Consider the following 257,474-nt stretch of genomic DNA (forward strand, 5'->3'; position numbering starts at 1 on the left):
CTCAAGAGTTTCACCTCCCTGAGCTGCAGTGTCCTGATTGACCAAATGTGGATAGCAGCACTACATGTTTCATAGGCCCGTTCTAGAAATAATGGATATAGAAAATGTTAGTCCTTTGATTACATTCCTCAGAAGTTCCCCATTGTTTTAAATTTAATGTTCAAACTCCTCTGTAAGGCACACATGGCTCTTTGGAATGTGGCTTCTGCCTACTTCCTTCACTCCATTTATTACAACTCCTCACTCCTGCAACTCCATAGACCAGCCAGACTGACCACTTGCAATTCCCAGAACTTTGCTCTCTCCCAGTCTTTGCAAATACAGCCCTTTCTGCTTGGAGCATGACGTTCCTGGTATATCCTCGCTGCCTAATTCCTGTACTTTCTTCAAAGTTCAGTTTAGGGGGCACCTCCCACAGGAAGCCCTCCTTGATACCCCCCACCCTTCGTGTGGGCAAGGTGCCCTTCTTTTGTGTTTTCAGAGCACACTCTGCATCCTCCAATCCTAGCACATCCAGCAGTTGATTGAAATCACAGGTTTGGCAGGACAAGATAGAGTTAGTGCAGGTCCTGATGCGTGGGTGGCAGCAGGTCAGCAGACACGCAGCCTCTGAGACTATCTACAGATTTTTATCAGGACAAATGATGTGAGGGTTGGTACATTAGTAGGGGAAGACGAATATGGAAACAAATACTATGAAGACAACAAGAAATTTTTTGGAACATGGATGGAGCTGGAGGCTATTCTCCTTAGCAAACTAACAGGAACGGAAAACCAAACACTGCATATTCTCACTTATAGGTGGGAGCCAAATGATGAGAATTTATGAACACAAAGAAGGAAACAACAGACACTGGGGTCCACTTGAGTGGGGAGGGTGGGAGGAGGGAGAGGAGCAGAAAAGATGACTATTGGGTACTGGGCTTAATACGTGGGTGATGAAATAATATGTACAACAAATCTCTGTGACATGTGTTTATCTGTGTAACAAACCTTCACATGTACCCCCAAACCTAACATAAAAGTTAAAAAAAAAAAAAAGAAATCACAGGTTCACACTGTTCCTGTTACGAGACTGTAGTTCCTGGAAGGCAGAGGCTCTCCTTCCTAATTCTGTCTCTCCAAGGCCTTCCAGAGCCTGTCACACAGGAAACCTCCAGAGATGGCAATTGAAGGAGGAGTGAATGAATAAATGGTGGTACAAACTTAAGGAGTCGATGAGTAACACTTTTGGTATTTCCTTCTTTGAAAAAAATTCTCAAAAAAAGAAAAGAAATAAAAAAGAACAACCCTCTAGGTCACTCTAGGGATCTTCTAGAATTACCTCTTCCCCTCCCCTCCATAACCCAATTCTCTTCTGTTGGACGTGCCCATCTTCTCTGCTGAGCTGCCTTCCTCAATATATATGCTAAACAGTTTAATGGTTTTTAGTCATGAAATAATTTTCATTCCTTTAGTCTTGCTTGTTTGAACTTATCTAGAGCGTTCTGTGACCCTCTTTATCTAGAGTTGAGGGCACAATCACTGCTGGTATAATGGGGAGAGATGACCTCACGTCTTTTTTCTGACCTGAAGGCATTCACTCTGAACTTCCCTTTTCACCTCCATTGCAACCTGCTCCTCCTTTTGTTCCCTATCACAGTCAATGACACTACCACCCGGCCCCCGTGTCTACGCAGGAAACCCAGAATTCACCCCAGACTCTTCTCTCTCCACTACCCTCTCCAACCCAGGTGATCACCAGCTCTTGTCTAGTCTACCCCGGGGTATCTCTGGGATCGCTTCACTTACCTCTATCTCCAGAACTACTACCTAAGTCCAGGGCACTATCATCTCTCACCAAAATTACTGCATTGGCCACCTAATTGGTCTCTGCTTTTAAGCGCCTCTCATCTCCATGCATTTTTCATTTGGCAGCCAGAAAATACAAATCTGATATTACTCCTCTCCTATAAAATCCTCTGGTGAGTGGTTCTCATTTCCTTCAAGATAAAGTGCGAACTCTAATGCATTTGACAAGGCCCCAGCTATTTAGCCCCCTCCTTTTCAGGCATCATCTCCTTCTACTCTCCCCTTGAAGAACTACTTGTTACTACTTGCAAAGTACTTTGCTCACTTCTTTACTCGGTCAACTTCTGCACATCACCTAGGGTTTGGCTCAGATACCATGCCCTCCCGGAAAACGTTTTTGCTGGCTCTCTGAGCTTTTCCAGCCCGTTTCCTGCTACAGAGCCCAAGCGGCCTTGGGCCCACCCCGCTGGGCCGTGCAGCATTTTGGTTAAACTCACATGCAATGTCGTTGGGTTACCAGGCTTCAAATTCCACCTTGGCCGTTTACTAGCTGTACGACCTAGGTCAAATGAATTCTGTCTTCTCATCTGCAACATGGGGAAAATACTTCATCAGTCTGTTGTGAGAATTAAATGAGATGATGTAAGGTGCCTGACAATTAAGAGTCAGCTATTATTATAGTGCTGAAAATTAAAGCTCGATCCCTCCGCCCTGCCACATTCTCAGGGTCAGATTTGTGTACGATTTCGTTTTAATGCACCCTTTTGTTCCAGCATCCTTGTTTGCTACTCGGCGAGACAGTTACAACAAACCGGGAGGCAATCAGGTAGGCGAGCTGGTCACGACTCGCAGTACCCGAGCTCGCCGACTCCGAACGCCCCCAGGTGGCCCAAGCACTCTGCCGCAAAAGCCGCCAGCTAGGACGTACCATTCGAAATTGTAGGGAAAGAAAGGCTTTGCATAACCAAATACTCTGTGTTTATAAGGTCCCTCCTCCTTCGTTTCCTAACCGCAAATTCCATCAGACCCTATAAAGTGAGAAATAGGATTGTAAATAAGACGGAGCGAGTAGGTTCCAGTTCCTCCCCGATCGTGATCGTGGCATTGGTACTTTCTCTTCTCAATTCCCTCTCAATAATGGTACGGCTAGCGGAGGGGGGAATAGAGGGCCCTGGGAAGGCCTCAGGGCTCGGCGGCTAGTACCAGTGCAGAAACACCCCTCCTGCCGCGGCTTTGTGGTATCACCCGCTGCCCGCTGATTGGCTGCCGGGGCCCCGCAGTCCGCCTCAGCCCGCCGCGCCGCCCTCAGTACAGCTCCGGCCGCCGCGCCGCTTGGCTTTCGTATTCCTTGTTCTCGGCAGGCTGTGGGGCCTCCGCGCCGCGGCCGTTAGTCATGTCGGGTAGGTGACTCCTTCAGCGAGCAGCGGCAGCGACGAGAAGGTCCTGGCGGGGTTGGGCTGTCTTCCCGCCCACCGGAGGGCCCCGAGGAGAAGCCTCCGGCCCTGAGGGAGGCTTGGGGTGGGGGGGCGGCCGCTGCGGCCGCCATGTTGAACTGGAGGCACGCACGCTCCCAACGGCTCTCCGGCTGCAAATCACGGCGGGAGCGCCTCGGGCCTCTTGTCTTTTGACCCTGTCCTTGGAACCCGGGGAGACTTGCCGTTCCCGGGGGAGGGTGTGTGTGAGGCGGGGGGCGGAGGCCGTCTACGCCATCGTAGGGGCGGGGGGAGCCGAGATTAGAGCATCAGCCTGAGAGAAGCGGTGCTTCTGGTTCTCCGCTCCGCCTCGGATCTTTCAGCGAGGCCTCGGGCCAGTCATCTCGCCGCCTCGTACCTCAGTTTTCCCATCCTCGAAGTGGAGCTGGGCCTGCCTGACTCACCCATTCATCAGGTGGGGGCCTTGACGCTCTGGGAGCCCTTTCAAAGGACGTTGCCTTACACGAAATCGTACTTATCGTTATTCCCTCTGCAGTAACCACCCGGATTTGAGTTGGGGGTGTTTGCATAGTAATTCAGCTTCTTCACCCTCCTGCCATTCGTCTTCCCCTCCAGTTTATCTCCTGAAAGAGTTTGAAAGTGAGCCCTGTCTATCTATTATTGATAAGCTCCTGTAGGTGTATGTGGCATTTACCTTAAAACCTGCAGACCAAAGGAAAGGCAATCTTTTTTCCCCCCACGAAGCAGTTAACTTGGCAGAGGCCACCCATTGTGTGGAAGAGAAAGAGAGGCATTAGTCTCTTCAGGACAACCAGTTTGGATCCTGCTAAACCAGAATAAAAAGTCTAGAACATGGATGTCCTCTTGATTTAGCAGACCTAGCTGTTCATACAAGGTCCTCTGTTGTTAGGCTGCATCACGGGCCGCAAAGACCCAGGTGTCTATCCACTTGCTAGAAACCGTCATGAGAGTTAGATACCACTTTTCTGCTGGAAATACAGAACATTTCCCGAAACCGTATGGTTGAGGTGAAACAGGCATTTTGCAGTCTTATATTTTGAGTAAGGCCAAACCTGCCTAGTGTTATAAAACCAGACAAAAAACCCAGGTACCCGGTCTTGAAGGATAGAAATGTGTGACTAAAATGAAGCATCGATCTGAGAAGACTACAAATTAGCGGGAACGTTTGGACAGGAGCATGTTATACATTACTTAGATTAATGTTGATATTTAAGGAGCGAGGATATTGATTTGTTTTTGAGGGGTGCCCATCTACTTCATATAAGAGGCTATAAACTGCACTTATTTCAGTTTCTGCTTAATCCTTGCTCAAACAAGGAATAATTTCTTATTCCAAAGTAGACATTGGTACATCATTTTCTAGGTACGTAATTTGGGATGAAGTCTGATAAAGCTCCTTAGAAGTACTTATATAGTACACCCTCACAAGGGTGTTATCATCTACCCATGGTTTAAACAGAAATTAAAATTCTACCCTCGTGGAGAAATTTGCCAAGTTTTAATGGTTTCAGTCCTCGTTAAAAACTTTTAGCCTGTCTTGATCTTTAACATAATTATTGATATAAAACAGTGGCTTCTGTGTAAAGTTAAAGTTTTAGTGGTTTGCTGTTTGTAAAATACAGGCTTTTTCATGTATCATATAAGCATATAAGCTGGCTTAATCATTAGTATTGATCTTCAAGTTACTAAGACACCAGATATTTGTTATTTTGCAGTTCGAGTTTTTTTTTTAAATACGAAATTGGCTTTTCGGTGTGTGAAAAGGACTACTTATTAGATGCTTGTTTTTAAATTAACATTCAATTAGTTAAAGCTAGACTATATTCTTAGGCTTGGTATACTATTTATATGTTTTGTAATAAGTGTATAAAATAATACCTTTGACTTTGTGTAAAAATAATGCTTTTGACTTGTTCTTTGATAAATGTTTATTAAAATCCCCCAAAACAACTAATGCCATTAATAATTTTAGTTAAGTCCTTTAAACATTCCAGACTACACATGTAAATTTAATATATCAAATTGACTCAACCACTCCAAAAAACCTAATAAAGTATAAGCACTTAACTAATCAATAAATCAAAATTGTAGAAATTATAAGTCGAACATTCTAATACTGTTTACAGATGTGAATTAGCTAACACCTTAACGAATTCAAATCAGTTACACACATAAAAATTACAAAGTCAGGATAACTTCTCATTCTGGCAGTATGGCAGACCACGATTAAATTGAAAATCTATCTACAAAGATTTTAAAAAATGCAAAAACTAAGAAAGGACAAACCCCCAGTGCCAAAAATGAAGTAGGAGCCAGCATGGTAGGCAAAGAGCTAACTTGCCAGCTACCCTGGAGAGGAGGGCATACACCTTTTTTAGAGACCTGGGTTTTATTGCTGAAGTAACTGTGTAGGGACCAGAGATAAAACGTACGGACCATTAACGCCAGGTAATGGGAACTGAGACTCTTGACATAAATTCTAGACTTATGTATTACAGAGTTAAAGGACTGTACATTCTGTGAAGGAATGAACTGGAAAAAACCTTAGTACCAACATAAGAGATGACAAGGTAGCATGGACATTTAGGCTCCAGGAAACTTGAAGACAAATTAACGTAAAAATGGTTTCTGGGCTGGTAATACCCTTGGTGTTTCTGTTAAAAACATGAAGAACGGCTGGTAGTAGTGGCTCACGCCTGTAATCCCAGCACTTTGGGAGGCCGAGGCGGGTGGATCACCTAAGGTCGGGAGTTTGAGCCCAGCTTGACCAACCTGGAGAAACCCCATCTCTACTTAAAAATACAAAATTGGTCAGGCAGGGTGGCGCACGCCTGTAATCCCAGCTACTCAGAAGGCTGAGGCAGGAGAATCGCTTGAACCTGGGAGGCGGAGGTTGTGGTGAGCCGAGATTGCGCCATTGCACTCCAGCCTGGGGAACAAGAGAAACTCTATCTCAAAAAAAAAACAAAAAACTGAAAAACATTTTCTGGAGGAAATTTCACGGTTTAGATCACAAGGAATTTCAGATAAAGCAAGCCTTGCAAAAGATGTGTTCATGGTAAATTGCAGAGCTTTAGGAAACATTTCACCGAAATGAGAGTCAATGACAAATAGGATTAGAGCCTCTAACAGATTATCTGAGAGAATATTTTTATGTTTAAAATTGTTAAAATAAACCAAAAGGAAGGAATCAACCCTAAGATCAAGGTTGGCTGGGCGCGGTGGCTCATGCCTGTAATCCCAGCCCTTTGGGATCCTGAAGCAGGTGGATCACCTGAGGTCAGGAGTTCGAGACCAGCCTGGCCACCATGGCAAAACCTCTTCTCTACTAAAAATATAAAAATTGCCAGGCGAGGTGGCGGGAACCTGTAATCCCAGATCCTTGTGAGGCTGAGGCACCAGAATCGGATCGGTTGAAGCTGGGAGGCAGAGGTTGCAGTGAGCCGAGATTGAGCCACTACACTCCAGCCTGGGTGACAGAGCAAGACTCTGTCTCAAAAAAAAAAAAAAAAGATCAAGGTGTTAATAAAACAAGCCACATAGATTTGAAAAAGAAGTAAAACGTTTAGAATTAATTAGGAAAAGTGAATAAGTTGGAATAACAGACTTAGCAGAAGAAAGAATTACAGATATGATGGATGTGATTTATCTTTCAGATGTAGAAGGTAGATGTGATCTTCCAGCGTTCAATTCAGGGAGATAAGATATGAAAATGAAAGATTTCAGGCATGGTGGCTCATGCCTAGAATCCCAGCACTTTGAGAGGCTGAGGTGGGTAGATCGCTTGAGCTCAGGAGTTTGAAAACAGCCTGGGCAACATGATGAAACTCCCATCTCTACAAAAAATACAAAAAAGATCAGCTGAATGTGGCAGTATGCATGTGTAATCCCAGCTACTCGGGAGGTTGAAGTGGGAGGATTGCTTGAGCCCAGCAAGTCGAGGCTACAGTGAGCTGTGATTGTGCTACAGCACTCCAGCCTTGGCAACAGAGCGAGACCCTGTCCCCCCCCCCCCAAAAAAAAAGATTAAGAAACATGGGAAATAGATTAAGAATTCCTGTCATACATCTAATAAGAGATTGAGAAGGAGAAAATGGAGGAAGAATCAATAGTTGATTTCCAAAGTAAATGAACATTTTGAATTGAACACTAGATTTAAACATGAAACAAATTCATACCTAGATACATTGATGTAAAAATGCAGGTTATGAAATACCAATAACCTACTAGAGAAAATAGGAAGCAGTGGTATGATTGATAACAGACTAATTAAATATTTTAAGAAGCTGGAAAATAATGAAATTATCCTTAAGAATTTAGAGAGAAAGTAACCATTGACTTGAATTTTCTTTTTTCTGTTTTTTTTTTTTGGTTTTTTTTTTTGTTTTTTTTTTAAGAGTAGCTGGGACTGACAACAGGTGCACACTGCCTTACCCGGCTAATTTTTAAAATTTTTTGTAGAGATAGGGTCTTTCTGTGTTGCCCAGGCTGGTCTTGAACTCCTCAGCTCAAGCAATTTGCAAACACCAACCAAAAGGTGATTTTTTTTTTTGAGATGGAGTCTTGCTCTGTCGCGCAGGCTGGAGTGCAGTGGCGTAATCTCAGCTTACTGCAAACTCTGCCTCCCGGGTTCATGCCGTTCTCCTGCCTCAGCCTCCCGAGTAGCTGGGACTACAGGTGCCCACCACCACGTCTGGCTAATTTTTTGTATTTTTAGTAGAGACGGGATTTCACCATGTTAGCCAGGATGGTCTCCATCTCCTGACCTCATGATCTGCCCGCCTCAGCCTCCCAAAGTGCTGGGATTACAGGCGTGAGCCACTGCACCCAGCCGATTTTTTTTTTTTTTTAAGTTATGTTACTAGCCAAAATAAAGTTCAGACATTACTAATGTTAAAAGGAAATTCACCAGGAACATAGGCCTATACTTTTATGTGCCTAATAATAAATATAGAAAACAGGCCAGGCTTGGTGGCTTACCACCTGTAATCCCAGCACTTTGGGAGGCCAAGGTGGGTGGTTCACCTGAGGTCATGAGTTTGAGACCAGCCTGGTCAACATGGTGAAACTCCATCTGTATTAAAAATACAAAAACTAGCCGGGCGAGGTGGCGGGCACCTGTAATCCCAGCCACTCAGGAGGCGGAGGCGAGAGAGTTGTTTGAACCTGGAAAGCAGAGGTTGCAGTAAGTCAAAATCATGTCACTGCACTCCATCCTGGGTGATAGAGTGAGACTCTGTTTCAAAAAAAAAAAAAAACTGTGTGTGTGTGTGTGTGTGTGTGTATGTGTGTATATATATACATATATATATATATAAAAAACCTAAATGACAATTACAAGAACTTGACAAGTCTATAGTTACATGGGAAGTTAAAAAAAATACCTCTTCGTGTAATTAGTAGATCAGGCAAACAGTAAGAATATGACCAAACATTAGTAAGACTAGATCAAACGTTAGTAAAATATGACTGATACAACTAATGAGCTTAATGTTATAGACTGATAGAATTCACTTGAAATTTAGAAAATACATAATTATTTTCAGGCACACAGGGCACATGTGCCAAGGGGGAAAAGCAAAACAGGAAATCCGAGCAAATATCAAGAATAATAAAATAACTTTTCTGGCTGCAGTGGAATATTAGGAAAAAACACAAAGAGAATCAAAACTATACACTTGGAAATTCAGAAGCACTTTAAATTTAAATTCGCAGGTCCAGACACAAAGCACAAGTGTCAAATAATCACAATGAACAGTTGTTTAGGATGCCTTAATCTATAAACTGATTTTCTCTGATGAATGTAAAACATCTGCACTTTATCACTCAAGGACTTATACCAAGGGCCAGATTTACTAGTCAGTATGCTTATTTCTATATCATCTTGGAGTTTTTAAGCTAGCCAGCTAAAGAAGTTAGATTTATAATTTCAGAGGGCTGAAATGACTGGGTTAAGATTAAGGGCCTTACTGTTAGATTTGAGATAGGGTTACAGGACCTGTGTGCTGTACCCTACTAAAATTTTGCCTGAACCTAAAGAAAATATGCTGTGATTGTATACCTTGTCACTGGGAGAACCTACATCCATGCTTCAGGATATAGTTGAACCTAAGGCTTCATGCATCCACGGATATCTTGTTTTACTCATTGTTTTCCCCCTCATAACCCTTTTCATCCTTTGATTTGGGAGAATCTGATTTCCTGTCATTTCATAGGGGCATCTAATCTCTTAATGGTCTAATTAGATTGTGTATTCTTTTCCGATTTTTCTTATTTGGTTGTTAGCTACAACTCTAGCTGTCTTCTCATGGGCCTGCCAGTGATGTGTAATTTTTTCTTTTTCATTTCAGCTAGTTTTATGCCCTCCATATTCATAGAAGTAGTAGTTTGTGTCAAGATTTCGTTTAATATTGTTTTTTTTTCTCTTTTGAGACAGGGTCTCGTTCTGTGGCTAAAGCTAGAGTGCAGTGGTGCAATCATGATTCACTGCAGCCTCGACCTCCTGGGCTCAAGCAGTACTCCTGTCTTGGCCACCCAAAATGCTGGGATTACAGGGATGAGCCACTATACCTGGCCTTCATTTACTGTTTTTAAAATTAAGCATTAAACAAAATCTTGTTCGGTCTAATTGGAGAGCTTTACTGCAGAAAAGTGGCAAATTTGGCATCACCCACTTATATTCGGTGGCCATATTTTCATATTGTAGCGTTATATAAATTGGATGAAAAAGTTTGTTACAGGGACATATTGTATAATTAAATTTTAAAAAGAGAAAGTTACTGAGCCCCTATCTCTAAAAATTAAAAATAGCTGGGCGTGGTGCTGCACACCTGCAGTCCCAGCTACGCAGGAGGCTGAGGCAGGAGAATGACTCAAGTCTAGGAGTCAGCTGTGATGGCGCCACTGCACTCCAGCATGGGTGACAGGAAAAGTTCATCTCTTAAAAAGAAGAAAGAAAAATTTCATTAGGTTTTGGTGGGTTTTAGAACGATTTGACAACAGTGATTTTTGTTTCAAATTGAGTGAGGTTGGGTCTGATGGTCAACAGTTTGCGACTTAGAGCCATTTTTTGCAGTTGCAAAAGTGTTTCATAAAAACTGCTCTTATGCATCACATACTTAGGTCGTTCATTTGACTGTGAGTAAAGCTTAAAGGATAGATAAATAGAACCTCTTCAGTAATTTTTGATATGATTGTCATTTTGAAGTATTGAGAAAAGCCCATAGTTCAAATTCTTTTATTTATTTTTTATATGTTACCACTCCCACCCCATCCCCACTTTTTTTTTTTTTTTTTTTGAGAAGTGTCATTCAGTCGTGCAGGCTGGAGTGCAGTGGCACAATCACAGCTCACTGCAACCTTGACTGCCCCTGGATCAGGTGATCCACCTCAGCGTCTCGAGTAGCTGGGACTACAGGCAAATGCCACCGTGCCCAGCTAATTTTTGTATTTTTTGTAGAGATGGGGTTACGCCATGTTGGCCGGGCTGATTTCAAGCCATCCGCCTGCCTCAGCCTCCCATAGTGCTGGGATTGTGTGAGTCACCATGCCCGGTCCCTTGGTAGTTTTTTTAATTGCTAAGTTGAAGCTACAAGCAGGTATTGCTGACTTGCTGTGCCAATTGGCTGAATCCCTGAAAGCTTGGTAAAATCAGAATAGAGCAACTAACTTAGCTGCTGGTTTTTTTTTTTAGCAAGTCTTTGGAAATATTTTTGTTGGTGCTGACAGCCAAGGCAGTCCAATACAGAGGAATGGTGTATATCTTGGGGTGGTAAGGATGTACAAGTAGATGTAATCCTGGGGATGTCATAGTGCATGTCTTTCCCCTTTTTGGACCTGATTAGTTTTAACAGATGTCTTTTTGTATATAATAGTATTGCTTAAGGTCTTGAGTCTGTTTAAAGAATGGATTTTCACTGATTTACATTTATTCACTGGGTTCTTGTGACCCTTAGCACACATGTAGAATAGTGGTTTGCAAATATGTAGTTATTGTAAAAAGTAAATACTATTTGTACAAATTTCTTGTTTCATAGTATTTAACTTGAGTTAGTTTTTCTTTCTGCAGTTCTTTGCATTTTCTTACCACATTTCTTCTATATGAGCTAAAGTCAGCCTTTGAAGGAAGCATAATTTTAAATAAGATTTTAAATTCTTTTTATGTGTTCTAGATTCTGGAAGTTACGGTCAGTCTGGGGGTGAGCAGCAAAGGTAAAGTATACATACATTTTAATAATATGAAAGGGTAGAACTGAGGTGAATTTTGTCAAGCTTCTTCTCTTGAGACTTGGTGCTGGATGTTATAAGTTAAATATTAGCTTGTCACAGAGTGAAGAGAGTCAGTGTAAACAGGTGCTGTAAGACATTTATTCCCTTTCTGTTTTTCTTTATGTTTTGAGACAGAGTCTTGCTGTGTTGCTCAGGCTGGAGGGCAGTGGCTATTCATAGCAAATCATAATGTACTACAGCCTTAAATTCCTGGGCTTAAGCGATCCTCCTGCCTCAGTCTCCCAAGTAACTGTAATCTCCACTACAGACATGTGCCACTGTACTGGGCTTTTTCCTTTTCTTTTCTTTTTTTTTTTTTTTTTGAGACTGAGTCTCGCTCTTTCACCCAGGCTGGAGTGTAGTGGTGTGATCTCGGGTCACTGCAAGCTCTGCCTCGCGGGTTCACGCCATTCTCTGGCTTCTGGCCTCAGCCTCCCGAGTAGCTGGGACTACAGGCGCCCACCAACACGCCCGGCTGATTTTTTGTATTTTTAGTAGAGATGGGGTTTCACCGTGTTAACCAGGATGGTCTGGATCTCCTGACCTCATGATCCGCCCGCCTCAGCCTCCCAAAGTGCTGGGATTACAGGCATGAGCCACCGTGCCCGGCCTCTTCCTTTTCTTAAATCTGTTTGCATCAATAAATATACCTCTTAGAGATTAAAACAAATCGCCTTGGTATTGTAAAGTTTATGTTTTATTTAGGAAATCTCTTAGAAGAAACAATTATTAAAGAAATTTAATGTCAGACACTATGGCTCATGCCTCTAGTCCCAGTACTTTGGGAGGCCAAGATGGGAGGATTGCTTGAGGCCAGGAGTTAGAAACCAGCTTGGGTAATACAGCAAGACCTTGTCTCTAAAAAAAATCTTTTTTAATTATCCAGACATGGTGGTGTGTACCTGTAGTCCTAGCTATTTGGGAGGCTGAGGTGGGAGGATCACTTGAGCCCAAGAGTTCAAGGTTGTTACAGGGAGTTATGACCATGCCACTGTACTCCAGCCTGGGTGACAGAGCGAGACCCTGTCTCAAAAAAAAAAAAACACAACTTTTTTTAAGCAATTGAACTCAACAGTTTTTTTAGAAAAAGCATTTTATGATGGTGTATAATATGCTAATGTGTTTTTTCAGAGCACATTTTTTTTTAAATACCATAAAAAATATTAAGCGTTTTTGTAGTGTGCTTACCATGCTCACAATAAAAAGGAAGTTCTATTTTTATGTGAATGTATATATGCAGTGGGCTTCTCTTACCAAAAATACAGCCTTCAACTTATAGGATAAATGTTTTACAGCTCAGTGTAAGATACTCAGCACCTCAGATATCTTATCAAATTTTAAGCTTCCTGAAAAACAAAACTGATTTGACTTTTTTGATCTCATAAGATAGTGCTAACTTCCTAGTAGGTATCTAGCAAAATGTTTATTTGGTGAAATATATTTTCAAAAGTTAAGGAATCTTGTTAGCACTTGATACCTTTAAAATGATAAAAAAAAAATTTTGCAGATGTTTTAGTTTTCTTTGGATATTAGAAAGTCATAGTATAGATTCAGAAAGTTTGTTTCTGACTTGTTAGAGCTTATATACTATAAAATTAAAATTCAAATCCCAGGAGGGTACATTTATTTAGTCAGTCAACAAATATTTATTGAACTATGTGCCAGGCCCTGCTACAACACTGAGGATACGGTATAATTTCATTCAATGACTGTACTCTGGGGATAAACATGCCTCTAATTATTGAGGCTTTTAAACTGGACTTCTAATGCCTCCCTGTGCATCTTTTAGGAAGTTAAAGCCATTTAACTAAGGCAAATGGTAGGAAAAAATTAATCTGTCAAGATGTGATTAAATTGAGTAAGGTGTTCATTTTTTGTGTAGTCATCATTTTTGTGCTTCAGGTATTTATTATAAGTCTTGCTATGTAGTTTTTATTACCCCCACACCCAAGCATAATTCTCTTGGAATTTTCTAGCTCTTACCAAGTTTTGTTTATTTCTGCGAGATTGTCAAAACAAAACTTTGGGTATTTGTTTGACATTCAGGAGATCTGGGAGTGACTTCATGTATTTCGTTAACAGTCTTTGGTCATCACCTTTCAATTTAGACTCTAGAGACAGGGAGATTGATGATTTCTCAGCAAAGAGGCTTGTATTTGAGTTGAAAGTTGAAAATGAAGGCAAGGTCTTCATTTAAACTTTTAAATTTTTACACATTTCTTTCAAGTATTAAATTTTTCTTTTGCAGTTATTCTACCTATGGAAATCAAGGCAGCCAAGGCTATGGACAAGCATCACAAGTAGGTTGAAATATAAATTGTATTCTTCATAAGTAGTTATTTTTATCTTAAGTAGGTGATGAAACTTGAGTATTTACCTAAATTTCAGAGCTATTCTGGCTATGGGCAAACGACTGATTCCTCTTATGGACAGAACTACAGCGGTTACTCCAGTTATGGACAAAGTCAGTCAGGTTGGACTAGTTTGTTAAATTTGTTGTTTCAGAGATTGAAAAATCAGAGCCTTCACTAAATGATATACTCATCTAATCTTTAGGTTATTCACAGTCCTATGGTGGTTATGAGAATCAAAAGCAGAGCTCATATAGCCAGCAACCATATAATAACCAGGGACAGCAGCAAAACATGGAATCACCAGGAAGGTAAGGAAAAAGTAAAGTACTGAGATTGTTTTGGGCAGTGGAAATAACACTGATATTAAACAGATTTAACCAACAAAATCCTAGGTTTAAACTTTTTTTTTTTTTTTAAAGGAAATTTTAATGGAGTGTGGATTTTACAACTGTATATTATGGAGAATGTGGAAATAGCGTTGTCATTTGATTCTTGTGATGTATTTGTGAAATCATCGTTTAGCTATAAATTGATGTCCTTAAAAATGTTAGAAAATTTTGGACCTCTGCTTTATCCCTGAGATTAAATAAAAACCTGCCTTTAGAATGAGACTTCTCAATATCTGTTTTTAAATTTCCATTTTATTTTTGAATCATTTGAATATATTACCTTTACAGGGACAAAAATATTTTTTAAAAGGGTCAAAACTTACACATATATCAGATACCCTAAAATATGTTTTATTTGTTGATATATGTAGGTGAATATTTACTGATAAATTTCAGGTTTTATAAAGTACTTTTACCTTTCAGATTTAAAGAGCTGGTACTTAATTTTAGCTATTTACTTAATAATAGCAAGTTACTTTTTAAAAATTGTACTTTACATTCTGTGAAATGCTTTTGCATTCTCTAATGTGATTCATCTTCAGATACCACTGTGAAATAGTGTCAGTAATTCCCATTTTACAGAGGTAAAGAAATTATTTGGCCTATCAAGTGACGTGGCTAAAAACTGAGGTCTCTAGTATTTTCTTTCTACAGTGAAGACATTTATTCTAAATGAAAATTAAAAGCATTGAGGAAAGATTGGTGAGGTCAAATTATCACCCTTACAGATGTGAGAGTGTTTTGAAAAGTAGAAAGTAGAGTACAAATGTAGGGAATAATATCCAGAAGGCATACTACATTAAGAGAAATAACTAATTTAAAAAAATTAGTTTTAAATTTAAGGAGAATTGTTTTATAAATGATGTACTTTTGGAAGCATGAACTATAAATATAGTCTGAAAAGAAATGTTAAGTTTGATTTGACAGCCATTTTAAAGTGCTAGGGTTTGGACTGTGGTTGTGTTGTGCTTTCGATAGGGAGTTCGGGAACATACTGATCTTTTATTAGATTGTTCTGATCCTCTGGTGAAGAATAAAATGTAACTATTAAGTTATGAGATCTTTTTTGTCCCCCCCAGCCCATTTTTATAATAAGTAAACCTGCTGGAACTCAAATCCAATTAAATGTTGCCTTTTAACATTCCCACCCTGAGAGCATGTAATTAATACAGTAATTTGTTCTGAAGATACTTAGAATTTTCCTTTCGAATTGCTAGAATAAGCAGTCTCATTACCTGATAGAGTTTTTTTAGATTAAAAAAATTGCGTTACAAAGCAGGTTCCTTTACTGTTTTCTAAAATGTACTATCACTGAAGATGTTTAGAAAACTGTACTATAGGTTCTAAAGATAATTCTAAGAGAAAAGATCTAAAAATATTTTAAGAGAAGACACTTGTTAAAATTAACTGATATAGAGCCTTTCATTGTAACTATTAAAAGGACTCAGCTCTTGTGAGGTGTTTATTAGTCAGACATATTACTGTACTTTGTAGCATCTTTTACTTTTTTTTTAAATTCATGGAGATAGGCCAGGCTTGGTGGCTCACGCCTGTAATCCCAGCACTTCGGGAGGCCGAGACGGGTGGATCACGTGAGGTCAGGAGTTACAGACCAGCCTGACCAACATGGAGAAACCCCGTCTCTACTAAAAATACAAAATTAGCTGGGTGTGGTGGCACATGCCTGTAATCCCAGCTACTCGGGAGGCTGAGGCAGGAGAATTGCTTGAACCCGGGAGGTGGAGGTTGCGGTGAGCCACGATCACGCCATTGCACTTCAGCAGCCTGGGCAGCAAGAGTGAAACTCTGTCTCAAAAAAAAAAAAAAAAAAGTTCAAGGAGATAGTAAAAAACCATAGTAATTTTTTGCTTTACTGCAGTTTTCAAAGATACATTTTTTTTTTTTTCATAATGTGGCACCTCTTCAACGTTGGCAGAATTGTCTTTCGCAGGGAATTCCAGGAGACTGCAGATAATTAATTACAGTGAGAAGGTAGTCATAAATATGGTTAATGTCTAACCGGTCAGGACTCTTAACATCAGTTTCAGCCAACTTGCTACAGCAAATGTAATCTTCCTATGAAGTCTCTTAAGTTCTCCATTTCTATTTAGCCAAGGTGGAAGAGCACCTTCCTATGACCAGCCAGACTATGGTCAACAAGATTCATATGACCAGCAGTCAGGCTATGATCAACATCAAGGCTCATATGATGAGCAGTCAAATTATGATCAGCAGCATGATTCCTATAGTCAAAACCAGCAGTCCTATCATTCACAAAGGGAAAATTACAGCCACCACACACAAGGTAAGATTTACTGACCTCTATTATTATTTTTCCCCCTCACAGAATTATTTGTATGAATTTCTGATTAAAAGAACCGTAGGGGATTTCACCTGTTTGTAAAAATTTAGGGTAACCTTGAAGATATGTTCCCTCTCATGGTAATCAAAACTAGTTTATCAGATTTCTACTTCTGAACTTGGAGGCCCTCAGATGGTCATGACTTTTGATGGCTGATTACGGGAATTTCCTTTTTGTCTCAGTGAACTCTGATCCTTTGACAATACTGCTGGTACCAGTTCTTTTGGTGTTGGTGTTGTACTTCATTTGGGGTACTTATTTATGTACCTTTAAGGCCTAGTACATGGTTTGGTTCATAGTAAGTGCTCAGTTGAATAATTGTAAGTAAGTGCTTGTTGAATAATTGAATAGTGAATAGTAAGTGCTTGTTGAATAATTGAATGAATAAGTAAATGAGTAAAAGTGGAAGCACATTCACTATCTTCTCTCAGTTTGAAGATTCAGTTATTCCTTGTCCATGCTCGATTTACATTTAAATGTTTCTGAAGTGAAGAAAGTAGTAACTTTTAAGATTGGGGGGCTGGGTGCGGTGGCTCATGCCTGTAATCCCAGCACTTTGGGAGGCTGAGGTGGGCAGATCACGAGGTCAGGAGATTGAGACCATCCTGGCTAACATGGTGAAACCCTGTCTCTACTAAAAATACAAAAAAAAAAAAAATTAGCCGGGCATGGTGGCGGGTGCCTGTAGTCCCAGCTACTTGGGAGGCTGAGGCAGGAGAATGGCGTGAACCCGGGAGGCAGAGCTTGCAGTGAGCCGAGTTCGCGTCAGTGCACTACATCCTGGGCTACAGAGCGAGACTCTGTCTAAAAAAAAAAAAGGATTGGGGTCATGCTTTTCATCTAAGTTACTAAGGTTCTTGTAGCTAAGATTGTATTTTAACTCATACTGTTCCACATTACTGTTTTGCCCTGTCACTTTAGCAGAATGGAATTTGACACAGATATAATTCTCAAAAACATGTAATTCCAGATGATTTTATGATGACTTGCATTTGAGTTGTGTGCACATGTGCCATTTTCTATAAGGATATGTATGGCCTAAAGAGCCATTTAACATTGTTATTTGAAGCTTTAGAAATGAGAGTGGTTATTTGTGTGTAATATTTTCTTCTTTGTAGATGACCGTCGTGATGTGAGTAGGTATGGAGAAGATAATAGAGGATATGGCGGGTCACAGGGAGGAGGTAGAGGGCGTGGGGGATATGACAAGGATGGAAGAGGTCCTATGACAGGATCAAGGTAAGTATGTAGATAAAGATGCCTACATTTCTTCTTCCTCTTTTTTTTTTTTTTTTTTTTTAGGTGTTACTTGGCTGGATCAATTCCAGCATCTAATTTAGTTAAGAGAGTTAAAAAAGGGATTATATGTTGGAGAAAAAGGCAGAAATTAAAAGTGTATTTTCAGTCTTAAGATCTCACATAAATGACCTTAGAATTGGCTATGTTAGTAGTTAGTTTATGTGGTACATGTTAAACACCAGTAGAGAAACAACTATGGTTGTGATTAAATCACTTGACTTCCCTGCCAGAGCTAGAATCTTAACTCCTTTAAAAGACCACTCTGGGAAATCCAGTGTTTGTATGTAAAAATAAAAGGTAAGTTAATTCTAGATTGAAGGGCAGAGGCTATTTATTAATCTCGAATCTCCTTGGGAAGGGAAAGTATTAGGAGGCAGTAATGGAGTAGAAAGGTGGGGATGGCAAATAAGAGAAAGATTTAATGTATCAAAACTGTTTTGTCCCTCTTCTTAAGAAAATAATTATTGGAATAATTAGTGTAACATCACATAGTAATGTGTATTTTGTCTTGACTAAGTTGTGTAAAGGAATGTCTTTTTAATTCAGCTTTTCTTTTCTCCATGCTAGTGTTACCAGGTTTTGGTATTTATTTACTTATAGCATATGTTATGAAGCTGGTTTTAAAATTGGTTTTAGATATATCTGCAAGTTTACTACTTTGACTGTAAAGAAAAAATGAAAAAGTAGTTGACATCTGTCCTCAGAAGAAGTTTGCAGGTTGCATATTTGTGTGTAAATACACAGGCTAAAAGGTAATTTATGTTCCTTGGAAATTGAAATGGTCAGTGACCCGTTACTGAAACTTATCAGTCATATATCAGCACCAGTTCATTCTTTTGCACCTTAGGGACCATCTGTCCCCTGAGGTGACCTGAGAAACAACCAGTTGCCCACAGACTGTTATTTCTTCAAGTGAGCCAGGATTTGATTTCACTGCCTTGTATTTTTCTATTTTTAGTGTACAGTGCTTTGATTTTTTGGAAAAACTAAATTTTAAACATATTTGAAAAATGTTATAAGACTTGGACATTAAGTCTGTTGATTGATAGCCAAAGTCAGTTTACCAAAGTAAAACAAATAAATTCTATGCTTCTTCATTGTCAAAGAGCAGTCTGCCATCATGTGGATATAAATGGACTATGTAAAGTGACATGGTGCTTACTCTCTACCTAGTAATAGCCTCCCTCCTATCCCAAACAAGATAACCAACAGATATATTTAATTTACCAGTTAATATGTTTTGGATAATTGGCTGCCTTGAAATGCTATATGTTTTATAGTACATCATAGCTTTAGTTTTCTTCATAAGGAAATTACAGTTACATCCTAATCGATTATTAAACTATCACTGTGTCTAAGAATGGAGGAATAAGATAGGGAATAGGTAGGGAAGTCATTATAAATATATTTTCACTGGCCAGGCGTGGTGACCCATGCCTGTAATCCCAGCACTTTGAGAGGCCGAGGCGGGCGGATCACGAGGTCAGGAGATGGAGACCATCCTGGCTAACACAGTGAAACCCCATCTCTACTAAAAATACAAAAATTAGCCGGACGTGGTGGCAGGCGCCTGTAGTCGTAGTCTGAGCTACTCAGGAGGCTGAGGCAGGAGAATGTCGTGAACCCGGGAGGCGGAGCTTGCAGTGAGCTGAGATCATGCCACTGCGCTCCAGCCTGGGCGACAGAGCAAGACTCCGTCTCAAAAAATAAAAAATAAAAAATGTATTTTCATTTGTGACTCATCTTGTAACTAGAGGATTGAAAGGACTTTGAATGATCCTCCTGACAAAGGAGAGAAGGAGTACCTTAACCAACCCTGGGGTCCAATTAAGTACTTTTATAAACCCCTTGGAACATACTTCGTATAATTTGTGGCCTAGATACTGACTTATAAACTAAGTTTTTTATTTTCCTTTAATACCCCTTAATACAAAATCAGATGCAGAAGTCCAGTATGTAGTTGGTCAAAATGATGCTGATCTGGTTTCAGTAGGGGAAAGATCGGGTGAGGAAGGGATCTGCAATCTTGCTTTATACTCTGTTATTTGTTGAGATGTTCATAAAAGGCCTTTTTTAGAAATCCATATGGATGCCGATTACTCTCTATATTGAGTTGGCAAACTGTGTGAAAGGCCAGATAGTAAATGTTTTGGGTTTTGTAAACCATATGGTTTCTATTGTAACTATTCATCTCTGCCCTTGGAGCACCAGAGCAGCCATAAATAATATGTAAATGAATAAACAGGGTTGTGTTCCAGTAAAGCTTCATTTATGGATACTGAAATTTGAAGTTCATATAATTTTTTTTTTTTTTTTTTTTTTTGAGATGGAGTCTCGCTCTGTTGCCCAGGCTGGAGTGCAGTGGCACCATCTCAGCTTACTGCAACCTCCACCTCCCAGGTTCAAACAATTCTCCTGCCTCAGCCTCCTGAGTAGCTGGGACTACAGGCGTGTGCCAGCACACCTGGCTAATTTTTTTTTTCTTTTTTTTTTTTTTTTTTTTTACTAGAGGTGGGGTTTCACCGTGTTAGCTAGGATGGTCTCGATCTCCTGACCTAGTGATCTGCCCACCTCGGCCTCCCAAGATTACAGGTGTGAGCCACCATGCCTGGCTGAAGTTCATATAATTTTTATGTGTCATAACATCTTTTTAAAGATGTGCTTTTTAGCTTATTTATTGGAATAAAATGTTTTGAATTTGAATATAAATACCCTGTTTTAAGATTTTTTTTTTCCCACACAGTTTTGCATTTAAGTACCAAAATACCCAAACATTTTTCATTGGTCTTCATCAGCACTCCCATTTGTGTTCTCAGTCATCTTAAAAATAGCAATTCTTGGCCGGGTGCGGTGGCTCACACCTGTAATCCCAGTGCTTTGGGAGGCCGAGACGTCTCCACTAAAAATACAAAAAAATTAGCCGGGTGTGGTGGTGGGCGCCTGTAGTCCCAGCTACTCTGGAGGCTGAAGCAGGAGAATGGCGTGAACCCAGGAGGCGGAGCTTGCAGTGAGCTGAGATCGCACCACTGCACTCCAAACCTGGGCAACAGAGCAAGACTCCGTCTCAAAAAAAAAAAAAAATAGCAGTTCTTTTGGGGGCTGTTTGAAGAATATCTGGCATTAGTTGGGTTTATATTAAAAGAAGGGGCATGGGCCAGGTATGGTGGCTTACGCCTGTAATCCCCAGCACTTTGGAGGGCAAAGCGGGTGGATCACCTGAGATCAGGAGTTCGAGATCAGCCTGACCAATAGGGTGAAACCCTGTCTCTACTAAAAATACAAAAAATTAGCCGGACGTGATGGCGGGTGCCTATAATCCCAGCTACTCGGGAGGCTGAGGCAGGAGAATCAATCACTTGACCTGGGAGTTGGTGGTTGCAGTGAGCTGAGATCACACCATTGCATTCCAGCCTGGGCAACAAGAGCGAAACTCCCATCGCAAAAAAAAAAAAAGGCATAATTTGTGGATGAGGATTGGATATAAGGTAAAGGATGGGACATTCTTAGACTTACAGATGGTGTGATTGCCTGGCTAGAAGAATTCCGGTCAAAAAGAAACCATCAGCTTTCCAAGTGTGAAAGAGAGATAAGTGAAGATTATAGGGACTACAGGAAACTTAATCTTTTTCTTTGAAAAAGCAATTGTAGCAAAAAAAAGACAATTTCTTACTGTCATCTAAAATTGACATGGACATCTTAGTGGACTAGAAGCTAAGGGCATAAATTCTCCCAGTGATTTTTGATTTTAGCATTGTGATTAACACCTTGTAAAATTGCTGGAACTTAATAAATAATTGCTTTTCATTATTAGTATGCCATCAAATTTAGTAGCTATTTCAGGCTTTAATGTGTCAAGCCTAAAATCCAGATTTTTGAGGATCTTTTCCCTCTTAAAAGAGTATTCAGTTAACTGCTATAGAAATACGCATGTATACAGGGGCACTGTATACATGGGTCTAAAAAATAAAAATATGTATACGTTCTGGTGAGTCTAGCACAGCATTGCCCAATAGAAATACAATGGAGGTCACAAATGTGATCCATATAGTTAATTGTAAATTTTCTAATAGCCACATTAAAAAGAAAACAACACAAACAAATGAGAAAATATATTCTATTTAACTCAATATACTCAAAATATTTCATCATGCAATCAAGATAAAAAATCTCTTTTTGTTGGTCATGATGGCCAGCACCTGTAATCCTAGCTACTTGTGAGGCTGAGGCAAGAGGATTGCTTGAGGCTAGGAGTTTGTGACTAGATGGGCAATATAGTAAGATGTTGTCTCTTAAAAATGAAAAAATTAGCTGGGCACTGTGGCACACGCCTGTAGTCCCACCTACTTGGGAAGCTGAGGCAGGAGGATTGCTTGAGCCCAGGAGTTCAAGGCTGCAGTGAGCTATGATTGTGCCTATGAGTAGCCACTGCACTCCAGTCTGGGCAATAGTGAGTCTGTCAAATTCCATTTCCCCCTCCGCCCCATACCTCTTCAAATGTTTAAAAAAAAAAAAAAAGTAGTGTACATTCCTTTTTTCGTATTAAAATTTAGAAATCCATTTTGTATTTTGCATTTAGAACACATCTTAATTTAGACTAGCTACATTTCCAGTGCTCAACAGGCCACATGTAGGTAGTGGATACTGTATTGGACAGTGCAGTTCTAGAGTGATAGATTCTTGGTCCTGAGATGTTGATAAATGCTGAATCCAGAAAGCCTTTTTACCATGCATGTAAGACATAGGAGGAAATAAAATGTAAATACAGCTGTTATTGAGAATAGTACTTAAATTCATTGAGTCGCTTAAATGTGGAATTAATGTTGGTCTTTTCCTCACACTCAGAAAATTGTATTCTGGATTTAATAGTCTGAAAACTCAAGCACAGCATGGGTTTTTAAAAGCTGATCTTTCTCCAATTTTAGCTAAGTCCTTTTGCTCTAGTTAGTGAAATTTTCTAAGAATAGAGATTCCTGCATTGTCCTTTTACTTCTTGGCAGTTTTAGTCTGTAAATAGATAGAGTTAGGTTTTTACTTTATTATTATTATTTTTTTAATTAAAAGATTTGGAGGCTGGGCGTGGTGGTCATGTCTGTAATCCCAGCACTTTGGGAGGCCGAGACGGGTGGATCACGAGGTCGGGAGATTGAGACCATCCTGGCTAACATGGTGAAACTCCATCTCTACTAAAAATACAAAAAATTAGCCGGGCATGGTGGCGGGCACTTGTAGTCCCAGCTACTCGGGAGGCTGAGGCAGGAGAATGGCGTGAACCCAGGAGGCGGAGGTTGCAGTGAGCCGAGATCGGCCACTGTACTCCAACCTGGGAGACAGAGCGAGACTCCATCTCAAAAAAAAAAAAGAGAGACTTGGAGTAGAGATTCTGTCAAAGAACTTTTTCTTTCTTGAGAAGCATCTGAAATGGAATCTGTTGTCTCTTCTAAATATGTACTGCTGTAACAGTGAAAGAACCCTCAGAGTATGCCTTTGTGTGGGCTGCTTGTTGTGGTTTTGAACTTGGGGGAACTGTCTCTATGTTTGGGTCAAGAATATGCAACTGGCTGGGCGCATTGGCTCACGCCTGTAATCCCAGCACTTTGGGAGGCTGAGGCGGGTGGATCACCTGAGGTCAGGGCTTTAAGACCAGCCTGGCCAACATGGTGAAACCCCGTCTCTACTGAAAATAGAAAAATTAGCTAGGCATGGTGGCAGGTGCCTGTAATCCCAGCTACTCGGGAGGCTGAGGTGAGACAATCGCTTGAACCCGGGAGTTGGAGGTTGCAGTGAGCCGAGACTGCACCATTGCACTCCAGCTTGGGCAACAAGAGCGAAACTCTTGTCTCAGAAAAAAAAGAGTATGCAACTAGCTGGGGACTGTGGCGCGTACCTGTAGTCCCAGCTACTTAGGAGGCTGAGGTAGGAGGATCACTGATGCTCAGGAGTTCGTGACCAGACTAGGCAAAATAGCAAGACACCATCTCAAAAAAAAAAAAAAAAAAACAGCTGGTTTTCTTATGCAGGGTGTACTCTGCCAATAAAGTTGAGTATGCTTATATTATGTCTCTGTTAAATATCTCTGCTACTTCAGGAATTCTTTATGTGTAAATGTTTTCTGCTTTTTCTGGGAATTAAAGCAAATTTGTTGTGTAAACATCTTGCCTCATAGATGTTCAAGTACCTTTGTGTCTTGATTTGCCTTAGCATGTAGAAAAAGGACTTGTAACATTAACGCAGATTTGAAAGAAAGATTGTTAACCTCAGGCACATCTTCTGTTAATATCTAATAGTACTACTTGAAGGTTATTTTCTGTATTTAATAAATTCCTAAAAAAGGATAATTTTCTAATAAGGAGAGAGAAAATGATTGAAACGTTTCAACTTGAAAGAAAGCTTTGCATAAAATTACAGATCATCTAGATCAATGCCTAAACCAAATGTCTAGACATTTTAGACTTAAATGTGCATATGAATTACTTGGGGGATCTTACTAAATGCAGATTCTTATTCAGTAGGTCTAGGGTGGGGCCTGAGATCCTGCTTTTCTCAGAACCTTCCAGGCTATGCTTACGCTTCTATTCCATCACGTTTTGAATAGTAAGGACACAGACCCTTATTTTGTTAAGGAGATTGAAGCTTATGGAGAACCACTGACATGTCCAAATTTTCAAGGTTGATTAGTTATAATTAAGACTATACCCTGAGTCTCTTGGTTTGAAGACTAGTTCTTTTTCCAATGTACCATGGTATTTCCAAATTTATGGCCATGTGTCGAAATCTTCAGCTGCTTTATTTTCAAAGGAAATGCACAGTAAAGATGATGTTCAAGGCCGGGTGCAGTGACTCATGCCTGTAATCCCAGCGCTTTGGGAGGCCGAGACGGGCAGATCATGAGGTCAGGAGATCGAGACCATCCTGGCTAACATGGTGAAACCCCATCTCTACTAAAAATACAAAAAAATTAGCCGGGTGTGGTGGCAGGCACCTATAGTCCTAGCTACTCGGGAGGCTGAGGCAGGAGAATGGCGTGAACCCAGGAGGCAGAGCTTGCAGTGAGCCGAGATTGCGCCACTGCACTCCAGCCTTGGCAACAGAGCGAGACTCCGTGTCAAAAAAAAAAATTAAAAAAAAAAAAGATGATGTTCAAATGTATTATATGGAGGAATAGGAAATCATAAACCTATTTAAATGTCATTTGTTTTATATCCCTTTATTTTTGCCAGGGGTATGTCCTTTTTCTGTTGTTCAAAGTTATATTACTGGCCAGAATGGAAATTATAGGAACTAGCCATGTATGAAATTGCATGTTTTCCATCCATTGTGGCCAGATTTGGTATTCCCTTAAGATGGCAACAAAGTAAGAGGCATTTCTTCTAGCACTTATTTGTGAACCCAGTGACCTCCAATTTCCCATTTTAAAAGTCATCTTTATCCTCAGAACTTTAACCTACTGGCATAAGGACGTGGGCTTAAGTTCTTTTCTTTTCTATCACTTTTTGGAGTTAAAAAACCTCTGAGAGGCCGGACATGGTGGCTCACGCCTGTAATCCTAGCACTTTGGGAGGCTGAGGCGGGTGGATCACGAGGTCAGGAGATCAAGACCATCCTGGCTAACACAGTGAAACCCCGTCTCTACTAAAAATACAAAAAATTAGCCGGGCGTGGTGGCGCCTGCCGTCCCAGCTACTCGGGAGGCTGAGGCAGGAGAATGGCATGAACCCGGGAGGCGGAGCTTGCGGTGAGCCAAGATTGCGCCACTGCACTTCAGCCTGGGCAACAGAGCAAGACTCCGTCTGGGGGAAAAAAAAAAAAACCTCTGAGATACCTTGGTTTCTATTAATAATATTTTCAGCAGTTTAATCTCAACTCTGTTGGCTTCCCTTTCAAAGAGTTAAGCAGTGATATACATGTTGTTTTGAAGTATAGGGAGGGCTTTAGTACTGCCTGTTCTGAAGTAGGGGTCTTAGAAATTCAGTGGCAAACTGTATAGGAAGGGCCTGAGTTTCATATTGTCTATATTGCCTTGAAATAGCCTTAGTTTCCTGCTTAAAAAGGCATCCTGGAAATCGTATAAAAAGTGACAACAAATTAAAATGTGTGTGTCTGTACCTAAGGCAGTTGTAAGTGGAAATATTTTTACCTCATAGTGAAATAGAATGAATTTATTAAGAAGGGAGAATTTTTTTTCAGAGTGTGAATGAATTTATTAAGAAGGGAGAATTTTTTTTCAGAGTGTTTTATCTCAGTGTGGCTCAGAAAAGCCATTTATAGGGTAGGGTAATCACTAGAGTTGAGGGTTCCTTCCCCCACCCCCCTATAAGATAGGTATCCATAAAGCAGAGATTTCTAAGCAGTGAGAGACTTCAGTATTTTAGATTAGATTCTTGGGTTATAGTAGAATAAGATCATTAGTAGTAGAAGATCTGATATCAGAAAACTTTTGAGTGTTTTTATTGCCATGTTAGCATATAAATTTTAAAGGATTACAGAATTCAGTTAAGAGAAACAAGCTTTTATTGGATGGGTATTTAAAGAGTTTCTTGATAAGAGAGACCTTAGATTTCTTACGTAAAGCCATGCTCACAAGGACCACTGTCCTTGTGATTGTAATTTGCCAGATAAAAGTCCTGGCGCTCGTGCCTGTAATCCCGGCACTTTGGGAGGCTGAGGTGGGCGGATTATTTGAGGCCAGGAGCTGGAGATCAACTTAGCCAACATGGTGAAATCTCATCTCTACTAAAAACACAGAAAGTACCTGGGTGTGGCGACATGTACCGTAATCCCAGCTACTAGGGAGGCTAAGGCAGGGAAATCACTTGAACCTGGGAGGTGGAGGTTGCAGTGAACCAAGATCCCACCACTGCACTGCAGCCTGAGTGACAGAGCGAGACTGTGTCTCAAAAAAAAAAAAGTTGTCCTGTTTGGAATATGTTGCTTTCTGTCTGTAATGTGCACTACTGATAGTGTATAGAGCATGTTGCAACATGAACCTCCGTAGCTCTGATGTGAAGAGATATAGTATAGTGGGTATGGAGTAGGAGGGCGGTTTTTAAGTGATGCTCTTTTTAGTCTTTTATAAGGGTTTTGAATGATTTGAAATTTTAAGACTGCTTTTATTCAGTCTCACTTTTGTGTATATTTGTATTTCACTTTTAAAATTCATCTCATAAAATCCACTATTTGGTATCACAGCAGATCCCAATACTCAAGTTTTTATCCTCTCCGATTCTACCATCAAAATCTTAACCTTGCTTTGTATTCTTCTAGTCTTTTTTCTTTTTCTCATATTTAGAAAATAACCTTTTGGAAAAAATACTTGCTCTAGTTTAGTATTCTTCATGCTGTGCGTCCAGCTTTATGTTATGGTTGAATAGTATCCCTTTGGCTTGGGGTTGGGAAGATTTAGAAATAAGAGTATATTAGATATGTAATAAGCTTGAAAAGACATCTTGTGGAAATAGATCCTTGGGAAAACACTTAGATGGAAACAACATTTAGAACTCTATGAAATGGAATTTACTGAAAACTTAGAGGTGCTACTGTTTTCCTAAGCACTCTACTTGTGACAGTTAAGTGTAGATTGAGCCCAGGGCTCAGCACATTAGAGACTTAAGGAAGAAATCATTTCTTCAATTTTTCCTCTGCAGTGGTGGTGACCGCGGTGGCTTCAAAAATTTTGGTGGTAAGTGCTGAGTATCCCAAAATGTTTCAGTGGAAATGCTATATAAATCTAAAAGCCACCAATATCCCGCAGATGTAGTCAAAAGTCCTTTCTTACTCTGTTGAGGCTGGTGTGTGTTGTGTGCTTTAAAAAAAATTTTATATATATATATATACACATATATATATCAAAGTAAACATTAAAAAGCCAAAGTTGATCTCAAAACAGTCCAATGGGTTTTCTACACAGTGAATTTGCATGAAAGAGTCTGTGGTGACCAATGAATGACACCTTCACTGGATTTTGACAATTTGTTTTTATAAAGGTAGCTGACATGGTGTTTTTAAATTATTAGGGTTGTCCAATCAGCCTTTACAACCAGAGCTTAACAAAAGTGATACTAGCATAATGCTAAAGTGGCAGGTGCTGTCTAGGACAAGTTAAAGGAAATGTTGACATTCATCTTGATTTCCTAAACTTTAAATAAAACATAATTTATATATTTACTTTGTAAATCTGTGATGGTTGACTTTCAAGGATTTTGGAAGTATTGACTTTTCATGCCTTGGTTTATTACTATTTTTTTTGTTAATGATTTTAAATGAGTTGCCTTAAATAGCTCTTTTTTCTTTTCTTTTCCCTTAGGTCACAGGGATTATGGACCCAGAACAGATGCTGGTAAGGTTTATGGTGGTTTGTCACTTTGCCATTAAGAAAATGTTAGGTTTTTTTTTGACGGGAGAAGTGTGTGTTTGGAGGGCAGGAGGAAGATTTAATTTGATAGTGCTGCCAGAACTGGGGAGCTTTATTTCTTTTTTTTTTTTTTTTTTTGAGATGGAGTTTCGCTCTTGTTGCCCAGGCTGGAGTGCAGTGGCACAGTCTTGGCTCACTGCAACCTCCACCTGCCGGGTTCAAGCAGTTCTCCTGCGTCAGCCTCCCAAGTAGGTGGGACTATGGGTGCGCGCCACCGTGCCCTGCTAATTTTTGTATTTTTAGTAGAGGCAGGGTTTCACCATGCTGGCCAGGCTGGTCTTGAACTCCTGACCTTGAGATCCGCCTGTCTCGGCCTCCCACAGTGCTGGGAATACAGGTGTGAGCCACCGTGCCCGGCTGGGGAGCTTTATTTCTAAAGAAGTGTCAGAAAAATTCAGGAGTGTTGATGGGACAGTTTGCTGGGGAAAATTGCTGTTTGTGCTTTCCCATATTCTTTCTTCTGTGAAGAAATACTTGACTTTTTACTGCTAGTTAGCATTAATTATTTAAAATTATTGTAAATCAGATTAATGAAAGAATTTATATCATTGTGGAATTAGAAGTAGAAAAACTGTTTAAGAAAGAAAATTCTACGTTGGATTGGTAGTCTGCTTAAGTGTGCTGACTTAGTGAATTCAAGAAACCTGAATTCATACATGAGAGAATTGTCTTATTTTGGGTAGAGGTCACTAATTTTCTGTGGCTTTTTATTTAAATGAAATTCAAGGCTACAGATTTACCTGTGGAGCCTGTTGAAAGTTATAATTTAGAGGTTAAAAATCTATTTGAGCTAAAAATTTGAAATCAGAACTTTTGTTTTTATTAAGATGCGAAAGTATTCTATATGGATGGCAATTTCTGAATTATCCCTTCATGGACTGAATTTTTATACATCTTTCTTACTTTGTTGTACTAATCCAAAAGTGTGTGCATGTCAGGTAACATGTACAAGGTACCTCTGCACTCTGGTATATACAAAGCTTATTGCAATGAATGGGAAACCAGCAGTTGGGCTTTGTGGCTTGCTTGGAAGTTCAAAGTACCAGATTTGGAGAATTTTCTACTAGAGCATCTTAAAAATGTTTAACCGTAAAGAATTAGAGTTCTCCAGAGAAAGAAATGCTAAACTAACTCCATCTCTTCATGACGTTTAGCCCTATGTCTGAATCTGAAGAGTGAGGTTTGTAAGATCATCCTTAATTGGTATATAGTTATTTCACATAGTGTGGACTTGATCCACTTTACCTGAAATTTAGTTGTAAGAATTGATCAACCAAATAATTACTGTGAATACTTTGCATGTTTATATAAGATTGTTCTTATATTGGTCGTTTCCTTTTGGTCATAGAAACAATTGAATATTGGACAAAAAATTATTGTCTTTGATTACTGAACAGAATGTCATAACCAAGGAATATGTAAAATTAACCATCACTTTTTTTCTCTTAGATTCAGAATCTGATAATTCAGATAACAACACAATCTTTGTGCAAGGACTTGGGGAGGGTGTGTCTACAGATCAAGTTGGGGAGTTCTTTAAACAAATAGGAATTATCAAGGTGAGTAAAAATATTATATTTTGAAAATCTCATAATTAATGTTCTGATTACAATACATAGACTATGTAGTAAGACTACATACTTCAATAAGCCTTGTCTCTTAAAATTTTGTGATGCACGTGCTCATTTATGTCTGTAGACCTTTGCTAAATTTGTTGAATATATGAAGATTTTATTCCTTGCTTGTGTTTACCTTTCCACAGTCTACCTGTGCTTTAGCTTCCATCCTAGGACTCTAAAATTAGTCTCTGCTTAGTTCTTATAACTGTGAGAAATAAAGGAGTTGCTGAGAACATTTTATAGACTGAAATATATGCAAATGCAAGTTGTTATAGCTCTTGGGAGGGGTTATTTAATGTTTATGCTAGAGATAATACGTTATCTTGTGATTGCTCATTGTTCACTAAAGCGTCTTGTGCACTATTAACTTCATGCATATGTTTTTCATCTCTTCAACTAGAAAGCAGCCTTGGTAGTGTTTAGATAGTAGCAGTTTCTTGAAATCAGTTTACATCTGCCCTTGTTTTGGTGTCTGTGGAATTACTCTTTTTTTTTTTTTTTGAGACAGAATCTCACTGTTTCACCAGGCTGGAGTGCAATGGCGCGATCTCGGCTCACTGCAACCTCCGCCTCCTGGGTTCAAGTGATTCTCCTGCCTCAGCCTCTCGAGTAGCTGGGACTACAGGCGCTACCACGCCCAGCTAATTTTTGTATTTTTAGTAGAGACGGGTTTCACTATGTTGGCCAGGATGGTCTTGATCTCTTGACCTCAAGTGATCTGCCCACCTCGGCCTCCCAAAGTCCTGGGATTACAGTAGGCATGAGCCACCGTGCCCGGCCTACTCACTTTTTTCTTTCTTTGGGAGTTATAATTTGTTAAGGAATTAATTACACACAAAATATGTAATTTTGTTGTTGTCATTGTTGTCTTGAGACAGGATCTTGCTTCATTGCATCCAGGCTGGAGTACAGTGGCATAATCATGGATCACTGCAGCCTCAATCTCCTGGGCTCAAGTGATCCTCCCACCTCAGCCTCCTGAGTAGTTGGAACCACTAATGCATGTCCTCACGCCCAGCTAATTAAAAAAATTTTTTTATAGAGATGGAGTCTCCCTATTATTGCCCAGGCTGGTCTTGAGCTCCTGGGCTCAAGTGATCCCTCCCACCTCAGCCTCCCACCAAGTGCTGGGATTACAGGCGTGATCCACCATGCCTGGCCTAAATTCACAGAGTTTTGAAACGGTAAAAATTCTCCCTTGTCTTATCCCAGCCAAATTCCACTGTAATGTTTTAGAAGTTACATATTTATGGCCGGGCGCGGTGGCTCACACCTGTAATCCCAGCACTTTGGGAGGCTGAGGTGGGTGGATCACGAGGTCAGGAGATCAAGACCATCCTGGCTAACACGATGAAATGCTGTCTCTACTGAAAATACAAGAAATTAGCCGGGCGTGGTGGCATGCGCCCGTAGTCCCAGCTACTTGGGCGGCTGAGGCAGGAGAGTGATGTGAACCTGGGAGGCGGAGGTTGCAGTGAGCCGAGATCGTGCCACTGCACTCCAGCCTGGGCGACGGAGCGAGACTCCATCTCAAAAAAATGTTACATATTTACATGAAGCATTATCTACATTTAATTTCTGTGGATTTAAAGAAATTATAAACTGGGTGTGGTGGCTGATTCCTGTAATCAGCACTTAATCACAGCAATTTGGGAGGCTGAGGCAGGAGGATCGCTTGAGGCCAAGGGTTTGAGACCAGCCTGAGCAATACAGCAAGACCCCATCTCTACAACAACAAAAAAGCCGGGCGTGGTGGCACTTGCTTGTGGTACTCAGGAGGCTGAGGTGGGAGGATCTCTTAAGTCCAGGAATTTGAGGCTACATTGAGTATGATCGTGCCACTGCATTCCAACCTGGGTGACAGAGTGAAACCCTGTCTCAATTAAAAAAAAAAAATTATACATAGATGAAACAGTATACTATATCATTTTTATAGCTTGGTTTTCACTTAGTGTAGCTTAGAGAGTTACACTTGCCCAAACCTACAGGTAACTTATTAGGTGCATAGTATTTTATAGTATGAATGTGTGAATTCCTTGTAAAAAAATAAATCTTTGGTTATCTAAATGATACATGATTACTTATTTTAAAAATGCTAACACCAAGTGTTTTTGTTTTTCCTCAGACAAATAAGAAGACCGGAAAACCAATGATAAATCTTTATACAGACAAGGACACAGGAAAGCCAAAGGGGGAGGCAACAGTGTCATTTGATGACCCTCCTTCAGCTAAGGCAGCCATTGACTGGTTTGATGGTATGCCTCATTCATACAGTTTTCAGCATGAAGTTTGGATAAATGTTTTCTAGTCTGAAAGTGAGAATATGCTCTGGGTGACGGTGGTTATATTCATGTTTACTTTTGCAGATATTAAGAATACGGGCCAGAATTTTTATGTACCTTTAGAAATGAGATGAGCTCTATGGTTGCTGGTCTAGCATATTTCCTTATATCGTGCCTTGTGCATGAGGCTACCCTGATACAGATGTAGAGAGTTGGCCTGGTTGACAGTATGTTATTTTTTCTTTTTAAAAAAATAAATTTAAGAGGTACAGATGGCATTTTGTTACATGGATATATTGCATAGTGGTAAAGTCTGGGGTTTTCCTGTATCTATCACTTGAATAAGGTACATTTTACCCATTAAGTGATTTCTCATCCCCCGACTTTATAGTTTGAAATTTAGGCCAGGTGGCATTGCTTATGCCTATAATCCCAGCGCTTTGGGAGGCTGAGACAGGAGGATCAGTTGAGCTCAGGAGTTGGAGACCAGCCTGGGCAGCATAGTGAGAGCTTGCCTCTACTAAAACAAAAAAAAATTTTTTTTTTTTTTTTTGTTAAATAACCTGGACATGGTGGTGTGCACCTGTGGTCCCAGTTACTTAGGAGGCTGAGGTGGGAGGATCACTTGAGCCCAGGAAGTCGAGGCTGCAGTGAGCTGTGATTGAGCCACTGCGTTCCAGCCTGGGCAACAGAGCAAGAACCTGTCTCAAAAAAAAAAAAACCTATAAATAAATAAAGTAAAATTTAGGTTAATTTCCCTTCAAATATAAAGTTAATACATACTTTGAAGAAATAGACTTTTTTTTTTTTTTTTTTTTTTTTGAGACGGAGTCTCGCTCTGTCTCCCAGGCTGGAGTGCAGTGGCGCGATCTCAGCTCACTGCAGGCTCCGCCTCCTGGGTTCACGCCATTCTCCTGCCTCAGCCTCCCCAGTAGCTGGGACTATGGGTGCCTGCCACCACGCCCTGCTAATTTTTTTGTATTTTTAGTAGAGACAGGGTTTCACCATGTTAGCCAGGATGGTCTCGATCTCCTGACCTCGTGATCCGCCTGCCTCAGCCTCCCAAAGTGCTGGGATTACAGGCGTGAGCCACCGCGCCCAGCCGAAATACTTTTTTTTAACAGAAAGTAGAAGAAATGAGTAAAACATCTATAGCCCTCTACTCAAAGGTAGCCGCTGATAATGTTTCTTAATAATTTTCCTTCTGGTGTTTTAAGATGTATCTTGTAATACTCCAAATAGAGTTTTGTCTTAGGGTATTTTTCATTTAACATTTAAAGATAGTCATTTCCCCATGTTACAAATTCATCATTTTTGTTGCACCCTAATTTAATAGTAACTAACACTTACTGCATGTTTACTGAGTTTTATGAGCTAAGCACAACTTTAAGAGCCTTACACGCATTAACTCAATTTAATCTTCATCATAATCTTATGAGACATACGCCCTGTTACTCCCATTTTACAGAGAGTGAAACTGATGCATAGAGAAGCTAAGTAATTTCCAGGATCATAGAGTAAGTGGCAGAGTCAGGATTCAAACTCAGCCGTGCTGGATCTACTCTCTCCAAAGTACTTAACTATGCTGGATTGACAGACACTTGCAGTTCCTTTCAGTTTCAAGATTATTGTATCTCCGTCTTCCAAAAACATAATTGCGTTATTTTACTTTTTTTTTTTTTTTTTTTTTTTTTTTTGAGACTGAGTCTTGCTCTGTTGCCCAGGCTGGAGTGCAGTGGCACAATCTCGGCTCACTTGAACCTCCGCCTCCTGGGTTCACGCCATTCTTCTGCCTCAGCCTCCCGAGTAGCTGGGACTACAGGTATATGCCACCATGCCCGGCTAATTTTTTGTATTTTTAGCAGAGACAGGGGTTTCACTGTGTTAGCCAGGATGGTCTCCATCTCCTGACCTTGTGATCCACCCGCCTCAGCCTCCCAAAGTGCTGGGATTACAGGTGTGAGCAGCTGCGCCGGGCCAGCTCTTTTACTTCTTTAAAGATGAGATTGTAGGCCTGGCGTGGTGGCTCATGCCTGTAATCCCAGCATTTTGGGAGGCTGAGGCGGGTGGATCACAAGGTCAGGAGTTCAAGATCAGCCTGGCCAACATGGTGAAATCCCATCTCTACTAAAAATACAGAAACTAGCCAGGCGCGTTGGTGAGCGCCTGTAATCCCAACTACTCAGGAGGCTGAGGCAGGAGACTTGCTTGAACCCGGGAGTTGGAGGTTGGAGTGAGCCGAGATCACGCCACTGTACTCCAGCCTTGGTGACACACAGCAAGACTCTGTCAAAAAAAAAAGAAATTGTAGTACCCTATCTGTCCCCGTCTCTGTATTCTTTACTTTTTTAGACTAATTTGTCAGACTTCATCACCTTGCTCTTGAAGGCTAAGTCCATTCTTTCTTTCTTTTCTGCTTTCATAAGAATGAGAGAAATGAATCATGAAGCTATTTCTTTTGCGTATGGTATATTCAGAAATTATAGTGACTTTTGCCCATAGGGCATATGAGCCTTTTAAACCTAACTCCATAGTTCAAATCTTGCCAATTCTTATTTACTACTATTTTTTAAAAAGTTACCAATTATTACACTACTTTGGAAATGATAAAAAAAATTTCAAATGGTACCAAGGGCATATGGTAAAATATGAGTTTCTTTTTCACCTTTGAATCCCAATGATCTTGTTTCCCCTAGTAAGCACAGTAGGCAATGCATATAAGCATATGTGTAGATAAATACGTACATGTTAACTGCACTTGCACATGTATTCATTCCCTTAAATAAACAAATGGTACCATACTTCACATATTCTACAGCTGGCTTTTTTTCCCATGTAAAAATATTAGATACAAGTTTTAGGTTTTTTTTTCCCCATGGGAACAGGTTGCACCTGACTCTTTTTTGACTTCCCATGCTTAGGTGATCCTCCTACCTCAGCCTCCCAGGTAGCTAGGACCGCGGGTGCCACCACACCCAGTTAATTTTTTTTGTATTTTTTGTAGAGACAGGGTTTCACCATGTTGCCCAGGCTGGTCCCAAACTCCTGAGCCCAAGCTTTCCTTGGCCTCCCAAAGTGCTGTGATTGCAAGCTTGAGTCATCACGTCCAGCTTTTTTTTTTGAGGGTATCACACTGTCTTCCAGGCTAGTACACAGTGGCACGATGATAGCTCACTGCAGCCTTGAATTCCCAGGCTCAAGTAATCCTTCTGCCTCAGCCTTCTGAGTAGCTAGGACTACAGGTGCATGCCACCATGCCTAGCTAATTAAAAAATTTTTTTCAGAGAAAGGGTCTCTAGTGTTCCTCAGGCTTGTCTCAAACTCTTGGCCTCAAGCCAGGCTTCTATCTCAGCCTCCAAAAGTGCTGAGATTACAGATATAAGCCACTGCACCTGGCCTTTTTCTCCACCCCTGACACTATCTCCTTCCTCAGGCTGGTCTCGTGCTCCTGGACTCAAGTGATCTCCCACCTGAGCCTCCTGAGTAGCTGGGAGCTGGTACTACAGACACACACCACTCCACCTTGTTTTTTGTTTTTGTTTTTGTTTTAAGCTTAGTAAGAAGTGACTATCTCCCAGTGACAGATATGCTCTTTTCAGTAGATAATGTCATTTTTAGCACTGTTATCTTGACTCTTTGCATTTGAATTTCTGTGAGGACACCTCAGTTACTCCTCTGAAACTAAAAATTTCCAAGACTTTTTCATTTTTGTTGACAGGTGGAGGTATAGAGTAGCATTGCTTCAAAGCTGATTTCTTTTTTCTTAGGAAAAGAATTCCATGGCAACATCATTAAAGTGTCGTTTGCCACTAGAAGACCTGAATTCATGAGAGGAGGTGGAAGTGGAGGTGGGCGGCGAGGTAAGATCCTTCCTGCGTACAGTCCTGGATACTATCCAAGGGTTTAAGTTTGAGTTCATATTCTGTTTCTATTTGTGTGAACTTGCTACTACTTTTTCTCTCGCTAGGTCTTTTTTCCCTCTATCTTAAAGTGAGTTCAGGTACTGAATATATTAGGTAAATGAGATATTGTAATAGCTAAGAAAGTAGTGGGAAATGGTTGTAGAAATCCCTTTGGAGAGCTGTATCGTGATTTGCTGTTCACTTGGAAATCAGGAGGCAATTTTTTTTTGGTTTTTGTGTTTTTTTGAGATGGTGTCTTGCTCTGTTGCTCAGGCTGGAGTGGAGTGGCGTGATCTCGGCTCACCACAACCTCCGCCTCCCGGGTTCAAGCAATTCTCTTGCCTCAGCCTCCCAACTAGCTGGGACTACAGGCATGCGCCACCATGTCCAGCTAATTTTTGTATTTTTAATAGTTTAATAGTTTGAGTTGGCCAGGCTGGTCTCAAACTCCTGACCTCATGATCCACCCACCTTGGCCTTCCAAAGTGCTGGGATTGCAGGCATGAGCCACTGTGCCCGGTGAGGCAGTTGTTTTAATGATACCTAATTAGATAATTAATCTGACCAGTTTTTAAGCTGCCTGATACAGTTACTGCCAGCTTTTTTTTTTTTTTTTTAAATTTATTTTTGAGACAGAGTTTCGCTCTTGTTGCCCAGGCTGGAGTACAATGGTGCGTTCTTGACTCACCGCAACCTCTCCCTCCCGGGTTCAAGTGATTCTCCTGCCTCAGCGTCCCGAGTAGCTGGGATTACAGGCATGCGCCACCATGCCCAGCTAATTTTGTATTTTTAGTAGAGATGGGGTTTCTCCATGTTGGTCAGGCTGGTCTCGAACTCCCAACCTGAGATGATCTGCTTGCCTTGGTCTCCCAAAGTGCTTGGATTACAGGTGTAAGCCACTGCACCCAGCCCAGCTTCTTTATTTCTACTGGATTCATATTCTTGTCTTTTTTCTTTTTTCGTTTTGCGGGTGGATGTTACTGTGGCGTTTGCATTCATATTCTCACATTTGGAGTTTTTGTCTTCTCACCTAATCTTCATCATGGAGATTCTGAAACTAAGTAGGGTATAGGTTAGGCATCCTAAGTTTGAAAATCTGAAATTGGAAATGCCCTGGAATCCAAAACTTTGAGCACCGACATAATTCTCAAAGGCAATGGTCATTGAAGCATTTCAGGTTTTGGGTTTTTGGATTTGGGCTGCTCAACTCGCAAGTATAAGGCAAATATTTCAAAATCTGAAAAATCCAAAATCAGAGACACTTTTGGTCCCAAGTATTTGGGGGAAGGGATACTCAACCTGTATTATAGAAAATGGACTTTGAAGTTTTCTAGTGCATTATTAGCACTGTGTTGTGTGCCTAGGGTCTGTTTTCAAGATCCTCTGTTTACTAAGTACAAGACCCAAATCAAAGAACTACAAAGTCCTGCTATAAGGGGTTAATTTGCAGAGTGCTGCCTAAGTATTGATGGGTACCTACTCTTATGTAATCTGATGCTTTTCTTCTGTTTTGTTAATGTCTGCTGCTGATTTTTCTCCCCTGGCCCCATCCCCCTAGGCCGTGGAGGATATAGAGGTCGTGGAGGCTTTCAAGGGAGAGGTGGAGACCCCAAAAGTGGGGACTGGGTTTGCCCTAATCCGTAAGTGTCTTGTTTACTTTGGTGACAGTAGGGGTTGGGATTGGGGCTGGAGGGTGCAGAAAGGGGTTCTGAGTCCATTAGAAACTATCTAGGAGCATTATATTTTCCTCCTTTCTTAGGTCATGCGGAAATATGAACTTTGCTCGAAGGAATTCCTGCAATCAGTGCAATGAGCCTAGACCAGAGGACTCTCGTCCCTCAGGAGGAGGTGGGTCAGCCTTTTAATAGCATCTGCATCGTGCTTATCTTCTGACTAGCATTAAGGGGGCTTTACGTTGTTTCTGCTGGCCTCATTGTTTGCATTTCTACCTTGCAGATTTCCGGGGGAGAGGCTACGGTGGAGAGAGGGGCTACAGAGGTCGTGGGGGCAGAGGTGGAGACCGAGGCGGCTATGGTGGAGACAGAAGTGGGGGTGGCTATGGTGGAGACAGAAGCAGCGGTGGTGGCTACAGCGGAGATAGAAGTGGGGGCGGCTATGGTGGAGACAGAAGTGGGGGTGGCTATGGTGGGGACAGAGGCGGCGGCTATGGTGGGGACAGAGGAGGCGGCTATGGAGGAGACCGAGGAGGTGGCTATGGAGGAGATCGAGGTGGCTATGGAGGAGACCGAGGTGGAGGCTATGGCGGAGACCGAGGAGGCTATGGAGGAGACCGAGGAGGTTACGGAGGAGATCGAGGAGGTTATGGAGGAGATCGAGGAGGCTATGGAGGAGACAGAAGCCGGGGGGGCTATGGAGGAGACCGTGGTGGTGGCAGTGGCTACGGTGGAGACCGAAGTGGAGGCTATGGAGGAGACAGGAGTGGTGGCGGCTATGGAGGAGACCGAGGTGGGGGCTACGGAGGAGACCGAGGTGGCTATGGAGGCAAAATGGGAGGAAGGTGAGTATTAGAATGTATTTATTAACCTTTTTACCTCACTGCACCTAGATTGCGGAGTTTGAACCACATTTTCTTTTTAACAATTTTTTGGAACTTGAATTTCCCATTGCCAATTCTCTCAGGATGGAGAAGATGATTTAGTTTCCTGCTTAGCAATTTCTCAAATTTTGTTTTGGAACTTTTTATTTTTTAACTTTAATTTTTATTTTTTAGAGACAGTAAAAATTAAATTTAGTGACAGAGACAGGGTCTTGCTCTGTCATCCAGGCTAGAGTGCAGTGGTATGATCATAGTTCCTTGTAACCTCAAACTCTTAGACTCAGGCAATACTCCTGCCTCAGTCTCCCAAGTAGCTGGGACTATATAGGTGTGTCCCACCACACCTCGCCAATTTTTTAAATTTTCTGTAGAGACAGGGTCTCACTATGTTGCCCAGGCTGGTCTCAAACTCCTGGCCTCAAGCATTCCTCCTGTCTTGGCCTCCCAAAATGTTTGGATTACAGATGTGAGCCACAGCACCTGCTGGAAATTCTTTTTTCTTTTTTTTTTTTTTTTTTGAGATGGAGTCTTGCTCTGTCGCCCAGGCTGGAGTGCAGTGGCGCGATCTTGGCTCACTGCAAGCCCCACCTCCTGGGTTCACGCCATTCTCCTGCCTCAGCCTCCCGAGTAGCTGGGACTATAGGCGCCCACCACCACGCCTGGCTAATTTTTTGTATTTTTAGTAGAGACGAGGTTTCACCGTTTTAGCCAGGATGGTCTCATCTGCTGACCTCATGATCCACCCGCCTCGGCCTCCCAAAGTGGTGGGATTACAGATGTGAGCCACCGCGCCCGTCCACCTGCTGGAAATTCTTATTCATAAATCTTTATTTGTTTCGGTGTATCTGTGTGTGTATTATTTTTTTCTCATAAAGATAATGAGATTGAGAGATAATAACTTGAAACTGTAAATCAGGAGTTCCTAATCTAAGTGAAGGAACATACCTTTCATAGGGTGGTTCTTTTTCAAATCATATATACTACCCTGCAGTTGTTTTTCTGGAGATTCTGATAACTTTTCCAGATGAAAACCACTGATGGGAATGCCTTGTGCACATGAATGGTGTAGAGGCAGAAGAAGTTGAAGACCAATGATAGAAAGTAACTTCAATTATTATACTAAGGACCTGTATGCCAGCAGCAATATAAGGCAGTGACAATTAGTATAGAATATGGTTAAGAGCATGAAGTTGGGAAGCAGACTGTCTGGGTTTCAATCCTAACTCTGTGTGATCTTAGGAAAGTTACTTAATCCTTTGGAGTGTCAGTACTCTTATCTGTAAAATGGGGCTAATAAGACATCCTTTTTAGACTTGTATTAGATTACGTTGTATTAGTTGCTGGCCCATAGTAAGCACTATATAATTTTTAGCTATTAGTAATTATGAGTAACCTAATTATCATCTATTGAACACTTCTTAATGTGTGGCCAGTACTGTAAAGTGTTCTTATATTCTTTAGTTCTAGTCCTTCTGTCATCCCTATGAAGTAGGTATACTTCCCATTTTACAGAGTCAGAGTCATTTAGTGTAACTTTTCCAAGGTCACATAGTAAGTGGCAGATCCAGAATTCATACATGTAAGTGCTTGGCCATTCCACTATGCCACTCTCCTATTTAGAGTGCTGGAACTGGGACAGTTTCTGATATTCTGAAATACTTGTGGTTTGGAGTCTTTAGGAGGAAAATTTTTAAGAGAGTGAAGCAAAGCTTCTTCTAGGAACTTTGTGAATCTTAAAGCTGGTAAATTAGACATTTAAGTATCTTCTAGGAGTATAGAAATAAATGAGGCATGGTGTCATTCTTTAGAAATTGTCTAGCTGATGCCAATCACTAGTACCCTGAAGAAGTGTCTAATGCCTCCCCGTTGGTAGAAAATTAGAATTTAGTCCGGCTCTTTATTTTTCATTCCTAGAAACGACTACAGAAATGATCAGCGCAACCGACCATACTGATGACTGTTTTGAATGTTCCTTTGTCTCTGACATGATCCATAGTGAAATTGCCAGAGTTTTGCCTGCTGCTTTCCTCGTGGCCTCTTCTTGGGTAGTGAAATTAAGTGACATTTGGATTTTTATTTGGGTGGGAGGGCTGGGACAGTTTTTCTTTTAGAAATGTCTGTTGAGATTTCCCCCTTTAGTTTCCAACCTTCTCCCCAACCCTTGGAGCTAAATGCGTTGTAAAATATTGCCAAAATGAAAAGTGTTTTGTAATACTGCAATAAAAGCTGCTTGTTTTTGTGGACTTTTGTACATATTAGTGCATTGTTCTGTCACACTCAGGACTCAGTTACATTAGACTCTAATCCTAAAGAATTAGGAAATGAATTATATACTTCAGTAAATTAAAATGTTACTTTAAACAATATTTATTGAGCTCCTACTGTGTTTAGTGGTTCCCAGGAATGACTACAAGTCAGACTCACCTGAAGAGTTTGTTAAAATTAGATTCCTAGGTTGTTAAATTTAGATTCCTAGATTCCCAGCCCCCTAGGTCTGCTGGATCAGAGCTCAGTGAGGTATGGGGAGTTAGGGCTGGAAATACTTATCTAGATCAAGGTTACCAGGTGATTTTGATATAGTTATTTAGTATCAATTGACAACGATTTATTTAGGGGAGTGTTTCAGATGCTGGGAATATGAAGTTCCAAGGAAAAGAAAGAATTTACAAGCCAGGGTTAAGATGGCAACATATGTATGTTATTTGCTGTTTATTAGAGAACGATTTATTCTACTCTTAACTATGGGTAAGGCACTGGATCAGATTCTAGATACGTTGCTGACCAAGTAAACAGAAAGCATAGTCGGTAAGTGCACCAGTAACAAGTACAAGGTGCTTAGAGGGCTGATTTGAAGGACACTAAATTTAGTCACATGGGAGTAGGGAAAGGCGAATGTGGAGGGAAGACTAGGAGTTCACTAAGTACAGAGGCTGAGAAAATAGTGTTCACTAAGTACAGAGGCAAGAAAATAGTGTTCTCAGAAGGAAACGACATGAACAAATCAGGAGCTAAGACAAAGAGTGGGGAGCAGGATCTGCACTTGAGGAGAATTGTATGTAGTTCTTTGTGACTGAAGGGAAGAGTTCAAGGGTGGTCATGCAAAAGAAGAGACTGGAGAGGTAAACAAGCTCTGTGACAAGGTCTTTGCACTTCACTTTTTACCTCCCTCCAAATAGGGAGTCATTAAAAGTTGGTAAATGAGTGTGGCATGATCTGATTTGAGTGGCATCAGATGGATGATAATTATGACTGCCTTGTGGGAAGGCTGGACTGGAGACAGCCAGGTAAGGGATTATATTGGCCTGAGGCTCAGATAGTGACTAGAGGAAAGGAGATAACTAGATTTGAAAAATCAAGAGAGAAATTTGACAGGATTTAGTTTGATGTCAGAAATAGCGGAGAAGGAAGAGTCTGGTTTCTGGCCTGCGTGATTGGGTAGATATGTTGTTCATTAGGAAAGGAACAGCTTTGCAGGCAAGATAGGAATTAATTCCGTTTTGAATGTGTTGAGTTCGGAGTACTCATTGAAACTTCTAGGTAGAGACATAATTCTGCAACTCAGAAAGTAGCATTTAATGCCATGTTTCCCTGATTATCTGCCTTACTGAATTACATGTCTGCCTTCTCAGCTTGACCTCTACATGTTGGAAGTTTCTCAGGGCTTTTTCTAAGCCCCTTTTTCTTAATCACTTTTATCCTGGGCAAGCTTATCCAGGATATGGCTTTAAATACCATCTAATATGGTGATGACTACCAAATTTACGTCTCCAGTCCTCACTTCCCCCCCTCCCAGTTGCCTACTTGACCTTTGCAGTTGGATGTAAAATAATTGTGTTAAAAAAATGTGGACTGAATAGAACTTTCGAGCTTCCCTTCCAAATGTTTCTTCCTAGTGTTCCTAACCTACTCCAAAACAAATCTGTGAATGAGGCCTGGGCTCTTTTTGTTTTTTGTTTTGGAAACAGTCTTGCACTGTCATCTGGGCTGGAGTGCAGTAGCACGATCTTGGCTCACTGCAACCTCCGCCTCCTGGTTTCAAGTGATTCTCATGCCTCAGCCTCCCGAGTAACTGGGATTACAGGCACCTACCACCATGCCCAGCTAATTTTTTTGTATTTTTAGTAGCGACAGGGTTTCGCTATGTTGGCCAAGCTGGTCTCGAACTCCTGACCTCATGTTCCGCCCGCATCGGCCTCCCAAAGTGCTGGGATTACAGGTGTGAGCCACCGTACCCAGAGGCTTGGGCATGTTTTAAAAGAGCCCCAGGTGATTCTAGTTTTTGGAGACAATATATGGAAAGAGAAGAGCCTAGGAGGAAACTTGGAGAAATACTGACATTTAACAGATGAGCAGAAGAGGATCCTAAAACAGACTACAATGGGAATGGCCAGTGAGGCGTGGTCAGTGGAACCCAAAGGAAGAATGAATTTTAGGAAAGGAGAAGCTAATAGTATCAAGTACTTAAGCCAGGCTACATCATGTAAAGGATAGAAGGCATTCATGACGTTGAGCAACATAGTTACACATTATTTTAGCGCAGGGTTTCTCAACCTTGATACTGTTGATATTTTGGGTTGGAAAATGCCCTGTGGGATGCTGCCCTGTGCATTGTAGGATGTTTAATAGCATCCCTGGCCTCTACCTACTGGATGCCAGTAGCAGCCCTTACCTCTCCATGTTGTGACAACTAAAAAATGGCTTCAGATGGCCACTAGGGGGCAAAATTGCTCCCTGTTGAGAATCACTGCCTTAGCAAAAGCAGTTTGGGCAGAGAATTGAATTCTGAACTCAAACTGCAGTCGGATAATAGAAACGCATAATAGAAAGTTAATGAAAATTGGGGAAATGGATACAGGGAATGTGGACAAAGAATTTTGATTATGAAGGGTAGAGGAGGCATGATGTGAGAGGAGGAGGTAGCTAGATGGGGATACTGGCTTGTGGAAGGTTATTTTTAAGATGGGTGAGAATTGAGCATGTTTATACACTACATGGAAGGAAATTGAATAATTGATGTTCAAGTCCCTTGAAGGGGTGGCATCTAGAACGTTGGTGAAGGATTTGCCTTAGAAGAAGAGAATGCCTCTTGCATTGCAGTTGGAGGTAAGAATAGGTGTGGATGCCGACAGTAGTAAAAATGACTAACATTAATTGGGAGCTTTCTGTGTGCCAGGCACTGTTATAAGCAGTCTATGTGTGTTATCTCGTTTAACTCACAACAATCCTTTGAAGCTAGGAGATATCGGAAATACTTCACAGAAGAGGTAGATGGTGTAAATGATTTTGAATGCCATTGGGAAGGGGCTTTTTAGGGGGTACAGTAAGGAACAGAGGCACTGAGAGATTGAGCAGGTTGCCCAGATCAAATCTTTAGTAAGTGGCAGAGCCAGGATTCTAACCTAGGCATCTGCCTTAGAGCCTGTACTCTTATCTACTCTCGTGCTATAAACAAGGATGCATATAGCCGAGGTGGCAGGAGGAAGTTGAGGTAATTCCATCTGATGTCTTTTTGTTTTCCTGATGAGAAAGTATAATAGTCTGCAGAGTTTGGGGAAGTAATATAATGGAAGGTTTTTGTTTTGTTTTGTTTTATTTTTTTGAGACGGAGTCTCGCTGTGTCGCCCAGGCTGGAGTGCAGTGGCGCAAACTCGGCTCACTGCAAGCTCCGCCTCCCGGGTTCACGCCATTCTCCTGCCTCAACCCCTGAGAAGCTGAGACTATAGGTGCCCGCCACCATGCCCGGCTAATTTTTTGTATTTTTAGTAGAGACAGGGTTTCACCATGTTAGCCAGGATGGTCTCGATCTCCTGACCTTGTGATCTGCCCGCCTCAGCCTCCTAAAATGCTGGGATTACAGTCATGAGCCACCACACCCGGCCGAAAGTTTTAAGAGATTGTAGGATATGTGAGGTTAGAAGAGAAGGCTTGACATATAACCACTGTGGGGATCAGGGAAGTGTGTGCCTAGGAACCCATAAATCTGCCAGGTGACAATAAGGGCTCAGTTAAAGTAGGAGGCAAGCAGGCCAGGCGCGGTGGCTCACGCCTGTAATCCCAGCACTTTGGGAGGCTGAGGTGGGCTGATCACGAGGTCAGGAGATTGAGACCATCCTGACTAATACGGTGAAACCCCGTCTCTACTAAAAATACAAAAAATTAGCTGGGCGTGGTGGTGGGCGCCTGTGGTCCCAGCTACTCGTGAGGCTGAGGCAAGAGAATGGCGCGAACCCAGGAGGCAGAGCTTGCAGTGAGCCGAGATTGTGCCATTGCACTCCAGCCTGGGCAACAGAGGCAGGAGGCAAGAATTCGGGGGTACCAGTCTGTATGGATATGTGATTTTTCAACAGCTTTGATAGCAACGTGGTTATAGAAGCAGAGGCAGTTTGATTTAGAGTAGGGGTTTTACTGATCAGAGATGACAAAAGTGAGGGTAGTGATTAATGGATGGGATCCAGGTTGAGTAAGAAAAAAAGAGGGAGGATGGAAGGAAGTCAGGAGCTTAGTGTAGGTGATGAGATTCAAAGAACTTGTGTGGATAATAAGAGCTGCACAGATTGAAGGTTGGGTCAGAAAGTGAGATGTGAACATTTTGGAGATAGAGCAATTCCTAGGGATGACAAAGGTTAGGTGTAACGTTGGAAGTGGATAGCTGAAGTGAATGGAAGGGAAATGTCTTTGTAATTGAGATGAAGGACTGAGGGGCTGGAATATTGAATGTTTGTCCAAAGGGATGCCATCAGCGAGGTGACAAGACTAAGAGTCAGGCAATGAATGAGAGGAAATGGAGAAATGGACCAATGGGTAATTGCTGATTGGAGAGCAGGATCCTCAGAGAAACACTGATTTTTTTCTTTTCTTTTTCTTTTCTTTCTTTTTTTTTTTTTTTTTAAAGATGGAGTCTCTAATTGTCCAGGCTGGAGTGCAGTGGCACCTTCTGGGTTCACTGCAACTTCTGCGTCCTGGGTTCAAGCGATTCTCCTGCTTCAGCCTCCCAAGTAGCTGGGATTACAGGTGCCTGCTACTGCACCCAGCTAATTTTTGTATTTTTATTAGAGATGGGATTTTGTTACGTTGGCTTGGCTGGTCTCAAACTCCTGACCTCAGGTGATCCGCCCACCTCGACCTTCCAAAGTGCTGGGATTACAGGCATGCGCCACCATGCCCAGCAGATTTTTCTTTTTATTTTCTTTATTTTTTATTTTTGAGACAGAGTCTCACTCTGTTATCCAGGCTGAAGTGCAGTGGCATGATCTTGCCTCACTGCAACCTCCCCCTCCCGGGTTCAAATGATCCTCCTGCCTCAGCCTCCCAAGTAGCTGGGATTACAAATGTGTTCCACCACATCCAGCTAATTTTTGTATTTTTAGTAGAGACAGGGTTTCACCATGTTGGCCAGGCTGGTTTTGAACTCCTCACCTCAAGTGATCCTTCTGCCTCGGCCTCTTAAAGTGCTGGGATTACAGGCATGAGCCACCGTGCCTGGCTGAAACACTGATTTTTATATAAATGTACAAAACGGTGATATTGGGAAGGATTTAGGAGAATCAGCAACACCGGAGCGATTTCAGAAAGGGGCCCAGTCAATAGCCAGATTTCAGTTACAGCCTGAAAGATAGATGAGAAGGTTTGAGGGAGAGTGGAGGGTGTGAATGCTTTTTGTTTGCCATCAGAAGAAGCATCCAGAGATCCCATTAGAAAGGTTTGGGTTAGAAGAGAGAAAAGAGAGGGGCTTACATTTTGAATAGTGTCTGAGGATCAGTCCCAGTAACTGAGACCAGTGGGTGTCTTTGGACTATGAGAGAAGCCAGCTACTGCTTGGATAAAGTAGACTTCTAAGAGTGTTTGATCTAGGTAGCTTTGGTACTGGGAGGGCTCTGGTACATTGGTGGTGTACCAGATGGTGACTGCTCTGTGAAAACCTTTTTGCCCCTCACTGCCATCTTGTCTTCTTGTGGGGACTGGTGAAATTAGGATTGAGGTGCTACTAGGCAGATATTTGTATCTGGTTGAATAATAAGACGTCCTCTGGAGATACCTAAAAATATGGAGGTGGAGTGGTTGGGGATCTGTGGGCAGGATTTTGCAGAAGTTGAGTTTGAATTATGTAAGGCCATGTTTTGTACTCACAGGCTTTTGAGGTGCAGGGAAATTTGGGTTATGTTGCTCATGGACCCAAAGCAGTGGAGTGGGCAAAAGAGGAACATCTTTCCTATCATTGGACTTTGGTGTCATAATATTAGAGGGGTCCCCAGGCAGTGCTGCATACACTCAAAATAGTGAAACCACCCTTGATTTTTACTTACAGCTCGCTCACAGGCAAAACATGAATCTAGAAGTGATGGGGTAGGTTGGGAGATCATTCTGAGTGACACACTATACAGGTTTAGTATCCCTTATCCAAAATGCTTGAAACCAAAAGTGTTTTGAATTTCAGATTTTTTTTTCAGAGTTTGGAGTATTTACATTATACTTACAGGTTGACTATCTGTAATCCTCAAATCCAAAATGCTGCAATGAGCATTTTCTTTGAGTGTCATGGTGGTATTCAAAAAGTTTCTAGTTGGAGCATTTTGGATTTTGGGATTAGAAACGCTCAGCCTGCACTGATTTCAGAATAACTGTTGGGACTACTGTAGAACCTGGGGTGCGGGGAAGTAGAAGGGAGCGTCTGTTTTATTTTGACTTTTCTATGCTTGAGGGGAAGAACTTGACCTCCCAGTAAATCAGTAGGATTGGGGGAAGAAGAGGGGTGGCAGGAGACAGCCGTTTTTAACCTCTGATGGTCACAGGCTCACATGACAACATTAAAGAGGAAAGGAGAGAAAAGTTCCTATTTGATTGTTTACTATGTAATGACAGGCACTGTTAACCTTTATGGTAATCCTCATAGGAGCTTTCTGAGGTAATAGGTATTATTATTTTCATTTTATAGGTGAGGAAACAAAATCACAAAGGTTAAGTATTAACCTTTAATAATAATAACTTGTTCAAAGTTAAAAGTGATTAACTGGCCAGGTGCAGTGGCTCACGCCTGTAATCCTAGCACTTTGGGAGGCCAAGTCAGGCTGATCACGAGGTCAGGAGATCGAGAACATCCTGGCTAACACAGTGAAACCCCGTCTCTACTAAAAATACAAAAAATTAGCCGGGCGTGGTGGTGGGCACCTGTAGTCCCAGCTATTCTGGAGGCTGAGGCGGGAGAATGGCGTGAACCTGGGAGGCGGAGCTTGCAGTGAGCCGAGATTGCGCCACTGCACTCCAGCCTGGGCGACAGAGTGAGACTCTGTCTCAAAAAAAAAAAAAGTGATGAACCTTAGGATTAGATATCAGATTTGTCTGACTCCAAAGTCTGGGCCTTTCCTTCTTGATAGGGGTTGTAGCTTGTTGGGATTGGTGTGGTAGGTCCTGTTGGCAAAGGGAAACTAAAGCTTCAGTAGAAATAGGGGAGAAATTAAGGCAGTTTTAGAGAATAAAAAGGGTCTTTCAAAGGGAATGACCTAGAGAGTAAATAGGGTCTTTCAAAGGGAATGACCTAGAGAGTAAATAGGATCTTTCAAAAGAAAGGGTAGAAAGCAGGTACCTAGATTGAAGAGGCAGCAGGGAGGATGGTTGGTTCTGATTAAAGCTTAATTATCTCCTGACCACTGATAGGAAGGTGGGGGGTGAGGGCAAGTTAGTAAGAGGACATGATCCAAGCTTTCCAGCATTTTTCTCCTAGTTTTCTCTCTCTAGGCAGAGACTCTTCTCCAGCTTTGCCATCAAATTCTGGACACAGATAAGCACTTGATTTAGGGAGGCAGGCTGGCCGTCCAGGGAAGCTTTGGCTCTGTCCTTCCCTCTTTCCTCTGGTAGAAGGGCATGTGGCTGAGTAGAAAGTATACCCAGGCAGGAATGAGGAGACCTGTGTTCCATTGGAGCTTCTGATGAACAGAAATGGCAGTAGTGATTCAGAGAAATGTGGTAGGTAGAGTGACACTTGTTTATTCACGGAAGATAAGTATAGATTGTTTTCTCAGGGGAGCCTGAGAAGCATCTTCAGGGAGGGAGTTGGGGAGTAGGCCCAAAGAACTGACTTATTTGGCAATTTCAGCAAGGACCCGGAGCTGTTTCTTGATCCTTGGCTGCCAGGGCCCTATGGCCTGTGGCCTATGTTTTCGTGGTTTCAAGCAGCACGGTGGGAAAGCAGGCGTTTTCTTTTGGCCTGCTTTGGTGATGGACTTTGCAATAAACAAGGGGTTCAGCTTTGCAAGTCGAAAGTCTTGAATAGTTAACTCTTCTGGGTTCTCAGGCTCTTTCTGGAACCTTGTGGGATCTGCCTTCACATTGGTCTTAGGTGCCTCATATACAAAGAGCACCTTGTTTTTCAGCTTATTTTGGATCCAGGGATCAATTGAGGCGCAAAGGATTAATGTTTCTTGTAGCTGCATTGAAACAAAGGTCCTAGTGCTGGCTCACTTTGGGTTCAGGCTGGGAGGCTCCAGAGAGGGGGCACCCAAAGTAGGGGGGAATTCTAGCCACAGGGCACTGTGGCACCAAGGAACAAGGTCAAGGGACAGTGTCTAAGGGCTTATGACCCTCTCCTCCTGACAAGGAGCAAATGGTGGTGAGATAGGTGGGAGAAGCTTGGAGGAGGGATAGAGAAGAGGAAGAGGTGGGCAGGAATGCCTTACTTACACTCTTCTTCACAGCCTGGTGGTTTTCTGCATCTAGTAAGTCCAGGAGCAAGTGGAACACTTGTGGACTGCGGATCCCCAGGACACCCTGGCAGAGGCAGAGTGAGAGTGCCTACGTAGCCAGCCCCAGGAAGACGCCTTATACTCTTTCCCATTCTAGCCCCTTTGTGAGACTCTGCAGCATAGAGAGTGGGGAGATAGGGTTTCCCAGCTGAGATACTCCTTTACTTGCCATTTGGAACCACTGCATGGGACTTTAATGCCCATTATTTGCTAGGAAGAGTCAAGACAATTTCTGCAGTATCTAAGCAACACCCCTCACATCAATCTTCTGTCCCTTAGCCCACCCACCCCCAACCCTGAAGAAAAGGTTTGGTAGGGCTGGAATTCTAAAATAAACAACTTCCCCAAAGTTTACAGGCCTTTATTCCCCGCAGTGACTCTGCTCAATCGCCTACTCCCCCTGCCATCAACACAGGAATTGGGTCAGAGAAGCAGAGCCTGCCTTACCAAAGAGATGACTGCTTCCTGGCGTGCAGTGGCATCTGGGTTCATCAGTTGTCTGTGTAGAAGGGAGCGAGTATGTTATAGTTGAATTAAGGAGTAGGGGAAGTGGAAGGGAGGTTGGTTGCTTTTTAGGTCCAGAGCGCATTAGGCAAAGTGATGCTAATTTCATTCATTTCCTTCTCTTGTTTCTTGGATCAGAAAAGGGGCAGGGAGAGGAAAAAGAGGCACCACAGTTTGCCAGGAGGCACTGAATGATGATCAGGACTGTCCAGAACTTTTATCTTTTTAAAAAAAGTTCTTTTCATGTCATAATTTGAGCTTTATAGCAACCTATACCTAACCTTGGTAGGTATTATTACTCTTTCTTTACAGATGAACAAAAGCTCAGGGGTCAAAGAGTTACTTGGTTAGGGGCACGGGCAAGGGAGAGCTGAGGACCTGCTGCACTGTAGGTTCTCAGCTCTCACTGACCCTCTGCCCCCTTCCCACTGACCCTGTCACTGACCCTCTGCCCCCTTCCCACAGCCTAGGATTTGGCCCTGGCAGCTCCCAGGCCACTCACGCCTCCACCAAGTTCATCATCGTAGGCTTCAACTTGAGCTCTTCCACAGTTTGAGCCACAGCCTGCCTCACAGCCTGCAGAGGGATCAAAATGAGTCAACAGAGAGAGGGAATGCAAGGGTGTACACTTAAGAGCCTCTCAAATCTTTACTGAACATTTCCTTTGTGCTACGTAGAGTCCCTGCCTTAAGGAGCTCATAGTCTGGTGGAGGAAGCAGACAAGTAAATAGGCAATTACAATACTGTGTAGCGTACACATAGGAGGGTCTCCTAACTCAGTCTTGGGTGCCAGGAAGACTTCCTGGAAGAGGTGATGCCCGAGCTGAATGAAACTTGGAAGGTGAGTGGGAGTTAACCAGGCAGAGGGTTGGGGTTGGTCAGATTTTAGGAGCAGAGGGGAGAGCATATTCAAAAATCTGGAGGCAGGAGAAGGTGCAGAGAGGATGGGGAGCTGAAAATAGTTCAGCTCAGAGAGGTGACCAAATGGACTCTTCCAAGCACTCTGAGTGCTCTAATTACCCTGGGACAACAGGTATAAATCAGGACATGGTTGTCCTAAGCATAGTTGGTGCGTGGTTCTGGCGGGGAGAATGGTGAGAGATGAAGCTAGAGAGGCAAGCAGGCTTGAGCTGTGGAAGCAACATAAGCCATCCACAGGGCATTGGGAGCCAATAGAAAGTTTTATGCAGAGAAGGCACAATCTGATTTGTATTTTTAAAAAATGTCTTTAGAAATATAACACCTAGGGCCGGGCGCGGTGGCTCACGCCTGTAATCCCAGCATTTTGGGAGGCCGAGGTGGGCAGATCACGAGGTCAGGAGATCGAAACCATCCTGGCTAACACGATGAAACCCGTCTCTACTAAAAATGCAAAAAATTAGCTAGGCGTGGTTGTGGGCGCCTGTAGTCCCAGCTACTCAGGAGGCTGAGGCAGGAGAATGGCGTGAACCCGGGAGGCAGAGCTTGCAGTGAGCCAAGATCGCGCCACTGCACTCCAGCCTGGGCAACAGAGCAAGACTCCGGTCTCAAAAAAATATATATATATATAACACCTAGTTTTATAACAAGCTATAGTAAATATAAAAGCAAGGGAACATAGAGGAAGGTAGGGTTAATGCTGATTGGTGATTTGGGGAAGCTTCCCATAGGAAGTATTGCTGGGATCTGTCTTGAAGGAGCAAAACAGTATTTTTAGTAGGCAGAAGGGGAGAGGGATTACTTACTGGTGAGAGTGAATAGTATGAGACAGTTTTTTACCTTATAGAAGGAAGGATGACTCAGATCATTTTAACCTGAGAGAACTGCCTGAGCAAAGGCAAGGTGATATAAAAACCTGGGCTGCATTAGTTGAACAGGAGTAGGTCAGGATGAATGTGATACTTCGGGGGAGGCCAGGGGAGGTCTCCAGAACACGGAAAAGAGAAAGGTTTGGGTGTCTCTGGGCTTGGGAGCTTTGGTCTCACTTACAAGGAAGGGTTCATTATGTGTCTTCCTCCTGAGCAGGTTAAATGTGAGTTCCTCTAGCCCCTGTGCCTGGATCTGTTCCAGCCCAATGGTCTTGAGCATTTGGGTGGCTTCAAAGCGGTCCTGAGGTCGGGGATGAGGGTTAGTGGGGAGGTGTGAAAGATGGATTCCCTTCTTCATCCCCTACCCCTATCCTAGTGCCGGGAAAGGAAGGGTGCAGGCAGTCCAGAGCTTACCTCAAGGACACTGGAAGAACACAGCTGGTCTAGGATGGCCCTGATGACTGGGGCTGAGTGCACGTGCATCACCTTGACCAGCATCCTAAGTGCCTATGAGGGGCAGGGTAGGGCAGGGTGTACAGGGCCTAGAGGCATCTGTGTGGCCAGGTGGACTTGAGGTCTGAGCCTAGAACTGGTGAGGAACAGCTAAGGTCCTTTTTTCTGTCTCTTGGCCTCTTGAGAACAGAAGTTCATGTGTGCATATACATAAACGAACACCCATACCTATCAAATATACACAGACACATGTACACTTATATGTCCATATGACCCCATACTCATACATGGACATAGTCATAAGCACACAGAGGATCCTGCAGTGCTCCACCACCAGGATGGCAGGATCCAGACCACACACAATTCAGCAGTGGCTTCTGTTTCCCCAGGGATCCCAGCCTCCTGCCCCTCACACCTTCATCCGCTGGGTCTTGAGTCCTTGGCACAGGCACTGCAACAAGAACTCTTGGACCATGTTGCTGCAAGGCCTCAGGAAACCCAGGCACAGGGCTGCCTCCAGAGATGCTTCACTGGACGACTTCTTGATCAGCGTCTGTAGTACAGGCACCAGCTTGCCCTCATCCCCGACTTGAGTCCTCTGTGAGGGAGACAAAATGGGTAGGGGGAGGGGCTATGTATTTAGCCAGGCTTTGTGCTTTATGCTTCCGGACTATATTCACCTTCCTCCCTAAAATGAATCTTGTGCATCAGATTATTTCACCCAATTAACTTATTCTTGCTGTCACCTACTTGCTTCTAGGTCAGATCTCATTTCTCTATAACTATCTCATGGATGGATCACTGTTACTCTCTTCAACACTTCTGCTGTGTTAATTCCTGTCATTTAAAAAAATACACATGTGAGTGATCCCATACCTCTCCTCCAATATCCTTGTCCTCTTCTCTGCCTCAACCACTAATCCCACTGAGAGACGTGATCATTACCCACAAATGCAGCTTCTCCATAATCTCCATTTCATGGATCCCACTCTCTGACCATCACCTCTTTTTCCAGCTCCCAAGGCCAACAATTGTTTGACTCCACAAGGGACTAAATAATCCACTGAGCCTGCCACCTTTGCACTCCTCCACACCTCTGTCCCTCTTGACCCAGCTTAAATTCCATGATCCTGCTGTAATCACTCCCCTTCCTCACCCTCAGCTCCCTTACCCACTCTTGCTTCATTGTACTCCCTGGACAGAACTACAGTCCAACTCTCTAATTTGTGCCAGCAATTCCTGGAGAAAAACACTGTCGCAGCGAATGATCTTGTTAAAATGTGGAACACAGACCTCATATAGACCCTCAATGCTGTCTGGTAATCATACTGTTTTTCCCTGGGCAGTTCTCTTTCTCACTCTTCCAATTCACACCCTTTCTGGAACACTTCTTCCTCTATTCTTACTCTTGGCTAGTGACCTTGCTTTCTACTTCACTGAGAAAATAAAAGCAACTAGAAAGGAAGTTCCATAGACTCCTATGACTACTTCTGTCCAGCTTCCAACACTTGCACCCATACGCCCTTCCTTTCTACTTGTTAACTATAGACTATAATCATCTATCTAAGGCCAGTCTCCACTTGTGTCTTAGACCTTATCTCTTCTCACCTATTTAAGGACATCATTTAAGAACATTGCTATTTTTCAGCCGGGCGCAGTGGCTCACACCTGTAATCCCAGCACTTTGGGAGGCCGAGGCAGGCGGATCACGAGGTCCGGAGATCGAGACCACAGTGAAACCCCGTCTCTACTAAAAATACAAAAAAAAAAAAAAAAATAGCTGGGCGCGGTGGCAGGCGCCTGTAGTCCCAGCTACTTGGGAGGCTGAAGCAGGAGAATGGCATGAACCTGGGAGGTGGAGCTTGCAGTGAGCCGAGATTGCACCACTGTACTCCAGCCTGGGTGACAGAGCAAGACTCCGTCTCAAAAAAAAAAAAAAAAAAAAGAACATTGCTATTTTTCACATTCTCTTCAAAGTCCTTATTTTTATTTATTTATTTATTTATTTATTTAATTTATTTTGAGATGGAGTCTCGCTCTGTCGCCCAGGCTGGAATGCAGTGGCACGATCTCGGCTCACTGCAAGCTCCGTCTCCCAGTTTCACGCCATTCTCCTGCCTCAGCCTGCCGAGTAGCTGGGACTACAGGCGCCCGCCAGCACGCCCAGCTAATTTTTTGTATTTTTAGTAGAGACCAGGTTTCACCGTGTTAGCCAGGATGGTCTTGATCTCCTGACCTCGTGATCCACTCGCCTCAGCCTCCCAAAGTGCTGGGATTACAGGTGTGAACCACCATGCCCGGCCTATTTATTTATTTTTGGGAGGTCGAGGTGGGTGGATCACAAGATCAGGAGTTCGAGACCAGCCTGGCCAATATAGTGAAACCTTGTCTCTATTAAAAATACAAAAAAATTACCCGGGCGTGGTGGCACATGCCTGTAATCCCAGCTACTTGGGAGGCTGAGGCAGGAGAATTGCTTGAATCCGGGAGGCTGAGGTTACAGTGAGCCGAGATCATGCCACTGCACTCCAGCTTGGGTGACAGAGCAAGATTCGGTCTCAAAAAAAAAAGAAATAGTTACAGAGATTTTAAAGAAGCATCTTCTTGTCCACATCCTCTTGTAACTGCTGTACTATTTTCTCTTCCAACCGCTTCCCTTTGCCTGCAAGAGGGGCTCGGATAAGATGGATGTTTTGCTTGACTTCTTTGATATCCTGAACTTTCTGTAGCTCTTTATTTTTCTACAATCTGTTCATTATAAATTTAGCTTGGCATTTCTGTTTGATCTCTTCAACTCTCTTCATTGCGTCAATAGTTTTATTCCATAGCTCTTGCTAGTATTTGATAGGTTCATTTCTATGTTTTTAAAATTCAAATGAATTATCAACTGTAAGCTCTTTACCAGCTGCTTTCCGGAATGCTTTTGTCCACCTAACTTTGCGAGGATTGCGCTTCTTTTTAAAGTTTTTATGACATTTAGATTTACAAAATCTGAACACCTTGCAATCGTTGCGGACAAACGTCATGTCATGGCTGGGGTAGATGGGCCTCGAGGAGAAATAACCTTCTTGATACGCATGTTGAACCTGTGTTGGTCCCCACCGACCAAACACTATGCTTGAGAGCCCTCTTGCTTTCTTAACCATGCCAAACATACTCCTCCCTTTGCATTGGTCCTTCTGCCTGGAATGTCTTCTCTCAGATATCTGTAAGGCTAACCCACTCACTTTCTTTATGTCTTTGCTCAAATGTACCTTCTAAATGAGGCCTTCCCTGTCTACTATATTTAACATTGCAACCCATATCTACTCCTACTTGTCACTCCTGATCACTCTTACCCTGCTACGTAATTGTTTCCATTGTACCTGTCACCTCTAACATACTACATAATTTTCTTTTTCTTGTTTTTTTTTTTTTTTTTTTTGAAATGGAGTTTTGCTCTCGTTGCCCAGGCTGGAGTGCAATGGCGCGATCTCGGCTCACTGCAACCTCTGCCTCCTGGGTTCAAGCATTTCTGCCTCAGCCTCCCAAGTAGCTGGGATTACAGGTGTGTATCACCACACCTGGCTAAGTTTTTTTTTTATTATTTATTTTTATTTTTTATTTTTAGTAGAGACAAGTTTCACCATGTTGGGTCAGGCTGGTCTTGAACTCCTGACCTCAAGTGATCATCTACCTCAGCCTCTCAACGTGTCGGGATTTGTGAGCCACCACTCCCGGCCTAATTTTCTAAAAATAAATTTATTGGTTATTATGTGTCTCCCCCACTAGAATGTAACCTCCTCCATAAGGGCAGAGATCTTTGCCTGTCTGGTTCACTGCTATATCCCAAGGGCCTAGGACAGTGCCTGGCACATGATAGCTGTTTATTATATATTTGCTGAATAAATGGATGAATGGTGGATTTTCTTTTACATAGAGCAATGATGGGATCAAAGTAAGAGAACACTAAAGGAGAAAAAAACAGTAGGGTCTGAGGACTCTCTTGGGCCCCGTCCCTTCTTGACAGGTTTTACCTTAATAAGTTATTTTAGAGATGATAATAATAATGATGGTTACCACTTAAAGAGCATAGGCATTGTACTAGGTGTTTTACATACATTATCTCATTTAGTCCTCTCAACAGTACTATCAGACAATTACAGATGCTCTATTTACAATGACGTCCCACGGATGGGTTTGTCAGGTTGTAATGCCATGCCCATAGTAAGTTAAGGAGGGTACCGACTGTGTGTTGTTTTTGCACCATTGTAAAGTCGAAAAATTGTAAGTCAAACCATCTAAATCAGGAACCATCTGTACTGTCTCCATTCTCCATTTTAAATACAAACTGCAGCTCTGAAATTTGGCTTTTCAGAAATGGACTAGTAAGTGGCTAAGCTATATGCGTCTATTCAACTCCCGAGGGAACTCCTCAAGGACAGTGTCTTCCTCTATCAAAGCTGTGCTAGGTTACCTTCTTCCTCACCCAACCCCCAGGTAAACCTATCAATTACCTTGTCCAGCTTTGCCCCCAATTACAGACTGTCCTCCCAATCACCTTGTCTTTAGAGACAGCAGCCCAGGAGTTAAGAGCCATTCGTAGCCCCGTCAAAGTCTCCATCCTTTGACCCTCATTTTTCTCCTTCAGCTGTTTGATGAGAGCCCGGATCACATGCTTATTCAGGCAGCCTGGACAGGAAGGGGCCTCAAGTCAGGGCAGAGCTTCTGGTACTGCCCCTCTCTGCAAGCACCCATTGAACTCCACTGTGCCATCGAGACCTAAGTTCCAAGTCCTAGGTACCACAGTGTTGCTCATCTTCCCAGGATACCAGGGCAGCTGGCTGAACGTGAACACTATTCCAAGAGCCCTCCCTCTCCCTCTCTCTAATCTCTTTTCCCTTTTCACCCCACCTTCCTCTCTTGGTTCAACATAACTGGGATAGTTCTCAGGCCTTGCCAAATGGTAGGTTGGAGCAAGTGTATGCTCCTCACCCATTTGTCCTTACCCAAAGGAGAAAGTGGTTGCACTTTCTCAACTCCCCACCAAGGGAGAGGACATACTCACCCAGGATGGCCAGGGTTCGGTAGGCCTCGTACTTCACTTTCTCTGGACCAGTTTGGGCCTAATTTAAGAGGCGGGTGATAGGAACATATAATAAAGTGATGGAATGTCAGAGCTTTAGGGATTGTCTCAGCTTAACTTCTCATTTTACAAAAGAGGAAACTGAAGCCTAGAAAGTGACCTATCTATTCTCAAATACAGAATACAGGCAAAATGGTTCAATGGAAGGAACAATACAGTTGGGAGTTAGATGTTTGTTCAAATCTCTATCTGGTATCTAGTAGCCACTTGGCCTTGGGCAAGTCCCTTGGTCTCTCAGAGCTTTCATTTTCTCATTTAGAGAAATACAGATACTAATTCCTGGTGTTGTTGTAAGAGTTAAATGAGATTATGGATATAAAGAATGCATGTTCCCAGTGGTAAGCTGATGTATACATATGCGGTGTTTCCAGTAAAGGCAGAGAATGTACTCTGTTCTGGCTTTCAGACTTTCCTGGCTTTTCAGTCCAATGTCTTTTCGGTTAGACCAGGGAGATCTTCAGATTCTTCCTTCCCCATCTTTTAGATCCAGCTACTCTTTGAAGAGGCCAAGCACATGGGATGGGTCATGCTGCACAGTGGCGGCTGTGTCCTTACTGGATCTGACCTGCCATCCTAGCACCCCGGGGAGCCTCGTCTGTGCCCACGTGCCACACATCTCAGACCCTGTTTCCTTCTTTCCTGAACTCCAGCAGTTCTCAGACTCACCACCTGCTGTAGTGCCTCCATGACAAACTTGTCACTGATGCGTAAGCATCCCAGAGCCTGCAGGAAGAGGGATGGAGGAAAGAGAAGGAACCATGGACATCATCCCCAGGAGTTACCATTCTCTGGACACAGCTGGAGTTTGTGCTTGGAATACCACCCCCACAACCACCATCACGTCAAGCAGCTTTTTGCTTTCCAGCTTGGCCAACTCCTGGCTGTAACCACCCTCCTCTATCCTTGCCTCTTCTCACCTGTGCTGCATAGAACTGCTCATCCTCTCTGGGAGATTCCAGGCTTTTTGTGAGTTCCTGCCCATCCAAGGCAGCCAGTGGAAAGGAAGACAGAGAAAAATAAAGAATTTCAAACTAAAGGGAGCTCATCCAATCCAATCCCTTTTCCTACCCTACCTCTGTTTTTCAGGCAAGGACTGAGGGCTGAAGGATGGTGTGAGCCCAAGGGAAGGGCACCCACAGGGAGGGAGTACCCCACGTCCTCTCCCACATGGTCCTGACCCTTAATCTTTGCCACTTCAGGGGGTCCTGGGTAGGCTCTAAGGTCCTGGATCGCATCTCAGATTTTATAGTCAGCTTGCTCATCGGGAGATGGAACATTTTGATGTGGGTTTGATGTACCTCTTTGATGTACCTGCGTGAGAAATTGCATAGGCAGCTTTGGTCCCTTTGTACCTTCCCTCCTCAGGTTGCAACCTCACTTCTGCCACAGGACTGCAGCCCAGCTCAGACATGGGACCAGAGGAAGACAGATGAGGACTCAGTGATATCCACCAGAGCTGAGCCGAGCCGAGCCGGCTGAGCCAGATGGAGTTGAGCCGAGCCGAGCCGCCCTAAGCTCCTCTCTGGGACCTGTAGGCTGACTTGCCTTACTCCCTGGCCCACCCCTTCCTTGCCCTTCCTCACTTTCGTAGAAGATGTGGAGGGTGAGAAGAATATGGAGGCCGGCAAAACACACCTACAGTCATCTCTCATTTTCCTCAACATCTTCTCAGCCTCCCGTTCCTCTCGCTGGTCATACAGGTTGTGCCAGTGCGTGTAGATCTCAGGTTTCTTGAAGTAGCAGTACGGGACTGAGTTTGGCTTGCTCGGATGCTGCCTCCAGCACTCTGGACTTGGGGGAAACTCTTCCTTTGGCATCTGGGGGTTGCAAGTGGCAGAACAGTCAGAGGGGTCCCCTAGGCCCTTACTTGTGGGGGTATAGGGAGGAGGGGGTAAAGGGAGGGAAGGGCAGGGTGAAACAGATGCCCTCTAGCCTCTCAGCTGGAGTCACAGCTACCACCTAACCCCTTGCATAACTTGGGCAAGTTACTTCATCCTAGCAAGGTCTCAGTCTTCTTATCTGTAAAACAAAGCTAATAATCCTTCTTCTGTGTCCCTACCAAGGTTGTTGTAAAGATCAAAAGAGAGATCCAGATTGTGAAGCCACTGGTGATCTGTAAATCGATTTGAATACATAGTTTGGTTAGTTGAGGATCTCAAAGCACTTTGAAAATGACACTTGGGTAGGGAAATGAAAAGGCAAGGTGTGGGGAGGATGTGGAATAAAGGTGGGGAAAAGACAGACTATTGCTCATTCAGATATTTATTTGAGTACCAACTATGTGCCAGGTACTGTGCTGGGTGCTAGGGTTGCAGTTATCCCTGCCCTCATGGAACTTAACAGTTTAGCAGGGAAACAGACTTTCTTAAAATAATCTATCACTTAAACAATTGTGAATTACCGCTGTCACTGTAATGGAGGATTTTGAGTGGGTCAGGGGCTTTCTCTGAAGATTTGGCTAGGATTCATCCCTGTCTCTTCTTAAGCCTTTCTTGCACTCTTTGCAATAGATCTGGGCAACAGGGAAGAGGGGCTTCAGCTGTGGTTCCCAACTTTGTACTGAGGAGATCATAATAAGGGTTCTCAAGTGATTGGCATAAGTTCAAAAAATGGAGCATGACTCACAGTGAGTAGGGTTGCAGATTTAGGAAGAAAAAAAAAAAGCTCCCCCCTCCCAAACAAAAAAATACTAGGATGTCAAGTTAAATTTGGGTTTTAGGTAATGAATGAAATATTTGAGACACATTTCTACTAAAACACCATTTGTTGTTTATCCAAAATTCAAATTTAATTGGGCATTCTGTATTTCATCTGGCAACCCAAACTGTGAGGGTTGCTAACTGTCCCTGTGTTAACTAATAAAAATGACTTCCATTAGTAAGCACTTTCCGCATAGCCAAGGCCTCATAGACTTTGTTTCATAACAACTCTACAAAGGGAGGTGGACAGGGGTTAGCCTGTGACACAGGAAGCTCCTGAGGCTCTGAGGGGGAAAGTGACTTGTTCAAGATCACAGTTAATGGCAGCCCCAGGGGTAAATGTCAGGGTTCTGTGAGCTGGCTTTAATGGGAAGGGATAGTTTGCTGCCCCTCCTAACTTTGATACAGCTCCCAGGGTAGCAAAAGTAAGGGATCTTACCTGGTAGCAGGACAAGGGCAGATGAACAGGAGCCATGGCTTTTCTGAGTTCTGGCAAGAGGGATAAGAGTATGTGTGTGGTTCAAATGAGATAGCAGTTGCAGGCCAGGCATGGTGGCTCCTGCCTGTAATCCCAGCACTTTGGGAAGCCAAGGCAGGCAGATCACCTGAGGTCAGGAGTTCGAGACCAGCCTAGCCAACATGGTGAAACCGCATCTCTACTAAAAATACAAAAAAACATTAGCCGGCTGGGTGCGGTGGCTCACGCCTGTAATCCCAGCACTTTGGGAGGCGGAGACGGGCGGATCACGAGGTCAGGAGATTGGGACCATGCTGGCTAACATGGTGAAACCCCGTCTCCACTAAAAATACAAAAAAAATTAGCCGGGCGTGGTGGCGGGCACCTGTAGTCCCAGCTACTCGGGAGGCTGAGGCAGGAGAATGGCGTGAACCTGGGAGACGGAGCCTGCTGAGATCGCGTCACTGCACTCCAGCCTGGGCGACAGAGCGACAGAGCGAGACTCCGTGTCAAAAAAAAAAAAAAAAAAAATTGCCAGGGGTGGTGGTGCACGCCTATAGTCCCAGCTACTTGAAAGGCTGAGGCAGGAGAATCTCTTCAACCTGGGAGGTGAAGGTTGCAGGGAGCCAAGATCATGCCACTGTACTCCAGCCTGGGCAACAGAGCAAGACTCAAAAAAAAAAAAAAAAAAAAAAAGATAGCAGTTGCAAAGGTAGGTTAAAGAATTAATGCATTCAGGCATTCATTTATTCAGCATTTAGTGACTACTAGTACCAGATATTTCACCAGGTACCAGGGAGAGAAGTAAGGCATAATTCCTACCTTTAAGTGGCACATAGCCTTCTACTGCCTTCCTAACTCAACATGTGATTTGTGGAGCAGCAGCATTGCTGTGCATATTAGAATATTTGTGGGAATTTTGAACATGTCTAGGTCCTTCATCAAACTAATCAAATCAAATTCTGTGGGGATGGGGCCTAGGTATTTTGGAAAACTCCCCAGAAGATTCTAATATGCAGCTGAGGGTGAAAATCACTGGGGTCATTCAGTGTCTCAAACTTGAATGTGCATTAGCATCACCTGGAGAGGCTGGGCATGGTGGGTCACATGTGTAATCCCAGCCCTTTGGGGGCCGAAGCGGGCAGATTGCTTGAGCCAAGGAGTTCGAGACCAATCTGGGCAACAAAGTGAGACTGCCCCCTAACCCTCAATTAGAAAAAAAAAAAAATCACGTGGAGAGTTTGTTAAAACACAAATTTCTGGGACTCATACCCACAGTATCTGATTCACTAGATTAAGGGTGGGGTCTGAGAATTTGCATTTCCTGTTTTTTGTTTTGTTTTGTTTTGTTTTTATTGAGACAGAGTGTTGCTCTCTTGCCCGGGCTGCTGTAGTGTCACGATCTTGGCTCAGGTCAACCTCTGCCTCCCAGGTTCAAGTGGTTCTCGTACCTCAGCCTCCCGAGTAGCTGGGATTATAGGCATCTGCCACCACGCCCAGCTAATTTTTGTATTTTTAGTAGAGATGGGGTTTCACCACCTTGGCCAGGCTGGTCTCGAATTCCTGGTCTCCAGTGATCCGCCCGCTTTGGCCTCCCAAAGTGCTGGGATTACAGGCGTGAGCCACCGTGCCCAGTCGAGAATTTGCATTTCTAACAAGATGCTGATGCTGCTGGTCATGGGATCAGGTTTTGAGGACCACTGTTCTAGCTGGAGAGACAAAAGTGTTTCTTAATGATTAACAGAGGGAAGCAAATGTGAAGATAGATGTAAACACAGGTGGTAAACATTAGGGGTACCTAACCTGGCTGGGAGGATAAGGGAAGGTTTCCTAGAGTAAACTCCACAAGCTGAGTCTTCAATACAAACAGGAACTAGCCAGGTAGATAAGGTGGAAGAGCATTAGACACAGGGAACACCCTATGCAAAGATTTGGAGGTGCAAGAATTGAGGGTAAAGAGCAGGGTGCAGGTGTGGGAGCAGAAGCTGGGGAGACACACAGGTGTCCCATCTTAGAGGGCCCTGTAGGCCCTGCTGAGGAGCCTGAGACTTACCTTGAGGACTGTGCAGAGCCATCAAAGTGTCCAAGGGCCTGCCCTGATGTTTCCCAAGGGTTTGCTGAACTCACCTAGACCCTTGCCTGGGAGTGAGAGCCAGGTAGCATTTCTTTTTCAGTCCCCTGCTCTTGGCTCCATTTCTGTCCATCCCAGCCTCACCTTTGGTCCTGTCTGGATATTCCAGCCATGGGTACAGGAACATTGACCTGGAGACATCAAAGATATCAGTTGATTTTTCATAGGCCATCTTCTTCTCCTGGTGGGGCCAGAGGGAACCTGCAGGGGGGAATACAAGGCTTTTAGGGGAGTGGGGGCACAGCTGGAGGAGACCTGTCCTCTGTGGTACAAGAGGTACAGGTGAGGTGTCTGGACTTCTGGAGGTAGAAGCTTCCAAGTGCTAAGCAACCAGGTTACTTTGGTAAATAGAACACTCAGGTTTCGCTTCTGAGCTCCAGCTGTGGCATCTACTGGCCCGGACTTGAGCTAGTCACTTTATTTTCTGGGCTTCAGTTTCCTCACTGGACAAGTAGGAAAGTCATGCCTGTCTGGCTTAACTAGAGGGCCTGTGGTGAGGCATAAACTGAAGAAGAAAGTCAAACCATTTGGTGAACTGTCAAGCTCAAGTAAGCCCGTGTTAGGATCAAGGATTGTTCTTAGGATTAGTCATTGGGAAAATGGCAGGGATGGGAAAGTCCATTTGTTTGTTTGTTTGTTTGTTTGTTTGTTTTGAGAGGGAGTCTCATTCTGTTGCCCAGGTGGGAGTCCAGTGGCATGATCTTGGCTCACTGCAGTCTCCGCCTCCCAGGTTCAAGCGATTCTCCTGCCTCAGCCTCCCAAGTAGCTGGGACAACAGGTGCCTGCCACCATGCCGGGCTAGTTTTTGTATTTTTAGAAGAGACGGGATTTCACCATGTTGGCCAGGCTGTTCTCAAACTTCTGACTTGAGGTAATCTGCCCGCCTTGGCCTCCCAAAATGCTGGGATTACAGGTGTGAGCCACTGCGCCTGGCCCCGGAAAGTCCCTTTTATACACACTCTCTCCCCGTCTTTGGCAGCAAAAGACTGAACTCTTATCTGTGTGGTAAGGAGCTGCCTTTTTCTTTTCTTTTCTTTCAACTTTTTATTTTATTTTATTTTACTTTATGTTCCAGGATACACGTGCAGAATGTGCAGGTTTGTTACATAGATAAATGGTAAATGTGTGTCATGGTGGTTTGCTGCACCTCTCAACCCTTCACCTAGGTATTAAGCCCAGCATGCATTCGCTATTTGACCTGATGAAGGAGCTGCCTTTTATACCTCTTACTTTTGCATATGCTGTTCCGTCTACCTGTCAGTCTTTTCCTTTTAAACCTGTTAAACTGTCACTCAGATCTTTCAAAAAGTCCACTCAAATGTTTTCTCATCTCTGAAGTCTTTATTCTCCCTCAGGGTTCCTGCCCCCTGCCCACCCACCCACTCAGTGATAGAATTCCCTCTCTCCACAATGTGACCACAGTTTTTTGTACACTTTGCTTTACTTTAGGTCTTTTTCGTATGTATAATCTGCTCACAGGTCTGTCTTCCTTACTGGACTATGAGGAATTTGATTATGGACTGTATATTGTGCCATTGTTAAGTTTCCTGAGTATGGTACGCATGTTGTGGTTATATATAATGTCCTTGTTATTAGTAGATACATCCTGACACTTTTTTTTTTTTTTTTTGAGACGAGTCTCGCTCTGTCGCCCAGGCTGGAGTGCAGTGGCACAATCTCGGCTCACTGCAACCTCCGCCTCCCAGGTTCAAGCAATTCTCTGCCTCAGCCTCCCGGGTGGCTGGGATTACAGGTGCCCACCACCAAGCCCGGCTAATTTTTTTGTATTTTTACTAGAGACGAGGTTTCACCATCTTGGCCAGGCTGGTCTTGAACTCCTGACCTTGTGATCCACCCACCTCAGCCTCCCAAAGTGCTGGGATTACAGGCGTGAGCCACCGCGCCCGGCCCACCTGCTTTATTTTTCTTTGAGCTGTGGGGCTTTTGGCAAATCATTTCCCTCTCTTACTAAGGGTTTTCCTAACTATAAACAGAGCTAATAACTGTACCTAACCCTATAGGGTTATAAGGATGAAAAAGAATGATGAATGTGAGGGGCTAAGCCAATGCCTGGCACATAGTGAGTGCTCAATTAATGTTAACTATTGTTATGGGCATATATATTGTCAATATATGTTTACATAAAGGGACAAGCTTGGGAAAGTTGAAATACCCCACCTTAAAGGAGCTGGTGTACTAGTGGAAAAACACAAAATACCTCATTGTCCTTATTTGAAAGACCTGAGGCATTTGGAATTGCCATTGAATCTCATTCCAGGGGCAAGGGTGGTGTAAAAGAAATCCACTGGGGATAAGGTAGAGGGTAGGCCAGGGAGGAAGGGCCAACCAAGGTCTGAGGAAACAGAGAGACGCTGTGGCAGGCAGTAAGATAAACTTGGGGACTTAAGGTTGGGGACGTAGTGACTATTGTCTCCCCTCCCCCTCCAGAGTTGGGTAAGTCACTGATTAGTTTAATTGCTCTGCCTACCCATGCCCCCTTCTCAGAGAGCTTTTGTTTTCAGCCCTGTCATCCAAATCTAAGATGGACATCAGGTGTTTGCAAGCCCTGGACCCCGTGTGCTTAATGCTCATGGGGAAGGACAGTTCCCCAGGAGGAAATCAAACCAAGAGTCAGCTTTATAGTTGCATTGAGAACTTTAATGGAAAGCCGATTTTTCATGTTTGCCAGTAAGCTCCTGTGAGGGGTTGAGATGGAAGCTTAGGAGTGCAGTGTTCCTCCCCTCCTTGCCTCTAGAGGCACACTGACTTCCTTCCTGGTCACAGAGCCCTGGCAAAGCCAAGGGGCTTCAGAGCTCAGAACCTAGAGACTTCCTTTTGACAAAGCAGCGCCTCAGAAGCTCTTCTAGGCTTTAGTTGGGGAGGCTTTTTGTTGTTGTTGTTGTTGTTGTTGTTGTGATGGAGTCTCACTCTGTCACCCAGGCTGGAGTGAAGTGGCACAATCTCAGCTCACTGTAGCCTCCACCTCCTGGGTTCAAACAGTTTTCCTGCCTTAGCCTCCCAAGTAGCTGGGATTACAGGCGTGGGCCACCACGCCCAGCTAATTTTTGTATTTTTAATAGAGATGGGGTTTCATCATGATGGCCAGGCTGGTCTCGAACTCCTGACCTCAAGTGATCCACCCACCTTGGCCTCCCAAAGTGCTGGGATTACAGGCATGAGCCACCACGTCCAGCCTGGGGAAGGTTTTTATAACTGCTGCTATGTGGTAGAATCTGGGCCCTTCAAGGAGCGGGTGGGGTAGGATAGCGAGGGGAAGCCTCCCAAGCTAGGACAAGAGCAAGCAGAAACAGGCAAATTTGTGTAAGTTCAGGTTCAAGGACTTTCCATCCTAGCTCATCTCCAAAGAGTTGATGTACTCCCGAACCCATTTCTTCTCTGGGTTGGCACACACTTGGCGGTTCTTTCGGGTGACAAAGCTGTGGGAGAGGAGAAGAAGAGGGAGGATGAGACCTTGTCAGTACCGGGACAGCCAGTTTGGGGGATGAAGTGGATTAAGGTATAAAGGGAAATGATAATGGTATTGGGGTAGGGCATATTTGGAGCTCCATAAGATTTTATTTGTGGCTTTTAAGGAGAGAACATTTCCTCTTCTGTTGGATCAAAGGGCTCCAAGCCAGAAACAAATTTGTGTGCATTTTAATCACCTTCACACAAATACATGTAGCCTGAAAAGCTAAGAGGATATGGAGCCTTGAAGCCCAGGGCTGAGCCTGCCAATCACTAGACTTTTCTCAGCACTTCCTCTGTTCCAGGCCTTGTGCTGGGTGCTTAAGATGTAGAGAATAAGGTGTCCCTCAAGAACTGAGTCATGGCTGAATAAGTGGGAGACAAGAAGTTCTTCTTCTTTTTTTTTTGAGATGGAGTCTTGCTCTGTCGCCCAGGCTGGAGTGCAGTGGCACGATCTCAGCTCACTGCAACCTTCGCCTCCCGGGTTCAAGCGATTCTCCTGCCTCAGTCTCCCAAGTAGTTGAGACTACTGGCGCCCGCCACCATGCCCAGCTAATTTTTGTATTTTTAGTAGAGATGGGGTTTTACCATGTTGGCCAGGATGGTCTCAAACTCCTAACCTCAGGTGATCCACCCACCTCGGCCTCCCAAAGTGTTGGGATTACAGGCGTGAGCCACGGCACCTGGCCTTTTTTTTTTTTTTTTTCTTTGAGACAGAGTCTCACTGTCACCCAGGCTGGAGTGCAGTGGCATGATCTCGGCTCACTGCAAGTTCTGCCTCCTGGGTTCATGCCATTCTCCTGCCTCAGCCTCCTGAGTAGTTGGGACTATAGGCACCCCCCACCATGCCTGGCTAATTTTTTGTATTTTTAGTAGAGACAGAGTTTTACCGTGTTAGCCAGGATGGTCTCGATCTCCTGACCTCATGATTCACCCGCCTTGGCCTTCCAAAGTGCTGGGATTACAGGCGTGAGCTACCGCGCCTGGCCGAGAAGTTCTTAAAAGAACATCTGATTTGGCTTTAGACAACGCAGTGCCTGGCACACTCAACAAATGAATACATCTGTGCGTGGGTGGGTGAACGAAAGACGGGCATGACCTTGAGTCTTCATTTCACCATTTATTAGTTTGATCATTTTGTGCAAATCACTTAAAGCCTCTGAGTCTATTTGCTAAGCTCTGAAATGTAAATAGAAATAATTCTTTGCACAATTACTGGAAGCTCAAAGGATAATATGTATGAATAAGTTTGGAAAAATACCATTCATGTGTTGTTACTAGAATGCTCTGAAACTTCTTTTTTGGGGTGGATGAGAGCAACATGAGACTAAAAGTCCTGGTACTAGACACTGTGGCTCAGGGGAGTTGAGGGCCATGAGAGATAATGGCAATGTCAAAGCACTTCCACCAAATAACCAGCCAGAATGTGGAGGCCTATGACAATCAGAGGCCTTATCTCTATAGTCATTGATGATAAAGCTGGAAATGTAAAAGTTGGGGGTCATGAGGGTCAGTCCAGCTCCCTGCCTCACCTGTCTGCTGGGAAACTGATTCTACCTGTGGGAGACCTTGGGCCTTGCTAGCAGTGCTGCCAGTTAACACGTTACTTCAGAGTCAGTCCTGCCTACTTACCCTTTCCCATTTTGGCTTTTCCTTTAGGATTTTTTCCTGCACATTATTATTATTATTTGAAATTTGAACACTGATTTTACTTAAGTTCAAATACTGGATATGTTATTTTAGAGATTCTCATAGGAAGAAAATCAACTATTTATTGTGCAGCCATCCAGAAGTTTATTTATTTATTTATTTTTATTTTTGAGACAGGGTCTCACTGTCACCCAGGCTGGAGTGTAGTGACATGAACACAACTCACTGTAGCCTCAACCTCCTGGGCTCAAGTGATCCTCCCACCTTAGCCTCCTGAGTAGCTGGGACCACAGGTGTACACCACCACACTTGGCTAATTTTTTAAAATTTATTTTTGTAGAGACAAGGTCTTACCATGTTGCCCAGGCTGGTCTCAAATTCCTGGGCTCAAGCCATCCTCCTACCTCAATCTCCCTAAAATGCTGGTATTACAGGAGTAAGCCACCACGCCTGGCCAGAAGTTTATTTTATTTTTTATTTTTGAGATGGAGTTTTGCTCTTATTGCCCAGGCTGGAGTGCAGTGGCACAATCTCGGCTCACTGCAACCTTCGCCTCCCAGGTTCAAGCGATTCTCCTGCCTCAGCCTCCTGAGTAGCTGGGATTACAGGCGTGTGCCACCACGTCCAGCTAATGTTTTTGTATTTTTAGTTGAGACAGGGTTTCATCACGTTGGCCAGGCTGTTCTTGAACTCCTGACCTCAGATGACCACCCGCCTCAGCCTCCCAAAGTACAGGGATCACAGATGTGAGCCACCGCGCCCAGTTAGAAGTTTATTTTTTAAATCTTATTGACCCACGCAGTATGCCACATGATTACATAGCATAACAAAGGAATTCTATGTCTCAAACAACACAGAAATTTCGCCTTTGCTTTTGTGATTACTATCACATTAAAAAGAAATAGAAATGTATTCCCTAGATGGAAGTATTATTCCCAAATATGTTCTGATGTGCTATGTACCCACCTTATTTAAATATTTCATCACTCATTCATTCTTTGGTTTAATATTTTCATTCTTTCTCTATGCATGTATTGGTGTGTCTGTCAAAGTCATTAAGCTCTTGTGGTTCTCCTGATTCTGTGCCTAACAGCATTAAAATTTTTTTTTAATTGTGGTAAAATATTCATAACATAAAATTTACCATCTTAACCATTTTTGGATGTATCCTGCACATTCTTGAGCCTAAATGTTTTCAGACAAAGTGAAGACTTAGACTGGTGAGAATGAGGATTTCTTGGTTTCTCTTTGGGTTTCCCTTTCCCAGCCTCACTCAGAGCTACTTGACCATCTCTTTTTCTCCCACCCCGGTGTGCAGAGATGAGAAAGGGAACAGAAGCAGTATTCTGGCCTCTCATACTTTCTAGAGTTTGTGTTCTTATTTAGGGTGGTGTGAAAGTTTCAGACACAGATCTTGCCCTTGTTCAGCCAGGAGTCATACAGGAAATCCTGCCAGACTTGCTATCCCTCTCTCTTTGTCATCTTTGACCTGTGGCTAGGAAGTCAAAAGGCCAGGAAAGCAATACCTGAGGTGAGGGTAGCTCAGGCCTCCATTTCCTGCCCGCAACCTCCCCGCAGACTGTGATACCGCTCTTAAGGGCGGATGTTCTCAAAGTTGCTACCCTTTTCTCTTCTTTGTGTTTTTTCCTAAGTCTCTGGCCCTGGGCCTGGCACACAGTTGATGCTCAATAGATGTTTATTTCATGAGTAAGTGAATGAATGAATTGCATTCATTCCTTAAATTTCACCTGTTACTTTTGTGTATGCAATAATGCATTTAGATGATGATGATAATAATAAGCTAACATTTATGCACCTACTGTGTACCAGAGCATATTCTAAGCATTTTCATCTTACTGTGACCCAGTGGGGGAAGTACTTCTATTATCCTATTTTGTAGAGGAGGTAATTGGGGTTACGAGAGGTTAATTGAAGGGCCTACACTCACCAAGTGTCATAGCTGGAGTCCTAACAAAGCAAACTAGCTCTAGAGCCAGTACTCACCAAGGCAGGCTGCACTGCCTTTTTAAAATTGGGATACCCCTTTTTCCTACAAAAGAATGTCACATTTTCAGCCCTAACACCCTTTCCTCAGCTACCAACCCTTCATTTCACCATCACCACTGGACATATCCACAGGGTTATCTTGCTGGCACCTTAGCTCTTTCCTCTTTAAACAGCTCTTCCACAAGGCTTAAGATGGTTCTACACTTCTCCAGCCAGAGGTGGAAACTTCAGTGTCATCCTCAACCCGCATCTTTCTCCCTTGCTCTTGACCTCAAATCACCTGCTAGGGCTTGCAAATTCCACCTTTGAAGGTTTCAAAAGTGTCTGTCTTTGAAACCTCCTGTCTCTCCTTTCCTTCAGGCACTGTTCAGCCTCCAATACTACTCACATGGATAACAACAGTAGCCGCTAAACTGGACTCCTGCTTTCTCAGCTTTCCCTGTTCTAGCTCATTTTACACTTGACAGCTGCATTTAGCACTTTTGCTGCGTTTTCCTTGACACTCCTTGCTTTCCTACATGGAGACTGTATATAAACCAAAGTAGTATCCTGGGGGACAGTCCCTTTTCCTGATATATCCCATTCTAGGCTTTTCTCTGCCAGGCCAAATCTCTCCTCAGACAGCACCATTTGCAGCAAACCTGTAAATCCCTGAAGCTGAATATGTTTCCTTTCTCTTTCCCTTGTCATGTTTTTTTTTTTTTTGCTGGGTACTCTAGTCATTGCTGTGTCTGTCTTGCCCCTCTTATTAGACTATGAGCCCCATAAGGTTGGGCTGGGACAGTGGCTTTAGTAATCTGTGTCTGCCAATAGTATGTGCTCAGGGAAGGATTTTCTTCTTTTGAAAAATATTTGTTTTCAGAAATAAAATTAGTAGTTTTAAATATTACCATTATACTTAAAAGGATTCATCAGACCCAAAGTCTGTCTTTGAATACCTCTAACTTTGCCAGTGTCATAAATTTTTGGATTAAAAAACTTCACCCTGGCTGGGTGCAGTAGCTCACACCTGTAATCCCAGCACTTTGGGAGGCTGAGGCAAGAGAATTGCTTGAACCCAGGAGGCAGAGGATGCAGTGAGCTGAGATTGCGCCATTGTACTCCAGCCTGGGCAACAGAGTGAGTGAGACTCTGTCTCAAAACAAAAACAAAAACAAAAACTTCACTCTTATATAGGAAACTTCAGAATTGCACCATTTTCATTTTTTAAGTCTCTACCATAAATTTCTTAAGCAATTGTCCACTAATGACTTTGCTATAGTAGAAAGAGGAGGCTCTAGAGATGGGCTTCATCCCTTATTTACTGTGCAGCCTTGGCTAAATCAATAAACCTCTCTGAATCTTAGTTTCAATACCTGAAACATGGAGAGAATTATGCATACTTGTCAGAGCTAAGTGTAATTTAAAGATCATGCACATAAGACATTTGACACATAGTAGGCATTTCCTATATAGTAGGGTTTATTATATTTTTCCAAATATATTAGCTTGCATATTTAAAGGTGAATCTCATTTCCTTATTTCTTCTCTGATGGATGGCTTTTTGTTTTTTTATTTGACTACAATTATAGATCCCTGACCTCTGACCTCTTCTCCCTAGTTCCTCTGAGGTTTAGGTGGATTTGATTGGGTGTGAAATATGGGGGACTGTGTGAAATATGGGGTTCTTCACTGAAGGGGATGACTGACTTGATCTTCCCCACACAGGAGCATTCCAGACCATGTTTCAAGTAAAGGCCACGCTAGTAAAGATTGGAGTCCTAGGCCAGGCGCGGTGGCTCATGCCTGTAATCCCAGCACTTTGGGAGGCTGAGGCGGGTCGATCACGAGGGCAGGAGATCAAGACCATCCTGGCTAACACGGTGAAACCCCGTCTCTACTAAAAATACAAAAAAATTAGCCAGGCATGGTGGTGGGCACCTGTAGTCCCAGCTACTTGGGAGGCTGAGGCAGGAGAATGGCATGAACCCAGGAGGTGGAGCTTGCAGTGAGCCGAGATCGCGCCACTGCACACCAGCCTGGGCGACAGTGAGACTCTGTCTCAAAAAAAAAAAAAAAAAAAAAAAAAGATTGGAGTCCTAGGAACATAGTCCATCGGAGCGGGCACGATTCTCTAAGGACAGCTTGTCTAGTCTTTTTACATGATAGCAGGGGACTCTGAGGCTACAGATGGAGGAGCTGTGGCTGCTTGCAGCTGGAGGATAGGTGGGAGTGGGTAGGGCATCCTCTCAGAGGACTCCTGGGGAAACAGGCTCTGGGAGGGCTCCATGGGGCTGAGACTCACACGACTGCTGGGTTGGAGCACTTGCCACTGGTGTAGAAATACTCCTTGATGTGGGCACGGGGCAGTGGGCGGGCAATGTAGGCAAAGCAGCAGGGTGTGGTATCCGAGGCATCTGGAAGAAGAAAGGAAGGAGGGAGACCCTTTTATTCATTGCTACTGCACACTTGACATTGTGCTGGACACTTTGTATGATTTATTTAGAAAGAACTGTTATCTTCCTTGACAGAAACTGAGGCTCAGAGAGGTAAAGTCACTTGGCCATGGATAAACAGTGGCAGAGTGGGGGTTGCAACCCCTCATCTAATCCTTGAGCCAAGCTTGTATCCATCCCTCTACACCATAACCCTCTGCCCTGGGCTCTCAGGGCCTCCTCCTGGCTTGTCCTGGGTCCTCTGGCCTCATTCTTACCCTTCCAGGATCCTCAATGGATTTGGAACTTGGTTTCTTTGAGACCTAGGGCAGGTTGTGGGGAGGCTTCCAAAGCTCAGGCTCCATGACTCAGCCAGGATCCTAAGAGGGGCCTGGAGATGCTCTGGTTGAGCTGCAGTGAGAAGGCCTCTCAACAGAGAACTTCTTGTTGGTCAGTTAATTCAAGATGACACTGGGAAGCATCAGTTGCCACTTCCCAGCAGAGGAGTAGTTTTTATTTTCCCAGCAAGATGGAACCAGGTTCGAATATCAGTCTTCCCATTTCCTAGCTGTGTGCCTCCATGGACAAGTTACTTAACCTCTCTGTTTTCCCATCTGTGCGTCAAGGACAGCTACTCAAAGAAGAGTTGTGGGTATTAAATAAGATGTACAAAAATCGGCTGGGCGCGGTGGCTCACGCCTGTAATCCCAGCACTTTGGGAGGCCGAGGCAGGAAGATCACAAGGTCAAGAGATTGAGACCATCCTGGCTAACATGATGAAACCCCCTCTCTACTAAAAAATACAAAACATTAGCAGGGCGTGGTGGCGGGCGCCTGTAGTCCCCGCTACTCCGGAGGCTGAGGCAGGAGAATGGCGTGAACCCGAGAGGTGGAGTTTGCAGTGAGCCGAGATCGTGCCACTGCACTCCAGCCTGGGCGACAGAACGAAGACTCCATCTCAAAAAAAAAAAAAAAAAGTACAAAAATCAGCACAATGCCTGATCCATAGTAACCATTTAATTAGCTTTTATTATCCTCTCCTTGTTTTTATTTGTTTTTTAAATGTATTCTCTCTAATAAAGCCACATACCCTCTCATAAGCCAATTTTTTTACATTTATGAAATGAGAGAGAATATGGCTGTCTCAGGAAGTTTCAGTTTAATTAAATTTCTTAGAAACCCTGCTGCTGACAGGCATGAGTCAGACGTGTTTCAAAGTCAGTGTGAGCTACTCATGACTACTAATCTCTCCAAGATGAGTCTATACTCAGTGAACACCTGTAGGCCTTGGGGGTGTAGACCTTGAAGACAGAAAAACTGATCAGGAGATCCCTGCCATGAAGCAGCATAGAAATCTCTGAAGGACAACAGGACATCTGGGTAAGACAATCCATAAGAATGTAAATAATGGGGTTCAGACAGTATTCATGCTACAGTTGAAAAGAGGGCAAGGTGTGGGACAGTCACTGGGATGGGGTAAGCATTTTAGGCAGAGTCTGACTCCAGGGGCTGTGGTGGTCAAGACCAGGACTTACATGGGGAGGCAGATGCAGGAGCGCAGAGGGCGGTAGCAATGAGGATGACAGCGAGGGCCGCCGCGGAGACCTTCATGGTACCTGTGGGAGAGGCTGTGCGAGGTCCACGTGCTGTCTTGATCCTCTGCAGGAATCCTCTGCAGCTCAGGCTGGCCCTTTATAGGGCCAGTTGAGGGGCACCCCCTAAGGGGAGTTTCCAAAATAGCAACCAGGCATTGGCCGGTATCATAAGTGAAATTGCACAAAACGGAAAAGAACACTGAAATAGCCTCCGGAAATCCGAGTCTCTGTCTCCCCCTCACTGCTCTCTCATCTAGAGTGAGCTCATCAGTTTCCCCTTTGACCAAGCACCAATGGTGGAAAAATTTCTTTGCTGACATCCTTAGTTTTACCTTCCAGGGAAGGGGTCCTCCTCAGAGAGCAGGAAGCTGCTTTCTTGGGGACAACGAGGAGGGGCAGTTAGGACAGGATCAGAAGTCGCTGAGTCTTTATTACTCACTGAGTCACTGAGTCTTCAAAGTTCCTGCTTATTCATTACAGATCTTATCTCCTTTCCCTCATCCATGGAAGGATGTTATTTATAAGGTGTTTTACTGAGGAGGGTCCTCTGGATATACAGTCCCCAAAGGAGGTGAGCACACTCACACTGTAAATTGAGGCAGTTGATCTGAGCTGGGCATTGGGAACCTTTTCACCAGATATGAGTTGGAATGAGTCCTCTTGTGGGAATTTCTTGCTTTCATCCTGGTCATAGGGTCTCTCCCATTTACTTGCTAAGCGACTTTTGGGAAAAGTGCTTAATGTCTTTGAGTTCTATTTCCTGGTTTATAAAGTGGAATAATTGATTAGAGGCTTGTTGAGAAGCAGAGAGAGAGAAAGATTTCTTACAGCATACTCTACCATTATTGGCCACCATTTACTGAGGGCTTATCTGTGCCAGCCACTATTCCACCGTCTTAGCGCGTGTCAACTCATTTACTATTATTATCCCCATTTTATGAATGAGGAAACTCAATAAATACTGGGATCCCATCTCACTGTAAGGCCTTCTTGGGCACAAAAGTTACAGAATATGATAGCTTCAAAGGACTTTAGGGATCTTTTTTTCCATGTTCTTCAGTTGCACAAGAGGAAACCAAGGCCCAGTGAGCAGGAGTGACTTGCTAAGAACACGCAGCAAATGAATGACAGAGTTGGGATCAGAACCCAGTTGCCCTCGCTCCCACTTCAGTGCTCTGTCCATTAAGTACTGCCCAACATTAAAGGGTTCATGGTTAGGAGTATCCTCAAAACTGAACCCATGTGGAACTTCTGGATTAGAACTAGGGTCCTTACTACATTCCAAAGAACTGGATGCAGTAAGTCTTCATCAATTCCTATTTTAATAGTTCAGAATTAGCAACAATTTGGTCTGGGCTAGGCTGAAATTGGCATCTGAATAATAATAATAATAATAATTATTATTATTTTTGAGACAGTCTTGCTGTGTTGCCTAGGCTGGAGTGCAGTGGCACAATCTCGGCTCACTGCAAGCTCTGCCTCCTGGGTTCACGCCATTCTCCTTCCTCAGCCTCCCGAGTAGCTGGGACTACAGGAGCCGGCCACCATGCCCGGCTAATATTTTTGTATTTTTAGTAGAAACGGAGTTTCACCATGTTAGCCAGGATGGTCTCTATCTCCTGCCCTCGTGATCCGCCCACCTCAGCCTCCCAAAGTGCTGGGATTACAGGCCACACCCGGCCGGCATCTGAATTATTTAAGACAAAAGTGTTTATGGAGAGTGACAAAAGCAAAATAAACAAAATGTAACCCTCTACTGAGATCATTTTCTGTTAGCTACTCTCACACTTGTAACATGGTGGTTGAGGGTGACTAAATCACCTAGAATGGGAAGACTTTGTCACATTTCTTCCTCACGATGACTTTGAGGCAGAGTGGTTGTTCTTCTCATTTGAACAAAGAGGAAAGTAAGCCTCAGAACAGATAATTAACATCTTCAAGGTCACGCAGCTGATAAGTGGGATTCGAAGGCAGGTGTTTCTGATGACCATGCTCAAGCTCTGTCCAGTGAATCACATCAGTAAGGCAGTTAACAGTTATCAAGAACTTTCTAGGTTAAGGTGCCATTCCAAGATTTTTTTTTTTTTTTTTTTTTGAGACAGAGTCTCACTTTGTTGATCAGGCTGAAGTGCAGTGGCGCGATCTCGGCTCACTGCACCCTCCACCTCCCAGGTTCAAGCAATTCTCCTGCCTCCTGAGTAGCTGGGATTATAGGCGTCTGCCACCATGCCTGGCTAATTTTTGTATTTTTAGTAGAGACAGGGTTTCGCCATGTTGGCCAGGCTGGTCTCGAACTCCTGACCTCAGGCAGTCCGCCCACCTCGGCCTGCCAAAGTGCTGGGATTACAGATGCGAGCCACTGCGCCTGGCCTTGTTCCAAGCTCTTTACAACAATCCTCTCATACCCTCCTTACAGCTCAATCAATTAACAATGGAAACGTAATTTTGGAAAGTATGGCCATCTCATTTAAAGAAACAAATTGCAAGCACCTTAGAAACATTCATCCAGCCACATAAAAATGTTCTACCAATTTGACGAGTTAATGGGTGCAGCACACCAGCATGGCACATGTATACATATGTAACTAACCTGCACATTGTGCACATGTACCCTAAAACTTAAAGTATAATAATAATAATTAAAAAATTAAAAAAAATTTTTCTACCAATTGTTTCCTTCACAAAGCCCCGTTAGGTCTAAGGTAAGTTACCAAACGTGAGAGGTTCTGGAAAAGGCGGTGGGTTAAGAGCAGGGACTTGGCAGTTTCTCCTGTTTATTGGCCAGGTGGCTTCAGGTAAATTATTAATAATCTCTCTGGTCTCAGTTTCCTTACGTATAAATCAGTGATAATAATAATAGTCCCTCACACAACTATCGAGACAGTTAAGCCCCTATAAATGTTCTCATGCGTGCAAAGCTCTTAGTGCAACGTCTGACGCATGTTAAGTACTTAATAACATTGCCTATTATTATCATGTTATCATTAAGAGTAAGATGTCAGTGCCTTTAAGGATATTCTGTAATTTATGCTTTTCAGCAGTCTAAACTAAACCCCCAGTCAATATGTATTCGTGAAATTTGTTACAAAAAAAATTTATTTATTTATTACAGAAAGTCTTTTTTTTTTAAGATGGAGTCTCTCACTTTCGCCCAGGCTGGAGTGCAGTAGCACAATCTCGGCTCACTGCAAGCTCCGCCTCCCGGGTTCACGCCATTCTCCTGCCTCAGCCTCCTGCGTAGCTGGAACTACAGGTGCCCGCCATCAGGCCCAGCTAAATTTTTCTATTTTTAGTAGAGACGGGGTTTCACCGTGTTAGCCAGGATGGTCTCGATCTACTGATCTCATGATCTGCCCACCTCGGCCTCCCAAAGTGCTGGGATTACAGGCGTGAGCCACCGCACCCGGCCACAAAAAGTCTTTTTTAAAACAGATGGGTAGTTGAGGCTTAGAGAGGTTAAGTGACTAGCTTATAGTCACAGCCTACAGTAGTAGAGTTCAACATTAAACCCATGTCTGGGTTCATGGGCTTTCTACCACACTTCATTGTTTCTAGAGAAAATCATAAAACGATTGCCAAGGCTCAGTTTTCTCCTGTGAGCTCAATTTCTGTTTTCTTTCCTTGATTTCAGTTTCCCTCTTTAAGGAAGAAAGGAAAGTGTTTTCCTGGATACCAGATATGCTGAGTTGGGACAGGAGCTAAGGACAGAGGTGAAGAAACCCACAGACAACAGCGACATGCTCCTCATCTTTGAATCCCAGCGAACCTTTCCACTGTGTGTGTGTGTATGTATATCTGTGTATAAGTGGTGGTGGGACAGGGGATGGGTGGGTAGGATGGTGGGATGTTGGGATTGCTGAGTGGGAATAGGCAGTGGGAATGTCAAGAGTTTTTTTTTTGTTGTTGTTGTTGTTTGAAACAGGATCTCACTGTGTTCCCCAGGCTGGAATGCAGTTGCTGATCACCTGCAGGCTTGAACTCCAGGGATCAAGCGATCCTCCTACTTCAGCCTCCTGAGCAGCTAGGACTACAGGTGTGCACCACCATGCTGGGCTAATTTTTTTTTTTTTTTTTTTTTTTGAGACGGAGTCTGGCTCTGTCGCCCAGGCTGGAGTACAGTGGTGCGATCTCGGCTCACTGCAAGCTCCGCCTCCCGGGTTCACGCCATTCTCCTGTCTCAGCTTCCCAAGTAGCTGAGACTACAGGCTCCTGCCACCATGCCCGGCTAATTTTTTGTATTTGTAGTAGAGATGGGGTTTCACTGTGTTAGCCAGGATGGTCTCGATCTCCTGACCTCATGATCTGCCTGCCTCGGCCTCCCAAAGTGCTGGGATTACAGGCGTGAGCCACTGCACCATGCTGGGCTAATTTTTAAATTTTTTGTATAGATGGGATCTTGCTATGTTGCCCAGGCTGGTCTCGAACTCTTGGCTTCAAGCGATCCTCCCACTTTGGCCTCCCAAAGTGCTGGGGTCGTAGGCATGAACCACCACACCCAGCCATGGGAGTATTTTTCTTCCTTTTCAGTGATTCCAATGGATTGTGAGAAGCACAGGAGGGAGGAGAATCTAATTTTTATTTCATTTCTACCATTCATTTTCTCCTGTGCAAAATCAAGGTTTGGGCTTGATGGGCTATCTTCAATTTTTTCTCTGGTGCTAATGTACTGATTCCATAAGCAAATTAGAGAGCCCATGTAAACAGTATGGTGCCTGGTACAGGGTGGGTGTTCAATGAATGGCAACTCTCATTATTATTCACCCAGCACATTATGTTCCTGAAAACCAGGAACTGCTTCCTCCTGTCTGACCCACTGCAGTGGTGGAGAGGCTCAAGGGAAATAATGATCATGGATGTGCTTAGGAGGCATAAGGTGAGGTACACCATCATGGAGCTGTCTCTGCTCTCCCTGTCCCTTCAGTGTGCGTGGTCCATACCACTCAGTCATTCCTTACCCACTCTACAGATTTTACTGAGAATTGCTGTGAGCTGGGCACCCTTCTACGCTCTGCAGACACCATGGCTAGTAAGACAGGCAAAGACCTGCCACCTGGAGCTTGTTTGGATATAGGGTAGGGGGACGGGGAGAAGGGAGATAAACAATAAACAAGTAAATTTACACTCTTTTATTGTGAATCATCTTTTCACTGGTCTTGTCTTAACTCCATGAACACAGTGACAGTGTCCTATGTGTTTTCTATTTATTTGTATTCTCCGCCTGCTTTCCAATAAGTGTCTTAGATATGCCGCTAAATCAATGCTGATTAAATCATACTAACTTCTTGTAGCATCTTGATTAAATGGGTTCTCTGGAGTCAGACTTCTAGGTTCAAAATCCAGCTTCATGACTTATTATTTATTTATTTTTAATAAAAACTATTTTTAATAAACATATTTACAACATGACGTTTTGATATACATATACATAGTGAAATGATTATTGCAGTTAAACAAATTAATATATCCATCTCCTCATACAGTTACTGCTATTTTTGTGTGTGTGGTGAGAGCACTTGAAATCTCTTCTCTTAGAAAATTTCCAGTATTCGGCTGGGTGCAGTGGCTCACGCCTGTAATCCCAGCACTTTGGGAGGCCAAGGCGGGTGGATCACCTGAGGTCAGGAGTTCGAGACCAGCCTGGCCAACGTGGTGAAACCCGGTCTCTACAAAAAATACAAAAATTAGCCGGGCATGGTTCGTGGCACACGCCTGTAATCCCAGCTACTCGGGAGGCTGAGGCAGAATTGCTTGAGCCAGGGAGACGGAGGTTGCAGTGAGCCGACATTGTGCCACTATACTACAGCCTGGCAGACAGAGAAAGACTCTGTCTCCAAAAAAAAAAAAGAAAATTTCCAGTATCCAATACAATATTATTAACTCTACAGTAGTCCTCCCTTATCTGTATTTTGGTTATTCTGGTTTTGCTTACTGAGGTTTCAGTTACTCTTGGTCAACCATGGTCAGAAAATATTAAATGGAAAATTCCAGACATAAACATTTACATAACTTTTATTACAGTATATTGTTATAATTGTTCTATTTTGTTATTATTGTTGTTAATCTCTTACTGTGCCTAATTTATAAAGTTTATCATAGGTAATATAGGAAAAAACACATAATAAAATAGTATATAACAGGTACTATCCATGGTTTCAGGCATCCACTGGGGGTCTTGGAACCTCCACCACAGATAAATGGAAACTGCTGTAGTCCTCATGCTACACATTCGATTCTACATAACTGCAACTTTGTGCCCTTTGACCAGAATCTCCCAATTTCTCTTACAGCCCCGCCACTGGTAGCCAAAGTTCTACTCTTTGCTTCCATGTATTTGACTTTTTTAGATTCCACATGTAAGTGAGATCATGTAGTATTTTCCTTTCTATGTCTGCCTTGCTGTTATTAATGATGACTTTCAACAAGTTGCTTACTTTCTCTGGGCCTAAATTTCTTCGTCTGTAAAGTAAGATATTGGACTTAACCTGTTTGGGGCAATTGAACCATTAAAGAATCTGATGAGGGCTGGGCACTGTGGCTTATGCCTGTAATCCCAGCACTCTGGGAGGTGGAGGCGGGTGGATTGCTTGAGCTCAGGAGTTCAAGAGCAGCCTGGGCAACATGGTGAACCCCATCTCTACTAAAAATACAAAAATTAGCTGGGCATGGTGGCATGCCTGTAGTCCCAGCTACTCAGTGGGGAGGCAGGAGGATCGCTTGAGCCCAGGAGGCAAAGGTTGCAGTGAGCCAAGATTGAGCCACTGCACTCCAGCCTGGGTGACAAAGTGAGACCCTGTCTCAAAAAAAAAAAAAAAAAAAAAGAAAGAAAAGAAAAGAAAGGGCCGGGCGCGGTGGCTCATGCCTGTAATTCCAGCACTTTGGGAAGCCGAGGTGGGTGGATCACCTGAGGTCAGGAGTTCGAGACCAGTCTGGCCAATGTGGTGAAACCCTGTCTCTACTAAAAATGCAAAAATTAGCTGGGCATGATGGCGGGCACCTGTAATCCCAGCTACTCGGGAGGCTGAGGTAGGATAATTGCTTGAACCCAGGAGAAGGAGGTTGCAGTGAGCCGAGATCATGCCACTGCACTCCAGCCTGGGCGACAGAGCAAGACTCTGTCTCAAAAAAAAAAAAAAAAGGCCAGTGCCGTGGCTGACACCTGTAATCCCAGCACTTTGGGAAGCCGAGGCAGGAGGATCACTTGAGGTCAGGAGTTTGAGACTAGCCTGGCCAACATGGTGAAACCCCATCTCTACTGAAAGTACAAAAATTTAGCCAGGCATGGTGGCACATGCCTGTAGTCCCAGCTACTTGGGAGGCTGAGGCAGGCGAATGGCTTGAACCTGGGAGGTGGAGGTTGTGGTGAGCAGAGGTCACGCCATTGCACTCCAGCCTGGGCCACAGAGCGACACTCTGTCTCAAAAAACAAACAAAAAGCCTGATGAGGATGTGAGGGTGATCTGGCTGCAACATCTGTCACCCTATTGATCACCAGGGTTGGTTCTGTTACCGACCATAGTTTCTTGGGTTCTCCATGCAATAGAAATTGACATGAGGCCGAAAGACTTTTCCCAGACAAGACTTCATTGGAGCTTTTGCCTGGACATAAGGGAGGCAGCAGAAGAGAGAATTCCCTGACTGACTCTGTGCAAAGAGCCGGTAGGGCTTTTTAATTAGGCAAAGCATGAGAATTGACATCAGGGGTAGGGTATGCAGGCTGGGCTGGGCAAAGCATGTGAGGGGTAGGGTATGCAGGTTAGCACTATCTGGTTGTAATGGTTACCTTGAGTAATGGGCTACCTGGTGGTTTAGCTGGGGCAACAAGTCTGTAAATCAGTTGTTCAGCATTCCTTCCTGAGGTGGAATACTCCACAACCTTGGTTTGATACTTGGATTTCCTAAGGCCAGTTCCTGGAATTTGTTAAGTAAACGACATGGTTGAACATGGTGTCAGTGAGATGGTGGTGTGGGGTTTGTGATCAGTGGGAATGCATGAAAGAAAGCTCAGTGCTGGTGAGCTGCAGCCAAGCCCCACTCCCAGTCTGTCTCAATTTGGCTGATCTAGCTGGCTAGGCCCGTGTCCCCTTCACTCTTTACCATTCCATGTGCATCCCTCCTAAAGCTGCACACTTGGTTTAACCACCCAACGGGTTCTTCTTGCCCGCTGCCCAGATAGAGCAAGTTTATCAAGACACAGGAATTGCAATAGAGAAAGAGTTTGATACAAATAGAGCCAGCTAAACAGAAGACAGGGGTTTTATTATTACTCAAATCAGCCTCCCTGAAAATTTGGAGGCTAGGGTTTTTTAAAGGTAGTTTGGCGGGCAGGGGGCTCGGGAAGCGGGAATGCTGATTGGTTGGGTCGGGGATGAAATTGTAAGGAGTTGAAGCTATCCTCTTGCACTGAGTCGGTTCCTGGGTGGGGGCCAGAAGACCAGATGAGCCAGTTTACTGGTCTGGGTGGTGCCAGCTGATCCATCAGAAGGCAGGGTCTGAAAAATACCTCAAACACCAATCTTAGGTTTTACAACAATAATATTATCTACAGGAGCAATTGGGGAGGTTCATGATCTCAAGGCCTTTGGCTGCATGACTCCTGAGCCGTCATTTCTAATTTTGTGGCCAATGTGTTAGTTTTATAAAGGCTTTCTGGTCCCCAGGCAAGGAGTGGGTTGGTCTCAGGGAGGGGCTGTTATCATCTTTGTTTCAAAGTTAAACTATAAACTAAATTCCTCCCAAAGTTAGTGCTCCCTATGCCCAGGAATGAACAAGGGCAGCTGGGAGGTTAGAAGCAAGATGGAGTCAATTAGGTCAGATTTTTTTCACTGTCATAATTGTCTCACTGCTATAATTTTTGCAAAGGCAGTTTGAGAAGAGGACAACCTTCCCCAATAGAGGAGGACTGTTCTTTGGTCAAGGGTATATGAGTAGCTGCGCTCCCCTTCTAGAACCTCCAAACAAGCTCTCAAGGTCCATTTGTAGGAGAATGTAGGGTAGTCAAACTTCCAAGACTCCAGACACATCCAAATGAGGTGTTGCATGTGGCAGTGTGCCTTTCTTAAAAATAATAATAATAATCTCATGAAAGCTGTGAACACTCCCACCAATCTGTAGAGACCTACACAGACAGACACATGTAATTTTGCATGTAAGGAGTTCATAGACCCTGCAGGCTCACTGATGGGCCTCTTGATCCACAGGGCTTGTTCCTATCAGCTTTCATGCCTCTGGCACCCCTTTTCCTAGCATAATCCTCTAAAGCCAGGCCCATATCCCCTCCAGCCTAGTGTAGGCCCCTCTCCTCCCTCCCTTCCTGGCACAGTCTTTTTTTTTTTCCCCCCATCATTCACTCTTTTCCAAAGCTAAGCTGGCTGCTAGCCAAGGCTCACATTGTGATGTTAGGAAACCAAATGCAGGCAGAGAAAATGAAAACTTACTCCATCTGGATTCCAAAGCTTTTATCTGACATGGAGTTCCCCTCCTGACTTCAGACTGTGGGCAGCAGCTCTGGCTGTTCCACTGCTCTTAAAAACATGCCCAAAGCAGGGAAATTCCCCCCATCCTCTAGAAATCTGGGACCCCAAGAGAAGCCTGAGGCAAAGTCATTTCCTCCTGATGGACCTTAATTTTCCCCATCTGCAAATTGGAAGTTACTTCCTGGTTGTTTCTCTCCTTCTTTGCCCCTGTTCACAAGTCTAAATATTCCCCACCTGAGACTGGAAGCTATCTCACTCTGTTTCTGAAGGACCCTGCATGGGGTAGGTGCTCCATTGGTGCTGGTTGGAGGATCTGCCAGAGGCAATAGGGTGCAAGCCAAGACCTCGTAGCAGGCTCAGGGGACTTCCCAGGAGGAGGCAGAATTTGAACCCAAGACTCTACAACGTCCTGGCCTTGATTTTTGGTCCAGCTCTGGTTTGTTCTTTCTGTGTTATTGTGTTCTGCTCCTCAATTCCTCTCCCCTCCCCTCCCGGTCCCCTCCCCTCCCCTTCCCCCACCCCCTTCCCCTCCCCTCTTCTGTCACCTTAAACTGTGCACTTTAATGCACATTGCACTGTGTCAGGGTACTAACTTTGACAACTGCTCTCACAATTCCAACCACATTCAGGCTGAGGGTTGCAGCTTGGCTCCCCCTCACTCTTCTCACCTTCACCACACAGGACATTGGCTGTGCACAGCCACTTGTTTATTGCAGCTGGAGACCACATGCGGTGTGTTTGTTGATCAGAGCAGCGCTCACCTGCCTCTGGTTACTGGAGGAGCCTGTCACAAGATATCTTGGGGGTGGGGTGACCATGGGAACGAGGCCCATGGAGAATCATCAATTCTTCCAAAATGGCTGGGTGCCAGATGACTTCAGACTGTCCTCCTCCTGATACCTTGGGGTCTGTTTTTGTTGTTGTTGTTGTTTTCCTCTGCATGTTGGTGGCTGGAGGCTTCCCCTCTATTGGTGTATACCCTCTCATGAAGTACTCTTTAAGAACTCTATTGCTGGAGCACTACTGTCCCCTGCACACCCCACTCCTGCCCTCAGCCCCACTGCCTCCAGGCCCCAGGAGAAAGCCTGGTAAAGCAGGACAAACTTGGGGTTGAAAACAGACAGCGCATACTTTCTGTATGTCGTTTTTCGGTTGATTTTTCTTTAGAGATGTTGCCCAGGTGGGAATGCAGTAGCTGACCATTGCTTACTGTAACCTCAAACTCTTGTGCTCAAGCAATCCTCCTGCCTCGGCCTCCTGTGTAGCTGGGACTACAGTTGCATGTCACCATGCCTGGCTATTTTTTTAAAAAGATGTTTTCTATTGAATGTGGCTTTTGTGGCAGAATTTTTTTTTTTCCCTAAAGAGGGGATCTCACTATGTTGCCTAGGCTGGTCTCAAACTCCTAGCCTCAAGTGATCCTCTCACCTTGGCCTCCCAAAGTGCTGGGATTATAGGTGTGAGCCACTGCATCCAACCCTTTCTGTATGTCTTTTTTTTTTGAGATGGAGTCTCACTCTCTTGCCCAGGCTGGAGTGCAGTGGCACGATCTTGGCTCACTGCAACCTCCGCCTCCCAGGTTCAAGTGATTTCCGGCTAATTTTTGTATTTTTAGTCGAGACAGCATTTCACCTTGTTGGCCAGGCTGGTCTTGAACTCCTGACCTCAAGTGATCCGCCTGCCTTGGCCTCCCAAAGTGCTAGGATTACAGGCGTGAGCCACCACGCCTGGCACTTTTCTGTATGTCTTTGAACAAATTAACTATTTTTCACCTTGGTTTCCTTTCTGGAAATGGGGCGGAGAATACCTAATTCCTAGGATACTTCAAAGGATTAAACGAGGCAATCAGTAAATTGCCCAACACCATTTCTGGCACAAAGTAGATACTTGGAAAACAATTCCTTCCCTTTCTTTCCCCAAATGTCAAGGTGCCAGCATTTCTTCCCTCAATGGCTTCCCCTCCCAGTAGAGATGTTCATCTCACCAAGAGGAGGCACGGCGGTGGGGGAGGGGAAGTTGGGGATTTTCTGTGAGCTGTCAGGCACCGTGCTATACACTACATATTATTTCACTTATTAGGAAGAAACACACAGAAAATGGTGATGACTCAGAGCTGCCCTGAGCTCTCCTGCCCTCAATGCAGTGGGCTACAGACACTCAGCCCCATGCTCTGTCCTTCACTGGATTTGTGTCTCTCAGAGCCTGGCCACGGAGGGGGACATGATCCTTCCTTCTCCCTTCCTGTCTGTCTTTGCAGGTTAGCCCACATACCCCTTTTCAAAGCGTTTCACAGACAGGCTTAGGAAGGAAGCTTTAGAAAGGAAGTGACAAAGTTTCAGAATCTTACAGGATTCTGTAGTTGTAGTCTGGATGCTGCTGTTTTTTAGCTCGTCCTGGGAAGCCCCTTGGCTTCTTGCCTATTACTTCCATTCTCAGGGACGGGGGTCCCAGTCCCCTGCTTCCCCACTATGCTGCTTCTCCTGCTTTCTAGTGTTCAGGTTAGAATATTAGGGCCCTTAGAGCCTTCCTAGGCATTCATTGCATTTTTGAGGCTCTCCAGCTTGCATGAAAAAGTCCCCTTGGGGAATTTCCTCAAATTAGGGTTTGGAAATTCTGCACCGTAGTCATTCCTTCTAGTGTCAGCTTTGGGTGGTGAAAAGAGCAAGGAATGGGAATTAAGAGACCTAAGCTCTAGTCCCATTGCAGCTCCAAACCCACTTGTTACATTTTGGCAAACCACTTGCCCTTTGTAGGCCTAAGTTCCCTCATCCGTGAAATGAGGGTCTGACAATGTTATTTATTTCCTTCTAAAAGATACAAAAGTAAAGGATTCCTATTCTACTAAAGTGAGATTTGGGGGTAAGTGTCCTGTTTGCTCCTAAAATCAGTTCACATTATTTCTCCTATGGGTAAGGCTGAGGGAGTAACATAACCTTCTTTCCCTCTTATCCATCAAAGTCCTAGGACCCACTTTACCATTTAGCTCACGAACTTCTGTGAGCAGCACTGTCCTCCACTTACCCACTCATTCCTACCTTTTCACTCATCCCTTCACTCCATCCTGTCCAGCACACATCTATTCATTCATCTTTTCCTTCACATCTGCATCTTGTGTCTGTTAAAATTCTTTGTATTCATGGCCAGGCACAGTGGCTCATGCCTGCTATCCCAGGACTTTTGGAGGCTGAGGTGAGAGGATCGCTTCAGCCCAGAAGTTCAAAACCGGCCTGGGCAACATAGGGAGACACTGTCTCTACAAAAAATTTAAAAATTAACTGGGCATGGTGGCACACAGCTGTGGTCCCAGCTACTCGGGAGGCTGAGGTAGAAGGATCACTTGGACCTGGGAGGTTGAAGCTGCAGTGAGCCATGATCACACCACTGCACCCCAGCCTGGATGACAGAGTGAGACCCTGTCTCAGGAAAAAAAGAAAAACAAAAAAACACATTATTTGTTCATGAATGGAGAAAACTTTTGTGGACTGGGAGTGTGGAAAAAACAGTCAACATGCATTTTTCCTGTTCTCTTACACTATAATAATACAGAAGACTTCTGTGACAAAATATGTAGGGGTTTCTTCCCACACACCAAGTAAGCAATTAGTTCTGCAGTGGACAGAGCCGGGTGTCCGCCAGTTCATTCAACTGTGACACCATCTACCTGGAAATAGCCTCAGAAACCACAGGCTGAGGAATCAGTTCCACAGAACTGCTCCCTCCTTCCTACCAGTCACGAGTCTGGGCTTCCAGAATGTCTGACCAGCTGGCTTCAAGTTGGGGTTACCGTGACCCACCCTCTTCGGGGTTGATTAATTTGCTAGAGGAGCTCACGGAACTCATGGAAGCACTTACTTACATTTAAAAAGGATGCAAATAAATAGTCAGATGGAAAGATACACAAGGCAAGATCTGGAGGAGCTTCCGTTCCTGTGGAGTTGGGGTGCACCACTCGCCCAGCGCGTGCATAAGTTCTCCTTCACTGTCCTGTCAGCCTCCATGCGTTCAGCTATCCGGAAGCTCTCTGAACTTTGTCTTCTTGGGCCTTTTATATACTCATTGGATAAGCATGACTAAAGCATGGACAACCATGTCGAAAATGTGATTGGACAAAAAGGGTATGATTTAATACTAACAGACCGAGGGTGGACTCCAGCAGGGCCTGTCTGCTCAGAGTCTTTTCGGCCTTTCTGTTCAGCATTCCTTCCTCCAGGGTATGGGGCAGGGCCCTCTCTGGAATGAGGGTCTTATGACCCACAATTAGATTAGAACCCTGACTTGGGCAGACGAAAGGAGGGCAGGAGAGGTCAGAGAGAGAGAAATTCTGCTTCCTGAGGCCTGCTTCTAAGGCCTAAAGTGTCCCAACATTATAACAGATGACTGTAAAAGGGCTATGGGAGTTATAAGCCAGGAACTGTGGATGAAAACTTATATACATGTAATTATGTATATATATATACACACACACACACACACATAATTATATCACACTGACTTAATCAGGAAAGTAATGTATTGGGGGTAATGTTGAGTAGCTCATAAAATGGGTAGGATATTGGAGAACTTGGCTTGGAAAAATGACAAGTGAGAAACCAGAAACACTCTGCGTGTGTGGGCAGCAGGAACTACTTGGCAGTGCCATCAGGGTGCCACTGGTGATATAGATGTATTCCAGCTAATTTTCCTATCCTCGTCTCACTCTACTAAGGATTCACAGTCCTAGGAGAGGGAGTATGACCAGCTAATCTTGTGTCATTTGCTTGCTTCTTGGCTGGGAGAAGTTAGTGTCCCTGATATGTCGTACCGCTGAGACTGTATACCCTGGAAGGAAGAAGTAATGCATAAAAAGATGTCAAGGTGATTTTGAAGGGGGAATGGATGCTAGTAGAAAAATAAAAACAAGTAAACAAGTGAACCAATACTCAACTCACCAGTCACCTACCCACCCACTCATCCATCCATTCGTCTATTCACCTATTCATTCATCCTCTCATCTGTATATCATCCATTCTCTCAGCCAATCAAGCAACACACCTTTATTGAGTACCCATCATGTTCCAGAGGCCATGCCAGGCACTTAGATACAGTAAAAGGACAACATTCAGAAACATCCCAAGAGTATCCTCACAAAGGACGCAGCTATGAAGCTGAAAAAGATACAGAGAAAGGAATGCATATACATCCATGTACTGGAGGGTTCAAAACAACATTGCTAGGGACATGGTGACTAATTCTGGATGAGGGCAGATAAGAGCTGGTTTTTATGAACATCTCATACTGCCAGGAGATTGCTTAACATGGGGCAGAACATGGGACCAGGATTAAGCACCAGAAAACCTGGGTCAGCCTCTGGTCTCTGCTTCTCTAGAAAAGGCATATTTCCTTTTCCTTATCTGCTCAACAAGAAGAATGAATATAAGAATCCATGTTTTGTCTAATTCAGAGAACTGTGGAGGTGAAATGAGTTAATGGATGTGAAGGCATTTTCCGATACAAAGAAAGATAATTATTTCACCATGGTGACTTCTGTTTCCTGAGTGGCTGGTAGCTCTGTGGCTAATGTGCTTTGACTTCTTTCACGCCCTCGCTGCCCACTATCTGGTGGTAACTGTTCAGGGGACTGTTGTGTTTCAGTTCCTTAGGCTGGTCCAGGGTCATCACTGCTACCCGCCTCAGAGAAGTGGACACTTAAGGTCCCGTGGGCCCCAAGGAGGCTGGAAATAGTAGCTGTGTGAGTGTGTATGTGTGGGACTGGGGCTGGTTTCTTGTATGTGGGAATGAAATAACCAGGGGAAGTTCTGAACCATGTGGTAGGCTCAACTACTTTCAGCTCACAATAGGAAGGAGCTCCAACCTGTAGCCAAGCCAACACAGGAGACCACAGCTTGAGGTCAGAGGGTGAAGCATATACTGTCTAGAGGAATTAGCCCTGAACCTACAGCGTTCCAGGCCACAACCCTGAGTGAGGCAAGTCGGCTCTCTGAGCCCCAGTTTTCTCATCTGTGAAACGGGTGGCTTGCCTGTAGGGAACAGGCTGTTGGTGGTGCTGGCTCATCTTCTTCTCTTGTCCTAGGATGAATTTCTGGGCCAGGCATGGGCCTGCCTGTCTACTTCTCAGCTGGTCTCTAAAAAGCACTCCCGGCAGGGCACGGTGGCTCACCCCTGTAATCCCAGCACTTTGGGAGGCCAAGGCGGGTGGATCACTTGAGGCCAGGAATTCCAGACCAGCCTGGCCAACATGGCGAAACCCCGTCTCTACTAAAAATACAAAAAATTAGCTGCGCATGGTGGCACGTGCCTGTAATCCCAACTACTTGGGAGGCTGAGGCAGGAGAATCACTTGAACCCAGGAAGCAGAGGTTGCAGTGAGCCAAGATGGTGCCACTGCACTCCAGCCTGGGCAACAGAGCAAGACTCCATCTCAAAAGAAAAAGCACTCCCTTGACTTCCTTTTATGATTATAATCACTATTATTTTATATTATTATTATTATTATTATTATTATTATTATTATTTTGAGACAGAGTTTCACTCTTGTTTCCCAGTCTGGAGTGCAATGGCTCGATCTCGGCTCACTAAAGCCTCCGCCTCCTGGGTTCAAGTGATTCTCCTGCCTCAGCCTCCCAACTAGCTGGGATTACAGGCATGTGCCACCACACCTGGCTAATTTTTTCTATTTTTAGTAGAGACGGGATTTCACCATGTTGGCCAGGCTGGTCTTGAACTCTTGACCTGAGGTGATTTGCCCACCTCCGCCTCCCAAAGTGCTGAGAGTACAGGCATGAGCTACTGCGCCCAGCTGTGCCTTTTATTATTGATGGACTATACATTGCTACATCCTCTATACAGTTTGAAAAAATTTAAAAGTACATACTGTATTTAATAAGCACTAGTATTCCTACTTCTAGGAATTTATCTTACAGATGTAGTCACATATGTACAACTTGATCTATACAAAATATTCATGGTTTGTAATAGTGAAGATTGAAGTTCATCAATAAAGGACTAATGAAATAATTCTGGCACTTCCATATAACAGAATGCCAGGCTGCTACTAAAAAGAATGAGGAGGCCGGGCTTGGTGGCTCACGCCTGTAATCCCAGCACTTTGGGAGGCCGAGGTGGGCAGATCACGAGGTCAAGAGATCCATCCTGGCCAACATGGTGAAACCCTGTCTCTACTAAAAATACAAAAATTAGTTGGGCATGGTGGCGCCTGCCTGTAATCCCAGCTACTCAGGAGAATGAGGCAGGAGAATCGAACCCAGGAGGTGGAGGTTGCAGTGAGGCGATATTGCGCCACTGCACTCCAGCCTGGGTGACAGAGTGAGACTCAGTCTCAAACGAAAAAAAAAAAAAGGGCAGTCTTCATACTTGCAGAAATGAATAATCCCTAAGACACACTAGGTGAAAGAAATAAGGAGGATAGAATGGTTTACATAGTATGCTACAATGTATGTGTGTTTAAAAAGAAGAGACTCACCTATGTTTGTAGATGCTTTTGGAGGCTGCATAAGAGATTGGCAACAACTCCCTTCCTGTTAGGAAGGGTAATGGGAGCGAGGCCTGGAGGACAGCAGTAGGAGGGAGACCTTCTTTTCCTTGTATACCACTTTGTATCTTTAGAATTTTGTATCATGTGCATATTTGATCTATTTCTAATAAGTCATGTGGTAGGGGGTTACCCAGGTATTGGAGGGAGAATTCCCATGGAGTTTCAGCCCGTCTTAGAGCTTGTTTTACCCCCTCAGGCCAGTAAGAGATTCAGGCTCTCTCAGCAGAGGTTGAGGTGCATGACTCACCCAGTGGCTCATTCCTGCCCCAGCCCCCTCACCCAACCCCTCACCCCACTCTTTACTGCATCAGGGAAGTGGGCTTTCAGAGTCATATTTTGACACCAAAAACAACCATATGTGCCCTCCCCCAAAAGAAGATGAGTGATATTTCATCATCTCCGGGGAAGGAGTGGTAGACATTATCTCCTCGGATGGAGGGTATTTCGTAGTGGAAACAGCATAGTCTTTGGAGTTGTACAAACTTTGGTTCAAATTCCAGCCTCTGCTGCTTATGCTGTAAAAGCTCAAGAAACTGCTGTGCTCTTGCTGGACTGTTTCCTCATCTATAAAATGGGCTGACTTTCTACTGAGCCCACATGACTGGTAAAGACCAGATAAGGTCATTGCATATGATGCCTGGCACATACTAGGTGCTCAGTAAATGGAAGCAGTTGTGCTGCTCACAGTCACTGAGATCAGCTCAGCCTACTGGGGCCCTTTATCACAAAGGAAGGAGGAAACTGTAGTGGTTGGAATTGGACTCAATTCAGCAAACACTGATGCCCTCTCTGGGCTTGGCCCCTTGCCCAGTAGAGGTAGAAAGGCACAGTGCCTCCTTGCCAGGGATGCACGTTGATCAGAACAGTCCGGGAGAGCCTCAAGTTTGCAGCTGCGCCTCTGTAGCTCTGTGGTCTACAGACAGTGTGGTCAGCCCAAAGGGGGCTGTTTCCAGGGCAGACTCAGCATTGGTGTTTGCAGCGGGGACTCTCTTGTCAGGGAACAGGCTGAATTGGGAGTGAGAATCCTGGAGGTTGCTTCATGAAGATGGTGTGTTGGACCAGTAGGGACCTTAGGAACAAGCTTCCCCAGCGTCGTGGGCTCCTGTCTCCTGGCTTGTCCCCTCCACAGAGGCCCCTGCAGTACATTGGCCTTTCCTGCCACGTGGGAATTGGTTCTGAAGATGGGGTTTGCCTGTCAGCTGCAGACACATATCTCTTTCTCCCCTGATGGGCAGTAGTGGAGAGCATGGGCATTTAGAGTAAGCAGACCTGGGTCTGGGTTCTTGCTTGGCTGTTGATTCACTCAGTGGCCATGCTCCCTAACTTTGCTAAGCCTCAGTTTCTTTGTGAAATGGGTATAATAATATTACCTACTGCTTCATGTGAGGATTCAAAAAAATACCCCATTACAAAAATGTTTGGAGGCATTACACAACTATTTTAGTAAAGCTGCCTAACATTGAGCTGGCTGATCTAAAATGAGGGCAAAATTCTTCTTAGGGAGGGAATTACTCTTAGGATTAGGGGGAAAAATACCTTAATGGGCATGTGTGATTATAAAAAGGGAAATCTCTCCATTCCATCCCGCCGCTACCTCATATTGCCTAGAGAGGGCTAACTCTTTCTGTGTGAGAAACAGGATTGGAAGTCATTCACGGTCAGTGTGAGAGATGGGGTAAGGATACGGGGTGGTGAGGGAGAAGAGGGGAGATGTGCAGGGTTCTAGAACACAGTGGGCCAGATCCTGGGAATAAAATCAGGCCAGGGAGAGATTAATTTATTCTGTCAGGGAATGGCCAGTGGTTTTTTAAGGCAGGGATTTTTATGGCTGGTATCCAAATTCAAGTTCTCACCTGAATTATTCTGTGCTACATTCAATACCTATCTTGTGTGCAAATCTCCAGTAAAGATGTTACATCCAATAGCCTTACATCGTGGTTGTTTTGGGGGAATGAAGAAATGAGGGCCCTGACCCTCGTGGGGTGAAGCAGCATGTGAAGAAATGGAGAATTCCGTGGAAGCTGGGAATCAGAGGAAGAAGTGCCATGATGTAACGGGAGCCTTCAGTTCTTGGGGATGTAGATGGGGTGAGTCTTGACTACTTGCAGTATCTGAGATGGAGAATGGGAATGACTTTTTGGATATTCTGGTGAGGTTCCGGATGCCCATATAGCAGAGGCTGCCAAATGGGCAGCTTAAAAAGGATAGAGGACATGCTGAGGCTCAGATCAGTGAGAACTGGGTGGGGCCCAGGCAGCAAGTGGCTATGGGTTCTGGCCTCAGCAAGAGAACAGACCACAGGGTCCGCCAGCTGTAGCACTGGAGCATCAAGAGGGTCCCGGGGCAAGGTGAGATGAGCCATATGTCAACACGTCAGCTGCAGTCAGCAGAATGAGAACCATGCCCCACCCCCAACCAGGACCATGACGCCCTGCATCCTGAAGCCACCTTGGGAGGTAAGAAATAGTCCTGACAAGGAGTTTGAACTTCACATTGGCCATGAATATTTACCTGAAGTGAAACTGCTTCATTTCAGAGGAGCCCATTTTCCTTAATTACCCTTGTTTAAATGTTTCTTCCACCATTGGTGAGAGTGGGTGCTCCAGTGTGAGCTCAGTTACTGAAAAATAGACAGCAACTCTTTTCTGCATGTCCAAGTTGTAACATGTACATTTTTGACACTGCTACATGATTAATGATGCAGAACTACCCCCAGGGTCACATAAACACACAGTCCTCCAGCCATAAAACTTCCCTCTCATGTTGCAGACACACAGGCTGCTTTCTAGCCCCATCGCTGCAGACACTCTAACCACGTCAAAATCCTGTCAGTGCTTCTGAAAACAGGAGAGAACCACTGACAGCTCACACCCTCACTTTTCTGTCCTGCAGCTGCTTTTTGATTGCTCTAACCCCTTAAGAAGGCTTAATTTCCCTGCAGGGACCAGCCAGGATATGCTCAGAAAGTAGGACATGGAATTGTTTTGTTAAAAAAAAAAAAAAGAAAAGAAATGGAAAACATAGAGACAGTCTGAGTCACAGTGAGGCAGGGCGTGACCTAGACAGACTGGGTATCAGGGTGGCTGGATTTTCTCTTTACTCCATAGAACTCGGCCTTTCCCGTTCTGAAAAGTAAAAGATAATATTAGCTAATGCGTCCCTTGAGCCTTGTTGGGAAGATTAAAGAATTGAACGGTATTTGGCACATTGTAAACTTTCTCTCTCATCGTCTATACTTTTGCTCTTTCTTTTTCTTTCTCCGTCTCTTCCACTTTCTCCATCAGTGACAAGTTGAATGATAGTACCATTAAAAATCCCTGCTGTGGCCGGGCGTGGTGGCTCACGCCTGTAATCCCAGCACTTTGGGAGGCCGAGGCGGGTGGATCACCTGAGGTCAGGAGTTTGAGACCAGCCTGGCCAACATGGTGAGATCACTTCTCTACTAAAAATATAAAAGTTAGCTGGGCGTGGTGGTGGGCACCTGTAATCCCAGCTACTTGGGAGGCTGAGGCAGGAGAATCGCTTGAACCTTGGAGGCGGAGGTTGCAGTGAGCCGAGATCGCGCCACTGCACTCCAGCCTGGGAGACAAAGCGAGACGCCGTCTCAAAAAAAAAAAAAAAAAAATCCCCCTATGAGGAAATAGGAACTTTCCAGTTGGGAGGCGGGGCACATGGAAATAAGAGTTGTCATAACCCCACATTTTGGGCAGCCACGCCAAAAAGCAGTGTGGACTTTCTGCCTCCTTCATCTCCTGTTCTTTACAAATCAGCTCCACCACTTACTAGCTGTCTAATTCTAGGCAGCTGGTTGACGTTTCCAAGGCTGTTTTCTTATTGGAGATATGAGGATGATGCTATACACTATACAATGTGGCTATGATTAGGAATTGGCCTAAAATATGTAACATGGTACTTGGCAGATACTCCATAAATGTGGCTGTTTAGGCTAAAATGATGAAGCTCAACAGGTCAGGCCAACAACGTAGGAGTTGACTTTTCTTTCTTTCCCATCTTTCTTAGGTTGGGCTCCTCCAGAAGCTGAACCTGAGATGGATTTGAGTGCAAGTATTTTTTTTCTTTTTTGAGACAGAGTCTCACTGTTACCTAGGCTGGAATGCAGTGATGTGATCTCAGCTCACTGTAACCTCTGTCTTCTGGGTTCAAGCAATTCTCATGCCTCAGCCTTCTGAGTAGCTGGGATTATAGGCATGCACAACCATGCCTGGCTAATTTTTGTATTTTTAGTAGAGACGGGGTTTCACCATGTTGGCCAGGCTGGTCTCAAACTCCCAGCCTCAGGTTATCCACCTGCCTCAGCCTCCCAAAGTGCTGGGATTACAGGCGTGAGCCACTGTGCCCGGCCGAGTGCAAGTAGTTTACTGAGAGGTGATCTCAGGAAGCTCCAGAAGGGAAATGGGGAAATGAGGTATACCTTATCTTATTTTAGCCTCAGATCAACCCTCTCAGGATATTGTTATTATTCTTTATATTCTATAGATGAATTACGTGGTGGTTTTAAACATGTCTACAATTCTATGATATTTGTACCATCAAGTGGTGGAAAGTATGTCCTCTTGTTCTTGGATCTTTGCAACATTCTCAATAGATGGATCAGAATGACTCTCAACGCTAGATTAGAAAATGTTGCCCAGATGCTTGCTATTCTTTTTGAAATACTGGCTCAGGAAGCCTTTGAAGTGTAGCTACCCTGAGACTGCCATGCTGGAGAGACCATGTGGAGACAGACAGAGAGAGAGAGAGAATTAATGTCTGACTGTAACTACCTGAGAGACCCCACACCAGAACCTCCCAGCCAACCCTTTCCTGAATTCCTAATCCACAAAAATTATAAGAGACAAGAAATGGTTATTGTATTAAGCTTAAAGTTCTGGGGTGATTTTTCTGTACAGAAGTTGATTACTGGAACATGATCTTGATGGGGTATGGAGCGCACTACCCCAAAATGTGGTACCTTGGCCTACTGAGTATTTTAAGCTGAAAGAAACTGAGAAAACTACAGAAACAGGGAGGTCACTCTCTGACCTCCTCCCACCTTTCTCCCTTGAAGCAGGCCGTAAAAGAATTCTGACCTACCTCCTCTGAAAATAGGTCATAAGATCATCATTCCAGAGAGGTCCTCCCCAACCCTGGAGGCCAAGAAGAATCTGAGCAAACAGGCCTTGATAAGTCTTCCCCTCCCTCAGTTTATTACCATTAGAATATACCCTTTTGTCTTCTAATCATACTTCTGCATGACTGTACATAAAAGTAGTTTTTCTTTAGTATTTGGATTTTCATTTCTGAAGTCTCTTGTTTTATGTAAAACTTACCATAAATAAATTTGTATGCTTTCTTTTGTTAATCTGTCTTGTTATAGGGGCCTCAGCCATGAAACTCGCGATGGGTGAGAAAAAGATATTACATTTCCTCCCCTACAATTTGTGCCCAGATTTTTCTGACTGCAGAGATCTCCTTCAATAACTCCTTATTTATTTATTTACTTATTATTTTTATGTTTTGTGGCAGGGCCTTGCTTGTACCCCAGGCTGGAGTACAGTGGTGCAATCACAGCTCACTGTAGCCTCAACCTCCTGGGCCCGAGTGGTCTTCCCACCTCAACTTCCTGAGTAGTTGGGACTACAGGCATGCGACACCATACCCAGCTAATTTTTGTATTTTTTATAGACACAGGGTTTTGTCATGTTGCCCAGACTGGTCTCAAACTCCTGGGCTCAAGCCGTCTGCCCACCTCAGCCTCCCAAAGTACTGGGATTCCAGGTGTGAGCCACCACACCTGGCCAATAACTCCTTATTTCATAAAAAATAAAATGCAGACTCCTTTGTATGGCATTCAAGTCTTGACAAATTGGCCCCAGACTACTTTTCAACCCAAACCCCAGCCATCCCAGCCTGTGACTTCATTGTGAAATGATAGAGGGGAGCAAAAAAGCATGAGCTTTGAAGACAGTGTGGTATTGTAGAGGAGAAAAAGTAGTTATCTTCTCCTCACCCATTGTTTCATGGATGACACCCTTATAACAAAAGACAGATTGACAAGAATAAAGCATAACAAATTTATTTAATTTTAAAAATCAAAGTCTTGCATGACACTGGAACCTTCAGAAATGACACAAATACCCAGGGGAAAACTGCTGTTTTTTATGCTTAGGGTTGATGAAGAATGGGCTGTAAACCAAAAATAAAATTTGAAGCCTTTCAGCCATCAGAATGGGCACCTCCTCTCGGCCAAGGGCATTCTAAAGTTAACCTGAAAAACTAGTTCAGGTCATGATTGGAAGGGGGGAGTCAGACACACCTTGTTACCATTAACATCAAAAAGATCTTAAGACTGATAGAACAGACTCTTTAAGTCTGATAAGAAATATTTAAAATCTACTCTCTCTGAAGCCTGATACCTGGAGGCTTCATCTGCATGATAACAGCTTGGTCTCCACAACCCCTTATGGTAACCTAGACATTCCTTTCTAATGATTCCAGGTTTTTAGGTAATAACTCAACCAATTGCCAATCAGAAAATCTTTGAATCCACCTATCTGGCCCTCCATCAAAAAAAAAAAAAATAATAAGTCTTCAGTTATTCAAATAGTTGTTTTCCTATATGTATTGTGCCACTTTTCTCTCCTGCTTTCAAAATTTTCTCTTTATCTTTTGCTTTCAGCAGTTTGACTTTGATATGACTAAGTATAGGTTTCTCTGGATCAATCCTATATGGGGTTTGCTGACCTTGAATTTGTAAATTCAAGCCTTTCAGAAAATTTGGGAAGTTTTCTGTAATTATTTCTTTATATTTTTCCCACTTCATTCTCTTTCCTCTGCTTCTTCACTTCAAGTGTCCATATGTCGATGAAAAGAGTTGAACTCTGTAAAATATTTGAAGAGATTTATTCTGAGCCAAATATGAGTGACCATGGCCCATGACACAGCCCTCAGGAAGTCCTGAGAACATGTGTCCAGGGTGGTCAGGGCATAGCTTCGTTTTATACATTTTAGAGAGGCATGAGACATCAATCACATACATTTAAGAAATACATTGGTTTGGTCCAGAAAGGTGGAACAACTCAAAGTGGGGTCGGGGGCTTTCAGGCTATAGGTGAATTTAAACATTTTCTGGTTGACAATTAAGGTTGAGTTTGTCTCAAGACCTGGGATAGATAGAAAGGGAATGTTCAGGTTAAGATAAAGATTGTGGAGACCAAAGTTCTTTTGAAGTCTTATAGTGGCTGCCCTTAGAGACAATAGGTGACAAATGTTTCCTATTCAGATCTTAGTGAATCTCTTTAGGATTGGGAGATTCTAGAAGAAAAAGATCTAGCTACGTTACTAGAGATGCTTTACAGATACAAAATTTCTCCCACAAAGAAAAGCTTTGCAGGGCCATTTAAAAATATGGCAAAATAACATGTTTTGGGGTAAAATATTTTGATTTTCTTCTTTGTCTTGTGACGTTATGACACAGTCAGGCTGGAAAGTAAATCATGATATATAGGGTTAAATAAGACCCATCTGATGAGAATTTACGATTTGTAGGGCATGACTCCTCAGACCCCTTAGATAGGAATTTAGGCAAGATAAAAAAAACTAGTCCATACTTATGCTAGATCATTTTTTTTTTTTTTTTTGAGATGGTCTCCCTCTGTTGCCCAGGCTGGAGTGCAGCGGTGCGATCTCAGCTCACTGCAAGCTCCGCCTCCTGGGTTCACACCATTCTCCCACCTCAGCCTCCTGAGTATCTGGGACTACAGACATCTGCCACAACGCCCAGCTGATTTTTTTTTTTTTGTATTTTTAGTAGAGACGGGGTTTCATCATGTTAGCCAGGATGGTCTCGATCTCATGACCTCGTGATCTGCCCGTCTCGGCCTCCCAAAGTGCTGGGATTACAGGCGTGAGCCACCATGCCCGGCCTACTTATGCTAGATCTTTTGAAATTATCCCACAGGCCTCTGAGGCTCTGTTCGTTCTTTTGTAATCATTTTTTCTTTTTCTTACTCAGATTGTAAATTTCTATCAACATATCAATTTCACTGACTGTTTACTCTGTCATCTTCATTCTGCTATTAATTTCATGAAGTGATTTTTAAAAATTTTAGATATGTTTTAGTGTTAAAGAGAAGCTTTGGCTCTAAAATTGTTTTTCTGCTGAGATTTTCTATCTTTGCATTCATTATAAACATATTTTCCATTACCTCACTAGATAGAGTTATGATACTGCTCCAAAGTCCTTGTCTGGTAATGCTGTTATCTGGCTCATCTGAAGGCTGGCATCTATTGGGTGTCTCTTCTCTTGAGATTAGGTCACATTTTCCTGTTGAATAATTTTGGATTGTATTCCAGACATTGTGAATATTACGTTGTAGAGACTCTAGATTCTGTTATACTGGTCTGAAGAGTTTTGCTGTTTTTATTTTAGCAGGCTGTTAACTTAGATTCAAACAGCAAACTTTCATGCCTGTAGTAGATGACAACTCAAATCTTAGTTCAGTTCTGGAAGTTTTAGCTACAAGCTGCTTTCATGTTTCCTCAAGTATGTATGGTTCAGGAGTCAGCCAGAAACTTGAACTAAGTTTATATAAAGAATTTGGGACTCCCCCTTACCGATTTTCTCCTTTCTGGGCTTCCTGCTCCCTCTTGAGTGATAACTGTTGCCTCAGGCTCCTTCCCTTTTTTTGAGATGGAGTCTGGCTCTGTCGCCCAGGCTGGAGTGAAGTGGTGCCATGTCAGCTCACTGTGACCTCTGCCTCCCGGGTTCAAGAGATTCCCCACAGCAGCTTCCCAGGTAGCTGGGATTACAGGCATGTTCCACCAGGGTTTCGCCATTTTGGCCATGCTAGTTTTGAACTCCTGGCCTCAAGGGGTCCACAAGCCTTGGCCTCCCAAAATGCTGGGATTATAGGTGTGAATCATGGCACCCAGCCAAAAGCTGGGTAATGGTAATTTCAAGATGGTGGTATCTGCTCTGCTTTTATTAAAACCTTTTCTCACATTTTCCTTTTTGTGTCCATCTCTCTCCACCACCATACACACACACACACACCCCCTTACCCACACATCCCACCAAATTGTCTATTTAACGCCTCCTCTCTAGATCACAAAGTCCCTGTTAGAATCCAACTCTAGGTGGCACCATGATCAGCAGAGCTGCCATTTCTTCCTCTCTTTTCCCAAACCTTATTATGAAAGCCCCACAAGGAACTATGTCAGGGCTGCACGTGAAGCTATTTGACTTTTCTCCCCATTAAAAAAAATTCAAGAACTACAATGTTCATAAAGTACACATAATATAAATATTGTTTATATTTAATTTTTCTGAGACAGGGTCTCACTCTGTTGCCCAGACTGGTCTCAAACTCCCGGGCTCAAGTGATCCTGTTGCCTCAGCCTCCCAAAGTGTTGCAATTACAGGCATGACCCACTGCACCTGGCCAAATATTCAGTTTAATAATTATAAACCAGATACACATGTAATATCATTATGAAAGATCACTGCTAGCATCCCAGAAGCCCCCAGTGTGCCCCTTTCCAATCGCAATCGTCTTTCTAACCCTTATAGGTAACCAATATCCTGACTTTTGTAATAATTGTTTTGCTTTTAAACTGTAGTTCTGGCTGGGCAGGGTGGCTCACACTTATAATCCCAGCAATTCGTGAGGCTGAAGCAGGAGGATTGCTTGAGCCCAGGAGTTCAAGACCAGTCTAAGCAACACAGCAGGACCTCCTCTTTACAAAAATTTAATAATTAACTGGGCATGTTAGCCTGCACCTTGAAGTCTCAGCTACTGGAGAGGCTGAGATGGGAGGATCGCTTGAGCATGGGAGGTCCAGACTGCAGTGATCCGTGTTTGTACCACTCCAGACCCTGTCTCAAAAATAAAATAAAATAAAATGTAGTTTTACCTATTATATGTCAGTCATAAACAACATAGTTTAGTCTTGCCTCCTTGAACATTATATAAATGAAATCATATTATACATATTATTTTCTGTATCACTTCTTTCACTCAATAATCTGCTTGCATATTTAAGACGTACGTTGCTGAAGTTGGTTCATTTCAAGGCCTGCATTGTGCTTCCAATAAGGTAGTCACTATCTACATTTGGCCACGGATAATGGCTAATGCGACTGAGGAACTGAATCTTTAATTTCATTCATTTTAATTACTTTTACATTGAAAAGCTGATACTTGATGCAGTTATTAGAAAATGTATGTTTGTGGCAGGGCCCGGTGGCTCACGCCTGTAATCCCAGCACTTCGGGAGACTGAGGTGGGTGAACAAGGCTGGCCAACATGGTGAAACCCTGTCTCTATTAAAAATACAAAAATTAGCCTGGCATGGTGGCAGGCACCTGTAATCCCAGCTACTTGGGAGGCTGAGGCAGGAGAATTGCTTAAACCTGGGAGGCAGAGGATGCAGTGAGTTGACATTGTGCCATTGCACTCCAGCCTGGGCAACAAGAGGGAAACCCTGTCACACACACACACAAAAAAGTATATCTGCAACAACTTGGGTATGTGATGGCTACATTTTCAACTGCAAATTTTATGAAATCTAAATATAGATTAAGCTTTGTTTTTTTGTTTTGTTTTGTTTTTTTTGAGACAAGGTCTGGCTCTGTTGCCCAGGCTGGAGAGCAGTAGCATGATCACAGTGCACTGCAGTCTCGACCTCCCAGGCTCAAGTGATCCTCCCATCTAAGCCTCCTGATTAGCTGGGACTATAAGCACACACCATCATGTCCAGCTAATATTTTTAATTTTTTGTAAAGATGAGGTCTCACTATGTTGCCAGGCTGGTCTTGAACTCCTGGGCTCAAGCAGCCTTCCTGCCTAGGCCTCCCAAAATGCTGGGATTACAGGCATGAGCTACCTCTGGCCAGATTAAGTATTATTATTATTTATTTTACTTTTCTCCCTAGATTGCTCAGCAGAACAGATTAAGTAATTTTGATAAAAATTTAGCAAACAAATTTAGACTTCAAAGAGTTAGTATGGAAAAAAGAATGTATACTCCCCAATTAATTTTTATACTAATTACATGCAGAAATGATACCACTTTGGATACTTTGAAGACTTAGTATGAAAATAGAATATCTCATTAATAACACATATAATAATTACATGTTGAAATGATAATATATTGGATATGTGGGTGAAATAAAATATATTAACATGTTTCACCTGTTTCTTTTTTAGTTTTATTTTTTAAGTGACTACCAGAAAAGTTAAGATTATGTTTGTGGCTTGCATTATGTTTCTAATGAGTAACGCTGCTTTAAAGTATTCCACTGTACAATGATTCTGCAATGTATTAATTCATCTACTGTGGATGGACACTGAGATTTTTCTAGTTTTTAATTATTACAAACAATGCTGCTTTGAACATTCTTATACCTGTATCCTGATAACGCTTTTGCTTGAGTTTCTCTAGGATATAAGGGTACACAATTGTTTTCCTAAGAATTTGTGCTATTTCAAGTTGGCCGACTGAGAGCATGCCATGTCTCTACCCATCCGATCTTTACCAAATCCCTGGAAATTATAGAACAGAAATCATTTAAAAATCCACAACCTTAGCTCAAAATGTGGAAGCAGCTCTACAAATGCTCCCCAGTCAGAAATACCCTGGAATTACCTACAAGTTCTTGGTTGGGACAGGGCATTAGGAGAAGCCAGAGGCACATCAATCTGATATCCTTCTTCCTTGGGCCAGGCAGCAAAAGGTGTTTTCTTACAGGCAGGAACAATTGGTGTTAGAAAGGAGGCAGGGTCCTGAAACCCTGGATGAAGGGTGTACACTCCCTTACTAGCCATCTCCCACAACTTCCTTATTCTCAGAAGATGGATCTGGAACACAAGCCCCAGAATCCCACCCCTCCTCTAGAGCTGGAAAACAGAACCATCTGGTTCTAGCTTTTTTTTTTTCTTATCAATAAGATATCAGACTCGGGATTGGGTAAAACTCTTTCAAAGTGGTCATAATTCCTCTTTTTAGATTACTATGATTGTCATGTGTTTTATTTTAAATTTAGAACTCATGTATGACCTGTCTACATAAGTTGAACTAATGATGTAACACACAAACTGTTGTGAAAAATGCCAGTTACTTTGAATGTAAACATTTTTCCCAAAATCACTTATGTGTCTAAACTAATTCCTATTATAAATCAATAAGAAAATGATAAAACAATTAAACAGGAACATGAACAAAGGAAATAAAACTCAGAGAAGAAACATAAATGTTCAATAAATACATAAAGATATTTAATTAAATTCATGAGTAATCAGAAAAATGGAAATTTAGATGGGATCCCTTTTATTCACCCATAACATCAACAAAAAGTTGGAGAATACCCAGCAGTGAAAAGGTGTGGGGAAATGAATGCTGTCACATTCTGTCGAGGATAGAGTTAAGTTGGCACAACATTTTTGAGTGCAATTAAAATTTCATAGTCTCCAGTCCAACAATTCCATTTCTACAGATCCTTTCTTTTTTCTCTTTTAGATGGAGTCTCGCTCTGTTGCCAGACTGGAGTGCAGTGGTGCAATCCCGGCTCACTGCAACCTCCGCCTCCCAGATTCAAGGGATCCTCCTGCCTCAGCCTCCCGAGTAGCTGGGACTACAGATGTGCACCTGTATTTTTGGTATTTTTAGTAGAGATGGGGTTTCACCATGTTGTCCAGGATGGTCCCAATCTCTTGACCTCGTGATCTGCCTGCCTTGGCCTCCCAAAGTGCTGGGATTATAGGCATGAGCCACCATGCTGGGCCCTAGACATCTATTCTGCAGAAATACTTGCCCATGTTTACAAAGAAGGATGTACAAGGTTTTCATTGCAGCAATGCATGTAACGAGAAAACTAGACATAATCTAAACATCCAACAATGGGGGAATTATTAAAAAAACTATAATATATCCATACTATGGAATGTTATGCAGGAGTTTAAATGAATGGGGTAACCCTTTAAGTACTGGGAAGGAAAGAAACTTAAGACATATCATGAAGTGAAAGAATCAACTTGCAAGATGTTACCATTTATGTAAAGAAAAAATATTTTAAAAATCATACAACAAATTTATTTTGCTATAAGTAAACATGTATGTAGGCAAATGAAAAAAGTCTGGAAGGAGAAGGATATATACTAAATGCAGAGTGATGTTACCTTAGGGATGAGGGAGTATGGCACAAGGATGGTTTTTGTTATATCTGTTCTTTCTCTTTTTTTTGAGATAGAGTCTAGCTCTGTCACCTGGCTGGAGTTCAGTGTCGCTATCTCAGCTCACTGCAACCTCTGCCTCCCAGGTTCAAGCGATTCTCCTGCCTCAGCCTCCCGCATAGCTGGGATTACAGGCATGTGCTGCCACGCCCATCTAATTTTTGTGTCTTTAGTAGAAATGGAGTTTTACCTTATTGGCCAGCATGTTCTCTATCTCCTGATCTCATGATCCGCCCACCTTGGCCTCCCAAAGTGCTGAGATTACAGGCGTGAGCCAGCACGCCCAGCCTATATTTTTAATGTATAAAAATGAAATAGGCCGTCTCTACTAAAAAAATACAAAAAATTAGCCAGGCGTGGTGGCGAGCACCTGTAGTCCCAGCTACTCAGGAGGCTGAGGTAGGAGAATGGTGTGAACCTGAAAGGTGGAGCTTTCAGTGAGCCGAGATCACATCACTGCACTCCAGCCTGGGAGACAAAGCGAGACTCCATCTCAAAAAAGAAAAGAAAAGAAAAAAAAAAAAATATATATATATAAAAATCATGGGCTGGATGCGGTGGCTCATGCCTGTAATCTCAACACTTTGGGAAGCCAAAGCGGGAGGATCTCTTGAGCCCAGGAGTTCCAGACCAGCCTAAGCAACATAGGGAGACCCTGTTTCTACAAAAAATAAAAAATTAGGTGGGTGTGTGGTGGCATGCACCTGTGGTCCTAGCTACTTGGGAGCCTGAGGTGGGAGGGTCACTTGAGCCTGGGAGGTGGAGGCTGCAGTGAGCCATGATTGTGCCACTGCACTCTAGCCTGAGAGATAGAGTAAGACCCTTTCTCTGAAAAATGAAAAGAAGAAAATAAAAGAATATAACCATGTATTACTTGTATAATAAAAAACAAATTTAAATTGCCTCTTATTTTAAAGACAGTGTACCAAATTTAATTTAAAAATAACCATAGGATTGCAATCAACAGAGGTTGATTTGGGGTATGGAGGGGAAATGTCTTTTCTCAGAGGTACCAACCTCAAAATTCTGGACCAAAAATGGCCTTGCAATACAGATAGTTTTTTGTCATATTTGGAGAGAATATACTCACAGTTTCTCAGTCCACCTGTATGCTTTCCATACATTTGCATCAATGTAAGAAATACAGTTTCCTTGAAAATGTCCGTGAAGAAACACAGTTTATATCCTTGAATAGGTAGGAAAAGAATAAACAGGATAAGTAAAAGAATCATGGCAACCTTGTGGGAAATATTTAGATATAGAAAATAACACCTGCTTTCTAATTTCCAGAGGTATAAGCTTCCCAGTTTGCACAATTAATCAAGAAATAATGTGGAGCCACTGGCAAAAATGATGAGGCATCTCCCCAAAGCATAACTTCCTATCTATCCAATCTCTTGGACAGATAATGGCAGTTAATTACTTTGAATGTAAGTATTTTATCCAAAATCATTTATGTGTCTAAACAAACTCCTTCTACAAATCAATACAAAAATGGTAGATAATTCAACAGAAAAATAGGCATAAGCTTATTATTATAAACAACTAAGAAGAAAGAAACCCTATGCCAGGTAACACCAAAGCTTGGGCTCAATGCTGTCTGTTAAAACACACTAGGATTTTTCTTTCCACTCCTATCACAAATGATCTGATTTAACCCCTTCTCACTTTACACCTAGGTTTTGCTAGACCTTTCTATTTTGTAAAGAAAAAATATTTTGTAAAGAAAAAAGCTTTCCCTCGTAGAGCACTCTACATATGGATTCTAAAATAATCTTCTGTATGTCTCCACTTGAACATAAAGCAAAAAATAAAATAAAATAATCCTCCTGGCCGGGCGCGGTGGCTCACCCCTGTAATCCCAGCACTTTGGGAGGTGGATGCAGGTAGATCGTGAGGTCAGGAGTTTGAGACCAGCCTGGCCAATATGGTGAAACACTGTCTCTACTAAAAATACAAGTTAGCCAGGCATGAGGCCGGGTGCCTGTAGTCCCAGCTACTCGGGAGGCTGAGGCAGGAGAATCGCTTGAACCTGGGAGGCAGAGGTTGCAGTGTGTTGAGATCACACCATTGCACTCCAGCCTGGGTGACAAAGTGAGACTCCATCTCAAAAAAAAAAAAAAAAAAAAAAAAAAATCCTGATTTAATAATAATTTAATCTCTCTGGCTTGGAAACTTTCAATGGCTTTCCATATCTCATTGTGTGGCCTTCAAATTCCTGTTTGATAATGAAGGTTCTACATAATCATATTTTCATTGCTTCCTCAACTACTTATTTGCAGCCAGACTGGACTACTAAAGTCTGACCATACCTGTAGTCATGCCTTTGTCATCTCATAATGCATTGGAGGTTGACCTGCAACCTCCTTAGGTGGCTCTGGAAGCTGAGCTGGGACCATCTGCTGGCTTGAAGTTTCGACCTCCTCAGGGGGGCTCTGGAGCCTGAACTGTGGCCTCCTGCTGGGCTGGAGAAGGTTCTGCTTCCATTCGGGGCACTGGGGTCTGAGCTGGAAACTCCTGCTAAGTTAGAGATGGTTCCACCTCTTGAGGGAGCTCTGAAGGTAAAGATGAGGACAGCTGCTGGGTCGGAGAGGGTTCTACCAGCATAGGGGGCTCTGAAGATTGAGCAGGGCCTGCCTGCTGGACTGGAGAGGATTCTATCTCTCTAGGTGGCTTTAAAATCTGAGTTGGGGCCTGCTGTAGGACTGGAGATGGCTCGACCTTCTCAGGTGGCTCTGATGGCTGAGCTGGTATCTCCAGCTGTGGTGGAAGACTGACCTCTTCAGTGGACTTCAGAAAATGACCTGAGACTTCCTGCTGGGTTGCAGATGGTTCAGCTTCCTTAAGGGGGCCTGATGGCTCAGCTGGGGACTCATGCTACCTCTTTAGGTGGATCTGGGGTCTGAGCTGTGGCTGCTTGCTGGGCTGGAGATTTAATCTTTTACAGGAGAATCCAGAGGTGGGGAAGGGGGATCAGGTGGGGTTAGAGAAAAGTCACCCTGCTCAGTGGGAATAGGAGGGCTGTCCCGCTAGACTGGAGAAGGTTCAACCTCCATAGTGACTGCGGTAGGTATGGTAAGCTCCATAGTCACATTTTTATTTTATTTTATTTATTTATTTTTTTTGAGACGGAGTCTCACTCTGTAGCCCAGGCTGGAGTGCAGTGGTGCGATCTCTGCTCACTGCAAGTTCTGCCTCCTGGGTTCATGCCATTCTCCTGCTTCAGCCTCCTGAGTAGCTGGGACTACAGGCGCCTGTGACAACCCCTGGCTAATTTTTTGTATTTTTAGTAGAGACGGGGTTTCACCGTGTTAGCCAGGATGGTCTGGATCTCCTGACCTCGTGATTTGCCTGCCTCAGCCTCCCAAAGTGCTGGGATTACAGGTGTGAGCCGCCATGCCCGGCCCATATTCACATATTTAACTGTGGTATTAGGCAAAGTTGAACTACTTCTGAATACGGAAGACACATCTAGAGGTGAAAATACCATCTTACAATTAAACGAACTTACAATGTCTGAGGAGAGCTGAGTTGGAGATGGAGTCATGGGCTCTTGATAGATTTGGTGGAAGTTCATCATTTCCAGGGGTATTTAGCTGCTGAATGATAATCTTTTGCTGGTCTTTCAAATGTTTAAACTGCTCAGTTTAACTGCTCAACTGTGCAGTTTAAACTGCTCAACTGTGTTGAGTTAAAATTTCAACCTGATAGGTGAACTCTGGAGTCATGGTAACCATGTGATCCACAGGCTTAACAATGACATGGTGAAATGTTGGAGACTGAACTTCCTCATGACTTATAGGAGAAACTATTACCCTGTGATGCTCTGGAGGTTGAGCTACAACTTCATTAGTGAGCTCTGAAGGCTTAGCTGGGGCATCTTGCTGGGTTGGAGAAGACTCGACCTACTCAGGGGTCTGTGGATGCTCACCTGCAGCATCCTACTGTATTGGAGAGGGGTTCTCATCTTTAGTAGGTTCTGGAGATTCAACTGAAGTCTCCTGTTGAACTGGTAAAGGTCCAGTCTCTTCCGATGACTCTGTAGGCAGAGGCGGGGCCCCATGCTGGGTGTCGGAATGTTCCACATCATTAACTGGCCCTGAGAGCTGAGCTGTAGCCTCCTGATGGATTGGAGAAGTTCCCACCTCTGCAGTAGGCTGTGTTGCTATGGTGAGCTGCGTATCTGGAGGCTTAACAGTGACATTGGGCAAATGTCCGTGTTGAACTTGATGGTGACCAGGAGGTGGAACTGTTACTTGATGATGTTCTGGAGGCTGAGCTGGGGTCTCCTGCAGGCTAGAGAGGACTCAACTTCCCCAGAAAACTCAGAAGGCAGACCTGGCTGCTCCTGCTCACTGGGGAACATTCAGCATTCACATGAGGACCTGGAGGCTCAGTTGTGGCCTCCTGTTGGGTTGCAGGTTACACCTGCTCTGGATGCTGGTTTGGGGCCTCCTGCTGGGCTGGAGAAGAGTCAATGTCCTTGGTAGGCTCTGAAGTTATGCTAATCTCTACATCTGCAGGTTTAACTGTAATGCTTGGCAAGGTATAATGAGCTTGATCCTCACCCTGAGTTTGAACTGTCACTTCATGATTCAGTGGAGTTTGAGCTACACTCTCTATAGAAGACTCTGGAGGCAGGGTTGGGGGGTCTCCTGGGTCTGAGAAAATTCCACCTCCCCAGAAAACTCAGAAGGCTGAGCTGGCTGCTCCTGCTAACTGGGGGAAGGTTCAGCCTCCACAGGAGGACCTGGAGGTTCAGCTGGGGTCCCTTGCTGGGGGCAAAATATTTCATCTCCTCAGTGCATTCTGGTGTCTGAGCTGGGGCCTCCACTGGGTTGAGGAAGAGTCCACCTCTCCGGGGTTCTCTGGAGGCTGAGCTGCAGCCTTGTCTACAAAATTTCGACCATACCTGTAATCATGACTTTGCCTAGACTGTACTCCCATTTGTTTTCTATTTAACAAATTATAGCTACACTTTAAGCCCCAAGTAAGTTTTAGCTTATTGATGTAGCTTTCCCTGATCTCCACACCTCAAGGATCACAGATTCTGGTGAATCCTAGCACTGATGGTCTGCATTATCTTGTAGTATTTCATTATATATACCTCCTTTTCATGCCTATTCTCTTTCTTCCCTCCTATCATTTTCATGTTCTGAAGGCAGTATCACACGTGGCCCAGGGTTGACAGAAAATGACTGCTACATATAGAAAGTCAGGGACAAAGATGCGTTCTGGACATAACTAAAGGACTGAGTAATCACGTTAGCAGCCAACACTCCCACATATGCTAGGCACCGATGTAAGTAATACATGTATTCACTCACTTAAATCTCACAACAATCCTATGGCATGGTAACTAGCATAATCCCCAGTTTAAAGATGAGGAAATTGAGTCACAGAGAAGAATAACTTGCTCAGGGTAACCAAGCTAATAAATGACAGACCTGGGTTCAAACCTAGGCAGCCTGGCTACAGAATCAACTCTTAACCACTTAGAGCATCATCACTGAGATGGGAAGAGGGACAGGCTGCTGTAAAGAGGGTGAAGTGAAAATGGGAGGAGAGCCGCTGTTAAGCAATGATGTGATAGGGAAAAGGAAAGTGGATAAGAAAAGGATTAAGAGCAATCACAAGTAAAAGACCAGAGAAGGGGCCTAACAGTAAAGGAGAACCAGGAGAAGGAAGACTTGACAAGCAAGGTGAAAGCAGAAAGTCCGTTGTCAGTTCGGTTTGGTGAGATAAAGGAGGCCCAGGAAGGCCTCCACGAAAAGGCTGTGAGGTCAGGCAGGACACAGAGAACAACTGAGGAAAGATGATTCTCACAAGATGGTGAAGGTGTCATTGCAGGTGCTGGGCTCTGGTACAGGCACTTGGTGGAGCCTCTGCTTTGGGCTGAGATCAATACATGACAGTGTCATCTCTGCAGGTATAGAGCTCACATATGTTGGTGCTTGTAGAGGCCTTCTGTTCCTCCTGTGCAGTTAAAGCCTTATTCTGGGCATAACTTTCAGACTGCACCACTGAATTCTGAGTAGGTTCTAGTTCAGAAGGTGAAATGTGTGACTTCAGTCAGGTTTCAATGCTGAGTCTGAACTTGGTCTGGATGTGGAGCTGTAGTCTTGTCCAGGCCTGTAGAATGTTCAGTCTCTATGATGAGTTCTGGAACTATGGCAAATCCCAGGTCTGAAGGCTGAGTTGAGGTCTCCTCCATGGTTGGAGAAGTTTAACCTCTGTAGTAGGTTCTGTAGTTATGGTAAGCTCCAGGTCCAAAGATTGAACTGTGAATTGAGTCAGGTTTGGATGCTGAGCCTGGTTCTTGTCTGCAGGTGGATGTGTCACCTCAGGATGCTTTGGAGGAGGAGCTGTAGTCATGCAGAGCTTGATCTTGGCTTGGTGTTGGAATGGGTATCTGATAATAATACACAGGCCGTTGAGCTACAAACTCCTTAGGTAGCTCTGGAGGCTGAGTTGGGGTCTTCTGCATGGTTGGAGAAGGTTCAACCTCCATAGAGTTAAGGTAAGTTCCAGACCCAAAGGTTGAACTGTGACTTGAATCAGGTTTGAATGTAGAGTCTGAACTTGGTATGGATGTGGAAGTGTCACCTCAGGGTGCTTTGGAGGAACTACAGTCTTTTTCAGGGGTGTAGAATGTTCAACCTCTGTAGTGGGTTCTGGAGTTATGGTAAGTCCACCAGGTCCAGAGGTTGAACTGTAATGCTAGGTGACACTGGATGCTGAGCTTGATCCTGACCTGGTGTTGGAACACTCACCTCTTGATATACTGGAGGTTGGGGTACAACTTCCTTAGGAGGCTGAGTTGGAGTCTCCTGCATGGTTGGAGAAAGTTCAATTTCTGTAGTGGATTCTGGAGTGATGATAAACCCCAGGTCCAAAGGTTGAAGTGTGACACTGGCCAGTGTTGAAAGCTGAGCTTGATCCTGACCTTGTGTTGGAACTGTCACCTCATAATGAGATGGAAGTTGAGCTACAACCTCCGTAGGTGGTTCTGGAAGTTGATTTGAGTTCTCCATGGTTGGAGGAAATATATTCTCTGTAGTAGGTTGTGGAGTTGTGGTAAGTTTCAGATCCAAAGTTTAAACTGTGACCTCAGTTAGGTTTGTGTGCTGAGCCTGCACATGGTCTGGAGTTGGAAGAGTCACTTCAGGGCGTTTTGGAGGAACTGTAGTTTTCCTCAGGGTTGTAGAATGCTCAGCCTCCTTCGTGGATACTGGAGTTATGGTAAACCCTAGGTCTAAAGGTTGAAATGTGACACTGGGTGACACTGGATACTGAGCTTGGTCCTGCCTTGCTGTTGAAATTGTCATCTCATAATGCATTGGATGTTGAGCTGCAACCCACTTAGGTGGCTCTGGAAGCTGACCTGGGACCATCTGCTGGCTTGAAAGTTCTATATTCTTGGGGGGCTCTGAAGCCTGAACTGTGGCCTCCTGCTGGTTTGGAGAAGGCTCTGCCTCCATAGGGGGTATGGAGTCTGAGCTGAAAAGTTTTGCTGAGTTAGAGAGGGTTCCACTTCCTGAGGGAGCTCTGGAGGCAAAGATGGGCTGTCTGCTGGACTGGAGAGGGTTCTACCACAATAGAGGGCTCTGAAGACTGAGCAGGGACTGCCTGCTGGACTGGAGAGCATTCTACCTTTTTAGGTGGCTCTAAAACTGAGTTGGGGCTGCTGTAGGACAGGAGATGGTTCAACCTTCTTAGGTGGCTCTGATGGCTGAGCTTGTATCTCCTGCTTCGGTGGAGGATTGACCTCTTTCGTGGACTTCAGAGGATGACCTGAGGCTTCCTGCTGGGTTGCAGATGGTTCAACCTCCTTAACAGGCTCTGTTGGCTCAGCTGGAAACTCTTGCTGGACTGGAGAAGGTTCTACCTCCTTAGGGGGATTTGGAGTCTGAGCTGTAGGCTCTTGCTGGGCTGAAGATTCACTCTCTTCAGGAGACTCCAGAGGTAGGGAAGGGGAATCAGGCTGGGCTAGAGAAAAGTCAGTCTGCTCACTGGAAATAGGAGGGTTGTCCTGCTGGACTGGAGAAGGTTCAACCTCTATAGTGACTGCTGTAGGTATGGTAAACTCTATATCCACATTTTTAACCGTGATTTTAGGCAAAGTTGAATTATTTCTGAATACTGAAGACAGATCTTCAGGTGAAAAATTCCATCTCGTCATTCAATGGACTTACAATGTCTGAGGAGAGCTGAGCTGGAGACCAAGTTGTGGGCTTTTGAACAAGTGGAGAAAGTTCATCATTTTCAGGGGTAGTTAACTGCTGAATGATAATCTCTTGCTCATCTTTCAAATGGTTAAACTTCTCAGGGGACATTAAGGACTAAGCTTGATGGTGAGCTGGAGGTGAAACTGTCACCTCATAATGTTTTCAAGGCTGAGCTGGAATCTCCTGCTGGACTGGAGAAAATTCAACCTCCCAGGAGACTCAGAAGGCTGAGCTGGCTGCTCATGCTCACCGGGAAAAGGATCAGTCTCCACAGGAGAACATGGAGGCTCAGTTGGGGCCTTCTCTTGGGTTGTGGAAGTTTCCACCTCCTCTGGAGGCTAGGTTGGGGCCTCCTGCTGGACTGGAGAAGATTCATTATCCTTGGCTCTGAAGTTATGCTAATCTCTACATCCACAAGCTTAACTGTAATGCTTGGCAAGGTATAATGAGCTCCATCCTCACCCTGAGGTTAGATTGTCACCCATGATTCGGTGGAGTTTGAGCTGCACTCTCCATAGAAGACTCTGGAGGCTGAAATGGGGTCTCCTGCTGGGTCTGAGAAGGTTCAACCTCCACAGGAAACTCAGAAGGCTGAGCTGGCTGCTCCTGCTTACTGGAGGAAGGTTCAGCTGCCACAGGAGGACCTGGAGGCTCAGCCGGAGTCCCTTGCTGGGTTGCTGAAGATTTAATCTCCTCAGGGTGCTCTGGTATCTGAGCTGGGGCCTCTAATTGGGTTGAGGAAGAGTCCACCTCCTCGGGTTTCTCTGGAGGTTGAGCTGTGGGTCGTTCTACTCAATTTTGACCATACCTGTAACCATGCCTTTGCCTAGACTGTACTCCTATTTTTTCTTATTTAACAAATTATAGCTAATTTTTAAGCCCCAGGTAAAGTGTTAGTTTACTGATGCAGTTTCCCCTGACCTCCATAATTCAAGGATCACAGATTCTGGTGAATTCTAGCACTGATGGTCTGCATTATGTTTTAGTACTTTATTATTTACACCTCCATTTGTATGCTTATTCTTTTTCTTCTATCATTTTCACGTTCCGGAGACAGTGTCATACTTGTCCCTGGGTTGGACACAAAACGGGTGCTACATATAGAAAGTCAGGGACAAAGATGAGTTCTGGACATAACTAAAGAGCTAAGTAATCATATTAACAGCCACCACTCTTACATATACTAGGCACTGATGCAAGTATTACAGGTATTCACTCACCTAAATTTCACAACAATCCTGTGAAATGGTAACTAGAATAATCCCCAGTTTAAAGATGAGGAAATTGAGTCACAGAGAAAAATAACTTGTTCAAGGTAACCAAGCTAACAAATGACAGACCTGGGTTCAAACCCAGTAATCTGGCTTCAGAATCAACTCTTAACCACCTAGAGCACTATCACTGAGATGGAGAGAGAGACAGACTGCTGTAAAGAGGGTGAAGTGTAAATAGGAGGACAGCAGCAGTTAAGCAAATGATGTGATGAGGCTAAAGAAAAATGGATAAGAAAAGGATTAAGAGCAATCACAAGTAAAAGACCAGGGAAGGGGCCTAACAGTAAAGGAGAATGAGGAGAAGGAAGAGATGACAGGCAAAGGCAAAAGCAGAAAGTCAGTTGTCCATGTGGTTTGGTGAGATAAAGAAGGCCCAGGAAGGCCTCCAGGAAAAAGTTGCTATATCAGGCAGGACACAGAGAACAACTGAGGAAAGGTGATTCTTACAAGATGGTGAAGATGCCATTGTAGGTGCTAGGCTCTGGCACAGGCACTTGGTGGAGCCTCTGCTTTGGGCTGATGTCAATACATGACAGTGTCTTATCTCCGCAGGTACAGAGATCACATATGTTGGTGCTTGTGGAGGCCTTCTTTTCCTTTTGTGCAGTTAAAGCCTTATTTTGGGTGTAACTTTCAGACTGAACCAATGAATCCTGAGTAGGTTCTAGTTGAAAGGTGGACCTCTGACTTCAGTCAGGTTTTGATGCTGAGTCTGAACCTGGTCTGGACGTGAAGCTGTAGTCTTGTCCAGGGCTGTAGAATGTTCAATGTCTGTATGGGGTCTAGAGTTATGGCAAGCCCCAGGTCTGGAGGCTGAGTTGAGGTCTCCTCTGTGGTTGGAAAGGTTCACTCCTGTAGTAGGTTCTGTATTTATGGTAAGTTCCAAGTCCAAAAGTTGAACTGTAACTTGGGTCTGGTTTGAATACTGAGCATTGACCTTTGTCTCATGGTGGAAGTGTCACCTTAGGGTGCTTTGGCAGAGGAGCTGTAGTCATCATGGCTCTAGAAGGTTCAACCTTTGTAGTGAATTGTGGAGTAACGGTAAGCCCCAGATCCAAAGGTTGAACTGTGACACTGGGTGATGTTGGATGATTAGCTTGATCCTGGCCTTCTGTTGGAAGAGGCATCTCATAATAATACCCAGGAGGGTGAACTACAACCTCCTTAGGTAGCTCTGGAGGCTGAGTTGGGGTCTTATGCATGGTTGAAGAAGGCTCAACCTCCATAGAGGATTCTGGAGTTAAGGTAAGTTTCAGATCCAAAGGTTGAAATGTGACTTGAGTCAGGTTTGAATGCTACGTCTGAACCTGGTGTGGATGTGGAAGTGTCACCTCAGGGTGCTTTGGAGGAACTATAGTCTTCTTCAGGGGTGTAGAATGTTCAACCTCTGTAGTGGGTTCTGGAGTTATGGTTAAGTCCCAGGTCCAGAGGTTTAACTGTAATGATGGGTGATATTCAATGCTGAGCTTGATCCTGACCTGGTGTTGAAATTGTTACCTCTTGAAATACTGGAGGTTAAGGTATAACTTCCTGAGAATGCTAAGTTGCGGCCTGCTGCATGGCTGGAGAAAGTTCAACCTCTGTAGTGGATTCTGGAGCGATGGTAACCCCCAAGTCCAAAGATTGAAGTGTGACACTGGACAGTGTTGAATGCGGAGCTTGATCCTGACCTTGTATTGGAACTGTCACCTCATAATGAGCTGGAGGTTGAGTTACAACCTCCATAGGTGGCTCTGGAAGCTGAGTTGAATTCTCCATGGTTAGAGAAAATACACTCTCTGTAGTAGGTTGTTGATTTGTGGTAAATTTCAGATCCAAAGGTTGCACTGTGGCCTCAGGTTTGTGTGCTGAGCCTGCACATGGTCTGAAGGTGGAAGGGTCACCTCAGGGTGTTTTGGAGGAGCTGTAGTCATCCTCAGCATTATAGAATGCTCAGTCTCCATAGTGGGTTCTGGAGTTATGGTAAGTTCCAGGTATAAATGTTGAAATGTGACACTGGGTGATACGGGATACTGAGCTTGGTCTTGGCCTGCTGTTGGAATTGTCATCTCATAATGCATTAGAGGTTAAGCTGCAACCCCCTTAGGGGGCTCTGGAAGCTGAGCTGGGGCCATCTGCTGACTTGAAGGTTCTGCCTCCTTAGGAGGCTCTGGAGCCTGAACTGTGGTCTCCTGCTGAGCTGGAGAAGGTTCTATCTCCATAGGGGGCTCTGGAGTCTGAGTTGGAACCTCCTGCTGAGTCAGAGATGGTTCCACCTCCTGAGGGAAATTTGGAGGCAAAGATGGGGCCATCTGCTCTGTCGAAGAGGATTCTACCACCGTAAGGGGCTCTGAAGACTGAGCAGGCACTGTCTACTGGACTGGAGAGGATTCTACCTCTTCAGATGGCTCTAAAAGCTGAGTTGAGGCCTGCTGTAGGACTGAAGATGGTTTGACCTTCTCAGGTGGCTGATGGCTGAGCTGGTATCTCCAGCTATGGTGGACTGACCTCTGCAGTGGACTTTGGAGGATGACCTGAGGCTTCCTGCTGGGTTGCAGATGGTTCAACCTCCTTAGGGAGCTCTGGTGCCTCAGCTGGGGACTCTTGCTAGACTGGAGAAAATTCCACCCCTTTAGGGAAATCTGGGGTCTGAGCTGTGGCCTCTTGCTGTGATGGAGATTCAATCTTTTCAGGAGAATCCAGAGGTGGGGAAGGAGTATCATGCTGGGTTTGAGAAAAGTCAGCCTACTCAGTGGGAATGGGAGGATTGTCCTGCTGGACTGGGGAAGGTTCAACCTCCATAGTGACTTCTGTAGGTATGGTGAGGTCCATATCCATATTTTTAAATGTGGTATTAGGGAAGGTTGAATTATTTCTGAATACTAAAGATAGATCTAGAGGTGAAAATACCATCTCATCATTCAATGACCTTACAAAGTCTGAGTTGGAGACTGAGTTGTGGGGTCTTGAGGGACTGGAGGAAGTTCATCATTTTCAGGGGCATTTAGCTGCTGAATAATCATGTCTTGCTGAAACTGCTAAGGGGACATTGAGGACTGAGCTGGGGCCCTGTGTTTGGTTAAAATTTCAACCTGTTAGGTGAACTCTGGAGTCATGGTTACCATGTGATCCACAGGTTTCACAGTGTCATTGTGCACTGTTGAAGGTTGAACTTGATCATGACTTAGAGAAACTGTTACCTCATGATGCACTGGAGATTAGCTATAACTTAATTAGGGATCTCTGAAGGCTGAACTGGGGTCTATTGCTGTGTTGGAGAAGACTCAACCTCCTCAGGCATCTGTGGATACTCAGCAGCAGCCTTCTGCTGGGCTGGAGAGAGGTTCTCATCTTTAATAGCTGGAGATTGAACTGAAGTCTCCTGTTGAACTGGTAAAGTCATCTTCTGATGACTATGGAGGCAGAGTTGGGCCCCCGTGCTGGGTCATGGAAAGTTCCACATCATTAACTGCCCCTGAGAGCTGAGCTGTAGCCTCCTGGTGGATTAGAGAAGTTCCCATTTCTGTAATAGCCTCTGTTGCTATGATGGGCTGCATAACTGGAGGCTTAACAGTGACATTGGGCAAATCTGAATGCTGAGCTTGATAGTGACCTGCAGGTGAAACTGTTACTTCATGATGTTCTGGAGGCTGAGCTGGGGTCTCGTGCTGGGCTGGAGAAGATTCAACCTCCCCAGAAGACTCAGAAGGCTGAGCTGGCTGCAAATGCTCACTGGGGGAAGATTTAGCCTCCACAGGAAGACCTGGAAGCTCAGTTGAGGTCTCCTCCTGGGTTGCAAAGGGTTCCATCTGCTCTGGAGGCTGGGTTGGGGCATACTGCTGGGCTTGAGAAGATTCTGCCTCCTTAACAGGCTCTGAGGTTATGATAGTCTCCACATCTACAGGTTTAACTGCAACATTGGGAAAGTTATAATGAGATTGATCCTCAACTGGAGGTTGAAGTGTCACCTCATGATTCAGTGGAGTTTGAGCTGTACTCTCCATAGAGGACTCTGAGGCTCAGCTGGGACCTCCTACTGGGTCTACGAAGGTTTAGCCTCCCCAGAAAACTCAAGGCTGAGCTGGCTGCTCCTGCTCACTGGGGGAAGGCTCAGCCTCCACAGGAGGACATGGGAGCTCAGTTGGGGTCTCCTTCTTGGTTGCAGAAGGTTCCACCTCCTCTGGAGGCAGGGTTAGGACCTCCTGCTGGGCTTCAGAGGATTCTATCTCCTTGTTAGGCTCTGAAGTTATGGTAATCTTGAAATCTGCAGGTTTACCTGTAATGTTGGGCAAGGTAAAATGAGCTCGATCCTTACCCTGAGGTTGAACTGTCACCTCAAGATTCGGTGGAGTTTGAGCTGCATTCTCCACAGAGGACTCGGGAGGATGAGCTGGGGCCTCCTGCTGAGTCTGAGAAGGTTCAACCTTCCCTGGAAACTCAGAAGGCTGAGCTGGCTGCTCCTGTTCACTTGGAGAAGGTTAAGCCTCCACTGGAGGAACTGGAGGTTCAGCTGGGTTTCCTTGCTGGGTTACAGATGGCTTTGTCTCCTCAGGGTGGTCTGATGTCTGAGCTGGGGCCTTTAATTGGGTTTAGGAAGAGTTCACCTCCTCAGGGTACTCTGGAGGCTGAGCTGCAGCTTGTTCCTGGCTTGATGTAAGTTCCTTACCTGGCTCTTGAGTTACTGTAAGCTCCACATCCACAGGTTTGACTGTGACACTGGGCAAGTGTGACTGCTGAGCTTCACTCCAACTTTTAATGGAACATTTACCTGATGATGTATTGATGGCTGAGCTACAGTCTCTTCTGAGGCAGGTAGCTGCTGTGCTGGGGCCTCCTGCTCTGTTGAAGAGTGGAGCCCCTTAAGGGACTATGAAGGCAGAGCTGGGGCCTCCTGCTGGGTTGAAGAAGGTTCTACCTCCTCAGGGAGCTGTGGAAGCTGCACTGGGGCTTTTTGCTGGAGTGAAGATGACCGGATCTGTTCAAGGGTCTCTAGATTTTGAGTTTCAGGCTCTAGATGGAATTGAGAGCCCAACTTGCTCAGAGGGCCCTGGAGGCTCATCTGTCACCTAGACTTCTGGAGGACGGCTGCCCAGATACAGTATATCCATACCTGAATCTAAATACTAAATACTTGTAAAGTTTGTTTCTGACACTGAGGTTTTGATACAAATCGGTGTGGAGTTCCAACAAAAACCTTAGCAAGCCTCTGATGCTTAGCTAGATCTTTCTTCAGGTTTTTGGGCGAAACACTAATCTTCATTGCTTTTGAATTCTGACTATCTAGAGGTGGAACAAGTATTTCATATGCCTGATGATCTGCAGCCTGCTCTAGACCTACAGTTTGAACCTTACTTTTGAGGCAAAGAGGCCGAGCTAGCATCTGGTTCTAATCCCAGTCTAGCATTGGAACCAACTCTGGGAGCCTTTCTTGTGAGTCAGCTTATCATTCAGATCCTGGTGTGCAACAGCAAACTTCTCTGGCCCCAGGAGCAGCTCTCCAGCTGAATCTGTGTCCAGAAATGGAACCAAAGTCTCAGTCGGTTCCTGAGGCAAGGTTGACATCTGGGTGGCAGTAGAGGGCCTCAGGTTATCAAAGCCCCCCGGGTCTGTATGGGGGTGGGGGTGGATAAGCGCATAGGGAGATTCCGGGGGGAGATCGGAGGAGCTCCAAGCCCAGGGCTCAGTTGGCCTCAGGGGGTCGGAGGTCAGCTGGAGTGGGCCCTGGACCCACTCCAGAGGCTGAGCCTCCTGGACTAGTAGCCACAGTAGTTGTCACGTGAAGAGGGGCCGTAGGGACCAGAGACGCAGCCGGTACATGACAGAAGTTGGCGTCGGGCACTGAGTGGAAGCCATTATGGCAGCCCCCAGATGCCGGTGCCCTTAGCAACTGCGGCCCCGCCTCATCCGTTATTTACCATATCTTTATCTAGGCAACCTTTATTAAGTTCCGTTCCAGATCCCCTCCTCGTCACCAGGGCGATCTTATCCCACAATCCTACCCAAGCCTCCCTTCCCACTCCACCAGAACACCCCTTCCCTCCCCTTCGCCACGAAAGATTTGGGCGGCCGACCCAGGTGGTTCCAGGACTCCAGCAGCCTATAGTGGTGGGGCGGGGTGGGGTAGGGGCACGGCAGAGCTTCCCAAGGAAGTTACGTGACCTCGCCTTGAGATATTCAGAAATGTTAGTCAAGTTCTGGCAGCCCGAACTCTTCCTCCTCCAAGCTGAAATCCGAGAGATACTCTTCCTCCTCTTGGCCATACTGCTTCCAGGGAGAGCAAGGGACCTGCAAAATGTGAGCTAGTTAGGGTGGCAGGCAGAACACACATTACGGTCATTCATTCCAAAATGTTGCCGTTTTTGCTAAACTTTCCATATCCTTTGTTGCATGTTTGATAATTCACCACTCTATTAGGTAGGGGCTGCCAGGGAATAAGTGAGGACTCCAAATTTTCTGTAGGAGGGGTTTTGGGAGGTGGGCAATTCAGTCTGGGAGAGAAGTTTGAACTGTCATCCTGCCTTGACTTAACATAGCCATTACCCTAGAAATTACAGCGCCACTCTTCAGAGGTCTACCCTGTGTGCACACATGGAGAAGAGGCTTAGGTTGTTAAAGTCAGCTGCTAAATAATTTCCTGAAATGCGACTATAACTGGAACCCAGCTGACTTCCTCCACAGCCATTGTTACCTATTTTATTACTCATTGTCTGGCACAATCACCAGCATGTGAACTCTAAGAACGTGCTTCATCTTATGCCAGTGCCTAGCATAGGTATATGGTGCAGATTAATGGTTTTACAATGGAAGGGATTCCAAGACTTGCCTCATTTAGGGATGGATCTATTGTTATAATCAGATTTCTGAAATCAGTGCTGACTTTCTCTCACATTTCACAGGAAGCTAGACTTCTTAAAGCTTGAAGTTTCCTTGATGGGTTGTATTTAAATTGAATTAAAATAACTATTTTACAGGGAAAAACTTCAAAACAAAACGCTTTGCAACTTTGGGGTAAAAGTTAAATAAAACACTAGCCCCAAATTAAGTTCCTACTGAAATAAAACACTTTTGCTACTTTTTAAAAAAACATTCCATATGTAGTAAATAATGACTGTTTTCTTTCAGAGATTAATTTAGAAACTTAATCCCTATTTAAGAGCTTTCATATACAGTCATGCGTTGCTTGCCATGTGAGGAGAAGCTTGAAAAATATGTCATTAGGTGATTTCACCCTTGTGCTAACATCATAGCATATACTTCCACAAACCTAGGTGGTATAGCCTACAGCACACCTAGGCTATATGGTATGGCCTATGGCTCCTAGGCTATAAACCTGTACTGTATGTTACTATACTGAATACCAAAGGCAATTGTAACATAATGGCAGGTATTTGTGTATGTAAAATGGAAAATGTACAGTAAAAATACTGTTTAAAAATAAAAAATGGTATAGCTGTAAGGGATAGCTCCATTATACTCTTATGGAACCGCCATCATATATGTGGTCTATTGTTGACCGAAACATCATTTTGTAGCACATGATTGTAATTGATTTACAGAAAGATCTCAGCAAAATATTCTACCCAAGATATACGGGAGATATTGAGATCCAGGTAATAAACTGTATTTGAAAGGCATTATAGTTTTCGAAAGCTGTAGCACGATCATTCTTAAGGCCAGTTACTTTCTCCCCATATCTCTGGGACCCTGTTTGAAGAAAGTTCTAAAAAGGCCTGTGTTCAAGCAGCCCGGCATCCCTAACTCCTGGGGGAAGACTAATCCCTCTCCTGTGTCCACAACTGTAGTAATACTCTAATAGTCCTCAGTTCTGCTCTCCACACTTCAAATAAGGGGTCAGAGCCAAAGGTCAAGACTTCAGGAAAAGCCCCAGAAATACTCTGCACTCAAAAGTAGTATCAGTTTCACATTTTCCTAAGAATGAAACAAATTATCCTCCAAATTATGCTGCTTTTTTTGAATTATGGTTACACTGGCTATGTTACCCAAGTTTTTATCTTCACATACTTGAATTAAACCGTGTAGTTCTTCGCATCTGACATCTACGATGTCTTCACTGGGTCTGTACTCCACAGCTATTTTACCACTTTCTGAAATAAAGTTAGGGAGGATCAGTTCAGAATCTTTTTCATTCTAAAACTTCCTGCATATAATGGTAGCACCCCATGATGAAACATTGTTTTGGTTTCTAAAAGCAGAAAATAAGAGCATTTTCCTGGAAGTTTCCTTATCTTCTCATCTCACACTTCAGTTTTTTCTTTCCTTTTTTTTTTTTTTTTTTTTTTTTTTAGAAGACAGGGTCTCACTCTGTCACCCAGGCTGGAGTATAATGGCACTGTCATAGCTCACTGCAGCCTGGAATTCCTGGGATCAAGTGATCCCCCTGGCTCAGCCTCCAGAGTAGCAGGGACTACAGGTACACACCACTGTGCCTGCCTAATTTTTTTTTTAGAGACATGGTCTTGCTTTGTTGCCCAGGCTGGTCTCGAACTCCTTGCTTTAAGTGGTCTTCCTGCCTTGGCCTCCCAAAATGCTGAGATTACAGGTGTGAGTCACCATGTCTGGCCTCACACCTCAGTTTTTAACATATGTATGAAATATCAACCATATTTGGTACAAAGGACTTTATGATCTTACAGACAGGAACTAAGGAATAACATAAGAAATAAAAAATGTGGAAACCAAAATGTTCAATCATAATATGACTAAATGGTAAGGCATCAGATGGGGGTCAAAGCAAGTTCAAATTTGGAATAGAGACCACTGGGCTAGTAGACACTTCACATTAGAAGCAAGGGTCAGGTGTCTACTCCTTTTGAACAAAATTCATTCCACCAGATACAATGAACAAAGCTTCTGAGAGAGAGAACATTTGAACATTTTATTGGCAGACACAGGCCCACATACCCTTATAGACAACAGAACTACCTTCAAGTCAAACTAGAGCCATAAGCCTTTTGGTCTAAGAAGTTTTCAGTGTGTGCAAGAGATACCTTTATATACTAGGGAGAGGTAAACAACCTACACACTTCCTTTGGTTCTTAAAGGTTGTTACTCAGACTTGACAGTTGATGACCAAGGAAGTAAGACTTTCACTAGAAGGGCTGTTGCCCAGGTTGGAAAGCTGAGAGCAATCAGGGCCACCTCCTACAAGAAAATAAAGGTCTGTGGTAACTTAATTAGGATCTCTCAGTCTCTAAGCCTTTAGGGCTGTGAAGCAGAAGAGCAACTCTGTTCAGGGACTCTCTGCTAATCATCAGGCTTCCTTTGGGCACAGCCTATAAGATTCGTGCCACTGTAGAACTCAATAGGGAATACAAGCAATGGCATTCAATAGCATGACCAATTCCAAGGCTCACAGCAAAGCAGCTGATTGTTGTATAAGAATCATACTTGCCCAATGTGTCAGTGCCAGAAATGAAAGCTAAAACTGAATTCTCGATTCAGGAAACATAATCTAATAAACTCTTCAGCAGAGAGTTTATTTATTCAGAGAGAAATCAACAATGACAATAATAGTTAATATGTCTGCTTATCTTGTAAGTGTAGCTCTGAGTTTTTACATTTGTCATCTCATTTACTCTTACAATATCCTCCATAAGGCTGACTGAATTACTAACCCCAGTTTGTAGACGAAGAGACTGCAGCTTAGAGATATTAAGTATTTTCAAATCTCTCTGGCTATAAGACCTAAAATTGCATTAAAAAATCTTTTTTTTTTTGAGATGGAGTTTCGCTCTGTCACTCAGGCTGGAGTGCAGTGGTGCGATCTTGGCTCACCGTAAGCTCCACCTCCCAGGTTCACGCCATTCTCCTGCCTCAGCCTCCCAAGTAGCTGGGACTACGGGTGCCCGCCACTACACCCGGCTAATTTTTTAATATTTTTAGTAGAGACAGGGTTTCATCGTGTTAGCCAGGATGGTCTCCATCTCCTGACCTCATGATCCGCGCATCTCAGCCTCCCAAAGTGCTGGGATTACAGGCGTGAGCCACCGTGCCCGGCCTAATTTCATTAAAAATCTAAGAGACAGAGTTAGGACTCAAATCCATGTGTCCAAAACTTATAATCACTATTCTGTATGATAGGCAAGCAATTAAAGAAGACCTGGCTTAAACATTTTCTGTGGGAACTGAGGCAAGTCTTTTCACATCTGTAAACGAGGGACAATATTTGCTGTCATTTTTTTTCACAAATGTCACACAGAACAAATTTGAGCCTGTTGGTGTGAAATAATTTAGCAAATGAAAGCATACTATAGAGTGCTTTAGATATCAATATTTTTATCCAATTAACTTTTCAAAATGAGTTTATTTGCTCATTGAAACTGAAGTACTTCAAGGACGATCAAGACAGTCTTACCTAGAACAACAATCAACAGTTTCTGGAATGCGTCTGACAAAGCCTTCTGAATAGCAAGCTTCTGGGCTGTCTTCCTTTTCATAAGGAATGATAACGGTCCTAAATCCAACCAAAACAAATGGATTTAAGATGCCTATTTGAATGATAATTGCTATATGTTTAAAAAATAAAAAAGCATCCACGGTTCTTAGCTCATAACCTTCATGACTAAGGGCAGACAGCACAAGAGTATGGTTGAATGGCTCTGTTATAGGTACATCCTGGCAGGGCCCATTTTTACTACCTCCATCTAGTAGGGAAGTTCCTGAAGTACTAGAAGGGAGATAAGAGCCAAGAACCTGGCACATGTCTCACATCACCCAGAGATTTCAAATTTATCAGTTAAGGCTACACTCCTACAGACCCTACCCTCCTATGCATCAAGGGCTGGAATCACTCATCGAAAAAGGTTTGGTTGGCTGGACCTGGTGGCCCATGCCTGTAATCCCAGCACTTGGGGAGGCTGAGGCAGGTGGAGGCCAGGAGTTCAAGAACAGCCTGGTCAATGTGGTGAAACTTGAGGCCAGGAGTTCAAAAACAGCCTGGCCAACATGGTGAAACGCTGTCTCTACTAAAAGTGCAAAAATTAGCTGGGTGTGGTGGCACACATGTGTAATCCCAGCTACCTGGGAGTCTGAGGCACAAGAATAGCTTGAACTGGGAGGCGGAGGTTGCAGTGAGCCGAGATCATGCCACTGCACTCCAGCCTGGGTGACAGAGTGAGACTCTTTGTCTCAAAAAAAAAAAAAAAAAAAGATGCTAGGCACAGTGGCTCACGCCTGTAATCCCAGCACTTTGGGAGGCCAAGGTGGGCAGATCACTTGAGGTCAGGAGTTTGAGAGTAGTCTGGGCAACATGGTGAAACCCTGTCTCTAATAAAAATACAACCACAAGAAAATAGCCAGGTGTGGTTGTAGGCACCTATAACCCCAGCTACTTGGGAGGCTGAGGCAGGACAATCGCTTGAACCTGGGAGGTGGAGGTTGCTGTGATCCGAGATCAAGCCAGTGCATTTCAGCCTGGGCAACTGAGTGAGGCTCCATCTCAAAAGAGAAAAAACTTTGGTACAGACAATCTGGCTCCTCCCTGGGCATCACCCCCAGGAGCCTACTCCACTCCATTAGCCTACAGCCCTGCGTCTGACTTCAAACCCTAAGCCTGATGGCCATGAATACTAAAAAAATACTCAACATCAGTATCAATTGAATACCCTTTCTAGATATCTATATTAGACTCTTTTTCTGCTGAAACCCTTTTATGAGTAAAAAAAGGAACTGAATGTTTACACAAAAGTTTATGTGAATCTTTAGATGGTGACCTGGCATGGTGGCTCATGCCTATAACCCCAGCAACTTGGGATCCTGAGTCAAGAGGATCACTTGAGGCCAGGAGTTGGAGACCAGGTGGGAAAACACAGAAAGACTCCATCTCTAAAAATAATATTAATAATAATAATAATTAGCCAGGTGTGGTGGTGTACACCTGTAGTCCTGGCTACTCAAGAGGCTGAGGCAGGAGGATCCCTTGAACTCAGAAGTTGGAGGCTACAGTGAGCTATGATCATGCTATTGCATTCTAGCCTGGGCAACAGAGCAAGATCCTATCTCTAAAAAATAATAAATAGATAAAAAAGAAATCTTTAGATGGTTTTGCCGGGATAACCGAGAGCTACAAGAGACACGTATTTGAAGGACTATTTTAGTTTGAAGCAAGTTCTTAACCAAAAACTGTAAAAACATTACTTCCTTCTTCCTCCTAAGCTTCTTGGCAGGAAGTCAGCTGTACGATTTTAAATTTAAAGGTTCAATCAGGTATTGCCTACAGTAAAACCCTATATTGTAAGACAGAAAAACTCTGCCCAGGACTTCAGTAGCTCAGAGAGGGAGGGGCTTGATATGTATCTGAAAAGATGAGTTTTGGAAAGTAAGAAAAAAGAAAGATCCTTTCCACTCCAAATCCCTACCCTCCTCCACTCCCAGTGAAAACAGACCTTCCTCCACCTTATCCATAGGCTCGTCCACCAAGCCAATGCCAGGACTCCTGCAATCATAGGATGGCAACACCACTTCTAAAGCACAGAAGAACTTCAGGCTTTGCTTCGGAAGTGGCACCATGCTATCTTCATTTTCCCTTTCTTCAAGGTCAGAAAGCTCCTGAAGCTGTAAGGATATTTAATGTAAGGTCCTTCCTGGGATCTTAATGTAGGCTTCAAAATGTTTTGTTATTAAAAGTAAAAACTTGACTGGGCATGGTGGTTCACGCCCGTAATCCCAGTACTTTGGGAGGCCGAGGTGGGCGGATCACGAGGTCAAGAGATTGAGACCATCCTGGCCAACATGGTGAAACCCCATCTCTACTAAAAATACAAAAATTAGCTGGGTGTGGTGGTGGGCGCCTGTAGTCCCAACTACTTGGGAGGCTGAGGCAGGAGAATCACTTGCACCCAGGAGGCAGATTTTGCAGTGAGCCGAGATAGCGCCACTGCACTCCAGCCTGGTGACAGAGCGAGACTATGTCTCAAAAAAAAAAAAAAAAAAAAACCAATTAAAAAAAAGAAAACCCAAAAAACAAGTACACTCCAGTCATTCAGGCTAACAGTTGAGGTGTCCTATGGCTTCAAAATCAAGTTAGATTTGCAAATGAATTGCTAGATAGAGACAACCATTTTTTATTATATGCCACAAAAACAGTGGAGAAAATTATGAATACCACCATTCAAGTGACTGAGATTATTAATTCTAGGTAGCAGGCCAATTCAGACATGTCAATTTATCCTCAATGGTAGAGGCCTCTCACATCTCCTCCCTACAATCCAGTTCAATACTTCTGTCTAAAATCTAGGATTTCAATGTTGAAAGGAGAGTGTGGTTAGTGAAAAAAAATCTACAAGGTTTACCTTGATGATCCTTTTGGACCACCCATTGAAACCAAAGTAGTAATTCGCCAGTTCTTGGCATTGGGAACTCTTCAGGGCAAGGGCTTGATGTTGAACTGCCTTATGTCTGGTGCCAAGACAAACCTAAAATCATAAGAGATAGACCCATAAATATCACAACCGCTAGAGATTTTATTTTGGATACATCTGAGATTTGTCAATACCAACCATGCAACAAAAAATTGTTTTGGTCTTCCCATTCAGTAGTTCCTGCTTGATTATATGACCTGAATATAGATAAGATGAACCCACCACCCATCCCCCTCCCCAAATTACTAACCCGTTAAAAGATGAAATAACATAGGGTGCAGTGGCTCACACTTGTAATCCCAGCACTTTGGGAGGCTGAGGCAGGTGGATCACAAAGTAAGGATATCGAGACCATCCTGGCTAACATAGTGAAACCTCGTCTCTACTAAAAATACTAAAAATTAGCCAGGCATGGTGGCACATGCCTGTAGTCCCAGCTACTCGGGAGGCTGAGGCAGGGGAATCGCTTGAACCTGGGAGGCAGAGGTTGCAGTGAGCCGAGATGGTGCCACTGCACTCCACCCTAGGCGACAGAGTGAGACTCTGTCTCAAAAAAAAAAAAAAAGAAAAAAAAGGAAATACAAATACTTCTATAAATTTTACAAGCAAATGAAACAACTAGAGGTTTATCTGCATTTATATGCTTCTTTGAGAACGCAAATATCTACTGTTAATTCTTAAAACATTTTATCCATTTTTGTGGATTTCTTACATCACAAGTTCTTTCCTATATGTCTATTTCATTTTTTAAGTGTAGTATATTATATTCATGAAATTCAAATGATACAAATAAAGTCAAATTTATTTGTATTAGAAATTAATAAGAATTAACAGTAAAGTTCTTTTTTTTTTTTTTTTTTTTGAGACTGAGTCTCGCTCTGTCGCCCAGGCTGGAGTGCAGTGGCGTGATCTTGGCTCACTGCAAGCTCCGCCTGCCAGGTTCACGCCATTCTCCTGCCTCAGCGTCCCGAGTAGTTGGGACTACAGGCGCCTGCCACCACGCCTGGCTAATTTTTTGTATTTTTTAGTAGAGACGGGGTTTCACTGTGTTAGCCAGGATGGTCTCGATCTCCTGACCTCGTGATCTGCCAGCCTCGGCCTCCCAAAGTGCTGGGATTACAGGCGTGAGCCACCGCACCCGGCCGTAAAGTTAATTCTTTATTGATTTGTTTATGCACCTTCCTCTATCACTGGTTTATAAGCTCCTTAAGTCCCAGATGAAACCATAGCTTATTCTTTTTTCATTTCCAGAACTAAGCATAGTTCTTGGCCTATAATAGAGCACAGATGATCTGTCGATTGAATGAATAAAACAATGAGCAAGTAAAAAATGAAATTACTTTCTCCAACTGAAAAGAAGGAGAAATGCCTGTTGGGAAAGAAATGAAGACCAATTTTTAAACGTTGAGTGCCACTGGCGAGACTGGCCTGTATCATGAGTCACAGTGGAGCCTTTCTGGACAACCAGGAAGCTTCAGAAAAACTCTGAGGCCCCGGGTGGCACAGATAGCTGTCAGCTTGGATAACTTTGCCACAGTTCTTGGCAGCAACCGTTTTCCTTCATTTCACCAAAAAAAAAACAAAAAAAAAAACAAAAAACCCTCTTGGCCGGGCGTGGTGGCTCACTCCTGTAATCCCGGCACTTTGGGAGGCCAAGGCGGGCAGATCACTTGAGGTCAGGAGTTCAAGACCAGCCTGGCCAACATGGAGAAATCTTGTCTCTACCAAAAATACAAAAATTAGCTGGGCATGGTGGTGCATGCCTGTAATCCCAGCTACTCTGGAGGCTGAGGCAGGAGAATCAGTTAAACCCGGGAGGCAGAGGCTGCAGTGAGCTGAGATCATGCCATTGCACTCCAGCCTGGGTGACAGAGCAAGACTCCATCTCAAAAACACAAAACAAAACAAACAAACAAAAAAAACCCAAAAAGCAAAAACAAAACCCTTTCAGGTGCCTTAGGCCTTTCCTTGATTTTATTTTAAAACATTATTCTCTTTTCCATATTTAGAAAGGCAAAAAACACAGGAACTAAGTGTATGTGCTAAAGTAGAAAAGAACACTTAAACTAGATTACAGTGGGGGGCGAGTAGTAACGGAAAGCTTTGAGTTTAGTAATAAATCTAGTATGAACGCCCTCTCGTCTCACCTATCTATTGAGTTGTAGAACATTTCCTTCATTACTGTCTCAGTGATAGGCTTTATGCTGTGAAATTCTCAAAACCTAAAGCTTATGAAATGGTCTCAATGTCCAAAGAGCACTAAAAACTCATTACTTGCAAAATGATACCAAGTAAATGTTTCATAATCTTAGTTGTACCTTTATAATATTTGAGTGGCTATGTGAAATGGTCACAGATTAGAAACAGACCATAGTTCAAAAGTTAAATAATATCTCACAGGTAATCATTTCAGTCACAGGAAGTGGAACCAGGATTGAAGAGGGTGTTCAACAGGCTAAGAGGGCGTTGAACAGGCTACTGAAGTGGCAGTAGTATACCTGGAGTCATTATTAAGCAGAGTTCTCAGATTTGATCAAGGTTAATTCAATGAGGAATGGAATATAGAGAAGAATAGGCAGCAAGATTAGTAGGAAGCAGTCAGATCAAGTAGCCAATCAGGAATTGAAATGGTCCTTGAAAAGGGAAAGATGACTGAATTGAGGCGTACAATGAGATATCATTCTGTGGCTCTGAGAAAGTAAAATTGGTTAGCATGCTAATATGGAATAGGGTTTCTACAACACCGCTTAAAGAATGTTCCCATCCTCTCAGAACTGAAGGGAGTTTCAAACAGGCAGTTTGTGAGCCATGATGAGCATGATGATGATGATGATGTGATGATGATGATACAGTCTCCTTTATGTAACAGCTGGCAGAAGACCTGGTCACACCCACGCATTTTAAATTCACATAAAATATATAGGCTGGGCGCGGTGGCTCACACTTATAATCCCAGCACTTTGGGAGGCTGAGGCGGGTGGATCACCTGAGTTCAGGAGTTCGAGACCAGCCTGACCAACATGGAGAAACCCCGTCTCTACCAAAAATACAAAATCAGCCAGGCGTGGTGGTGCATGCCTGTAATCCCTGCTACTTGGGAGGCTGAGGCAGGGGAATCGCTTGAACCCGGGAGGCGGAGGTTGTGGTGAGCTGAGATCACACCATTGCACTCCAGCCTGGGCAACAAGAGCGAAACTCCGTCTTTAAAAAAAAAAGTAAATATATAATATATGGCTGGGCGCAGTGGCTCACACCTGTAGTCCCAGCACTTTGGGAGGCTGAGGCGGGCGGATCACTTGAGGTCAGGAATTTGAGACCAGACTGGCCAACATGGCGAAACTCCATCTCTACTAAAATACAAAAATTAGCCAGGTGTGGTGGCAGGCGCCTGTAGTCCCAGCTACTCAGGAGGTTGAGGCAGGAGAATCACTTGAACCCGGAAGGCAGAGGTTGCAGTGAGCCAAGATCATGCCACTGCTCTCCAGCCTGGGTGACAAAATGAGACTCCATCTCAAAAAATAAAAATAAAAAGTAAATGTAGCTGGGCATGGTGGCCTGTACCTAGCTACTTAAGAGGCTGAGGCAGGAGGACTGCTTGAGGCCAGGATTTAGAGACCAGCCTGGGCAACACAGGGATACTCTGTCTCTAAAAAAATTAAAAAGTAAATATAAGCAGAAGTCTTCTGGCGAAGATTTCATTCATTCACTCATTTTTTAGAGACAGGGTTTCACTCTGTGGCCCAGCCAGGAGTGCAGTGATGCAATTATTGCTCACTGCACCCTCAAACTCCTGGGCTCAAGCGATCCTCCCACCTCAGTCTCCCAAGTAGCTGGGACTACAGGTGCATGCCACATCTGGCTGATATTTAATTTTTTATTTTTCTTTCTTTCTTTTTTTTGAGATGGAGTCTCACTCTGTCACCCAGGCTAGAGTGCAGTGGCACAATCTCGGGTCACTGCAGCCTCCACCTCCTGGGTTAAAGTAATTCTCATGCTTCAGCCTCCCGAGTAGCTGGGACTACAGGCGCATGCCACCATGCCCGGATAGTTTTTGTATTTTTAGTACAGATGGAGTTTTGCTATGTTGCCCAGGCTGGTCTCAAACTGCTGGCCTCAAGTGATCAGCCCGCCTCGATCTCCCAAAGTGCTGGGATTACAGGCATGAGCCACGGTGCCCAGCCTTATCTTTAAAAATTTTTTATAGAGATGGGGTCTCATTTTGTTGCCCAAGCTGAGATTTCTTAAAAAGGGACAGCATAAAATGACATGAGGTTTAGCATCAGTAGGTTTTAGTTCAATCTCAAGTTTCCATAATTCTTGTCAGGAACCTTAAACAAGTCACTCAACCATCTTGAGTTTGAGTTTCTTCATCTAAAAAACCCAGAGAACTGGAAGATTAGTGTGGAAATGCATCTGAAAATATTCTGTAAACCAGAGTGCTAGACAAATGCTAACCTATTATTGAATTCAGCACTTCATTTCAGCGGAGCTAGGAATTCCATATTTTGACCCACCTTGACTGGAGATTTCTGAAAAAGCTGCTTCCGGTCGCATGCCTTTTGGGCTCTGTGGGCAGCCCTTGCAGAATAAAACTTAATGACGGCATAGAAACCAGGATGGGCCACGGCAGCATTTGGGAAGACCCGGACTGAATACAGAAGGCCAAACTGGGAAAATGCTGTGAACAGAGAATGCTGTGGGGGTGGGACAAGTAAGTGCATGAAATCTCACGCTCAGAAAATAAAACCGCACATGCCCTCATATTCCCCAAACCTCTCTTCGCGAAGGATGCGATTCAAAACACTCCCCACTTAACAGGTTTTCCTCTTAAAATCCTAAACTTTAAGAAGCACTGGAAGGTAAAACGTTCTGACGGTGGAGAGATACCTCTCTGGGACTCTAAAAATCTGTTGGGGGTCGTTAGTTGTCAGTTGGGATCCTCTTTATAATTAAGAGTCCCTCAGCGGAGGCTGAGGCAGGTGAGGGTCTGTGGCAGGACTCCGGAACTCCCAGTCAGCGGGTGGGCAGCTTTCTCCATCCCTCCCTCCATCCTGGCCCCGGCTCACATGCAAAGCCTCGGCCGTGGGTCCGGAGCTCAGCTCCCACACTAGCAAGGTTTTGTCACTCTCGATGGGAACCGCAAAAGGTACCAACTCCGCCATCCTCCCTTCACCGCACCTGCGCGGCTAACCCTCGCCCCAGCATTGCGCCTGCGCAAGGCACGCCCGCGCTTTTTTTAAAAAGAGGCGCATGCGAGGGGCGGGGCCGGGGCTCGGATCGCTCCCTTGCCCCTCCTACCTAGGGCCGGCCTGTGAGTCTGTTCCCCTCCTCCAGTCACAGCCCCAAGATCCCTGAGTTTAGAGCTTCCGTTCAATGCATGTTTAGGGTAAAGTCCCAAAATAGGCTGACAGGATGGAAGGGTAGGGACGTGTTTATAGTAGCCAGCTTCATCATCACTCCTGAAGGAGATTAGGGTACTAAGTATTAGCACTATCTACTGAGCTTGTGGGAAATAACCACGAAAGATGCACTCTTTTGACTTAAGAGGTTTTTTTAAGAGTTTAAAATTGCAAATAAAAGTATAACTCACTAAACGATTAACAGTCTGGCATGAAATCTTTAAAAAGAATTCCCTGGTTTTCCTATGTCATTCTGGTGAATCGTGTATGTGTACTTGTGGGGGTCAGATGATGTGAGAGGTTGGAGGTACGAGTGAGAAGCAGAGATTACTTTTGAAAAAAGAAAAACAAACAAACAAGAAAACCCACAAAGAATAAGTCCAAATAGGGCACCAACATTGGAGCTGATGGTGTCTGAGAAGGGTAGGTGTCATAATCAGCTACGTGGTGGAGGAGTGTAATCAACTGGTGGGTTTATCATACCCACTGCCCAGAAAAGCTGATTTACTGAGACAGTGTTATTGAAATAGAGAAAGAGTTTCACAAGCACAGAACCAGCTAAATAGAAGACCGGAGTTTTACTATTACTCAACTTAGCCTCCCTGAAAATTTGGAAGCTGGTGTTTTTTAAAGGATAATTTGGCAGTCGGGGGCCAGGGAATAGGAAATGCTGACTGGTTGGGTTAAGGATGAAATCATAGAGAGTCAGAGCTTGTGTTCTTGTGCTGAGTGAATTCCTGGTTGGGGGCCGCACGACCAGATGAGCCAGTTTGCCCATGTGAGTGGTGCCAGCTGGTCCATCAGAATAAAGGGTCTGAAAAATACCTAGAACGCCAATATTAGGTTTTACAATAGTAATGTTGAAAGGAGTTAGTTAGCTTGGACACAAAGCAAGGGAAGGGTCCCCAGAAAGATCCTGGCTCACAGGGTCAGTGCCTTACCCCCACATAACATAAAAAGCAGCCTGGGAAAAAATTCAAGCTACCGGCACCCATAAGAGAACTAGCATAGGGTGTTGTGCCTGGAGACATGGAAAAACCTCTGGCCCATTTGGATAAAAGCTTGCGCAAAACTTCAGCTCACTCAGACAAAAGAACAAGGCCTGGCATAGAAATGCTTTTGTCCTTTGTATAGTCAGTGGGCTCCCAGGATGAAGTTGCTTCTACTTTTGTAGGCATGGGCATAGTGGACTCCGGTGGGTTCCAGTGGGCACTCTACTTTCCTTTTTGGACCTGTAAGTCCAGCCTCTATGAATCATCACTTCAGCCCCTGATAGGTCTTGGGCCAAGCTAAGCAGCATCTAAGAATCATTTCAGCTCCTGACTGGTCCTGGGCCAAGGCTGCTTGCCAAGCTGAGTTCTCCAAGACAGCTGGCGGACTAAGCACATTGCTTCCCCTTTCCAGTCCATAAAGACCCCAGCCTCACAGGGGACACCCGTTCTGGCCCCCACGCTCTGCTAGCAGAGAGCTTTCTTCTTTTGCTTATTAAACTTTCACTGTAACCCCACCTTTGTGTCCACAAATGTGCTCCTTAAGATGTGCTCCTTAATCATCTTGGAGGTAGGACAAAGAACTCCGGGGGTTATATCAGACAACTACAGACTGTTATATCTTGATGCGTTGCTGAGACTACAACAGTGTTTTGTATAGGAGCAACTGGAGAGGTTAGGAATCTTGTGGCCTCTGGCTACATAATTTCTGAGCCATAATTTCTAATCTTGTGGCTAATTTGTTAGTTTTACAGAGGAGATCTGATTCCCAAGCAGGGAGGTGGTTTGTTTCAGGAAGGGACTATTATCTTTGTTTCAAAGTTAAGCAGCAAAAATTCCTCTCATAGTTAGCTTGGCCTGTGCCCAGGAATGAGCAAGGGCAGCTTGGAGGTTAGAAGCAAAATGGAATCAGTTAGGTCAGATTTCTCATAATTTTTATAAAGGCAGTTTCAGTAACACAAGAAGTAAAGCGAGTCCTACCACTGTTTATTTTAATCCTAGAATGTCAGAGCCAGAAGAGACCCTGCAGGACAAGTCTCTTGTGGTTTCTGAATAATGATCCTCAGATTCATGCTGTGATAAAGTTTTCAACCCTACTCTACAAAATGAGGACCATATGGAAAATATAATCAGGTTTTTTATAATTTCATAAAATAAAATAGATTCCACTCCATTCTTCTACAAGTATGACCTCCCTATAATGTTGATACTAAAATTTTTTCTATGAAAAGATGCTAATAGAGGATAGTTGCTTTAATGCTCTTACTTGGACATTAAAATTAAAAATTAGAAATCTCGGCCGGGCCTGGTGCCTCACATCCGTAATCCCAGAACTTGGGAGGCTGAGGCAGATGGATTACTTGAGGTCAGGAGTTTGAGACCAGGCTGGCCAACATGGTGAAACCCTGTCTCTACTAAAAATACAAAATAGCTGGGCATGGTGGCTCATGCCTGTAATTCCAGCACTTTGGGAGGCTGAGGTGGGTGGATCACCTGAGGTCAAGAGTTCGAGACCAGCCTAGCCAACATGGTGAAACCCCGTCTCTACTAAAAATACAAAAATTAGCCGGGTGTGGTCGGGGGCGCCTGTAATCCTAGCTACTGGGGAGGCTGAGGCAGGATAATTGCTTGAACCCAGGAGGCGGAGGTTGCAGTGAGTGGACATCATGCCACTGCACTCCAGCCTGTGACAGAGTGAGACTCCATTTCAGAAAAAAAAAAAACAAAACAGATTAGTTGGATGCAGTAGCACACACTTGTAGTCCCACCTACTTGGGAGGCTGAGGTAGGAGAATTGCTTGAGCTTGGGAGTTGGAGGTTGCAGTGAGCCAAGATCCTGCCATTGCATTCCAGCCTGGGCTACGCAGTGAGACTCTGTCTCAAAAAAAAAAAAAAAAAAAAAAAATTAGAAATCTCAGGTTTAATTATTTTTTACATTTTATCACCTGTGAAATACAGAAGTCTGGCAACTACTGAATAGTCAAATCCCTCCTTCTATAGTAGAAACAGTTAAGGCTCAGTGGTAGAGAAATAAGTGGTCCAAGATAAAACCCCAGTTTGGTCAGACACTACTGACGGTGGCTATGTGTAGGACATTCCTTCAACTGTCACTTTTCTGATTTTGCCTTTTCTTTAAGCATGTTCTACTCCACATCAGCACCCTCCAGGCAAACCAGATCCTGTCCAGAGAAGCTTTTTTAATCATCTAGATCCTAGCTTATTCTCCCAAAGCACCCCCAAATTATTGGTATCTGCCACTATTTCGCCATCCCATCACTACTTTCTCCACATCAATACCAGACCCCACCCATTGCCTACTTCTGAGTTTTCTCTTTCACTTCAAAAATTGTTCTTTGGAGGAATTACTTGGATGCTGATACTGTTTCAACGCAATAATTATGGATTTTATTGTACATTTAATTACCTATTGTAATGTTTGTGGATGTCTCTGCTTCTCCACCTAGATTATGAACATCTAAAGAGCAATAGTTGTGTTTTGTCTTCCTTCTAGTACCTAGTACACTCCCACTGTCTTAGGTACTCAAATATACATAGACTAATGAATAAATGGACACAGTCTTTGCAGAGTGAGTGCTTTAATATTTCGATATAGAGATTTCTTTATTGTGGTCCTCAGTTTACAAATGACAGACAGGAACCAGGGGACTGGGTCCAGATGGGAGTAAGGAGGAAGCCAAGAAAATCATTTATTCTTGGGGCTCTGGTCAGTTTTAGTCATAAATGGGAAGGGAAGAAAATAACACGAAATTGAGGCAGTAGGAAGAAGAAATGAAGAATCCCTGAGTGAGGACAGGAGTCTTCGAATGACTCCACGGTACACCCGCACCCTGTTTCATCTCAGGCGGCATCCTGTCAGCCAGTAGGAGAGTGGCCGGCCTGAACAGTGCAACCTCCATTCTACCCTGTGGAGAAAAAAGACATGGTTCTTGCCTCACACTCAGTAACTCCTCCACACACAACCCAGTTCTTGGTGAGTCTCGCATGTGGAGCAACGCCCAGAATCCCCGTCACTGCTAGCCCTCTGGTCTGTCCTCCACTGTCCCCTCTGACGAATCCTGTAAAACTCTCTCATCTCTGGTGTTTGCCTGCTTTCCTGGATCAATGTTTCCACATTTTAAAATCCTCATATCTCCCTGAAGGGGTGAGCACTGTTTTACAGGGCTGAGAGTTACTTATTAAAAAAAAAAAAAAAAAAAGTCCCAGGTACAACCATTGATTCTCCCTCCAGAAAGGATCAGCATAATCATCGCTGTCAATTCTTTTCTGTGGTGTTTTGAGTATGCAAGGGATTTGACTCCTTCCCCAGTCGCCTGTAGAGGCAGCCATTTGTGTTACTTATATAACTAGTTTGAAGCTCAGAAAAGGTGACTATCTGAATGTCCACCGTTGGTGAGCTCACAGCTATGTGGGTGTCTGCCCAGCTGATGAATGCCACATTTTTTTTGTTGTCGTTGTTCTTTTTTTGAGACGGATTCTTTCTCTGTCACCCAGGCTGGAGTGCAGTGGCGCGATCTCAGCTCACTGCAACCTCTGGCTCCCGGGTTCAAGCGATTCTCCTGCCTCAGCCTCCCAAGCAGCTTGCCTTAAGGAGCATGGACACAAAGCAAGGGAAGGGTCCCCAGAGAGATCCTGGCCCACAGGGTCAGTGCCTCATCCGCACATAACATAAAAAGCAGCCTGGGACAGGCGCCCACCACAACGCCCGGCTAATTTTTGTATTTTTTAGTAGAGACAAAGTTTCACCATATTGGCCAGGCTGGTCTCGAACTCCTGACTTTGTGATCCACCCACCTCAGCCTCCCAAAGGGCTGGGATTACAGGAGTGAGCCACCTCGCCCAGCCGGCACTTTTTTTTTTTTTTTTTTTTTTAAACAGAGTCTCATTCTGCCGCCCAGGCTGGAGTGCAGTGGCGCGATCTCGGCTCACTGCAGCTTCCACCTCCCAGGTTCAAGCGATTCTTCTGCCTCAGCCTCCCGAGTAGCTGGGACTACAGGCAGGCGCCACCATGACCAGCTAATTTTTTGTATTTTTAACAGAGACGGGGTTTCACCACGTTGACCAGGCTGGTCTTGAACTCCTGACCTCAAGTTATCCACCTGCCTCGGCCTCCCAAGATGCTGGGATTACAGGCGTGAGCCACCATGCCCAGTTCACATTTTTAAATAAAAAAAATATTGTCAATTACGGCCACAGGGCCCGTGCGGCAGCCATAATTGTATTGCTTAACTCCTCCCATCCCTACAGTTGATTGGACCAAGGGGGCACACATGGTCCAAGTGGAACCAATCAGATTCTCTATCCCAGGAACTTGGACTGGGACTGAGCCTGGCCAGTCCCTATAGGTGCTTAGGACTTTATCCTATTAACTTTGCAGCACCCTTTGTCCTTTAGACTGTGGAGCAGAGAAAGTTAGTCTGCGGAGAGAGAAGTGAAGTAAATGCACCAAGAGAAGCTGAAACCTGCCATGGACAGTGTGCTGACAATTTCCAGCCCTGGTTCCATGCTCTTCCTGAGGCCCAGCTGCAGCCCTTGAGAGGGCTCAGTGAGACATCTGGGCCTCTCAGAATAAATTTCCCCCAGCTAGCTCAAGTTGTTTTCTGATACTGCAACCAGAAGAGTTTTGTTTAATACAATATCATAGAAGAACCAGATCTCAGAGTTCCAAGACCGTCCGCTATCCCACATCTTTCTAGACACTGCAAGGGCGTGCCCGTGAGTCCTTGCCTACTGCCCTTTTCTCTGTCACGTCCCCCTTCGTGGGGCTCTGCCTGCTGAGTCCCACCGTGTCCTCCTCACCAGTTGTTCATCCCCCGTGCTCCGGACACAATCCTTTTTGCGCAGTGGATGCCTGCAAGAAGGTTGGGATTCAGCAGATCTGAAAGGGAGGAAGAGAAAACCTGTGAGGGCACAGAAGACAGTCCCAAAGATGGAGGCAGACACCAGCCCTCCCTGGACAGGCCTATGCCACCTAGGGGCTTCCAGTTGAGGCAAAGGCTCTTTCCCAGGGGCCCATTTAGACATCCCTACAATAGCTGCTAGAGGTTTGAGGTGAAAGGGGGTGTGGGCAGAAGGGGCAAGAGGCCTGAGATTTGGGCCTGTTTACTACTATTCTTCCTAACCAGGGTAGATAGTGGTTCACTCAAAGTTTGTGGGAGGTTTCTAGGGAGAGGAAATGCCAAAACACCACAGAGGTATGTCCCGCCTAGTGAGTGGGGATCTTCAGGTGAGGAGCCCAGGGACATCAGTCAGTGTGCGAAGGCAGAGGTGAGGGGCAGAGTCATGGGCCCTGTCGAGCCTCCTGGATCAGCTCTGAGGTAGGGAGTTTGCACTTGGCCTTTGGTCAGATCATTAGCTGAAGAGGGTACTCCGGAATGGTTAAGAGCCTGTGAGGCCACTAGTCTGGCATTCAATGCTGGTTCTCTTTTTGAGCCTCAGTTTGCTGTTTTGTAAAGTGGGGATCATAAATGGTTTCTACTGCATGAAAGTTGGATGAAATAAGCCAAGTATGTAAAGCGCTTAGTGTATAATATTCTCTCAATAAACATTGGCTGCTGCAACTGTTCTACTACTACCAGCTGTATACGGAGCCTTCCTGGATCCTACTCAGGGACTCTATAGAATCTCCTAACTGGATGGGCATTAGGGACACTACTCCAGCCCTCTGCTCAGTAAAGGGATTCCCTGATTTTTTGAACCATATCTCTGGGGCCATTCCCAGGCTGTGGGTGGGAAGAGAAGTTCTGTGAGCAGAGCCTGGTTGCCGCTCTCATCTCTCCCACCCTGGGGCCCTGGCCAGACCTTGACAGTCTACGTGGCAAAGGTTTTCCGAGTAACTCTTATAATCGTTGCACCAGTAGTGGCTGTTGATCTGGAAGAGGCCATAGTCAAAACTTCCATCTGCATTTTCATTTATCTTTGATATGTTGAACTTGCTTTCCACAAAAGCCAGGCACAGCCCTTAGAGTAGGGAGAAGAAGGTCAGGATTTAGAGGGGACCAAGCTGAGTGAGAAGGGAGATGGAGAAGAAAGGGAGGCAAGGTATCAGACAAAAGGAACAAGGCCTGGGAGGCAAGATAGGACTAGAGGGCTTGAAACCTCCATTGACTTGCCCTCTTATCCTGTGGTCCATCCACCCACTCATAAGTACAACCACTCATCTGTCCATCTATTCATGTATTTTGCACTTACTGAGCACCTACTGTGTGCCAGGAACTGTGCAAAGCCTAGTGAGGGACATTTCAGTTGGGTCAAACACAGATGCTGCCTTCAAGGGGCCTATATTACAAGCTTAAAAATATGTACCTAAGGCCGGGCACGGTGGCTTACGCCTGTAATCCTAGCACTTTGGGAGGCTGAGGCAGGTGGATCACGAGGTCAGGAGATCGAGACCATCCTGGCTAACACGGTGAAACCCTGTCTCTACAAAAAATACAAAAACTAGCTGGGTGTGGTGGTGGGTGCCTGTAGTCCCAGCTACTGGGGAGGCTGAGGCAGGAGAATGGTGTGAACCCAGGAGGCAGAGCTTGCAGTGAGCCAAGATCGTGCCACTGCACTCCAGCCTGGATGATAGAGTGAGACTCTGTCAAAAAAAAAAAAAAAAAAAAAAAGTACCTAAAAAACCCACAAAGCAAGATTAAAGGACAAAAGTGTTGCAAGACAGGTGCACGCAAATCCTGGGCAAAAGCGAGATATCCCTTCCATGCAGGAGGAGAAAGCCTTTGTACTAGCTGTCCCCTCTGCCTAGAGTGTTCTTCCCCCAGACATTTGGGTGACCAGGTCCTTCATTTAATTCAGTGCTGCTTAATGTCACCTCCTCAGAGAGGCCTTCCCTGACTTCCCCATCTAAAGAGTGTCACCATTGCTCCCCCTGCTTTATTCTTCTTCATAGCATTGATCACCACCAGGCAGTACGTTATGAGTGTGTTTGTTTCTGCTCTCTTCCCCTAGGATGTGAACATTACAAGGGAAGGGAATTTGTTTATCTCTACATCCCCAGCGTCTAAAACAGTTGTTGGTACATAATAAGTGCTCAGATAATAACTTGAGTGAATACAGCGTGTTGGGAAAGGCTTTTTTGAAGGGTGCTGCTTTTTGAACTTGGCTTTGAAAGATGAACAGGAGAGAAAGAAGCTGGCCACATAGGACATGACTAGCAGAGGAGGAGAAATGGCAGGGGAGGGGCCGATGGTACTCACAGTCACTCAGGGAGTAACCCTCAAACCCATCCAAGTCCTCCAGCTGCAGCACCTGGGCCAAGTCACAGCGACTGATGAGGCTGGCATGATTTAGGGCAAGAAAGCTGCTGACCAAGTAGATGAGTAGCACCTTTGTCATCCTTGGAGGGGAGGAGGTGCAGCTGAGGGCTGACGGTTCTTAGGGTCTTGCAGACTTTCTGCTGATCTTCTCTGAGAGCCTGGGGAATCTGGAGAGGGCAGCCAGATTTCCTTACTCACTCACTGCTCCAACCTGGCTGTTTCCAATCTCTTTTCTCTTGTTTATTATTTTATAGATTTTTATTTATCATGGAAAATTAAACATTTAAAAAAGGAAAGAGAATAGTATCACGAACCTCCATATACCCACTTCTGAGCTTCAACATTTAAAAACCAAGGCCAATCTTTCTTTGTTGTTGTTTGTTTTTTAGTTTTTTATTTTTTAGAGATGGGGGTCTCACTCTGTTGACCAGGCTGGTCTTGAACTCCTGGCCTCAAGTGATCCTCCCGTCTCAGCCTCCCAAAGTGCTGGGATTACAGGTGTGAGCCACCACACCTGGCCAATCTCATTTTTTCCATAGGTCCTCTTATATGGGCACCCAGCTATGGGTAGTATTTGGGTATTGGGATGGGGAGTGAGGTTGGCAAAGGAGATTACTGAAGACTATCTTCAGCAGCATATGTGTGTGTGTATCTGAGCATGTGCTTTTAGAAAGAGGGCCAGGACACTGGGTGCTAATCTCCCCACAACCCCACTTCCCCAGACACATGACACATGATTTTTCCCAAGGGCATACCCTGCCTGGTACAATTCTTGGTGGGCTGGCTGTAGACATAACCTTCACTTTCACATTGTGTGTGTGTGTGTGTGTGTGTGTGTGTGTGTGTGTTGAACAGCAAGGGCCCTAGATTCACACTGCCTGCTTTCAAATCCTGGGCTGCTATGTGACTTTGGGCAACATACTCAACCTTTCTGGGCCTCATTTGTAAAATGAAGATAAGCTAATACCTACCTAAAAGGGTTGTTTTGATGATTAAATGAAATAATGCCCAGATCTTGGTTCACATTCCACACAAAAGGGAACCAGGACTCTAGGAAATATGGCTGATTCCCAGGCTAGAGCAGGAAAGGGTTATGAGATGTCTGGATTATCTTGCTGTACAAGAAATTTAAAAAGTGCTCAAAATATGGATTGGGGCATGTCAAATGGACACAAGAGCTAGCTCAAAGGGGCACCAACTGGCCAGATCTGGAACGATGTTTTTTGGTAACAGCATTATTGAGATATAATTCATGTATCATACAATTAATTCAGGTAAAGTGTACAATTCAATGGTTTTCAGTATGTTTGCAGAGTTGTCACTTGATTTTAGAATATTTTCATCAATCCAAAACAAAACCCTGCACCCATTTAGCAGTCACTGCCCATCCCCCTCCTCCCAACCCCTGGCAACCACTAATCTACTTTCTATCTCTATGGATTTGCCTCTTCTGGACATTTCATACACATGGAGTTACATAAAATATGGCATTTTGTATCTGGCTTCTTTCACTTAGCGTAATGTTTTCAAGATTCATTCAGGTTGGAGCACGTAATGATACTTCATTCCTTTCTATGGTTGAATAATATTCCATTGTATGAATAGACCATACTTTGCCTATCCATTCATTAGTTGATGGACATTTGGGTTGTTTCTGTTTTTGGCTATCATGAATAATCCCACTATGAACATTCACATACTAGTTTTTGTGTGGATATATGTTTTTATTTCTTTGGAGTAGAGTTTCTGGGTCATGGGGTAACCCTAGGCTTAAGCTTATGAGGCCTACCAGATTTCCAAAGTGGCTGCACCATTTTGCATTCCCATCAGCAGTGTATGAAGGTTCCAATTTCTCTACATCCTCACCAACACTGGTTATTATCTGTCTTCTTGACAAAAGGTATCCTAGTGGGTATGAACTGGTATCACCCTGTTGTTTTAATTTGCATTTCCCAGATGGCTACTGATGTTGATCATCTTTTTATGTGCTTATTGGCCATTGTATATCTTTGGGAAAATGTCTATTCAGAACCTTTGCCCAGTTTCAAATTGAGTTGTGTTTTTATTGCTGAGTGGGAAGAGTTCTTTATATATTCTGTATACTAGACCAGCATCAGATATATGGCAGATTTTTTTTCCCCATTCTGTGGGTTGCCTTTCACTTTCTTGGTGGTGTTCTTTGAAGCCCCAAAGTTTTTAATTTTGATGATGTGCAATTTATCTATTTGCCCTTTTGTTGCGTGTGCTTTTGGTGTCATATCTAAGAAACCATTGCATAATGGTTTCCAACGTAATCTGGGACAATTAGACCATCAAAATAAATGACAGTAACAGATTATACATTAAATGCAATAGGAATCCATGAGCCCATAATAATAATAAATTGACAAAAAGATACATTGTGTGGAGCTGAAGCAGAGACCTCTTCCTGACAATAAAAGGCCAACCAATAAGTGTGGAGGAAGTCATGGAGTTGAAAAATAATCACCATTTTGCAACCATCATAGATTCGTTTGAGAACAAATCATCATTGCATGCTAAATCTGAGGTGGTGGGAAGGCTGCTGAAGAACTGGATATATCATGATCTTATAGGATCTCCCCACAGATTGCTTATTAGTTGCACAGAAAGAAAAAACAAAACAGTATACAGTGGATAACCAGACAGTATTTTGACCTTGCAATCAAAATTAACATCTCCAAAGACGGACAGAGGGACATTGTGTGCCTCCAGATGTGATTCCCAAGGAGGATACATCACTTATGCAGTATTCCGTCCTGGGATGCATAGCCTGTGTCTAATCCTGAGGAAACATCAAAGCCAAACTCACTGAAAATCTGTAAGATAACTGGCCTGTATTCTTCAAAATGGCCAATGCCATGAAAACTGAAAGACTGGCCAGGCATGGTGGCTCATGCCTGTAATCTGAGCACTTTGGGAGGCTGAGGTGAGAGAATTGCTTAGGCCAAGAGTTTGAGACCAACCTGGGAAACAGCAAGACCTCATCTCTACACTAAAAAGAAATAATACTTCCAATAAATCTGAAAACCTGGGACTATTTCTGTCACTGACGGAAGGTGTGTTTTTCCCCTTAAATTAGGTATATGTTGCTGAGGGGGCAGAAGCCTGAGTTCTTCCACCCGCTGCCTTCAAGTGTCAGGCAGCTTCTGCTTGGACAAGATGGCTACACTGGTGAGCTTGTTTCTTCTCCAGTCTTGTTATAGGAGGCAGAAAGAAACTACTTAGGTAGACAGTTAGGGTAAAGTGAATCCCCAGCAGAACTTTCCTTTTAACACAAAGCAGCTCAAAGATAGCTCCCTTTCTAACCTCACGCAGTTCAAGGAAATCACCTTTCTTCTAACAACAAGCAGCCTGAAAGAGCAAAGAGTAAAACAGATAAGAGCTCAGGCACAGAAGGATGGGGGAAGTCTCCTGGGTAATCACCAAACTTCACACTTATACAATGGGCCCCAGTAAAACAGTGGGCCTTAATAACCACATTCCTTTCTCTTTAGGAGCGCTAAGATAGGGAAGCTAAAAGCAGAATCTAGGGGTATGCCTACAGCTGCAAGATGTGTGGGAACAGACACAGAAACTCTCCCTCCCAGATAAGCAAGACAAAGAGACACATACTAAAAGTTGATGTGGTCGGGAATGGGGTGAGAGCCTATTAAAAACTCTGCTCTATACAGATAGCACACCTGGTCCCAACTGAACCATCGGGCTCTAGGAGGATAAGACATCCCCTCATCACAAATGCCCCCTCTCTAGCCCATTTATAAAACCCTGACATTTTTACTACCACCCAGCAACCTGCCTGGGACCTCTGTCTGTGACAGAGAGCTGTTCTTTCCTTTTGCCTATTAAACTCCTGCTCCAAACTCACTCTGTGTGTGTGTGCGTCTGCGACCTTGATCTCCTTAAACATGAGACCATGAACCTTGATATTTACTCCAGACGACGGGGCTGCTTCTGTCTCTTGTTCTGAGACTCATTCCACACCAGCCTGAGCTTCGGGCCATTCTTTTGCTTCTCCCACCTTCCTACCCCCAGAGCTGACAGATTTGGCAAATAAAATTTACAAGATGCCCTGTTAAATTAGAATTTCAGACAAACAACAATCTACTCCACACTGACTCAGGAGGGTCCCTCAGAGATAGATGTCACTGAGCCTCGGGAAGCAGGAAGCTCCATCCCTGCCCATTAAGACCCCTCTCAGGGTCCCCTCAAGGAAGACAGTGGTTACAGAAGGTATGTTCTCACCCCTTCCACAGCTTACCTCTCTCCCGTCCCTCTCTGACCCCAGGTTCCAGCTGGCCCAGGGATTTCTGGGAGGATCTGTAGAACAAGGCCGTCTACAGTAGGAGCCTCTTCTTCCTCACCACATATGCTTCAGCCCTGCCCAACTAACAGCTTTCCATGTTCTAAAGAAGGCTTCTGGAACCCCAGTTCTGTGACGTCATCCATCTCCTGGAAATACACTGGTTTTAACCAGGCAAATTGGCCAAGCATCAGGCAGAAGTAGCAGCTGGGCCTGGGAGGACAGGTGACATCTGTGAGGAAAATGGCCGGGTGGGACAGGGTGGAGAGCACCGGCTGTTTTCTTCCTTTTTGGGAACAGCACCACCTTTGGGGGGGCTCCTTCCCTCATGGGGTTTTAGTGGGGGCTGCCAGTCCTAGGGTCCTGCCCCCCACCACCACCCATAAGCATAGGAATGCTTGTGTGCCCGTCACTATATTTGTAAATGGAAGCTGGTGGAGCTGCTCATCTTCCAACAGGAAGCCCGTGTGTCCAGGGCCAGAGGACACAGCCCATCTAAGGCGCTAAGCCTCCGTGAAGAGGGAGTGGAGTCTGGACGGGATTCCAGCCCCAGGGTCCACCCTTTCTGAGACCCAAACACACTCTTCCCCTCCCTTCAATTCTGAGATTCAGTAAATGTCCCCACTCACAGAACAAGTTTGAGTTGGGTTTCTGTCACTTGCAGCCAAAAGAGCCAGTTGTAGTTGGCATCGGGTCAACCATCTGTGATACAGTGACCTGACACCCTGTCCCCTCCCTGTGAAAGCCACAACATCCCAACATCATTAGTCACCGAGGAAGTCTGGGAGAAATTTCTACCAACTGTAGCAAAAAAGAGGCAAGGGAGAAAACATCTTGTTACTGACGGCTCACTCTTCCCTCTGAAACAGGGAGGCAGGATCTGACAGAAAAAAAGGACAAGGGGCTTCTAAGTGGGCAGTGCTGCCCCGTGCCCCTCCAGACTTCTCTTCCCAGCAGGGCAGCAGTGCATGGCACTCTGGGATAGGAGGCCTGCAGGGGCAGAGGGGAGCCTGAACATGCTGGGGGCACCACTTTATGAGAAACCATTTGTGGCCAAAAATCTACATGGGCTTCAGATGACCTGAATGAACTCGTCTCTATAGAGTGAGAGTCCTGGGCAGGAGGAAAGGTTTCCATAGCTGAGGACCACGTGCTTGGAAATTTGATCTCTGAAACTTAAGATCTGAGAGAGGATGGTCTCTGTGGCATTCAAAGGGGGTCCAGAGGGACCCTCCACCTCCAGCCCCGTAGCTGTGGCAAACATGGGTAGATTCCTACCCATTCAAACAACTGGAAAACCCAAGCTGGGACCCATGAGTCAAGTCAGCTCAGGGCAAGAGGACAGATGGATGCCATAGGCCATCTGTCTCAATATTTGCAAGTTATAAATTAAACTAACAGACTGTTAAAGTATGTCCTACCTTCATCCTCTGACAAATATTCCTTTAAAAGGATAAAATTTTAAAATGTGTATGAAGCTATGATTTGTACTTTTTTTTTTTTTTTTTTTTTTTTGTAGAGATGGAGTCTCACTCTGGAGTGATCTTGGCTCCCTGCAACCTCTGCCTCCTGGGTTCAAGCAATTCTGCCTCAGCCTCCCGAGTAGCTGGGACTACAGGTGCATGCCGCCATGCCTGGCTAATTTTTTTTTTGTATTTTAGTAAAGGCGGGGTTTCACCTTGTTGCCCAGGCTGATCTTGAGCTCCTGAGCTCAGGCAATCTGCCTGCCTCAGCCTCCCAAAGTGCTAGGATTACAGGTGTGAGCCACCATGCCCGGCTGACTATGTTATGTTATGTATGTTAAAGTATGTCCTATCCTCATCCTCTGACAAATATGCCTTTAAAAGGATAAAATTTTAAAATATGTATGGAGCTATGATTTGTATATGACAGAAAGTTAGCAAAATGTCAAATATCATGAAATTTCATGGTTATTGCACACGTCTGGGTGCTCTGTTGATGGGTTGACAATATTGGGATGAGTAATAAAGATATATGGAATTTATAAATTACTGAAACTATTCCATGAAATGTATTTTTCTTATCTTTCTTTCAGCAAAATCGGTCATTATGTTATTATTATCAAGATTTGAAAATACATGTGAGGATTAAAACAATCATATTCAAAGTACAAATATCTTAATATTTTCATCAAAATTATGTTTATGTAAAAAATTTAATTTTATCAGGAATGTCTTCCCAAAAGTTAGTTTTCTTTTCAAATATTGAAAAGTATCTACTAAACCAAAAGGCAACATACAAATTAGAATTAGTCAAATTTTTACATCAAAATGATTGAAATAATCCATTTTATTTTGATTTTTGAAAACTTGATTAATTTTTATTAAATTTAAATTCATAATTCTAGCATTCAGTGACTACCTCGTTGCCAATGTAAAGAATAGGCATCATGGTTTGTCTGAGGGCTAGACATAGATACAAATTTTAGAGTAATGTGTAATGTGATTTGTTTAACCCTTTTTCTGTTTGCCCAGAGAATACTCACTGGTGGCACCTGCAGCTGCAGTGTTTACCCCAAGATAAGTTTGCCATGAAATATTTAACACAAAGGGTAAATGCTTGAGGGGATGGATACCCCATTCTCCATGATGTCTTTATTATGTATTGTATGCCTGTATCAAAACATCTCAGGTGCCCCATAAATATACACACTTACTATATACCCACAAAAACTACAACTAAAATTTTTAAAAGTAATGAACTATTGCCACACAAAACAACATGGATAAATCTCAAAATAATTATACTGAGTGAAAGAAGCTTGACAAAAAAGAGTACACACGGTATGATTCCATTTCTAGAAAGCACTGGAAAATATAAACTAACCTATGATGATAGAAAGCAGATCAGGGCAGGGTACGGTGGCTCACACCTGTAATCCCAGCACTTTAGGAGGCTGAGGTGGGCGAATCACTTGAGGTCAGGAGTTCCAGACCAGCCTGGTCAACAGAGTGAAACCCTGTCTCTACTAAAAATATAAAAATTAGCCAGCCCTGTTGGCACGCACCTGTAATCCCAGCTACTCGGGAGGCTGGGGCACAAAAATCACTTGAACCCAGGAGGTGGAGGTTGCAGTGAGCCAAGATCATGCCACTGCACTCCAGCCTGGGAGACAGAGCAAGACTCCATCTTAAAAAAAAAAAAAAAGAAAGAAAAGAAAAAAAGAAAGCAGATCAGTAGTTGCTTGGGGGTGGGGAGGTAGAAAGAGCAGGAAGCAGGATCACCAACGGCAACAAGGAAACTTTTTGTGGGGATGGATATATTCACTATCTTGATTGTGATAATGATTTCAGGTGTATACCAAGGGTCACATGTTACCAAATTGTAATCTCTATATATGCACAGTTTATTATATGTCAATACCTCAATACACCTGCCTAAAATGTTTAAAAATTACTGTAATTATACAAAATATATTTTATGAAAAGGAAGTTATGGGTGGGTATGGTTGAGAACCACAGCATCAGGTGGATTCAGAAGTGGGGAAAAGCATCTCCCACTTCCCCTTCTTCAGGCCAGCGTGCTGTGCAATTTATCCAGTGGACGCTAGAGGACAGCAGGGACTCAGGTAGAGGAAGTGGGCGTTTCAGGGCTTGAATACTTAGAATTCTCTGCTCGGTGCTCCCTAACCTGGGCGGTGGGCGGTGGGCGTTAATACCCCCATAATACTCAGTTACAGCTGGGACTTGGGCCCTGGTCTCTGGCTCCTGATTCCACCTTGTTGGTCCCCCAACACTGGGAGAGCTCCTTGTGCTCCCAGATTTTTTTTTGTTTTTTTTTTTTTTGAGATGGAGTTTCGCTCTTGTTGCCCAGGCTGGAGTGCATTGGCACGATCTCGGCTCACCGCAACTTCCGCCCCTGGGTTCAAGCGATTCTCTTGCCTCAGCCTCCCGAGTAGCTGGGATTACAAGCATGCACCACCAAGCCCGGCTAATTTTGTATTTTTAGTAGAGACGGGATTTCTCCATGTTGGTCAGGCTGGTCTCGAACTCCCGACCTCAGGTGATCTGCCCTGCCTCGGCCTCCCAAAGTGCTGGGATTACAGGTGTGAGCCATGGTGCCCGGCGATACCATTTCTTTTTAAAAGGATATCCTGACTCCTGTGAGGCAGCAGCCATAGTTCCCTGTCTGTTATCTGCAGGGCTGATGTGGAGGATTGCAGATGTCACCAAAGAGTTGTGGTTCTCAGGCTGGGCACAGTGGCTCACGCCTGTAATCCCAACACTTTGGGAGACCCAGGCAGGGGGATCACATGAGGTCAGGAGTTCGAGATCAGCCTGGCCAACATGGCAAAACCCCATCTCTCCTAAAAATACAAAAAATTAGCTGGGCGTGGTGGCACATGCCTGTAGTCCCAGCTACTCAGGAGGCTGAGGCAGGAGATTTGCTTGAGCCCAGGAGGTGAAGATTGCAGTGAGCTGAGATCGCACCACTGCACTCCAGCCTGGGCGACAAGAGTGAGACTTGGTTTCAAAAAACAAACAAACAAACAAAAACTTGTGGTTCTCAAGGGCCTTTGGAAGGCCTCCCAGCTTGCCTGAAATCCACGATTATAAAGCCTGTCAAAGTTGCATCATCAGACGCTGCAACATCACAGGTTAGCATGTCACTGAGAAAACGACACACTGAAAGGTCATTTTTATAAGATAGAGGGAAAGGAGAGAAGGTTCAATTGAGGGGTAGGGAAATTTGATGGTGGAGCCCCCTTAGGGTGCTGCAATGGAAGCTTCCCCGAAAAAAGCAATAGTGGGCTGGGCGCTGTGGCTCAGGCCTGTAATCCCAGCACTTTGGGAGGCTGAGGTGGGTGGATCACTTGAGCTCAGGAGCTCGAGACCAGCCTGACAAACATGGCAAAACCCCATCCCTACTAAAAATACAAAAATTAGCTAGGTGTGGTGGCGTGTGCCTGTAATCCCAGCTACTTGGGAGGCTGAGGCAGGAGAATCACTTAAACCTGGGAGGCGGAGGTTGCAGTGAGCCGAGATCACACCACTGCACTCTAGCCTGGGTGACAGAGTAAGACTCCGTCTCAAAGAAAAAAAGAAAAAAAGAAAGAAAAAGAAAAAAAGCAAATTGTGAACATACATTGAGCCATCCCAGTGTGTGAGGCATGATGCAGAACACTCTATGCAGGCAGTCATCTCATCTTCACAGCACTCTTAGTAAATAAACTGCAGAGAGGTGGCCGGGCGCGGTGGCTCACGCCTGTAATCCCAGCACTTTGGGAGGCCGAGGCAAGTGGATCATGAGATCAGGAGATCGAGACCATCCTGGCTAACATGGTGAAACCCCGTCTCTTCTAAAAATCCAAAAAATTAGCTGGGCGTGGTGGCGGGTGCCTGTAGTCCCAGCTACTCGGGAGGCTGAGGCAGGAGAATGGCGTGAACCCGGGAGGCAGAGCTTGCAGTGAGCCGAGATCGCGCCACTGCACTCCAGCCTGGGAGACAGAGCGAGACTCCGTCTCAAAAAAAAAACAACAACAAGAAACAAAATAAATTTCAGAGAGGTTAACAAATGCCTAAAGGGCCAGGCGCAGCTCACATCTGTAATCCCAACACTTTGGGAGGCCAAGGTGGGTGGATCACTTGAGCCCAGGAATTCAAGACCAGTCTGCGCAACATGGCGAGGCCCCATCTCTACAAAAAATTACAAAAATTAGCTAGGTGTGGTGGCCTGTAGTCGCAGCTACTCCTGAGGTTGAGGCAAGAGGATCCCTTGAGCCTGGGAGTTTGAGGCTGCAGTGAGCTATGATTGCACTACAGCCTGGGTGTGAGAGTGACACAGTCTCAAAAAAAAAAAAAAAAGAAAAGCAATTGTGGACACATACTGAGCCCTCCCAGTGGGTGAGGCACAATGCCAAACACTGTATGAAGGAAATAATCTCATCTTCACAGCATTCTTACTGAATAAGCTGCAGAGAAGTAAAGAAACGCCCAAAGTCACAGAGCTGATAGGAGGCAGTGCACGATTTGAATCCAGATTTGACACTAACGTATGGATCTAGCTACTGCTCTCTAGTACCCACTTAAACGGAAGTGTTTTTCTTTCTTGGTTATTTAGTTCATGTGTTAAACTGGTTGGTGTTGGTAGCAGATGGTGACCATTGTAGTTCAGCCTTCTGGAGAAAGCTTGTCAGGCTTCAAGAGAATGTTAAGCATCTATGATAGTCCAGGAGGGAGGTTCCCCTCTCCACCCCTTCACTGCTTTACATGGAGCACTTACAATGTGTGAGGTTCTGTGTTAAGGATGATACTTGATGACGGTATCTGAAAGGCAGGTGGGCAGAGGCCAGCAACAAGGAATTGAAGGGTCAGTGATGTAGCAATCCAGTGACATTGTTCATTTGCACACACAGAGGTCTGTCACATGCAGCCCAACTCAGCTGGAGTCCTGAGAAGGTGACCAGACCAGGATGGAGGCTCAGGAAACTCACCAGAAGTTCTCAGGCATCAGAACACAGTCAAAGCATCCTGGTGAGCAGATAACACATGCCCATGGTTTGTGAGAGGAAGTCCTCCAGCAGTTTCTCTCCTTCCCCTTGGCTTTGACCTGGCTCACCTGGGATCAGGCCGTTGATTCTCCAGGCCAGGTGCCTCAGGGAGGTGACCCTTCCTGTTCTGGGTTCTGCAGAAGCCAACAGCTCTGGGCTTGTGCTCATCAAGCCGTCTTCTGCCCATTTTACACTCTCGCGGATGCACGGTGGCATTGATACAGGCCCTGAGTTAAAGGCTCCATGGCTGCCCATGACAGGAGGACAAAGCATAAGAAAGCCAGAGTTAAACAGGCCCCTTGAGTCCCCTCCTTCATTTCATAGATGGGAAAACCAAGGTCTGGGCAGGGAAAGGGACTCAGCCAAGGCCACAGCACACTGATGGCCGCGCCAGGGTTAGGATTCCCAGCACAGTCTGTTTCTCTCATATTCCACAGCCTTCTCTAATAATAGATTTTGCTGTTGGGTTCTTCTTTATCAAGCATTGGTCACACATTAAAACAATTGTTCTTTAATATCATTATATATTCAGTCAGTGTTCAAATTTTCTACTGTTTTATGTCAAAAAGCATTTTCTAAAGTTGATTAAATCAAGATCGAAATAAGATGCACATATTATGATTAGTCGATGTCTTTTAAATCTTTTAATCCATGGATTCCTCTTTCCTCTTTCTCTTTTTCCCTTTATTCTTGAATAAGCCACATCATGCATAAACACCTGAAATCCTTCTCATTAAAGAGGAAAAAAAAAAACACCACAGAAAATGTTACTACATATATAAAGCTGAAGATAGGAATTGCTTGTGAGCGAAGCAGTGAAGTCTGAGCACCATATGGAAACTGGAAATCAGAGGTTGCATTTTAAAAATCTCCACTCTCTTCTTTAGATAGATTGGTGATTATTTTACCTATTTCATTTTACCTATCTTAAACACAACGTAAGGAACCTAAAGAGAAAGCTTGTCAGCAATTGATCTGTCGTTTCAATGAACAGTGAATGCCACGGGGTATGTCTACCTGGGTACAAATCTCCCTTGCTAAAAAGCAAACAGTGAACCTCTAAATCAATGTAAACTTTCATCATGTTTCACTTCAGTTGATTCCACACGTTGAGGCTAAGCACAGCTGAGCAAATCAGCTGTAAAATCCTAAAGTAAGAAGATATCATTTTAAAGATAAAAATGGTGATATTTAGGCCGGGCACGGTGGCTCACGCCTAAAATCCCAGCACTTTGGGAGGCCAAGGCGGTGGATCAGGAGGTCAGGAGATCAAGACCATCCTGGCTAACACGGTGAAACCCTGTCTCTACTAGAAATAATAAAAAAAAAAATTAGTGGGGCGTACTGGCGGACGCCTGTAGTCCCAGCTACTAGGGAGGCTGAGCAAGGAGAATGGCGTGAACCCAGGAGGCGGAGCTTGCAGTGAGCCAAGATCGTACCACTGCACTCCAGCCTGGGTGACAGAGCAAGACTCTGTCTCAAGAAAAAAAAAAAAAAAAAAAAAAAAATTGTGATATTTAGACAAAGCATTCTTTTACTGTTTCATTTAAAAAACCATCTGTGCTCTTGGCTGAATGTTGTGTGAATTTGATCCTGTCATCACGATTCTAGCTGGTTATTTTACACACTAGTTGACGCAGTTTCTTCATAGTATCACTGGTCTTTATATTTTGGTGTATTTTTGCAGTGGCTGGTACTGGTTTTTCCTTTCCATATTTGGTGCTTCATTCAGGAGCTCTTGCAAGGCAGGCCTGGTGGTGATGAAATCCCTTAGCATTTGCTTGTCTGGAAAGGATTTTATTTCTCCTCTGCTTATGAAGCTTAGTTGGGATGGATGTGAAAATCTGGGTTGAAAATTCTTTTCTTTAAGAATTTTTTTTTTTTTTTTTTTTTTTTGAGATGGAGTCTCGCTCTGTTACCCAGGCTGGAGTGCAGTGGCGCTACGTTGGCTCACTGCAATGTCTGCCTCCTGGGTTCAAGCAATTCTCGTGTTTCAAGCGATTCTCATGTTTCAGCCTCCAAGTAGCTGGGACTACAGGCACAAGTCACCACGCCTGGCTAGTTTTTTGTATTTTTGGTAGAGACGGGGTTTCACCATGTTGACCAGGCTGGTCTCGAACTCCTGACCTCAGGTGATCCCAAAGTGCTGGGATTACAGGCGTAAGCTACCATACCTGGCCTCTTTAAGAATGTTGAATATTGGCCCCCACTCTCTTCTGGCTTGTAGGGTTTCTGCTGAGAGATCTGCTGTCAGTCTGATGGGCTTCCCTTTGTAGGTGACCTGACCTTTCTCTCTGGCTGCTCTTAACATTTTTCCTTTATTTCAATGTTGGAGAATCTGACGATTATGTGTCTTAGGGTTGCTCTTTTCAGGGAGTATCTTTATGGTGTTCTCTGTATTTCCTGAATTTGAATGTTGACCTGTCTTTCTAGGTTGGGGAAGTTCTCCTGGATAATATCCTGAAGTGTGTTTTCCAACTTGGTTGCATTCTTCTTGCCACTTTCAGGTACACCAATCAATTGTAGGTTTGGTCTTTTCACATAGTCCCATACTTCCTGGAAGTTTTTTTCATTCCTTTTCACTCTTTTTTTTTCTAATCTTGTCTGCATGCCTTATTTCAGCAAGATGGTCTTCAATCTCTGATATCCTTTCTTCCACTTGATCACTTTGGCTATTGATACTTGTGTATGCTTCACGAAGTTCTCGTGCTGTTTTTTTCAGCTCCATCAGGTCATTTATGTTCCTTTCTAAACTGGCTATTCTAGTTGGCAGTTCCTGTAACCTTTTATCAAGGTTCTTAGCTTCCTTGCATTGGGTTAGAACATGCTCCTTTAGCTCAGAGGAGTTTGCTATTACCCACTTTCTGAAGCCTACTTCTGTCAATTCATCAATCTCATTCTCCATCCAGTTTTGTGCCCTTGCTGGAGCGGTGTTGTGATCATTTGGAGGAGAAGAGGCATTCTGGTTCTTGGAATTTTCAGCGTTTTTACATTGGTTTTTCCTCATCTTTGTGGATTTATGATCTTTGAGGCTGATGACCTTTGGATGGGGTTTTGTTGAGGGTTGTTTTTGTTGATGTTGTTGTTGTTGCTGCTTTCTCTTTGTTAGTTTTTCTTCTAACAGTCAGGTCCCTCTTCTGCAGGTCTGCTGCAGTTTGCTGGAGGTCCACTCCAGACCCTGTTTACCCGGGTATCACCAGTGGAGGCTGCAGAACAGCAAAGATTGCTGCCTGTTCCTTCCTCTGGAAGCTTCATCCCAGAGGGGCACCGGCCTGATACCAGCCGGAGCTCTCCTGTATGAGGTGTCTGTCAACCCCTGTTGGGAGGTCTCTCCCAGTCTGGAGGCACGGGGGTCAGGGACCCACTGAAGGAGGCAGTCTGTCCCTTAGCAGAGTTGGTGCGCTGTGCTGGGAGAATCCCCCTTGTGAGGATCAGCCACTCTCTTTAGAGCTGTCAGGCAGGAAAGATTCAGTCCACTGAAGCTGTGACTGTAGCCGCCCCTTCACCCAGGTACTCTGTCCCAGGGAGATGAGAGTTTTATCTGTAAGCCCCTGACTGGAGCTGCCACGTTTCCTGCAGAGATGCCCTGCCTAGTGAAGAGGAATCTAGAGAAGCAGTCTGGCCACAGCCACTTTGCTGCGCTGTGGTGAATTCCGCCCAGTCCAAACCTCCTAGTCTCCTTAGCACTGTCAGGTGAAAACTGCCTACTGAAGCCTTGGTTATGGTGACCGCCCCTCCCCCAACTGAGCTCCATTGTCCCAGGTAGACTCCTGACTGCTGTGCTGGCAGTGAGAATTTCAAGCCATTGGTTCTCAGCTAGCTGGGCTCTGTGGGAGTGGCACCCGCTGAGCAACACTGCTTGGCTCCCTGGCTTCAGCCCCCTTTCCAGGGCGTATGTAATATTCTAAATCCTTTATTGTTATTTTTACAATGCTCACAGCATCTTCACCAAGTGTAGATTCCATCTTAAGCCACTTTTTTTGCTCTTCCATAGGAAGCAACTCCACATCCATTCAAGTTGTATCATGAGATGATAACGATTCAGTCACATCTTCAGGCTCCACTTGTAATTCTAGTTCTCTTACTATTTCTGCCACATCTGCAGTTACTTCCTCCACTGAAGTCTTGAACCTCTCAAGGTCATCCATGATGGTTGAAATCAATTTCTTCCAAATTCCTAGTAATGTTGATATTGACCTCCTATGAATCACATCTTCTTAATGGCATCTAGAATGGTAAATCCTTTCCGGATGAAAATCTTGAAAATCCTTTTCAGGCCAGGCACGGTGGCTCACGCCTGTAATCCCAGCACTTTGGGAGGTCAAGGTGGGTGGATCACAAGGTCAGGGGATTGAGACGATCCTGGCTGACATGGTGAAACCCTGTCTCTACTAAAAATACAAAGAAAAAAAAAAATACTCAGGCGTGGTGGCGGGTGACTGTGGTCCCAGCTACTCGGGAGGCTGAGGCAGGAGAATGGTGTGAACCCGGGAGGTGGAGGTTGCAGTGAGCTGAGATCATGCCACTGCACTCCAGCCTGGGTGTCAGAGCAAGACTGCGTCTCAAAAAAAAAAAAAAAAGAAACTCCTTTTCAATTTACTTTGCCCAGATCCATCAGAACAATTACTATCTATGGCAGCTCTAGCCTTATGAAATGTGTTTCTTAAATTACAAGACTTAAAAGTAAAATTACTCCTTGATCCATGGGCTAAAGAACGGATGTTGTGTTAGCAGGCATGACAACAACAATAATCTCCTTGTACGTCACCATCAGAGCGCTTAGGTGACTAGATGTACAGTCCATGAGGAGTAGTATTTTGAAAGTTATCCTTTTTTCTGAATAGATCTCAACAGTGGTCTTAAAATACTCAGTAATCCATGCTGTAAATGGATGTGCTGTTCTTTGTTGTTTCATTTATAGAGCACAGATAGAGTAGATTTAGCATCATTCTTAAGGGCCCTAGAATTTTTGGAGTGGTAAATGAACACTGGCTTTAACTGAAAGTCACCAGCTCCATTAGCCCCTAACAAGAGAGTCAGCCTGTCTTTTGAAGCTTTGAAGGCAGACATTGACTTCTCTCTAGCAATAAAAGTCCTAGATGGCACCATCTTCCCATAGAAGGCTGTTCTGTCTACACTGAACATCTATTGTTGCTCTCCGACGGCCCTGGCCAGGGAAGATGTGTTGCGTGTGTCACTTCAACTGGCCATAGTGGTGGGAATGGAGGCAGTGGGGCCTGTGTGACCACCTGGGTTTGTGAAATGGCTGCTGGCATTTCTGAATACAGTAGGGCTGATTGCAAAGGAGACCCAAGAAACAGTGCCAAGTTAGATGCTGATTACTCACTTTGAGTCCTTTATTGTGGAGTCTGTTCATTACTAACACACACACACACACACATATCCATACACATATCACATTTTAAAATTCTGTTTATTTTTTATTCCAACTTTTATTTTAGGTTCAGGGAGTACATGGGCAGGTTTGTTACATGGGTACATTGTGTGGGGTTTGGTGTACAAATGACTGTCATCCATGTAGTAAGCATAGTACCTGATAGGTAGTTGCTTTTTACTTTCTTTCTTTTTTTTTTTGAGATGGAGTCTTGCCCCATCGCCCAGTCTGGAGTGCAGTTGCTCCATCTTGGCTCACTGCAACCTCTGCTTCCCAGGTTCAAGAGATTCTCCTGCCTCAACCTCCTGCCTAGCTGGGATTACAGGCGCCCACCACCACGCTCGGCTAATTTTTATATTTTTAGTAGAGATGGGGTTTCATCATGCTGGCTAGGCTGGTCTCAAACTCCTGACCTCAGATGATCCACCCACCTGGGCCTCCCAAAGTGCTGGGATTACAGGCATGAGCCACCGTGCCCGGCCCCTGATAGGTAGTTTCTTGATCCTCACCCTCTTCCTACTCTCCACCCTTAAGTGAGCCCCAGTGTCTGTTGTTCTCTTCTTTGTGTCCATGGGTACTCTATGTTTAGCCCCCATTTCTTAGTGAGAACACGCAGTATTTAGTTTTCTGTTCCTGTTTTAATTTGCTAAGGATGATGGCCTCTAGTTGCATCCATGTTGCTGCAAAGGACATGAATGATTTCATTCCTTTTTTATGGCTGCACAATATTCCATAGTGTATATGTACCACATTTTCTTTATCCAGGCCACCACTGTTGGGCATCTAGGTTGATTCCATGGCTTTGCTATTGTGAAAAGTGCTGTGATGAACACATGCACACATGTATTTATGGTAGAACAAGTTATATTCCTTTGGGTATACACCCAGTAATGGGATTGCTGGGTTGAATGGTAGCTCTGTTTTAAGTTCTTTGAGAAATTTCCAAACTGCTTTTTAAAAAATAATACATTTAAAAAATCCATTCAGCTTGGTTGGTTCAGGTTGGTTCCATAGCTTGGCTACTGTGAATAATGCTGTCATGAACATGGGAGTGCAGGTATCCCTTTGACATTGATTTCTGTTTCTTTGGATATATAATTAGAAGCAGGATTACTGGATTATGTGATAGTTCTTTTTTCAGTTTTTTGAGGAATGTCCACGCTGTTTTCGATAATGGCTGTACTAATTTACATTCCCACCAACAAAGTAAAGAGTTCCCTTTTCTCCACATTCTTGCCAACACTTATCTTTCATCTTTTTGGTAAAAGCCATTCTAATTGGTGTGAGATTATATCTCGTTGTGGTTTAATTTGCATTTTCCTAATGATTAGTTACACTGAGCATTTTTTTTCATGTACCTATTGGCCATTTGTATGCCTTCTTTTGAGAAACGTCTGTTTAGGTCATTTGCCCATTTTTTAATCAAGCTGTTTTCTTGCTGTTGAATTGTTTGAGTTTCTTTTACATTTTGGATATTAACTCCTTATTAGATGTATGGTCTGCAAATATTTTCTCCCATTCGGTGGATTGTCTCCTCACTTTGTTAATTGTTTCCTTTGCTGTGCGGAAGGTTTTTAGTTTAGATGTAATCCCATTTGTCTGTATTTCCTTTTGTTGCCTGTACTTTTGAGGTATTTTGTCAATATTTTACCTCAGTTTATCAGTTGTCTTTGTCTTTTGAGTTTGTTTATGGTATTTTTTTGGTCATGCAACATTAAAAGTTTTATTTTTTATTTTTTGAGACAGAGTCTCACTCTATCACCCAGGCTGGAGTGCAGTGGCATGATCTTGGCTCATTGCAGCCCCTACCTCTTGGGCTCAAACAATTCTTCCACCTCAGCCTCCCTAGAAGCTGGGGACTATAGGCATGCGCCACTACGCTTGGCTAATTTTTTTTTTTTTTTGTAGAAACAGGGTCTTACTATGTTGTCCAGGCTGGTAAAATTTTTTCATGTGGCCAAGTTGTCAATCTTTTCTTCTATTCCTCTAGATTTAGATCTTAGAAAGCTTTTCTCTTCACCAAGGTTAAAGAAAAATTTACTGAGTTTTCTTCCATTAGTTACATGGTTTTATTTTTAGATATTTAGATCCTTTAGATCCTCAATCCATTTGTGTATTCTTGAGCATGGTGTGAGATACGAGTTATCTGTATGGTTACTTAGTTGTCTCAGCTCATTTAATTAAAAAGTCCGCCTTTATCCCAATGATCTGAAATGCCACCTTTGTCATACACTAAGTGTTGCATGTCCTTGGGTCTAATTCTGAACTTTTTGTTCCATTCCGCTTGTCTATTGTCTATTTGTGTACTAGTAACACACTGTTTTGATTTAGGCTTTATAGTAAGCTTCAGTGGCTGGTAGTAAGAGCCCTGTTGTTTAACTGTAGCAGAGTTCAGAGTAATGCTTAGCTTTGTTATAATTCTAGATCTAAATAGCTGTATGCTGATTGTTACTATTCAAGTATAGATTACTGATTACTTGAGCCAAAGGAGGTTAGGGCCAATACCAAATACAAATTTTAAAGAAAAGTGGCTAATTTGTTTAGTTCATCTGGCATTCCTAGAGAAGCAGATCTGGCACAATATAAACAGTCTACGTACATTCAATCCCCAGTTTATGAAACTCTGTCTCAGAGGATTGGTGGAATTCCATATTCTCTAACAAGATTCATTCCTGGGGCACATGAATCTGATTCTGATTTGACCTTATAAATTGGTCGAGAACCACTATTATGTATAAGCACCCAGCTGAATGCTGCAAGATTTCCTAATGGAAAATACTGGCATTTTCACTCATTTACAAATATTAATTGAACATTGTATGCCAGGCATTGTGCTAGGTTCTGGAGCTATAACAATGAATAATATAGTTATGACCCTTGTCTGCCCTCCACAGTTTAGCAGGAAACAGAGGCAATTAAACAAGTAATAATAATAGTGTGATAAGTACTAGAAGAGAGGAAATATAGTGTGCTGGGGCAACACACAGCTGGAGCACCTTAAGGTAATTTAGGAGAGTCAGAAAAAGCTTCTTAGAAGCAGCAATATTTAAGCTGAGACATGAAGGAGGACAAGGAGTGAACCAAGGTGTGGTAGTTTTCCAGGCAAAGGAAAACTGTGTGTGCAAAGGCCCTAAGGCAAGACATAGCTTGTTACTTCCAAGGAACTAAAATCAATTTCAGTGTGGTTAGAGTATAAGTGAGTGGGGAGTGGTGGAAGATAGGGCATGGTAGGGGTTTTCCACTGGCACTGGTTTCGCTCCCCAGGAAACATTTGGCAATTTCTGGAGACATTTCTTGTTGTCTTAACTAGGGGTAGAGAGAGTGCTATTGGTAGTAGACAGAGGTCAAGGATAGTTCTTCTAAATATCCTACAGTAGACAGGACAACATCCGCCTTGCCCCTGCCCCGCTCACCCCCGCCCACACACACAAAGAATTGTGTGGTCTAAAATATCTGGTCCTGGCAAAAGCAAAGGTCCTTTCATTACAATTCATATGATATTTTAAGAAGAGAGTTTGGATTTCATTCAAGGGCAAGGAGGAGCTATTTGCTGGCTTTACGTAGCAAAAACAAATGTTTTGAAAGATTACTCAGTACAGAGAATTGACCAGAGTTTCTTCATTCAAATATTTATGTGTCATGCATTGTGTAGGAGCTGGGGATACAGTGGTGAACATTTAATCACTGACTTATTCTAGTGGAAGAGGTAGAAAATAAAAATAATACGGAAATTAACGATAAACAACAAGGCTGTTTTCCCATATTCAGTATCCCAAATGTAGATGAAATCTGGGTCTGAAAATAAAACTTCAGTGTTAATTTTTAGAGAAAAGCCCTAGACAAATTTTATAAAACATCATCTATGGGGTATTTGTTGTTTAGTTTGGATCTCATTTCTCCTAAATGTAAATATTAAAAAAAAAATCGCCACAACACAAATAAAATCTTGTTCTTCATTATTGTTCTTCATTTTCTGTGTATGTATGTGTGTGTGTTTCTGGCTTACTTTTCCACATTATGTTCAAAATGCTCAATATTATAGGATTAATGAAATGATTACTTCTTTGGCTGACAGCTTTAATAGTGACAGCAACAATTTTGGGAACCATGATCATTTGACACCCCCCAGTATAGTACAGAACTTGTCTCTTGGCAAGGATGACATTTAATTTTTTCTTACATAGGTTTCCTTGGGGGGAAAAAAAAACCTTTGCTTTTTGTATCTCTGTGACACTTCTTAAAATTGGCTGTTTCCTCAAATGAGCTCATTTCGATACATTAGCTTCTTAATCTAAGCAGTAAATCAGTGATAACTTGTTTAATGTGTTGGGAGCTTCTAGTTGCATAAAAACCTTTTTTGAAGAACTTTAGGTCAGCAAAATGACTGAAAGGTACACCTTCATTATAACTTTCTTGCTTTGAAGCCACAATCAATGATGGATGGATTTTCCAGAATAGCAGTAAACAAAAATCCTTCCTGCCACACTAGAGAGGCAGCATCGCGTAGTGGTTAAAAGTATAGACTTGGAGGCTGCCTGCCTCGGTTTAAATCTTGACTCAGTCATGTACTAGTTTATGGTTTCAAGCAAGTTATTTAATCTCAGAGCCTCTGTTTCCTCATTTGTAAAATGGGGATAACAATAGTATTCACCTTATAGGGGAGAATACTGACTCTGAATCCTCGCTTTGACATTTATTAACAGTATGATTTTGAAAAAATTAATCACTGAAGCCACTGTTTCTTTCCCTGTAAAATGAGATAATAATGTACCTCATAGGGTTAAGGTAAAAATGAAGAAATGATATAACAAATATAATGTAAGTAGCACTAAGCCATAATACACATTAATTCTTCTGTAGACAGAAGCCAAGTTCTCCTTGTCTTGTGAATTCTGTGTGTATTCCCACAGGGTAGCAATGGATTCAAAACCTAGAGAAACCACTCGGATCACTACAGCCTCCACCTCCCAGGTTAAAATGATTCTCCTGCCTCAGCCTCCTGAGTAGCTGGGACTACAGGCGCCTGCCACTGCGCCTGGCTAATTTTTGTATTTTTTTGGAGATAGGGTTTTGCCATGTTGGTCAGGCTGCTCTCAAACTCCTAATCTCAGATGATCCACCAACCTCGGCCTCTCAAACTGCTGGGATTACAAGCATGAGCCACCGTGCCCAGCCAGAAATCTAATTTTTGACTAATACGAGTTGTAGAAGGAGAAAATAGAGGAAATGGTGGTGAGGAAATTATCATAAATAATACAAAAGCATTACTCAGAATTAAAGAATATCCTCAAGGTTTGCTAGGTACCAACAGAATAAATGAAAAAAGACCCAAGAACAATGGTGATAAAAATAAGATTCTAGGCCGGGTGCGGTGGCTCACGCCTGTAATCGCAGCACTTTGGGAGGCCGGGGGTGGGGGCGGATCACGAGGTCAGGAGATCGAGACCATCCTGGCTAACACGGTGAAACCCCGTCTCTATTAAAAATACAAAAAAATTAGCCGGGCGTGGTGGGGGGCGCCTGTAGTCCCAGCTACTTGGGAGGCTGAGGCAGGAGAATGGCGTGAACCCGGGAGGCAGAGCTTGCAGCGAGCCAAGATCGCACCACTGCACTCCAGCCTGGGCGACAGAGCGAGACTCCGTCTCAAAAAAAAAAAAAAAAAAGATTCTAAAAGCTTCCGGAGAGAAAACAAGGTATATATAAAAGATTGGGAATAAGAATAGTACCAGAGTATTTAATAGCAATATTGGAAGCTCAAGACAATGGAGCAATGCCTTCAAAATTGAGAAAAAATAATTTTTACCCTAGAATGATATACTGTGTCAAACAAATAAGCAAGTATGAGCATAGAAAAAAGATGCTTTTAGAAACAGTGAGTCTCAAAAAACTTACGTCCTATGCATTTTTTTGTTAGGAAGCTACTGGAGGATATGTTCCACCAAAATGAAGAATCAAATCGAGAAAGAATATGACATAGATGAAACACAGAAGTTTCCTGACAGGAACTTCAAGGAGAACAAGGTGGAAAGCCCTCAGAGTGTCCTCGGTCCAGACTAAGCTCGACGGAGGGCTCTAAGACGGAAGCCTCGTGAAACCCCATCTCTACTAAAAAGACAAAAAAAAAAAAAAAAAAAAAAAAAAAAAAAATTAGCTGGGCGTGGTAGTCCCAGTTACTCGGGAGGCTGAGGCAGGAGAATCGCTTGAACCCAGGAGGTGGAGTTTGCAGTGAGCCGAGATCGCACTACTGTATTCCAGCCTGGCGACAAAGCCGGACTCCTTGTCAAAAAAAGAAAGGAAAAAAAAAGAAAAGAAAAAGATGGATGCCTGCCGGGTTAAAAAGAAAAAAAGCAACTGGTAATGTGGAAAATTGTATTGAGAGACATTTTACAAAACTACATTAGGGTTATGAAATGACTTAGCCAATGGTGTGAAGAAAAATAAGCAAATTTTAAAACGAGGCATTTCATAAACCCCTAGGAAAAACAAAGTCGTTTAAGAAGGAAATGTTACCCTTGGCTCCAGGGAGAACTATATTTGCATAGTATTAATACTGAAAATACTATAATATGGTTCAGCCAAAAATCATGAAATAATTGTATTGGGATGGTGGTAGGAAGAAGGAAGGTAAAAGAGCTATAATTCCCATCATCTATAATAAGAAGCAATAGTTAATATGTAAATTAATAAAAGTTTTAGCAGTATACAAGTAGAATTTAGAAATATCGAGGTGAAAATCAGAGAAACTTCCTTAAGAGTTAAAAGTGGCTGCCTTTGGGGAGAAGTTGGGTGAGGTACAGGAAGAGAATTGCTGGTTTTGAGCATTATTTGGTTTTCTATGTGCTTATGTTATTTTGAGAAAAATATGAATTTCAAACCCAAATGTATAAAAGATATTATGGACAGTGTAGTATAGCAGGAAGAGTTTTAAGTTAGGAATGAAAATTAAAAACTGTTGATTACTTATACCCTGATGTTGGGTAAAACTATCCCTTTTGGCCAGGCGCGGTGGCTCATGCCTGTAATCCCAGCACTCTGGGAGGCCGAGGCGGGCAGATCACCTGTGGTAAGGGGTTTGAGACCACCCTGGCCAACATGGCAAAATCCAGTCTCTACTAAAAATACAAAAATTAGTCTAGCATGGGGCCGGGCGCGGTGGCTCACGCTTGTAATTCCAGCACTTTGGGAGGCCGAGGCGGGTGGATCACGAGGTCAGGAGATCGAGACCATCCTGGCTAACACGGTGAAACCCCGTCTCTACTAAAAAATACAAAAAAATTAGCCAGGCGTGGTGGCAGGCACCTGTAATTTCAGCTACTCGGGAGGCTGAGGCAGGAGAATGGCAGGAACCCGGGAGGCGGAGCTTGCAGTGAGCCGAGATCATGCCACTGCACTCCAGCCTGGGCGACAGAGCGAGACTCCATCTCAAAAAAAAAAAATTAGTCTGGCATGGTAGCGCACACCTGTAGTTCCATCTACAGCTACTCGGGAAGCTGAGGAACGAGAATCACTTGAACCTGGGAAGCAGAGGTTGCAGTGAGCCGAGATTGCACCACCGCACTCCAGCCTGGGCAATAGAGCAAGACTCAGTCTCAAAACCAACCAACCCACTTCTTTGGGTCTCAACTTCTTTATTTATTCACTAGAATATTTTATTTCTAAGGGTCTTTCCAACTCTAAGGTTCTGATCCCAACATAATATTTTTCTAGGTATAGTAAAGAAAGAGAAACTTTCCTCCACACTCTCATGGTGTACCTTTATGTATTTTTGTTCACTTTGCCAAAGGTCTCCCTATCTTTGCTTCCTTAATGTTAAAATGGAACTACCATGTCCCCAACATGGGAATCGTATCATACTTGTGAGACTAGTCTTTGCATAGCCTCCTGCGCATTTCCAGAGTTCCTGGGCAGCTTCCGCTGGTGATAGATGAGTGGGCTGAAGGTGGCTGTGTGAGTGGCAGCTCTCTGTTGGCATCCACATCTGGATTAAAAAGATTTAGATGGTTGCATCAGATAATCATAAAACTTTAAAGGAAAAATGACTAAATTCCATTTGTTCTATGATCCAGCAATACTGCTCCTAAGACTATACCTAAGAGAAGTAAAAACAAATGTCCACCCAAAAACGTGTACACAAATATTCATAGAAGAATGATTCATAATAGCCAAAAGTGGAAACAACCTAAATGCCCACCAACTGATGACTAGATAAAGCACAGTATATCCACTCAATAACTATTACTCAGCAATAAAAAGAAATAAGATACCGATACATGCTAGAACGGGGATAACCCTTGAAAATGTTATGCTAAGTCAAAGAAGCCAGTAAACAAACAAACAAAAACCATATCTTGTATGATTCTATTTATATGAAATGTCCAGAATAGGAAAATCCATAGAGACAGAAAGTAAATCAGTGGTTACCTGGGGCTGGAAATAGAGGTTTAAGAGGAGAATGAGGATTGGCTGCTAACAGGCATGAGTTTCTTTTAGGGGGATGAAAATGGTCTAAAGCTAGATTATGGTGATTGCTGTACAACCCTGTGAATTATACTAAAAATGCTGAATTGAAACTTTAAATGGGTGAATTACATGGTATGTGAATTATAGCTCAATAAAACTGTTGAAGTTTTTTTAAAAATTCAATTTGTTCTTGTTATTTAGAAAATGTATTCTTACTAGTAGAAATTATAGACTATATTTGTGAATAAGATCATACTTTAAAAATGGATACTAAAGTAAATATTAGAAGTTGTTATTTGATGGCTAATAGCTATTGAAAAGAAGGAGGAATAGGAAAAAGTAGTCCTCGTTTAACTCCCTACCAGTAGGAGTGAATTTAGGCTTCTTTCATTCAACTGGTACAGTAAATTCCTTGGTCACTGAATAGAGTTCTGGATAACTGCAAGGGGGTGGATATGGGAGATGGCAGGGAAAAAAGCCTAAAGTAATGTGTGACATTTTGAGTTGAGGTGAAGTTCAGTGATCGTATGTCACGTATTATTTCTGCTGTTCACTTCCTCCTCCTACTCGATTCCCCTTTATCTGGTATTTGATTTTGTGGGTAATTACTCTCTTCACCTCTGAATTAATAGTCCTCACATGGGCTGGGCGCGGTGTCTCACACCTGTAATCCCAGCACTTTGGGAGGTCGAGGCAGGCGGATCGCAAGGTCAGGAGATTGAGACCATCCTGGCTAACACAGTGAAACCCCATCTCTACTAAAAATACAAAATAATAAAAATAAAAATTAGCCAGGCATGGCAGCAGGCACCTGTAGTCCTAGCTACTCGGGAGGCTGAGGCAGGAGAATGGCATGAACCCAGGGGGTGGAGCTTGCAGTGAGCCGAGATCGCGCCACTGCACTCCAGCCTGGGTGACTGAGCGAGACTCCGTTTCAAAAAACAAAACAAAACAAAAAAGGTCCTCACATGGAAGTCAGGTTTTACAGATCAGAAAATAAAAGGATATACGACTTAATATAAATATGCCAGAAAAACTTCAGTGCCAATGAAGCAGGGAGTTATTTGAAAAGGAAACATACATTTGGGGGAGGCATGTGGGCTGTCTGAGGTGATCTGTCTCATCCTTGTACCATGGCAGCTGAGGGCCACCAGTCTGGAGATGGTGGCAGTTTTGCAGAATCCAGCGTTTCCCACAGTCACTACTCTGTGGTTCACGCTGGCATTTGGACGTTGAAGTTGAGCATCTATTTCGTGGAAAACCCAATCTTGGCCAACAGACACTGACTCTGTAGTGATGCTGGTACTTCAAAAAGCAAAGGTTTCAAGGAGATATCTGGAGGCCTATGAGGTGCAAAGAAAACTGAAAGGAACAAGAGAATACAGAACTTAGGTCACACTGTCAACATTGAGAGAAATAGAGAAAAAAATGCAGTGTGTTATAGTATGATGGCATCCTGGGCTTATCCAGAAATAATGCAACTCTGAATGTTGATTCTATACAGATAAGTAACACAGGTGAGCTAGAGCAATTTGATACTCTAGATTGCAGAACACAAACATTGATAAAACAGTAACGATTTACTCTATTAGTCAGAAAGTCAGGGTGATATTCAAAATTGTTACATGGAAGGGATGACCCAAGCACCAGCAATCAGTATGGATGCAAGCCTAGTGAAGAAGAAGGGTCCTAAAGGCCTCCTGCTATGCCTCGGGATAACCTTTTAATTGTTGGATTGTGGGGAGGTACAGCAGTGAAGTTCCTGTTGGAAAGGTGAGGCTGTGGCAGGCATGCAGACAGCTTACAAAGGCAGCTCTTTACCAACTAGTAAGAACATATTTCGGTATTTAACAACCAATATGGCTATACCCGTATATATCAGTTGAAAATCAGTTCTGAAGAAAGCAGTATAGAGAGGCTTGTTTGTTTCTTTAAAAACACCAATGAGAACAGTAATTCCTTTAAGTTCATGGATGGTATTTTTAAAAATCATTAAGAGTAGCAAAGACCTTACAAGTTTCTGATGGTTTAAAAGATCTTAAGCATGTTAAGCAGTTGGGCAGAAAGCAGGCCTTCACTCAGTGTCTTTGCACCCGTACTGCTTATATTGTTTGCAAAAGAGCATCACTAATAAGCTTAATAAGGATTAATGACATACATGCCCCTGGACCATGGACAAAGGATAAAAATCAAGCTTTGATAGCAATGAACATAGTATCTTTTTATCTCTAAACAGACAGAAATACTATGCAGGTATCCCTTCCTTGCTAACAGGGTTAGGGAGATAGTTATTTTGTAATTAGTGAAGAGTTGGGGCATTTCTGATATGTGCTTAATTAGTGTAAACATTTCAAGCTATACCACTTAACTATCATTTTAAACATCTGTTTTAATATAACAATTCCTGAAATGAAATCCTTAATACCAGTCTATTCTCTTGGTAGCGTTAATATTATTTATATATTTCAGCTGCTTAGTCTTCAATATTTATTTATTTATTTTATTATTATTATATTTTGTGACAGAGTCTCACTCTGTTGTCCAGGCTGGAGTGCAGTGGCATGACCTTAGCTCACTACAACCTCCGCCTCCCAAATTCAAGCAATTCTCCTGCCTCAGCCTCCTGAGTAGCTGGGATTACAGGCACGCACCACCATACCTGGCTAATTTTTGTATTTTTAGTAGAGATGGGGTTTCACCATGTTGGCCAGTCTGGTCTCAAACTCCTGACCTCTGATCCACCTGTCTTGGCTCCAAAAGTGCTGGGATTATAGGCATGAGCCACTCGGCCTGGCCTATTTAATATTTAAACGTTAATGTAATTCAGATTAAATTACCAAAAAATTCTGGATTAATGATGTTGAAATTAATGTGGGTGGCCTGTATTTTCTTCTCCTTTTGGCAACAATCCAGAGTTAACTTTAATTCCTTTCATTCTACTAAACCAACTTTTTCAAATCTTTTTTTGGGAAGGTCAGATAGTAAATATTTTAGGCTTTGTGGGCCACATGTGGTCTCTGTTGCATATTTCTCTTTGTTTCTTTGCTTTTTCTATCACAGTCCTTCAAAAATGTAAAAACCATTCTTAATGGGCTATTTAAAAATAGACCATAAATTAGATTTGCTCTATTGGTTGTAGAGTGAATATAAGAAGATGGTACGTGAACACTTTTTATAAAACAAGGTTCATATGGGTGTCAATCACTGTTCAGATCTTATTACCATGTGAAATAGTTCTCTGTATTTTGTCTATATAGTTTAAAAATTGAAAATGCATAGGAGGTAGTTAATGCTAGAGATGGGTGGAGACCCTGTAGAAACTTAAAGAATTGCAGAATTTTATTGCTGGAAGAAATCTTAGAGATTATCTAATTTAAATCCCTTATTAATTTTATAGATAATATGACTAAAGGCCGGGCGTGGTGGCTCACCCCTGTAATCCCAGCTCTTTGGGAGGCCGAGGCGGGTGGATCACGAGGTCAGGAGATCGAGACCATCCTGGCTAACACGGTGAAACCCCGTCTCTACTAAAAATACAAAAAATTAGCTGGGCGTGGTGGCGGGCGCCTGTAGTCCCAGCTACTTGGGAGGCTGAGGCAGGAGAATGGCGGGAACCCAGGAGGCGGAGCTTGCAATGAGCCGAGATCGTGTCACTGCACTCCAGCCTGGGCGACAGAGTGAGACTCTGTCTCAAAAAAAAAAAAAAAAAAAGAAAAAAAAAGATAATATGACTGAAAACGCGTAAACTCGTAAATATGATTAACTAATTAACTTACAAATCCTGGAGGGATAGCAGGCCTTCAGATGAATTCTTATGTAATTCAGTCAAAGAATTTTCACTGAGAATTCTGAAAAATGAAACAGTTATGTCTACATCAAAATGCAAACTACAACTATTTGCTACACAGGACTAACTCCTGTATGTGGAGGAAAGCCGGGTAATGGTAATTTCTTTCTCTCTCTCTCTTTCCTTTCTTTCTTTTGAGACAGAGTTGCCCTCCATTGCACTCCATCACCCAGGCTGGAGTGCAATGGTGCAATCTCGGCTCACTGCAGCCTCTGCCTCCCAGGTTCAAACGATTCTCATCTCTCAGCTTCCTGGGTAGCTGGGATTACAGGCATGCACCACCAGGCCCAATTAATTTCTGTATTTTTAGTAGAGACACCTCACCTGGCTAATTTTTTCTTTTTTCTTTTTTTTGAGATGGATTCTCGCTCTGTCACCAGGCTGGAGTACAGTGGCACGATCTCTGCTCACTGCAACCTCTGCCTCCCAGGTTCAAGCGATTCTCTTGCCTCAGCCTCCTGAGTAGCTGGGATTACAGGCACAGGCCACCGCGCCTAGCTAATTTTCGTATTTTTTTTTTTTTTTAGTACAGACGGGGTTTCAATACGTTGGCCAGGATGATTTCTATCTCCTGACCTCGTGATCTGCCTGCCTCAGCCTTCCAGAGTGCTGGGGTTACAGGCGTGAGCCACTGCGCCTGGCCTAATTTTTGTATTTTTAGTAGAGATGGGGTTTTACCATGTTGGCCAGACTGGTCACAAACTCCTGACCTCAGGTGATCTGCCCACCTCAGTCTTTCAAAGTGCTGGGATTTCAGGTATGAGCCACGGTGCCTAGCCCACAAACTTTCTGTTAGGTTTAGCCAACCCTGTGGCATCGTCCCTTAGGCCAAGGCCACAAAAAATAGGAACTCCCTAAATGCCTGTTGCTGGTTCCAGTTTTCAGTGTCCCTCTGACATCTGTCCATTTTTGTGTAGTCATCCAAGTTCTCAGTTATATTTTAAATTTTTGTCTAGAGTTGATGGCTTTGACTTGCAGAATGGTCAGTTTGTAAAGTGTGTGAGGGGCTCAGTTTCCCATGCCGGAAGTGACAAGTTTAATATGAACTTTAATCAGATTCTTGTTAATTTTTTTTTCCAGAGGGAGTCTTGCTCTGTTGCCCAGGATGGAGTGCAATGGCATGATCTCGGCTCACTGTAACCTCCGCCTCCCAGGCTTAAGCGATTCTCCTGCCTCAGTCTCCCAAGTAGCTAGGATTACAGGCACCCACCACCATGCCCAGCTAATTTTTGTATTTTTAGTGGAGACAGGGTTTCGCCATGTTGTATACATGTTGGTCAGGCTGGTCTCAAACTCCTGACCTCAGATGAACCACTCACCTCTGCCTCCCAAAGAAAATTGTTCTTGGTGGGTCCTATCAAACAGTACAAAGGTGTTTTGTGTACTCCTCGCCATCACTTTTACTCTGCTCTATTCTTCATTATAGAACCTGATGATGTGTATGTTTGTGCGGGGTCTCTCTTCCCACTTTTAGTGGGAAGGAAAGCTCCTTGAAAGCATTGTGCCCTCACTGTGTACTGAATACCTCAGCTCTCTTCAAAAGGGGAGAAAACAAGGAGAGGTGGGAAGGTGGAAGGTGTGCACACCAGGAGGGGCTATCTCAGCAACCAGGCTTATGTACGAGCCAGCCCAATGAGCACACAGAGAGATTAGTCATTGTGACTTTTAACCACTGGGTGGCGCTGCTCACCAATTTTCCTAAAATCATGTCAGCCAACACTAGCTTTTCAGCAACTCAATCCAGAACTCCAGGACCTAAGTCCACACTCCAGGACCCAGCTTAAACTGCCATCTCGGTGGAGACACATCCCTGCACTGATCCCCTCACTCACAGCCAAGGGGCCTCATCACATTGACTTCCAACCCCTGCCCCCATGCCTTTGTGTGAAATTCATGATTAGACATTTAGTGAGGCCCCCCAGGTGCAAAGGGCCCTGGATGGGAGCAGGGTAAATTCGAAGACGTGGCCGCTGCCCTGAGACAGGCTTTTTGAACTGGCTTAAGATAAGCAGTAGATGTAATGGATTAACCTCCCTCCTGTGCATCCAGAGTGGTGTTGGTTATGTATCATCCTAGGAGAACTGAGAAAGCAGTCACAAGTTGTCTGTGTTCTGTGGCTCGGATGAGAAACCTCACACATATGATCTGGAGGGGACAGGGAGGATTCCTTGTTTTTTTTTTTTCTTTTTGGAGACGGAGTTTCAAGTGCAGTGGCGCAATCTTGGCTCACAGCAACCTCCACCTCCTGGCTAAATAGAAATGGAGAACTTAAGAGACATCATAGGAAGATTACATTTGCTGTAGCAAGTTGACTGAAACTGATGTTAAGAGTCCTGACCAGTTAGACATTAACCATATTTATGACTGCCTTCTCACTGTAATTAGTTATCTGCAGTCTCCTGGAATTCCCTGCAAAAGACAATTCTGCCAACATTGAAGAGGTGCCACATTATGGAAAAAAAGTATCTGAAAACTGCAGTAAAGCAAAAAATTACTATGGTTTTTTACTATCTCTTTGAACTTTTTTTTTTTTTTGAGACAGAGTTTCAGTCTTGTTGCCCAGGCTGCTGGAGTGCAATGGTGGGATCGTGGCTCACCGCCACCTCCACCTCCTGGGTCCAAGCAATTCTCCTGCCTCAGCCTCCTGAGTAGCTGGGATTAGAGGCATGTGCCACCACGCCTGGCTAATTTTGTATTTTTAGTAGAGAGAGGTTGTCTCCACGTTGGTCAGGCTGGTCTTGAACTCCCGACCTCAGGTGATCTGCCTGCCTCGGCCTCCCAAAGCTCTGGAATTACAGGTGTGAACCACTGCGCCCGGCTAAGACTCATTTTTTGATCCGAATGCAAGGGAGGAGTGAGGGGGAAGTTCTCAGTGTGTGCTAGGGGTGGAAATAACTGTTTCTTGATTCAAGTGATTTCTTGATTCTTTTGCTCATTACATGATTCTTTTTCCATCAGCTTTTGTGTTGTAGTTGTGGGAACCGATAAGTGTCACCTGACTCTGTCTTGCCTCTTCCAGCAAGAACTTGCAAGACAGAAGCAGCGTTTCTCTGGCAAGGGAACCCATGAGTACTCAATCTCTGCTGTGAGCCAGGCCCAATACTAGGCACTTTACTTATGTTAACCAGTGTAATTCTCCCAATAACCTGTAATTGCTGGTGTTTCCATCTCCATTTTTTTTTTTTTTTTCGAGATGGAGTCTCGCTCTGTCACCCAGGCTGGAGTGCGGTGGCATGATCTCAGCTTGCTGCAAGCTCCGCCACCTGGGTTCAAGGGTTCTCCTGCCTCAGCCTCCTAAGTAGCTGGAATTACAGGCATGCACCACCACGCGCAGCTAATTTTTGTATTTTTAGTAGAGATGGGATTTCACCATGTTGGCCAGGATGGTCTCAAGCTCCTGACCTCAGGTGATCCTCCCACCTCGGCCTCTCAAAGTGCTGGGGTTACAAACAAGAGCCACTGCGATGGCCAGGAAGCAAAATAATTGATGGCACTTTTGAGGACTCCAGGAAGGAGGGCAGTCCTGCTGCTCATTGCACAGCCTCTATCCCCTTCTCCAGCCCTCTGTCTCCCTCCCCTCTGGCTCTCAGGGGCAAAGCTGTTTCTCCTGGTTTGCTTGGAACAACTTCAGCCCTTCCTGTGAAGTCTCAGCTCCATGTCCTGGGGGAGTGTCCTTCCTTAACCAGGGTTGCCAATTCATTTTCTTAACAAAGGTTATTTCCTCCATGATATGAATTCCTGCTTTAGCTGCTAAGAGATTAATACTGTTTTCCATTTTATTATGATGTTTGTTCCAGATCCTGTACCAGAAGCTGGCAGTTGTCACAGCAGCCCTGTAAGGTATCAGCTTCATTTTGCAGAAGAGGAAACTGGGCTCAGAAAGGTTAAGGCTATTGCTCATAAATACCAGGCTCTGGAGAGATTTGAGGTCCCTTTCTGCATTTGCCCATTCCTTCTTCAAAGTCTCCTTGGCGGGAATCAAAGATACATGAATGGAGGCCAGGCTCTCCAGGGAGACCAGGTCATGCAAAAGGAGGTCTCAGGCTTTGAACTATTGCTTCTTTAGTCAGATGACCCCAATCTTTCACATATTCATACCAGCCTCAGGCTTGTGTAGATCAGAGATTTCTTCTTTTTAAAGTATAGCTTCCAGTTCTAGTGCCAGATCTGCTGTAATTTGTAGCATGACCTTCGCTAAATCGATTTCCATCTCTGGGCTTTAATTCCCTTATCTTCACAATGACAGAAAGCTCCTTTCTGTCTTACGTTCTACGGTCCTAGAGAAAAGTCAGATACTGGAACAATAAGGCCTATTGAGCACTTATCTGCTAAGCACTCTCTCACATTGCCTTTTCATCCTTTCAACACTGGGGGGTAGGTATTATAATTAATCTATTTTATAGATGAGGAAACCAAAGCTTAGGAGGATTAGTAGTTACCCAAGACCTCACAGTGAGTGACAGAGTTGGGACTCAAACATAGATGGCCTGTCAGAGTTTGAGTTTGGAGATAATACTTTTTTTTTTTTTAATAAAAGATATGGGGTCTTCTTGCTATGTCGCCCAGGCTGGAGTGCAGTGGCTATTCACAGGCACAATCATGGCACATGACAGCCTCGAACTCCTGGGCTCAAGTGATCCTCCTGCCTCAGCCTCCTGAGTTACTGGGACTATAGGCATGCACCACTGCACCTGGCTTGGAGACAGTGCTTTTAAACTGTTGCATCAGCTGTGTCCCCAAGTGCCAGCTCAGGCTGCTGATGACTCTCAATAGTTGCTCTCACATGTGCAAGCACATATATGCTCTCATGTGCCCATCCGAGAAATATGTGTTCATGCGGCCCATCCGAGAAAGACTAATAATATTTCAAACAGGCCTGCTGAAACCAGCCGCAGGACATCTGATCATCTGCTTCAAGGACTCATGGTGTCTAAGACGGCTGTGTAGAAAGAGGACATGTGAGCCGTCCTCTGTGACTCCCAGTAAAATGCTCTTTGTACTATCCAGAGTTGTCTCTCATTTTCTTCCCTTCCTGTTCCAGTTGGTTCCCCCATGTACCCAGCCACCTGTATTCTACAAGGCAAATGATCAGTCATACAAGTTGTTCAAGAAAAGGTTTATTTGCTTTAGGATGACCACAGCTGGAAAACTCTGTATATCAGAATGACCGAAGTCCTTTCTGTATTTGTGTGTTTTTAAGGTCAGCCATCTATCTGCCTACCTTGAAAAGACTAGGAATATCCTTCTTGAAAAGCAACTGAATGCATGTGAGAAAAGCTCTTCTAGTTCTGAACCATCAGGAGTTTCTGGCAAGCTTTTTATTATGTGCTAGGTAGGGATTTGACTTTGTGTATATAGAGTCTCGATTAGTCAGTTTCAGACTGACACCTCAGTGCTCCTGAATTTAAAAACAAAACAAAACAAAGCACAAGACAACGACATTCTGTTCCAGCTTGCCAGAACCCCGGCCCTGAGCTTCCTGTTTTCAGCCTTGTTCTGTTTTTTAGGCCTTTGAACTCTGACTCCCTGGCTTTGACCCTGGTGCTGGCTAAGGACTTTGAAACTTCTTGCCGCATCTGATGTTGTTCTGACTTTTCTGTCAACCTAGGCCTCACTCCCACCCCCATGTTTGCTTTGGCCTCTGCAAGCAAAGGTCTGGGCCTGACTACATTGTATGTTAGTAATTCTGTCATCCCCAGGCTGGGAGCTCCTGGAGGAAGGAGTTTGATCATATTTAGCTGTAACCCCTGATAGCAAGGAGGGTGGAGAGAAATTCCTGAATCAATGAGCAGGGACTCACAGTCCAGGGAGGGACCAAAGCAGGTAGCACTGCCCTTGTGAAGGAGCAAGAACAGCAAGCACATGGGGCTCCTCTGAGTCAATGGCCGGGTGATTGATGGGTTGTTGCCCAAGCTCAGGTGCTTTTGGTGCAAGTAACAGAAACCAAGATTTGCAAACTCTGGCTAGCAAGAAAAGAGAGATACCCACACTTCCATCAGCAGATAGCTGGATGAACAAAATGTGGCAGATACATACGATGGAATGTTAGCCTAATGACTAACAGGAATGACGTTCTGAAGCATGTTATAACTTGGATGAACCTTGACGACACTATGCTGGTGAAATAAGCCAGTCACAAAAGGACAAATGCTATGTGATTCCACTTACGTGAAATACCTAGAGCTGTCAAATTCATAGTGACAGAAAGAAGAATAGTGGTTACCAGAGGCTGGGGGAGGAGAGAATGGTGAGTTAGCATTTAATGGATACAGAGTCTCAGGTTGGGATGATGAAAAAAGTCTGGAGATGGATAGTGGTGATGTTTGCCTAACAAAGTGAATGCAGGATTCTACACATAAAAATGTTTAGAATGGTAAATTTTGTCTATATATATATGTATTTTTAGGCAGAGTCTTGCTCTGTCATCCAGCCTGGAGTGCAGTGGTGATATTATGGCTCACTGCAGTGCAGCCTCAACCTCCTGGGCTCAAGCAATCCTCCTATCTCAGCCTTCTGAGTAGCTGTGACCACAGGCACACACCACCATGCCCGGCTAATTGTCTTGTTTTTTGTAGAGATAAAAAATACATAAGATCTCACCATACTGCCCAGGCTGATCTCAAATTCCTGGACTCAAATAATCCTCCTGCTTCAGCCTCCCAAAGTGCTGGGTTTACAGGCATAAGCCACTGTGCGTGGCCTTGTTATGTGTGTACACACACACACACACACACACACACACACACGTTTTTTGAGACAGGGTCTCATTCTGTCACCCAGGCTGGAGTGCAGTGGCACGATCTCAGCTGACTCCCCAGCTCAAGCGATCCTCCTGCCTCAGCCTCCTGAGCAGCTGGGACCATAGGCGCAGGCCACCATGCTCGGCTAATTTTTTTTTTTGTATTTTTGGTAGAAGTGGGGTTTCGCCATGTTGCCCAGGCTGGTGTCGAACTCCTGGCCTCAAGTGATCCGCCCACCTCAGACTCTGGAAGTGCTGGGATTACAGGCGTTAGCCACCTTGCCCAGCCCGTTATGTCTATTTTAACACACATACATCCCCCATCCCCCACCAAGAACTCACCTAAACAAATAAGTTATTCCTGAGGTGCTAAATTGCCACCATGGCCCTTTAGGATTTTTTTTTTTTAAATTGAGATGGAGTCTCGCTCTGTTGCCCAGGCTGGAGTGTAGTGGCATGATCTCAGCTCACTGCAACCTCTGCCTCCTGGGTTCAAGCGATTTTCATGCCTCAGCCACCTGAGTGGTTGGGATTACAGGCGAGCACCACCATGCTCAGCTAATTTTTGTATTTTTAGTAGAGATGGGCCATGTTGTCCAGGCTGGTCTCAGACTCCTGGCCTCAAGTGATCTGCCCGCCTTGGCCTCCCAAAGAGCTGGGATTACAAGTATGAGCCATCGCGCCTGGCCTAGAAATTTTTTTAAAGGAAAGATGCTGGGACATCTCATGAAACTGAAAGACCAGCTGAAGCTCCCAGCCTGGAGCTGGGGCAGGAAGTGAGGCAGTTCCAGGAACCTCAGGACAGAAGTTCATAGACCTCTTTCCTTGGGACACTGCCAGAAACTCACTTCTGCTCTAGCAGCAACCAGACTGAGTTTCTCAGGTCCAAATTTCAAATCTCTCTGAGAGTCTGATTGGCCAGCTAGATGAGATGGCCATCCTGGGAAGACGAGCTTGGGCCGGGGAGGCAGCTCGTTTTTTTTTTTTTTTTTTTTTTTGTTGGTTTTTTGAGACAGTCTCGCTCTGTCGCCCAGGCTGGAGTGCAGTGGCGCCATCTCGGCTCACTGCAAGCTCCGCCTCCTGGGTTCATGCCATTCTCCTGCCTCAGCCTCCCAAGTAGCTGGGACTACAGGCGCCCGCCACCACGCCCGGCTAATTTTTTTGTATTTTTAGTAGAGACGGGGTTTCACCGTGTTAGCCAGGATGGTCTCGATCTCCTCACCTCGTGATCTGCCCGCCTCGGCCTCCCAAAGTGCTGGGATTACAGGCCTGAGCCACAGCGCCGGCCAAGGGAGGAGGCTCGGGTTTTAACAACATGGCCACTGGGGGGCAGTTATGAGTCAGTTTACCAGAATCCAATTCATTGGCGCGTTTTCAGCTTGACACTTCACCGCATTTATTTGTTTCTCTTAACCATCCGGTCTTAATTACCTGGCTTTTGTTTTGTCTTCACAACAGCGTTTTGGGAGAATGTTGAATGCAAGGGAGCTGAGTCAGCTGTCTGCTGTTGAGCTGGAGACAGAGGGGGGAGATTGAATATAAATGGCCCCCAATCTTGACAAAAGTCTCAAGAAATGTGGAGAAGCCCCTGAAAAAAACTGAGATTAAGCTTCTTTCACCCTAGCAGAAAAAAAGTAGGAAGTTAGGAATCAAGCTGTCAAATGAGGGAGTTTTATTTATTGCATGCTTGGGTTTTAGACTAAGAGTTTACCCCTAGCCGTGTCTCATACCCTTTCTTTCCCTGTCCTGCAAAGCTTAACATGGGAAGTAGAGATTTGTTTCTCTTCTTCTTCTTTTCTCTCTCTCTCTTTTTTTTTTTCCCCAATCAGGCACTCTCTGTACCCATGCCACCCTGAGGAAGACAAAATATGAGAGGATCTAGCAAAGCCTCTGCAAAAATGATTAATGTGAATATTCCCATCCCAACTTCCTATGAAAAAGTTGTATTATAAAATGAAAGAATAATTGAAGAAAATACAGATCCAGAAAAATCCATAAAGATGGACAGGAAAAATCAAGAGTTCTATGGGGCTCTTATTGGGTCAAGACCCAGAGGGCAGAAATCATCTGGCAGGCTGGAAACCGGCTAAGTATTTAGAATGGCTTGTGTACTGGTGTGAAGTGAGGAATTGAAAGAGAGCAGGAGAAGGATGTGAAAGATATTTTTCTGTGTATTAAGAGTGCACTGGCCGGATGTGGTGGCTCACGCCTGTAATCCCAGCACTTTTGGAAGGCTGAGGCAGGTGGATTGCTTGGACACAGGAGTTTGAGACCAGCCTGGGCAACATGGTAGAATCCCGTCTCTACCAAAAATACAAAAATTAGCCAGGTGTGGTGGTGCAAGCCTGTAGTCCCAGCTACTCGGGAGGCTGGGGTGGGAGGATCACTTGAGCCTGGGAGGTGGAGGTTACAGTGAGCCAAGATCAAGTGAGCCAAGATCACACCACTGCACTCCAGCCTGGGTGACAGAGTAAGACCCTATCTCAAAAAAATAAAAATATAAATATAAAAATAAAAGAGTGTACCTCTGCCCACGTCCCTTAACTTTGGTATTTCCTCCTAAGATTGAGAAAATATTCGAAATACTTCTCCTTTATTTTGATCATTGTTCTGTTTCTCTCAATGTGACTGGCTAGTTTCAGCCTAATAAGGCTTCCCCTGTTTTCATAGGTTTACCACTCTCTTCTGTAAACAAGGGCTTCCACTAAAGCCTGGTCATCACTGGGAGTTGAGGAGCTGGGGTTGACCATTCTTTGCTGTAATAATTTTAACCGTGGACAAATTCCTGGTGGGCAGCAAAGGTAGGTTGGGATCCTTGATGTACTCTTGGACCCAGTCGTCATTGGGGTTGGTGCAGACTTCTCGGTTCCTTTTGGTGACGAAGCTGCAGAGGCAGAATTAGACCGTCATGGGCTACAGATTCGGTCAGGGGTCCGGTGCACACCCCCACCTCTGGTTCACATGGAGCTCACCTTATGTTCTTTAAAGCTTCCCTGGGCCTCTCCTGAGTGGGTTCCCTCAGACAGACTCTCTCTCTGGCCTCAGAACCACCTTACCATCCCTTCTCTCAGTCCCTTCTCTACTCAGCCTTGACCCTCAAGCTTGGGTTTCATAATGGACCACATAGCTAAAAGTGGCAAAATTAGGAATTAATCCCAGGCCCCTGAGAGCCAAAGGCCAAACCCTTAGCCACTACTCCACTGCTTCTAGCATGGAGACCTTAGCCATTACTCCACTGCTTCTAGCATGGAGACCTTAGCCATTACTCCGCTGCTTCTAGCATGGAGACCTCTTGGTCCCATGTATCTCATTCCTGCCCCTGGGCTCCCTGTCCCTCTCCACAGAAATATCTACAAGGATGTGCTTACATGATTGCTGGCAGGTGACAGTTGAGGGCCTTTCTGTATCCCACCAGCAGTCTCCTTGGCAACACTTTCTCATAATACTTCAGGCAGCAGGTGGCTGGGGTGTTTACCCACTCAGGAACTTCTGAAGGAATCACATTGCAAGCTGAGCCAGGGAAGCAGAGGGGACACCACAGCTGCCCACCTCTGTCTCCCACCATTTGTGTTTCACTCCTCTGACAGCAAAGCCGTCTGTTAGAGGAGACCAATGATAGCTTGACTGGTAATGGAGAAAGTGCAAGAGATGAATCCCTTTGGGGGACATACATTTAGAACCCTTAGCTTCTGAGTTGAGTGCCAACTACAAATGACTTGGTTATTCACACTTGCCAAGGGACCAGGAGGAAGCTGGCTCACTCTTTTGTTTATTAGTGACTTGATCTGGCAAACATATGTTGAGCTAGTATTATATGCTGGGCTCTATGGGGGTAAAAACATGAGGAAGATACAGTCACTACCCTTAAGTAACTTACAGACTAGTCAGGGTTGAAAGAGAAATTGAAAAGTTAAACAAACACTACCATAGAATGTGGTCCAGGATAGAACAGACTTTGGCATAAGGTGCTATGGGAACAGAATGAGGGGCCCCTAACCCATTCTTGGTGGTTGAGGAAGAAGTCTCAAAGCAAGTGAGGCCTGCATTGATTCGTAAAGGATGAGTAGGATTTAGACACACAGCTGGATGTGGTGGCTCGTGCCTGTAATCCCAGCACTTTGGGAGGCTGAGGTGGGCGGATCACCTGAGGTCAGAAGTTTGAGACCAGCCTGGCCAACATGGTGAAACCTTGTCTCTACTAACAAAAATTAGCCAGGCATGGTGGCGCATGCCTGTAATCCCAGCTATTCAGGAGGCTGAGGCAGGAGAATCACTTAAAACCGGGAGTCAGAGGTTGCGGTGAGCCAAGATTGCGCCACTGCACCCCAGCCTGGGCGAAAGAGTGACTCCATCTCAAAAGAAAAAAAAAAGGGTTTAGACACACAAAGGACTTGTAGAATCTGGAAGAAAGAAATGCAGGAAAGCCTGAAGGTAGGGGAAGCTCAGTGTGTCTTGGGAGTGCTGGGCATTTTGGGTGGCTGGCATGCAAGGCAGGAAGGAATGAATGGGCAGAGATGAAACTAGAGAGAGAGAAGGGTCTGGTCACACACGTGCTGAGCTACTGAGGAATTTGGACTCTATCTTAGAGGTATCGGAGAGACGGAGGTTAGGGGGAAGAGTGAGAGAGTAGAGCCATTAGAGACAGAAGTTAGAGCAGGAGGAAAAAGTATATGATTTAGGCTTTGGGGTCAGACAGCTTGGGTTGGAATTTTTACTTGATTTGAATTTTGACTTGAATCATGGGCAAATTTCTTAATCTCCCTAGGTTTCAGTTTCCTAATCTATTAAGTGGGGGTAAATGATACTTGTATCCTAGGATCATGGTTAGAATTCGGTAAGAAAATGATTGGAAAGCCCTTAACTCAGAGCCTGGCACACAGAAAGGCTCAATCAGTGCTTATTATAATTAAGAGCCAATGGTAGTAATGACTGCTCTTCTTGCCTTGGAAATGGCTCTTCCCTCCCTGCCCCCCCATCTCTTTGATGTATGCAGGATACTGGACTTGATTGGTTATTGTCGCTGTGTTTCCTTTGAGCTGTCCTGACTACCCATCAACTGGGGATACTACACAAGAGGTCAGTCCAGAGATCTCTCCCAGCCCCCAAACCTTCAGCGTGCAAATCTTTTTGTAGCTTCACCCCTTTGCCTCCAGTGAGTGGCAAAGCTTGGGACATCTTGAGAGCACCATCTTGCTGATCCATGCTTTGGGTCGGCCATTTTCTCTTTCTTGAAGCCTGAACCCACTGCACTGGCCTCATTGACTCTCCCAAAGAGTATTGTTTTCCCCTCCCACACAGTCCCTCTATAAGTGATGCTCATATCACTGGTCCTCAAAGCAAAGTTTACAAAGACCAGGGTCATCCTGAGAGTATGTGGGCAGATTACATGGTGCACTTGACCCTTGCTCCTTTGTGTTTACACAGGCAGTCAGGCCAGACTACATGCCAGGGTGACCTTAAGAGAGAAAAGAGGCCAGGCATGGTGGCTCATACCTGTAATCCTAGCACTTTGGGAGGCCAAGTTGGGCAGATCACGAGGCCAGGAGTTCGAGACCAGCCTGACCAACATGGTGAAACCCCGTCTCTACTAAAAATACAAAAATTAGCTGGGTGTGGTGGTGTGTGTCTGTGATCCCAGCTACTCAGGAGACTGAGGCAGGAGAATCACTTGAACCCAGGAGGCGGAGGTTGTGGTGAGCTGAGATCGCGCCACCGCACTCCAGCCTGGGCAACAAGAGCGAAACTCCATCACAAACAAAACAAAACAAAACAACAAGCAAACAAACAAACAAAAAAAACAAAAGAGAAAAGAATGGCTGGGGCAGCCTAGGGCAGGTACACGTCTTTGTGCCCCCACACCCATCACCAGGTCCTCATAAACGATGATAGAGGGTGGAGATACGGAGGGGCAAAACAAACCCCATCCTCCATAGGCCCCAATTCTCCCTTTCCCCACAGCTCTAAAACCTTTCAACCCCTTTCCTCTTTTCTGCAGATTTTATTTAGTCATAGGCTGGGGGATGGAGAAGGAGACCATAGATTCCCAAGCAGCCATTCCACTGGGACTCATTTTGGTTGTCTGATAGTCCCAGGAACCTGTGCCAGCCATGTTGAGGAAGGGGTGTCTCGGTTCAGACTCCCAGTTCCTGGGCTTGGACCCACATGATTGTTTGAACCTTCCTTCCTCTCGCCACTCATTCTTCCAGGGCACCTGCCACTTTTCTTTCTCATCCGCGTGCCTCCCCATCCCTTTCATTGCATGCACTTCTTGTTGCATTTTCTGCTGCTTTCTTGGCCTCTCCTCCTGAATGATCATTCCTGCTCACCACGCTTGGGACTCCTGAGGAAATGGTGACCCAGTTTCCTGGAACTACTTACCCCAGAAAGATCCGGACCAACCCCAGCTCTACTTACAAAGGAGAGAATTGGAGGTCAGGAGCTATGCATGAAGGTGGGGAGAGCCCACAGGGTCTTATGAGGCCAGAGACCCCACAGCGCCCTTGGCACCACCTCCCTGCCAGCTGCTCCATCCCCCTTTCTCGTTCCTGCCCTACAGAGACAAGTGGACTCACTTGGCTGGCTGCAAGAAGCAGAAGTAATGATAAGGATGAGGACAAGGAGAGACAGGGCAGCCTCGGAGACCTTCATCCTCTCAGCAGGGCAGTACAGCTTCAGGGAGAGCTGAATGAAGATGTTGTCTGCTGCTGGTGGTCCGCTTGCCAACTACTCAGCTCTCTGGACCTTGACCACATCAGAGCCGGTAGAGGAGGAGAAACAACAGGCCTCAGTGTTTGCTGAAACAGAGGGCAGCAGAGGATGGGACTTGGTGCAGAATTGAATTCAGTAGAATCTGAATTCACGTGAAGAAATGGGCAAATGTGTGTCAGCCACCTTATATGCCCTGTCTTATATAATCCTTAAAATAGTGAAGTAGTGATTATTACTTCCCTGGGACTACTGAGGCTTAGAGGCTAAATAAATTGTCCAAGGTCACCTGAGTGGATAGGCAGGATGAAAAACCAGATCTGTTTGATTTCACCATGTTACCTGCCACCATCTGTATGTTGGGGAAGGACAGGCAGGGTTGAACCATCCCAGCTTCCCCCAGGTGATCAGTCTTGGGGAGAATGAGCACAAAGCAGGATTACAGAGCCCAGACTGAGGCAAGCGTAGGGCTTAGTTGCCTCTAAGAAGGATATGCCCCCTCCCAGTCCAAGGCCACATGATTGAACTCACACTCTTTCATGTCACAGCGTATGCTAATACTCCAAAAAAAAAAAAAAAAAAAACAATGTGCCTGATCCTTGGGTCCCCATTTGTTGCTGGACCATTTGACTTATTTGTCAATGTTTTTATTCATCTCTTTGGACCTCAGACTTTGGACTGATTTTTAGGTGTAGCCAGCCCGCTGATCCCTCCTGGGTGCCCCCATGGCCAACCATGACCAGCAGGGGACACTTCAACTCTGTGCACCTGACAACCTGCGTCTGTGCTCCAGAACTCCAGCTTCCGCCCCTCTGGCCTGGGCTCTGGCTGGACCTGTCCCACAGCCTCCTCTCTCTTCAGGTGCCTCAGGACCCTTTTCCACGTTGAAAGCTGCATTTAGAGAAGAGATCAAAGATATAAGGGATTTTGCTGTTGATGGACAGCGAGCTTTAGAGGCATAGGTGATGTGTTTCAGGCGTTGAGGGCAGTGGGAGGCAGGGGCAGAAACAGGGACTGTGCAGATCCTTATGGGGCTTTCTGCTTGGCATGACTGCTCATAGATAGGTTAACCATATAATGCAGTTGGTCCTGGTGGGTTCAAGGCTTCACCTGTGGTGAAGCTGTGGCTTTTTGTGAGGGCAGGGAGGTACGTATATGGGGCATCCTCTTGACCTCTCTTTATGGAGGTGACAAGGCCTGAGAAGCCTGGTTGTAACTTTGGCATGCAGGCCCCCATATGGCCCTTACTGTGGCCCACAAGCCCTTATCTGTGGAAAGCTGGAGGCCAGGAAAGGGTGGTCATAATCCCTACTCTGGGCAAGCTCTTATTCAAAGTACACAGAGCTCCTCCTTGGGCCCTGAAGATGGGTTTGAGAGCTTATTCTTGGAGCATAGACCTCCTCTTTATTCCTGTCTTATTCCATCTGTCCCTCCCTCCCTCCCTCCCTATTTCTCTCCATCCATCCATCCATCCATCCATCCATCCATTCCTCCCTCCCTCCCTCCCTTCATCCCTCCCTCCTTACCGTCCTCCATCCCTCCCTCTCTCCATCCCTCCCTCCCTTCATCCTTCCATCCACCCATTCCTCCCTTCCTTCATCCATCCATCCATCCATCCATCCATTTCCTGAACATCTGGTATGGGCCAGGCTCTCTGCTAAGCCTTCTAGGGGATAAAAAAATTAGTAAAACAATATAGTATAATCTGGTGTATGTAAGCGAAGAGGAGGGATTGGGTAAAATGTCTTCATGAATCATTCCTATTCCAGACAGCAGTGAAGAAAGGCCTTGGAAACAGCACAGAAAGAAAGGACTATGGAGTTTGAATGCTATAGAGAGCCCTTTATGAAGTGTTACCTAAAAAATCAAATGATGATTCCTAGCTTTTACACTTGTCATGAAGCTTAAATAAGATAATGCATACAGACTGCCTAGTAGAGTGCTTGGAGTATAGAAAGCATTAAGAAAATGGGGTGTGCTACTGATGTGGTTGAGGAGGAGACAGTCTTTACACTGCTTTTCTTTCTCACTTTCTGCTTCTCACTACCTGCATTGCGGGCCTGACCTATTTTTTGTACCAGTCTCCAGCGAAACTTCTGCAGAGCGAGGCTTGATGCCGAGGGTGCCACACCCAGGCTGGACTCCCTGGTCTCCTCAGTGCATGGCCAATGAGTAAATCCAGTATAAAGGAATGAGGCCAGGGAAGGGCATGAGTGGTCTTTAATTCAAGGCAGGGAAGCTCCAAGAGGGTGACTGGGGCTGAGAGTTAGGGGTGGGTGGAGGAGGGGGCCTTGGCATCTTCTCTTTAGGTCTCTGAGCTGTGCCTTCGCCACCCCCTCTGGGTCACTCAATTCTCCTCCAAGTCCTTGATATAGTCCTGGACCCACTCATCACTGGGGTTGGTACAGATGGAATGGCCCCTTTTGGTGATGAAGCTGTGGAGCAAGAGGGAGAAGGATCACAAACCGAGGGGCCCAGGGGCCGGAAGAGAGAGCCCGTCTTCCCTCCCTCCTAAATTCCCCGCCTGACCTAGACTGCTTTTCTGTTCTTCCATAGAGGCAGCTTAGAGCCAGTCTCCTTCTGAGACATACTCTTGGGTTCCTAGGACCCCTAGACCCATCTAGTCTCTGTGTCCCCCTGAGGAAGTGCCCTTTTGCCTTCTTCTCCCTTCTCTGTCACCTCCCCATCCATGGGGTCAGGTTCCCCATGGCTCCTGCAGGCTCCAGCCATAAAGTGCCCAGATTGCCCCTCAGCTGCCTCTCCCCATTTAGTCACACCTGGGAGGTACGCTGGGGGTCCCCATTCCACCACCACTCCCTGCTTCCCTCCAGGAGGCCCTGCTGGCTCCCTCTCCCCACAGTGTGATGTGTGTGTGCCACCTACACAATTCCGGGCTTGGAGCACTGGCTGTTGGTCTCATAGTAATCCATAATCCGCTGACGTGGGATCTTGTAGGTAGTGTAGGTGAAACAGCACTCTGAGGGGTGGTAAGGTCCCCCTGAAGAGAGAGTATCAGATGCTGAGGAGGGGCCCCTTGTTAAAGGCCATACCGTTGGCTGCTCCTGCAAGCTGAGGGCATGGAGGAGGGAAGGAAGGAGGAGACAGCCCCGCAGAACTTGGACAGGAGAGTAGGCTTTTCTCATCTTCTCTTCTCCTTCTCCATAGTACTCCCAGGCTCTTCTTTTTCTCCTCCCTCATCAGCAATCACCCTTCCTCCTTTTCTTAAACCCCTTTTGGAAAGACTGGTGGATGACTTTCAACTCCAGGGTTGAAGAACAGCACACTCAGATCTTCTTACACCATCTCTGGGGGCCGACTGGCAGAGAAGGCTAGGGACTTGGCCAATATCATGCAGCCTTCATGCCTTATTCAGGAAAGGTGCTCCAAATAGGAGGAATATTTGGAAGAAATTCCAATAGGGATTTGGAGACATGCCATTTGGGAATGCAGACCCAGCCCCTCCTAGTGCTCCACCCTGCCCATGTCCCCATTGAACTGACAACCTGCAGAGAGAGCAGGATGCCCACAGCAAGCCCCAAGGACAATGGCCACAGAGTCAGGACACCAAAATCCTAACCTAACCTTGCCTGTGCTTCCTGTGTACTGTGGCCATTTTACTTTCCCCCTGTTCCCTCCTGTGTAAATGAGGCCCTTGGACTGCATCAGTGGTTTTTACACTGAGCTCCCTGGAGCTCTGGGGGCCTCAGGGACTATTGCAGAGGCCCTGCTGCATTTTTTCTGTTTTACATATTGGGCCTCTGTGGAAGATTTTGCTTGAAGAAAAGGTTTTGTGGTCTAAAAAGTTTTAAAAATCACTGGATTGGGTGATTTTTCATCTATTTTCTGATTGAGAAGTTTCATGGCTCTTATAGGAGAAGCAAGGAGGTGACAGCAGTCACCCCAAGCTTGAATTATAGAGGTAGCAGGAAGGACATTGTAGGCCGAGAGCCCTGTACAAACAGGCGCATGTTGTGGTTATGGAGTGGAGAAATCAGGTGTGTGCATGTTATGTGACCCTGTTGAATAGAATCATGGGTGTGCATCACAATGGCCTCAGAGGTCACTGAGGGTGGCCAGATGTCTGGGTAGAAACATCTGGTCCTGTTTTCCAGCTCCATTCCAGACAGCATCCTTATGATCCAAAGAACGGCATAAGGGGCTCCTGTTTCCTGAGACCCAGTCAGAGCTCCTATACTCTCCCACCTTGTTCCTCTGAGCTGACAAATGACATCGGAGAGGGCAAGTCAAACTGTGCACATACCCACCAACTTTAGCTGTATTTTAACAACCTTGTGTTTCCCCCCAGTTTCTGAAAAGGAGAGTAGGTAAAATGCAAGAGTGATAAATAGTTTTGGTTATCTCTAAAGGCAGCTTATTCTAAGAAATCAGCTGAGAAAAGGGGGCCTAGGATGGACCCCACACTGTCGTGTTTCCCCCCAGCCCATACCCAAGCAATGCTGCACTCACTGGGCACAGGTGACGCTGGAAGCAGGCTGGGCCCAAACCTCAGGAGGCCAATAGAAAAATGCCCTTGAGGGGCTCAAGACACTGCTCCTAATCTCCCTGAGGAAATATCCCCCAAATGGGGTGGGCCACTCTTGCTTAGTGGCAAAGAGAGAGAAATTGAGGGAGTAGAGAGGCAGGCTGGTCTCACTCCATGTCCTTGAGGGCAAGGGGGGACTGGTCCTGGGGGGCAATGATAAGAGATGAAGGCCATGTGAGGCCTGGAGGTTCAGGATCTGTTTATCTGGAAACTAGAGGGGATTTGGGGTAGTGGAATGAAGCCTGGAGTCTCCCAAGTCAAGTCTCATTGGTCAAGGCTGGGAGATCCCAACTTAAACTCTTAAGCAGAACCTACGGTCCTAAGTCTCATCTCCATCCTGCTCACCACACCATGGGGTGAACTGCTGTGGTGCTCAGTAGATAATTCATTTATATAAAGGTTGCTATATACACAATTTCAAGAAGATACCAGCCCTCCTTTTAGAGTCCCTGCTCCTGGTCTTCCCCCGAGCCCCAACCCTACTCCTGCTTATTTCCCTGCAGGGACTAGGTTGGAAGGAAGACAAGGCATTGCACTCATGCGAGGAGGATTCAGTCTTTGTCCCTAGGGCGATAGTGATGAGGAGGAAGAAGGGAATGGCAGCCACGGAGACCTTCATGCTGTGGGAAGCTGTTGCTGGAGGAGAGCTGGCCTGGTGGGTGCTTCAGAGGCTCCTGCGGTGAGGAATTGTTGAGAAATGATCATTGAGGCCAAATATTTTTTAAAATAAGGGAGCTGAGATTTGGAAGGGAAGTAGGAAAGCAGTGATGCCTCAGTGATTTCATATCCTGCACATGTGTTGTCGGTGGCCTGAAGGAAGCAGGGAGAGCCAAGGTTTAAGGGAGGAAATGGTCTTCCATCCCCAGTGGGAAGAAGTTCAGCTCTTTTGATATAAGCCTTTCCCTAGGCATGAACATGAGCACAGGGCTGGGGGCACTGTCTCACACTTAGCAAAAGATCTCAAGGCTGGATGTGTCCTGTATCCAATTCCATCCCAGGCCTTAGAACAGACCACATGGGGCCTGGACATTCAGGATCTGTTCATTTAGAGACTAGAGGGTGTTTGGGGTAATGGAATGAGGCCTGGACTCCTCCAAGTCAGGTCTCATTGGTCAAGGCTGGGAAATCCTAACTTAAACTTGAAGCAGAACCTGCAGTTCTCAGTCTCATCTCCACTCTGGTCACCACACCATGGGGTGAAGAAGTGCTGTGGTGCTCAGTAGATAATTCACTTATATAATGGTTGCTATACACACAGGCCACTGTCCCAGATGCCTTATGAATATTAGCCTATTTAATCTTTAGAACAGCAGTTGAGGAAACAGGCTCAGAATCAAAGCCTAAGCTTTTGAAAGTGGGTAAATGGAACTGGGGTTCAAATTCAGGTGGTCTGGCTTCCAAGTCTGTGTTCTCACCCATTATGCCATAAAGAAACATGGGACTCCCAATGGAGCTCTGTAAAAGCTTATGGGTTTTCTATAAAGCCTTTAGTCTTAGTCCTTTCTGAAATCAGATAGTGGATCTCTTTGGGACCTTCTCCTGGTTTCTCTGACTTTTGCTACAAAGAAGCTTGGTGTGAACCTCAGAAAATGTCTAATTCAGGGATAGCTAGTAGGTTTCATTGATTAGTGGTGGACTGGAGCTCTGTGTTGAAAATGATTCTGAGGTCATGTCCAGGCACATTGGGAAGATACGCTGTGACCGACGTGCAGTTTCTGTTGCAGTGCAGCTTGCATGCTATGTATTTGCCATTTGATTCGTCTAAACTGGCCATTTACTGAATGGAAGCTGGGAATCAGAAAGGACCAGTGACTTGCTCATGTTCACACAGTGATTTGGATGCAGGACAGATCTCATCTCTGCAGGCTCTCAGCTTAGTGCCCTCACCATGCTGTTCTTGGAGGCACATCCCCCATTCTGCTTGCTGATGTGGTTAGATGGTTATTTAATCTCCTCTCCTCATCTGAATCATCAGGATGGAGAACATCTATTATTTATCTTTGCCCATTCACACAGAACCTAGTGTATACCAGGTGCTTTATGAATATACATTTTAAAAGAAGGATGAATAAACAAATTGAGCCAGGTCTACATATGTGCATCTTATAGGAAATGGCTGAAATCTCATGGTTAGTTGTGGAGACAGTCATTGATTAAAAATTTTCTATATTTCTTATCATCAATAACAACATTATGTAAACACTTCAAGTTAAATGATAACGATTGTTATTAGGAACAATCTCAGGAAACAAGTTGTTTATGGGAAAAGTGAGTTGGAAAGAAATAATGCTTACTTCTTGTTTTTGTGGAAACTAGCCAACTTGCCAAGTTGTTTCTAGCAGCCTTACAGGAAGTTCCTGTACTTTTCCAGCAAGTATTGAGTTCCTATCTACATTAGTCTGTATATGCCAACTGCTGTCATCAACAATCCAGCAGACTAATTAAATAAAAGTTTATTTCTTGCTCATGTTACAGTCCAGTGTGGGTCAGTAGTGGGATGATGGTGTGTGTGTTGGGATCCTCCATGTGCTCATTCAGGAACTAGGCCTTTTTCTACCTTAGACGCCACCATTTTCAGCACAAGGCCTCCAAGCTTGATACAAAAAGGGAGAGGCAGAGGGGGACTGGGAGATTTTTGTGGATCAATTCTGAAAATGGTACAAATTACTTTCACCCACATTCCATGGCCAGCATCAAGTAACCTGGCTCCAACATAATGACAAAGGGATGGAAAATAAACATCATCTGTATGCTTTGGAAGAGAAAGGAATAGGTTTTGTGACCACATCACTTCTTTGACATGGTATCCTATACCAAGTCCTGGGCTAGGCTTGGAGGGAGGGAATGAAGATGACCCTGATCCCAGAGGTCTCAGAACTCAAAGAGGGACTAAAAAAAGTAAAGCAGAATTGCAATACAACCAGAAGAATGAAATTTGATGGCAACATAATTAGAGACCTTAAATGTCCTTCCGTTGCCCCCTGTTGAGTATGAAGAGCCTATTTTAAAAAATTTAAAATGTTTTTCAAAGTAACACATACATATATTGGTTTAAAAAATTGAATAGTACAGGAAGGATCTGTAGGACATAAACCTTCTGAGTTCATGCTTGTCTGAAGAAGTCATTATTTAGCCTTCATACTTGATTGATATTTTTGTTGGGTATAGAATTCTACAATGGAATATAAGAATATGTTTCTTCTGAAACTCGTTTGTGGTGATCTGGTGTTTCCCCTTTCTAGAAAGTTTTAGGGTTTATTCTTTAATCTTGTTTTCTTACTTTTTGGCACAAATAGATGTTCCAGACTCATCTTGTACTTTCCTTGGCCCAGCTCTGGAATTAGCCATTTCTTCCATGAGTCTCAGTTTCTTTTACTGAAAAATGATTTTGAGAAACCAAAATCTGAGTTCTTGGTTTGTTCATTGCTATGGGAATGGCGTCACTTTGAGATCTGAGCTTTCAGTGGCTAGAACTTGGAAATATATGTAAGCATATGTGTATAAGTATGTATTTAAATTTATGTCTATTTCAAGTATATCTATTTCATATATTATTAGAAATTTCTTTTTGTTTTTGTTTTTGTTTTTTTTTTTTAAGATGGAGTCTCAGTCTGTCACCCAGGAGTGAGATGGTGCAATCTCAGCTCACTGCAACCTCTACCTCTGGGGTTCAAATGATCCTCCTGCCTCACCCTCCGGAGTAGCTGGGACTACAGGTACAGGTCACCATGCCCAGGTAATTTTTGTATTTTTAGAGATGGGGTTTCGCCATGTTGGCCAGGCTGGTCTTGAACTTCTGACCTCAGGTGATCCACCCGCCTTGGCCTCCCAAAGTGCTGGGATTACAGGCGTGAGCCACTGCGCTCAGCCTATTATTAGCAATTTCTATATCCTCTTTCTAGCTATATGAAAAAACAAAAGTTTATACCATTATGTCCAATTCCAAGTAAACACCACAGAGTTATTTCAGTCTTTCCCGTTTCTATGTTTCCCTCCCTCCTCTAACAATGGGGACTCCTGCTCCCATTAACCTCAATGTATGTTCTTATTTGCTGAGTTCCCTGTATGTAACAAATCTCCTGGCCACACTGGCTGTATTCTGGCCTCTGGTCCCACTGGCCTCAACCATGTGCATCATCTTCTCTGCCCTGGCCCTGGTTGAGCCCTCAGTTGAGGGGATGAGTTATATTACTTTTAAATCTTGTCTCTGGTTCTAAAAAGAATAAAAATATGGATGTTTCTATTTCCTATTTTATGTCTTGATGATTTCTGTGAAGCTCTGTTTAGATTTTTTTTCTTTTCTTTGAGACAGAGTTTTGCTTTGTTGCCCAGACTGGAGTGCAGTGGTGTGATCTCGGCTCACCGCAACCTCCGCCTTCCATGTTCAAGTGATTCTTCTGCCTCAGCCTCCCGAGTAGCTGGGATTACAGGCACCTGCCACCACACCTGGCTAATTTTTGTATTTTAGTAGAGACGGGGTTTCACCATGTTGGCCAGGCTGGTCTTGAACTCCTGGCTTCCCAAAGTGCTGGGATTACAGGCATGAGCCACCTTGCCCAGCCCTCTATTTAGATTTTTTAAGATGACTTTTATGCACTTTTTTTTCTAGCTGTTTTTTACAATTTCCCATATATATATATATATTTTTTGAGACAGGGTTTCACTCTGTCACTGTCACTCCAGGCTGGAGTACAGTGGTGTGATCTTGCCTCACTGCAGCCTTGACCTCTCGGGCTCAAGTGATCCTTCCACCTCAGCCTTCCAAGTAACTGGGACTACAAGTGCGCACCATCACACCTGGCTTATTTTTGTATTTTTAGTAGAGAGGAGGTTTTTGCTATGTTGGCCAGGCTGGTCTCAAACTCCTGGCCTCAAGGGATCTGCCCACTTAGGCCTCCCAAAGTGCTGGGATTATAGGCATGAGCCACTGCACCCAGCTTAAGATTTTTACTTTTAAAAATTCCAAATTGATTATCAGACTATTTAACCATGTTTAAAACTTTTTCCAATTTTATATTTCTTTTATAATTAAACAGCTTTGATGAGCAAAATAAAAAAATCAAATATCAACACAAGTGAAGAGCTGGCCCATTTTGTTACACATCCTTGAAAAGACAATGAAGACGCATTTTTCAACTCTTTTATTTTTTGATTACTAAAGAAATACGTGCCTTTCAGAATACTGCAAACAATGGTGAAGTTACAAAGTCCTGTTCAAATTTCCACTGCATTCTGCAGCATCAGCGTTACCTGGAAACTTGTTAAACATGCTGATTCTTTGGCCCTACCCCTGTCCTACTGAACCAGATTTCTAGGGGTGGGAGCCCACAATCTGTGTTTTCACCAGCCTTCTTGGTGACTTTTATGCATGCTAAAGTTTCAGAAGCCCTATCTATCACACAGCTTTCTAAATGCTGTGCTTCAATCTTATGTTGGTCACTTCAGTCACTGGCCAGTCCAACTAGGGCCTGGAGATACTTGAGTCCCAGGTTGGTTGCCTCTAGTATAAATGTCCTTCTCTTTTTGCTCCAATGTTGCATAAAAATTTGGAGACTTAGCAATGAATTAGATATGACTTTTTGCACCCAAGCATCATTCTTATTCTTATTTTCAGTCTTCTCTATAAACTGACATATTCTTTTTTATTTTTATTTTTTTTGAGACAGAGTCTCACTCTGTCACCTAGGCTGGAGTGCAGTGGCATGATCTCGGCTCACTGCAACCTCTGCCTTTCAGGTTCAAGCAAGTCTCCTGCCTCAGCTTCCCGAGTAGCTGGGATTACAGGTGTGCACCACCACGTCTGGCTAATTTTTGTGTTTTTAGTACAGACGGGGTTTCACCATGTTGGCCAGGCTGATCTTGAACTCCTGACCTCAGGTGATCTGCCCACCACAGCCTCCCAAAGTGCTAGGATTACAGGCGTGAGATACTGTGCCCGGCCCTGGACTGACATATTCTTGAAGGGCAATAGTCTACTTTGTTTGGTTTTCATGGTTTTCCTAATGCCTAGCACAATGCATAACCTAAAGTAGCCACTCAATAAAAATCTTTTTGAGTGGCAATAAATATATGTTTCAAGATTCCAGAGAAATGGAGGTGGGTCCTTCTGGCTGGGATGAAGGGGGAAGGTTTTATGGTAGCATCTAAGCATCTAATCTAAGGGTTGAGTTTTGCTGGGCAGAGTTGAGAGGAGGGCATGCCTGGCAGAGGGCACCACACAAAGCAAGAAAGCAAAAAAGAACATGCTGTTTCTGAGGAACTGCGAGAACAGAGTATGTATTATGCAATTAACCTGCACATAACATGTTTTTGTCCCATTCAAGACCTCAAAGACCTTCTGTGAGTGGCTAGATGCTTGGTTAGAATGGAAAATCTTGGGCTGGGTCTGGTGGGTGGCTCACGCCCATAATCCCAGAACTTTGGGAGGCTGAGGCAGGCAGATCATTTGAGGCCAGGAGTTTGAGACCAGCCCAGCCAACATGGAAAAACCCCATCTCTACTAAAAATACAAAAATCTGCTGGGTGTGGTGGTGGGTCCCTGTAATCCCAGCTACTCGGGAGGCTGAGGCAGGAGAATCACTTGAACCCAGGAGGTGGAGGTTGCAGTGATCCGAGATTGCACCCCTGCACTCCAGCCTGGGTGACAGAATGAGACTCCATCTAAAAAAAAAAAAAAAGAGAGAGAGAAAAGAAGAATGGAAAGTCTTGGTTTTCATCCCTCATTTCTGTTGAGTTGCCATTGTCATGACACAACACCTTCATAAGTGGCCCTTTGGCATCCACACTGCCCAGACACTCTCCCTCCTCATTTCATCCTTCTAAGCTAAAAACCTGACCTGTCAGAGAGAACCATTGAAATCACATGAATCCTACTTAGGTCTAGGACAATTTTTAATTGAATAGCTGTTTAAATTCTTTTCTAAGGCTCTGAGACAAAATCTCCATGGAGAATCCAGAAGCTTCCGGATTGCCTCCCCTAGTTATATATTTAGGTACCAGTGAGCTGCTTTCAACTCAAAGCTTCTGAATTCAACAGCATTCAGTGGAGCAGTGAGAGCGACTTAAAAGATCATAACTGGATCAAAATGTATGCCAGAGGCCAGGTGTGGTGGCTCACACCTGTAATCCCAACACTTTGGGAAGCCGAGGCAGGAGGATTACTTGAGCCCAGGAGTTCAAGACCAGCCTGGGCAACAAGTGAGACCATGTCTCTACAAAAAATAAACAAAATTAGCTGGGTGTGGGGTGGTGCACACCTGTAGTCCCAGCTACTCAAGGGGCTGAGGTGGGAGAATCACTTGAGCCCAGAAGGTTGAGCCAAGGTGAATGACCCAAGATTGTGCCACTGCACCCCAGACTGGGTGACAGAGTGACACCCTGTCTCAATAAACAAAACAAAGTAAGCCAGAACTCTGAGCATCTATGTTTGTCTTTTTCATCTCTGTAAATCCTGTTGAAATGACAGAAGAAATAGAAAAATAAATAGAACTCATAGTAGCAGTAAGGAGTCAGAAAATATGACATTGGTCTACCATAAGGTGAGACATTTCTGTTTTATATAAAGAACATGGGGCCAGGTGCGGTGGCTCACACCTGCAATCCCAGCACTTTGGGAGGCCGAGGCAGGTAGATCACTTGAGGTCGGGAGTTTGAGACCAGCCTGGTCAACATGGTGAAACCCCATCTCTATAAAAACTACAAAAATTAACCAGGCATAGTGGCAGGCACCTGTAATCCCAGCTACTCAGGAGGCTGAGGCAGGAGAATTGCTTGAACCCGGGAGTTGGAGGTTACAGTGAACCAAGATCACGCCACTACACTTCAGCCTGGGCAACAGAGCAAGACTGCATCTCAAAAAAAAGAAAGAACAAAAAAAGAACATGGGTCAGCTTGATAGCAGATCACAAGAAGGCTGAAAAAACACGTATCCTCATATAGGTGAAGATGAAGATCATAGAAAAAGAGGATTTTCCCAACAGAACCCTGGATAATGTGAAGATCAGAGTCAGTGGGCACTGGGAGAAGACATTTGCATTGAGTGAATAAGCTATGACCTTGCTAGTTCCCATTCAGGATAGTCAGGTAGGGCATTTGCCCCAGGATAAAGCTACAAGCACAGTTCTCAAAATAAAAAAGGATATTTGCTATGGGAACCTCTCGGAGGGGACAGTGGGCCAGAGAGAGAATTGAGAAGTGCCCTGGATAACTTCCGGTCAAGGACAAGAAAACCTAACCCCATCCCTATCCCCTTACTCTGTCTGCCAGACATTAAGCTGACAACCTCACCAATGATATGAAAATCCTAAAGCCTCTGCCAAAAGTCTCCTGGAACTGATAAACAACTTCAGTAAAGTTTCAGGACACAAAATCAATGTGCAAAAACCAGTAGCATTTTTATACACCAATAGCATTCAAGCTGAGTGCCAAATCAAGAATGCAATCTCATTTACAATAGCCATACACACACACACACACACACAAACCTAGAAATACATGTAACCAAGGAGGTGAAAGATCTCTACAATGAAAATTACAAAACACTGCTGAAAGAAATCATAGATGACATGAACAAATGGAAAAACATTCCATGCTCATGAACTGGAAGAATCAATATCATTATAATGGCTGTATTGTCCAGGCAATCTACAGATTCAATGCTGTTTCTATCAAACTACCAATGTCACTTTTCATAGAACTAGAAAAACTATTCTAAAATTCATACGGAACCAATAAAAAGAGCCCAAATAGTCAAATCAATCCTAAACAAAAAGCAAAGCTAGAGGCATCATATTACCAGACTTCAAAGTATACTACAAGGCTACAGTAAACAAAATAGCATGGTATTGGTACAAAAACAGATACATAGACTAGTAGAACAGAATAGAAAATCCAGAAATAAAGCTGCACACCTACAGTCATCTGATCTTTGACAGAGTCAACAAAAATAAGCAAAGGGGTAAGGACTCCCTGTTTAATAAATGGTGCTGGGATAGCTGGCTAGCCATGTGCATAAGAATGAAACTGGACCCCTATTTTTCACCATATACACAAAATAACTCAAGATGGATTCAAAATTCAAATATAAGACCTCAAACTATAAGAATCTTAGAAGAAAACCTAGGAAACACCATTTTGGACATTGGCCTTGGCAAATAATTTATGACTAAATCCCCAAAAGCAATTGCAATAAAAACAAAAATTGACAAGTGCTCAATTAAACTCAAGAGCTTCTGTACAGCAAAAGAAACTCATCAGCAGAGTAAACGGAAAACCTACAGAATGGGAAAAAATATTTGCAAACTATGCATCCAACAAAGGTCTAATATCCAGAATCTATAAGTGCCTTAAACAGTTGAACAGCCAAAAACAAATAACCCCATTAAAAAATGGGCAAAAGACATGAACATACGTTCCTCAAAAGAAGACGTATAAGCAGCCAGCAAACACATGAAAAAATGCTCAACATCACTAATCATCAGAGAAATGCAAATCAAACCCAAAATGAGTTACCGTCTCACACCAGTCAGAATGGCTATTAGTAAAAAGTCAAAAAAATAACATGCTGGTGAGGCTGCAGAGAAAAAGGGAACAGATATACACAGTTGGTGGGAATGTAAATTAGTTCAGCCACTGTGAAAAGCAGTTTGGTGATTTCTCAAATAACCTAAAACAGAACTACCATTCAACCCAGCAATCCCATTACTGGGTATATATTAATAAAAATCATTGTACAGAAAAAGACACATGCCCTCGTATGTTCATCAGAGCACTATTCACAATAGCAAAGACATGGAATCAACCTAGGTGCCCATCAATGTGGACTGGATAAAAAATGTGGTACAGATACACCATGAGCTACTTCCTATGTAGCCACAAAAAGAATGAAATCATTCCTTTGGAGCAATATGGATAAAGTCGGAGGCCATTATCTTAACTGAATTAATGCAGGAACAGAAAACCAAATCCCACATGTTTTCACTTATAAGTGGGAGCTAAACATTGGTTACACATGGACATAAAGATGGCAACAATAGACACTGGGGACTACTACAGGAGGGAGGGAGAGAAGGGGGCAAGGGTTGAAAAACTATTGGGTACTATGCTCAGTACCTGGGTGATGGGATCAATTGTACCCCAAACTTTATGCAATATACCCAGGCAACAAACCTGCACATGTAACCCCTGAATCCAAAATAAATGTTGAAATTATAAAAATAAAGACAATAGAAAAAGAAAAAAATTCTAAAAATTCCCAGAGGGTCTAAAAATTTTTTTCTTACTAAGGAATAAGAAATCAACTGGCTTTGGAATTTTGGCCCTGTCTGAGATGCTAGAAGACAATTGAAGAATGTCTACATTGTTCTGAGAGAAAATTATTTTCAACATGAACTTTCATATTCAGTTGAACCATTTTCAAACTTAAAGACCAAAGTTTTCAGACCTTCAAAGTCCCAGAAAGTTTATTGCTCATATCAGTTGGAGTTTTTTGTTGGAAAGCTATACAAACGGACTCTGGCTGATTAAGCAAAAAGGACTTTACTGCAAAGATTTTGGGTAGTATCAGGAAGGCTTGAAAAGTAGGTAGAGGCTGAGTGCAGTGGCTCATGCCTGTGATCCCAGTACTTTGGGAGGCCGAGGTGGGTGGATCATCTGAGGTTAGGAGTTTGAGACCAGCCTGGCCAACATGGCGAAACCCTGTCTCTACTAAAAATACAGAAATTAGCCAGGTGTGGTGGCAGGCACATAATCCCAGCTAGTAGGGAGGCTGAGGCAGGAGAATTGCTTGAATCTGGGAGGCGGAGGTAGAATCCTAGAGAGACCAGCTCCAATGCCACATCCAAAATCATGCCAGAAGAGTCAACTGGTGTGAATGCTGCCACTGCTGCTGGGCACTGCAGCTAGCATTGCTGACCTCTAGCACTGGTCATGGGGTACGTGTGCTGGCACTGCTGCTTCCAGAATCTGGAAGCTGTTGCCACCACCAGTGTCACCTGGATGGAGTCCTCTCTTTTTCTGCTTCTCTGCAACACTTGTTCCAGGCTCAGATCTCTGAAAGGGAGCATAGATTGGTCAAGCCTGAGTTGGGGATGCCTGCCCTGGCACCTATAGAGCAAAGGAGAGTGTTTGCTTTTGTCATCTTTTAAAGCAGAAGGCAGTTCAAAGATATTCTAGCAAAATGAAAAATAAACCCTTTTAGGAAGGAAGGAAGAGGAAAAGGAAGTTGTGGGCTACCTGTCATGGTGGAATGAACTCAGGTGTGTGATGAGAAGAAATCCCAGTATGACTTATTATTATTATTATTATTATTATTATTATTTTGGCAGGTCCAGAAAGCATTTCTGCAAGTTGGAATAGGAAGTTAGAAGGTCCTTGAAGACTGTCTCGAAGAATGAAGTAGTTACCATGAAACAGATGGTGTAAATATGCAAGTGCAAATATAGAATGATAAGGAAACAAAAAGTATTTCTCTTTGGGTTAATAGAAAAATATCAAAAGGAAATTATGGGAAAAATAAGAATTGTTATGGGATTATAATGGATCAAATGTTAAGTAAACTAGAAAATTGTGTGAACTGGGCAAATGATGGAGTAAAATAAACTTTCTTGAAATTGTAGCCAACCCTTTGAAGATTAGCTATTTCAGTAGAAGGGAGAAGATGAGATATAAGGTGAATTTGTATTTAATCATGTTGGGGCTCAGCAGTTGCTTCAGTTTTATATTAGTTTATTTCCTCTTAAAACTCAAGCAAAGTTAAAAATTTGAATACTCTTTATTAGATGCATTACTTTCATTACCAGACACAACAATATATATTTTTAAAGTATTTCAGGCCAAAAAAACTCACAGGAGGTGTTGGAGGTGGGTGGCTGGCCTCTTTTGTCTCTTTATTATTATATTGAGTAGGGCTTCAGCTTTTTCATGCAATCCTGAACTCCCGGACCACTGGGTTTGGCACAGACTTGCCGCCCCTTCTTGGTGAGGAATCTGGGGAACAAGGGAGAGAAAGATTACAAACTGAGGTGTGGGCAGATGGAGACAGGGGCCCCATCCGCCCTGCTCCTCAGATTTCCCAGTCAACACAGCCTGTTTTTTCCTTTCTCTGCTGATGGCAGCTCAGGGACAGTGTCCTTCTGAGACCCTCTCCGCCTGTGGGACTCCTTAATGACTCATGGAAGTGTCCTTGGGAAGCCTTGTGCCTGCTTTCTTCTTCCCTCCCTATCTCCTCTCCACTGGGAATGTCTCATCCCTGATGCCCTGCAGAATCCTCATAAGGACACAGCTGCCCTGTATCTGGCAGGATCCAGAGGTTGGAACCCGATGGACGCCCATCCATCGTGCCCTCCCTGCAAGATGCTGTGGGCTGCTTCTTCCCCAACACATGGTTGGTGAGCTTGGCACTTACATGACACCTGGCTTGGAGCACTCGCTGCTCGTTTCAAAATAACTTTCCATGAGTGAACACGGGATGCTTTGTGAGACGTAGGAGATGCAGCAGTCAGCAGCAAGGTGAAAGCCTGCAGCAAGAGAAAGGGTCATTTGAGGGCCAATCTTTCTCCTCGAAAGCACTGTGGAGCGTGAGAAGGCACAAGCCTCTGAAGACATGTTTCTCCTCCTCGGCCAGCACTTGCTGGCCTCTCCCTGCTTCAGACCCTCCCCAGGGTTTTGCCATGGGTCTGAGGGCACTCAGGGTGGGCCACAGCAGGACCAGAAAAATTTCTCCCAGAAGGGGAAAGCATCTGCAGACACCTGCAGGCCTCAGAGAGCATCTTCTTCTCCAAAGGAGCAGGCTCTTGGGGCAGCCAGAGGGGAACAGAGAAGGCATCTATGGAGAGGGTCCGCCTACCCTGTCCTGATCTTCCTTGGAGATGTTCACCACCCTCAGGACACTCTCATTCTCCTCCCATTCTGTAAACAGGGACAATGGATCCCATAGTGCAGACCTGCACCTGCTGGCTGCTTTTAAATGTATGCCGTATCTGATCACTTACTGTTCAGAACTACTGGATTTTCCAATGGAAGCTTTGACAGCATTAACTCTGTCTCTGCATCTGAAAGATAACACGACAGGGAAGGAAATCACTGGGCGGCAGCAGTATGTTTCAGCATCTCCACCCACCCCATTGCTCATCCTCCTGAGGCAGAGAGGCTCTGAAGCTGGACCACCACCACCTGTCTGGGTTCTAGGCCTGCCTGCTGGCCCATTTATTCCATTAGGGCCCTGAGACTTTTCAGAGACCTTTGAAAATGTAGACATGAAATCTTTGTATTGACTCTGAAATACTAAAAGCAACTGAACCTAACATGGTTCAGTTAATGGAATGTCTACATGATGTGACACAGTCTACAAGTTTTTCTACACATTTCTGGAATAATTTTTTATTATAGGGCTCTGGAAACAGAGAGGTTTTATCAGCGCTTATGGTGGCACAGTATCCCCTTAAGTGAAGTGAGTCTATTATGGTCTTTATTCATCCCAGTTAGCAGAAATAGTCATGTGTTTGCTACAGAAAAATTGCTGTGTTTGATTGAAATAGTCTTCCTTGGCCCCACCAAGGACAAGTACCATCTAGGTATGTATTACTTTTTTTTTTTTTTAACTGAGACAGGGTCTTGTTCTGTCAACCAGGCTGGGGCACAGTGGTATGATCATAACTCACTGCAGCCTCGAGGTCCTGGGCTCAAGTGATCCTCCTGCCTCAGCCTCCTGAGAAGCTGGGACTACAGGTGCGAGCCACAATGCCTAGCTAATAGTTTAACTTTTTGTAGTGATGAGGTCTTGCCGTGATGCCCAGGCTGGTCTTGAACTCCTGGGGTCAAGCAATTCTTCTAGCTCAGCCTCCCAAAGTGCGGGGATTATAGGTGAGCCACCATGCCTAGCGTGTATTACCTTTTGAAAACCAGAGAAATTCTGTATTCCAAAATACATCTAGCCTGATAGGATTTTGATAAGGGATTGCATACCTGTATTATGCTAAATAGAAAAATGCGGCCAGGCGTGGTGGCTCAGGCCTGTAATCCCAGCACTTTGGGAGGCCAAGGTGGGCAGATCACGAGATCAGGAGATTGAGACCATCCTGGCTAACATGGTGAAACCCCATCTCTACTAAAAATACAAAAAATCAGCCAGGCGTGGTGGCAGGCACCTGTAGTCCCAGCTACTCGGGAGGCTGAGGCAGGAGAATGGCGTGAACCTGGGAGGCAGAGCTTGCAGTGGTCCGAGATCGCACCACTGCACTCCAGCCTGGGAGACAGAGCGAAACTCCATCTCAAAAAAAAAAAAAAATCTTGACAGCTTGGGAGAGACTGACCGTTGCACGGCTAACCAATTCATAGAGATAGCAAAGGGTTTAGACCTTTCATATACAAATCAAAAAATCCTGAGCCCATATGCCCAGCCACCTCCTTTGCTAAGTCTCACACACCAATCCAGTATTTCCACTGTTCTAAATCATCCTAAGGATGAGTACTAGACAGCTAGAGACTATCCCTATATCCCAAAGCCTGAAAGGCTTATTCAGACTACTCAGCCCTAAAGTGTATGCTCTGTGCTGCCTTGCTTTCCCCCCAGAAACCCCAATAAAGGTTCTGGCATAGGTTGTCCCTTCCCTCCTGTTTGTGACCCCTGCCCGTGACTCCTGCCCTGGACGCTTCCCTTGGGGCCCTGTGTGGCACGGTGTACCTCCTTCTCTTGGGAAATGTAAATAATACATTCTTTTTTCAATGTCATTGGCCTCTTTGTGTTGACATTCACCTCCGCAAATTAAGATTCCATAGGAACAAGTGAGACAGTGATCTTGGGTGAATTACCTGGCTGGTTCCTTTTCCACTCCCAAATCATAGTTTTACACCAGATGGTAGATAGCAGTTCTAGCACCATAAAATTGTATGATTCTTTTTACAAATTTACAATTTAATTACAGTTCTTTTGTTCCAGCTAAAATATCAGCTAAGGGAAAGAATCAGATAATTTTTGCTGTGAAAAGGGAAATAATTGGCCCCAAATGGGACCAGTCATCTGTGTACATTTCCCCCCCAGGGTCCAAAGGCTGCAGACAGAGCCAGGTCTCTACTCTGCTGGTGCTTTTTAAATAAGTTCCATAACCATGTCTGGGCTAGAGAGTAGTCACAACGTGTCTCCGTCCCAGAGCTTGAGTTACCATGGACCTGGTCACCTGGGAGAAAGCTCACTGGACTCACCATTTGTGAACCGGGCCTGGGATCCAAGGACAGCAACAAGCATGAGGCAGGAGAGGGCAGCCACGGAGACCTTCATCCTCCTGGTGGGCAGGCAGGGCTGGCCGAGGACTCCTGGGCTCACTGCTTCCTGGCTCCCCAGGATACCAGCTCTGCCCTTGTATTTATAAGAAGAGGAGGATCCAGGAAGTCCCAGGGCAGAGGTCAGAATGCTCTTCTTTAACTATATAATAGTTACCATGCAGTTTCCAAAAAGAGAACAAGGCTGAGAGTGCAACAGAAAGTAGAGGAAAAGGATGACTTGAACTGTTCCTGTGGATTTCCTGAATTATCCCAATAGCTACAGGCAGATAGAAAGAAATGTTTCAAGGAAGAGTCTTCTCTCCAGGAGATTAATCTAATCCTCTAAGCCTGGGATAGGAGTGGGGGACTATCTTAGACTCTTGGATTCAGGATTGGGATGTGGTGAATGCTGCCCTTTTTTCCCTTTCCAGTTCTATTCCTGTAGTTCCAACCAGGAGGTGTCAGCAGTGGTGAATCCATATCAGTCTGCAGCAGCCTCAATTCTTGCCTCCTCAGAAGAAAGAATTCAACTGAGGGGTATAAGGCAGAGTGAGAGACCGAGACAAGATTTAGAGCAGGAATGAAAGTAAAGAACACTTGGAAAAGTGCCAAGCAGGTGACTTGAGAGAGGGTTTGACCTTTGGATTGGGGTTTTATATGCTGGCATTCTGCATGCGCAGTGGTCTGCCACCACTTGGGAGGGGCTGCATGCACAGTGTGTTTACTGGAGTTGTACGCTTGCCCACTTGAGGCATTCCTTCTTGACCAGTCAAGTGTTCCTAGGTCACATACCAGTTGAACTCCGCCATTTTGCCTCTTAGTGCACATATTTGAGCCTACTTGCCTGACTCCTGAGATCTTATTGGGAAACTGTTGATCACCAGTTTGAGATATTTCTATCTATTGGGAGACTGCCTTTGTGGTGCTGGCTTTGACCAATTACTATTTTAGAGAGACAGTGTAACAACTGCCTGACCATCACCTGATGGTTGTCTGACATTCCTGGTGGGGCAGGGGGCTCTCCTGCCCTGCTCATGTCTGAATAACTACCTACTATAAAACAGGGATTTTTTTTTTTTTTTTTTGAGATGGAGTTTTGCTCTTGTTGCCCAGGCTGGAGTGCAGTGGTGCAATCTCGCTCACTGCAAACTCCACCTCCCGGGTTCAAGTGATTCTCCTGCCTCAGCCTCCCGAGTAGCTGGGATTACAGGCATGTGCCACTACACTCAGCTTATTTTGTATTTTTAGTAGAGACGGGGGTGTTCACCATATTAGTCAGGCTGGTCTCAAACTCCTGACCTCAGGTGATCCACCTGCCTCGGCCTCCCAAACAAAGGGACTTCAAAGGTAAGAACGAGTCAAGCTGGCCACCAAAATGGAGAAGTGGAAAGTCTCAAGATTAGAGGCTAGAAGACCTTCCCAGGCACTGATGATGCCACGTCAAGTTCTAACCACCCCATCTTGGACCTTCAAGTGCCTCCAAAGCCTATGATAAAGGGTGACCGCCAGAGGGAAGTCTCTAATCTGCGAACTTGGCTGTGATTTTTCAAACAGAATCTGCCAGTGGCTTCTCATGGACTTGAGTCAACTCCAAGGTTTGTGAGTGTAGAAAGTCCTTCAGAATAGGGTTCTCCTTATATGCACAACCCCTCTATTTTCTAATGTAATGGCATTTAAATGCATATTAAGTTTAAATAGTGATGCACCTATTAATTTAGATTTTATACTTTTTTCTTTTGGAGTGAATTTTTTTTCAGGACCCCAATACTAAATGCCTAATGGATAAATTGGCCCTGTGCAATACTAATTCCTAGCAACCCATTAACTCTACTCAGCAGTCAGCTCTGCCAGAAAGACTTCTTGGCTCTCGCTCCCACGAGGCTGGGCCAGGTGTCCCTTTTCAGTGTTTCCACAGCATCTATCTGGTACTTAAATCTACGATAGCACCAGTCACATTCTATTTTAAATGCTTATTTATTTAATGGCTCTCCTCATTCCCCTGCCCCCATACAACAGGCTGTGTGTGTGTGTGTGTGTGTGTGTGTGAGAAACATTAAAAAAAAACATGGCCAGGTGCAGTGGCTCATGCCTGTAATCCCAGCACTTAAGCTTGAGCTCAGGAGTTCCAGACCAGCCTAAGCAACATAGTGAGACCTCGTTTCTCCAAAAAAAAAAAAAAGCCAGGCTTGGTGGCACGTGCCTGCAGTCCCAGTTACTTGAGAGGCTGAGGCAGGAGGATTTCTTGTGCTTGGGCATGCTGCAGGCTGCAGTGACCTATGATCACGCCACTGTACTCCAGCCTGGGTGACAGAGTGAGACCCTGTGTCAAAACAAAACAAATCAGCCACATAACATGAGATTTACCCCCTTAACAAACTTCCAGGTGTACAGTTACAAGGTCCTTGAAGAATGTCTCCAACGATAAGATAGTTACTGTACCTGCTGCACAAAAACCATCTCATTGCAGTAAAGAGTTATTACTCAGATCAATCTCATTGAAGGCTCACAGGTTAAAGGTTTTTGAAAGGTAGTTTGGGGGAGGGGATGAATGTGGCTAGGCAAAGGTTGCTTGCTGCTGACTGCTTGGGGGGTGCAATCATAGAGGTGTGGGAAATTCACCTCCTGTAGGGTGAATGGCTTCTGGGTGGTGCCACAGGAGCTGTTGGTGGGTCCAGGTGGAGCCATCATCAGTGTCTCAATGCAAAAAAAACCTGAAAAGATATCTCAGAAGGCCAATCTTAGGTTCTACAATAGTGATGTTATCTGCAGGAGAAATTGGGGAAGTTGCATATCTTGTGACCTCCACAATAATGGCTGGCAATCATTTATGTCTACATTTTCACCTTAGCAAAATTCAGGCTCCTCTATCCTCCTAGCCTGGTAGTCTCTCATTAGCTTTACAAAAGTGGTTGAGTTTTGGGGAAGGGCTAATCATCTAAACTATAAACTAAATGTCTGGCAGCTTGAAAGCTAAAGGCAAGAAGGCAGTGGGCTAGATCAGATCTTCCCATTGTCATAATTTTCTCACTGTTATAATTTTTGCAAAGTTGGTTTCATTACCATAAAACAAATGGTGTGAGTCTGCAAGTACAAATGCAGAATGATGATGATGAAAGGAAGACAAGTATTACTCTCTTGGTTAATAAGAAAAAAGGTTGCTAAAAACCTTAGCCAAATTAAATTTAACAGAGTTTAACTGAGCAAAGAACAATTGGTGAATAAGGCAGCCTCTTGAGCCAGGTAGGTTCACAGAGACTCCAACACAGTCACGTGGTAGAAGATTTATAGACAGAAAAAGAAAAGTGATCACAGAAAATGAAAGTGAGATACAGAAACAGCTGAATTTATTACAGCTGGGTATTTACCTTATTCAAACATGGTTTGAATAGGTGGCCCCCTTTGATTGGCCAAAACTCAGTGATCGGCACAAAAGTAGGTTACAGCCTGTTTACACCTCTATTGAGGTTATAGTTCACTATGTACAGATTAGGCTGAACTTAAAATAAGTGAGAAGGCAGTTTTAGGCTAAAGTTGATTTAACAAGGTCAATTAAAAATTGCTGGAAAATAAGAATCTACACGAGGTTATCATGGGTTAAATATTAAGTAAGTGACAATGTTGTGTTATCTGGGCAAATGATAAAATACAGTTTTTATTTTTATTTTTAAAATTTTTTTCTTGAGCTAGGTCTTGCTCTGTCACCCAGACTTGGATGCAGTGGCTTGATCATAGCTCACTGTAACCTCCAACTCCTGGGCTCAAGTGATCCTCCCACCTCAGCCTCCCAAAGTACTGGGATTACAGATGTGAGCCACCACACCCAGCCAAAACACTGTTTCCTAAACTGTAGTTAAAACTTCAAGATTATCTCTTTTAGTAGGGAGGAGATAAGATGTAATACGAATTTGTGTTTACTTTCTTTAGGTTATAATAATTCCAAGCTTTTATCATCTTCTCAGGGCATTTTTCTAACACAGTTGTGATTTAGTGTTATAAAAGTTATTTGGTTATTGATCAGTTTTCTCCTATTGATTTCTTAGACAAATCACACTAAAAGTAAGCATAGAGCTTAAACTTTTTTTTCAAATAAAAAATGTTTTGTTGTTGTTTAGAATTGTTTAGAATTCAGTGCTGTCTTTTGAATTTTATGAGACAGTTTTCCAAGGTGTACTAATTATACATATAAATTTATACACTTTAATAGAGATGTATATAAAATTAATATTAACTACATCTTTAAATGTTTTTCTTAATGTTCTTTAAGTTTAGAGGTGAAATCTCTTAGAAATTGTTACTGTAGGTAGCTAGTCATACATAAACAGGGCAGGAGAGGCTCCTCCCAACCAGGAATGTCAGGCGACCATCAGGCGATGGTCAGGGGGTTGTTAACTGTCTCTCTAGAATAATAATTGGTTGCAGCCAGCACCAGGGAAAGGCAATGTGCCTATAGACAGAAAAAAATCTGAAACTGGTCATCAGCATCTTCCTGGTAAGATCCCAGGAGTTGGGCGAGTGAGCTCATGCATGTACATCAGGAGGCAAAATGGAGTTTAACTCATCTAGGACCTTCTGGGGGTATTCCATCAGTAAAGGGAAGAACACCTCAAGTGAGCATGCATACAACTCCGTAAACACACTGCACATGCTCCCCTCCCAAGCAGGGCATTGCACTAGTGCTTCCTACCCCAAGGGAAGAATCAGGGGAGAAGGGACCCAAGACCCCAGAAGTATGCCAACATGTAAAACCCCGATTCAAATGGTCACACCCCACACTTGACCTCCAAAATGTCTGCTTGGCCCTCTTCCAAACGTACTTTACTTTCTTTTTATTCCTGCTCTAAACCTTCTTCTCTCTTTTTTTTTTTTTTTTGAGATGGAGTCTTACTCTGTCACCCAGGCTGGAGTGCAGTGGCGTGGTCTCGGCTCACTGCAACCTCTGCCTCCTGGGCTCAAGCAATTCTCCTGTCTCAGCCTCCCAAGTAGCTTGGGTTACAGGCACCTGTCACTACACCCAGCTAATTTTTATTAGAGATGGTGTTTCACCATGTTGAACAGGCTGGTCTCGAACTCCTGACTTCAAGTGATTCTCCCACCTAGGCCTCCCAAAGTTCTGGGATTACAGGTATGAGCCACCATGCCCGGCCTGTAAAGCTTCTTAATAAACTTTCACTCCTGCTCTAACACTTGCCTCAGTCTCTTCTCACTTAGGCCCCTCATTTGAATTCTTTTTCCTGAGGAGGGAAGAATTGAGTTTGCTGCAGACCTGTACAGATTTGCCACCAGTAACTCGAATAACTTCCCCTGCTAACTAAATTTATATCTAATAAAAAACTTAGAAATAGATAAAAGGGTCCAGGCGCAGTGGCTCACACCTGTAATCCCAGCACTTTGGGAGGCCGAGGCGGGCGGATCACGAGGTCAGGAGTTTGAGACCAGCCTGGCCAACACGGTGAAACCCCGTCTTTACTAAAAATACGAAAATTAGCTGGGCATGGCGGCATGCGCCTGTAATCCCAGCTACTAGGGAGGCTGAGGCAGGAGAATTGCTTGAACCCAGGAGGCGGAGGTTGCAGTGAGCTGAGATTGCACCACTGCACTCCAGCCTGGGTGACAGAGCAAGACTCTATCTCAAAAAAAAAAAAAAAAAAAAAAAAAAAGAAATAGGTAAAAGGATGACTGCATGGTTTTCAAGGTCATATTACAATGTTGACTAACAGGCCCAACCCGGGATTCCTTAAATCTGTAGGGGAATGAACTTTTGATTGATTTCTGTTTATCACTGATCAGGCCCCATATTCTGAGAAAGTACATGTTAAATTGTAAACTTGTGTGTAGCCAGATGCAAAAGATTTCTGTCTATTAAAAAAGATAATCCTACAGGTTACAGATTTTTTTATTGCCCTATCCACAGGATATTAATGTGTGCTCTAATTTAACAAACTTATTTCAGAACGTCATCCCCAGTAAACTACACAAATCTCTGTTACTCAAAGGATCTTTGAATTATTTTAATAGTTCTCTCACTAATGAGTTAAACACATCTTTGATGCATATTCAATCTAAATTGGATGAGTAATATTTTTAGCTTTGTAAAAATTGTATTATGATGTCTCTTGTTTTGAAGATAATGCTTATCCAAAGTTCAGTAATTCCTTTAGTTTCTTTTTCCTCTTAAAATTCAAGTAAAGGCTGGGCATGGTGGCTCACACCTGTAATACCAGCACTTTGGGAGGCTGAGGCAGGAGGATCGCTTGAGCCTAAGAGATCAACACCAGCCTGGGCAACATAATCAGATCCTGTCTCTTCAACAAATAAGAATTAGTGGAGTATGGTGGCATGTACCTGTAGTCCCAGCTGATATGGACAGGAGGCAGAGAAATACTGGGTAGAAGAGGGCAGTTCTCTGGCAAATGCCCCACCCTCAAGCCTGGGAACCCACAGCCCTAAATTGGAACAGGCATTCCTGTTTTTGCACCCAAATGTTGCCTTTTCCAAGACTACTCTGGCCTGCCATGCTCCTATCCTGTGTCCATACGACAGCTAGACCTCCATGAAGGGAAAGAGAGCCAATATTACTTTCACCCAAAGGAAAGATAGAGGTGGCAGGATCTTGGAAAAGAGGCAGATCCAACAGTTCTGCCTCTTTACCTCTTAAACTGCAAACTCCATGAGCAGAGGAACAGAAGAACGGCAGTGGCAGAGAAGGAGAGATGAGAAGGAGCGTCTGAATGTCAGGAAAAGTTCGGCTGGGGACAGTTGAAGAGGAGATCAGCCACGGGATGGCTGAACTCCAAGGGAAGATCATCTTCCCACTCCATCCATTCTCCAGCTCCCCATTCATCCCATAAGAGCCACATCCATAACTCAATAAAACCTCCACATTCACCATCGTTCAGGTCTTGAACGATGACCAGATTCTTCCAGGATGCCAGACGAGGACCTGGGTACCAAGAGGGCAGGGTATAAAAGGCTGTCACCCTGACTCTCCACTGAGACGAAATAGCCGTCTGCAGACAGCAACTGCTAAAAGAGTATTAATTGTAACACACCCTTGGATGCCACCATGGGGCCAGAGCACAAAAGTGCTTGCCCCAGCTCCTGCACCTTCCCATCTGTGTGTTTCTCCATCTTGTAAGGGGTAAAGTGTGTGACAGTGGAGCAAATGAGCCACACCCCTGTCGCAAGTCCCGTGAGGGGGTCAGGGAACTCTCCCATTTCATCTGGGGGCTCGTCTGGGATCCAGCACAAGGATGAGTACAGATTTAGAACTGTCGGATCTGCCTCTTTTCCAAGATTCTGCCACCTCTCTTTTTCCTTTGGGTGAAAGGAATATTGGCTCTGTTTCTCTTCATGGAGGTCTAGCTGTTGCATGGGATGGAATAAAGTCCTGGGGCAACAGAAGGCATCTTTTGTTGCTGGAAGGCTCCAAGACTGAACTCTGTAGGCCAAGACCCCCAGACTTTGCTGTGGTATCTTCTTTCACGGCTTGAAATGGCTCCTATCTCTTCTTTTATAGTATTTAAGGCTTTGCTGCAACTACCGAGATGTTACTAAGAACAAGGTATGCTTGGTTCAGCCATCAGAGGTGCAATTCACAACAATGGAGTTTCTGTTTCTTCTTAGAGGTGCCATCCCCAGCCGCAGGTGTGCGCAGTGCATGAGTGACTCCCTTCCTTCTCCCCTCCCCGCCTTCTCCCCTCCCCGCCTTCTCCCCTCCCCGCCTTCTCCCCTCCCCGCCTTCTCCCCTCCCCGCCTTCTCCCCTCCCCGCCTTCTCCCCTCTCCTCCCAGCTCGGCACATGAGCTGCACTCAGTGGCCACGAGGGGCGGGAGAAAACCTTGGCTGCCGCTGGGGCCCTAGTGCAGCTGGCTGGCCAGTGCCTCCCACTCACTGCACCAGCAGAGCCTCTCCTCCCATGGTTGAGGGGTCCTTACTGGTCTGAACCAGGGGCGGAATACAATAAAGGGACCCATTTGCACAGAGCAAGAAGTTCCTTCCCTCTTTTTTAGTAGTATAAGCTGTTTCCTTTTTCTTTTCTAAGTGAGAGGGTTCCTTTCCCCAGCACTCTGCTTTTAATAGAGAAAATAACAGAGGAGCGACCACTGCTGGCCGATAGCTGCAAATTCGGCAGGGCCCCTTTGAGACTTGATCTAAACAGATTCATGCAGCCCCTGAAATACCTTTTTTGTCTGAAACACCTTTTTTGTCTGAAACTCAATTCCAGGCTTCAGGCTGAGGCCCTAGAAAGGAAAACCAGATCTGAGGGATCCAAAGCCTGGCAACGGGCACAATGTAAATGGGAAGGTCCAATTCCTGCTAAAACCTTGCTTCGTGAAAGGAGGCCATGCTCCATGACATAGATGAGGCCCAGGGAACTCAAAGGTTGTTGGCAGCAAGGGAAATAGGGCATAATGTGTAAGAGTGGATACTCTCACCCCCCCAGGCCCCCCTGTTAACATGAGTAAAAGCCGCTTCGGCACCCATGGGTGGCATCTGCCAAGGTCACTGGGACATGGGGACAAAAAGACAGAAAAGGGGGATGCCTGCTTTCTCTGCATCAAACCCTGAGTTATCACTAAAAGAAGGGAAGGAAATGAGGGTCACCTCTATTTCTTGTCTTTCAGAATGGGCGATCAGCTGTCTTCACCACCCCCAGCTTATTCTCTAGAGTGTATCCTGAACCACTGGGACTGCTTTGACCCTCAGACTCTGGAGGAAATGGCTCATAGCCCTCTGCACAAAGGTTTGGGCAAATTATGAAGGACTGGCTTGGGCTCAGGAAGAAACCATTCATTTCGATATCATCCAGCAGTTGGAGCTTTTCTGTAAACGTGAGGGCAAATGCTCTGAGGCCCCATATGTGCAGGCTTTCTATACCTTGCAGGGCAATCCAGACCTTTGCTGACAATGCAGAGTTAATCCAGACTGGTTTGCCATCTCGGGAGAGGCTGCAAGGGGCAATCCCAGGGAACTAAACAAACAAATCCCAGAGGCATCCCCAGCAGAGGAGCCAGCTCCCTCCAGCCCTGCTCCTCCATGTCCACCCCATCCTCCCTATCCAGCTTCAGTCTCTCACTTGCCGCCTCCTAGAAATTCTCACCCTAGACAAGCCCCAGTCTCATTCTTTCCCCTCCAACAGATGCCTGGTGAATTTGCCCCAGTAAGGTCTAGGTGCCCTTCTCTCTACAGAACTTGAAGCAAATTGAGGGGGATCTTGGCAAGTTTTCAGATGACCCTGAAAGATATATAGAGGCTTTCCAGAACTTAATCCAAGTATTTGAACTCTCCTAAGAAGATGTCATGTTACTTTGAACCAAACCCTGACTAACACTGAGAAGCAGGCCACTCTGCAAGTGACAGAGAGATCTGGGGATGAGGTTTGTATCATATGTAGGAAAGGGGGTGAATATTATCCAACTGGAAGAGAAGCAGTATCAATGAAAGTCTCTAAATGGGATCCCAATGACAAGATGGGAGAAAGGAAGAGGAGAGTTTCAGGTGTGCATAATAGAGAGCTTATGTAGGACTAGAAGTAAGCCTCTCCACTATATCAAGATATCCATGATAGATCAGGGATTTAATGAAAATCGCACTGCCTTCTTGGGGAGGCTAAGAGGGGCCTTTGTAAAGCATAGGTCTCTGTGTCCCAATTCTGTCAAGGGACAACTAATCCTAAATGATAAATGTATTACTCAGGCAGCCCCTGATATCAGAGGGAAGTTGCAGAAATGGGCCCTGGCATCAGGGAGTACTTTAGGAGACCTCCTGAAAGTGGCCACCTTGGTCTTTTACAGTATAGATAGGGAGACACAAGAAAGAGGCAGAAGCTTTAAGGGCCACCATGCAAACCCACAAACCCCAGAATTCCTAACGTGCATCTGTTAACTCCTACAGATGTGGCAAGAACAGTTATCTCTCTTCTAAAATTTAACCACACCCATACAAGTCTTAATTTCTTTCACCAGGGTGAAACAGCTCAGGGTACAATGTTGTGAGTATATTACATTTCCTATTTCTGTAATCTTTGGCACTAGATTATTTCCTTGTATAATACACATGTTTAACCCATGCATACTTAACACCTTGTAAAACTTGTTTTTTTCTCTCAAGTTTGAGGTCATCAAATTGCAAATGGTCAGGCAACTGGAGCCTTGGATGATGACTCCCTTTCCCCAGGGACCCTCAGATACACCTCTGGGCGGAATCTGACTTCTGTTTTCCCCAAAACAATGCCCCCTGTCAGCAGGAAGTAGCTAAGATTGGTCATTGTCCATATTCTATTGGCAATTAGATGGACCTCTTAGAGGGGGGAAATGATACAGATACAGGCAAGGAAATACTGGGTAGAAGAGGGCAGTTCCCCAACAAAGGCCTGCCCTGAAGCCTGGAAATCCATGGCCCTAAGTGGGAGCAAGCATTCCTATTTTCATGCCCAAATGTTGCCTTTTCCAAGACCGCTCTGGCCTGCCACACCCCTATCCTGTGCCCATATAAACCCCAAGCTCTACAAGCAGAGGAACAGAAGAGCAGCAGAGCAGCAAAATGGCATGGCAGAGGAGAGAAGAAAAGGAGCATCTGAATGTCAGGAGGAGCTCGGCTGAGGACGGTCGGAGAGTAGATAAGCCGCGGGATGGCTGAACTCCAGGGGAAGATGATCTTCCCACTCCATCCCCTTTCCAGCCCCGCATCCATTCCTCTGAGAGCCAACTCCATCACTCAGTAAAATCCCCACCTTCACCATCCTTCAAGTTGATGTGACCTGATTCTTCCTAGATGCCATACAAAGATGGATATCAAGACAGCAGAATATAAAAGGCTGTCACCCTGACTCTCCACTGAGTGGAATAGCCATCCACGAAAAGCAACTGCTAAAGAGCATTAATTGTAACACACCCCTAGATGCTACCATGGGGATGGAGCCCAAAAGCGCTCGCCCTGGCTCCTGCACCTGCCTGACTGCATGTTCCCCCTCCCATAGGGGATTTGAATGTGCAGCAGCCTTGCAAATGAGCCACACCCCTGTCACAAGTCCTGTGAGGGAGTCAGGGAACTCTCCTGTGTTAACCCAAGTGGTGCCATCAAGTAAACCCCTGCCATTTTGTACACCCTGATCAGGGAGGAAACTTCCATGGGGGCTCAGGCTATGAAAAGCATTTTGCCAAGCAGATCCCAGGCCACACTGCCTGACTGCAGGAAATGCCTCCCTTATTACATCCTGCCAGGCAGCTAGCCACACTGTCCCACCTCCCCTATCCAGACCTATAATTGCCCCAGTCTGTACGCAGGACGGGGGTTCCAGCACTTGCTGGTACTCCCCCTCCACAGGTTTCTCTGTCCAAAAAACCTATGTTGCTGTCGAGCTTCCCCACCCTGTATGTCTCTTTTCTCTGTCCTAACATCCTGTTTCACAGCTACTTGTGGGGCTGAGGTAGGTGGGTTACTTGAGCCCAGGAGGTTAGGCTGCAGTGAGCCAAGATGTACCAGTGCACTCCAGCCTGGGTGACAGAGACCCGATCACACAAAAAAAGTGAGAAACTCTTTATTAGATGAATTGCTCTAAATCCAGAACACAAGAATAAATGCTTCTTTAAAAATAGTTCAGGAAGGTAGTTGAGGCAAGAAAGTTGGTGGCTGGCAACTTGTGTCCCTTTGCCTTGACAAGTTCAATTCTTCCTGGCCTTGATCCGTGTGTCCAGCTTCAGCATTCTCATGCAAACCTGAACTTGCTTATCACTGGGGCTGGCACAGAAACGTCGCCCCTTCTTGGTGAGGAAGCTAGGGAACAAGGGGGAGAAAGGTTACAAACTGAGGTGTGTCCAGCACATGGGGAGAGGGGGCCCCATCCTCCCTGCCCCTCAGATTTCCCAGTCAATATAGACAGTTATTTTTTCTTTTTTTTCATTCTCTGCTGATGGCAGCTCAGGGCCAGTGTCCTCTTGAGACCCCCCTCAGCCTGTGGAACTCCCTAGTGACTCATGGGAGCATCCTTGGGCAGACTTGTGCCTGCTTTCTTCTTCCTTCCCCACCCTTTTTCCCCTGGGAGTGTCTCATCCCTGATGCCCTGCAGGATCCTCATAAGGACACAGCTGCCCCATACCTGGCAGGATCCAGGGGGTGGGCCCTGATGGACACCCGTCTATCAGGTCCTCCCTGCAAGATGCTACAGAGTCCTTCTCCCTCAACACATGTTTGGTGAGCTTGGCACCTACATGACACCCGGCTTGGAGCACTCGCTGTTCGTTTCAAAGTAACTCTTCAGGAGTGAACACGGGATGCTTCGTGGGGTGTAGGAGATGCAGCAGTCAGCGCTAGTAGCGTGAAATCCTGCAGCAAGAGAAAGGGTCGTTTGAGGACCAACCTTTCTCCTCCGGAGCACTGTGGAGGGTGAGAAGGCACATGGCTCAGAAGAGATGTTTCCTCCTCTGTGGCCAGCACTTGCTGGCATCTCCCTGCTTCAGACCCTCACCACAGTTGAGCTGTGTGTCTGAGGGCACTCAGGGTGGGCCACAGCAGGACCAAGAGCATTTCCCCCAGAAAGGGAAGGCATCTGCAGACACCTGCAGGCCTCAGAGAGCACCTTCTGCCCCAAAGGAGCAGACTCTTGGGGCAGCCAGAGGGGAACAGAGAAGGCATCTATGGAGGGGTTCCCATAACCCATCCTGATCTTCCTTGGAGATGTTCACCACCCTCAGGACACTCTCATTCTCCTCCCATTCTGTAAACAGGGACAACGGATCCCATAGTGCAGACCTGCACCTGCTGGCTGCTTTTAAATATATGCCATATCTGATCACTTACTGTCCAGAAGTACTGGATTTTCCAGTGGAAACTTTGACATCATGAACTCTGTCTCTGCATCTGGAAGAAACAGACAGGACAGGGAAGGAAATCACTGGGCCGCAGCATTGTTTCAGCATCTCCACCCACCCCCATTGCTCATCCTCCTCCTGAGGCAGAAAGGCTCTGAAGCTGGACCACCACCACCTGTCTGGGCTCTAGGCCTGACTCCTGGCCCATTTATTCCTTTAGGGCCCTGAGATTTTTCAGGGACCTTTTGAAAATGTAGACATGAAAACACTGTGTTGACTCTGAAATACTAACATGGTTCAGTTAATGGAATGTCTACATGATGTGACACAGTCTACAAGTCTCTCTACACATTTCTGGAATCCACAGGGCTCTGGAAACAGAGAGGTGTTCATCAGCGCATATGGTGGCACAGTATCCCTTTAAGTGAAGTGATGCTATTATGGTCATTATTCATCCCAGTTAGTAGAAATATTCATGTGTTTGTTACAGGAGATTGCTGTGTTTGATTAAAATACTGTTCCCAGGCCTCATCAGGGATAAGTACCATCAATATATGTTTAAGTTTTTTACTAAATCATTTTTAAATCGTGGTTATATAGATATATATATAAAAAACATAAAATTTGCCATTTGAAGTATTTTAAGTATACAGTTCAATAGCATCAAATACATTCAAATAACTATGCAATTTTCATGGCTGTTCATTCATTTTGTGAAACGGAAACTCTGTATTCATTAAACAACAACTCCCCATTCTTCCTCCCCTTAATTGCTGACAACCACTATCTGTGTCGTGTCTCTGTGGATTTGACTACTCTAAGTACCTCATGTGAGTGGAATCACACACTATTTGTCCTTTTGTGACTGGTTTATTTCACTTAGCATAATGTCCTTGATGTTTATCCATGTTGTAGCATGTATCAGAATCTCCTTACTTAAATTTTTACTTTTTCTTACTTCAACATTCAAGGGAATCTCCTTACTTTTTTTTTTTTCTTTTATTATCATTATTATTATTATTATTATACTTTAGGTTTTATGGTACATGTGCGCAATGTGCAGGTAAGTTACATATGTATACATGTGCCATGCTGGTGCGCTGCACCCACCAACTCGTCATCTAGCATTAGGTATATCTCCCAATGCTATCCCTCCCCCCTCCCCCCACCCCACAACAGTCCCCGAAGTGTGATGTTCCCCTTCCTGTGTCCATGTGTTCTCATTGTTCAATTCCCACCTATGAGTGAGAATATGCGGTGTTTGGTTTTTTGTTCTTGCGATAGTTTACTGACAATGATGATTTCCAATTTCATCCATGTCCCTACAAAGGACGTGAACTCATCATTTTTTATGAATAGATTCCATTGTATGTATGAACCACACTTTGTTTATCTACCAATCTTTTGATGGGCACTTAGTTTGCTTCTACTTTTTGGCTATCATCATCAATAATGCTGTTATGAATATGGGTGTACAAAAATCTCTTCATGTACCTGCTTTGAATTATTTTGGATATATACCCAGAAATAGAATTGCTGCATCATATCATATTAACTTTTTAAAACCTGAGAAATTCTGCATTCCAAAATTCATCTAGCGCCAAGTGCTTTGGAAATGGGATTGTGGAGCTGCCTTATGCTTGTTAGGCAAGTGAAAATAAGCTTTAAGCGTTTTTCCTTTCTTTTTAATTTTAATCCTTAAAGTTAGTTTATTTCCACAATTGACTATATCACAGAATAAAGCTAGCCTTAAAATTTGGCCGGGTGCGGTGGCTCACGCCTGTAATCCCAGCACTCTGGGAGGCCAAGGCGGGCGGATCACTTGAGGTCAGGAGTTTGAGACCAGCCTGGCCAACATACAAAATAAAAATACAAAAAAAAATACAAAATTAAAAAAAAAATACAAAAATTAGCTAGGCATGGTGGCATGTGCCTGTAATCGCAGCTACTAGGGAGGCTGAGGCAGGAGAATCGTTTGAACCCGGGAGGTAGAGGTTGCAGTGAGCCGAGATTGTGCCACTGTGCCCCAGCCTGGGCCACAGAATGAGACTCCATCTCAAAATAAAATAAAATAAAATAAATATTTACTTTTAATATAATTTAATAACTATATTAAATATATTTTAAATATAATGTCATAACTATTAAACAGACTTTTTCTTTTTTAAAAATTAAATTAAATTAAATTTTATTTTACAAGTTCTGGGATACGTGTGCTGAACGCGCAGGTTCGTTACATAGGTATACATGTGCCATGGTGGTTTGCTGTACCTATCAACCCATCATCTAGGGCTTCTGCACGCACCAGGTATTTGTCCTAATGCTCTCCCTCCTTTTACCCTCCACCCCCCGACAGGCCCCAGTGTGTGATGTTCCCCTCCCTGTGTCCATGCATTCTCAGTGTTCAACTCCCATTTACGAGTGAGAACATGTGGTGCTTGGCTTTCTGTTCCTGTGTTAGTTTGCTGAGGATGATGGTTTCCGGCTTTATCTATGTTCCTGCAAAGGACATGAATTCGTTTCTTTTTTATGGCTGCATAGTACTCCATGGTGTATATGTGCCACATTTTCTTTATCCAGTCTATCATTGATGGGCATTTGGGTTGGTTTCAAGTCTTTGCTATTGTGATTAGTGCTGCAATAAAGATACATGTGCATGTGTCTTTTAATATAAGTGTACTTTTCATATATTTAAAAAATAATATACTTTTAATATAATTTAATGACTATATTAAATATCTTAATATAATTTAATAATGATATTAAATATACTTTCAATATAATTTAATAACTACATTAAATATGCATTTAATATAACAATTATATTAAATATACTATTAATAATTTTAAAGCTGGCTTTAAAGTTGATATTTACTTAACATTTTGAAACATAAAGACTTGGCAATAACAATTCAGCTGCCAAATTAGTCCCCCAATTGTTTTCCAGTGTTTTCAACTTATTTCTTATATGGTTACATTAAATGAATTATATGTAATGAGACGTGGGTATATTTTAATATGCTCAATATGGTTTGGGTAAGGTAAAAAAAGATCTTAAATGGCCTTGTCTTTCCATAACTACTTCCTAATTAGCTCATATTTTAATTCCACCACTTAATGGTTGTGTGATCTACCAAGTTATCTAAGGTTCTGTGCCTCAGTTTTCTCATTTGTAAAATGTCAATAATAATAATATGAAAAACTATATAAAAATTGATGTTTTGTTTTTTCCCTACAAAAGTAACAACTTTACATTTTTTTGAAATCTAATATGTATCCCACAGGGTTGTTAGGTGGAATTGATGTGTTAATATCTGTAAGACACTTAGAACAGTGCCTGCCCTGTACATAGGAAGTACTAGAAGTGCATTTGTTAAAAAAATACGATGGTTAGGTGACCTTGGTTGAGTCATTTGTGTGGCTGGTTCCATTTCTTCTCCAAAATGATATTATAGATACTGCTAGATGGTATGTAACAGTTTTAGCATCATACAATTCTATGCTTCTTTCTACAAATTTGTAATTTTACTACACTTCTTTTAATCTAGCACTTAATAGTCCTATGTCTGCTAAGGGAAGGTAGCAAATAATTTTTGCTGTGAAAAGGGAAATAATTGGCCCCACATTGGACCAGCCATATGTGTATATTCCCCTCCCAGGGTCCAAAGCCTGCAGAGAGAACCAGGTCTATACTCTGGCGCTGCTTTTAAATGAGTACCATGACCATGTCTGGGATGGAGAGTAGTTACAGGAGGGCAATGTGTCTCTGCCGCAGAGCTTGAGTTACCGTGAACCTGGTCATCTGAGAGAAAGCTCACTGGACTCACCATTTGTGACCCGGGCCTGGGATCCAAGGGCAGTAACAAGCATGAGGCAGGAGAGGGCAGCCACGGAGACCTTCATCCTCCTGGTGGGCAGGCAGGGCTGGCCAAGGACTCCTGGGCTCACTGCTTCCTGGCTTCCCGGGATGCCAGTTCTGCCCTTGCATTTATAAGAAAAGGAGGATGAGGAAGTTACAGGGCAGAGGTCAGAATGCTGTTTTTTGACTTATGATAGTTAACAGGCTGTTTCTAAAAAGGAAACAAGGCTGAGAATGCAACAGGAAGTAGACGACAAAGATGACTTGGACTGTCCTTGTGGACTTCCCGAGTTGTTCCAATAAGTACAGGTAGAGAGAGCAAATACTTTATGATGGATCCTTCCCTCTGAGGGATTCATTCATCCTCTAAGCAGTGGAGTTTTTTTTTCCTCAGGAGTTAACCACCTTCAGATGCTCAAATAGCCTGTACACATGGGGACCACCAGAGAGAACACTTCAACTTGTAGAGCTGTTATCTCTGCCAGTAAACACAGCTCATATGACATCCCGTGATGTACAGCCCATGATGTGTACTTGCACAACATGATCGTCTAGCATAAGCTGAGCTACTCTAGAATATAATGGGGAGAGTGTAAGGCAAGGATGAGCACATGGGAGCTAAAATGTCCCCTTGTGGGGGTAGCCTGCCTTCCTTCTCAGCCCTGCGCTTAGTCTCTGGAAAGGAATATTCCTCGTCCAGTGTCTGGAGATATCCTTGACTCCTCTCTTTATCTCATACCCCATATCTAATTCATTAATAAGTATTTTTGGCCCTACTTTCAAAAATATAGCCAGAATCTTATTATTCCTTCAAAAGAAAACTCCCATTTATTCTCTACTACTATTCTCAATGCTTCACTTCTGAGACTACCTGGTGTTAGCATAGACCACACAGGTTAAGGGCTCGGTCCCGTGAGACTGGCAACATTTCAGATGCCGATCTCAAATAGTGGGTCCCCAGGTTACCCACAACTTCTGTTTGACTTGGCTACACATCAGAATTTCCCAAGACCCCCTCCTCAGATTCCATAATTACTAAAGTAGCTCTCAGAACTCAGAAGAACAGTTTACTTACAGGGTTATATTATAAAGCATACAACTCAGGAACAGCCAGGTCAGTGAGATGCATAGGGCAAGGCATGGGGAGTGGGTTTGGAGCTTCTGTGTCCTCTCCAGGTGTGCCATCCTCTCAGTGCCTCCACTGAACACTGTTCCAAGTTCACCAACCTGGAAACTCTCTAAACCCTATTCTCTTAGTTTTTTATGGAAGATTTATTACATAAGCATGATTGATTAAATCATTAACCATTAGTGATCAAATCAATCTCCAGCCTCTCTCCCCTCCCTGGAGTTTGGGGGTAGAGGCTGAAATTTCCAATCCTCTCATGGTTGGCTCCCATGGCAACCAGCTCTCATCCCTAAGGCTTTCCAAAAGTCACTTCATTGACATAAACTCAGGTGTGGTAGGAAGTACTTGTCCAGACTTCCAGGTTGTACGTGCCTGAGTATTGAGCAGATCCTTACGTGCTTCTTATACCTCAGCATCAGAGAATCCCCAGTGCAGGAAAAGAGGGGTGTGCATGATGGACAAGGTGAGGTGCTGTCAGATTATACCATCTTGAGCTGGGCAGAGCCTGTGTGCAACTGGCTGCTGTAGTGGTGGCTAGAGTCAGAGATGAAGCTGATAGAATGGAAGTGGTGTACAGAGGTGTCTGACACAGTATTAGATGCATATTTTTTTAGTGAAAGAAAATAAGGAATAGATTTCACAATATTCACCAATCGGTACGTTGATTACACAACATATTGTCATTTCTTGACAGGGAATGTTTTCAGCTTTTGCCCATTCAGTATGACTTTGGCTGTGGGTTTGTCATAAATAGCTCTTATTATTTTGAGATATGTTCCATCAATGCTAGTTTATTGAGTGTTTTTAGCATGAAGTGTTGTTGAATTTTATCGAAGAACTTTTCTGCATCTATTGAGATAATCGTGGTTTTTGTCACTGGTTCTATTTATGTGATGGATTACATTTATTGACTTGCATATGTTGAATCAGCCTTGCATCCCAGGGATGAAGCCATGGATACGCTTTTTAATGTGCTGCTGAATTTGGTTTGCCAGTATTTTATTGAGGATTTTTGCATTGATGTTCATCGGGGATATTGGCCTGAAATTTCCTTTTTTTTGTTGTTGTTGTTGTTGTGTCTCTGCCAGGTTTTAGTATCAGGATGATGCTGGCCTCATAAAATGAGTTAGGGAGGAGTCCCTCTTTTTCTATTGATTGGAATAATTTCAGAAGGAATGGTACCAGCTCTTCTTTGTACCTCTGGTAGAATTCGGCTGTGAATCTGTCTGGTCCTGCGCTTTTTTTGGTTGGTAGGCTATCAATTACTGCCTCAATTTCAGAACTTGTTACCAATAACGTCTATTCAGGGATTCAACTTCTTCCTGGTTTAGTCTTGGGAGGGTGTATGTGTCTAGGAATTCATCCATTTCTTCTAGATTTTCTGGTTTATTTGCATAGAGGTGTTTATCGTATTCTCTGATGGCAATTTGTATTTCTGTGGGATCAATGGTGATATCCCCTTTATCATTTTTTATTGTGTCTATTTGATTCTTCTCTCTTTTCTTCTTTATTAGTCTGGCTAGCAGTCTATCTATTTTGTTAATCTTTTCAAAAAACCAGCACCTGGATTCATTGATTTTTTGCAGGGTTTTTCGTGTCTCTATCTCCTTCAGTTCTGCTCTGATCTTAGTTATTTCTTGTCTTCTGCTAGCTTTTGAATTTGTTTGCTCTTGCTTCTCTAGTTCTTTTAATTGTGATGTTAAGGTGTCAATTTTGGATCTTTCCCACTTTCTGATGTGGGCATTTAGTGCTATAAATTTCCCTCTAAACACTACTTTAGCTGTGTCCCAGAGATTCTGGTACATTGTGTCTTTGTTCCCATTGGTTTCAAAGAAGTTATTTATTTCTGCCTTAATTTTGTTATTTACTCAGTAGTCATTCAGGAGCAGGTTGTTCAGTTTCCATGTAGTTGTGCAGTTTTGAGTGAGTTTCTTAATCCTGAGTTCTAATTTGATTGCACTGTGGTCTGAGAGACTGTTATGATTTCTGTTCTTTTGCACTTGCTGAGGAGTGTTTTACTTCCAATTGTGTGTTCTATTTTAGAATAAGTGCTATGTGGTGCTGAGAAGAATGTATATTCTGTCAGGGTGGAGAGTTCTGTAGATATCTATTAGGTCTGCTTGGCCCAGAGCTGAGTTCAAGTCCTTAATATCCTTATTAATTTTCTGTCAAGTTGATCTGTCTAATATTGACAGTGAGGTGTTTAAGTCTTCCACTATTATTGTGTGGGAGTCTATGTCTCTTTGTAGGTCTCTAAGGACTTGCTTTATAAATCTGGGTGCTCCTGTTTTGGGTGCATATATATTTAGGATAGTTAGCTCTTCTTGTTGCATTGATCCCTTTACCATTATGTAATGTCTTTCTTTGTCATTTTTTATCTTTGTTGGTTTAAAGTCTATTTATCAGAGACTAGGATTGCAACCCCTGCTTTTCTTTGCTTTCTATTTGCTTGGTAAGTGTTCCTCCATCCTTTATTTTGAGCCTACGTGTGTCTTTGCACTTAAGATGGATCTCCTGAATACAGCACACTGATGGGTCTTGACTCTTTTATCCAATTTGCCAGTCTGTGTCTTTTAATTGGGGCATTTAGCCTGTTTACATTTAAGGCTAATATTGTTATGTGTGAATTTGATTCTGTCATTATATTTTTAGCTGGTTATTTTGCCCATTAGTTGATGTAGTTTCTTCATAGTGTCAATCATCTTTACATTTTGGTATGTTTTTGCGGTGACTGGTACAAGTTTTTCCTTTCCATATTTAGTGCTTCCTTCGGGACCTCTTGTAAGGCAGGCTTGCTTGTCTGTAAAGGATTTTATTTCTCCTTCACTTATGAAGCTTAATTTGGCTGGATATGAAATTCTGGGTTGAAAATTCTTTTCTTTAAGAATGTTGAATTGGCCCCCACTCTCTTCTAGCTTGTAGGGTTTCTGCAGGGAGATCCACTGTTAGTCTGATGAGCTTCCCTTTGTGGGTAACCAGACCTTTCTCTCTGGCTGCCCTTAACATTTTTTCTTCCATTTCAACCTTGGAGAATCTGAGGATTTTGTGTCTTGGGGTTGCTCTTCTTGAGGAGTATCTTTGTGGTGTTCTCTGTATTTCCTGAATTTGAATGTTGGCCTGTCTTGCTAGGTTGGGGAAGTTCTCCTGGATAATACCCTGAAGTGTGTTTTCCAACTTGATTCCATTCTCCCCGTCACTTCAGGTACACAAATCAAATGTAGGTTTGGTCTTTTCACATAGTACCATATTTCTTGGAGGCTTTGTTCATTCCTTTTCATTCTCTTTTCTCTAATCTTTTCTTCACGTTTTATTTCATTAAGTTGATCTTCAGTCTCTGATATCCTTTCTTCTGCTTGATCAATTCGGCTATTGATACTTGTGTATGCTTCACGAAGTTCTCATGCTGTGTTTTTCAGCTCTATCAGGTCATTTATGCTCTTCTCTAAACTGGCTATTCTAGTTAGCAGTTCCTGTAACATTTTATCAAGGTTCTTAGCTTCCTTGCTTTGGGTTAGAACATGCTCCTTTAGCTTGGAGGAGTTTGTTAGTACCCACCTTCTGAAGCCTACTTCTGTCAATTCATCAAACTCATTCTCCATCCAGTTTTGTTCCCTTGCTGGCGAGGAGTTGTGATCCTTTGGAGGAGAAGAGGCATTCTGGTTTTTGGAATTTTCAGCCTTTTTGCGAAGGTTTTTCTTCATTTTCATGGATTTATCTACCTTTGGTCTTTGATGTTGGTGACCTTCGGATGGGGTTTTTGTGTGGGCATCTTTTTTGTTGATGTTGATGCTATTGCTTTCTGTTTGTTAGTTTTCCTTCTAACAGTCAGGCCATTCTTCTGCAGGTCTGCTGGAGTTTGCTTTAGGTCCCCTCCAGACCCTGTTTGCCTGGGTATCACTGGTGGAGGCTGCAGAACAGCAAAGATTGCTGCCCACTCCCTCCTCTGAAAGCTTCATCCAAGAGGGGTACCCGCCAGATGCCAGCCAGAGCTCTCCCGTATGAGGTGTCTGTTGACCCCTGCTGGGAGGTGTCTTCCAGTCAGGAGGCATGGGGGACAGGGACCCACTTGAGGCGGCAGTCTGTCCCTTAGCAGAGCTTGAGTGCTGTGCTGGGAGATCTGCTGCTCTCTTCAGAGCTGGCAGGCAGGAATGTTTAAGTTTGCTGAAGCTGTGCCCACAGCCACCCCTTCCCCCAGGTGCTCTGTCCCAGGGAGATGGGACTTTTATCTATAAGTCCCTGACTGTGGCTGCTGCCTTTTTTTCAGAAACGCCCTGCCCAGAGAGGAGGAATCTAGAGAGGCAGTCTGACTGCAGTGGCTTTGCCGCACTGAGGTGGGTTCTGCTTCCTGTTCGAACTTCCAGGTGGCTTTGTTTACACTGTGAGGGGAAAACTGCCTACTCAAGCCTCAGTAGTGGTAGGGACCCCTCCCCCCACCAAGCTTGCATGTCCCAGGTAGACTTCAGACTGCTGTGCTGGCAGCGAGAATTTCAAGCCAGTGGATTTTAGCTTGTTGGGCTCTGTGGGAGTGGGATTCGCTGAGCGAGGCCACTTGGCTCTTTGGCTTCAGCCCCCTTTCTAGGGGAGTGAACTGTTCTGTCTTGCTGGTGTTCCAGGTGCCACTGGGGTACAAAAAAACTCCTGCAGCTTGCTCAGTGTCTACCCAAATGGCCGCCCAGTTTTGTGCTTGAAACCCAGGGCCCTAGTGGTGTAGGCACCCATGGGAATCTCCTGGTCTGTGGGTTGTGAAGACCATGGGAAAAGCATAGTATCTGGGCCAGATAGCACCGTCCCTCACAGCACAGTCCCTCATGGCTTTCCTTGGCTAGGGGAGGGAGTTCCCTGACCCCTTGTGTAATTTATACAGACCTAGGGGACTGAACAAAGGGGGTGAACGTGGGAATAAAAGACAAGAGATAAAAGAGTATATTTGGAAGAAGGGGTCAGGGGCCACTTTGCCTCTAGTGGACAAGGGCCCTGAGCTTTACATAGCCCTCCATCTTTATTAGGCAAAAGAGATAGTGAGAAGGGGGTTGGAAGAAGGGGTCAGCTGCTTGGTCCAGAGTAGGCTTGTAAGACTGTATTGTGCTTCCAGGGTGAGGAAATGCTCCACCCTGCTCCTGTTCACCCTCCATGGGCTACACCCACTGTCTAACCAGTCCCAATGAGATGAACTGGGTACCTCAGTTGGAAATGCGGAAATCACCTGCCTTCTGGGTTGGTCTCACCGGGAGCTGCAGACCAGAGCTGTTCCTATTCAGGCATCTTGCCTGGGAATCCTTGTGCATGATCTTAAATGGCCTATTACATGAGAAAAACTTTCTTCTTAAGTGATAAGGGGAATAACAGAGCATGCCAACTCATCTTCTTGTTTCTTGTGTAAGACTGGGCCCAGGTCCTTTTTAGAGAAACAAAACCAATCCAAACAATATCTCCTTAAAGAGGCCTGTGGCTAAAGTCCACGGTATGCCATGCAATTGAAACTGCTCTAGGGTTGCACAGAGATGGAGTCCCTTAAATATCTTCTGACCATTCCTGTATACCAGCCACTGTATGTGTATTTGGTGATACCAAGTCAAATGAATTGGTTTCAGTTTTGTGCCAAACGTTTCTCCTAACTCACACTGGTTATCTGAAATTAGATCTTGGTTTAAATATTTAACTAAGTCCTTCCTTTGATAGACTGTTTGCAAAAATGGGTGCAATAATTCCTGCCACCCAGTGTGCATACCCTTGGGAAGTCCCTTCCCCTACTGAATCTGGTCTTTGCTATGTGACTGTCTTTGGACAATGAGACAATAGAAAATGTGATGAAAACAGAGACCAGAAAAGTGCTGGTGCATTGATACTTGCATTATTAATATTTCGCTGCTGAGAACTTTTATACCACCACGTGTGCCAGCCTATGCTAGCCTCCCAAAGGAGGAGAAACCACAAGGAGAGAAAGGTCCCCAGACATCCCAGCTGTCCCAGCTGAGAGGTTATCCTAGGCCTTCAAACCCTGGCTGAGCTGGCTCAGACCAGGAGAACTACCCATCCAACCTACAGAATTGTGAGAATAGTTGTTTGCTATTTTAAGTCACTACATTTTGTGGTGATTTATGATGCAGCAAAAGCTAACTGATAATCCTCCTTTTGGGCCATAAGGATAGATTTATCTTTTTTATAAATTTGCTGAATGCAAAAGTAATAGTTCCTTATTTAAGAAGAGGCTTGTTGCTTTATTTTTAAAATTTTTTTGAAACAGGGTCTTCCTTTGTTCTCCAGGCTGGAGTGCAGTGGCACAATCATTGCTCACTGCCGCCTTGACCTCCCAGGCTCAAGTGCTCCTCCCACCTTAGCTTCCCAAGTAGGCCGTACTACAGGCATGCACCACCATGCCTGGCTAACTTAATTTTTTTTTTTTTTGTAGAAATGGGGTCCTGCTATGTTGCCCCGGCTGGTTTTGAACTCTTGGGCTGAAGTGATCCTCCCACCTCCACCTCCCAAAGTGCTAGGATAACAGGTGTGAGCCACTGTGCCCGGCTGAGGCTTGTTGCTTTTAATTAAACTAGGTACTTGTTACAGAAGGACTACATAAATCTTAGTAAAGATGCTTTATTCTAGTTAGGGTAGAGATAGAGGATTGAGGAAGTTTCTGCCAGCCAGAGCTGTGGAGCCTTTGTGCCCATTGGGGATTTCAAGGGAGGTCCAGATACATCCCTTTGGACTGGGATGAAGAGAAACATTTCTGAAAGGGATAGCATTTTATGCAGGTCTCAGAAATAGGACAGAGACTGTATACTGCTTCAAAAGGCAGGGAAGGGAGGAAGAAGATCCTAGTCAGCTACAACTGCAAATAAGAATAGTAAATAGTTGCAATGAGATATGGGCTACTTACTGTTTTATGTTTTACAATTATTATATAATTAAATCTTAACTACAACCTTGTGAAACAGGTACAGTCATTAGCTCTTTTTCCAGATGAGGCTATGGAGACATACAGCAATAAAGTAATTTGCTAGTATTTGCTATATACCCACATGGGTAGTAAAGGGCAAAGCTGGCATTTGAACCAAGGTCTCTCTAATACTAGACCTCACTATTTAAGACAAAGGCATGGAAATGATCAAATTGAGGCAAATTTTGGATGTGTTTATAGTATACAAATAATGTACACATAAGCATGATCATTAATGTTTTTAAACTGGACTTTTTTATTTTGAGGTAATTGTAGATTCACATGCAATTGTAAGAAATAATACAGAGAGATCCTGGGTAGTGTACTCTTTACCCAGTGTAAAAGTTGACCATACAATTGGGTCATTCTGGTTATACCCAACTAAAACAGAGTTGAGATGCCAGGGGAAGAAAGCACTGAGGGCATATAACATTGGTCTAGGCCGGGCACGGTGGCCCACGCCTGTAATCCCAGCACTTTGGGAGGCCAAGGAGGGTGGATCACGAGGTCAGGAATTTGAGACCAGCCCAATAGACATGGTGAAATCCTGTCTCTACTAAAAATACAAAAATTAGCTGGGCGTGGTGGTGTGTGCCTGTAATCCCAGCTACTCAGGAGGCTGAGGCAGGAGAATTGCTTGAATCTGGGAGGCGGAGGTTACAGTGAGCCGAGATCACACCACTGCACTCCAGCCTGAGCGACAGAGCGAGACTGTCTCAAAAAAAAAAAACAACCAAAAAAACACACCAATATTGGTCTAATAATGTAATTCTCTGCATGCAAGCCTGTCTGGGGCATATAACATTGCTCCAAGAATGTAGTCCTCTGCAAACCTGGCTGCTGAAGTTTCAGCCTGTGCTATCCTGAAACCCATTTTATCTAATAGTTACTGAAACAGCCTGCTGTGGTTCTAAGACTAGTCTTACCCACTGCTATCACTCACCAATCACAACTTGCTAGTTTCCTAAAACTTTACTAGTGCCAATGAACTTTCTTGCAAAACAATATGTAAATTTTCTCTTTTTAATAAAACCTCTAGCTTACTCTTCGGTCTTTGGACATACTAAAGACTATCCAGACAGTGTGTATGTCTTGAATTGCAATTCTTGCATCCCAAATAAGACATTTTAAATTTAGAGATTCATCTCTATATTTTATTTGACTTTGACACCAGTTTCTCCCAAAAGCGACATGTTGCAAAATGATAGTACAATATAGTAGAGGATATTGACATTGATACCGTCAATATACAGAACAGTTCCTTCACCACAAGGCTCCCTCACATAACCCTTGTACGGCTACACTTATCTCCCCCCCCCCACCCCACCCCTTCCTCAATTATTGGCAACCACGAATCTGTTCTCCATGTTTATAATCTTGTCATTTTATGAATGTTATGTAAATGGAATCATATGGTATGTCACCTCTTGGGATTGGCTTTTTTCACTCAGCTGAATTCTCTGGAGATTCATTCAGGTGTTGCATGTGCCAATAGTTCATTCTTTTTATTGCTGAATAGTATTCCATGATATGGTTGAACCAGAGTTTGTTTAATCATTTATCCACTGAAGGACATCTGGGTGTTTCCAGTTTTGGGCTATTATAAATAATGCTGCAATAAACATTCATGTACTGTTTTATTTGTGTGAATGTAAGTCTTCATTCTCTAGGATAAATGCTCAAGGGTACGATTAACATTTAGCATGGCTATCAATACTTTAAGACAAGCTCTGTGATCAAGTATTTTCTTTTTAAGTAAAGTAGGGGGCATGTGTTTGTTTTTTTCAGCACCTTCCTTTCTTCTGGAAAGATGCCCTCTTCTTTGAGGAACTGCCCATGTAGCTATTAGGTTCTGTGAGGCTCTTGCCCATCACAGTACCTCCTCCTTTGCAATAGATGAGCACCTACCTCCCCAGTCAGACAATTGGGGTCCTTCCCAGGGATTTTTCAGATTCTAATGACAGAAAAGCAGCAGCTTCTTCAGGAAGTGAAGGTTCTGTGGTCTGCCTTCAGAAGAGCAATGCCATTGATACCAGGATCCTGTGGAATTGCATGCCCTGAGGCTGGTTTTCCCTGAGCTGTACGCCTGCCATCCGTTCTGAATTTATGAGCTAATAAACTATTCCTGGTTTTGCTCGAGGAAATTTTGAGAGAGCTTTCTGTCACACAAGACTCAAAGTATAAAGAATCTTTCATTCCCCACTCCTGGGGCTCTTTCTGGCTTCGTGCTCATGGTTCTGACTCTCCTCTCCTTCAGTTCTGAGGTCCCTACTGTCAGGGCCCAAAGAAACCACTCAAGTTCTTGCCGTGTCCAGCACAATTTTCATGGAATGGCCCTTGGTGTTTTCTCCAAGGCTCTGATACCAAATCTACACTGAGACCTGGAGCCCATGGCTTCCTTGGGCCCCCAGAGGGCTGGGAGTCATAATTTGGCACAATGAGCGAGAGCTGAGAGAAAGTGGGCCTGGGGTTAAATCCTGGGCAGAGAAATTCCCAAGGGCTGGCAGAGGTGAGGGGATGGGGTAGGAGCCTCAGGCTCTGCTCCTGCTGCGTCCTGAACTGGGATACCTCAAATGCAGTGTGGCTACTGTGCTGTGAGCTCTAGATCACGGCTGGCATCATGGGCGTGTGACCCGTGCAATTACACAGGGCCTTGCTCTTGGTTTCAGGCTCTGCTGCTGTCATTGTTTAGGAGTCAGTAGTTTTTTAACAAGGGGCCCCACACTTTCATTTTGCACTGGGTCCTGTGTAGTCATGGCTTCAGGCCTGTGGAGTTGTCACTAATGTACTGCACCCTTTGGATGATGAAGATAAGGCTCAAGAGGCTGAGGAGTTGAGACTCTGTACAAGTTCCTACCTTCCCTATGGAATCCTGGAGACTTCTGGCTTTGGGCAAGTCTCCTTTCCGAGGGGTTGCTCCCTATTCCCCAGGACCCTATACACACCTGAGCCAGTGTCCTCCACTGTGATTCATGCAGTCCTTTCAGGCAGTTCCCTCTTTCTCCTTCTTTGTCCCAGACTTGGCCCCTCTCTACCCACTGGAACCACCTCCTCCATCTCTTTGAAGGCTCAGCCCAGGCCAAAATGCGCTCAGCTTCTCTCTGTGTCTGCACATCCGATAGGTGTCCAGAAGTCTTCCTCTCCCTTGGGAAGTACCCAGCCTTCCTCCTCTTGTCAGGCCCTGCTGGCTTTTTTCACCCCCGAGGTCAGCAGTTGGAACCCAAGTTCCCCAAGGTCAGTGGTTGGAGCCCAAGTTTGCCTGACTCTAAAGCCTGTGATTGTCTTATTATATCTTGCTCTTCTTGTTACAACAGTGATTATTTTTAACAATCATTATCATTTATTAAGTGCTTACTATGGGCAGGTCAGGACCAGATTGTGGTAAATGAGGCACTAGCCTTGTGTTGAAAACCCAAGGGGACACCAAAAAGTTCAGTAATAAAAATAAGTAATATTTTAGTGAACTATTTAAAAAATCAAAATTGCTACTGAAAAAATCACAATGAACAAAACACAAAAACATTTAGATAAAGACAGGATCAGTAACAGTGCTGTGCCGAGCCATATTGGAACTTGAGGCAAAAGGTAAAATCAATGGGAGCTTCCTGTTAGAATATCCATCCATCCATCTGTCCGTTCATCAATATGTCCATCCATCTATCCATACATCTGTCCATCCATCCATCTATCTCCCATCCATCCATCCATCTGTCCCTCCATCCATCTGTTCATCCACCCATCCACCTCTCATCCATCCATCCGTCCATCCATCCATCCATCCATCCATCCATCCATCCATCCGTCCATCCATTTAATATAAATTTACTGAGCATCTACCATGTGCTGGGCATTCTGCTCAGCACCAAGAGTATCACACAAAGAGCCAAAAAGATTATGTTCCTTTCCTCCTGGAGACAAAATTAAATAATCACACAAATAAACATACTTATACACTGTGATAAGCAACACCATGGAAAAGAATATATTGGGGGCCCAGAGAATGCCTCTCTGAGAAAGTAGCATTTAAGCTGATAATTATAAAATGAGCAATGTTTGCTAAGTTGACAAGTGAGGAAAAGGGAGACAAAGGTAAGGGAAGTAGTTTGTGCAAAGGTCCTGAGGCAGGAGGTACTAGCACATATCAGGGACTGGTTGGTATTAGTTGAGAGCAACTAGAAAAATCATGGGCCCTGCCTTGAGTTTTATACAGGGGCAGAGGAAGAACCAGCCCTCAAAATTAAAGACACAACGGGAGACCAAAATGAAAGCTGCTATATAATTTCCTCCCAAAGTTGTCCTCGTTCAAGCTATCAGCTATACGCAGGGGCTGTGATTTATGCCTATCATGAGGCATCTGTCTCTCTTCCTGGGAGTGTGAGACTCATGCCAAAAGCTTAGCGGTGGTCTGCAGTGTGGCCTCATCTAGGGCTGCTCCTGGGAATGCACTAGATAGAGAAGCCCCCTTTGAGGCTTCTCTGGGTTCATTTCCTTTAAATCCAAAGCCCTTCTTTGGATTCATTTCCTTTAAAGCATGGCCAGGTCAGCTTCAGGCTATAAGATATGATGAAGTTTCTCTTCAATATAGCCTAATCAATTTCTCTTCAAATAACCTAATCAATCCTTTATTCTTTAATAGTACCTCCCCACCCCTTTTTCCTTTTTGTCTTTTTTTCTTCCTTTCTGCCTTTGTTACATGCCCAGACATGCCACAATACCAGGTGTTAGCAGTACCAGCTCACATTCCTTTCCTTATTAAAAAAAAAAGAGTAACTCTCCAGCTCATTACAGACATCCCTTCCCCTTTCCCCTCTCTCCCTTACATGCCCACCTTATCTGAAACAAAAAAGTTCAAATATGTAGCCAACAAGAATTAGTTTAAAGCGTACAACCCGATCCTGGCCAATGGAAAAAATACAAAAGCAAGACTTGCGTCAGAAATAAAGGCTTTCGTGCCCTTTATTCAAGTGTGCTCTCATGGTGACTGGCCAAGGAGAAACACCCCTCTGCGCAAAAGTAAAATTGCTTTGCTAAAAATCCTTTGTTTAAGTGTTCAATTTCCTTAGAATTTTAAATGTTATTTCCAAAAAGGCCTTAGCATCATCTTAAGCAGTCACAAACAGACCTGTCAAATTCCTACCAACCTTTTCTTTCCTGTTCTTTTCTTTACCCTGACATTTCCTGTATTTAGGCCTCTGAAGATTCAAAGAATAGAGTCCCTAACTTACCCAGCCCATCCCTGCCTTGAATTGGTCTTTGACCCTTTAATAACTGCGCACTTCCATTTAAAAGTAAAATACTTCCTTGTTAAGAAGACATGTGGTTGGATTATTGCTTCTGCTTTTCACAGAGCCATAGGGTAAAAGGCAAGCCTCAGGATCTGGAGGGGAGGGATGAGGTTGAATTTTATGATCTATACTTCTCCCTTGGCAGCCAGGCAGGATCTGAGGGAGCAGGACCCTGTTAGAGATGAGGCAACCCAGGGAGCTGGAAAGAATATGGTGACTGCCTGGACACATGGAGAGGAATACTGCACAGGCTCTGCCCCTGAGCTAACTGCAGTTGGGATTGAAATTTACAAAATAGCCCTGAGTGTCTGCCATACCAGGCAATGAGGGACGGAGGACAAGTGAGCCGCACCCCTCTGCCCCCTGCACTCATGCGTCCATTAATAAGTTGGTTCTTTCTAAAGATTATCTGCAATCTATTGCTTCCTCTCCATTCTCAGTGCCCCTGCCTTAGTTCAGTCTTTCACCTGGACTATTGCAATGGTCTCCTAATTGGTCCCCCTGCTTCCATTCTTGCTCCCCTCAAACCCGTTCTCTGTCCTGAAGCCAGAGTACTCTTTCTAAAACCCAAATCGGGCCATGCCCGTCTACTGACAACCTTTGGCTTACAAGGCTCTGACAGGTCTACTGTTCTCTCTGACCTTCCAGTCACACTGGCCTTCTTTCATTTGGAGAACACAACAACCCCAGGGCCTTTGCCTTTTCTGGTTTCTCTGCCTGGATGCTTTCCTACCTCTAGCTTGTTTTATGGCTGAATCTTCCTCATCTTGTAGGGCTCAGATTAACTGTCACCTGCTTAGAGAGGCCTCTCTGACCTTTCCTAAAGAACCCACATACCATAGCCTGTTTAAGGTCTTTCAAAGCATTGGTTACCATTGGAAATTACTTTGTATACTTGTTCGCTTGAGGATCATTTCCCCCTTTCCCATTCCACCCCCTAGAAGGTAAGCTCCTGAGGGCTGGGATGGTACATGTCTAGGTTACCCCAGTATTTGGCACTGGGAGCAGTGCCTAATAAATGTGGAATGAGGGTGTCACAGGCTGTGGTGTGTCAGAAGAGGTAGAGATGCTCCACTTTGGTCTGGGAGGATAGTGGGGTTTTGGAGAAGATGTAGCATTTGACAGAAATCTTGAAAAGCAGACAGAGAAAGCAGGAGAGAGAAAGCAGAAGAGAAAGTGGAGATTGCAAACTCCATGGATAGAAAGAACCATGACAGACAAATGCCTAGAAGTAAGAAATCCATATTTGGGTTTGGGGTTTGGCCATACAATCTAACTTTCAAGGAGCAGAATGATCAATATCTAATATGCTGCATATTATTTCAAGGCCACCCAAAGTCCATATATAGGGGCCCTAGTCCCCACCTCGTGGGTCCTTCTAAGCTTTTTGCTTCACGTGCAAACTCCCTCCTCTCCAGCCTGACTTGCTGGAGTCCAGTGATTCAGCTGGGTCCAATACAGCTTTCTTCCAACATCCTTCTTTACTTTCTCCAAAGCTCAAGTAACATGTTCACAAGTCAATGTCTAATATTGCTACCAACAGCTCACTGGGTCCCTGAGCCTCCACATACCCCAAAGACAGGGTGTGAGAGCAAAGCTTCAGAATAGAATGGAATTCAGCACAGTGGAGGAGATCAGGAAAAAACTATCATTGGGGATTAATCTCAAGGCAGGACAGCTACCATGCAGTGGCTGGGGCTGTGGGATTAGCGGTTGGCCATGACTAGAGCCTTTCTCTCCATGCTCTGAGTGTTTCAGCCCATCCAATTAACCCTGAACTAACGTTTGCCTCAAACCCAAGCAGGCGAGACATTTACTTGTGTCTAAATTATGAGTCAAGAGGTAGAAGGATAAAAAATGGAGGAATGCAAAAGCTGAGGAGGGATCATCCCATCTTTCTTCCAGTCTCTGATCAATTTGGGGGCTTTTGTCTCCTTCCCGAGGGATGAGCTCCAACCAGGGTCAGAGCAAGACCTGAGAGGTCCTAGGCTCTAAAAGGGTTATTCTGTGTTTCAGCATGTAATTTCAAATACCCAATACTAACTGAAAACTAATGATAAGAATGTATAAGCGACTTTTGATTTTTTTAAATAACAGCCACTTTGATCATTGTGTATATGTATGATGTTGCAAATATTGTATTCTTTCAAAAGCATTATTTGTTGATTCCCTAAGCACCTGCCGGTTGCCTATTGGGCAATGCAGCACTGATTCCATTCACTTGGACTCCCAAGTCCACCCCACCCCACTTCTAGCAGCCTCCTTTCAGCCTTCTCCTTCCCTTCCCCACCATGCTGCTTCATTTACTGGGAACTGCTTCCACCTGGAAGACTCCAGCCCAGGCCAGAAAGCCCCCAGGATGGCCCTCCACTGCCTCTCCCTGTGTCTGCAACACCTGGCAGGTGCTCTGACGGTTGGTGCTTCTTTCAACAGTCACCATCCCATTGAATCTGATTAATGGAGTGAAACTCACAGGATGGTGGGCTTGGGACACACTTCATGAATTAGACAGATAATAATGTATCACAGACTTGCATGGGATCCTCCAGGTAATGTAGCAGCACCTACTGATGTTGTCATTCATATCTGGAAAGAAGAAGGTGGAAGTAGGGCTAAGCCATGCTCTAGGAGACTCAGACATGCTACTCTGTGCACCAAGAATGGGAGGCAATGCCTTTCACTCACATAAGAAACACACCTAAAGCCAAAACACTAAATTACCTACAGCCACTGGAATCTGCCATTTCTCTTGTGTAAGCTCTTCATCATCATTGAATAATAAACCCACTCACACTTCATCCCTACCAGGAACCTCACTCTTGCTTGACCAAATCCACTATCCTTTTTTTGTGTAGGAGAAAAAATAAGGATCTTTATTTGTGAAGGAGTTAAGAATATGCCACCCAAAATTCACTGTTCTGGCATATTTTAAATTAAAGGCATGTAAAAAAAGAACCCAGCAGGTGCAAGAAGATCCTTCTTTATTTTGACCTTTATTCTCTTTATCAAAGGCAGGAAATGAAATGCCCATGTGAAAGATGTCCTCCTTATACTGAAAGAAAAATAATATTCTTATTAAGGATGGGAAGCTGAAGCCGAGGGAAGTCTATACAAACAAACCTTATCACCTTAGTCATTTCTGTACCCAATTAATCACCCAGCGCAGCCCCTTTGCCTTATCACATTTCACGACTTCCTATTTTTTGTCCAATTCAGTGTATAAGTAACTGACCCTAACTGCTTCTTTGAGTTTCTGTTCCTTATGAGGGATCTCGTGTCACGTAAAACTTGTATTAACTAAATTTGTGTACTTTTCTCCTATTAATCTACCATATGTCAATTTAATTCTTGAGTCCAGGTGGGATCTTAAGCAAATGGAGGTGGATTTTTGCCTCTCCTAAATTTGGTAGGTGCTTTCTATATAATGTGTTATTTAATTCTCCCCTAAACTCTAAGAGGTTGATGTTCTTGTTCCATTAGGAACATAAACTTGGCAAGGCTTGGTAAGGTTAAGGAACTTGTTGGCGTTAACCCATTGTTAAGTGGCTGAGACCTGAAACCAGGATGTCAATTCCAAGTCCCAAGACTTAACTTCTTCACCAACATTACTAACTCATTTGGCTGCAAGTGTCATTTACCCTCTGAATGAGTTTCCACATCTGTGAAGAGGAGATTGATGCTTTCTCTCTGGCAGGGTAGTTGTGAGATTAGAAATAATGTATGTAAAGCCCAAACCTGGCATGACTACCATTTTTATTAAGCATTTATTCTGTGCCAGGTGGTGTTCTATGAGCTTAAATGTATGTATTAATTAATTTAACCATCACAACAAACTTGCAAGGTAGATGTTATTATCATCTCCATTTTATAGAGAAGCAAACCAAGGCATAGAGAAATTAGGTAACCTGTCAAAGCCACATGGGAGAATAAGTGATAGCTATTATTTTCAAAATTGCGATTTCCCATGCATCAAGCCCCTTCTTTGTCCTTCCTTGAGAGCCTCTCTCCTTAATTTAAGCTTCCAGGGAAGGAGCAGCCCAAGAACCAGCCCATTCTGGCTCTTGCTTTTTTCACAGGAGGTTTTACTTTGCTTTTTTTTTTTTTTTTTTTTTTGAGGTAGGGCCTTGTTCTGTCATCCAGGCTGGAGTGCAGTGGCACAATTATGGCTCACTCCAGCCTAGACCACCTGGGCTCAAGCAATCCTCCCACCTCAGCCTCCTGAGTAGCTGGGACTACAGGAGTGCACCAGCATGTCCGGCTAATTTTTAAAATTTTGTAGTAGAGATGAGGTGTTACTATGTTTCCCAGGCTGGTTCTGAACTCCTGGGCTCGAGTGAGCCTCCTGCCTCGGCCTCCCAAAGTGCTGGGATTACAGGCATAAGCCACCACACCCAGCCCTGTTCCACCTTGATTATTCTGTTTCTAGCCCAGTCTCAGGGCACCCCATGAATCTCACATAGAGTTAATGTTTAGAAATTACCTGATATTGAATTACAACTTTATGGCTCCAAATATTGATTTTGAAGATAATAAAACTGTTTAAGTTACAATAATGATGAGGAAATAATTTTTTCAGGTCACAAAGAATCTTTTGTTTTTATGATAACTTTTTATTTTAAAATAGCTTTATACTGACATAGAAATTGCAAAAATAGTACATAAAGTTTCTGTGCAATCTTGACTCAGCTTCCCCCAATGGGAAGCTTATAAAACTTCATATACAACTGTATAAAAAAAATTATGATCATCAAAACTAGAAAATTGACAGTTCTACAATATCATTATTATTATTATTTTTTGAGACAGAGTTTTGCTCTGTCACTCAGGCTGGAGTGCAGTGGCATCATCTTGGCTCACTGCAACCTCTGTCTCCTGGGTTCAAGTGATTCTTCTGCCTCAGCCTCCTGAGTAGCTGGGATTACAGGTGCTCACCACCATGCCCGGCTAATTTTTGTATTTTTAGTGGAGATGGGGTTTCTCCATGTTGACCAGACTGGTCTCGAACCCCTGACCTCAAGTGATCCACCTGCCTCAGCCTCCCAAAGTGCTGGGATTACAGGCATGAGCCACCATGCCCAACCAGCCGTCATGCCTGGCCTCTACAATATTATCAACAAAACAGATCTTATTAAAATTTTACCAATTTTTACATGCAGTCATTTTTCATTGGTGTATAGTTGAATCATATGATCCCTCGGGTGTCTATGCCAACTTCTGGCCTCCCACATCTAAGTTACTGAATCATCTGCCTCCCAGGTTTTGGTAAACAATATTCACCCTCCTCTCAGAGCTGCGGTCTTGCTTGACTGGCCCCACTTCCCCTATTCAAAGGAGAAAGGCTGGAGTTGCAGAAGGAGGCATGGGGAGAATTATGGCTTTATTTTTTAATAGGCTATTATTATTTTAGTAAAGTTGTTTTTGCACACTGGCACACGCAACAGTGTATATAGTTATGTGCCACATAATGATGTTTTTATCAATGACAGACTGCATATATGACACTTAACAACAGGCATATGTTCTGAGAAATGCTTTGTTAGGCAATTTCATCATTATACAGACATCATGTACTTACACAAACCTAGATGGTGTAGCCTACTACACATCTTATTATAAGATTATAATACCATAATTTGTTCAGCAGCAATACATTAAACAAAATTTATACTACCTTATTTTTACTGTACCTTTTCTATGTTTAGATATGTTTAGGTACACAAATACTCACCATTGTGTTACAACTGCCTACAGTATTCTGTACAGTAGCATGCTGCACAGGTTTGTAGCCTAGGAGCAATTGCTGTACCATATAGGTGTGTGGAAGGCTCCACTATCTAGGTTTGTGTAAGTACATGATGTCTGTACAATGAAATTGTCTATGAAGCATTTCTCAAAACCTATGCCCGTCTTTAAGCAACATACGACTGTATCTGTTTCCTGAATTTAATTGTTTCCCCGGCTGATTCCAGAGTGTTTTCTATTGACCATTGACTATCAGGCCCTCTGTCTACACCCTTCCCCGGATGTTCATTGCTTCCAGAGAAGGAAATGGGGTTGGTCCAGCTTGATTCGGCCTAACTGCACCACGCTGACTTGCAGTGACTACTTCCTTTTTGAAGTGCCAACAAGAGGTTTTTAAAAATAAGAATTGTAGGCTGGGCGCGGTGGTTCATGCCTGTAATCCCAGCACTTTGGGAGGCCGAGGCGGGTGAATCACGAAGTCAGGAGATCGAGACCATCATGGCTAACAGAGTGAAACCCCGTCTCTATTAAAAATACAAAAAAATTAGCTGGGCGAGGTGGCGGGCGCCTGTAGTCCCAGATACTCTGGAGGCTGACGCAGGAGAATGGCGTGAACCCGGGAGGCGGAGCTTGCAGTGAGCTGAGATCGCGCCACTGCACTCCAGCCTGGGCGACAGACCAAGACTCCGTCCCAAAAAAAAAAAAAAAAAAGAATTGTATAGGTATATGTAGAATCTTGACTAGACTAGAGGCAGCTGACCACTCTGAAGTTAATGGAGTCTATCGTCTATTTTCTTTCCCCCTCCTTTTTTGGAAAGCTGATTCCTATTTTCTCATCTTCAATATTCCACAACATGTCTGCCTCCCAAGAATCTGCAAAGATCATCAATCTCTACCATGTGTTTTCTCAGCTGATAGAGGAGACTTCATCCAAGTCAAGGGACTGAGAAGCCACCCATCTTGGGCTTCGATTTCTTTGTATCTTTGGGAATTATCCCCATTCTAGCCTATGATAGACAGAGAATGAACAAATAAAAATTGGAGACCACATGTTCTGCTTTATCCCTTCCATCTGTTCAGTTAACACTCTTTATTCATTTTTTAAATTCACTCATTTACTCATTCATTTATTCTGTAAATATGTATTGAATACATACCATGAGCAGAGCACTGGAGATTCAGCTGCAAACAAGATGCATAGGGCCTTCTGTGAGTTCAAGCGAACAGTAAGCCTTTGGCACCTTCTTCCTAAAGCAAAACAAAGCAAACACTTTTACAATCATTCACTATTAAAAAAGCAACACTATGGAGAAATGTAGAAAATATTTAAGCAAAAAGAAGTCAGCAAAAATCCCCTGTGATCCCACAATAACATTCTTAGATGTGTCTTCATCTTTTTTCCCTGTTTGCTTTCTCCCTACGTGGGATCATACCAAAAAAAGTCATATCCCATGTTTTCACAAGTTGTGTACAATTTCAGTTTCATTGTAAAATTCTTATATGCAATTTAAAATGATTTTTTAACAAAAAAAGATGCCTGCTTTTTAGTAGAAATTTTTTTATCTTTTTTTTTTATCATTATTATACTTCAAGTTTTAGGGTACATGTGCACAATGTGCAGGTTGGTTACATATGTATACATGTGCCATGCTGGTGTGCTGCACCCATTAACTCGTCATTTAGCATTAGGTATATCTCCTAAAGCTATCCCTCCCCCCTCCCCCGACCCCACAACAGTTCCCAGAGTGTGATGTTCCCCTTCCTGTGTCCATGTGTTCTCATTGTTCAATTCCCATCTATAAGTGAGAATATGTGGTGTTTGGTTTTTTGTTCTTGTGATAGTTTACTGAGAATGATGATTTCCAATTTCATCCATGTCCCTACAAAGGACATGAACTCATCATTTTTTATGGCTGCATAGTATTCCATGGTGTATATGTGCCACATTTTCTTAATCCAGTCTATCGTTGTTGGATATTTGGGTTGGTTCCAAGTCTTTGCTATTGTGAATAGTGCCGCAATAAACATACGTGTGCATGTGTCTTTATAGCAGCATGATTTATAGTCCTTTGGGTATATACCCAGTAATGGGATGGCTGGGTCAAATGGTATTTCTAGTTCTAGGCATTACCATTCAGGACATAGGCATGGGCAAGGACTTCATGTCTAAAACACCAAAAGCAATGGCAACAAAAGCCAAAATTGACAAATGGGATCTAATTAAACTAAAGGGCTTCTGCACAGCAAAAGAAACTACCGTCAGAGTGAACAGGCAACCTACAAAATGGGAGAAAATTTTCGCAACCTACTCATCTGACAAAGGGCTAATATCCAGAATCTACAATGAACTCAAACAAATTTTCAAGAAAAAAACAAACAACCCCATCAAAAAGTGGGTGAAGGACATGAACAGACACTTCTCAAAAGAAGACATTTATGCAGCCAAAAAACACATGAAAAAATGCTCACCATCACTGGCCATCAGAGAAATGCAAATCAAAACCACAATGAGATACCATCTCATACCAGTTAGAATGGCAATCATTAAAAAGTCAGGAAACAACAGGTGCTGGAGAGGATGTGGAGAAATAGGAACACTTTTTTTTTTTTTTTTTATACTTTAGGTTTTATGGTACATGTGCCCAATGTGCAGTAAGTTACATATGTATACATGTGCCATGCTGGTGCACTGCACCCACCAACTCGTCATCTAGCATTAGGTATATCTCCCAATGTTATCCCTCCCCCCTCCCCCCAACCCACAACAGTCCCTGAAGTGTGATGTTCCCCTTCCTGTGTCCATGTGTTCTCATTGTTCAATTCCCACCTATGAGTGAGAATATGCGGTGTTTGGTTTTTTGTTCTTGCGATAGTTTACTGAGAATGATGATTTCCAATTTCATCCATGTCCCTACAAAGGACATGAACTCATCATTTCTTATGGCTGCATAGTATTCCATGGTGTAGATGTGCCACATTTTCTTAATCCAGTCTATCATTGTTGGACATTTGGGTTGGTTCCAAGTCTTTGCTATTGTGAATAATGCCGCAATAAACATACGTGTGCATGTGTCTTTATAGCAGCATGATTTATAGTCCTTTGGGTATATACCCAGTAATGGGATGGCTGGGTCGAATGGAATTTCTAGTTCTAGATCCCTGAGGAATCGCCACACTGACTTCCACAAGGGTTGAACTAGTTTACAGTCCCACCAACAGTGTAAAAGTGTTCCTATTTCTCCACATCCTCTCCAGCACCTGTTGTTTCCTGACTTTTTAATGATCGCCATTCTAACTGGTGTGAGATGGTATCTCATTGTGGTTTTGATTTGCATTTCTCTGATGGCCAGTGATGGTGAGCATTTTTTCATGTGTCTTTTGGCTGCATAAATGTCTTCTTTTGAGAAGTGTCTGTTCATGTCCTTCGCCCACTTTTTGATGGGGTTGTTTGTTTTTTTCTTGTAAATTTGTTGGAGTTCATTGTAGATTCTGGATATTAGCCCTTTGTCAGATGAGTAGGTTGCGAAAATTTTCTCCCATTTTGTAGGTTGCCTGTTCACTCTGATGGTAGTTTCCTTTGCTGTGCAGAAGCTCTTTAGTTTAATTAGATCCCATTTGTCAATTTTGGCTTTTGTTGCCATTGCTTTTGGTGTTTTAGACATGAAGTCCTTGCCCATGCCTATGTCCTGAATGGTATTGCCTAGGTTTTCTTCTAGGGTTTTTATGGTTTTAGGTCTAACATGTAAGTCTTTAATCCATCTTGAATTGATTTTTGTATAAGGTGTAAGGAAGGGATCCAGTTTCAGCTTTCTACATATGGCTAGCCAGTTTTCCCAGCACCATTTATTAAATAGGGAATCCTTTCCCCATTTCTTGTTTTTCTCAGGTTTGTCAAAGATCAGATGGTTGTAGATATGTGGCATTATTTCTGACGGCTCTGTTCTGTTCCATTGATCTATATCTCTGTTTTGGTACCAGTACCATGCTGTTTTGGTTACTGTAGCCTTGTAGTATAGTTTGAAGTCAGGTAGCGTGATGCCTCCAGCTTTGTTCTTTTGGCTTAGGATTGACTTGGCTATGCGGGCTCTTTTTTGGTTCCATATGAACTTTAAAGTAGTTTTTTCCAATTCTGTGAAGAAAGTCATTGGTAGCTTGATGGGGATGGCATTGAATCTGTAAATTACCTTGGGAAGGATGGCCATTTTCATGATATTGATTCTTCCTACCCATGAGCATGGAATGTTCTTCCATTTGTTTGTATCCTCTTTTATTTCCTTGAGCAGTGGTTTGTAGTTCTCCTTGAAGAGGTCTTTGACATCCCTTGTAGGTTGGATTCCTAGGTATTTTATTCTGTTTGAAGCAATTGTGAATGGGAGTTCACTCATGATTTGGCTCTCTGTTTGTCTGTTATTGATGTATAAGAATGCTTGTGATTTTTGCACATTGATTTTGTATCCTGAGACTTTGCTGAAGTAGGAACACTTTTACACTGTTGGTGGGACTGTAAACTAGTTCAACCATTGTGGCATACCTCTTCTTTTAGGCTGCTAGAGTATGGGACTGATTCAATCTAATCTGTAGTTGAGCTAAATCTGGACTTTAGCTTGACTCAATTTGCACCGGGCTTTAAATGTTTTGAGGACAGGCTCAAGACCTTCCCTTCAGCAGGGCTTGGGACCTGAGTATTAGCAAGATTCTTAAGATCTCTTTGTGTTGCCAGCTTTCTGAACCATAGGAAATTAAAAAAAATTACAGTCTATTTGCCCATCAGGGTCACTGGTAATTTCTCTTTATAGTCCTGTTCTTAGCTTTCTGCACCTCAAGAGATTTTGCTTTGCTTTTACCATGGATTTTGGAAAGCAGCTACTTTAAATTTTTTGAAGGGCTGGAATGCCCCCAGAGGGATTTCTTTAAACTCTCCTGCACCTGACTTCAGTAGCTGAAGGCCCAAGTGTTCCAGAATGATTCCTCTTAGCTTTCGTATCCCCTATTTTCAATAGCCCAGAGTGCCTTGGATGGATTTGTCTCAGATTTCCTGCCATGCCCTCTACCTTCAGTAGCTGAAAATTTGGTGAACCTAGGATAGACAGAACTCCTTTCTGTTTCCTGTTCCGCTGCCTCTGGAATGTAGTTGTTTTGAACTTACTGGAGGCCCAACACAACTCAAGGGGTTCTCTCTCAGCTCTATTGCCCCAAGCCCTTAGTATGCTAACGATGCTCTTGGTGGGGACTTGTAGGAAAGAGTTGGCAGATGGGTATAGTCTTGCTCTGCATTTGGGGCTCCTTGGAATTTTAATCTGTCGTGTTAACTCAGACATAGCTATTGAAAGTTAAAGTTCAGTGCATCACTTTTTGGAGTTTAGTTCAATTTGCTTTACCCACCCTCCGGCCCACATCTGCAGTCCTGTGATTGTGTGTGTGTGTGTGTGTGTGTGTGTGTTGGGGGAGTGGTAGGGAGTCAGGTTTATTGACATATAATTTAAATACAGATACAGTTAATCATTTTTATGTATAGAACTTGATGAGTTTTGACAGATGGACAGTCATGTAACCACCACTACCATCAAAACTGATAACATTCCCATCACTCCATAAAGTCCCTTTGTGTTCCTTTTGTAGTCACTTTCTCCTATCCCCAGTCCTTGAAAACCAGATCTGACTTTTGTCTCTATAGTTTTGCCTTATACATTATATTATGTAAATGGAATAATACTGTTTGTAGCTTTTTCCCAGTCTGGACTCATTTGTTTATCATTCTGCTTTTGAGATTTATCCATACTTTTGTATGTATTAGATCATTCTCACATTGTTAGCAAGAAATATCAGACACTAGGTAATTTATAAGGAAAAGAGGTTTAATTGGCTCATGGCTCTGCAGGCTGTACAGGTAGCATGAAGCTGGTATCTACTTGGCTTCTGGGGAGGCCTCAGGAAACTTACAATCATTGTGGAAGGTGAGAGGAGAGCAGGCATATCACAGGGCCAGAGCAGGAGCAAGAGAGAGACGGGGGAAGTGCTACACACTTTTAAATGACTAGATCTCATGATAATTAACTCACTATTGTGAGGAAAGTATCAAAGAGAATAATGCTAAATCATTCATGAGAAATCTGTACCCATGATCCAATCACCTCCCACCAGGCCCCAGGTCCAACACTTGGGATCACATTTCAATATGAAATTTAGGTGAAGACACACATTCAAACTATATCATTGTATGTATCAGTAGTTGGGTCCTTTTTCTTGCTGAGTAGTACTCCATTGTATAGATGTATAGTCAGTTCTGCTATAATGCATATTTATAAAATGCAAATTATTTTCAATTTAATTGAAAAAAAAGGCTGACTAGGAATATCGGATGCAAGTTCTTTTCAGAAAGAAGATCAAAGTTGCTGGTTAATGGTCATGATCCAAATGGAAAACTGAGGGAAGAGAGCCAGGACCTGTCAGAGAACCCATGGGAAGAAGCTGGGGCACAGGAAAGGAAAGCAGCAAGAGTCTGGCAGACATTGACCTCTGAGGAACTTAGGGTCCCATGGAAAAGGTCGGTGGGAATGCTTCTCTGCTCCCTTCATCCCTGCAATAAACTGCGGACTGCTAAGCTGTTGGGGAGCCCCTCTGCCCTCACAACCACAGACAATTCTGTTGGTGGTGATTGAGTAACTTTCCAGTGTGAGAGAATTGGCTGGCCAGCTTGTGCTGGTGGATCTACACTCCACTCAGGTCCTACCTGAAACAGCAGATGCCATACTAGTTGTGCACCCATTATGGGCCACTGCCCTGCCAGGGAAACTCGGCCCTTATGTTGCATTACCAGATCCCCTGCAAATGTACTCCAGAACTCACTCTGAATTTGGCACCCACAGGGGATCAGTGGGTCCCTGGAGAGCTGTGAGTTCCCCTAAGATCTAGCCCACAGTGAGGGCATCCCTAGGGGAGGATGGATTGCGGCCTGTCAAAGCCTCCCTTGGGACAAAGGAAATGTGGAAATGGTGTTGATCACTGAAGGGGTTGGCACTGGTGGCCAAGAATAGGTGTGGAGAGGGGTCATTTCTTTCTCCCTCATACACTGTTGCAGACACAGCAGAGGCTTTCCCCACTGGAGGCTGGTGCAAGCACATGTGGAGACAGCCTTTCCAGGTGCCACTTGCAGAAGCTGCACCCCCACTGAAAATAAGCCTGTGCTACTTGGGCATGCACAAAAGTCAGGGCCCATCTCCCTCTTCTTACACTGAGAAGCAGGCAATGGAGGGCAGACAAGTCACAGAGCTGGACCGGGGGAAGAGGCTTTGCCCTGAGCCCCTTTCAGTGGTAGCCACCAGAGGGGTGTCTCTGCAGACCTCAGTCACACTGCAGCCAGGAGCCAAAGGACAATGTCTGTATGAACTGAATATTGCAGGCCCTGTGACGGGGCATGATAGGGAAGCAGATTGTGTTCCTGCCTGCGCAGGGTGATGAGCTGGTGCCGTGACCCTCTCAACCTCACCTGTCCCTGCCCCAAGACCTCAGCATATTCCAACACGAACTCCCCAACCACCCTCCATCTGGCAGGTGCCTCTCCTTATCACTTGGCTACTGAGGGTGAGTTGGCTCTTATTCTTAAGTGCCACTTACTGGACTGGAGACTGAACTGCTCCACCAAATAAAAACCCGCTATCAGAAGGGCATAGTGCTAGTGTATGATATAAACTTCCTGAGACTTCCACACTCAGCCCCACAGAAGATAATGAGTCGGCTCATACTCCCAATACATTGCTAAAACAAGCAACATTTTAGAAAAACACTGCACAAAAGCTGTCTATAACCAAGGAACCTATACAGAGCCTTGGCCCCCTTAAAGCACCAAGAAATGAAGCAAATAATCACAGCATACGTGACAGTCATACCCTCAAGGGAAAAAAAAGATAAAATTCCCATCCAAATAATAGCAAATTCAAAAATAAAAAGCAACAGTTCTTTAAGATGAGGAGGAATCAGTTCAAGAACTCAGGTGGTACAAACAGACAGAATGTTTTGACAGCCCCAAACGCTCTCACTAGCTTTCTAACAATGGATCCCAACCAAAATGAGGATTCTGAAATAACAGATAAAGAATGCAAAATATGGATTGTAAGGAAGCTCAATGATATCCAAGAGAAAGTTGAAACTCAACAGAAAGAAACCGGGAAAACCGTTCAGGATATGAAAGACAGCTATATTAAAACAAACAAACAGAACTTCTGGAAATGAAAAAATTTAGTAAAGGAATTTCAAAATATAGTAGAAAGCTTTAGCAATAGACTAGACCAGAAGAAGAAAGAATTTTGGAGCTTGAAGACTGATCTTTTGAGTTAATCCAGTCAGAAAAATATAAAAGATAATTTTAAAAAATGAACAAAGCCTTCAAGAAATATGGGATTAGGTAGAGCAACCAAACCTACAACTTACAGGCATTCTTGAGTGAGAAAGAGAAAAAGTAAGCAATTTGGAAAACATACTCAAGGGAATAATTCAGGAACATTTCTCTTATTGCTAGAAAGTTAGACATCAAGATACAAGAAATTCAGAGAAAAACTGTGAGATTCTATACAAGATGAACATCAACAAGACACATAGTAATGAGACTAACCAAATACAGTGCTAAAGAAAAACGCTTGAAGGTAGCTAGAAAGAAGGATCAAGTCACCTACAAAGGAAGTCAAATCAGACTAACAGCAGACTTCTCAGCAGAACCTTATAAACCAGAAGAGATTGGGATCTTATTTTTAGCCTTCTGTTATCCAGGCTGGAGTGCAGTGGCATGATCTCAGCTCACTGCAAGCTCCGCCTTCTGGGTTCACACCATTCTCCTGCCTCAGCCTCCCAAGCAGCTGGGACTACAGGCACCCGCCACCATGCCCAGCTAATTTTTTTTAACTTTTTTTTATTTTTAGTAGAGACAGGGTTTCACTGTGCTAGCCAGGATGGTCTCAATCTCCTGACCTTGTGATCCACCCACCTCAGCCTCCCAAAGTGCTGGGATTACAGGTGTGAGCCACTGCACCCAGCCTTTTATCCTTCTTAAAGAGAAGAAAAGCCAACCAAGTATATTATATCCTGCAAAACTAAATTTCATAAACAGGGGAGAAATAAAGTCTTTTCCCTAAATAAAACAAAGTCAGCCCAGTATATTATATTCTGCCAAATTAAATTTCATAAACAAAGGAGAAATAAAGTTTTTTCCAGACAAACAAACACTAAGGGAATTTGTCACCACTAGACCAGCTGTGCAAGAAATAGAGGAGTTCTAAACATGGAGACAAAAGGATGATACTTGCTACAGTAAAAGGACACATAAGTACAAAATTCACAGATCTTATAAAGTGATTACAAAACAACTAGTTAACAATACTATTACAGGAACAAAACCTCACCTGTCAATATTAATCTTGAATGTAAAAGGCCTTAATGGTCCACCTAAAAGATATAGATTGGCAAATTTTACCCTACAAGAGACTCGTTGAACATGTAAATACACCAATAGGCTCAAAGTAAAGGAGAGGAAAAAGAAACATCATGCAAATGGAAAACAAAAAAGAGCAGAGGTTGCTATTCTTATATCAGATAAAACAGACTTTAAATCAACAACAATAAAAAAGACAAAGAAGGGCATTATATAATGATAAAGGGCTCAATTCAACAAGAAGATTTAATTATCCTAGATATACACATACCCAACACTGGGCTCCCAGAGGTATAAAACAAATACTACTAGACTGAAGAAAAGAGATAGACTGTCATACAATACTAATAGGGAATTCAACACCCCACTGACAGCACTAGACAGATCATCAAGGCAAAAAACTAACAAAGAAACTCTGGACTTAAACTGAACACTTGACCAAATGGACCTATTAGACATTGAAAGAACATTCCACCCAACAACTGCAGAATATAATTTTTTTCATCTGTGCATGGAACATTCTCTAAAATTGACCATGTACTTGGCTATAAAGCAAATCTCAATATATTAACAAAGTGAAATCATATCAAGTATTTTGTTGGACCACAGTGAATAAAATTAGAAATCAATACCAAGAGGAACTCTCAAAACCACGTAAGTACATGGGGCTGGGCTCGGTGGCTCATGCCTGTAATCCCAGCACTTTGGGAGGCTGAGGCGGGTGGATCACGAGGTCAGGAGATCGAGACCATCCTGGTGAACACGGTGAAACCCTGTCTCTACTAAAAATACAAAAAAAAAAAAAAAATTAGCTGGGCGTGGTGGCGGGCACCTGTAGTCCCCGCTACTCGGGAGGCTGAGGCAGGAGAATGGCGTGAACCAGGGAGGCAGAGCTTGCAGTGAGCCAAGATCGCGCCACTGCAGTCTAGCCTGGGCAACAGAGTGAAACTCCGTCTCAAAACAAAAACAAAAACAAAAACAAAAAAAAAACAAAACCACGTAAGTACATGGAAGCTAAACAACTTGCTCCTGAATGACTTTTGGGTAAGCAATGAAATTAAGGCAGAAATTAAAAAATTGAAGCTAATGGAAATAGAGACTCAACATACCAAAACCTCTGGGATACAGCAAAAGTAGTGTTAAGAGGAAAGCTTATATCATTACATGCCCACATCAAAAAGATAGAAAAAAAAATCTCAGATTAACAACCTAACATCATACTTCAAGGAACTAGGAAAACAAGAACAAGCCAAACCCAAAGCTAGAAGAAGAAAAAAATTAACAAAGATCATAGATGAACTAAATGAAATTAGTTCCAAAATAATCATAGAAAGGATCAATGAAAGGAAAAGTTGGTTCTTTGAAAGTATAAACAAAAATTGATAGAACTCTAGCTAGATTAACCAAGAAAAGAAAGGATTCAAACAAACACAATCAGAAATGATAAAGGTGACATTACAATTGATACCACAGAAATACAAAAGATCACCAGAGACTACTAGGAATACCTCTGTGTTCCTAGGGAACTTAGAGGAAATGGATAAATTCCTGGAAACATACAAACTTCCCAGGTTGAACCAGGAAGAAATAGAATCCTGAATAGACCAATAAGGAGTAATGAAATTGAATCAATAATAATTAAAAAAAATCTACCAAGAAAAACAAAGTTCAGAACCAGATGGATTCATAGCTGAATTTTACCAATTGTGCAAAGGAGAGCTGGTTCGAATCTTATTGAAACTATTCCAAAAAATCGAGGAGGAGAGATTCCTCCTTAATTCATTCTATGAGATCACCATCATCCTGATATCAAAATCTGGCAAAGAAATAACAAAAAAAGAAAACTATAGGCCAATATCCCTGATGAATATAGATGCAAAAATTCTCAACAAAATACTAGCAAACCAAATCCAACAGCACATCAAAAAGATAATTCACCATAGTCCAGTGGATTTTATTCCAGGGATGCAAGGATAGTTCAACATATGCAAATCAATAAATGTGATTCACCACATAAATAGAATTAAAAATAAAAACCATATGATCATCTCAATAGATTTAAAAAAGCATTAGATAAAATCCAACATCACTTCATGATAAAATCCCTAAACAAAATAGGCATTAAAACAACATATTTCCAAATAATAAGCACCGTACATGACAAACCCACAGCCAACATTATACCAAATGGGGAAAAATTGAAAGCATTCCTCTTAAGAACTGGAACAAGACAAGGATGTCCACTCTCACCACTTCTATTCAACATAGTACTGGAAGTCCTAGCCAAAGTAATCAGGTAAGAAAAAGAAATAAAAGTCATCTGAATTAAAAAAGAGGAAGGCAAATTATTTCTGTTCAGGGATGACATGATCTTATATCTAGAAAACCCTAAAGACTCTGCCAAAATACTCCTAGACTTGATAAATGACTTCAGTAGTTTCAGATATAAAATTAACGTACAGAAATAGTTGCATTTCTACACACCAACAGTGCTTAATCGGAGAACCAAATAAAGAACTCAATCTCATTTACAATAGCCACAAAATAAAAATGTATTCCTCTACCTAGGAATACATTTAACCAAGAAGGTGAAAAACCTCCATAAGGAAAACAACAAAACACTGATGAAAGAAACTGTAGATGACACAAACAAATGGAAAAACATCCCATGCTCATGAATAGGAAGAATCAATATTATTAAACTAACTATATTGCCCAAAGCAGTCTACAAATTCAACACAATTCGTATCAAATTACCAATGCCATTTTTCACAGAACTAGAAAAAACAGTTCTAAAATTTATATGGAGCCAAAAAGGGTTCAAATAGCCAAAGCAATCCTAAAGCAAAAAGAACAAAATCAGAGGCATCACATTGCCTGACTGCAAACTATACTACAAGTCTGTAGTCACCAAAATAGCATAATGGTACAAAAGTGGACACATAGATCTATGGAACAGAACAGAGAACCCAAAGGTAAAGCCACAGACTTACAATAACTGATTTTCAACAAAGTCAACAAAGTCAACAAAAATAGAAAATAGGGAAAGAACACCTTAATCAATAAATGGTGCTTGGAAAACTAGCCAGCCTCATGCAGAAGAATGAAACTGGACCCCTATCTTTCACTATATACAAAAATTATAATATTACTAAAGATGGATTAAAAACTTGAATGTAAGACATGAAACTATTAAAATCCTGGAAGAAAACCTAGGAAGAATTCTTCTGAACATTGACCTAGGCAAAGAATTCATGACTAAGACCTCAAAAGCAAATGCAACAAAAACAAAAATAGACAAATGGAACTTAATTAAACTAAAAAGCTTCTGCATAGCAAAAGAAATGATTAACAGAATAAACAGATAACCTACCAAATGAGAGATATAATTGCAAACTACGCATCCAACAAAGTACTAATATCCATAACCTATAAGGAACTCAAACAAATCAACAAAATCCCTCAGGTAGCCCTACTAAAGAGTGGACAAAGGACATGAACAGACACTACTCAAAAGAAGACATACAAGTGGCCAACAGATATACGAAAAATGCTCACATCACTAATCATCAGAGAAATGCAAATTAGAACCACCATAGGATACCACCTCACACTGTCAGAATGGCTATTATTAAAAAGTAAGAAAATAACTGATGTTGGTGAGGATGCAGAGAAAAAGAACACTTACACACTGTTGGTGGGAAGATAAATTAGTTCAGCTTCTGTGGTAAATAGTATGGAGATTTCTCAAGGAACTGAAAATAGAACTACCATTTGCCCAGCAATCCCACTACTGGGCATCTATCCAGAGGAATCATTTTATCAAAAAGACACCTGCACTCATATGTTATTGCAGCACTATTCACAATAGCAAAGTCATGGAATCAACCTAAGTGTCCATCAGTGGTTGATTGGATAAAGAAAATGTGGTACATATACACACCATGGGATACTATGCAGCTGTAAAAAGAATGAAATCATGTCCTTTGCAGCAACATGGATAGAGAGAAAGACCATTATCCTAAGTGGAATAACTCAGAAACAGAAAATCAAATACCACGTGTACTCACTCTTAAGTGGGAGCTGAACAATGGATACATGTGGATATAAAGATTGAAATAATAGAGAGTGGGGACTCCAAAAGCAGGGAGTGTGGGAGGGGGTGAGGGCTGACAAATTACCTTTTGGGAAAGTGTGCACTATTTGGGTGATGGATTCACTAGAAGCCCAAACCTCACCATTATGCAATATATCCATGTAACAAACCTGCACATGTACCCTTCCTGCATCTAAGATAAAATAAAATAACAAAAAAAGAAAATGTGAATTTGTTACAATATGACTGAGATGTTAGAAACAAATTGAGCATAACACAGATTTTTCCATTTACTTACAAGTGATTTTATCCATGAAAAACACTAAGTGAATAAGCCATATAAGAATACACAAAATAGGCTGGGCACAGTGGCTCACGCCTGTAATCCCAGAACTTTGGGAGGCCGAGGTGGGCAGATCATAAGATCATGAGTTCGAGACCAGCCTGGCCAACATGGTAAAACCCTGTCTTTACTAAAAATAGAAAAATTAGCTGGGCATGGTGGCGTGCACCTGTAGTCCCAGCTACTCAGGAGGCTGAGGCAGAAGAAACGCTTGAACCCGGGAGGCGGAGGTTGCAGTGAGCCGAGATCGTGCTGCTGCACTCCAGCCTGGGTGACAGAGCGAGACTCCATCTCAAAAAAAAAAAAAAAAAAAAAAAAGAATACATAAAATGTGTTTGCATACACGTCTCAAATACCTACTAGCTATCCTAGTTCACCCCATGTTATGAGCTATGCCTATCCACAACTGGAGTTAAACTTCCTTTCTGATCTAAGAGGCTTCCTTTTATTTCAATCTTTTTTTTTTTGAGACAGGATCTCACTCTGTTGCCTAGGCTGGAGTTCAGTGGTGCCATTATAGCCCATTGCAGCCTCTAACTCTTGGATTCAGGTGATCCTCCCATCTCAGCCTCCAAAGTAGCTAAGACTACAGGTGCGTGCCATCATGCCGAGCTAATATTTAAAGAATTTTCTGCAGAGATGGGGTCTCACTATGTTGCCCAGTCTGGTCTCAAACTCCTGACCTCAGGTGATCCTCCAGCCTTGGCCTCTCAAAGTGCTGGGATTATAAGTGTGAGCCACCACACCCAGCCAGGCAACCTTCCTTTTACCGCTTCACAATAATTGACAACTTGTAACCCTTCTGACTTCCACTTTAAAAGCAAATTCCAGGGTTTTTTTTTCATGGTAAAGTGCCATATTTATTGTAGTATTTATGTTAAATACTTAACATGTATAAAACTGTGCTTCCATTTTTACTAGGGTTCTATTTCTATTTTTAAAATATGTCACTGATAAAGTATTTGAGGGTTCAAATACTCAACCTCTTTTTCCCCATAAGCTCTATAGGTTTTACTTCATGGTTTTGCATGATGTAGTGATTTTGAGGAATGCATGTGTAGGCCAGGCATGGTGGCTCACGCCTGTAATCCCAGCAGTTTGGGAGGCCGAGGCGGGCGGATCACAAGGTCAGGAGATCGAGACCCTCCTGGCTAACATGGTGAAACCCCATCTCTACCAAACACACACACACACACACAAATTAGCCAGGTGTAGTGGCAGGCGCCTGTAGTCCCAGCTACTGGGGAGGCTGAGGCAGGAGAATGGTGTGAACCCGGGAGGCAGAGCTGGCAAGTGAGCCTAGATCGCACCACTGTATTCCAGCCTGGGCAACAGAGCGAGACTCCGTCTCAAAAAACAAAAACAAAAACAAAACAAAACAAAACAAAAAAAACAGGAATGCATGTGTCATGTTATAGAACTGACTGTACCACAATTGGTTCACCTATCAACCGCTTGACAGACATCTGGGTTATATCTTGAATAAAGTTTGGGGCTATTTTGAATAAAGCTATATAAACATTTGTGTACAAGTCTTCTGACACAGAGATATAAATAGTTGGAAAGGCAGAGGGAGCACACTTAAAGGTCCCAATGTGGGTGGAGCCTGGACCATGTCTGCATAGAGGAGGACTTGGCATTGAGCTCGCTCTTCATTTGTACCCCAAGACCCCTGACTTCCTCTTGGATTCAGTGCCACCAAGACCTCCTCTGAATGGCCATTTTCAACTCTATAGTGAGGAAGGAATAATGGGAAAGGGAAGACGTTAATTTCATTTAGAAGCAAAATTACAGTGTTCAATACACTTAAGTATGTAATATGTTTTGTTATTTTCTAATGAATTTGTTCTTAGTATTTGAAGAACATTAACTCTTACACAAGTTGTGTATATCTTTTTTAAAAATTGGGGGAAGTAGATGTGGATTTTCTATCAAAGTTGCAAAGTTCTGGAGTAATTTGATGAGTAATTATTTTCTTTCATTTTTCAGCATTAGGCAGTTTCACTGCCCACTCTCTCTTCCCAGAATTTTCTGTGTAATTTAACAAGATGCTGAGTGGGATTTATCTTGCTGCAAAAAGCTATTTTTTTATTCTAAAGAGACCATAACATACTACCTCCGGGGATAGTATTCCATGGAGATGGCAGGACTAGCCCTAAGTTTCTCCCCATCCTTCCTATCTATAGATGTAAAGAAAAAAAAAAGGGAGAGAGAAAAGAGAGGGAGAGGAGAGCATCATAGCCAAGGGCAGGGAGTACTATAGTGCTATAGTAGTCCCAGCTACTTGGGAGACTGAGGTGGGAGGATTGCTTGAGCCTGGGTGATCGGGGCTGCAGTGAACTATGATCATAAAATGGTAATGGTATTGGATCACAGCAGAGCTGTGATCTCTGCTGGCACATGAGAGAACTCCATGCGAAGGCAATGAGAGAACTCCATGGGAAGGCAATGAGAGAACTCCATGGGAAGGCAATGAGAGAACTCCAAGGCAAATGAGAGAACTCCAAGGGAAAAGTTTGTAGAGATTGGAGGTGCCATCAAAGAAAGAAGGAGTGTTCTCATCATCTGGTTACATTTTACATAGGCTACTTATTTGTTGATGTGCCCCAATAGTACCTGGGTAGGGGGAAGAAGAAGGGAGAGAGATGGCAAGCAGAGAGTCTTGGCCTGCACTCTGACCTTTGGCTTGATAAGCAGGAGAAAAGTGAAGATGTGGTAATAGGTAGAAGGATTTGAATCATTTTACTTTGCCTACCCAAGAGGATGACCTGGCTAACTGGAACCAGAATGCTCACATCATGGAACAGGAAATGTCAGGTTAAATCTGTTCTAAGTGTAATAACACGTTGAGAGGCAGAGATCTGATGGTTAAGAGCATAGGGTATGGACCCAGGTTTAAATCCCACCACTGCTAATTATATAGTTATGGGAAATTCTGTAAACTCTCCGGACTCCTGTTTCCCCATCTGCCAATTGGGTAACAATGGTATATGCGTCATAGTGATATTTTCAGGAAAAAAATGAGCCAATACATGAAAGTTCTTAACTCATATTAACTTCTCTATAAATTTAAGTCATTTTTTATTTTTTTTCTTGTTTTTTTTCTACTCTGTCACCGAAGCTAGAGTGCAGTAACATGATCACAGCTCACTGCAGTCTTGACCACCTGGGCTTAAGCAGTCCTCCCATCTCAGTTTCTCAAGTAGCTGGGACTACAGGTGTCCGCCACCATGCCAAGCTAATTTTTAAATTCTTTTATTGAAATGGGATCCCACTATGTTCCCAGGCTGGTCTCAATGTCCTAGGCTCAACTGTTCCTATTGTCTCAGTCTCCCAAAGGGCTGGGATTATAGGCCTGAGACACTGTGCCCAGCTTTGTTTTTCTTAAGAAAGGTTGACTTATTTTTTAAAAAAGTAAAGATGCATATGAAGGAAGGTCTTCCTTTTTGGCTCATATAAAATGCTGATTTTATTTTAGGGAATATAAATTATAGTTTAATTTATAATGTCATTACTTCAGTTTTGGATTTCTAGGCTGCTATCTCCATTGTAAGGCCTGACAACATTACCAGGTAGCATGTCTTTTTTTTCTGTTGTTTCTTACATTTCCAGTTTTCCTCAACATCCCCCCTCATCCCACCAAACCAATATTCCTAATGTTCAAGACAGCAATCAACATAATAGCTAGAATTCCATGGCTTACTTTTAAATAAAGGAAAGTATTTTTATTATATTAGAAACATTACAACATAGTACAAAGATCAAATATTCATTGAAAAATGCATATCCAGAAATTCTGTGGTTGATAGATTTGGTCCAATATCTAGAGAGAGGATTTAGCACAAACATTCAGCACCATCTAGAATCACTGTGTACTATGTGGTTTCTTAGAGAAAACATTCAATAAAACAATTCAAAATTGGAAATACACAATAAAAGTGAAATAAATTAAAATTTAAGTTTGGTTTGGTTATGGAGGGGATTAGACTATAAAGGAGGTAGCTTCTGGGGTTGTAAGTGCTATTCTTCTGGCTCAGCTCCCTGTTCCCCAATCTACTGATGGATTTAATTTCTTTTTTCTGGGCTATTCAGATTTAGATCTGGGTTTTGATTTATTGCTGGACTCAGCATGTCTGGGGTTGACACAGACCAGCTGACCTCTTTTTGTCTGGAAGCTATGGGGAAAGGCAGAAGATTAAGAAGGATCTAGCCAGCTGGGAAATTTCTGGACCCATGGTGGCCCCTCCATCCCTCTTTCTGACTTGTCCTCTCAGAGTCTGTCTCTTTCTCAGCAATCAGCTCCCATGCCTTATGGTTCCAGTTTCCCAGAGTATCTCATGAGAATCTCTTCAGTCAGCACCCTCCTGCCGTCGTGTCCTCCCTCTCTCTTCCTCTGCCCCTGGCCAGCCTCTCCTGTCTCCCTGATGACCCTGGACTGCTCAGAAAATACCTCAGAGACTCTTCTGTGCCTGTGATGGGCCCAGAGAGCTGGGTATTCCCTGGATGGTGTCCAATCCACCTCCCTACACCTATGGGGGCTGCTCCAGTGTCTCCCCCAGGAATGGGAAGGAGGAATGGCCTTTATACAACACTGGGCTTAGAGCACAGGCTGCAGGTTTTATAATAGTCTGCTGCAAAATCTTGAGGGATCTTCTGGGGGGTATAAGGGAAGCAGCAGGAGGCTGTGGAGTCAACACCAGCTGTAGCAGAAGGCACAGCAAGAGACTGAGTTATCGAGAAGCCAGAGAAAACCAACTTCCCCTCTCCATGCCCCCTGCTCTCCCTTTAACCCAAAAAAGATCAGAAGGAACTAGAAGGACACAGCATTTCTTAAGTTGGGGAATTCAGATGAACTGGGACACACATGTCTTTCCTACAAATTACTTTGCCTCTGTCTATATCACTCCATTTTGATTTTTATTTTTACTTTTTTAGGGATTTAGCTCACTAAAATGTCTCATCTTCCAGCTCATCTCTTTTGGGAGGGAAATTTGTCTGTCCTGTGATATCACAATACTAAAGAGATGAAGCTGGGATATCTCACATGTCACCAATGGGACAGGCCTCTACGGAATAGCTGACATGAATTTAGGCTTACACGCACCAGTGGGAAATAAATAGAGCTGCCAGTTATTCTGTGAATTGGGCCTCAATTATCTTATCAGGGAAGTGGAAATTGGCATCTCCTGCTCCCACTCTCTGAACCACTTGGTGGAATGTGATAGCCTGGACCCTTTTGAAAAAAAAACTTTTTGAAGAGAATGGCCAGGGCGATTCGAATTCCTGTTTTGAGTGCTCCATTTTCAACTCTGGTGATCTTTATTTTCAGGGCATGTTTGGTGTGGTCTCACCTGGGGCCAAAAAGGGTAACATCTGAATAAGGCAGAAGTGATGACACTCTCCCACAGTACCAAGGAGGTCTGGGAGCAGAGGACCACAATAGAGGGAGGAGAATGGTGGAGACAGTTGAAAATGCCTCCACCATTGACACTGGGCTTGAGTGTCAGCATAGTTAAGACAAGCAAGCTTGCATACTTGAAGCTGGCACCTCCTTCTTGGGTTCAAGCCATTGCCCCTTC

At 43.8% G+C, this 257,474-nt stretch overlaps 9 protein-coding genes, 4 long non-coding RNA genes and 2 pseudogenes across 25 annotated transcripts; 4 read left to right on the top strand and 11 right to left on the bottom strand.

Annotated features, from left to right (window-relative positions):
- The first annotated feature begins 3,052 nt into the window (after positions 1-3,052).
- TAF15 (TATA-box binding protein associated factor 15) lies at positions 3,053-40,928 on the top strand. 2 transcript variants are annotated; one of them, XM_024234781.3, is made up of 16 exons: positions 3,053-3,191; positions 11,417-11,456; positions 13,762-13,813; positions 13,902-13,986; positions 14,070-14,175; positions 16,368-16,561; positions 17,737-17,857; positions 27,559-27,593; positions 28,218-28,250; positions 29,775-29,884; positions 32,070-32,199; positions 35,994-36,086; positions 37,687-37,768; positions 37,888-37,976; positions 38,085-38,646; positions 40,600-40,928. In XM_024234781.3, the coding sequence occupies exons 1-16, from the start codon at positions 3,185-3,187 to the stop codon at positions 40,637-40,639; spliced, it is 1,779 nt and encodes a 592-aa protein (XP_024090549.1). In that variant the 5' UTR covers positions 3,053-3,184; the 3' UTR covers positions 40,640-40,928. The 2 variants fall into 2 exon arrangements, with proteins under 2 accessions (XP_024090549.1, XP_009249804.2); XM_009251529.4 differs by having other exon boundaries at positions 13,902-13,977.
- Positions 40,929-47,741: 6,813 nt separating this feature from the next.
- HEATR9 (HEAT repeat containing 9) lies at positions 47,742-62,898 on the bottom strand. 3 transcript variants are annotated; one of them, XM_054536685.2, is made up of 16 exons: positions 62,833-62,895; positions 62,662-62,708; positions 60,429-60,478; positions 58,926-59,107; positions 58,469-58,601; positions 58,208-58,264; positions 57,957-58,013; positions 57,213-57,270; positions 56,706-56,836; positions 52,581-52,763; positions 52,127-52,219; positions 51,894-52,013; positions 50,428-50,501; positions 49,869-49,920; positions 49,360-49,446; positions 48,651-49,106 (listed from the first exon to the last, which is right to left on the bottom strand). In XM_054536685.2, the coding sequence occupies exons 2-16, from the start codon at positions 62,702-62,704 to the stop codon at positions 48,759-48,761; spliced, it is 1,668 nt and encodes a 555-aa protein (XP_054392660.2). In that variant the 5' UTR covers positions 62,705-62,708; positions 62,833-62,895; the 3' UTR covers positions 48,651-48,758. The 3 variants fall into 3 exon arrangements, with proteins under 3 accessions (XP_054392659.2, XP_054392660.2, XP_002827316.3); XM_054536684.2 differs by lacking the exon at positions 48,651-49,106 and adding an exon at positions 47,742-48,090 and having other exon boundaries at positions 62,662-62,883; XM_002827270.5 differs by having other exon boundaries at positions 62,662-62,898.
- LOC112129606 (probable ribosome biogenesis protein RLP24) lies at positions 52,916-55,311 on the bottom strand (annotated as a pseudogene).
- LOC129051341 (uncharacterized) lies at positions 62,859-78,832 on the top strand. 3 transcript variants are annotated; one of them, XR_010138238.1, is made up of 7 exons: positions 62,859-63,125; positions 73,372-73,496; positions 74,192-74,282; positions 77,343-77,496; positions 77,654-77,744; positions 78,477-78,584; positions 78,678-78,832. It is a non-coding gene; the product is annotated as an uncharacterized LOC129051341 (long non-coding RNA). The 3 variants fall into 3 exon arrangements; XR_008515513.2 differs by having other exon boundaries at positions 62,892-63,125; positions 77,634-77,744; XR_008515512.2 differs by lacking the exon at positions 77,654-77,744 and having other exon boundaries at positions 62,904-63,125.
- On the bottom strand, positions 65,214-73,788 carry CCL5 (C-C motif chemokine ligand 5). The gene is made up of 3 exons (XM_002827272.6): positions 73,652-73,788; positions 71,987-72,098; positions 65,214-66,014 (listed from the first exon to the last, which is right to left on the bottom strand). The coding sequence occupies exons 1-3, from the start codon at positions 73,725-73,727 to the stop codon at positions 65,927-65,929; spliced, it is 276 nt and encodes a 91-aa protein (XP_002827318.1). The 5' UTR covers positions 73,728-73,788; the 3' UTR covers positions 65,214-65,926.
- Positions 78,833-92,498: 13,666 nt separating the features above from the next.
- LOC129051344 (uncharacterized) lies at positions 92,499-95,587 on the bottom strand. The gene is made up of 3 exons (XR_008515519.2): positions 95,285-95,587; positions 93,248-93,356; positions 92,499-92,847 (listed from the first exon to the last, which is right to left on the bottom strand). It is a non-coding gene; the product is annotated as an uncharacterized LOC129051344 (long non-coding RNA).
- Positions 95,588-104,849: 9,262 nt separating this feature from the next.
- LOC100935837 (leucine-rich repeat-containing protein 37A2-like) lies at positions 104,850-119,273 on the bottom strand (annotated as a pseudogene).
- LOC129051342 (uncharacterized) lies at positions 106,315-182,647 on the top strand. Of its 2 annotated transcripts, XR_010138239.1 has the most exons (11): positions 106,321-106,532; positions 143,597-143,688; positions 144,803-145,042; positions 151,194-151,311; positions 152,028-152,181; positions 162,638-163,077; positions 172,828-172,870; positions 178,440-178,570; positions 180,763-180,845; positions 181,976-182,200; positions 182,326-182,636. It is a non-coding gene; the product is annotated as an uncharacterized LOC129051342 (long non-coding RNA). The 2 variants fall into 2 exon arrangements; XR_008515514.2 differs by lacking the exon at positions 152,028-152,181 and having other exon boundaries at positions 106,315-106,532; positions 182,326-182,647.
- Positions 119,374-132,172, bottom strand: RDM1 (RAD52 motif containing 1). 4 transcript variants are annotated; one of them, XM_054536688.2, is made up of 7 exons: positions 131,898-132,172; positions 131,346-131,525; positions 126,763-126,885; positions 125,857-126,025; positions 123,828-123,926; positions 121,475-121,557; positions 119,374-119,737 (listed from the first exon to the last, which is right to left on the bottom strand). In XM_054536688.2, exons 1-7 carry the CDS (start codon positions 131,991-131,993, stop codon positions 119,636-119,638), a joined length of 852 nt encoding a protein of 283 aa, XP_054392663.2. In that variant the 5' UTR covers positions 131,994-132,172; the 3' UTR covers positions 119,374-119,635. The 4 variants fall into 4 exon arrangements, 3 of the variants coding, with proteins under 3 accessions (XP_054392663.2, XP_002827321.3, XP_054392665.1); XM_002827275.4 differs by lacking the exon at positions 123,828-123,926 and having other exon boundaries at positions 131,898-132,041; XR_010138237.1 differs by lacking the exons at positions 119,374-119,737; positions 125,857-126,025 and having other exon boundaries at positions 131,898-132,041.
- Positions 135,800-144,966, bottom strand: LYZL6 (lysozyme like 6). The gene is made up of 5 exons (XM_002827276.5): positions 144,776-144,966; positions 140,437-140,663; positions 139,040-139,198; positions 138,038-138,116; positions 135,800-136,143 (listed from the first exon to the last, which is right to left on the bottom strand). Exons 2-5 carry the CDS (start codon positions 140,573-140,575, stop codon positions 136,074-136,076), a joined length of 447 nt encoding a protein of 148 aa, XP_002827322.1. The 5' UTR covers positions 140,576-140,663; positions 144,776-144,966; the 3' UTR covers positions 135,800-136,073.
- CCL16 (C-C motif chemokine ligand 16) lies at positions 177,425-186,475 on the bottom strand. Its single transcript, XM_002827277.4, has 6 exons — positions 185,358-186,475; positions 184,540-184,909; positions 183,243-183,365; positions 182,342-182,563; positions 179,138-179,258; positions 177,425-178,653 (listed from the first exon to the last, which is right to left on the bottom strand). The coding sequence occupies exons 4-6, from the start codon at positions 182,415-182,417 to the stop codon at positions 178,488-178,490; spliced, it is 363 nt and encodes a 120-aa protein (XP_002827323.1). The 5' UTR covers positions 182,418-182,563; positions 183,243-183,365; positions 184,540-184,909; positions 185,358-186,475; the 3' UTR covers positions 177,425-178,487.
- Positions 184,677-187,636, bottom strand: CCL14 (C-C motif chemokine ligand 14). 2 transcript variants are annotated; one of them, XM_002827279.5, is made up of 4 exons: positions 187,558-187,636; positions 186,736-186,783; positions 185,358-185,472; positions 184,677-184,909 (listed from the first exon to the last, which is right to left on the bottom strand). In XM_002827279.5, the coding sequence occupies exons 1-4, from the start codon at positions 187,634-187,636 to the stop codon at positions 184,822-184,824; spliced, it is 330 nt and encodes a 109-aa protein (XP_002827325.1). In that variant the 3' UTR covers positions 184,677-184,821. The 2 variants fall into 2 exon arrangements, with proteins under 2 accessions (XP_002827325.1, XP_063574670.1); XM_063718600.1 differs by lacking the exons at positions 186,736-186,783; positions 187,558-187,636 and having other exon boundaries at positions 185,358-186,499.
- Positions 187,344-200,450, top strand: LOC129051343 (uncharacterized). Of its 2 annotated transcripts, none has more exons than XR_008515518.2 (3): positions 187,344-187,696; positions 190,616-190,733; positions 198,342-200,450. It is a non-coding gene; the product is annotated as an uncharacterized LOC129051343 (long non-coding RNA). The 2 variants fall into 2 exon arrangements; XR_008515517.2 differs by having other exon boundaries at positions 190,616-190,753; positions 198,342-198,630.
- Positions 198,806-202,352, bottom strand: CCL15 (C-C motif chemokine ligand 15). Its single transcript, XM_002827280.3, has 4 exons — positions 202,216-202,352; positions 200,007-200,066; positions 199,421-199,532; positions 198,806-199,002 (listed from the first exon to the last, which is right to left on the bottom strand). The coding sequence occupies exons 1-4, from the start codon at positions 202,289-202,291 to the stop codon at positions 198,909-198,911; spliced, it is 342 nt and encodes a 113-aa protein (XP_002827326.1). The 5' UTR covers positions 202,292-202,352; the 3' UTR covers positions 198,806-198,908.
- An 11,446-nt stretch (positions 202,353-213,798) lies between these two features.
- On the bottom strand, positions 213,799-219,149 carry CCL23 (C-C motif chemokine ligand 23). 2 transcript variants are annotated; one of them, XM_002827282.3, is made up of 4 exons: positions 218,911-219,149; positions 215,073-215,132; positions 214,484-214,598; positions 213,799-214,049 (listed from the first exon to the last, which is right to left on the bottom strand). In XM_002827282.3, exons 1-4 carry the CDS (start codon positions 218,984-218,986, stop codon positions 213,938-213,940), a joined length of 363 nt encoding a protein of 120 aa, XP_002827328.1. In that variant the 5' UTR covers positions 218,987-219,149; the 3' UTR covers positions 213,799-213,937. The 2 variants fall into 2 exon arrangements, with proteins under 2 accessions (XP_002827328.1, XP_002827327.1); XM_002827281.4 differs by having other exon boundaries at positions 214,484-214,649.
- Between the last annotated feature and the right edge of the window lie 38,325 nt (positions 219,150-257,474).

This window comes from Pongo abelii, chromosome 19 (genome assembly GCF_028885655.2).
Source record: "Pongo abelii isolate AG06213 chromosome 19, NHGRI_mPonAbe1-v2.0_pri, whole genome shotgun sequence".
Lineage (NCBI taxonomy): Eukaryota > Metazoa > Chordata > Mammalia > Primates > Hominidae > Pongo > Pongo abelii.

Bases quoted from the DNA above. Each gene is read 5' to 3' on its own strand.
- HEATR9 (XM_002827270.5), bottom strand. From the start codon at position 62,749: ATGGCCTATGAAAAATCAACTGATATCTTTGATGTCTCCAGGTCAATG. The intron at 60,479-62,661 runs GTGAGGCTGGGA...CCCTCTTGCCAG, and splicing joins ATATCCAGACAGGACCAAAG to AACTCAGAAAAGCCATGGCT. The intron at 52,014-52,126 runs GTAAGCTCTGGA...CCCCGACCTCAG, and splicing joins GTTCTTCCAGTGTCCTTGAG to GACCGCTTTGAAGCCACCCA.
- TAF15 (XM_024234781.3), top strand. The intron at 13,814-13,901 runs GTAGGTTGAAAT...CCTAAATTTCAG, and splicing joins GCTATGGACAAGCATCACAA to AGCTATTCTGGCTATGGGCA. The intron at 37,977-38,084 runs GTGGGTCAGCCT...TCTACCTTGCAG, and splicing joins CTCTCGTCCCTCAGGAGGAG to ATTTCCGGGGGAGAGGCTAC.
- CCL14 (XM_063718600.1), bottom strand. From the start codon at position 185,617: ATGAGAAAAGCCTACTCTCCTGTCCAAGTTCTGCGGGGCTGTCTCCTC. The intron at 184,910-185,357 runs GTAGGTGGCACA...CTTGCTCCACAG, and splicing joins TGCTCCAAGCCCGGAATTGT to CTTCATCACCAAAAGGGGCC.
- CCL5 (XM_002827272.6), bottom strand. From the start codon at position 73,727: ATGAAGGTCTCCGCGGCGGCCCTCGCTGTCATCCTCATTGCTACCGCC. The intron at 72,099-73,651 runs GTAAGTCCTGGT...TTCTTCTTCCAG, and splicing joins TCCTGCATCTGCCTCCCCAT to ATGCCTCGGATACCACACCC. The intron at 66,015-71,986 runs GTGAGTCTCAGC...CCTCTCCCACAG, and splicing joins TGCTCCAACCCAGCAGTCGT to CTTTGTCACCCGAAAGAACC.
- LYZL6 (XM_002827276.5), bottom strand. From the start codon at position 140,575: ATGACAAAGGTGCTACTCATCTACTTGGTCAGCAGCTTTCTTGCCCTA. The intron at 139,199-140,436 runs GTGAGTACCATC...CCCTACTCTAAG, and splicing joins GGGTTACTCCCTGAGTGACT to GGCTGTGCCTGGCTTTTGTG. The intron at 138,117-139,039 runs GTCTGGCCAGGG...CCTCCCTTTCAG, and splicing joins TTGCCACGTAGACTGTCAAG to ATCTGCTGAATCCCAACCTT.
- CCL15 (XM_002827280.3), bottom strand. From the start codon at position 202,291: ATGAAGGTCTCCGTGGCTGCCCTCTCCTGCCTCATGCTTGTTGCTGTC. The intron at 200,067-202,215 runs GTGAGTCCAGTG...GTTATCTTTCAG, and splicing joins CCAGGCCCGGTTCACAAATG to ATGCAGAGACAGAGTTAATG. The intron at 199,003-199,420 runs GTAAGTGCCAAG...CTTGTTCCCCAG, and splicing joins TGCTCCAAGCCAGGTGTCAT to ATTCCTCACCAAGAAGGGGC.
- CCL23 (XM_002827281.4), bottom strand. From the start codon at position 218,986: ATGAAGGTCTCCGTGGCTGCCCTCTCCTGCCTCATGCTTGTTACTGCC. The intron at 215,133-218,910 runs GTGAGTCCAGTG...TGTTTCTTCCAG, and splicing joins CCAGGCCCGGGTCACAAATG to ATGCAGAGACAGAGTTCATG. The intron at 214,050-214,483 runs GTAGGTGCCAAG...CTTGTTCCCTAG, and splicing joins TGCTCCAAGCCGGGTGTCAT to CTTCCTCACCAAGAAGGGGC.
- RDM1 (XM_054536688.2), bottom strand. From the start codon at position 131,993: ATGGCGGAGTTGGTACCTTTTGCGGTTCCCATCGAGAGTGACAAAACC. The intron at 131,526-131,897 runs GTGAGCCGGGGC...CCACCCCCACAG, and splicing joins CCACGGCCGAGGCTTTGCAT to CATTCTCTGTTCACAGCATT. The intron at 123,927-125,856 runs GTCTGTTTTCAC...GGTTGGATTTAG, and splicing joins TATGGATAAGGTGGAGGAAG to GACCGTTATCATTCCTTATG.
- CCL16 (XM_002827277.4), bottom strand. From the start codon at position 182,417: ATGAAGGTCTCCGAGGCTGCCCTGTCTCTCCTTGTCCTCATCCTTATC. The intron at 179,259-182,341 runs GTGAGTCCACTT...TGATTCCTTCAG, and splicing joins TGCTTCTTGCAGCCAGCCAA to AAGTTCCTGAGTGGGTAAAC. The intron at 178,654-179,137 runs GTAAGCACATCC...CTGCCTCTGCAG, and splicing joins TGTCACCTGCCAGCAATCAT to CTTCGTCACCAAAAGGAACC.